General features: G+C 37.7%; 4 protein-coding genes and 1 pseudogene across 7 annotated transcripts; 1 reads left to right on the top strand and 4 right to left on the bottom strand.

The window, feature by feature from the left end:
• Nucleotides 1-10,000: 10,000 nt before the first annotated feature.
• LOC127011706 (uncharacterized) lies at nt 10,001-12,397 on the bottom strand. The gene is made up of 3 exons (XM_050889738.1): nt 12,203-12,397; nt 11,623-11,864; nt 10,001-10,052 (listed from the first exon to the last, which is right to left on the bottom strand). The coding sequence occupies exons 1-3, from the start codon at nt 12,347-12,349 to the stop codon at nt 10,001-10,003; spliced, it is 441 nt and encodes a 146-aa protein (XP_050745695.1). The 5' UTR covers nt 12,350-12,397.
• An 80,614-nt stretch (nt 12,398-93,011) lies between these two features.
• On the top strand, nt 93,012-232,458 carry LOC108022035 (rho GTPase-activating protein conundrum). 3 transcript variants are annotated; one of them, XM_044093790.2, is made up of 9 exons: nt 93,012-93,236; nt 114,655-114,834; nt 114,894-114,961; nt 214,314-214,484; nt 230,576-230,664; nt 230,719-230,991; nt 231,051-231,561; nt 231,617-232,135; nt 232,194-232,458. In XM_044093790.2, the coding sequence occupies exons 2-9, from the start codon at nt 114,723-114,725 to the stop codon at nt 232,215-232,217; spliced, it is 1,767 nt and encodes a 588-aa protein (XP_043949725.1). In that variant the 5' UTR covers nt 93,012-93,236; nt 114,655-114,722; the 3' UTR covers nt 232,218-232,458. The 3 variants fall into 3 exon arrangements, with proteins under 3 accessions (XP_043949725.1, XP_043949727.1, XP_043949726.1); XM_044093792.2 differs by lacking the exon at nt 93,012-93,236 and adding an exon at nt 93,253-93,398; XM_044093791.2 differs by lacking the exon at nt 93,012-93,236 and adding an exon at nt 93,477-93,594.
• On the bottom strand, nt 137,515-142,898 carry LOC127011694 (uncharacterized). Of its 2 annotated transcripts, none has more exons than XM_050889727.1 (2): nt 142,433-142,898; nt 137,515-138,706 (listed from the first exon to the last, which is right to left on the bottom strand). In XM_050889727.1, exon 2 carries the CDS (start codon nt 138,218-138,220, stop codon nt 137,852-137,854), a length of 369 nt encoding a protein of 122 aa, XP_050745684.1. In that variant the 5' UTR covers nt 138,221-138,706; nt 142,433-142,898; the 3' UTR covers nt 137,515-137,851. The 2 variants fall into 2 exon arrangements, 1 of the variants encoding a protein (XP_050745684.1); XR_007764949.1 differs by lacking the exon at nt 137,515-138,706 and adding an exon at nt 141,869-141,937.
• LOC127011693 (uncharacterized) lies at nt 139,415-143,955 on the bottom strand. Its single transcript, XM_050889726.1, has 3 exons — nt 143,907-143,955; nt 141,032-141,152; nt 139,415-140,004 (listed from the first exon to the last, which is right to left on the bottom strand). The coding sequence occupies exons 1-3, from the start codon at nt 143,953-143,955 to the stop codon at nt 139,785-139,787; spliced, it is 390 nt and encodes a 129-aa protein (XP_050745683.1). The 3' UTR covers nt 139,415-139,784.
• Nucleotides 156,759-159,052, bottom strand: LOC108036870 (ribonucleoside-diphosphate reductase subunit M2-like; annotated as a pseudogene).
• Nucleotides 232,459-288,358: the final 55,900 nt, after the last annotated feature.

Here is a 288,358-nt window from a genome sequence, read left to right as displayed (position 1 = left end):
CATTAATGTTCCGCCTGGGTATAAAATGACAGTGACACCACATAACCTAATTTATTTACCGATGAACTGTGATGAAATAAGCAGTAAGTGAATTTACGTGGTGAAAACGTTTCGATACGCATGCACATTCGGCTGATAGACTGAATATTTATTTTATAGCCAAGCTCTACTAATTGTATAGCTATAGAAGGAGGACCCCTAGTAAAATTAAGCTCACTTACTTTGAAAAAAAAATATTTTTAAGGTCGTTAGAATTGAAGTTTTTAGTATAATATACGAAGTGGAAAGGAAAACAATGAACGGAATTTTAAATGTTGGAGAATAGGTTTACTCAGGTGAGAGAAAATTACCTTAATTTTCAAGGAATTATTCGAAAAGATTCACTGAATGGTCCTACAACTAATAATGTTTCCCCCTTCTTTTTTTAAATAATTGTATGGTTTACTTTTTTGATGAAATTAATTACGAAATAAATGAATGTGAGATTGATAGAACACGATTTGTCGGTATGACTACCACCCAAAAAAATTGTATATCTCTAATGATTCACATTCATTTCCAAGCGAATTAATTTTATAAGAGACCATCCACTATCTCTCTCTTGAAATTCCTTGGTTTTTGTAATTATTTCCATGGTATGTTCATAAAAGATACATTCTAAAACAGAATCTTTATTCATGATCGACATTTTACTTTGAAAGCTTTTCATTATAAAAAGAGATAGTAGATGGTCTCTTATATACTCTGCAAACAATTCAAAGTTTACTTTTGCTAAAGTATAACTTTTTAATAAAATGCTGAGATGAGGTAGAAGCTTCACTTAAGAAATTTTCAGGTGGGATCAAACCGATCCATCGTTCACATTCATGTAATGCAATATTCTTCCCCTGAATTCTTCAGAAATTTTCTTCACTCTTCCGTGAAGGGGTTGAATTGCATTTCGCTTATGCGACTCCGAGCGGACATGGTTTGAGCACCTTATTATTTACCGATCAACAGAGATAAAATAAGCAAACTATCTAACCTTTCTAAAACGTTTTGATTCGCATGCACATTCGGCTGATAGAATGATAATTTATAATAAAAGACGAAGCCTTAGTCCTCAGCCAAGCATTACTAATTGTAAAGCTATAGAAGGAGGACCATCAGTAAAAAGAAACTCCCTCACTTTGAAAAATAAATTATTTTTAAAGTCGTTAGGACTAAGGCTTCGAGTATAATAAAAAAAAGTGGAAAGAAAAACAACCAACGAAATTTTAAATGTTCGAGAAAAGGTTTACTCAGATGAGAGTATTTCGAAGGAAGAGTTAAGTACATCGTATAATCAAACAAAATCAAGACTTGTACGTGCTTCCTCACGAAAGTTACCTTAATTTTCAAGGAATTATTAGAAAAGATTCACCGAATGGACCTACAACTTATAATGTTACCACTTTTTTTTTTTTAATAATTGTATGGCTTACTTTTTGGATAAAATTAAGTACGAAGTAAATGAATATAAGATTGGTAAAACACTATTTCTTGGCATGACTACCACCCTAAAAAATTTTATATCTCTGGATAATCTTCAAAGTCAAAATCTATTAAATTCTGGATGGAGCAGTGGAGACGAAATTTCTACTTCAACTTTTCTGCACCATTAACAAATTTTTTGGGAGTGGCTGAGGATTATAAAAAAGTTTTTTTTAATTGTTAGCACGAACTAGTGTTGATGCTAACTAAGAACCTTGGTAATGTGTTTGAAAAAACCAGAAAATAACAAATTTTTAAACTGAAAATTGCGAATATAACCTGAAAAGTCTTCCAATGTAACTCCGAGTGATTTTGCAAAAATTAAGATGTACGCTATTATTAAAAGGGGTGTAAAACAACCAAGCGCATTCCGCAGTTGGGATTCAAATGTTAACCCCAAATTTGGGCATAGCAGCCAACACAGCTGGAATGTAAAATTGTCGGCGGACCGAATCAAAACGAATCAGTGAAAACTGGTCCTATTCATGTCAGAACACACACAAAGTCATGAAAATACCGAAGCTTATTGTCTTCTTATACATGATAAACGATTGAATATAACCCATTAAACTGACTTGTAAAACGAGTTGTTTAAAGTTAAGATAATGAGGAGATAATTCTAAAGGAAATTGAAAATTTATTCGAAATAATTACTAATTAATAACAGCTTCTTAATAAAACCATCATATGTTTTTACTGTGCTAAATGCAAAATCTAGAAAGACTGCAATTTGGTTAACCAATAAACTTCACAACAATTTTTGGAACGATAGAGAAAATAGTTTTCCACAAACTCGAAGATTTTTGAGGACAATAACAAAAAGGAAAACTGATTACTTGTAAGGGTGTTAAATAAATCGATATCTACAGAATAAATATCGAGGAAATGGGCTGTCCTCATTAAACAGGTTTAAAGGAAGCCAGCTTTCATATTGTCAAACACATCATTAGGGCGGGGCTTGTGCTCTAAGCAATGCAAACAATATTTTGACATTTTCAAACCCTTGCAGAGAGTATAATGATTTCAGTCAGAAGCTATGCAGTGAAGGGGATGTTTCCGACCCCATAAAGTATATATATTCTTGATCAGCGTCACAAAACGAGTCGATCTAGCCATGTCCGTATGTTCGCCCTTTCTACGCAAACTAGTCTCTCAGTTTTAAAGCTATCGGGCTGAAACTTTCCCAAAATTCTTATTTCTATTGCAGGTAGTAATAAGTCGGAAAATTGGTGAAAAATTATAAGAAAAATTATATCTTCGGTGTTTTTTATCATATAACTTCCTACGCTTGGAAAGCACATTTGTTCATTAGTTATGAATTTTAAATTTAATTTTATCAAAGTCGAAAGACTATATCATATAGCTTTATTGGTGTGTTGTGACATATTATAAAATAATTGGGAATATACTTTTTTTGTATTTTTAAGAATTTCGAATTAAATCTAATAAAAATCGGACGACTTTAACATATATCTGTCAAAGAAACGGTTAACCGTAGGTGGTCAACCGGGTGCCTGCGCAAATCCCTTGGCGACCAATCTTGCCTTTTGGCTTTCGATTTGACCATTAAGTTCGCAGAGCCCACTTCGTCTTGATGATTTCCGAGTTAGTAGGTCCATCTACCAGAGTCCAAGTCTCGTACTTGTCCAAAGCTTGGTATTTTTTAAACATAGCTGCCCTCCTTTCCTCACAAACAGGGCAAGAGAGTGACTCTGTTGCATCTTTTGGATAGCTCCGCTCACTGTGAATGCTTCCTGGTGCGACCTCGTCCTCTCCTTGGGGTTGTAACTAGTGCTGATATCTGCGGGAGTTTCCGATCTGGGCAATGCCATTTATGGGACTTCTGGTCTATTTTCAAATTTGTCCGTCGATTGTTGTTCTGCTGTAGGTGGAACTTGAAAAGGATTAATTTCAATTTTTTGATTTTCAACACATTCTTGGTCAACAAAATCCTCATATTGGTTTTCTATTTAAAATTTGTCAAGGAACTTTACATCACGCGTATTTTGCCAAGATTGTCAACAAACTTTTGCAAGTGACAATATAAGCAATTTTAATAAATGCGCATTTTGCAGTAGACCTTTTGATTGGTATATGCTTTCTAGTTTTTACTATAACTGTTTCGATGTTTCGCAGTTCTTTACCTGCCTCAACTCATATGTAGAAATGGGTAAATTAAATCCGATTTCGCTTTAGAGTGATTTGTCTTACTTTTTTGTTTGTGTCCTAATATATTATTGCGTATTTTCTTTTTTTTTCAAATAGATAAACCAATATTTTAGTGCAGCCATAAAAAAAAATCCCAATCGAATATTTTGTATTCTCGACGTTAGCTCGCAGTCTTGTTGGTTTTATTGTCTCCCCATAGGTTTGCCATAGCGGAGGCTCGGTACCCGCCCACCCCTCACCTTGTCACTGCCTGGCAAGGCAACAACTCAGTCTGAACAGCCTCCATCGTGGTCAAAGCGGCGACTCAGTCCCCGCGTCCCCCTTGACAGGCAAGCTGCCTGCACAAGCATACAGCTTGAGCATGCCTTAATTCTTCATGGCGATTTGGTAGTCACAGACCCTCATGAATAATCCGTTTCAGCAGTATAGGAATAATAAACAATTCTCCAGCGGATCTCATTCTGGTACCGAAGTCCCATCCGGAATTCCTACACCGAAAAGCGTACGCGATAATATTCCCTCAGCTCTAAACATGTCTTTTAGTGTGGAGCAAATGACAGCCACCATACAGGCGACCATTGCCCATGCCGTTCTTGAGGTAACCCGGGAGAGCCAGCGTAGGGAAAACGAACTACGCCAAGCCTTACAGCAGCTGACCGACCAGGTTAATTCGATACAAATCGCTCCCGCCCAATCGGAAGCCCCACAGATTAAGGCCTACGAGCCCATAGAAATTAAAAATAATGCTAAATGTGACGAGCCCCTGGACGCCGTTAAGTACCTGCCCGAATTTACTGGAGCACAAGACGCATACGTCTCTTGGCGGCAAGCGGCAGTAGCCGCATATTATATTTTAAGGAATTATGTAGATAGCTCCCGCCATTATCAGGCAGTTATTATTATTAGGAGTAAAATAAGAGGCCCTGCCGATGCAGTGCTGTCTTCGTTCGGCACTGTGTTGAATTTCGATGCGATCATAAATCGGCTCGATTTCACATACAGTGACAAACGGCAAATCCATGTAATTGAGCAAGAGATGGGCACTCTCAGAGAGGGAAGCCTAACACTCTTGCACTACTATGACGAGGTCGAGAAAAAAACTCACCTTGCTTACCAAAAAAGTCACAATGTCGTACGAAGTGTCGGCGGCAAAAGTTTTATGCGACAAATTCCGAGATGATGCACTCCGTGTATTTATTTCGGGACTCAGGTGCAACCTCACAGATGTCCTCTTCTCGGCAAAGCCGAAGGACTCGGATGCCATCAATATTTTAGGGGAAAATCGCTGCTACCCGTCATCAGGCGAAGAGTAGCGGGGATTGACATGAGACTTCTAGTCGATACGGGCGCGGCCAAAAATTTCAGCCGGTAGAATCTCCATTCAAGGTTCAATCGATTCATGGAGTCACCATGCAAAATTCTTCGTGTCAATTTTCAACTTGAAGACCACGTTTTACAAGATTTGTCTTCCGTTGATGGAATCATCGGCCTCGACCTTTTAAAACAGGCAGTGGCATCACTTTGTCTGGCCTCCGGCCATCTCAAATGGGGCACGGAAGTAGAGAAAATCGATTTTCATACATGTCCCGAGGTAAATTATACTGAGATAGACTGCCAGCCGGATCGGACAACTATATCTTATAGCTCCCATAGGAACTATCGGGGAAAAAATTAAAAAAAATTATATCTTTGGTGTTTTTTGACATATACCTTTCTAAGCTTGGATATAAGATTTTTAAATTAGTTCTGAGTTTCGAATTAAATTTTATCAAAATCGGACGACTATATCATATAGCCCCCATTCAGTCGGAAAATTAGTGGTAAAATAATATTTAAAAATTATATCTGCGGAAATAACATTTTTTATTTGGTTCTGAATTTCGAATTAAATTGTATTAAAATCGGACGACTATATCATATAGCTGTCATAGGAACGATCGGATAATTGGTGGGAAATTATGTGAAACAAATTATAGTTCTGGAGCTTTTTGACATATTATCTTATAATATTGGGAATATAAACTTTTATATTTTTAAGAATTTCAAATTCAATTTAATAAAATTATTGATTATTTTTTATAACTGCAAGGGTATACAAACTTTGGCTTGCCGAAGTTAACTTCCTTTCTTGTTAAAAGTAGCACCAAAAGAAGAAAATACTTTTTTATACATAATTTTAAAGTTGAGGCTAGATGTGTAAAGTGCTACAAGAAAACAAGATTAATACAGTTTAATGTCATGAGGAAGTTGGCCAATTCATTGAACAATTTAAAGGACAGATAATTGGTCAGCACTTTCAATACTTTCGAAAAACAAAAACTATGTTCATGAATTATGGTGGACATGATCTAAAAACAACAAACTATGGTGAACACTTTACATTTTGTAATCTTCATTAATCAAAGGAAACGTGCGCATGCTTCTTCTATGCAAATCGCCGGATTAGAATCAGAAGATGAATTTCAGTATATAAATAATGATGATGATAATGATTTTAATGCTACAAAATAATTTTCTGACTTTTCATTTCGAGTTTAAATTACAGGTGCGTTGGACCCTTTGGGAATGTGTCAGAAATAGCTACTGAGTGATCTTTTCAATGAGCGTTCGGACTTGTGCAAAACATAAGATCATTGGCGCGTGTCCCTTTTATTGCGGAACAGTGATCTTCTCAACGAGCGTGCCCCTCGGACTTGTGCGTGTGTCTATTTAATTGCGGGTAGGTAGTAGACAAGGGCTCATAATCGGTTCTCTGGCTCTGGCTGATATCTTTATGACCCCTTTGTGGAAAGGAGAAAATCTTTGACAATTAACCAGTAAAACGTTCTGGGACGGAAACGAAAATATGGGTTTGAAAATATTCCCACATTTGAGAACTATCAATTTTTAATCCCACTTGAACGCCCACAAACACTTAAATCTGTCTGCCGCCCACATAACATCTCTTGGAAAACCGGTAGATGACATCCTAAAATATCGCTTTGCTGCTTATATGTCTCCATTGCCTATTTGCTCCCTTAAGCTGAGTAACAGGCATCTGATAGTCGATGCACTTGACTATAGCGTTCTTCCTTGTTATTTTCAATTAATTTTATTCTGAACGTATATGTCTCTTTTGTGACTTTACTTGTGACTTGTATAGTCAATGATTTCTGATTTTGTTAATAATATAAGGTGTAGTATGAGCACCTGATAAAACATTTTCTGGAAAAGGTAAAAAAAAAATTAAATCTAAATATTTAGAATTTTTTATTATCTTTGTGCAAAAGGTTATTGGTTCGCTGTAGAATCAATGCTCTGATTATATTCTTCAGAGGCTCTTAATACTGTTTCGGAATAGTCGATTAAATTATATTCTTTCTTAATACAACGAGCTAATTATGTTATAGCAGAATGTGCTCTTTCAACTTGTCAGTTTGAGATACTATGCCTCGGGTCTGCGTAATCTAAAGTTTGTGAAAAGTCGTTTGACCCCTCACAAATAGCGCCTACAACATAGCCAGCCACAACCCAAAAAACCCAGAGCAGCCGACAACTTGAACAAAACGCGGCGGCAAAGCTTGACTCGGTCTTCTTTGAAAAACGCAGCGCACCGGACCAGAAGTGCGAGCAGGTAACTTTTGGAAAACGCGTCGCACCGGACCAGAAGTGCGAGAAGCAGGGGACTCTTGCAAAGGCGGCGCACGGGATCACGAGAAGCGGGATTTTGGCAAAGGCGGCGCACGGGATCAGAAGTGCGAGAAGCGGGACTCTTGCAAAGGAGGCGCACGAGATCAGAAGTGCGAAGAATACACTCAAGCTAGCCACGCATAGATATAAATATTTCAGAACAAATGCCTAGATTTTAGGCCATAAATTCTGCCCTAGGGAAAAGTTGTCCCCATAATCGATCCCCTCTCTCTCGGCCTTCTCGTAGCGAATGCTATGAGCCAGGCCCAAATGCGCGTTACCGCTGACTCTTTTCACTCTGCTACAGACACCGATTAAACTATTTCTCTGGTGGTTCTCCGGTGGCTGGCACTCTACATCTCACGTCAGCCAACCAATTTTTTTCCTAGACCTTTTTGTCCCATATCTTTAGAAATATTTTCGGTAAAGAGAGCCTGGCGGGACTGAGTATATCCCAGCCTACAAGACTTCTTTACAAGTTGAACCGCACCTTTATGCAAAAGAATTAAATTTTGCCGGGGTAAAGCTCGGTCAATATTACTTTGGCTTATGGAAATTGTCGAAGAAGTTCCATACTTTGTTTTTGATATGTAATTTATTTTGGATTTTTTTAAGAATGATATCAAATTTTCGGGAGTGTCAAGTTCTGTTATATATTAATCGCTTCCCCCTTGCTAATAGCAATTGTTGCTTAAACTTTTTTAAGGTTTTTTTTTATAACATTTTCAAGACTACTCTCTGCTGAATGCTGAGGGTTTTGATCTGAGAACGATTCGCAACTGTCAGTTAAGCTGTTGATCTGAATCCTTGTGTGTGTCTCCAACTACATTAGTTTTACCTGGCTTATAAATGACTTTTGGAGTGAAACTTTCTATGAAAGAGTACCAGCGATTCATTTCGATATAAGGATTTTTATTAGAGATTGCAAAAGGTAATGATTGATAATCGGTTTGAATTTTAATTCCAATCACGCCGTATAAGTAATTTTTTAGATTTTTAAGAGCCCATACAATGGCTAAAAGTTCCTTCTTATTAGTTGCATAAACTTGTTGTAATTGGCTTACCTCCTTGAGGTAATTGCGACTTCCAAAGCGTCGGTAGTATTAATATTTTTGTTGGGATTCTTCTTGAAATTTCGCCAGGTTTGGCTATAGAGGCGTGTTTAAAAAAAAATGTTCTATAATAGCCCATAAGGCTTAGGAAACTTCCAAGTTCCCGAATATTTTTGGAAGCGATACTTATAGTTTTATTGAAGTCTATATAATGTTGTTGAATTTGACAATATTATAATGTCGTCCATGTAGACATGACAGGTTTTCCTCATTTGTTCTCTTAGAATGCTGTCCATTGCGCTATAAAAAACAGTTGGTGCATTTTTTAGTCCGAATGCCATTCTTGAAAATTCGTATTTTCCATTGTTTATTGAAAAATATGTTTTTTCGACGTAGAATTCATTAAATAATATCTGATGAAAACCTGATTTTAAATCTATTGTTGAATTATTTCTTGCTTTTCTCAAATTTGATTTAATTACTGATGGTATGAAAACGAGACAACAAGACTTTTATAAACGCATTGCAGCCTTTATTTAAATTTAAATGCTATTATCACTATGGTATATGAAATACTAACTTTGACATTTTTTTAACATATTTTGGTGTTGCGTCACCACTTGAAAATTTAATCCTTTCCGCCAACTTTAGTTACTGATTAACATGGATCAGTTCAAACTGTTAAAGGCAGCAAGAAGTCGTGCGAAGACAAGCATTACGCGTTTCGCAAGATCCACGTAAGGGATTTAAATGAGAGCTTGATGAAAACATGTGTCATTAGATAGGCTCAACAATGTATGGAAGAATTCGAATCCATGAGCGACCAAATGACCCTTTTTGACCAAGAGAAAGGGTACGTCAATCCAGCCATCGACAAGTTACTAGGACAAGAACCTCACTCGCACCTGTCCACTTTACCACTTTAGACAATCTGGCAACCCTGACGAGGATGCATCAATGGCGTTAAGCGAGAAACTTAAACCTAGTTCGTTTTTTGGAACAACAACAGCAGCTTAATGAGCGATTGTCTGAGCAACAAGCCACGCTTTTGAGGGCAAACTCGGCAGCCACTGTAATGCATAATTACCTGTACATTGGCAAGACATGATATCGCCGCCTTAGCTCTTAGTCGCTGCCAGTCGATTTCCTCCTGGGCAGCGACTACGCTTGAACCGGGTTAACCGAAGATGTTCGACATTGAGGGCAACAACATTCCCATTTCGACAACATTTGGATGGGTCATAACATCTATCGTAACCACCGGCTGTTTATATACAACAAAAATGCAAACAGCTATTGACATTGACGCATCTCTACGGCGCTTTTGGCAGCTTGAGGTTGTCAACCAGAAATTTCATGGAAAACCATATGACGATGAAGTTGAACAGCCCTTTGTCAAAGCACACACGCGGGACGCGAAGGGGCGTTACATAGTCGAACTTCCGCACAAAGACTCCAAGGAACAGTTTTCAGTTATATTACAGGTAGCATTCACAAGATTCAGGGGTGTAGAGCGCCTCCTAACGAAAGACCCCAATCTACACCCACAGTACGTAGAATTTATGCGGTATTATCTTCAGTTCAGTCACATGCGACAACTATCGCCAGAAGACATTGAGAAACAGCAGAGCTTTTACTTCCCACATCACACTGTAATCACACAAAAGTTAAGGGTTAAAAGTTTTGTTTCATTTAAGGACACACATGGAAGGTCCTTAAACGAAGCTCTGCACATTGGACCGAGCAGCCTGCGAAACCTTTTCTCGATTTGTATTCGTTACAGAATGTCAAATTTGTCTTCTTAGCAGATATTGTACAAATATATCGGCAAATCTGGGTGGTTTCCAACCATTGCGGCTATCAGCGTATTGCCTGGAGACAAGATAAAAAAACTACTTCTATCAAGCATAAAGAACTTTCCACAGTAGCACACGGAGCATCCTGCGTACCATTTCTGGCAGTAAAGGTCGTGGATCAGTTAACCCACGACCATCAAAACGAGTTTCCTGCCGCTGCAAAGATCCCAAAAGTGCAGTTTTATGTGGACGACGTAATTAACCTCATTAACCTCAGGACCTCATTTACAATATATATGAGTTGATTTAATTGATGAAATGTGCAGGTATAGAACTTTGTAAATGAGCTTAAAATTCATCACGTACCGCCGACAAAACACTCGCTGCAACCGACGTACAAGACAAAGGTGTTATGTACGCCCTCCGTCTAAAGAAGGTTCACTAGAGAAACGACAATGAATCATGTGCTGGAGGGAGGGGGGCATGTGACTAGCCAGACTCAGGCTAGTAAAGATAGAAAAAATTGCAATTCGGCAAATTAAAGTTGTTGGGTGGCTAGAAGAACGGCAATGATCGACTGTTAACCTTACTCCGGCAGTGACTTCTAAAATAAGAGAAATAGAAAAACCTTATCCCTAGGTGGGAACACCTAGTTAATATATCCAATATGGGACGGCCAGCGAAATGAAGACGGCAGCCGAATGAAGACGGCAGCCGAATGAAGACGGCAGCCGAATGAAGAAGACAGACAGAATTTGTTCTGATGTCCTCTGGCACCGGTTTAAAAGTATCACCCAGAAGTGATGATCACGACTGGAAGAAAACAAGTGTTCCAAAGAACGTCCAAGTCCTTTCTTGAAAGACACCCTTATCCTAAAGAAAGACTATGCACTTACCCCGGCAAGTGCATGCGTTTTCAATGCAAGTGAAGTGGAACCGATAACTCATACAAGAAATTGGAGCTACAATAACCAGCTCAAGCATTGATACTGACGTGTGCCGCGGTGAAACTCCCGTACGATGCATATATACGAGGTGTGTTCAAAAAGTAAGGTGACTTTGTATTTTCAAGAAAAACTATTAATTTATTTATCAATATTAATGTTGTCCCCTTTAAAGTAATCCCCCTCAGATACAATACATTTTTGCCAACGGTTTTTCCAATCCTCAAAGCACTTCCCATAAGCACTTTTCGGTATAGCCTTCAGCTCTTCCAGCGATGCAGTCTTTATCTCTTCAATCGTTGCAAATCTCCGTCTCTTTAGTTTTGGGAACAAGAAAAAGTCACATGGGGCCAAATCCGGTGAATATGGTGGCTGAGGCATTATTGTGGTGTTGTTTTTGGCGAAAAAAAACCTCTCACAAGCAAAGATGAGTGAGCAGGGGCATTATCGTGATGCAAAAGCCATGAATTGTTTTTCCACAATTCTGGACGTTTTTTTCGAATTGCTTTTCGCAAACGGCGCATAACTTCCAGATAATACTGTTTATTGACCGTACGACCATATGGTAAGAACTCCTGATGCACCACGCCATGGTAATCGAAGAATACAGTGATCAAAACTTTGACATTTGATCGAACTTGGCGTGCTTTTTTCGGTCTTGGCTCACCTGGGCTCTTCCATTGTGACGATTGGGCTTTGGTTTCGATATCATAACCATATACCTATGATTCGTCACCAGTTATGACCCTTTTGAGTAAATCTGGGTCGTCGTTGACGTCATCCAACAGCTCTTGAGCGATGCTCATGCGACGGTTCTTTTGGTCAAAATTCAGCAATTTTGGAACAACTTCGCTGACACACGACTCATGCCCAGATAATACTGTTTATTGACCGTACGACCATATGGTAAGAACTGATGCACCACGCCATGGTAATCGAAGAATACAGTGATCAAAACTTTGACATTTGATCGAACTTGGCGTGCTTTTTTCGGTCTTGGCTCACCTGGGCTCTTCCATTGTGACGATTGGGCTTTGGCTTCGATATCATAACCATATACCCATGATTCGTCACCAGTTATGACCCTTTTGAGTAAATCTGGGTCGTCGTTGACGTCATCCAACAGCTCTTGAGCGATGCTCATGCGACGGTTCTTTTGGTCAAAATTCAGCAATTTTGGAACAAACTTCGCTGACACACGACTCATGCCCAAAACGTTTAAAAAAATTTCATGGCACGAGACAAGCGATATACCGACATCTTCAGCAACGTCTCTGATAGTGATTCGACGATATTCCAAAACAATTTTCTTCACTCCATGAACGTTTTCATCAGTTGTTGACGTGCTTGGGCGTCTAATGCGAGGCTCGTCATTGGCATCTTCCCGGCCATCTTGGAAGAGTTTGTACCACTTGTATACATTTTTTTTACTCAGAACAGTTTCACCGTATGCCACTGTCAACATTTCAAGTGTTTCGGAGCACTTAATTTTATTTTTTACACAAAATTTGATGCAAATCCTTTGATCCATATTTTTTGATAACAAAAAATCGCTGAGCACGCAAAACAACTTGTTACCTTTACGCCGCTCGCAACGAAATTTGAAAATTCACCTTACTTTTTGAACACACCTCGTATATAAATATCTATATAGTGCTATAGTGTTATTTTTTTTGTGTAACGTAATTTTCGTGTTATGTTTTTGTGAACCGCCAGCTAATAATGCACGTATGTATATATATATATATATATAAACAAATTCTAACGTCTTCGAAAACCCAGGATCCAGAGCGTCGAGATCTCATCGCACATAATACAAAAGGGGGTGAGTTTGTCGGAACGAAGTTCCCACTCTTATGAGTAAATCTATAGGTATGTATATATCCGTGTAGCATGAATACTACCCAAGTATTAGAAGGAACCTTAGACCACAATTCACAGTTTAAATTAAGACTTCAATATTTACTATAATAAGATTGCCTACCCATAGCTTTAGATGATTTAGTAATATTATATATTAAGACCTTACGTCTAGATTTCTCACCACACATTTACACAACTCAAAAGGCGATCATTATATCAACGGTTCCAACTGCATTGTTTTCTCTCGTCTAGACAAGAACATATTTTTGGACAATGTTAATACATTCCTAGTTAAGTCTAAGAATTAATCCTAGCCAAGATATCTATTTTTTTTTAAATATATATAACTCTTAGTTCTATATTCCATCTTATACTTTTTTTATATATAATAATTTAATTTATAATTTCAGCGGCGAGTATCAGCCTTGTAGTTGTATGAATAATTGCAAGAGCGCTCTGAGCGACGTTTGTAGTCGTGTATGGACAGCGTTTTGCTGATGTGCGCACCTTACCGGTGGTAAATACTCTCCGTTAATAAAAGTAATTGTTAAGTATAATTATTACACTTGCTTTACCCAACATTATATAACTTATACCCGGCATGTGCCGACATACAAATTTATCCAATAAATATATAATGTGAAAAGGAAATCGAAAGCATGGTGAACTAGAACTTTAACAAGGGGGGTGTGCTGATGCAAGAAGTGGAGTAGGTCAACAACAATGACATAACTTTCGACGAACAACGTTGACAATATGGGATCGTATTGCGCGGCCCGCGACGATCCATTGGCACACGAATGTGTGAGGGGGAGGGAATATGGCCGAAATACGGCCCGATCGTAACTAATACTACTTTTTCCAGGCACCTTAAATATTTATTCTTGTTATGTTGGAGAGGAAAGAGGCTTACCAAGATCACAGCTTATGCCGCCAAAAATGGTGCCTAAACATCGGACGCCTCTCCCTCTGCCCGAGTCCTTTTCAAGACTCAGGCAATAATATGCCCACGTAATAAAGGGTCCAATTCTACAGCAAAGGATGCACTCATTGTGATGGATATATTATACTACAAAGTCTGCCTTACAACAAATCCGGACAGCACCAACGCCCAAGTGCTGTCAGATGTGACACTCATCCTTGACCCGCTGTGTATTCTGTCGCCAGTGGTGGTTAAAAGAATTGTGGCTGCTCGATCTCGGCTGGGCGTGTCCATGGAGCGTCCTCCAAAAACTGTGACCTACACATACTTCGAGATCTTCGCATGCCACGGTTTGTTCAAAACTCATATCAGGAAAAATCAGAGTTGATCCGCTAAAACAGCAGTCTCTATCGCGTCTCGAGCTGTTATGGTGGATGTGACTCAACCATAATTTTTTCACATCCACCATCTAAGCTCAAAACATTTGTAGCCAATAGAACCATAGAAATACTCGAAGCCTTGCTGCAAGCGTCGGTTAAACACATAGGAGAATCCGGCGGACTGCTCCACACCAGGAATGCTTGCTTCAGATCTTCTCCATTTCGACTTTTAGTGACTGCTAGAAATTCTAGCGGTAAAGTTGACTTGTAAAAAATTCTGTTCTTCCCTTTAAAAAAAATCAAGGCAAAGAAGAAGTGAAGACCACCGCATTAACCACTCAGAAAGCGTGCTCGTTGCCACCAATCAAAGCTTTGGCTTCACGCATCTCGTCCTGGACAAAGCTCGTGCTCGCATTCTTTGCCTGAAAGAGGCTCAGAGATGTTTCATGTACTACCGCAAACTTCCATTTAATGGGCGACTGGACAACGCTGATGTAAAACACCCTATACTGCTTCCGAAGTGTAACCGTACCACAAAAATGATTTTAGAGCTCGAACATACATACAATCTTCATCCAGGAGTTTCTGCATTTTTTGTAATAGCTCGTCAAAAGTAGTAGATCTTTGGTGCACGTAACCTGATAAGAAATCTGGCTCACAGCTGTATTAAATGTTTCCTCACGGAGCACCAATTTTTGACCAATTTACCATGCATCCTTATAAGAGAAGCTTTACCCTTTCAACACTCAGAACCATTCATACTTAAGGAAAAAAAGAGGGCGCAATCCCCGAAAAACTAAGTATTATATATGGCTCTTTGGTTGCCTTGTAACATCAGCCATACATGTGGAACTGGCCACCGATTTTAGCACAGACACATAATGGGACGAATTTGGTTAGTGCCGAACGGGCTTTAGATGAGATGAAGCAAATTTCATCTTCGCAGGAGCATCATCGCAATGTAACACAATCGCTGGCCAATGATGGAATCAAGTGGAGTTTTAAACCTCCACATTCGCCACATTGGGGAAGGAAGTGGGAGTCATCTGTACGATCCGTAAAATTGCATATGCGGGAACAGATGCAAACTCCGATTGCTCAGATCAGTGCTGTGGTGAACTCGCGAACGCTATGCTACACACCTGACACTGATGTCACATACTTGGCACTGGCCAACTTTTTAATTGGACTCCCATTCAGAACTGTTCTAGATCTATCGCCTGGACTGTTGGCAGCACTTTCAGTCAATGTACCAACGGTTTTGGAAGCGCTGGCACTAGGAGTATTTATCATCCCTGCAGCAACGTCAAAAGTGAAGCAACAAGGAACACAACATCGAAGTAGACCATATAGTCCTCGTCAAGGACAAAAATATCCCTCCAGCAGCTTGGATATTGACCCGTATATTAGAAGCCCATCCTATACCAGATGGACGTGTACGCGCGGTAAAACTTAAGACGTCTACTGGAGAGATGAAGCTGTACTTCTTGGTTCTGAAACCTTGGGATGTTGATGAACGCATTGCATCTGAAAGGGATGAATATTAATTGAATGAAAACAACCTTTTTAGTTGAGTTCTGTATTAAAACAGAATTTTATTTTCTAAGTACCTGCTTAGGAAACTAACAGGAAATTCTTATTCTGGTCTTAGCGGGAGAGTTATCATTTGACCCCCGCACAAGAACCCTTGGTGCAGTGTGAGAAACTTCTTAAGTGATTTTCTTCTGTTAGGCTTAAGTGGCATGCCCTTACAGATTACAATTGCTAACACCACTCCCGCTCCCACCGCTCGCGCACAGAGCTCATAAAGTATTATATTTTATTTTTATTAGTGTTCGTCTGAACATTCTGGCAAGGCCGGCAAGATTAGGTGTATGTGTTAATTACAATTATTTATTTTATTCTCAAAAACATTTCATAACAAAATAAGTGGACTGTATTAATTTGATATATTTTATTTTGCATAATAATTTTGACACCTTTCCACGGCTTGCAATTATTGTGTTTTAACATTCTAGTAAATTTATTTATTTTTTAACATAAACCATTTTTATATCATTGATTTATTGTATCTACCAATTTAAATATCTCATTGATCTCAAAATTATAAGTTAAGTACTGAGAATCTACATGCACTGTAATCATGAAGTCGTCCAATTTAACCGGAACTGGAATAATTTTATAAAGTACAGAAGCATGTCTACCAAACAAAGGTATTTTGGCATTAATTATTAATTTTTTATCCACAAATAAACCTCTAGCCGTCAATAATGTGTAAACTTCCTTTAATTGTGTGCCTGTTCTATTCCCTGGCAAGACTAAAATATCAGACAAACTGTCTTTTATTCTGCCAAGATTTTTGTCTATTAATAGGCTTATGAGACCATATTGAATTTTCTCGCATTCATCTATAATGTTACTTAGCTGTTTGGTTATCTTTGTACACATAATAAGATTTTTGCAATACCGCTTTCATGTTCTTGATTCATTTATTCCTTTAAAATTTGAGTAAGCTTCAACAGTTGTTTTCTTTAAAATGTTAGCCGCAGAATCGACTAAGGAAGTTTGTTTTCTACTTAGCTCGTTAAGGCTATGCTTATTGCTTAATAAGTTTTTTATATTATCCTCCATTTGATAAAGCGACCCCATCCCCTTTCAGCTCCTTTACGAATAGAAAAGAAGGATAGGATTCTTTCTAAATTTTTAATTAATTAATGAATCTATTTAAATGTACTAATATTCGTACGATTTCTTCAGTGCTGGAAAACTTTTCCAATAATTTGTACTCGTAAATTGGATTATAGGTTTTGTTATTTATAATATAATTTACAAAAACCACATCTACTTTTCGATTGCTGTCGAGGCCAATGCTCCTTTGGCTCAGACAGCCATTTCGGACCTTTCCACCATAAATCACAGGTGGTCAGTTGGCTAGAACTTATTCCTCTAGATGATAAATCTGCAGGATTTTCCTCAGATTTCATATGGTTCCACTCGGTATTAGTTAGTTTTTGAATATCATCCGTTCTTCGTCTAATGAACATGACCTTCCTAACACCATTTTTAATCCATGTAAAAGTTAAAGTGGCATCACTCCAAATTCATGAAGCTGTATTATTGAACAATTATTGGAACTAATCCATCTTGTGATTCGAATCTTTTCTAAAAGCAATAAACTTGCATTAAAATAATCTTTTTCTTTTTTTTCTTGATCCCATTCAATCTTATTTATCCATAGTTTTTGAATAAAAAGTTTTCATAAAATAGTTACAGGAGCCAGCCATTCCAAAGGGTCATATATTTTTAATAATGTTGATAGCACTATCCTTTTGTTAATGTTTTCCGACTCCCCGCAATTTACTTTGAATTTAAATAAATCCTTTTAAGGTTCACATTGAAGCCCCAGGGTTTTTACGCTCTCATTTTTTGTATCTTATACAGTTTCCAGTATTTTTAAACTGTTTAAAATCCATTTCCTTAAATTCATTCACTTTTTATACCCTTGCAGAGGGTATAATGATTTCAGTCAGAAGTTTGCAACGCAGTGAAGGAGACGTTTTCGATCCTATAAAGTATATATATTCTTGATCAGCGTCACAAGACGAGTCGGTCTATCCATTTCCGTTTGGTCCCTCAGTTTTAAAGCTATCGGGCTGAAACTTTCCCAAAAACCGGATCTTATAGCTCCCATTGGAGCTATCAGGAAAAAATTTAAAAAAAAAAATTATATTTTCGGTGTTTTTTAACATATAACCTTCTGAGCTTGGAAATAAAATTTTTTAGTTAGTTCAGAATTTCGAATTAAATTTTATCAAAATCGTACAACTATATCATATAGCTGCCATATGAACGATCGGAAAATTAGTGGTCTTTGATGGTTTTTAACATATACAACATATATAACATTTTTAAAATAGTTCTGAATTTTGAATTTAATTTTATCAAAATCGGATGACTATATCATAAAGCTCCCATAGGAACAAACGTAAAATTATTGGTAAAATAATATGGAAAAAGTATATCTTCGGTGTTTTTCAACATATAACTTCCTACGCTTGGAAATAACATTTTTTATTTGGTTTTGAATTTTTAATTAAATTTTTAGTTAAATAAATAAATCGTAGGAACGATCCGAAAATTGGTGGGAAATAATATGAAACAAATTCTAGCTTTGGGGCTTTTTGACATATTATCTTATAATATTGGGAATATACATTTTTATATTTTTAAGAAATTTGAATTCAATTTAATAAAATTATTGGTTTTTTTTATAACTTCAAGGGTATACAAACTTCGGCTTGCCGAAATTAACTTCCGTTCTTGTTTTTTATATATTTTATAATTTTTAATTTTTTCATCTGGAGAATCTTTCCATAAAATATATTGGTACTCTTGATCATAATCATTAATATTTATCTGACGATACATTTTTTCAACGTCCGCAGATACAACAAATTCCCATTTTATCCCATATATCTTTTTGAAGTTGTGGACCAACCCCAAAATAATATATAACAAATTGTAGCTTTGGTGCTTTTTGACATATAACCTTCTTAGCTTGGAAATGAGTGGGAAAATAATATGAAAAAATTATTTACTAAAGTTGATTATTTCTTATAACTGCAAGGATATACAAACTTCGGCTTGCCGAAGCTAACTTCCTTTCTCGTTATTAGTTGTTTTTGCTGAAGCGTCAGAAACCACTCTTAATTTGGGCTTGAATCTCCAATTACTGCCATGTGAGATAAAAAGTACTTTCCTTCTTTCTCCACTTCGATCATATGTCCTAAATTCATATATTCATGCATGAATTTAGCGTGGTCTAACCTTATATTTTCATTTCCTTTTAATTTTTTTTCAAGATTCATGAAACCGAGCCATGGCTTTTTTATTTGAATCTCCTAAGGTGACTCATCTTTAAATGGAATTTTTTGCATCCAGAGACAATTAACCCGAAATCGGTCATTGATTTTGACCACTCCATTCTGCAGAATGTGACACTGAAGTATCAATGTTCACTACTTTTCCCCATAGGACAACAACACAACATAGACAACTCTTTCATTTTGCTACTGAAAACTTTTTTACCAGGTTCTTCATCCTAAAAATTCAATGACGTCGGACATCGCTTAAATTTCTTTTGTTTTTTTAACATGTCTCTCATATAGTTTCAGAGCTTCTTTGTTCTACTTTTTATTATTATGTGTGCAAAAACTATGTCAACCTTGTCAGAAATTTCTGCCTTTAATTTTATCATGTGAATTGACTCATTAATCGTGTCAATAAACATTCGTAATTAACAAACAAATAATTAAATTTTGGAAAAGGCGATTAATCTGATCGGAAAAAATTTTCCTTTTATTTTCATACCGCTTGGTGGATAATTCCCAAGCGGCCTCATAATTTTCCCCTGATCCCAACAATAAGTGTAAAACTACATTCTGGCTTCTCTCTTAAGTGAGATTTTAATGTAGTTAAATTTCAAGGAAGGGCTGATATCCTTAAGTATGTGGGTACCTGAATTTTAGGCAGCGTTGGCAAATCATCAATTTTATGATTTGCAACTTCTACCTTTTTTGGCACAATTTCCTCGAGTTTTATTGTCATGTCTTTGGTTACCATTGAAGTATCGAACGCTAATTCCTCCAATATATACTTCCTTTTTCTTCTAACAGTGACGTCTATAGTGCTTCCCTGCTTAAAAAGAACTAGCTTATCCCAATAAAAATAAATCTTCCCCATCCTAATTTTAAAAGTTTTAATTTTATCATTTTGAATGTCCTCAAATGTATCTTTTAAATACCTTTCTAGCTGCTCAATCGATATATCTAACTGGCTTTCGCAGTTTAAATTTGTTTCTATTTTCCATTCCGTTTGCCATTAATTTTTCCTCGGACTTATGAGATTCAGCTAACACTGTATCTATTCTTACTTTAATTATATTTAAAATAGAGAGCATTTGTTCACGACTCTTAATGAAGTAGTCATGGTCGACTACTCAAGTATGAATCAGAGCTTTATGGTTTTCGATTCACTCGGCTTTCAGCTCATCAAATATATTTAAATATTCGATTGATAAGCTCAGGAGATCTCCACCTGCCTTTCATCAGTGCGATAGTTTGATCGCAAAACATTTTTCTATATACTTTTTACTTTTTATATTATTTGTAGTTATTTAAAATTGGATTTAAATATCAAAATCTTAAAAAATATTTTTTAAATAATATTTTTAATTTTAAAAAATAAGAATCCAATTTGATAGATAGGACTTAAATTATCCTATATATTGTTGCCGCTGTTGTTGTCGCTGCTGAATCTTCGATGTTATTTATTTTTTCCGCTGTTGATGCTTGTTAATATGTTCCGATGCTGTCCTCGATCTTGTAGTTGTAGTAAATGTAGACGTGTTAAAGTCCCTGAAGTCCTTATGTGCAGGTAAGATGTTTTACAGATGATTAAACAGTTGTTTTAAATTTTTTTTTTTATTACGATTTTTTTTTAAATTTTACAGTCTTTTAATGATTTTTTATTTGTTTGTATTGTTTTTTTGTTTTTTGGTGTCACTTTGATATTATTACAACCGTTATTATTATTTGTCAATAATTTTGCGAGTCACTTTTTATTTCTTGAGCGATGCTCATGCGACGGTTCTTTTGGTCAAAATTCAGCAATTTTGGAACAACTTCGCTGACACACGACTCATGCCCAGATAATACTGTTTATTGACCGTACGACCATATGGTAAGAACTGATGCACCACGCCATGGTAATCGAAGAATACAGTGATCAAAACTTTGACATTTGATCGAACTTGGCGTGCTTTTTTCGGTCTTGGCTCACCTGGGCTCTTCCATTGTGACGATTGGGCTTTGGCTTCGATATCATAACCATATACCCATGATTCGTCACCAGTTATGACCCTTTTGAGTAAATCTGGGTCGTCGTTGACGTCATCCAACAGCTCTTGAGCGATGCTCATGCGACGGTTCTTTTGGTCAAAATTCAGCAATTTTGGAACAAACTTCGCTGACACACGACTCATGCCCAAAACGTTTAAAAAAATTTCATGGCACGAGACAAGCGATATACCGACATCTTCAGCAACGTCTCTGATAGTGATTCGACGATTTTCCAAAACAATTTTCTTCACTCCATGAACGTTTTCATCAGTTGTTGACGTGCTTGGGCGTCTAATGCGAGGCTCGTCATTGGCATCTTCCCGGCCATCTTGGAAGAGTTTGTACCACTTGTATACATTTTTTTTACTCAGAACAGTTTCACCGTATGCCACTGTCAACATTTCAAGTGTTTCGGAGCACTTAATTTTATTTTTTACACAAAATTTGATGCAAATCCTTTGATCCATATTTTTTGATAACAAAAAATCGCTGAGCACGCAAAACAACTTGTTACCTTTACGCCGCTCACAACTAAACAACTCACAATTCAATTGAAACTTGTTACAGATGTTAGGGAAGAGTGTACCAATATAACAAAACAAAAAAATCGATAATCGAAAATATGTTGCCCGCGAAATTTGAAAATTCACCTTACTTTTTGAACACACCTCGTATATAAATATCTATATAGTGCTATAGTGTTATTTTTTTTGTGTAACGTAATTTTCGTGTTATGTTTTTGTGAACCGCCAGCTAATAATGCACGTATGTATATATATATATATATATATAAACAAATTCTAACGTCTTCGAAAACCCAGGATCCAGAGCGTCGAGATCTCATCGCACATAATACAAAAGGGGGTGAGTTTGTCGGAACGAAGTTCCCACTCTTATGAGTAAATCTATAGGTATGTATATATCCGTGTAGCATGAATACTACCCAAGTATTAGAAGGAACCTTAGACCACAATTCACAGTTTAAATTAAGACTTCAATATTTACTATAATAAGATTGCCTACCCATAGCTTTAGATGATTTAGTAATATTATATATTAAGACCTTACGTCTAGATTTCTCACCACACATTTACACAACTCAAAAGGCGATCATTATATCAACGGTTCCAACTGCATTGTTTTCTCTCGTCTAGACAAGAACATATTTTTGGACAATGTTAATACATTCCTAGTTAAGTCTAAGAATTAATCCTAGCCAAGATATCTATTTTTTTTTAAATATATATAACTCTTAGTTCTATATTCCATCTTATACTTTTTTTATATATAATAATTTAATTTATAATTTCAGCGGCGAGTATCAGCCTTGTAGTTGTATGAATAATTGCAAGAGCGCTCTGAGCGACGTTTGTAGTCGTGTATGGACAGCGTTTTGCTGAAGTGCGCACCTTACCGGTGGTAAATACTCTCCGTTAATAAAAGTAATTGTTAAGTATAATTATTACACTTGCTTTACCCAACATTATATAACTTATACCCGGCATGTGCCGACATACAAATTTATCCAATAAATATATAATGTGAAAAGGAAATCGAAAGCATGGTGAACTAGAACTTTAACAAGGGGGGTGTGCTGATGCAAGAAGTGGAGTAGGTCAACAACAATGACATAACTTTCGACGAACAACGTTGACAATATGGGATCGTATTGCGCGGCCCGCGACGATCCATTGGCACACGAATGTGTGAGGGGGAGGGAATATGGCCGAAATACGGCCCGATCGTAACTAATACTACTTTTTCCAGGCACCTTAAATATTTATTCTTGTTATGTTGGAGAGGAAAGAGGCTTACCAAGATCACAGCTTATGCCGCCAAAAATGGTGCCTAAACATCGGACGCCTCTCCCTCTGCCCGAGTCCTTTTCAAGACTCAGGCAATAATATGCCCACGTAATAAAGGGTCCAATTCTACAGCAAAGGATGCACTCATTGTGATGGATATATTATACTACAAAGTCTGCCTTACAACAAATCCGGACAGCACCAACGCCCAAGTGCTGTCAGATGTGACACTCATCCTTGACCCGCTGTGTATTCTGTCGCCAGTGGTGGTTAAAAGAATTGTGGCTGCTCGATCTCGGCTGGGCGTGTCCATGGAGCGTCCTCCAAAAACTGTGACCTACACATACTTCGAGATCTTCGCATGCCACGGTTTGTTCAAAACTCATATCAGGAAAAATCAGAGTTGATCCGCTAAAACAGCAGTCTCTATCGCGTCTCGAGCTGTTATGGTGGATGTGACTCAACCATAATTTTTTCACATCCACCATCTAAGCTCAAAACATTTGTAGCCAATAGAACCATAGAAATACTCGAAGCCTTGCTGCAAGCGTCGGTTAAACACATAGGAGAATCCGGCGGACTGCTCCACACCAGGAATGCTTGCTTCAGATCTTCTCCATTTCGACTTTTAGTGACTGCTAGAAATTCTAGCGGTAAAGTTGACTTGTAAAAAATTCTGTTCTTCCCTTTAAAAAAAATCAAGGCAAAGAAGAAGTGAAGACCACCGCATTAACCACTCAGAAAGCGTGCTCGTTGCCACCAATCAAAGCTTTGGCTTAACGCATCTCGTCCTGGACAAAGCTCGTGCTCGCATTCTTTGCCTGAAAGAGGCTCAGAGATGTTTCATGTACTACCGCAAACTTCCATTTAATGGGCGACTGGACAACGCTGATGTAAAACACCCTATACTGCTCCCGAAGTGTAACCGTACCACAAAAATGATTTTAGAGCTCGAACATACATACAATCTTCATCCAGGAGTTTCTGCATTTTTTGTAATAGCTCGTCAAAAGTAGTAGATCTTTGGTGCACGTAACCTGATAAGAAATCTGGCTCACAGCTGTATTAAATGTTTCCTCACGGAGCACCAATTTTTGACCAATTTACCATGCATCCTTATAAGAGAAGCTTTACCCTTTCAACACTCAGAACCATTCATACTTAAGGAAAAAAAGAGGGCGCAATCCCCGAAAAACTAAGTATTATATATGGCTCTTTGGTTGCCTTGTAACATCAGCCATACATGTGGAACTGGCCACCGATTTTAGCACAGACACATAATGGGACGAATTTGGTTAGTGCCGAACGGGCTTTAGATGAGATGAAGCAAATTTCATCTTCGCAGGAGCATCATCGCAATGTAACACAATCGCTGGCCAATGATGGAATCAAGTGGAGTTTTAAACCTCCACATTCGCCACATTGGGGAAGGAAGTGGGAGTCATCTGTACGATCCGTAAAATTGCATATGCGGGAACAGATGCAAACTCCGATTGCTCAGATCAGTGCTGTGGTGAACTCGCGAACGCTATGCTACACACCTGACACTGATGTCACATACTTGGCACTGGCCAACTTTTTAATTGGACTCCCATTCAGAACTGTTCTAGATCTATCGCCTGGACTGTTGGCAGCACTTTCAGTCAATGTACCAACGGTTTTGGAAGCGCTGGCACTAGGAGTATTTATCATCCCTGCAGCAACGTCAAAAGTGAAGCAACAAGGAACACAACATCGAAGTAGACCATATAGTCCTCGTCAAGGACAAAAATATCCCTCCAGCAGCTTGGATATTGACCCGTATATTAGAAGCCCATCCTATACCAGATGGACGTGTACGCGCGGTAAAACTTAAGACGTCTACTGGAGAGATGAAGCTGTACTTCTTGGTTCTGAAACCTTGGGATGTTGATGAACGCATTGCATCTGAAAGGGATGAATATTAATTGAATGAAAACAACCTTTTTAGTTGAGTTCTGTATTAAAACAGAATTTTATTTTCTAAGTACCTGCTTAGGAAACTAACAGGAAATTCTTATTCTGGTCTTAGCGGGAGAGTTATCATTTGACCCCCGCACAAGAACCCTTGGTGCAGTGTGAGAAACTTCTTAAGTGATTTTCTTCTGTTAGGCTTAAGTGGCATGCCCTTACAGATTACAATTGCTAACACCACTCCCGCTCCCACCGCTCGCGCACAGAGCTCATAAAGTATTATATTTTATTTTTATTAGTGTTCGTCTGAACATTCTGGCAAGGCCGGCAAGATTAGGTGTATGTGTTAATTACAATTATTTATTTTATTCTCAAAAACATTTCATAACAAAATAAGTGGACTGTATTAATTTGATATATTTTATTTTGCATAATAATTTTGACACCTTTCCACGGCTTGCAATTATTGTGTTTTAACATTCTAGTAAATTTATTTATTTTTTAACATAAACCATTTTTATATCATTGATTTATTGTATCTACCAATTTAAATATCTCATTGATCTCAAAATTATAAGTTAAGTACTGAGAATCTACATGCACTGTAATCATGAAGTCGTCCAATTTAACCGGAACTGGAATAATTTTATAAAGTACAGAAGCATGTCTACCAAACAAAGGTATTTTGGCATTAATTATTAATTTTTTATCCACAAATAAACCTCTAGCCGTCAATAATGTGTAAACTTCCTTTAATTGTGTGCCTGTTCTATTCCCTGGCAAGACTAAAATATCAGACAAACTGTCTTTTATTCTGCCAAGATTTTTGTCTATTAATAGGCTTATGAGACCATATTGAATTTTCTCGCATTCATCTATAATGTTACTTAGCTGTTTGGTTATCTTTGTACACATAATAAGATTTTTGCAATACCGCTTTCATGTTCTTGATTCATTTATTCCTTTTTAAATTTGAGTAAGCTTCAACAGTTGTTTTCTTTAAAATGTTAGCCGCAGAATCGACTAAGGAAGTTTGTTTTCTACTTAGCTCGTTAAGGCTATGCTTATTGCTTAATAAGTTTTTTATATTATCCTCCATTTGATAAAGCGACCCCATCCCCTTTCAGCTCCTTTACGAATAGAAAAGAAGGATAGGATTCTTTCTAAATTTTTAATTAATTAATGAATCTATTTAAATGTACTAATATTCGTACGATTTCTTCAGTGCTGGAAAACTTTTCCAATAATTTGAACTCGTAAATTGGATTATAGGTTTTGTTATTTATAATATAATTTACAAAAACCACATCTACTTTTCGATTGCTGTCGAGGCCAATGCTCCTTTGGCTCAGACAGCCATTTCGGACCTTTCCACCATAAATCACAGGTGGTCAGTTGGCTAGAACTTATTCCTCTAGATGATAAATCTGCAGGATTTTCCTCAGATTTCATATGGTTCCACTCGGTATTAGTTAGTTTTTGAATATCATCCGTTCTTCGTCTAATGAACATGACCTTCCTAACACCATTTTTAATCCATGTAAAAGTTAAAGTGGCATCACTCCAAATTCATGAAGCTGTATTATTGAACAATTATTGGAACTAATCCATCTTGTGATTCGAATCTTTTCTAAAAGCAATAAACTTGCATTAAAATAATCTTTTTCTTTTTTTATTGATCCCATTCAATCTTATTTATCCATAGTTTTTGAATAAAAAGTTTTCATAAAATAGTTACAGGAGCCAGCCATCCCAAAGGGTCATATATTTTTGATAATGTTGATAGCACTATCCTTTTGTTAATGTTTTCCGACTCCCCGCAATTTACTTTGAATTTAAATAAATCCTTTTAAGGTTCACATTGAAGCCCCAGGGTTTTTACGCTCTCATTTTTTGTATCTTATACAGTTTCCAGTATTTTTAAACTGTTTAAAATCCATTTCCTTAAATTCATTCACTTTTTATACCCTTGCAGAGGGTATAATGATTTCAGTCAGAAGTTTGCAACGCAGTGAAGGAGACGTTTTCGATCCTATAAAGTATATTCTTGATCAGCGTCACAAGACGAGTCGGTCTATCCATTTCCGTTTGGTCCCTCAGTTTTAAAGCTATCGGGCTGAAACTTTCCCAAAAACCGGATCTTATAGCTCCCATTGGAGCTATCAGGAAAAAATTTAAAAAAAAAATTATATTTTCGGTGTTTTTTAACATATAACCTTCTGAGCTTGGAAATAAAATTTTTTAGTTAGTTCAGAATTTCGAATTAAATTTTATCAAAATCGTACAACTATATCATATAGCTGCCATATGAACGATCGGAAAATTAGTGGTCTTTGATGGTTTTTAACATATACAACATATATAACATTTTTAAAATAGTTCTGAATTTTGAATTTAATTTTATCAAAATCGGATGACTATATCATAAAGCTCCCATAGGAACAAACGTAAAATTATTGGTAAAATAATATGGAAAAAGTATATCTTCGGTGTTTTTTAACATATAACTTCCTACGCTTGGAAATAACATTTTTTATTTGGTTTTGAATTTTTAATTAAATTTTTAGTTAAATAAATAAATCGTAGGAACGATCCGAAAATTGGTGGGAAATAATATGAAACAAATTCTAGCTTTGGGGCTTTTTGACATATTATCTTATAATATTGGGAATATACATTTTTATATTTTTAAGAAATTTGAATTCAATTTAATAAAATTATTGGTTTTTTTTATAACTTCAAGGGTATACAAACTTCGGCTTGCCGAAATTAACTTCCGTTCTTGTTTTTTATATATTTTATAATTTTTAATTTTTTCATCTGGAGAATCTTTCCATAAAATATATTGGTACTCTTGATCATAATCATTAATATTTATCTGACGATACATTTTTTCAACGTCCGCAGATACAACAAATTCCCATTTTATCCCATATATCTTTTTGAAGTTGTGGACCAACCCCAAAATAATATATAACAAATTGTAGCTTTGGTGCTTTTTGACATATAACCTTCTTAGCTCGGAAATGAGTGGGAAAATAATATGAAAAAATTATTTACTAAAGTTGATTATTTCTTATAACTGCAAGGATATACAAACTTCGGCTTGCCGAAGCTAACTTCCTTTCTCGTTATTAGTTGTTTTTGCTGAAGCGTCAGAAACCACTCTTAATTTGGGCTTGAATCTCCAATTACTGCCATGTGAGATAAAAAGTACTTTCCTTCTTTCTCCACTTCGATCATATGTCCTAAATTCATATATTCATGCATGAATTTAGCATGGTCTAACCTTATATTTTCATTTCCTTTTAATTTTTTTTCAAGATTCATGAAACCGAGCCATGGCTTTTTTATTTGAATCTCCTAAGGTGACTCATCTTTAAATGGAATTTTTTGCATTCAGAGACAATTAACCCGAAATCGGTTTTTTGACCGAGGAGGCCATTGATTTTGACCACTCCATTCTGCAGAATGTGACACTGAAGTATCAATGTTCACTACTTTTCCCCATAGGACAACAACACAACATAGACAACTCTTTCATTTTGCTACTGAAAACTTTTTTACCAGGTTCTTCATCCTAAAAATTCAATGACGTCGGACATCGCTTAAATTTCTTTTGTTTTTTTAACATGTCTCTCATATAGTTTCAGAGCTTCTTTGTTCTATTTTTTATTATTATGTGTGCAAAAACTATGTCAACCTTGTCAGAAATTTCTGCCTTTAATTTTATCATGTGAATTGACTCATTAATCGTGTCAATAAACATTCGTAATTAACACATTTAAATTTTGGAAAAGGCGATTAATCTGATCGGAAAAAATTTTCCTTTTATTTTCATACCGCTTGGTGGATAATTCCCAAGCGGCCTCATAATTTTCCCCTGATCCCAACAATAAGTGTAAAACTACATTCTGGCTTCTCTCTTAAGTGAGATTTTAATGTAGTTAAATTTCAAGGAAGGGCTGATATCCTTAAGTATGTGGGTACCTGAATTTTAGGCAGCGTTGGCAAATCATCAATTTTATGATTTGCAACTTCTACCTTTTTTGGCACAATTTCCTCGAGTTTTATTGTCATGTCTTTGGTTACCATTGAAGTATCGAACGCTAATTCCTCCAATATATACTTCCTTTTTCTTCTAACAGTGACGTCTATAGTGCTTCCCTGCTTAAAAAGAACTAGCTTATCCCAATAAAAATAAATCTTCCCCATCCTAATTTTAAAAGTTTTAATTTTATCATTTTGAATGTCCTCAAATGTATCTTTTAAATACCTTTCTAGCTGCTCAATCGATATATCTAACTGGCTTTCGCAGTTTAAATTTGTTTCTATTTTCCATTCCGTTTGCCATTAATTTTTCCTCGGACTTATGAGATTCAGCTAACACTGTATCTATTCTTACTTTAATTATATTTAAAATAGAGAGCATTTGTTCACGACTCTTAATGAAGTAGTCATGGTCGACTACTCAAGTATGAATCAGAGCTTTATGGTTTTCGATTCACTCGGCTTTCAGCTCATCAAATATATTTAAATATTCGATTGATAAGCTCAGGAGATCTCCACCTGCCTTTCATCAGTGCGATAGTTTGATCGCAAAACATTTTTCTATATGCTTTTTACTTTTTATATTATTTGTAGTTATTTAAAATTGGATTTAAATATCAAAATCTTAAAAAATATTTTTTAAATAATATTTTTAATTTTAAAAAATAAGAATCCAATTTGATAGATAGGACTTAAATTATCCTATATATTGTTGCCGCTGTTGTTGTCGCTGCTGAATCTTCGATGTTATTTATTTTTTCCGCTGTTGATGCTTGTTAATATGTTCCGATGCTGTCCTCGATCTTGTAGTTGTAGTAAATGTAGACGTGTTAAAGTCCCTGAAGTCCTTATGTGCAGGTAAGATGTTTTACAGATGATTAAACAGTTGTTTTAAATTTTTTTTTTTATTACGATTTTTTTTTAAATTTTACAGTCTTTTAATGATTTTTTATTTGTTTGTATTGTTTTTTTGTTTTTTGGTGTCACTTTGATATTATTACAACCGTTATTATTATTTGTCAATAATTTTGCGAGTCACTTTTTATTTCACTATTAGAACTTTTTCGATGTCGGCCTCGAATACTCCTAATTTTATCAATCACTTTTCGATGCTTGAAAGGCCTCGAAAACGCCAAAAAATATAACTGCTCGATGGCAAGAATTATTTTTATTTTATTTTTTGATTTGTCGATTTTTTTACCACTTTTGCAACCATTTTGACTTTTTTGCAATTCTATAAATAAATTTTGTATTAAATCAAAAAAGATTCTTTCATATCTTTTTGATTTTTATAAATTTTTTACTCTTTTTCTTACCACTGGAAAACAAAAGGCAATTATTCACTAACATCTTAAACAAGAACTGCAAGTGTTACAGATTTTATTTTTTAGGTGCTAGCCTAAGTTCTGAGTCTCTTACAACTGGTGGGGGAAAAGGACCAAAATGAAAGGGCTAAATATTATTTAAATTAAAATAAATTTTTCAGTTGAGTTCTGTATTTAAACTGAATTTTATTTTCTAAGTCCCTTACAGATTACAAGTGCTAACACCGCTCCCTTGTAGGGTTTAAAATTTCAGATTATAGATTATGACTTACAATTGTAACATAACATGCACAGCGCTCATAAATTATTATATTTTATTTTAATTAGTGTTCGTCTGAACAAGGAGTGATCCTAGAAAGCACGTCAGTCTGTTCACCCTACCCTAAGAACGGTGACGCTTCCCTAAGCCCACACGGCTGACCCCATAGCGAGTCTGAGTCGTTGCCAAGCCGAGTCAACGCAAACAAAAATCTTCAGGGAGCTACAAAAGTGGAACACCGCGGCAACGAGGCGAGAGGACATCGAGACAACCAGAACCGTCGGAGACACCAAGGACAAGCAAATTACCAAGCCGTCTGTAGTTATACCCGCAATAAACCCAATAGGAACCCGTGAATTCTGTGCTTTCTCACTGAACTACTGGGCGCTCACGTTTATATAAATTTGGTGGAACGAATATACACAACCTACTGAGCTAGCGCACGAATCTCGTAGCGAGCAGAAAGTAAACAAATCAGTTCGTTACAGATAGATGGCATTTTGAGTAGATTACCTAAGCCAAATTTTTTATCCAGTCTGGATGTGAAGCATGCCTATTGGCAGATACCTTTGGATCCTGCTTCGCGTGATAAGACTGCATTTTCGTCACCGGGGAAACCTCTGTATCACTACAAGGTTATGCCTTGTCCAAAGCTTCGCAGACCATAACAAGACTCATGGATTAAGTGATACCTGCCCATCTCAGAAACGCAGTCTTCGCCTGTTTGGATGATTTGCTTATTGTGTCCGATAGTTTGGAGGAGCATTTGAAAGTGTTACGTAGAGTGGCAGGATGCATAAAATCAGCGGGTCTAACTCTGAATATAGAAAAACCAAATTTTGCAAGAAGAGCGTAAATCATATATCGTGGGGGAAGGTTATACGTACAGACCCAGATAAGATATCAGCTATGACGGAATTTTCATTTCCTAAGTCATTAAAAGCTCTTAGAAGGTTCTTGGGAATGGTGGAATGGTATCGAAAGTTTATAAGCAATCTGTTTCAGCACCCTTTACTGATCTACTGAGGCCCAAAAAGAAACGATGAAACCGAAAGGACAGCAGGCAAAAATTGAAAGAGATGTTGAGTTCAGCTCCAATATTGCGCAACCCAGATTCAGCCAACCTTTTTACATCCATTGCGATGCGAGTAAGAAATGTGTGGTTCTGGTACAGAAATCCGAAAGTGGAGACGAATACTCCATTGCCTTTGTTTCCAAAAAGCTGAATAAGGGGCAGAGGTGTGGCGATTCGTTACAACTTCTAACAAAATATCTTGGCAACTTTTCAAAAAGAATGTCAACAAAGATGTTAATTCAGCCCAGCTACTAAAGCTTTTAACGAGCTGAAAGAAAATCTTATTGCTCAATTAAAACTAGTTCAGCCGGACTATAAGAAAAAATTTACCCTGACCACCGACGCTTCGGACGTCGCAATTGGTTTAGTTTTATCTCAAAAAGGTCAACCAATTACTTTTTTTCAAAAACCTTATCTAAAACAAAACAAGTTTATGCAACTAAAAACAAAGAACTTTTAAAAATCTAAGAAAATAGCTATACGGAATGATTGGAATTAAAATTCAAACCGATCATCAACCATTAACTTTCGCAATCTCTGATACAATCATAATATAGAAATGAAGCGCTGGTATTCCTTCATAGAATGTTTCACTCCAAATGTCATTTATAAAACAGGTACAACTAATGTAGTTGCAGACGTTTTATCAAGGATTCAGATTAACGTCTTGACTGAAAGTAACGAATCAGTCTCAGATGAAAACACACAGAGTTCAGCAGAAAGTTGTTTTGAGAATGTTAGCCGGCTGGACTTCGGTCTCAGAATCAGAGCGGCTGGAAAATTGTTTATTATTCCTATACTGCTGAAACGGATTATTCATGAGAGTCCGTGACTACCAAATCGCCCTGAAGAATTAAGGCATGCTCAAGCTGTATGCGGGGACTGAGTCGCCGCTTTGACCACGATGGATGGGGGCTGTTCAAACTGAGTTGTTGTGGGCGGGTAACGAGCCTCCGCTATGGCAAACCAAGAAAATGAAAAACAGCAATTGTAACCCAAATGCATGCGCTTACGTCTAGAATACGAGATATTCGGTTGGGATATTTAAAGTTCGTAATTTTTTCTTTACGGCTGCACTAAAATATTGGTTTACCTATTTGCAAAAAAAAAGTATTATGCAAACAATACGCACCATTAATAATATATTTAGTCAATATATACGTATTATACAGGATTTAAAAATGTTATATTCTTTTCTTTTTATTTAAATAAAATTGTAAATGTCAATCAATTAATGAGAGTAAATTTACGAAGCTAATATGAAATGTTAATAATGGAACTGCAGAAATTTTTCTGGCAGTGTATTCATGTTTTTTGAGAAAATGAATGCAGATAGAGGGCATGTGCGAATGGAAATGCTCACTTACATGATTCCCTAAATTTTGCAATCCGTATTTTGCGTTGAGCGCCAATTAAATGAAAATGATATTCCCCCAGTGGATGTGAGCGTGATCGCCTGCAGCCGTCCAGTTGAAGGGGATATCCAAATGCTGCCCTTAGGTTCGTGGGCGCAGGTCGACCGCTAGCGGTGGCGGCAACTAAGAAGCGGCCGGGTAGCTGGTCGCTGGCTGGTTTGTGGGCGCGGGAAGTTGTCCCTCGCTGCGGTCACTGTTCCTCTTGGCCGACTGCCCACTGGTCATCCACTGTAGAATTAGGATGATTATGTTGGGAGAAAACTATTCCTCTCTTCCAGCTGGCCTAGAGTCTCAGTCAGGATAGAAAATGATAAAATTTCTAACGGCGGTTGCCGGAGTTCTTTTGTACAGAACTTGTGTTCTTTATTCGCTGAATGACAAAACTGAACTGGGCTTATGGCTAACAAAAATTGGTTATCATAGCGGCCACGCAAATATGCTGTGTTAGCCGGCTATGCATGGGCATCCGGCCAGACGCGTGTCAGCAGTTTGGCCGAAACGAGCTGTCGTACGATCGGTCATTGCCGTCCCTCGGTTAACTTAGTTAACTTGTACATAAGAAGAAATGCACACACCGTCGGCTCACATCCATTAAACAAAAATAAAAAAATAAATTTTTGTTTGGCAAGTCAGGACGGTGCAAAATATATATAATTAAATTCTTTAAAATTAGGTTTAAGTTAAAAAAAAACCTTTCTTATTTTTAAACTGGTTACAATTTTTATATTTGAAGAACACCGACTTGCTATTGACAAATCTCAAACTGAACTCGCTTTCTAACTCCTACTTCATTTACGATCATACCTTGGTTTTGAGCTTTACAGATTTTTGTGAGTGGCTTTTGTTGCTATTGAGTGACTCTCTAACTTTGGACTTTAGACTCCAGACTTGGGTCCCGAAATCTAAGTATCCTGAATTGTGGGAACGTGTCGATAGTCTGAACAGCAACTCGTTCTAATTGTTTAGTCTACAAGCTGAGGTTTTTGTTTCATGGTAATTTTCCTGTGGCTTGTTTATAGCTTGGTAATTGTCCATTGGCTTGCTTACAATAAAATTTGGATTCTTATTTCTTAGAGGGTGACTTGATTATTATTTCCTAAAGGGTGTGTCTAGTGTGACTGTGTGTATGTGTGGGTGTGTGGACATGTGCATAGGAGTGCGTTGAACTATGGATATGTCACTCCCCCATCCGTTGAATTTGGCCTGTCCTCAGATGGATAATCTTGGGTATAACATTATGTTTTCTTCTACGTTAATTTGATTAGGTAGATCGTTAAAACTTCTGTATTCTGTGGTGTTTCTTTTTTTTTTTTTTTACATATTTTACATTAAATTTTCTTGGTATGCTCCTGAATGTATACCATAAAAACAATAAAATGCTTATAATAATATTTACAAAAGTTGTTAAAGTAATTGTTTGAAATACATAGTAATATCTTGTATGTGATTCAATTATTTCTTTTGTTTGGATATATGACAGTGGTACCAATTTTGTTATATTATTACTTATATATACGCTCTGTGTGTAATCTAACATTAAGTTTGAAAGAGTGTATTTTAAGAATTAAGGATTTTAACGATATTACTTCCCACAATAGAAATTTCTTTATGAATGCAATTTTGATTTAGCAATGTTTTAGGGATGTTCCATGTCAATAAAATATTGGGTTCAACAAAATTAATTTGGAAATTTTTATAAGTTTTAGTGAATTTACATTCGGTATTTTCTTGTCTAATGATTCCGTTTATGCATTCGTCAGTTACTATTTTCCCTGTTTCTTTATTAAATACTTTGTCTTCATAAGGGAAATATTTTTGAAATATATTTTCTGTTAGAATATTATTATTTTCGTCAGGATAAGGAATAATTTCAAAAACAGGAGATTTGATTATCTCTGAAGGGATATGGGACATGTTTTTCAAATAATCATGTTTTAGCAATTTTGGATTGAATAACCCTAACAAGGTCATTTGCATTCCTAGTCCTATGTCATCTACATATTCGGTGAAATGTTATAAATTGAATATTAATACGCTGACCTGTTGATCTCTTTCTCCTTTTTCTTTAAGGTTGTAAATTATTTTAATTCCATTGTTTATAACATCTATTATCATATTTAAATCAGTATTCTGGGCACTAGTGTCTGTTAAATTATTAATTTTTTGTTCCATTTCAACCTTATCATCTTGATCTAAAGCTCCGAACAGATATTTGTAAACAGATCCTACAATGTTAAATAAATCTCTTTAACTGCGTTTAGCTATTGTAATTCCATTAATTTCTCTTCTAAGTTTCTCTACTAAATATCGGATTTGAATAACATCATTGAATTCTTCGGCTTGTTTCAAAAGGTTTTCAAATGTTTATTCGGTTTTCGTTATATTTACGCTTAAATAATGGTATTCGTAATTAGTTGGGATTTCTACTGATCCTGTTTTAAATATGAGGTATACATTCTGAGCTTTTTTAGGATTTATTTCAATACTTTGTCCGATTGTCAATTGAATTACAGTTGCCAATATAATAGAGAAAATTATTGGTTTTATTGGTCCGTTCGTTTCCTTCCGTTGGCCTGAAATTATTATCATATTTGCTTTTATTAATTTTCTTTTTAAATTTTGTTTTATAATGTTTTATATTTCTTCCACTATTAGTTTCTTCAAAATGTTTTTCGTCAACTTTCTTTAAAGTACCTGTTTTTTTAAATGGGTTTGTAGTCTTAGACTTCACAAATGGTGCTTGTTTATATTTTAGGTCTATCTCATAGTCATGTGTCGTAATCTGGTGTTCCTGCATACATAAAAATATCAGCTGGGTTCTGATTTGTAGCAATTTGTTTGGTTTTATGATTGTAAATATAAAGGATTAATTCGAATTTGGTATAAATATTCTCAATATCTGATTCACTTCCTGTGATTCTTAACTTTTCATTTACTGTTTTATGGAATATTTCTATATCTCAAAATACCATTTTTACTAGTTATTTGAATTTGAACTCCTTCTGAGTTTTACCAATTATGAAAAGCTACGCACATAAATTCTGAATCTTTGTCTGCTTTAGTTTCTTGGGTTTTTCCCATTTCATTGAATACTTTCATGATTGCTTATTTGGCTTCTAGCCAATCTCTACCTGTGACTTCCACTAGAGTAGCAAATTTGGAATATACATCAATGCATGATAAAAATCCAAAACGAATTTTTCTCTTTCTGGGGTAAGTTCAAATGTTTTTAGCAATATTTTAAATTTCACATTCATTTATTATATTTTGAATTAATTTTTGGTAATCAGGAAAATAATATTTCCTCTGAACCATTTGGATGTTTTTTCAATTCCTGGGTGTAGAAGTTCCTTATGTTTTTTTAGAATTTTTTCTTTGAAGTCTGTGTATGTGTGTATGTAGTTTTGTTAAGTGATTTGCACTTATAATTTCTACCCAGGCTTTCTGAAATATGATAAAATCTAAGTCGTCATGAAATAGATTGCGCTTATTTTGGTACAAGATATTCATTAATTATTTCTTTCGTTTTAGTTTCTGTCATTTCTTTATAAATAATTTTAATTTTTAATTTATGAAAATAGTGTGTCACTTCTGTTGTATCTTCGCTTCCTTTGATCAATTCAATTTGTCGAGAAAAATAATTGAATGGTTTCTCAGTGATAGAAATATTGTGTCCTCTTGTGCACTGTGTACTGTTGCGTCTGCGTCGCTATTTGTTTCTTCTTGTATGCCCTCTTCAATATTGTGTGTAAACATGGTTTCTTCTATCTAGATAATGCGTCAGCTACGTGTTTCTCTTTTCCTGGTAAATATTTTATCTGATAGACAATTTCGTTAAATTTTATCTTCCATCTTTGTAATTTCATATTTGGTTTCTTGATATTGTTGAACCAAACAAACGACTTGTTGGTCGCCTAATATTTCGAAAGACCTGCCGAATAAATGTGGTCGCAAACATTTAGTAGCCCATACGATTGCCAAAAGTTCTTTTTCTATCGCAGCATAATATATTTCATGTTCGTTAAGGGTTCTGCTGGCATAACAAACTGGTTTATGATTTTGTGATAGTACTGATCCTATCGCCATGTTACTTGCGTCTGTTGTCACAGAAAATGGTTTGCTGAAGTCGGGATAAATTAAAATCGGGTCTGATGTAATTAAGACTTTCATTTTTTCAAATGCTTCTACGTATGATTTGTCTATAATATTACTTGTTGCACCCTTTTTTAATTTCATGGTATTAGGCTTTACATTATTTGCGAATTCGCTATAAATTTTCGATAAAATCCACACAGTCCTAGAAATTATTTAATTGCTTTTGGGGTTTTTGGTATGGGAAAATTTATAATGACACTTATTTTTCTTGGGTTTCGTTTTATACCTGTAGTAGTTACTACGTGACCTAGGAATTCGGTTTCTTTTTTCATAAACTCACATTCATCTAATTAACTAACATTAAATTAGCATCTCGTAATTTTTGGAATACTTTTTTCAATGATAGAATGTGTTCTTCCAATGAAATGGAAAAAATTATAATATCATCTAGATGTACTAAACAATCTAATAAATTGTTCATACATCTTTGGAAAGTAGCGGGGGCGTTTTTAAGGCCAAATTCGAGTATATTCGTACTGACCTTGTTTTGTTGAGAATGCCATTTTAGCTATTGATTCTAGTTCCATTTGAAATAGTGAAATATTGAAATCTTCCTAATTTGTCCAATATTTCATCCATTCTGTGGATTGGGAATTTATCATTGATAGTGATTTCGTTTAAATTTCTGTAGTCTACTATTAATCTGAATTTAAGTTTTCTTGATGCATCGCTCTTTTTTGGAACTATCCAGATGGTGAACAATAGGGAGATTTTGATTTACGAATTATTCCCTGTTTAATCATTTCATTTATTTGTTTATAGACTTCTTCATCAAGAGTTTGAGGGTATTTATATGGTGTTCTAGATACTGGATCCTCATGCTTGGTTTGAATTGAATGTTTAATAGTACTTGTAAAAGTCAAATTTTCACCTTTCTTGTACTGGATGTCATTAAATTCAAATAAAACCTTTTTTAAACATTCTTTTTCTTCCTCATTCAAGTGTTCTAACCTGTATTCATTACATTCTCTTAATTTATTTTTTAAAGCAAAATTAAATGACTGGTCGTTTGACAGAGGTGGATTAATGCGGTTTTATCCTTTTCAAATTTCTTTTCAAACGATGGTGGATTAAGGCATTTTACTGCGGTCTTATCCTTTTCCATATCATTTTCTCCATACTTTTTTGTCCCGAACATCACTGTTTCTTCCTCATAATTTATTTTTGCTTTACTTTCTTTTAAATAATCTCTAACAAAATATCGTAATTGTCAGAAAATTTATGTAAATAAAATTTTCTGTTTAGTAGGACAGATTTTGTAAGGATCTAATGTTACACTTTTATTCAATTTCATTTCTCCATTTATTGTATACACTTTAAGTTTTTCTTCTTCTTCTTTATTTTATGTGAAATTCTTTGTCATTAAATTGATAGATGACCCTGTATCTATCATAGCTCTAAGGAGTTTTCCCTTAATCATTACTCTGACATATGGGCAACACTTTCTGTATCCGAGGCAGTTTGCTGAAAATTTACGTCCATCCTATTCTGTGCACTGTCAGTTTCCCTTTGTCTTTTAACAGGTGCATTAGGAGAATTATTTGAAGTAGATGCCTGGAAATGTAAAGGATTTTGTGCCCCTCCTTGATCTAGGTTTCTCTTAAGCTCGTGATAATTACCTTGGTTCCTAGTGGGAATTTAATTTTTATTTTGTGAATTTTGAGGGTTTGATGAATTATTTGAATTATTATTATCCCTTGAAATGTTATTCTTATACCTTGGATAATTTTGAGAATTAAACTTTTGATAATAATAATTTTGGTGTGAACCTCCCAAATACCTTCGATTATCATGACGTCTAGGTTTATAGTTATCGAATGGGTCTGCATCCCAATGACCTAGAATCATTGCTGCTTCTTTTAGGTTGGCAAGAGTTGTAATATCTTTTTTGGATTAACAATTATACAATCTGTCAGGAACTTTTCTCTCGATATAATCCTTAATAGTTTTATTTAATTAACCTGTATAAAGTAATCTTTCTGTTGGGTCTGACTACAATTCTAATTTATTATGTACTTTTGAAGATCTAAGCTTAAGTTAATTTACGAACTTACTGATGCTTTTTGGTAAGGGGTGTCCCGGATGTGCTGGATGATGTCTTCATAAGGCCTGTGGCCTTGATTAGAGCTGCTTTTGTAGTTACCCAAGCGTTAAATTTTTCTTCCTCGATGTCTGCTTGCGCTGAGTCGACAATGGTCCTTTCGATGGCTCCATATATGATGTGAATTTGTCTGGCATCTTAAGTAGGGTATAGTTGTAGAAGGTACTCAACCCTGGCGATATACCGGCTTAGCTCTGCTGGATTTCCATCAAAGTATGGCAATTCCTTTATTTCCGATCCATTGATTCAAATGAATCTCGGACAGCTGTGGTATCGCTGATGGATTAGCCATTTTGTCGTTTTCTTTTTGTTTTCAATATAGGCTCTTTTAATTTTAGACTAAGTGTGTATTGACCGATTTGGATTTTTGATTTTTAATTTATTTTTGTTTTCAATATAGGCAATTATAATTTTTTAAATTAAGCGTTTATTGACCGATTTGGATTTTATTTAAATTGTCCTTGTTTGTTCACGGAATTTACGCTGATCAGATAAGCTAGTCGTATAGTATTATTCTTCTTTTTGATCAGTACCGGTGACTTTTTAAAGAATTTTTTGAGATCCTACCGACTGCGCCAATTAAATTCTTGCACCATAAGTTTAAGTTAAAAAAAAGAAAACTTTATTAATTTCTTATTCTTAAGCTGGTAACAATTTTTATATTTGAAGAACGCCGACTTGCTATTGACAAATCTCAAACTGAACTCGCTTTCTAACTCCTACTTCATTTACGATCATACCTTGGTTTTGAGCTTTACAGATTTTTGTGAGTGGCTTTTGTTGCTATTGAGTGACTCTCTAACTTTGGACTTTGGACTCCAGACTTGGGTCCCGAAATCTGAGTATCCTGAATTGTGGGAACGTGCCGATAGACTGAACAACGGCTCGTTCTAATTGTTTAGTCTACAAGCTGAGGTATTTGTTCCATGGTAACTTTCCTGTGGCTTGTTTATAGCTTGGTAATTGTCCATTGGTTTGCTTACAATCAAATTTGGATTCTTATTTCTTAGAGGGTGACTTGATTATTATTTCTTTAAGGGTGTCTCTAGTGTGACTGTGTGTATGTGTGGGTGTGTAGACATGTGCATAGGAGTACGTTGAACTATGGATATGTCACTGTATGTATATACTATATGTATTTTCCTATTCTTACCGCTCATTTTCGCAGCACAGCAATCAACTGCAAATATCTTGCCGAAAATTTTTTCCGAACTCTCGTTATTTATTGGCGGTTGAGGTGCGACTGTTCCATTTCCACATACGAGGTGTGTTCAAAAAGTAAGGTGACTTTTCAAAGTTCGCGGGCAACATATTTTCGATTATCGATTTTTTTGTTTTGTTATGTTGGTACACTCTTCCCTAACATCTGTACCAAGTTTCAATTCAATCCCCTTTTTTGTTTAGTTGTGAGAGGCGTAAAGGTAACAAGTTGTTTTGCGTGCTCAGCGATTTTTTGTTATCAAAAAATATGGATCAAAGGATTTGCATCAAATTTTGTGTAAAAAATAAAATTAAGTGCTCCGAAACACTTGAAATGTTGACAGTGGCATACGGTGAAAATGTTCTGAGTAAAAAAAATGTATACAAGTGGTACAAACTCTTCCAAGATGGCCGGGAAGATGCCAATGACAAGCCTCGCTTTAGACGCCCAAGCACGTCAACAACTGATGAAAACGTTCAAGGAGTGAAGAAAATTGTTTTGGAAAATCGTCGAATCACTATCAGAGAAGTTGCTGAAGATGTCGGTATATCGCTTTTCTCGTGCCATGACATTTTTTCAAACGTTTTGGGCATGAGTCGTGTGTCAGCGAAGTTTGTTCCAAAATTGCTGAATTTTGACCAAAAGAACCGTCGCATGAGCATCGCTCAAGAGCTGTTGGATGACGTCAACGACGACCCAGATTTACTCAAAAGGGTCATAACTAGTGACGAATCATGGGTATATGGTTATGATATCGAAACCAAAGCCCAATCGTCACAATGGAAGAGCCCAGGTGAGCCAAGACCGAAAAAAGCACGCCAAGTTCGATCAAATGTCAAAGTTTTGATCACTGTATTCTTCGATTACCATGGCGTGGTGCATCAGTTCTTACCATATGGTCGTACGGTCAATAAACAGTATTATCTGGGCATGAGTCGTGTGTCAGCGAAGTTGTTCCAAAATTGCTGAATTTTGACCAAAAGAACCGTCGCATGAGCATCGCTCAAGAGCTGTTGGATGACGTCAACGACGACCCAGATTTACTCAAAAGGGTCATAACTGGTGACGAATCATAGGTATATGGTTATGATATCGAAACCAAAGCCCAATCGTCACAATGGAAGAGCCCAGGTGAGCCAAGACCGAAAAAAGCACGCCAAGTTCGATCAAATGTCAAAGTTTTGATCACTGTATTCTTCGATTACCATGGCGTGGTGCATCAGGAGTTCTTACCATATGGTCGTACGGTCAATAAACAGTATTATCTGGAAGTTATGCGCCGTTTGCGAAAAGCAATTCGAAAAAAACGTCCAGAATTGTGGAAAAACAATTCATGGCTTTTGCATCACGATAATGCCCCTGCTCACTCATCTTTGCTTGTGAGAGGTTTTTTTTCGCCAAAAACAACACCACAATAATGCCTCAGCCACCATATTCACCGGATTTGGCCCCATGTGACTTTTTCTTGTTCCCAAAACTAAAGAGACGGAGATTTGCAACGATTGAAGAGATAAAGACTGCATCGCTGGAAGAGCTGAAGGCTATACCGAAAAGTGCTTATGGGAAGTGCTTTGAGGATTGGAAAAACCGTTGGCAAAAATGTATTGTATCTGAGGGGGATTACTTTAAAGGGGACAACATTAATATTGATAAATAAATTAATAGTTTTTCTTGAAAATACAAAGTCACCTTACTTTTTGAACACACCTTGTATTTCAAAAGTGGACCGGAGTTGCAACGTTAAAAGCGAACACAAGCGGTCCGCTTGGAATTACCATAACGGGAAAATATTATTTTTTTTTCTCTTGGAATCCAAACTGGTGATCAGCAACAGTGTGACCACACTCCAGTACAGACTTTTCCGGGCAGGTCTAATTTTTACAAAGATAACAAGGGCGGCCAGATATTCTTATTTCTGGAATGACAAGGAGGTAAAACAAGGTTATCGGTTCCGCCTAAAATTAAAACGCAATCGCTATCCGCATCTACTTGCTCGCGCACAGCAAGCCCAGTACCCCCAAAGTCGATCGCAAAGGCAAATAGCGAAAGAGTCTGAGTCCGCTCACGCCTAAAGTTAGGCCACAAATCAAGACCAAGTCCGTAAAGTCGCTTACAACTTGTTCTTAGACAAAAATGAGTAACGAAATTGCAATTGCAGCCCTGGAGCGGTTCATCACGGTGTCCGACCGTATGAGTCATTTCAGAGCGAACGATTGAAACTCCAGGGCCGTCATCTCCGTCCGTCCACAGGTGCAGAGTCCGTAAGGAACAAGTCCGCTCACTCTGGGACAAAGTCGAGAAAGAATTTGAAGCGTGTCTAGACACGATTTCCAGCATGACGACTGAATGGGTGGAGACTCTAGCGACTCGGCACCGAAAATATGAATATTGCTATTTAGTTTACGAGGAGCTAGCGGTTCAGCTAGTCGACCGAGCAAATTCTCAGCATCCGCCCTCGAGCACCAATAATCAGTCCACTTACATTCCGTCTAGGTGCCGGTTACCGCCATGCGATATTAATTTGACAATTGACATTGGTAGAAAAATTTTTTTATCTCAACGCTTAGACTAGCGGCTAGGCTAAGGCAATCTCACAAATGAGGGTTTCGATTTATCATGTTTCTTTCGAAAATAAGAGACTGCTAGTAAACAGCCAACAACTTATTTTTAATTTGAGTTCAGTAAGTTCTTAATCTGGCCAGGCTCTGAAGGACCTACAGAGCACAATCCAAGGGTGTTTACCAGCGCTGGCTCATTCTAACATTTCCACAAAGAACTGGAACTGCCTCCTGGTATTCCTGTGCGCCAGTAGATTACCAAAACTGACCCCTTTCCTTATAGGAGCAATCTTTTTCATCCAAGTCCGAGATTCCGACCTGGAATGAAATGAACACGTTTCTTAGCGACCGATACCGAACGCTAGAGGCGATTGAGGATACTAACAATCACTCTAACGCTAAGAGTTAACTTTTTTCCAGGAAGCTCAACTTCTTTTAAGCTAAAGTGATCACAAAACCAATAAGTTGCGATCTGTGCTCAAAAGAGAGTCATCCAGTGCGCTTATGCCAGCGTTTTCTCCAGATGTATGTGGATGCGCGATCGAACTACATAAAAAAAAAAAACAGTATAAATTAAGCGGTTTTGCTAGGCAAAACATGTGCCACTTGGGAACGAACTACAGGGCTCGAGCTCTATGGACTCGGCTTCTGAGGCTACGTTTATTACGGAACGCCTTTTCAATCTAATTAAGCCGCCATTCCGCCATATCCCAGCCCAAATTTCGGGCTTAAATCAGATCGTATCCGCTCAGGTGATCAAGCTCTGCAATTTTTCTATTCGAGCCCTTAATAAGCCAGACCCTAGAGACTTCTTTTAGCAGCTTACGTTTTCCCTGAATTGGTCGGAAAGCTACCGTCTTACCCAATTCCACGAGATGCGCTGATTGATTTACCTGACATTCCCCTGGCAGATGCAACTTTTTTAGAGAATTCCCAGATAGATGTTTTGATTGGAGATTGGACTTTTTACCGTCCGTGTTGCTGAGCGGCACGCGCACAAGCATTTGTGGTTCTCTCCTAGGTCAGGAAACTATTTTCGTCTGGGTGCTTACCGGCCCAGTTTCTAGTACTTCTAGCCGAAGTAAGGTAGCAGCTTGCACGACCCAGATAACCGAATCGAGTGACGGGGGCTTAGACTGCTTACTAAGTTTTGGAAGGTGGAGAACATACCAACAAAGAGGTTACAAGAATCAGATTCCTATTGTTAGAGCAATTTTCTCAAACCGCCACTAGAGACGCAAGCGGGAGATACGTAGTAACTTTACCGTTTCGCAAACCCGAGAACTTCGGATCCAAATTGGGGCACTCGCGATCCATTGCCCTAGCTCAGTTTCTTAGAAACGAAAACCGTTTGAAAATAGACATTCTATTAAAAGAGCAATATAACTCAGTCATTCAAAAGGATTTCGATCTGGGTCACATGAGAGAAGTCCCAACGTCTTACGATTCTCCAAGATATTATCTTCCACACCACGTGGTGATCAAACCTGAGAGTACCACCAAACTTAGCGTGGTATTTAATGCTTTTAGCCCTTCAGCAAGCTTGAACGATATTCTTCATGCTGGTCCAGTCCTACAATCTGATTATATCATTCAGATCTTGAAGTGGCGTTAATTCCAATTCATGTTCAGTGCAGACATTACAAAAATCACCGTTTCTGGCACTCCGCATACTCCAACGATTGCCCGATGCCGTAGAAAAGGACTTCCCTATAGCAAGAAATATTTTTCGGTATTTTATGTACGTAGACGACGTTCTGGCGGGGGCCAATTCCATTCAAGAGGCTCAACTTGCGATCAGCGAGCTTCACCACGCTTTTAACCGCGCCGAGTTCCCTTTGAGAAAGTGGACAGCTAATCAGAAGAGCATATTCGAAAATATCCCAAACGAGCATCTACCCCACGTAGACTTTCGTGACCTTAATTCCGAAAGCTTTGCCAAAACACTTGGTGTTCGGTGGAATACGTCCTCGGAATGATCTATTTTGTCCCACCGCCAGTTTCGATTGAACCTACTTATAGGAAGAGAGAGGTTCTTTCCCAAATCGTGAAACTTTATTGAAGAGATTTGATTGCAAGAGTTGGGCTGGGATGAAAATATTTCCACCGAAATGAATCAAAGATGGCAAGAATTTTTTAGCAGCTATTCCGAGCTTGAACAGATCCATATTTGGGTTGGTTTTCAGCCAGAAATAAAGGTGGTTTTTGTGATGCGTCACCGCAATATACTTGCGGGTTGAAGTAGGCCCTAACATTATGACACTTATGCTTACCGCAAAAACCCGAGTCGCACCGGTTAAAACGGTGTCCCTTCCACCGCTCGAGCTGTGTGGGGCGTTGTTGTTGTCCGAAATGATCGCAGCTATGCCAATTTCCAATTCTGACAATTTCTGCTGATCTGCCAACCGAGAAATTCCCCGTGGCGTTTGCACGATTCGTAGCGAGAAGAGGTTGTCCTCAGCGGGTCCATTCGGATAATGGCAAAACCTTTGTGGAGGCAGCGACTCTTTTTTCTGTGACTTGTACCTACAACCATCACGACATTTTGTGGCGGTTCAGTTCATCAGGAGCTCCACATATGCGAGAATTGTGGGAGGCTGGAGTAAAAAAATTCAAGTCACTTTTCTACAAGTCGATGTCAAGTCGGAAGTACAAGTTTGAAGAGTTCGCAACTCTTTTAGCCAATTCCAGGCCGCTGTCTCCCATGTCCGAAAATCCTTCTGAGTTGTTGGCATTGACGCCATGTCCATTGCTTTCCACAGCTGAATTCGAATTTAAGGGCAAAGCTAAATCGATTATAATTCGCTGGCAACACTTAATGGCTTTGCATCAGCAGTTCAGTGCGCGATGGAAAGTGGAGTACTTAAAAGAACTTCACAAGCGCAATAAGTGGCAGAATTCTTCTAAAAATATCCAAGTCGATGATATGGTGGTCGGTAAAAGAAGACAATATGCCATCAAACGACTGGCGGCTCTGTATCTGTCTTTCCAGGGGCCGATAGTTGAGTTCGCGTAGACGAAATCCTTACCGATCGAGGGACTATAACACGTTCCATCCACAAGCTACTTCTTATTCCTATGGAGGACAAAGCAACCTTCGCTCTTCCAAAATAGTGCCTTCTATCCTTATGGTTCAAAATCCGTTCACAATTGATACTAAATACGCCTATCATTTTTTGTTATTAAAGCATTAAAACCATGGCTCCACGTTCACGCAGCGCCCAAACCTTGGACGACATATGTTCACGAGGTACTCGATCCTACCGCTGCCGAGTCTTTTGGGGAATCCATCCTCTACGGAAGTGCAACCGTTTCATGTGGCTCAGCACTGGGAAGCGGCTACACGCCATTATCATAAACAAATATTGTGCGAATTGCCTGGCCCACCAGCATTCCGAAGGAGTATATCGCAGAGGAGGCACGTGCAAAAAGTGTGGGCAGGACCACCACACGCTGCTCCATTTGCGTGAATCTTGCAGTTCGCGCAGCCGATCAATTTCTCCGTTGCGACCCTCGGCGACGTCATTACGACATTCAGCTTCCGGCTTACGCTCGCCAAATTCAACGCCAAGCTCGTGGAACCATTTCCTGTGTTCCGACCAGTTCGAAGCGCCAACTGCAGCTCCATCTGTGGCGTCTCGGGTCCCTGATCGACCCGTGCACCCTAGTGAGCACCATCTTCCCACTACGAGCGTCGTAGACGAGACCGTCTTTCCGCCTCGCTGACGAACAATTTCCCTGGTGTTAGGCTCTGACGTGTATCGTTACGTCTTCCAACCCGGGTTCCTGAATCTGGATGGTTGTTGCCTGTTGCACAAAGCACTGTGTTCGGCTGAATTGTCTCGGAATCATGTCGACAGAATATCTGCGCCAAGGTGGTGATACTGTGAATGTAAGTGGTTTACAGACGAGAGCAGTAACATCCAGTTGGTCTCTCATCTCGGTCTCGGAACCCGCTCTCCTAACATTAGAGTTAAGTAGAAGCTCGGAGTTATAATTTATCAGTGAAAGAAAGCCCACAATGTTTCCAATAAAGTGAAATATTCTTTAAAGTTTAAAAAGTGACTTCTAATTTCGATACGGGAACTAGACGACAGGTCAATTAGAATAAGTAAGCCGCGCATTTTGGCCTCTCTTAGCGCCGGCAGCGCTTTGCATTGCACCTCGACCTGCAATTATTTACACACACACATGCATAAATGCCTTTTTTATTGCCTGGCGATCGGACAGATGGACAAGGCTAAAAGGACTCGGCTAGTAATGTTGATCAGGAATATATATACTTTATGGTGTATGTCTTCAAAAAAAAATAAAAACCTATTAGTCAGCTTTGAGATTTGCTAATTTTGGATACGCCACAAATTTGTTAAATACATCTGTCACCCCTTGCTCACGTATTAGTCAGCTTGAGATTTGCTTATTCTTTTACATGGCCTCAAATAGTTTTCGGATACGCCTTAAAGTTTGCTAAATGCATCTGTCACCCCTCGCTCACGGAGTTCGATCTTCAAAATGGTATTCAGCTAATGACCATATAAAATCATTGCAGCCAAAAGGATAATACACTTTCTAACTCATCGCATCGATTTGCCTTTTTTAAAAATGTTGGCCTTCTTAGAGTGGATGCCTGACTAAAGAACTCGACGCTTGATTTTAATGACCGTCAGTACAAAATTATACTATATAATTCGATCCCAATATTGGACTATTGGGGAGAGGAAGAAGGAAAACAAAACAGATAAGAAATGTGTTTGATGCATTTAAAAACAGTCCCGAGTAGAGCAAAAAATGGTGGACCTTCCAAATGAGCAACATAATGTTTCTCATGCATTTGATTTTTACGGGCCAGCCTAAGTATAATTCTATGCATGCGTCTTCGTTTGCTTTTTGAAGCTAATCAATCTCAAGACGATGTCGTTATATCATAGCCCGAAACGATTTATGTGCACCGCGTCAAATTTAGTGAGACAATGCAATAACTTTGTAGGCGAGCGCAATGAGCTGCTTGATCAAATACGTCTTTACCTTATCGGTAACAGTCGTGCTCGAGAGAAAGGTTGCACACTCAAAGTATCCAAAAGTCATTATCTAAGAGGAACATATCCGATCATGTTATGGAACGGTGTGATGATGTACCCTTTTGTCTCATTATCACATTTTCGATCATGCTTTGAATAATGTTTTTTATGATTGTAATTAATTAATTAATTAATAAATTAATAAATAAATTAATTAATTTAATTTAATTTATTAATTTTAAATTAATTTATTAATTTATTTATTAATTAATCAAAAGGAATTCGGCATGAAAATCTCACCAGTAAATGATTCTGAAATGTGAGAGTAAACAGACATTTTTGTTTTTGCCCAGAACGTTTGCTTGGTAAATTGTCAAAGATTTTATCCTTTCCACAAATAGGTCATAAACATCATTACCTGACCGCGAAAAAAGGACCCATGCACAAGCCTGAAAGCGCCTAAGCACAAGCATGAATCACTAATCATTATGGACCTCACGCCAACGACCTGACTTCTAACGCATAATAGGGGTTGAAATCACTCAGGGAAAATTTTCCATTGTCCGTACCTGTAATTTTAACTCAATATAAAAAGACAGAAGATTATTTTGTAGGACATTAAAACATTTATTAATTTATTTGGTGTTTTCAACATGTTTTCTTATATTATTAACTTATTTTATTATTTATTATATATTTTTATAATATATATTTATGATACTGAGTTATTGCGGTTTGTAATTTTAAATTCGATGACACACACACATATTACGACTCCCTCGGTGGCTGTATCATTGCTCCACACTCAGGTGTCTATATGATTTTGATGAATATATTTCTTCATATTATCTCCATCACATTTAAATAGTTTTGTTTTTATACTTTCTCGGGTTTTCATGCAGACGTTCAAGAAGTGACTGTGAATGATACCTACAGCCATCAGGGAATTTTTTGGCGGCTAATTCCACCATGAGCTCCACATATGGAAGGATTGTTGGAGGCTGGAGTAAAAAGCTTCAAGGCATTTTTCTACGAGTCGACGTCAAGTCGGAAGTACACGTTTGAAGAGTTCTCAACTCTTCTAGCCAAAGTTGAAGCATGCCTCAATTTCAGGCCGCCGTCTCCCATGTCCGAAAAACTTCCGATTTGTTGGCATTGACGCCAGGCCTTTTTCTGAATGGGGATCCGTTGCTTTACACAGCTAAACCCGAAATTAAGGGCGAAGCTAAGTTGATTATAAATCGTTGGCAACACTTAAAGGCCCTGCATCAGCAGTTCAGTGCGCGATGGAAAGAGGAGTACTTAAAAAAACTTCACAAGCGCAATAAGTGGCAGAATCCTTTTAAAAACATCCAAGTCACTGATGTGGTGGTCGTCAAAGAAAACAAAATGCCATAAAACGACAGGCGGCTCGGTAAAGTTGTATCTGTCTTTCCAGGGGTAGATAGTAGAGTTCGCGTAGTCGAAATCCTTACCGCTCGAGGGACTATAATACGTCCAATCCACAAGCTACTTCTTCTTCCTATGGAGGCCAAGGCAACCTCAGCTCTTCCAAAATAGTGCCTTCTGTCCTCGTGCTTTCAAGTCCGTTCTCAATTAATACTTAATGCGCTAATCTTCTTTTATAAAGCATTAAAGCTCAGCACTGAGAAGCGGCTCCTCGCCGTATCATAAACATATATTGTGCGAATTGTCTGGCCCACTAGCATTCCGAAGGAGTATGTCGCAGCGGAGACACGTGCAAAAAGTGCGGGCAGGACGACCATACGCTGCTCCATTTGCGCGAATCTTCCAGTTTGCGCCGCCGATCAACTTTTGCGTCTCCGGCGACGTCACCACGACCATCAGCTCCCGATTCACGCTCGCTAAAACCAACGCCAAGCTCGCGAAACCCCTCCCGGTGTTCCAACCAGTGCGAGGCGTCAACTGCAGCTCCATCTGTGGCGTCTCTGTTGCAGCATCGGAGTGTGAAAATCATCCCGACGACCATCGTGGCTCTCGTTACGGGGACCAACAAGTATGAGACGGGGGCCCTGATCGTACCCCAGTGACTATCTGTTCGGCGAACATAAGGCCACGTACAATGGTGAGAGATGGTCTCATCTTGCTCTTGGGAAAATTTCAGCCCGATAGCTTTAAAACTGTGAGACTAGTTTGCGTAGAAATGGACGGACAGACGGACATGACTAGATCGACTCGTCTTGTGACGCTGATCAAGAATATATATACTTTATGGGGTCGGAAACGTCTCCTTCACTGCGTTGCAAACTTCTGACTGAAATTATTTTACCCTCTGCAAGGGTATAATAAAAAAAATTGTCACGGGGAGGATGAATCACTAACCCTCAGGCCTGTGCATCAAAAACAAAGCTCTAGCCCTCTGAGCTACGCATAAAATCTTTGTCAAAAGCTTTTTCTTAAAAACTTTTTCAAGTGGCAAATTGATCCTAAGTATATTAGGATCAATTTCATGTCTCTCGTATCAGAGATTTTTTGACACTCAATACTATCAAATTGACACCTATATAATGGCATATTGATGACTATTTTTTTTGGGTGCACAAACTAAATAATACAGTAACAGAAAGCTTTAAAAATGTGCATTACTTGTAATTTTGTATGTTTAGCTTTTGGTACTGCGGGAACCAGATTTTATATGTTAGAACCATACTTACCTTAAAAATGAATGTACTTTAAACTTCGATCAATGCACAACATATTAAACTTGAAGTAACACTTACCCTATTACTTTCAATAAAGGATCACTTTAATAAAAATGTAATTCCTGTCGAAACGAGAATGGTAGTTGCTTACAATATATTCGGACCCGATTCAATTACAAAGGCTTAAAATAGAACAATTTCATACCACAGTATAATCTCCATGACTTTCAACAATTCTACATGTGCGCCATATTCAGTCTTTCTAGTGTGCCAAATGGCTCCATCAGGGCACAATACCAATTCCTATCGATTAAATACCGACTTAACTATCGGGCTCAAATTCGACCCGCGACAATGGCAATTACTAAGTTAATGCCATGAATTTATTATTTTTCAAAATCGTAATAAAACATTTCAATCTTAGCAGACAGAGATGTCGGACCGATATTTTATTCCATTTGAAAGTAATAAACTTGCTTCTATGACATAAAAAGATTATTAAACCCAGTATTACATTCTTTTAATCGTAAAAATAATACACTTTAATTCATTTTCTTGCCATTGAATGAAAGGAGTACTTGTTAAAGCTAAGCCGTTGTAATGTATTTCCATCAGTCTGGCAACTTCGATAATTATATAGAGTTACCATAGTTTAATTGTCACACTTTTACGCTTTGAGGCTAACATCACAGTCAACTTTCGTGTGTTGTTGAAAATCGAAATACGTACGAATACGTTTTTACTGCCTCTCTCCAATGTGAATGGACTACAGGTCATAGGTCCCCTTTCGAGCATCTTTTTTTTTTCTTTTCCGCAATTTTTGGATGGGTTTTAATTAAATGGCTTCCATATAGAAAGATTCAACGACGAATCTTAAATCGGAGGGAGGGGTACATTTTACTAACCACACTTAGGCAAATAATGTCAAAAGAAATAGCCATTCAGCAAATTACTGGTGTCGCGTGGTCAAAAAAACGCCCACGATCGACCTACTGGTAACCATACTCCGGTAGCTGGCAAAGTGCAACAGCCGGTCATTGACTCCAAAGATATCGGATACCGAAAGATAGTAACCCTAGGTATACAAGACCTTAGACGATTAGAAGGGGGGAGAATCCATTCTGGTGTCTTACCGACGGAAGCCGTCGGCTCAGAGGAAAGCCGACTTTTCCAGGGGCTCTCGTCCACGGAGTACTCTCCTCCAGCATCAACCACCAGGATCCAGCTGCCTTTGAGGAGGAAACCAATAGCTTAAATGAATTTACATGTGTCGGACTATCGCCGCCATTATAATCAAAGAAGAAGTGAATATTAACCACAAGGACGACATTCAACATACTGGGCCGCAGTACTGAAAATCCTAATACTTCCGAAGATGTTTCAGCTGTAGGAGCCACCCGATCAGAGGCTTAGTGACCAACAGCATACTTCGAGAAAGTGGTGGTGCAATGTAAATGTGTCCATCGAATCAATCTAAGCTTAAGTGAACTTATGCATAACCAAAGGCAAATAGCCTCATATAATACAACCAAAACACAAGTGAAAATTAAAAACATTGGAAGCATTCAAAAATGCATTGAAATACATTTAAATCAAGTGAATCGATAGTACTGATCCTGATAAACAATTAGCGAAGACGAGTCTCACCACCAGCGTTACGGACGACACGTGCCTCAGGCATATATATATTTTGTGTTTAAGTGAATTCGTATTCCTAAGAGCAGCAGTCTTTTAGTGCCCATATATTTCTATATATATATACAGTATAATATTTTGCAAGTCCCAGGATCCGGAGCGTCGAGATCTCATTGCACAGAATTTAAAAGGGGGGTAAGTTTGTCGGAACCCGGTTCCTTTCTTAAGCCTACATATATAAATATTCGTGCAGTCCAAACGGTTTTTTTATAGACTGTTATTAACATTTTGGTGGCGAGTATCAGCCGTGTAGTTATATGTACAATTGCAAGAGCCCTTAGTGCGACGTTTGTAGTCGTGAATAATCTGCGTTTTGTTGATCTGTGCACCTCACCAGTGGTAAATTCGATACTGTCTGCTAATAAAAATAATTGTCAAGTAGATTTATTATTGCCTTAGCCAACTTTATATTACTTATCCACGGCTTGTGAAAACGAATTTGAAACAATAATGTTAACATGGGGGGTGTGCTAATGAAAGAAGTGGAGTAGGTCAAGAACAATGACATAACTCACGACGGACAACCTTGACAATAGTATTGCGCGGCCCGCGGCGATCCATTGGCACACGAATGTGTGAAGGGGAGGGAATATGGCCGAAACACAGCCGGATCGTATTGCGATCAAGCGTCCGCTAAGCTTTTGGGGCAGTGTGGACTGACGATTGACGAACTTTACGCACTAATATTATTATTCCTGTTGAAATTTGCATTTTCAAATATGCAAAAGTCACATTATTAATTATGCACACCAAAATGTGTTCGTTGTTGTCTTGACATCTATCACGCCTGTTCGTTGATCTCTTGACCTATCGATATTCTCGTTCACTTCCTTTCTGGTATTGAGAGCGTGTGGCTCACCTAAAATCTAATTGGGCGTTATTATTTATTCATTGGTGGTTGTCTGGTTAATACTTAATTGCATTATTTCTTTATTATTAAATTACAATAGGTTATGGGCCCAGACACAGTTACAATGAATAAATGGTAACGCTTTGATTGTTACAATATAAAAGTGTATAAAAGTGAAAAAAGTTTAAAAGTGTGTGTGTGCATACGAATATGCAATTCTGCAAATGTACATACGGAATGTACATGAATAACAAGGAGTGATCACTAAATAATAAAGGGAATCTTTAAAAGAATTAAATAATTTTTTTTTTATTTTATTATATATTTCCACAGTAAAAAGCACACATACATTTAACCAATTCGCCGAAATCGTTCTATAGACGCTTCGAATTTGGCGCAAATCTCCGCGTGGTGGCAAGACGGAGTTACCAGACAGTGCTTCTGTTAAGAAAAATTGTGGCTGTGAGAAAGTTGCTGGAAATTGTTGCTGTGAAAAGTTGCTGTAAGTTGTTGCTGTAAAAAGTTGCTAGAAATTGTTGCCTTGAAGGATTGCTGGAGACTGTTTCTGAGGAGTGTTGCTAGTTTTTTTTTGATTTGCTGTTGGGTTTTAGAATCACAATGGATAAAGGGAAAAGGAATATCAAACCGTTTGATGGTGATAAATATTCAATTTGGAAGTTTAGAATGAGAGCGTTGTTAGAAGAGCATGATCTTCTGAAGGTTATAGATGAAACGCATGAAGTAATGACTGATGAGATAAAAAAGGCTGAACGAAATGCAAAAGGTTTAATAATAGAATACTTAAGTGATGCGTTTCTATCTTTCACTAATAGTGGGAGCACTGCTAAACAGATTTTTGCAAACTTAGATGCAATTTACGAGAGAAGTAGCTTGGCATCACAACTATCTCTGCGAAAGAAACTTTTAGCCATGAAATTAAAAGGTGACACTTCACTCCTCAATCATTTTAATTCCTTCGACGATCTCATTACTGAACTTATCGCATAAGGAGCAAAATTAGATGACATGGATAAAATATCCCATTTACTTCTAACTCTTCTACCTAGTTATGATGGAGTTATAACGGCAATAGAGACTCTATCGGAAGATAATTTGACATTAGCCTTTGTTGAAACACGACTTCTTGACCAAGAAATAAAGCTTAAGAATATTAGTAAGGATACTAGTATTAAAGTCTTGAAAGCAGCAGGTAAAAATTTAAATTTAAAAATATAAAAATAATCTAATGCAGAAGTTGAAGAAAAAATTGTTCAAGCCAAGTTTCAAAACGAAACCAAAATGTTTTCATTGCGGTAAGCTAGGTCATTTAAAGAAGGATTGTTATTTTTGAAAAGTCAGCCAAATCAGAATCTGAATGAAAATAAAAGAAAGGAAGGGCAGGCTCAGATGGCAACAGCAGCAACAACCCAACCAGAGCATAGTTTTGCCTTTATGTTGACAAGTGAAACTTCCAACTCAAAGACAAACGAGGCTGAGTTTACACTTGACTCAGGAGCATCAGACCACCTAATAAATGACACAGCATTGTTCTCCGAATATGATCATTTGGAATCAAATGTGCCCATCGAAATTGCCAAACGCGGAGAGTTTATCCACGCTACAGCCAAAGGAGTTGTGAATATTACCAGCTGCGGAAACCAAATCACCTTGCAAAACGTTTTGTATTGCAAGGATATTCCACACAACCTACTATCAGTAAAGAAAATGCAGGATGCAGGCATGACTATGAATTTAATCCTGGAGGTGTAAAAGTAACAAAGGATGGTAAATTGGCCTTTAATGGAATCTGTGAGTACAATGTACCTATTATAAAATTTCAATTGAACAGTAAAGTATTTTCGACTAAAATTTCAAATAGTACTGAGTATCGATTATGGCATGAAAGATTAGGTCACATAAGCGTAGGAAAATTTTTGGAAATAAAGCGAAATAGTCTTTTTGAAGATACTAATATATTAAGGAATATTGATTTAAACCATGAATAATGTGAGGCTTGTATAAATGGCAAGCAATCTAGATTAAAATTTCAAAAATTTAAAAATAAGGAATATATTACACGACCTTTGTTTGTTGTCCATTCCGATGTTTGTGGCCCAATAACACCCTCCACCATTGATAATACTAAAACTACATAGTAGTTTTTATTGATCAGTATACACATTACTGTGTAACCTATTTAATAATTTTTAAGTCGGATGTTTATTTCTGTTTTAAGGACTTTGTAGCGAAGAGCGAGGCTCACTTTAATTTAAAAATTGTGAATTTATATATCGATAATGGAAGGGAATATCTGTCTAATGAAATGCGTGATTTCTGTATCGAAAAAGGCATCAGCTATCATTTAACGGTTCCTCATACTCCAGAGTTGAATGGTGTATCAGAACGGATGATCCGAACAATCACCGAAAAGGCTCGATCTATGATCAATGGTGCTAAACTCAATAAACATTTTTGGGGTGAGGCGGTTTTTTTTATTAGCAACTTATTTAAATAACAGGTCCCAAGTAGAGCATTGCAAAAGATCAATAAAACACCATTTGAGATGGGACATAACAAAAAGCCAACGTTAAAATATCTGAAGATTTTTGGTTCGACGGTATATGCATTGAATAAAGTACAAAAAAGAAAGTTTGACGAAAAGTCAATTAAAGCTATACTTGTTGGATATGAACCAAATGGTTATAAACTATGGAATGAGGAATCAAGGAAATTTATGACAGCAAGAGATGTTGTGGTGGATGAAATAAACATGCTAAAACCAAGGGTTTTACATGGAAAAGATTCGGATGTTCAAAGTAATACTGTTGAACAAAATAATGAATCCTTAACTAAAGAAAATGAAGAGTTGGATTTTCCTTTAGTGGAAAATAATGAATCTGTTGATTCTGAATTAAATGAACAACTCAATGAAAATTCCACAAATCTTGAGAATGCCGACCCAGTCGTTGAAACTGGTGATAAATTAAAAGAAAATGAAGGGGAAGAAGAAATCAGACTTAGTGAAAGAATTAAAAGTAAACCCAAATTATCATATCGATTTTTAGAAAGATGTCTAATGAATACTCAAATATGCTTAAATGATATTCCTAATACCTTTGATGAGATTAAGTTTCGTGAGGTTAGATAATCAGAACATAGTTGATTGCAAATGGGTATTTAGTATTAAACAAGATGAATTTGGGAACTTAGTAAAGTACAAAGCAAGACTTGTAGCGCGGGGTTTCACTCAAGAATATATGACTGATTACGATGATACATTTGCACCAGTTGCACGAATATCCAGTTTTAGATTTTTGTTGGCCCTTTCAAATCAACATGATTTAATTGTTCATCATATGGATGTAAAAACTACGTTTTTAAATGGAACTCTAAAAGTTGAAATCTACATGAATGTTTCAAAAGGCCTGAATCAGTCTTATGAGAATAAAGTATGTAAGCTTAATAAAGCTATATATGGCCTTAAGCAAGCTGCTAGATGTTGGTTCGAAGTTTTTGAAAGTGTGTTGAAGGATGTTGGATTTCAAAACTTAGGAGTTGATCGGTGTATTTTTATTCTGGATAAGGGAGATATTTCGAGAAATATATATATCCTGTTATATGTGGATGATATAGTAATTGCAACAAACAAATCAGATACAATGTCAGAATTTAAATCTTACCTTCATGATAAGTTTCAAATGACCGATTTACGGGAAATTAGACAATTTATTGGCATAAAAATTGACAGAACCGATGGAGAGATTTGTCTTAGTCAGTCGTCATACATTCAGAATGTATTGAGAAAATTTAATATGGAAGATTGTAATTCAGTTAGTACTCCCCTCCCAAACAAGTTGGACTATACGGCTCTGCAATCGGAAGAACTATGTGATGCACCTTGTAGAAATTTAATTGGTTGTTTGATGTACATAATGTTATGTACACGGCCTGAATTAAGTACTTCAATAAGTATTCTAAGCAGATATACAAGCAACAACAATAAGGAACTATGGCAAAACCTTAAAAGAGTTCTTAGATATCTGAAGGGAACTGTTAATCTCAAGCTTAGATTCAAGAAAGAAACTAATTTTAATAATATTTTTACAGGATATGTAGATTCAGATTGGGCTGGGAATGAAACTGATAGAAGAAGTACCACAGGGTATTTATTTAAAATGATTGAAAGTTGTTTAATTTCCTGGAGTACCATGAAACAAAAGTCAGTTGCTGCTTCATCTACTGAAGCTGAATACATGGCCTTATTTGAAGGTGTAAGAGAAGCTCTTTGGCTTAAATCACTAATAAATGAGATTAAACTAAAATTAAATAGTCCTATAGAGATTTTTGAAGATAATCAAGGTTGTATAAGTATTGCAAATAACCCTACTTGCGAAAAGAGAACTAAGCACATAGACATTAAATATCATTTTACAAGAGAGCAAATTGAAAAGAAACTAATTTGTGTAAAGTATATTCCCACAGATTTGCAACTAGACGAAGCCATTACCAACTTCGCGGTTTATTTCCCTGAGAAGCCAGCTGGGACTTTCAGAATAAATAAATTACGAACTATGGGAATGATTGCTGAAAATTCATCGCCTTTAGAAGCCATATGTGAAATGGATCTCTTTTAAGCCTTAAGTAATTGAATCGAATTCAAATACTTGATTATTTTTCCTAAATGGATCTCATGAAGTACTTGTCATTAATTTTATCTTAATTAATTGAATTAAGATTATGAACTGTTTAATTTCATTTATGTAAAAACCCTACTAATGTTAATTTGATTTTTGATCTAGTTGGGTTTTACTGGGTTTTTCCCAACTCCACTAGCAAATGCTGGATCTAAAAAGAATTGAACCCCCAGAATAAGAATATAAAAAAAAAATGAAGATATAAATAAAAATTAAAGCACAAACTCATGTCAAGAATCGAAGTGATAATCTATGTAACTTTTGAGGCGGCGTGTTGAAATTTGCATCTTCAAATATGCAAAAGAAACATTATTAATTATGCACACCAAAATGTGTTCATTGTTGTCTTGACATCTATCACGCCTGTTCGTTGATCTCTTGACCTATCGATATTCACTTCCTTTCTGGTATTGAAAGCGTGTGGCTCAAATCTAATTGGGCGTTATTATTTATTCATTGGTGGTTGTCTGGTTAATACTTAATTGTATTATTTCTTTATTATTAAATTACAATAATTCCAAACACTTTAAATATATATTCTCGTTATGTTGGAGAGGGGAGAGGCTTACCAAGATCCCAGGACTCGAATACCACGTAGCTTATGCCGGCAAAAATGGAGCCTGAACAACGGACGCCTCTCCCTCGGCCCAAGTCCTTTTCAGGACTGAGGCATTAATATGCCCATGTAACAATAGGTTTGACGAAACTAATAGATTTCAGTTAAATTTGTTTATCTAGCATCAATCCTCTAGCTTTTAAAGTTTTCTAAACATCACAGCTTATATGAAAGATTCTTTGAAGCTTGTGGGCGATTTGTAGTCGTTAGAGAGGGCGAAGTAAAAAATTATTTGGGTTAATTTTTAGCTATTTGCATTAGATTTACATTTGCACGTTTTCGCTGAAAAAAGTTGAATCGCATTTTAACAACGACATAAATAAATTTCGCTGCCCACAATTTTAAAAGCCTGATCATTTTAATAACTAAAATAAAATGCACAAACTCTTCTTTCTGTTGATATCTATTTGCTAATGGCGCGTGCCACTGCACCTATATCCTTTCTGTAGCGAAACATATCTGAAAATCCAATGTTTACTTCTTTAGTATATTTTTGTTGTACTTTATTACTAAAATGTTTTAAATATTAAAGTTCATCATCAGTTTTAAGTGTAATATCCAAGTAATATTCTGCAAGGTTTTAGTTAGTTTAAATGTTTGTTTTTTAAAATAGTCTCTCACGTGGCATTTTCAAATATAACAGGTTTGCGTGTTTAATTCGTTCGCTCTTTTTATACCCTTGCGAGGGTTTATGATTGCAATCAGAAGTTTGCAACGCAGTGAAGGAGACGTTTCCGGCCGCATTAAGTATATATATTCTTGATCAGCGTCACTAGACGAGTCAATCTGTCCGTCCGTTTCTACGCAAACTTGTCTCTCAGTTTAAAATCTATCGGGCTGAAACTTTCCCAAAAGTATTCTTTCTATTGCAGGTAGTACATAAGGACTATCGGGGAATTAAAAATAATTGTATCTTCGGTGTTTTTTAACATATAACCTCCAACGCTTGGAAATAACATTTTTTAATTGGCTTTGAATTTTTTTTACATATGCATTTTATTCATTGGATCTTCTCTGAATTAAGACTAATAAGTATGATTTTAACTATTGCTGAGCTGGAAGGTCATTTCGTTGCAATCGGGTGCGGTATGAAACACTGGCTAGGCCCGTGGCGAGCTGGTTTGGATAAGAAGTTAGCTCGGTGTGGTAGGATGTCTTTTGTTTTGATATTTGGTCTTTTACGGGTAGAATGCCGTCACCAGTTATGACCCTTTTGAGTAAATCTGGGTCGTCGTTGACGTCATCCAACAGCTCTTGAGCGATGCTCATGCGACGGTTCTTTTTTTGTCAAAAATTCAGCAATTTTGGAACAATCTTCGCTGACACACGACTCATGCCCAAAACGTTTGAAAAAATTTCATGACTCGAGCCAAGCGATATACCGACATCTTCAGCAACTTCTCTGATAGTGATTCGACGATTTTCCAAAACAATTTTCTTCACTGCTTGAACGTTTTCATCAGTTGTTGACGTGCTCGGGCATCCAGAGCGAGGCTCGTCGTTGGTATCTTCCCGGCCATCTTGGAAGAGTTTGTACAACTTGTACACATTTTTTTTACTCAGAACAGTTTCACCGTATGCCAATGTCAACATTTCAAGTATTTCGGAGCACAAATGGGATAAAATATCCCATTTACTTCTAACTCTTCTACCTAGTTATGATGGAGTTATAACGGCAATAGAGACTCTATCGGAAGATAATTTGACATTAGCCTTTGTTAAAACACGACTTCTTGACCAAGAAATAAAGCTTAAGAATATTAGTAAGGATACTAGTATTAAAGTCTTGAAAGCAGCAAATTGTTCAAGCCAAGTTTCAAAACGAAACCAAAATGTTTTCATTGCGGTAAGCTAGGTCATTTAAAGAAGGATTGTTATTTTTGAAAAGTCAGCCAAATCAGAATCTGAATGAAAATAAAAGAAAGGAAGGGCAGGCTCAGATGGCAACAGCAGCAACAACCCAACCAGAGCATAGTTTTGCCTTTATGTTGACAAGTGAAACTTCCAACTCAAAGACAAACGAGGCTGAGTTTACACTTGACTCAGGAGCATCAGACCACCTAATAAATGACACAGCATTGTTCTCCGAATATGATCATTTGGAATCAAATGTGCCCATCGAAATTGCCAAACGCGGAGAGTTTATCCACGCTACAGCCAAAGGAGTTGTGAATATTACCAGCTGCGGAAACCAAATCACCTTGCAAAACGTTTTGTATTGCAAGGATATTCCACACAACCTACTATCAGTAAAGAAAATGCAGGATGCAGGCATGACTATGAATTTAATCCTGGAGGTGTAAAAGTAACAAAGGATGGTAAATTGGCCTTTAATGGAATCTGTGAGTACAATGTACCTATTATAAAATTTCAATTGAACAGTAAAGTATTTTCGACTAAAATTTCAAATAGTACTGAGTATCGATTATGCCATGAAAGATTAGGTCACATAAGCGTAGGAAAATTTTTGGAAATAAAGCGAAATAGTCTTTTTGAAGATACTAATATATTAAGGAATATTGATTTAAACCATGAATAATGTGAGGCTTGTATAAATGGCAAGCAATCTAGATTAAAATTTCAAAAATTTAAAAATAAGGAATATATTACACGACCTTTGTTTGTTGTCCATTCCGATGTTTGTGGCCCAATAACACCCTCCACCATTGATAATACTAAAACTACATAGTAGTTTTTATTGATCAGTATACACATTACTGTGTAACCTATTTAATTTTTTGGGGTGAGGCGGTTTTTTTTATTAGCAACTTATTTAAATAACAGGTCCCAAGTAGAGCATTGCAAAAGATCAATAAAACACCATTTGAGATGGGGCATAACAAAAAGCCAACGTTAAAATATCTGAAGATTTTTGGTTCGACGGTATATGCATTGAATAAAGTACAAAAAAGAAAGTTTGACGAAAAGTCAATTAAAGCTATACTTGTTGGATATGAACCAAATGGTTATAAACTATGGAATGAGGAATCAAGGAAATTTATGACAGCAAGAGATGTTGTGGTGGATGAAATAAACATGCTAAAACCAAGGGTTTTACATGGAAAAGATTCGGATGTTCAAAGTAATACTGTTGAACAAAATAATGAATCCTTAACTAAAGAAAATGAAGAGTTGGATTTTCCTTTAGTGGAAAATAATGAATCTGTTGATTCTGAATTAAATGAACAACTCAATGAAAATTCCACAAATCTTGAGAATGCCGACCCAGTCGTTGAAACTGGTGATAAATTAAAAGAAAATGAAGGGGAAGAAGAAATCAGACTTAGTGAAAGAATTAAAAGTAAACCCAAATTATCATATCGATTTTTAGAAAGATGTCTAATGAATACTCAAATATGCTTAAATGATATTCCTAATACCTTTGATGAGATTAAGTTTCGTGAGGTTAGATAATCAGAACATAGTTGATTGCAAATGGGTATTTAGTATTAAACAAGATGAATTTGGGAACTTAGTAAAGTACAAAGCAAGACTTGTAGCGCGGGGTTTCACTCAAGAATATATGACTGATTACGATGATACATTTGCACCAGTTGCACGAATATCCAGTTTTAGATTTTTGTTGGCCCTTTCAAATCAACATGATTTAATTGTTCATCATATGGATGTAAAAACTACGTTTTTAAATGGAACTCTAAAAGTTGAAATCTACATGAATGTTTCAAAAGGCCTGAATCAGTCTTATGAGAATAAAGTATGTAAGCTTAATAAAGCTATATATGGCCTTAAGCAAGCTGCTAGATGTTGGTTCGAAGTTTTTGAAAGTGTGTTGAAGGATGTTGGATTTCAAAACTTAGGAGTTGATCGGTGTATTTTTATTCTGGATAAGGGAGATATTTCGAGAAATATATATATCCTGTTATATGTGGATGATATAGTAATTGCAACAAACAAATCAGATACAATGTCAGAATTTAAATCTTACCTTCATGATAAGTTTCAAATGACCGATTTACGGGAAATTAGACACTTTATTGGCATAAAAATTGACAGAACCGATGGAGAGATTTGTCTTAGTCAGTCGTCATATATTCAGAATGTATTGAGAAAATTTAATATGGAAGATTGTAATTCAGTTAGTACTCCCCTCCCAAACAAGTTGGACTATACGGCTCTGCAATCGGAAGAACTATGTGATGCACCTTGTAGAAATTTAATTGGTTGTTTGATGTACATAATGTTATGTACACGGCCTGACTTAAGTACTTCAATAAGTATTCTAAGCAGATATACAAGCAACAACAATAAGGAACTATGGCAAAACCTTAAAACAGTTCTTAGATATCTGAAGGGAACTGTTAATCTCAAGCTTAGATTCAAGAAAGAAACTAATTTTAATAATATTTTTACAGGATATGTAGATTCAGATTGGGCTGGGAATGAAACTGATAGAAGAAGTACCACAGGGTATTTATTTAAAATGATTGAAAGTTGTTTAATTTCCTGGAGTACCATGAAACAAAAGTCAGTTGCTGCTTCATCTACTGAAGCTGAATACATGGCCTTATTTGAAGGTGTAAGAGAAGCTCTTTGGCTTAAATCACTAATAAATGAGATTAAACTAAAATTAAATAGTCCTATAGAGATTTTTGAAGATAATCAAGGTTGTGTAAGTATTGCAAATAACCCTACTTGCCAAAAGAGAACTAAGCACATAGACATTAAATATCATTTTACAAGAGAGCAAATTGAAAAGAAACTAATTTGTGTAAAGTATATTCCCACAGATTTGCAACTAGACGAAGCCATTACCAACTTCGCGGTTTATTTCCCTGAGAAGCCAGCTGGGACTTTCAGAATAAATAAACTACGAACTATGGGAATGATTGCTGAAAATTCATCGCCTTTAGAAGCCATATGTGAAATGGATCTCTTTTTTTTATGTTATTAATTTTAATTTCTCATACCTACTAAGCCTTAAGTAATTGAATCGAATTCATATACTTGATTATTTTTCCTAAATGGATCTCATGAAGTACTTGTCATTAATTTTATCTTAATTAATTGAATTAAGTTTATGAACTGTTTAATTTCATTTATGTAAAAACCCTACTAATGTTAATTTGATTTTTGATCTAGTTGGGTTTTACTGGGTTTTTCCCAACTCCACTAGCAAATGCTGGATCTAAAAAGAATTGAACCCCCAGAATAAGAATATAAAAAAAAAATGAAGATATAAATAAAAATTAAAGCACAAACTCATGTCAAGAATCGAAGTGATAATCAATGTAACTTTTGAGGCGGCGTGTTGAAATTTGCATCTTCAAATATGCAAAAGAAACATTATTAATTATGCACACCAAAATGTGTTCATAGTTGTCTTGACATCTATCACGCCTGTTCGATGATCTCTTGACCTATTGATATTCACTTCCTTTCTGGTATTGAAAGCGTGTGGCTCAAATCTAATTGGGCGTTATTATTTATTCATTGGTGGTTGTCTGGTTAATACTTAATTGTATTATTTCTTTATTATTAAATTACAATAATTCCAAACACTTTAAATATTTATTCTCGTTATGTGGGAGAGGGGAGAGGCTTACCAAGATCCCAGGACTCGAATACCAAGTAGGTTATGCCGGCAAAAATGGAGCCTGAACAACGGACGCTTTAAAGTTTCCTAAACATCACAGCTTATATAAAAGATTCTTTAAAGCTTGTGGGCGATTTGTAGTCGTTAGAGAGGGCGAAGTAAAAAATTATTTGGGTTAATTTTTAGCTATTTGCATTAGATTTACATTTGCACGTTTTCGCTGAAAAAAGTTGAATCGCATTTTAACAACGACATAAATAAATTTCGCTGCCCACAATTTTAAAAGCCTGCTCATTTTAATAACTAAAATAAAATGCACAAACTCTTCTTTCTGTTGATATCTATTTGCTAATGGCGCGTGCCACTGCACCTATATCCTTTCTGTAGCGAAACATATCTGAAAATCCAATGTTTACTTCTTTAGTATATTTTTGTTGTACTTTATTACTAAAATGTTTTAAATATTAAAGTTCATCATCAGTTTTAAGTGTAATATCCAAGTAATATTCTGCAAGGTTTTAGTTAGTTTAAATGTTTGTTTTTTAAAATAGTCTCTCACGTGGCATTTTCAAATATAACAGGTTTGCGTGTTTAATTCGTTCGCTCTTTTTATACCCTTGCGAGGGTTTATGATTGCAATCAGAAGTTTGCAACGCAGTGAAGGAGACGTTTCCGGCCGCATTAAGTATATATATTCTTGATCAGCGTCACTAGACGAGTCAATCTGTCCGTCCGTTTCTACGCAAACTTGTCTCTCAGTTTAAAATCTATCGGGCTGAAACTTTCCCAAAAGTATTCTTTCTATTGCAGGTAGTACATAAGGACTATCGGGGAATTAAAAATAATTGTATCTTCGGTGTTTTTTAACATATAACCTCCAACGCTTGGAAATAACATTTTTTAATTGGCTTTGAATTTTTTTTACATATGCATTTTATTCATTGGATCTTCTCTGAATTAAGACTAATAAGTATGATTTTAACTATTGCTGAGCTGGAAGGTCATTTCGTTGCAATCGGGTGCGGTATGAAACACTGGCTAGGCCCGTGGCGAGCTGGTTTGGATAAGAAGTTAGCTCGGTGTGGTAGGATGTCTTTTGTTTTGATATTTGGTCTTTTACGGGTAGAATGCCAAGATCTCTGTGGATGTTGTCGTTCCGAACATAAAAAGGTGCCCAGTGATAGTTCTCAAGATTTTTGATTGTGCTCGCTGAATAATGTCGATGTTGCTGCTGCTCGCGTTTCCCTACAACTGGAAGCCGTAAGTCCAGACTGGCTTAAGCGTTGAATTGTAGAGCAGGACCTTGAAGTCCAGGCAGAGGGGGGAGCGAGCGTTTATGAGCCAATGGAGGCCATTGGATTTTAGTTTTAGATGAATTTTCTTAGCTTCGATATGTCTCCGCCATGTAAGTCTCCTGTCTAGGTGAACGCCAAGGTACGTTACATCGTCAGCTTGTGGAAGTGGCGTGTTATTCAGAGTTAGCGGGAAACACGTTTGTCTATTGGGAGTAAACGTTATGTGTTTACACTTTTGCGCATTTATTTGTATACGCCAGTTTGATAAGACCTCTCCACTACCACGAGATGATCAGCTAGTAGTGCTGTTGCCTGTATTGGGCATTTGGACCGACTTAAGATCGCGGTATCGTCTGCGAATGTAGAAGTAGTTAGCCGGTCGTTCGTGGGGATATCTGCGGTGAGGAACTCCAGCCTCTATAGTGTTATCGTCAGATGTTGTAGTGTTGCATCTCACGCCGAATTCTCTGTTGAACAGGTACGATGTGTGTGATCTTTTTCTGGCTTTGAGATCATTATGATTACCGACTTTTTGCATTTTTTTGGAAAGTAGCCAAGTCGGGTAATCCCTTTAAAGAGTTTACAAATTACCTCAACTGCACAGTTTGGGAGTTCAATTAGCATTTTATGAGTTATAAGATCACCGCCTGGGGCCTTTTTTGGTTTCAATTGCTCGCTGATGCCCTTTTCAACTTCGGTTGGTTGAAACAGAATTGGCTCCGTCTTAGTTTCAATTCGAATTGACGGCGAAGGTAGTGCGAATGAATTTGTTGCAGGGTTTGGCTGAAAGACATTTCGAAGGTGTAAAGCATTTAGAATTGGGTGGGCCCTTCACAAGGGATGCTTGATGCTGGTGTATGAAAGTTTCTCATTTTACTGGCGTTGTGCTTTTACTTTTTCGTGTCTTAGGGCCCTGGTAATTCTGCAACCAGCTTCCTTAAGACTTTGTTATGAGGTTAGTAATCTGCTGGTAACGTACTTTTTGAACTTCAGCCAGTTGATTCGATGCTCGATGTATTCCGGGATTTCGAGAAGAGTTATTAGCACTGGTGGTCCGATTATAGATCCAAAACTGATATTAGATTGCGATAAATATTTTTTGTCACAGCAAAATCAATTAAATTAGGTTGTTTTCTAGAGTCTGTAGGCCAGTATACGAGGAGTGTTTAAAAAGTAAGGTGAATTTGTATTTTCATAACTATCAGATAATACTGTTTATTGACCGTACGAACATATGGTAAGAACTCCTGATGCACCACGCCATGGTAATCGAAGAATACAGTGATCAAAACTTTGACATTTGATCGAACTTGGCGTGCTTTTTTCGGTCTTGGCTTACCTGGGCTCTTTCATTGTGACGATTGGGCTTTGGTTTCGATATCATAACCATATACCCATGATTCGTCACCAGTTATGACCCTTTTGAGTAAATCTGGGTCGTCGTTGACGTCATCCAACAGCTCTTGAGCGATGCTCATGCGACGGTTCTTTTGGTCAAAATTCAGCAATTTTGGAACAATCTTCGCTGACACACGACTCATGCCCAAAACGTTTGAAAAAATTTCATGACTCGAGCCAAGCGATATACCGACATCTTCAGCAACTTCTCTGATAGTGATTCGACGATTTTCCAAAACAATTTTCTTCACTGCTTGAACGTTTTCATCAGTTGTTGACGTGCTCGGGCATCCAGAGCGAGGCTCGTCGTTGGTATCTTCCCGGCCATCTTGGAAGAGTTTGTACAACTTGTACACATTTTTTTTACTCAGAACAGTTTCACCGTATGCCAATGTCAACATTTCAAGTATTTCGGAGCACAAATGGGATAAAATATCCCATTTACTTCTAACTCTTCTACCTAGTTATGATGGAGTTATAACGGCAATAGAGACTCTATCGGAGGAATTTTTAGCTATTTGCATTAGATTTACATTTGCACGTTTTCGCTGAAAAAAGTTGAATCGCATTTTAACAACGACATAAATAAATTTCGCTGCCCACAATTTTAAAAGCCTGCTCATTTTAATAACTAAAATAAAATGCACAAACTCTTCTTTCTGTTGATATCTATTTGCTAATGGCGCGTGCCACTGCACCTATATCCTTTCTGTAGCGAAACATATCTGAAAATCCAATGTTTACTTCTTTAGTATATTTTTGTTGTACTTTATTACTAAAATGTTTTAAATATTAAAGTTCATCATCAGTTTTAAGTGTAATATCCAAGTAATATTCTGCAAGGTTTTAGTTAGTTTAAATGTTTGTTTTTTAAAATAGTCTCTCACGTGGCATTTTCAAATATAACAGGTTTGCGTGTTTAATTCGTTCGCTCTTTTTATACCCTTGCGAGGGTTTATGATTGCAATCAGAAGTTTGCAACGCAGTGAAGGAGACGTTTCCGGCCGCATTAAGTATATATATTCTTGATCAGCGTCACTAGACGAGTCAATCTGTCCGTCCGTTTCTACGCAAACTTGTCTCTCAGTTTAAAATCTATCGGGCTGAAACTTTCCCAAAAGTATTCTTTCTATTGCAGGTAGTACATAAGGACTATCGGGGAATTAAAAATAATTGTATCTTCGGTGTTTTTTAACATATAACCTCCAACGCTTGGAAATAACATTTTTTAATTGGCTTTGAATTTTTTTTACATATGCATTTTATTCATTGGATCTTCTCTGAATTAAGACTAATAAGTATGATTTTAACTATTGCTGAGCTGGAAGGTCATTTCGTTGCAATCGGGTGCGGTATGAAACACTGGCTAGGCCCGTGGCGAGCTGGTTTGGATAAGAAGTTAGCTCGGTGTGGTAGGATGTCTTTTGTTTTGATATTTGGTCTTTTACGGGTAGAATGCCGTCACCAGTTATGACCCTTTTGAGTAAATCTGGGTCGTCGTTGACGTCATCCAACAGCTCTTGAGCGATGCTCATGCGACGGTTCTTTTTTTGTCAAAAATTCAGCAATTTTGGAACAATCTTCGCTGACACACGACTCATGCCCAAAACGTTTGAAAAAATTTCATGACTCGAGCCAAGCGATATACCGACATCTTCAGCAACTTCTCTGATAGTGATTCGACGATTTTCCAAAACAATTTTCTTCACTGCTTGAACGTTTTCATCAGTTGTTGACGTGCTCGGGCATCCAGAGCGAGGCTCGTCGTTGGTATCTTCCCGGCCATCTTGGAAGAGTTTGTACAACTTGTACACATTTTTTTTACTCAGAACAGTTTCACCGTATGCCAATGTCAACATTTCAAGTATTTCGGAGCACAAATGGGATAAAATATCCCATTTACTTCTAACTCTTCTACCTAGTTATGATGGAGTTATAACGGCAATAGAGACTCTATCGGAAGATAATTTGACATTAGCCTTTGTTAAAACACGACTTCTTGACCAAGAAATAAAGCTTAAGAATATTAGTAAGGATACTAGTATTAAAGTCTTGAAAGCAGCAAATTGTTCAAGCCAAGTTTCAAAACGAAACCAAAATGTTTTCATTGCGGTAAGCTAGGTCATTTAAAGAAGGATTGTTATTTTTGAAAAGTCAGCCAAATCAGAATCTGAATGAAAATAAAAGAAAGGAAGGGCAGGCTCAGATGGCAACAGCAGCAACAACCCAACCAGAGCATAGTTTTGCCTTTATGTTGACAAGTGAAACTTCCAACTCAAAGACAAACGAGGCTGAGTTTACACTTGACTCAGGAGCATCAGACCACCTAATAAATGACACAGCATTGTTCTCCGAATATGATCATTTGGAATCAAATGTGCCCATCGAAATTGCCAAACGCGGAGAGTTTATCCACGCTACAGCCAAAGGAGTTGTGAATATTACCAGCTGCGGAAACCAAATCACCTTGCAAAACGTTTTGTATTGCAAGGATATTCCACACAACCTACTATCAGTAAAGAAAATGCAGGATGCAGGCATGACTATGAATTTAATCCTGGAGGTGTAAAAGTAACAAAGGATGGTAAATTGGCCTTTAATGGAATCTGTGAGTACAATGTACCTATTATAAAATTTCAATTGAACAGTAAAGTATTTTCGACTAAAATTTCAAATAGTACTGAGTATCGATTATGCCATGAAAGATTAGGTCACATAAGCGTAGGAAAATTTTTGGAAATAAAGCGAAATAGTCTTTTTGAAGATACTAATATATTAAGGAATATTGATTTAAACCATGAATAATGTGAGGCTTGTATAAATGGCAAGCAATCTAGATTAAAATTTCAAAAATTTAAAAATAAGGAATATATTACACGACCTTTGTTTGTTGTCCATTCCGATGTTTGTGGCCCAATAACACCCTCCACCATTGATAATACTAAAACTACATAGTAGTTTTTATTGATCAGTATACACATTACTGTGTAACCTATTTAATTTTTTGGGGTGAGGCGGTTTTTTTTATTAGCAACTTATTTAAATAACAGGTCCCAAGTAGAGCATTGCAAAAGATCAATAAAACACCATTTGAGATGGGGCATAACAAAAAGCCAACGTTAAAATATCTGAAGATTTTTGGTTCGACGGTATATGCATTGAATAAAGTACAAAAAAGAAAGTTTGACGAAAAGTCAATTAAAGCTATACTTGTTGGATATGAACCAAATGGTTATAAACTATGGAATGAGGAATCAAGGAAATTTATGACAGCAAGAGATGTTGTGGTGGATGAAATAAACATGCTAAAACCAAGGGTTTTACATGGAAAAGATTCGGATGTTCAAAGTAATACTGTTGAACAAAATAATGAATCCTTAACTAAAGAAAATGAAGAGTTGGATTTTCCTTTAGTGGAAAATAATGAATCTGTTGATTCTGAATTAAATGAACAACTCAATGAAAATTCCACAAATCTTGAGAATGCCGACCCAGTCGTTGAAACTGGTGATAAATTAAAAGAAAATGAAGGGGAAGAAGAAATCAGACTTAGTGAAAGAATTAAAAGTAAACCCAAATTATCATATCGATTTTTAGAAAGATGTCTAATGAATACTCAAATATGCTTAAATGATATTCCTAATACCTTTGATGAGATTAAGTTTCGTGAGGTTAGATAATCAGAACATAGTTGATTGCAAATGGGTATTTAGTATTAAACAAGATGAATTTGGGAACTTAGTAAAGTACAAAGCAAGACTTGTAGCGCGGGGTTTCACTCAAGAATATATGACTGATTACGATGATACATTTGCACCAGTTGCACGAATATCCAGTTTTAGATTTTTGTTGGCCCTTTCAAATCAACATGATTTAATTGTTCATCATATGGATGTAAAAACTACGTTTTTAAATGGAACTCTAAAAGTTGAAATCTACATTAATGTTTCAAAAGGCCTGAATCAGTCTTATGAGAATAAAGTATGTAAGCTTAATAAAGCTATATATGGCCTTAAGCAAGCTGCTAGATGTTGGTTCGAAGTTTTTGAAAGTGTGTTGAAGGATGTTGGATTTCAAAACTTAGGAGTTGATCGGTGTATTTTTATTCTGGATAAGGGAGATATTTCGAGAAATATATATATCCTGTTATATGTGGATGATATAGTAATTGCAACAAACAAATCAGATACAATGTCAGAATTTAAATCTTACCTTCATGATAAGTTTCAAATGACCGATTTACGGGAAATTAGACACTTTATTGGCATAAAAATTGACAGAACCGATGGAGAGATTTGTCTTAGTCAGTCGTCATATATTCAGAATGTATTGTGAAAATTTAATATGGAAGATTGTAATTCAGTTAGTACTCCCCTCCCAAACAAGTTGGACTATACGGCTCTGCAATCGGAAGAACTATGTGATGCACCTTGTAGAAATTTAATTGGTTGTTTGATGTACATAATGTTATGTACACGGCCTGACTTAAGTACTTCAATAAGTATTCTAAGCAGATATACAAGCAACAACAATAAGGAACTATGGCAAAACCTTAAAACAGTTCTTAGATATCTGAAGGGAACTGTTAATCTCAAGCTTAGATTCAAGAAAGAAACTAATTTTAATAATATTTTTACAGGATATGTAGATTCTGATTGGGCTGGGAATGAAACTGATAGAAGAAGTACCACAGGGTATTTATTTAAAATGATTGAAAGTTGTTTAATTTCCTGGAGTACCATGAAACAAAAGTCAGTTGCTGCTTCATCTACTGAAGCTGAATACATGGCCTTATTTGAAGGTGTAAGAGAAGCTCTTTGGCTTAAATCACTAATAAATGAGATTAAACTAAAATTAAATAGTCCTATAGAGATTTTTGAAGATAATCAAGGTTGTGTAAGTATTGCAAATAACCCTACTTGCCAAAAGAGAACTAAGCACATAGACATTAAATATCATTTTACAAGAGAGCAAATTGAAAAGAAACTAATTTGTGTAAAGTATATTCCCACAGATTTGCAACTAGACGAAGCCATTACCAACTTCGCGGTTTATTTCCCTGAGAAGCCAGCTGGGACTTTCAGAATAAATAAACTACGAACTATGGGAATGATTGCTGAAAATTCATCGCCTTTAGAAGCCATATGTGAAATGGATCTCTTTTTTTTATGTTATTAATTTTAATTTCTCATACCTACTAAGCCTTAAGTAATTGAATCGAATTCATATACTTGATTATTTTTCCTAAATGGATCTCATGAAGTACTTGTCATTAATTTTATCTTAATTAATTGAATTAAGTTTATGAACTGTTTAATTTCATTTATGTAAAAACCCTACTAATGTTAATTTGATTTTTGATCTAGTTGGGTTTTACTGGGTTTTTCCCAACTCCACTAGCAAATGCTGGATCTAAAAAGAATTGAACCCCCAGAATAAGAATATAAAAAAAAAATGAAGATATAAATAAAAATTAAAGCACAAACTCATGTCAAGAATCGAAGTGATAATCAATGTAACTTTTGAGGCGGCGTGTTGAAATTTGCATCTTCAAATATGCAAAAGAAACATTATTAATTATGCACACCAAAATGTGTTCATAGTTGTCTTGACATCTATCACGCCTGTTCGTTGATCTCTTGACCTATTGATATTCACTTCCTTTCTGGTATTGAAAGCGTGTGGCTCAAATCTAATTGGGCGTTATTATTTATTCATTGGTGGTTGTCTGGTTAATACTTAATTGTATTATTTCTTTATTATTAAATTACAATAATTCCAAACACTTTAAATATTTATTCTCGTTATGTGGGAGAGGGGAGAGGCTTACCAAGATCCCAGGACTCGAATACCAAGTAGGTTATGCCGGCAAAAATGGAGCCTGAACAACGGACGCTTTAAAGTTTCCTAAACATCACAGCTTATATAAAAGATTCTTTAAAGCTTGTGGGCGATTTGTAGTCGTTAGAGAGGGCGAAGTAAAAAATTATTTGGGTTAATTTTTAGCTATTTGCATTAGATTTACATTTGCACGTTTTCGCTGAAAAAAGTTGAATCGCATTTTAACAACGACATAAATAAATTTCGCTGCCCACAATTTTAAAAGCCTGCTCATTTTAATAACTAAAATAAAATGCACAAACTCTTCTTTCTGTTGATATCTATTTGCTAATGGCGCGTGCCACTGCACCTATATCCTTTCTGTAGCGAAACATATCTGAAAATCCAATGTTTACTTCTTTAGTATATTTTTGTTGTACTTTATTACTAAAATGTTTTAAATATTAAAGTTCATCATCAGTTTTAAGTGTAATATCCAAGTAATATTCTGCAAGGTTTTAGTTAGTTTAAATGTTTGTTTTTTAAAATAGTCTCTCACGTGGCATTTTCAAATATAACAGGTTTGCGTGTTTAATTCGTTCGCTCTTTTTATACCCTTGCGAGGGTTTATGATTGCAATCAGAAGTTTGCAACGCAGTGAAGGAGACGTTTCCGGCCGCATTAAGTATATATATTCTTGATCAGCGTCACTAGACGAGTCAATCTGTCCGTCCGTTTCTACGCAAACTTGTCTCTCAGTTTAAAATCTATCGGGCTGAAACTTTCCCAAAAGTATTCTTTCTATTGCAGGTAGTACATAAGGACTATCGGGGAATTAAAAATAATTGTATCTTCGGTGTTTTTTAACATATAACCTCCAACGCTTGGAAATAACATTTTTTAATTGGCTTTAAATTTTTTTTACATATGCATTTTATTTATTGGATCTTCTCTGAATTAAGACTAATAAGTATGATTTTAACTTTTGCTGAGCTGGAAGGTCATTTCGTTGCAATCGGGTGCGGTATGAAACACTGGCTAGGCCCGTGGCGAGCTGGTTTGGATAAGAAGTTAGCTCGGTGTGGTAGGATGTCTTTTGTTTTGATATTTGGTCTTTTACGGGTAGAATGCCAAGATCTCTGTGGATGTTGTCGTTCCGAACATAAAAAGGTGCCCAGTGATAGTTCTCAAGATTTTTGATTGTGCTCGCTGGATAATGTCGATGTTGCTGCTGCTCGCGTTTCCCTACAACTGGAAGCCGTAAGTCCAGACTGGCTTAAGCGTTGAATTGTAGAGCAGGACCTTGAAGTCCAGGCAGAGGGGGGAGCGAGCGTTTATGAGCCAATGGAGGCCATTGGATTTTAGTTTTAGATGAATTTTCTTAGCTTCGATATGTCTCCGCCATGTAAGTCTCCTGTCTAGGTGAACGCCAAGGTACGTTACATCGTCAGCTTGTGGAAGTGGCGTGTTATTCAGAGTTAGCGGGAAACACGTTTGTCTATTGGGAGTAAACGTTATGTGTTTACACTTTTGCGCATTTATTTGTATACGCCAGTTTGATAAGACCTCTCCACTACCACGAGATGATCAGCTAGTAGTGCTGTTGCCTGTATTGGGCATTTGGACCGACTTAAGATCGCGGTATCGTCTGCGAATGTAGAAGTAGTTAGCCGGTCGTTCGTGGGGATATCTGCGGTGAGGAACTCCAGCCTCCATAGTGTTATCGTCAGATGTTGTAGTGTTGCATCTCACGCCGAATTCTCTGTTGAACAGGTACGATGTGTGTGATCTTTTTCTGGCTTTGAGATCATTATGATTACCGACTTTTTGCATTTTTTTGGAAAGTAGCCAAGTCGGGTAATCCCTTTAAAGAGTTTACAAATTACCTCAACTGCACAGTTTGGGAGTTCAATTAGCATTTTATGAGTTATAAGATCACCGCCTGGGGCCTTTTTTGGTTTCAATTGCTCGCTGATGCCCTTTTCAACTTCGGTTGGTTGAAACAGAATTGGCTCCGTCTTAGTTTCAATTCGAATTGACGGCGAAGGTAGTGCGAATGAATTTGTTGCAGGGTTTGGCTGACAGACATTTCGAAGGTGTAAAGCATTTAGAATTGGGTGGGCCCTTCACAAGGGATGCTTGATGCTGGTGTATGAAAGTTTCTCATTTTACTGGCGTTGTGCTTTTACTTTTTCGTGTCTTAGGGCCCTGGTAATTCTGCAACCAGCTTCCTTAAGACTTTGTTATGAGGTTAGTAATCTGCTGGTAACGTACTTTTTGAACTTCAGCCAGTTGATTCGATGCTCGATGTATTCCGGGATTTCGAGAAGAGTTATTAGCACTGGTGGTCCGATTATAGATCCAAAACTGAATTTGTATTTTCATAACTATCAGATAATACTGTTTATTGACCGTACGAACATATGGTAAGAACTCCTGATGCACCACGCCATGGTAATCGAAGAATACAGTGATCAAAACTTTGACATTTGATCGAACTTGGCGTGCTTTTTTCGGTCTTGGCTTACCTGGGCTCTTTCATTGTGACGATTGGGCTTTGGTTTCGATATCATAACCATATACCCATGATTCGTCACCAGTTATGACCCTTTTGAGTAAATCTGGGTCGTCGTTGACGTCATCCAACAGCTCTTGAGCGATGCTCATGCGACGGTTCTTTTGGTCAAAATTCAGCAATTTTGGAACAATCTTCGCTGACACACGACTCATGCCCAAAACGTTTGAAAAAATTTCATGACTCGAGCCAAGCGATATACCGACATCTTCAGCAACTTCTCTGATAGTGATTCGACGATTTTCCAAAACAATTTTCTTCACTGCTTGAACGTTTTCATCAGTTGTTGACGTGCTCGGGCATCCAGAGCGAGGCTCGTCGTTGGTATCTTCCCGGCCATCTTGGAAGAGTTTGTACAACTTGTACACATTTTTTTTACTCAGAACAGTTTCACCGTATGCCAATGTCAACATTTCAAGTATTTCGGAGCACTTAATTTTATTTTTTACACAAAATTTGATGCAAATCCTTTGATCCATACTTTTTGATAGCAAAAAAATACTTCATAATTTTTCCTAAATGGATCTCATGAAGTACTTGTCATTAATTTTATCTTAATTAATTGAATTAAGTTTATGAACTGTTTAATTTCATTTATGTAAAAACCCTACTAATGTTAATTTGATTTTTGATCTAGTTGGGTTTTACTGGGTTTTTCCCAACTCCACTAGCAAATGCTGGATCTAAAAAGAATTGAACCCCCAGAATAAGAATATAAAAAAAATGAAGATATAAATAAAAATTAAAGCACAAACTCATGTCAAGAATCGAAGTGATAATCAATGTAACTTTTGAGGCGGCGTGTTGAAATTTGCATCTTCAAATATGCAAAAGAAACATTATTAATTATGCACACCAAAATGTGTTCATTGTTGTCTTGACATCTATCACGCCTGTTCGTTGATCTCTTGACCTATCAATATTCACTTCCTTTCTGGTATTGAGAGCGTGTGGCTCAAATCTAATTGGGCGTTATTATTTATTCATTGGTGGTTGTCTGGGTAATACTTAATTGTATTATTTCTTTATTATTAAATTACAATAATTCCAAACACTTTAAATATTTATTCTCGTTATGTTGGAGAGGGGAGAGGCTTACCAAGATCCCAGGACTCGAATACCACGTAGCTTATGCCGGCAAAAATGGAGCCTGAACAACGGACGCCTCTCCCTCGGCCCAAGTCCTTTTCAGGACCGAGGCATTAATATGCCCATGTAACAATAGGTTTGACGAAACTAATAGATTTCAGTTAAATTTGTTTATCTAGCATCAATCCTCTAGCTTTTAAGGTTTCCTAAACATCACAGCTCATATGAAAGATTCTTTGAAGCTTGTGGGCGATTTGTAGTCGTTAGAGAGGGCGAAGTAAAAAATTATTTGGGTTAATTTTTAGCTATTTGCATTAGATTTACATTTGCACGTTTTCGCTGAAAAAAGTTGAATCGCATTTTAACAACGACATAAATAAATTTCGCTGCCCACAATTTTAAAAGCCTGCTCATTTTAATAACTAAAATAAAATGCACAAACTCTTCTTTCTGTTGATATCTCTTTGCTGATGGCGCGTGCCACTGCACCTATATCCTTTCTGTAGCGAAACATATCTGAAAATCCAATGTTACTTCTTTAGTATATTTTTGTTGTACTTTATTACTAAAATGTTTTAAATATTAAAGTTCATCATCAGTTTTAAGTGTAATATCCAAGTAATATTCTGCAAGGTTTTAGTTAGTTTAAATGTTTGTTTTTTAAAATAGTCTCTCACGTGGCATTTTCAAATATAACAGGTTTGCGTGTTTAATTCGTTCGCTCTTTTTATACCCTTGCGAGGGTTTATGATTGCAATCAGAAGTTTGCAACGCAATGAAGGAGACGTTTCCGGCCGCATTAAGTATATATATTCTTGATCAGCGTCACTAGACGAGTCAATCTAGCCAAGTCCGCCTGACCGTCCGTTTCTACGCAAACTTGTCTCTCAGTTTAAAATCTATCGGGCTGAAACTTTCCCAAAAGTATTCTTTCTATTGCAGGTAGTACATAAGGACTATCGGGGAATTAAAAATAATTGTATCTTCGGTGTTTTTTAACATATAACCTCCAACGCTTGGAAATAACATTTTTTAATTGGCTTTGAATTTTTTTTACATATGCATTTTATTCATTGGATCTTCTCTGAATTAAGACTAATAAGTATGATTTTAACTATTGCTGAGCTGGAAGGTCATTTCGTTGCAATCGGGTGCGGTATGAAACACTGGCTAGGCCCGTGGCGAGCTGGTTTGGATAAGAAGTTAGCTCGGTGTGGTAGGATGTCTTTTGTTTTGATATTTGGTCTTTTACGGGTAGAATGCCAAGATCTCTGTGGATGTTGTCGTTCCGAACATAAAAAGGTGCCCAGTGATAGTTCTCAAGATTTTTGATTGTGCTCGCTGAATAATGTCGATGTTGCTGCTGCTCGCGTTTCCCTACAACTGGAAGCCGTAAGTCCAGACTGGCTTAAGCGTTGAATTGTAGAGCAGGACCTTGAAGTCCAGGCAGAGGGGGGAGCGAGCGTTTATGAGCCAATGGAGGCCATTGGATTTTAGTTTTAGATGAATTTTCTTAGCTTCGATATGTCTCCGCCATGTAAGTCTCCTGTCTAGGTGAACGCCAAGGTACGTTACATCGTCAGCTTGTGGAAGTGGCGTGTTATTCAGAGTTAGCGGGAAACATGTTTGTCTATTGGGAGTAAACGTTATGTGTTTACACTTTTGCGCATTTATTTGTATACGCCAGTTTGATAAGACCTCTCCACTACCACGAGATGATCAGCTAGTAGTGCTGTTGCCTGTATTGGGCATTTGGACCGACTTAAGATCGCGGTATCGTCTGCGAATGTAGAAGTAGTTAGCCGGTCGTTCGTGGGGATATCTGCGGTGAGGAACTCCAGCCTCTATAGTGTTATCGTCAGATGTTGTAGTGTTGCATCTCACGCCGAATTCTCTGTTGAACAGGTACGATGTGTGTGATCTTTTTCTGGCTTTGAGATCATTATGATTACCGACTTTTTGCATTTTTTTGGAAAGTAGCCAAGTCGGGTAATCCCTTTAAAGAGTTTACAAATTACCTCAACTGCACAGTTTGGGAGTTCAATTAGCATTTTATGAGTTATAAGATCACCGCCTGGGGCCTTTTTTGGTTTCAATTGCTCGCTGATGCCCTTTTCAACTTCGGTTGGTTGAAACAGAATTGGCTCCGTCTTAGTTTCAATTCGAATTGACGGCGAAGGTAGTGCGAATGAATTTGTTGCAGGGTTTGGCTGAAAGACATTTCGAAGGTGTAAAGCATTTAGAATTGGGTGGGCCCTTCACAAGGGATGCTTGATGCTGGTGTATGAAAGTTTCTCATTTTACTGGCGTTGTGCTTTTACTTTTTCGTGTCTTAGGGCCCTGGTAATTCTGCAACCAGCTTCCTTAAGACTTTGTTATGAGGTTAGTAATCTGCTGGTAACGTACTTTTTGAACTTCAGCCAGTTGATTCGATGCTCGATGTATTCCGGGATTTCGAGAAGAGTTATTAGCACTGGTGGTCCGATTATAGATCCAAAACTGATATTAGATTGCGATAAATATTTTTTGTCACAGCAAAATCAATTAAATTAGGTTGTTTTCTAGAGTCTGTAGGCCAGTATACGAGGAGTGTTCAAAAAGTAAGGTGAATTTGTATTTTCATAACTATCAGATAATACTGTTTATTGACCGTACGAACATATGGTAGGAACTCCTGATGCACCACGCCATGGTAATCGAAGAATACAGTGATCAAAACTTTGACATTTGATCGAACTTGGCGTACTTTTTTCGGTCTTGGCTTACCTGGGCTCTTTCATTGTGACGATTGGGCTTTGGTTTCGATATCATAACCATATACCCATGATTCGTCACCAGTTATGACCCTTTTGAGTAAATCTGGGTCGTCGTTGACGTCATCCAACAGCTCTTGAGCGATGCTCATGCGACGGTTCTTTTGGTCAAAATTCAGCAATTTTGGAACAATCTTCGCTGACACACGACTCATGCCCAAAACGTTTGAAAAAATTTCATGACTCGAGCCAAGCGATATACCGACATCTTCAGCAACTTCTCTGATAGTGATTCGACGATTTTCCAAAACAATTTTCTTCACTGCTTGAACGTTTTCATCAGTTATTGACGTGCTCGGGCATCCAGAGCGAGGCTCGTCGTTGGTATCTTCCCGGCCATCTTGGAAGAGTTTGTACAACTTGTACACATTTTTTTTACTCAGAACAGTTTCACCGTATGCCACTGTCAACATTTCAAGTGTTTCGGAGCACTTAATTTTATTTTTTACACAAAATTTGATGCAAATCCTTTGATCCATATTTTTTGATAGCAAAACAATACTTCATTATTTTTCCTAAATGGATCTCATGAAGTACTTGTCATTAATTTTATCTTAATTAATTGAATTAAGTTTATGAACTGTTTAATTTCATTTATGTAAAAACCCTACTAATGTTAATTTGATTTTTGATCTAGTTGGGTTTTACTGGGTTTTTCCCAACTCCACTAGCAAATGCTGGATCTAAAAAGAATTGAACCCCCAGAATAAGAATATAAAAAAAAATGAAGATATAAATAAAAATTAAAGCACAAACTCATGTCAAGAATCGAAGTGATAATCAATGTAACTTTTGAGGCGGCGTGTTGAAATTTGCATCTTCAAATATGCAAAAGAAACATTATTAATTATGCACACCAAAATGTGTTCATTGTTGTCTTGACATTTATCACGCCTGTTCGTTGATCTCTTGACCTATCGATATTCACTTCCTTTCTGGTATTGAGAGCGTGTGGCTCAAATCTAATTGGGCGTTATTATTTATTCATTGGTGGTTGTCTGGTTAATACTTAATTGTATTATTTCTTTATTATTAAATTACAATAATTCCAAACACTTTAAATATTTATTCTCGTTATGTTGGAGAGGGGAGAGGCTTACCAAGATCCCAGGACTCGAATACCACGTAGCTTATGCCGGCAAAAATGGAGCCTGAACAACGGACGCCTCTCCCTCGGCCCAAGTCCTTTTCAGGACCGAGGCATTAATATGCCCATGTAACAATAGGTTTGACGAAACTAATAGATTTCAGTTAAATTTGTTTATCTAGCATCAATCCTCTAGCTTTTAAGGTTTCCTAAACATCACAGCTCATATGAAAGATTCTTTGAAGCTTGTGGGCGATTTGTAGTCGTTAGAGAGGGCGAAGTAAAAAATTATTTGGGTTAATTTTTAGCTATTTGCATTAGATTTACATTTGCACGTTTTCGCTGAAAAAAGTTGAATCGCATTTTAACAACGACATAAATAAATTTCGCTGCCCACAATTTTAAAAGCCTGCTCATTTTAATAACTAAAATAAAATGCACAAACTCTTCTTTCTGTTGATATCTCTTTGCTGATGGCGCGTGCCACTGCACCTATATCCTTTCTGTAGCGAAACATATCTGAAAATCCAATGTTACTTCTTTAGTATATTTTTGTTGTACTTTATTACTAAAATGTTTTAAATATTAAAGTTCATCATCAGTTTTAAGTGTAATATCCAAGTAATATTCTGCAAGGTTTTAGTTAGTTTAAATGTTTGTTTTTTAAAATAGTCTCTCACGTGGCATTTTCAAATATAACAGGTTTGCGTGTTTAATTCGTTCGCTCTTTTTATACCCTTGCGAGGGTTTATGATTGCAATCAGAAGTTTGCAACGCAGTGAAGGAGACGTATCCGGCCGCATTAAGTATATATATTCTTGATCAGCGTCACTAGACGAGTCAATCTAGCCAAGTCCGCCTGTCCGTCCGTTTCTACGCAAACTTGTCTCTCAGTTTAAAATCTATCGGGCTGAAACTTTCCCAAAAGTATTCTTTCTATTGCCTTTAAAGAGTTTACAAATTACCTCAACTGCACAGTTTGGGAGTTCAATTAGCATTTTATGAGTTATAAGATCACCGCCTGGGGCCTTTTTTGGTTTCAATTGCTCGCTGATGCCCTTTTCAACTTCGGTTGGTTGAAACAGAATTGGCTCCGTCTTAGTTTCAATTCGAATTGACGGCGAAGGTAGTGCGAATGAATTTGTTGCAGGGTTTGGCTGAAAGACATTTCGAAGGTGTAAAGCATTTAGAATTGGGTGGGCCCTTCACAAGGGATGCTTGATGCTGGTGTATGAAAGTTTCTCATTTTACTGGCGTTGTGCTTATACTTTTTCGTGTCTTAGGGCCCTGGTAATTCTGCAACCAGCTTCCTTAAGACTTTGTTATGAGGTTAGTAATCTGCTGGTAATGTACTTTTTGAACTTCAGCCAGTTGATTCGATGCTCGATGTATTCCGGGATTTCGAGAAGAGTTATTAGCACTGGTGGTCCGATAATAGATCCAAAACTGATATTAGATTGCGATAAATATTTTTTGTCACAGCAAAATCAATTAAATTAGGTTGTTTACGAGGAGTGTTCAAAAAGTAAGGTGAATTTGTATTTTCATAACTATCAGATAATACTGTTTATTGACCGTACGAACATATGGTAAGAACTCCTGATGCACCACGCCATGGTAATCGAAGAATACAGTGATCAAAACTTTGACATTTGATCGAACTTGGCGTGCTTTTTTCGGTCTTGGCTTACCTGGGCTCTTTTATTGTGACGATTGGGCTTTGGTTTCGATATCATAACCATATACCCATGATTCGTCACCAGTTATGACCCTTTTGAGTAAATCTGGGTCGTCGTTGACGTCATCCAACAGCTCTTGAGCGATGCTCATGCGACGGTTCTTTTGGTCAAAATTCAGCAATTTTGGAACAATCTTCGCTGGCACACGACTCATGCCCAAAACGTTTGAAAAAATTTCATGACAGCAACTTCTCTGATAGTGATTCGACGATTTTCCAAAACAATTTTCTTCACTGCTTGAACGTTTTCATCAGTTGTTGACGTGCTCGGGCATCCAGAGCGAGGCTCGTCGTTGGTATCTTCCCGGCCATCTTGGAAGAGTTTGTACAACTTGTACACATTTTTTTTACTCAGAACAGTTTCACCGTATGCCAATGTCAACATTTCAAGTATTTCGGAGCACTTAATTTTATTTTTTACACAAAATTTGATGCAAATCCTTTGATCCATATTTTTTGATAGCAAAAAAATACTTCATTATTTTTCCTAAATGGATCTCATGAAGTACTTGTCATTAATTTTATCTTAATTAATTGAATTAAGTTTATGAACTGTTTAATTTCATTTATGTAAAAACCCTACTAATGTTAATTTGATTTTTGATCTAGTTGGGTTTTACTGAGTTTTTCCCAACTCCACTAGCAAATGCTGGATCTAAAAAGAATTGAACCCCCAGAATAAGAATATAAAAAAAAAATGAAGATATAAATAAAAATTAAAGCACAAACTCATGTCAAGAATCGAAGTGATAATCAATGTAACTTTTGAGGCGGCGTGTTGCAATTTGCATCTTCAAATATGCAAAAGAAACATTATTAATTATGCACACCAAAATGTGTTCATTGTTGTCTTGACATCTATCACGCCTGTTCGTTGATCTCTTGACCTATCGATATTCACTTCCTTTCTGGTATTGAGAGCGTGTGGCTCAAATCTAATTGGGCGTTATTATTTATTCATTGGTGGTTGTCTGGTTAATACTTAATTGTATTATTTCTTTATTATTAAATTACAATAATTCCAAACACTTTAAATATTTATTCTCGTTATGTGGGAGAGGGGAGAGGCTTACCAAGATCCCAGGACTCGAATACCACGTAGCTTATGCCGGCAAAAATGGAGCCTGAACAACGGACGCTTCTCCCTCGGCCCAAGTCCTTTTCAGGACTGAGGCATTAATATGCCCATGTAACAATAGGTTTGACGAAACTAATAGATTTCAGGTAAATTTGTTTATCTAGCATCAATCCTCTAGCTTTTAAAGTTTCCTAAACATCACAGCTCATATGAAAGATTCTTTGAAGCTTGTGGGCGATTTGTAGTCGTTAGAGAGGGCGAAGTAAAAAATTATTTGGGTTAATTTTTAGCTATTTGCATTAGATTTACATTTGCACGTTTTCGCTGAAAAAAGTTGAATCGCATTTTAACAACGTCATAAATAAATTTCGCTGCCCACAATTTTAAAAGCCTGCTCATTTTAATAACTAAAATAAAATGCACAAACTCTTCTTTCTGTTGATATCTCTTTGCTGATGGCGCGTGCCACTGCACCTATATCCTTTCTGTAGCGAAACATATCTGAAAATCCAATGTTTACTTCTTTAGTATATTTTTGTTGTACTTTATTACTAAAATGTCTTAAATATTAAAGTTCATCATCAGTTTTAAGTGTAATATCCAAGTAATATTCTGCAAGGTTTTAGTTAGTTTAAATGTTTCTTTTTTAAAATAGTCTCTTTTTATACCCTTGCGAGGGCTTATGATTGCAATCAGAAGTTTGCAACGCAGTGAAGGAGACGTTTCCGGCCGCATTAAGTATATATATTCTTGATCAGCGTCACTAGACGAGTCAATCTAGCCAAGTCCGACTGTCCGTCCGTTTCTACGCAAACTTGTCTCTCAGTTTAAAATCTATCGGGCTGAAACTTTCCCAAAAGTATTCTTTCTATTGCAGGTAGTACATAAGGACTATCGGGGAATTAAAAATAATTGTATCTTCGGTGTTTTTTAACATATAACCTCCAACGCTTGGAAATAACATTTTTTAATTGGCTTTAAATTTTTTTTACATATGCATTTTATTTATTGGATCTTCTCTGAATTAAGACTAATAAGTATGATTTTAACTTTTGCTGAGCTGGAAGGTCATTTCGTTGCAATCGGGTGCGGTATGAAACACTGGCTAGGCCCGTGGCGAGCTGGTTTGGATAAGAAGTTAGCTCGGTGTGGTAGGATGTCTTTTGTTTTGATATTTGGTCTTTTACGGGTAGAATGCCAAGATCTCTGTGGATGTTGTCGTTCCGAACATAAAAAGGTGCCCAGTGATAGTTCTCAAGATTTTTGATTGTGCTCGCTGGATAATGTCGATGTTGCTGCTGCTCGCGTTTCCCTACAACTGGAAGCCGTAAGTCCAGACTGGCTTAAGCGTTGAATTGTAGAGCAGGACCTTGAAGTCCAGGCAGAGGGGGGAGCGAGCGTTTATGAGCCAATGGAGGCCATTGGATTTTAGTTTTAGATGAATTTTCTTAGCTTCGATATGTCTCCGCCATGTAAGTCTCCTGTCTAGGTGAACGCCAAGGTACGTTACATCGTCAGCTTGTGGAAGTGGCGTGTTATTCAGAGTTAGCGGGAAACACGTTTGTCTATTGGGAGTAAACGTTATGTGTTTACACTTTTGCGCATTTATTTGTATACGCCAGTTTGATAAGACCTCTCCACTACCACGAGATGATCAGCTAGTAGTGCTGTTGCCTGTATTGGGCATTTGGACCGACTTAAGATCGCGGTATCGTCTGCGAATGTAGAAGTAGTTAGCCGGTCGTTCGTGGGGATATCTGCGGTGAGGAACTCCAGCCTCTATAGTATTATCGTCAGATGTTGTAGTGTTGCATCTCACGCCGAATTCTCTGTTGAACAGGTACGATGTGTGTGATCTTTTTCTGGCTTTGAGATCATTATGATTACCGTCTTTTTGCATTTTTTTGGAAAGTAGCCAAGTCGGGTAATCCCTTTAAAGAGTTTACAAATTACCTCAACTGCACAGTTTGGGAGTTCAATTAGCATTTTATGAGTTATAAGATCACCGCCTGGGGCCTTTTTTGGTTTCAATTGCTCGCTGATGCCTTTTTCAACTTCGGTTGGTTGAAACAGAATTGGCTCCGTCTTAGTTTCAATTCGAATTGACGGCGAAGGTAGTGCGAATGAATTTGTTGCAGGGTTTGGCTGAAAGACATTTCGAAGGTGTAAAGCATTTAGAATTGGGTGGGCCCTTCACAAGGGATGCTTGATGCTGGTGTATGAAAGTTTCTCATTTTACTGGCGTTGTGCTTATACTTTTTCGTGTCTTAGGGCCCTGGTAATTCTGCAACCAGCTTCCCCAAGACTTTGTTATGAGGTTAGTAATCTGCTGGTAATGTACTTTATGAACTTCAGCCAGTTGATTCGATGCTCGATGTATTCCGGGATTTCGAGAAGAGTTATTAGCACTGGTGGTCCGATTATAGATCCAAAACTGATATTAGATTGCGATAAATATTTTTTGTCACAGCAAAATCAATTAAATTAGGTTGTTTTCTAGAGTCTGTAGGCCAGTATACGAGGAGTGTTCAAAAAGTAAGGTGAATTTGTATTTTCATAACTATCAGATAATACTGTTTATTGACCGTACGAACATATGGTAAGAACTCCTGATGCCCCACGCCATGGTAATCGAAGAATACAGTGATCAAAACTTTGACATTTGATCGAACTTGGCGTGCTTTTTTCGGTCTTGGCTTACCTGGGCTCTTTCATTGTGACGGTTGGGCTTTGGTTTCGATATCATAACCATATACCCATGATTCGTCACCAGTTATGACCCTTTTGAGTAAATCTGGGTCGTCGTTGACGATCCAACAGCTCTTGAGCGATGCTCATGCGACGGTTCTTTTGGTCAAAATTCAGCAATTTTGGAACAATCTTCGCTGACACACGACTCATGCCCAAAACGTTTGAAAAAATTTCATGACTCGAGCCAAGCGATATACCGACATCTTCAGCAACTTCTCTGATATTGATTCGACGATTTTCCAAAACAATTTTCTTCACTGCTTGAACGTTTTCATCAGTTGTTGACGTGGTTGGGCATCCAGAGCGAGGCTCGTCGTTGGTATCTTCCCGGCCATCTTGGAAGAGTTTGTACAACTTGTACACATTTTTTTTACTCAGAACAGTTTCACCGTATGCCAGTTTCCACAAGCTACACATACTGACCTGAGGGTGCAGTAAGCCCTGGTGTGCCGGTATTTGTGCATTGCACTGGCCCGTTAGGTTTGTAGGGCTCTTCTACTGAGATCTTACGATGCAGCAGGTACTGCAACTTGTGCACTGCGTTTTTTTTTCAGATGTCTGCTGTCTGGCTCCAGCTCACCTTGAATAGTGATTGCGGCTTCTTGTTTTTGTTTATAAGCACAACTTGCAAGCCTTTGCAGCTTTTCTTTTTTCTTTTTGGCATCGTTTAAGTACTTTGACACTGCTCGGAAATCGTCTTCAGTTTTGGTTTGCAGTTTAGTTTCGCTATATTCCCTTTCATAAGCGGAATAACATCAAAAAGGTGACTTTTCCAACCAGCTCAACTAGGGCATTTGAGATCTTCTCCCGAATAAAGATAGGTGGCGGCTTATGTTTCCTTGGGGCTAATTCAGACTCTATTTCGGGCTCCGCCAGAATGGAAAATCTATTTTCATTTAATAGCCCGAGAATTTTTAGGGCCTCTTTTGGTACGGTTTACTTTGAGCTTATTGCCGTTAGATTGTTTTGGGGGTGTTAGCTTGCACTTGAAAATATTAATGTAGGGATCCATGCCTGTCTGCATGGCCGAACCCGCTTGCGGAATTGCCATTTCTTCTCCGTAGCTTTGTTTCTTGTCGTTTGACCCGATTTTTGCACTTGGTTGCGTTTTAGTTGACTTAGCAGTATATGTTGTTGTTGCACTAGGTGACAGAAGCTCGGTGGAAGTTTTGCATTGCTCACTCCATGGCGTTTTCGCGGTGAAAAGCAGAGCGGGAGAGCAAGAACTAGCTCTTTGGTTTTCGGCGGTCACTAAACTGTAAACAGTTCTGAATTTCGAATTAAATTTAATAAAAATCGGACGACTATATCATATAGCTATCATAGGAACGATCGGATAATTAGTGGAATATAAAACAAATTTTAGCTTTTGACATATTATCTTATAATATTGGATATATAAATTTTTATATTTTCAAGAATTTCGAATTCAATTCAATAAAATTATTTTTTTGATAATTTTTTATAACTGCAAGGGTATACAAACTTCGGCTTGCCGAAGTTAATATCCTTTCTTGTTTGTTTTCTATCACGTCATAATACTGTTATACGTTAAGTCACCTTAGGGTTCATAATTCTTGCTATGAACTGGCATTCAACCAACAATCACTTTTTGGAAAATTATAAAAATCCTAAGTTTTGTTTTTTTTTTGCGTTCCTGTTTAACACTTAGTCCTAACTTCACGATTTTGTTTATATAATTCACAGATTTAGAGTAACTTTGGGTGGTTTGGGTGCAAGTGACTGTTGGTTGGGCTCCAAATAAGTAATCCGACGATATGGGTGATTAAGGGGGTCCTAAGCCGACTTCAATCTGTTACCTAAGAATTATGAAGATTACGTTGCGAAGTTTACTGAATCTGTTGCCGCTGGTTTTGTGACTCAGCCGGCCAATAAGAAATAAGAGTTTATATCGGTCGGAGTTAAATCTTTATTGAGCGGGTGCTCTTACTGTATTGAATTAAGTTAAAGGCTAGATTATGGTCGGTGGCCTGACCGCGCATAACAGGGATGTGCTGATCATGCACTTTGTACATAATTCACCACACCTGGAACCAATCGGCTGATGGCCTGGCCCCTATGAGCGGCGATGCTGATTCAGCATTAGGCTTATTAAAAGGGTTTTAATATTATTTATTATTATGCTTATTAACTATTGTTAACTGCTACCCCTTCAAGATTAAGGCCGCCCTCGGCCGACCCTATTCCGAAGATCAGCTCCTTGAGCTCGGCTGCAGATCTTCTTCAAGTCAACGCGCGGAACACTGCTATTATGGCAAGCACTATATGGTGCGTTTGAGTGTCATTGACTTTCTCTCCAAAATTCTAAATGAACTAAGGTTCATTCAAGCGATGAAGGTAAGGGAGGCATAAAACTTCTTGGCTGATGGATATATTTAATAATGGTGAACTCGCCACTCCTGGAGTTTTCTTCTTAATGGTGTTTTAATTGACATATTGGGTTTTTTTTGATTACGGCGCTCCTTTGGAATGTTATGAGGTACGTTCCGTGTATCAAGACTTCTGATCCGTTGTCAACTCGAACATTTGCTAAAAAGTCATTACGAAATTACTTTACGAAATTTTATTATAAAGTATAGAAAGTCATCGGATTAAACTATTTCGACAGACGAGGCGAGCAAAAGATCCCTTATGGGGGTGTTGGTGGGCTTCTCCAGCTTAACTGACTCTAAATCTGCGTGATATAATATATCGGGGCTGACGATATTGATTTTAGCTAAGGCAAAAGCGAGCATTAAATTTTGCAACTCCATCATTAACATCCTATTGCGAGCCAGTAAGGTTTCGAATAGATGACCATTCTCGATTTGTGACATTGTGGCTGCGTTCAAAATCTGATTGACTGTAGTTGTAAGTTATTTTATTTGATTTTGTACTTTAGTATTAATTTCTATCTGTCCATTGTTTGCATTTATTTGCTGAGCCTCTATGAACCTAGTTTCTCCTCTGCATCTGGAGTTGCCGCCACAACCTTAAAAACAGAAGCCAGGAAATCTAAACTGCGGTGCACTACCAACGAATCCAGTATGTCTCGAAGGTGGTCAGTGTCTACCGCCAGAAGCTTTCTCATGTGACCCAGAAGTCATGTGAGCCAGAAGCTTTGTCACCCATGTCGGCTGTATCGCCGAGTGTGTTACATGCGAGAACTCTTCCCATAACAGGTTGCGGCCCTCCACAATAGGAATGTACTTGGCATGTGAAAAGTCAGTGATGTGCGCTAACGCCAATGTTAATAAAAGGAGAACTATCAGTTTGAACCTGTAAAGTTGTATTCTTTTTAGATAATGCTTATTTTCTTCGCCTTCGGAAAGAAATTCATGAGCTGCAGCAAGGCTGGTTTCAGGTCTTCGATTGTTATAGAAGCAATGGGCTGCACCACAGCAAACTTGGAAAACTTATCTATGCAGAAGGGAGAAACTTCCTATCTGTGGAGAAAATGTCTCTCTTATCGCTTGTTTACTGGAGTGCCTATTACATTTGGCGCTGGCACACGTTTTGCAATTTGTTATGATTTCGTCTGCCACTTTAGCCATTTTCGAGAAGTAGTACTCGGTCTTACGTTTCATAGGCTGCTTGCTGGCCCTGTTGTGTTCGGCAGTGAGGTTTTCTCTTCTCTCGTCAACTGCAAAAATATCCGCTAATATATTTTTGCAATGCCAAAACTTTGTGACTGGGAAGGCACGGACCAAATCGTCTTGGATCATCGCAAGTGTGTGTAAGTCGCAATGTTTTGCGTTCATACCCTTGGGGTATGAACGAACACCTGTGTGTGGAGCAATGATGCATCAAACGTGGGAGTCGATACTTGTGTATGCCATTGAATTATGGATTACAAAAATGAACCACTCAATATTATGAAAATATATTATAATCTGGAAAAACGTTACAAATCCTGATCACAATACCAAAATAATTGAATAAATGTATTATTATGCTACAAAATAAAATTCAGACTTTTTATTTCGAGCTTAGATTATAGGTATGTATACTAGTTCGTTGTCCCGCGGTGATTTCAACCTCTTTATGGGACGTGCCAGAGATAGGGAGTCAGTGATCTTTTCAATGATCGTGCCCCTCGGGCTTGTGCGCATATTCATTTTATTGCAGCCAGGTAATGGACCTTTTCGGTTAGATTTGACTGACATCTTTATGATCCTTTTGTGGAAAAGGGAAGAATCTTTGAAAATGTACCAGTGAAACGTTCTGCTCTGGGGGAGAGTCAGTTTTTGATATTCCAACAACAAAGTAATATGTGAGAGTGTGGCAGAGCGGGTAACTACAGTTTAAACTTTTACCGCTCCAGACAGCGCATGGAAAAAAAGTAAAAGGTAATAAGATAAAACAATAACAACAAACACTGCTCAGAGATTAGACGCGCAAACTAAGTTTGTTCATTTAAAAACAAAATAATCACTTTGCACTCGACTAGCGAACTAATGTTGTTAGGGACATAAAAAACTATATAAATATACGAAAATAAAAATTAAACTCCGATGGTTTATGGACAATAAGAATACAAAATCGGAGCGCAAGAGAAAAACACGACCGTTCAATAAAAGTACCAAATTAAATTATTAAAATGTTTTAAATATTAAAGTCAGCTTTAACGGACTTCATTTTTATAACTAAACTAAAATCGTACATTGTAATATTAAAAATATTAATAAAAAAAAAAAACCGCTTAGCGAGTTAAAAATCATAGTGACAATCACATCTTTAACATACAAAAGTTCTAATATCATAGTTTGTGACAAAAAAAAAATTTTACATGCAAAAAAATAAAATTTACATTTTTGGCTTTACAAAATATTTAAGATTTTACACACACCAACCTTTTATATTGTAGCGTGCCGGGCGAGTTCTTATGAGACGTTTTTCGTATTCACATTCACATATTCCGGAACCAGATTTTCTATGTAAAATCCCATAAACACCGTAAAAATGGAGGTACTTTAAACTTCGATAAATGCACAACATTTTAAACTTATGTAGCAATGTATTGTGAATTACTACGTTTATGATATAGATATATATATGATAAAGTAATATACTTGATTATGTGGCAGAAAAAGGGTATCAAAGCCAGTATTACATATTTTTAAATACCTTTAATACCTTAAATAAATCAATACATTAATTTCTTGCCATTAAAAATAAAAACAACTTGTTAAAGCTAAGACGTTTTCATGGAAATCATTATTAACTTTTGAGTGTTGTCGAAATTACGAAACAAATTCCGAAACTTCACAGTTCACATGGACTTTGCTTTGAAGTTTGTGGGCGATTTGTAGGCGTTTACAAAATTTATTTATTTAGTAGATTGTATAATAGATTTTCGTCATAAATGTCGATATCAGAACTTTTTTTTGCTGTAGGTGCACTACTACTACTAAATATTTACCTCGTTCAGAGGTGTCTTTCTTTGATATCAGAAGTTTTTGGATTTAAAAATCAATCATATAATTCATCTAGATTCATAAAATAAATGGTATTCATGCTTCTTATGTTGAACATACACCGTAAGCCGTAAGGATACATGTAGCCACTTTTTTTTGAAAAAAAAATTTTAAGACGAGACTTTTTCACAATGTGTTGCATGTTAAACGTGAGGTATTGTCAATGGGTATACAGCTTAAGGCTTTGCTCGAAATCGTTAAATCCGCTTTTGAAAAAAAGGTCAAATGTTTAAAAAATATCGGAACAAAACGACTTTTGGTTATAATCATTAAACGATAGTATTTTGACAAATCATGTTAAGAAATCGAACAAAGTATTTTAAAATATCTTTCGAAAGACATTTAGCACAAGCCTGTAGCTTTGGTAGTTCACAACTTCCGGGTGTACAAAATGTAGCTATATCTAGCTTTTTTCCCGCCAAACTAGCTAGTAGCTAAGTGTCAAAATCAAAATCATGTTAAATTTCCAGGAGCTTCAAATAAAGTTTGGATACGAACAAAAAAAGGTAAATGCTTAGGCACTGTTAGATGCTGTGAACTGGCAATTGTGGCCATTTTTGTTGAATGACAAAAGTTGCGAAAAGTTGAGGAATCTCAAAGGCTATACACCTTACAATTTTGAAGTCGTTAAAGCCGTTTTTAAAAAAGTCAGAAAAAAGCTAACAAAATCTAAATAAAAAAACTTTGCTCATAATTTTTTAACGGTGCTATTTATATCACCACAGATCCCAACACACGAAATTTTTAAAATTTTAACTTTTACACTTTCACCACTTTTATCCCGCACCAATTAATTTTATTAAATTCTTGGTATACAATTCTTTTAGTTTTCGCAATACCTTTTGATTGATGTATCACTCAAAACAATCGGACGATTACTGCAGATTTTCATTTCTTTGTGTTATTTAGGTTTTCTATTACCGTATAATTGTTGTTAATAAAAAATATGTTTTACTTCTATATAGTATTTACCAGTAAGAAATGCGTATAACCATTTGCTGTTTATTGGCACAAAACAAAAACTTTAAAAACTGGACCTAAACATTGACAACTTTGAGTTAGAGCTACCTGACATTTTATTTGGAAAAGTATCACCTTTTAACAATTCTTGCTTCTTTTGATAACTCAAATAGCTTTTTGTTTTTTCTTCGCTGATGGCGCGTGCCACGACAACCTTACTCTTTCTATAGCAAAACATATCCGACAATGCAATTTTAACTCCATGATTACTTATTTATTTCTTTATTTATTTATTCATTTATTTACTTATTTTTTAATTTATTTGTTCATTTATTATTTCTTTTTTATTTATGTATTTTTTTATATATATTTATTAATTATTTTTGTACTTATTTTATATTTATCTATTTCAGATAAGTACACATACAATTCAATACTCAGGCAGGTTCCTTGGTCTTTAGTTTTAGCAATACTTTTCGATCGATGTATCAGTCGTTAAAATTCAACGATAAAGGAAGATTTTTATTTATTCATGTATACGTTACATGGACTGCCGTCCACAGCTATAATATTCAATTTACTTAATTAAATATGACCAACAAATTTACTTTGTAAAACAATATTGGTCGATTTATTTTTAAATACAACGTGTCGCTGCGCTATAATAATGTTTCCCGAACTGTAGGGTGAGGTCTAAAATGGCTTTGAAATTTTTGTAAGGTTGAAGTAAATACACACATATGTATTCTCTGCACTTCTGTAAATAAAACCCGATTCTTTCATCACTTCAGATGTCCGCTAAAGCATTGAATATTAATATCTCTTTTTAATAATTTGTTTTTATAAGTCTTCAGTGTATAATCATTTTAGCGGTACATACATATATCTATACAAATTTACACGTATTCTGTTGGTATGGATACACACATGCACATCCATAAGTTTAGTATGTATATACATACAAATGTGCATTAAAAGTAGAGGTAATATCAGCCAAAAAACTGAGGTAGCATTTGATCAAACAGTTGATTCTGGATTGTGTTGCTGATAGTTGTTGCTTTCCATACATATGTATACATACATGTAAAAATTTTAAATGTGCTAGCCCAAACTACTTTGGTTTATATTAAATAAATTTGGAATATGTACGTTAGTTAACGTTATTTATAAAAATAATAATTTAATTGCGTTAAATGGTTTAACTATTACTTGTATGTACTTAAATATAGTCGTTTTATACCTCTGAACGAATCTGAATGTATGTACAGTGTTAGCGTATGATATGTACATACATATGTACATATGCATGTGTCAATGAATCGCAGCTTCCTTCCTGCAGAGGTATTTATGTACTTCAATTTAAAAGATTCTGAGCAGAATAACTGTTTCAGATATCGACAAAATTAAACGTTCCCTTATTCACTAACATCTAAATTGTTTAATATTTATACCCTTGCAGACAGTATTATGATTTCAGTCTGAAGTTTGCAACGCAGTGAAGAAGACGTTTGACCCCAAAAAACATATACAATTCTTGATCAGCATTACTAGACGGATAGATCTAGCCATGTCCGTCTGTCCGTCCGGTTCAATGCAAACTAGTTTAGCAGTTTTAAAGCTATCGCGCTGAAACTTTCCCAAAAGCTTTTTTTCTTTTACAGATAATATTTAGGTCAGAAAAGCCGTATCTTGATCAGCGTTACAAGACGAGTCGATCTAGCCATGTCCGTCTGTCCGTCCGTCCGTCCGTCTGTCCGTCCGTTTCTACGCAAACTTGTCTCACAGTTTTAAAGCTATCGGGCTGAAACTTTCCCAAAAGTCTTCATTCTATTGCAGGTAGTATATGAGTCGGAACTAGCCGGATCGGACAACTATATCTTATAGCTCCCATAGGAACTACCGGGGAAAAAATTTGAAAAAGATTATATCTTTCGTGTTTTTAAACATATACCTTTCTTAGCTGGGATTTAACATTTTTAAATTAGTTCTGAATTTCGAATTAAATTTTATCAAAATCGGACGACTATATCATATATCTGTCATAGGAACGATCGGAAAATTGGTGGTAAAATAATATATAACAAATTATAGCTTTGGTGCTTTTTGACATATAACCTTCTCAGCTTGGAAATAACATTTTTTAATTAGTTCTGAATTTCGAATTAAATTTTATCAAAATCGGGCGACTATCTCATATAGCTGTCATAGGAACAATCGGGAAAATAGTAGGAAAAGAAGACTTTTGGGAAAGTTAAGCTATCGTCCTAGCTTAAAAACTGAGAGACTAGTTTGCGTAGAAACGGACGGACAGACGGACGAACAGACGCACATGGCACGACTCGTCTAGTGACGCTGATAAGAAATATATATACTTTATCGGGTCGGAAACGTTTCCTTTACTGCGTTGCAAACTTCTGACTGAAATCATTATACCTTCTGCAAGGGTATAAGAAGTTAAGCTGCAGGCTGTTTAAAGTGTACACTGCAACAAATTTTGATTTCTTAATAAAAGTAATACTTACTGCTATCTTAAGTGCAAGAAGTTGTGCGTTGATCTAAGGTTGAAGTACGTCTCTTTTTAAGATGTTCTATAGGTTTTACAACATAATCTAGAAAATTCTGGTTCCTTTATCCGACGATGGCATGGCTCACACTTAAATCCAGTAAGTTATCAGAGCACCATTTTAAAATTTATTAAGTTGTTCTGCAGGAACAAATAAACATAATTTGCGTACATTAGACATTACACGGGAATGAGTTATAATTGAGAAAAGAACATTTATTAATAATGTAAGATGTAGTATGAATTATTTCCCACAAATGAGATGTATATATTTTTTTATATTTAAATTACATCGAAATCTAGTGTACATTACTTAACTTAATAAATTTTTTTGAGTACCAACTAGTGGGGCCTACGACTCCATACTTAATTGTTTTAACTTTATATGAGCTTGTTGACAAATTTTTCGGATCGTTGTAATGCCAGTTGCATAGGACGGAAATAGAGGAGATGCTGTCTGTGCAGTTCCTAATGAGAACACTCGGTTCGCGGTATATAGTTTTAGAATAATCATCATCATAGTTTCTTCTATGGGTGATTGTGTTGGGAATGCGTTAATGGCACGGCGCTCTGCTCCGTGATAAGGTGCTTGTAGTTTTTAATGTGCGATTTAGCACAGCAAACGAAGATTGGCAATGCTTTTGTTGATAAATTAATTTTGAGTCGAAAATTATGCCCAACATTTTAAAAGAAATTAACATATTTTGTTTTTAAAGTGTATATTGAAAAGGTTACATTGGTGTATACGATAAATATTATGTAGCTTGTATTTTTCAATTGCAAGTGAGTCCCTAAAACTTAATCTACGACTTTTAATTTTTAAAAATTGATTTTTACAATTATCATATTTATTATTTTTGTTAAAATATTAGCGTCCATAAGTGAAACCTTTTCACGGGTTTAATAATTGTCCCTCCTAAAATGAATCGTCCCGATCATGAAACGTAAATCAAAATTAAATATATAATGAAAAAACTATAAATATGAAGAAAAAAAATGGTATTTTAAATTTCAATTAACGGAATTAAAACTTTTATACTTTTTATTTTCTATTAAAAAAATCTATTTTTGTTAGGGCGATAGAATCAATTAAATTTTGTAGTTCAAATGTCAATGCTGGTAAGCGATGTGGTCTTAACAACAAATCTTAATCAATAAAAACTTTCTATCTAAAAACATTCTGCCTATCACTTTTACACTTGTACTGCTCATTCTCTTAAAACAATTCAACTTTCCAAAGTTATAGTATGCAGTCGCCATTGTTTTCGCGATACTATTTAATTTGTGTTACTCGTTACATCTGACCATCGCAGCAGATATTTAATTCTGCGGCTATTGGAGGTGTCAGAGAAATCTCTTCCAACCAAACACGGTTGGTTTAGTGCATTGATGTATGTAAGAAACATAACTGATTTTGGTTGGAAAAGATTTTTGTTTTACCCCGTATATAGAGTAAACGCCTTCGCACAATCTCTCAATGTGTACATTTTGTCTTTCTTTAGTTATAAGCGGGCTCTTCACATTAAAATTTTAATTAGTTGTCTGTTATATTTGTTTCGTAGCTAACTTTGAAACTTACCTTTATTTATGTATGTAATTTTAGTTAATATTCAAAGCTCCCAAAAAGTGTAGGTCTTAAAAAAAATCAGTAACCTTAACCACTTAACCACTTGTATATTATGTATATATTTAAGTTGATATTTTATGTTTAATTTTTTCCAAAAACAAAAAAGTAAGAAAGAACTTCATTGTGACCAGATCAACGATCTTCTACATTACTCTATGAAAAATATAATCGAAATACACTTTTAAAGTGTTTATATTACTTATGTCCGTCTGTCCGTGTGACAGCGCCGGCTCTAAAACTAATATGGTTTAGCTTTTATATTTAGATTCCTAATTTTTGTAAGCAGGGCCCACTCTGACTCCTAGTTACCGCACAATCCTGTGGCTCTTACAGTTACAGTATCGGCAATACGATTGTAAATTTGAAGGCTAATATCTCGGAAACCCAAGACAGAACATTGGGATTGTATATTAAGATTCCTTAGCTTTACAAGGACGACAACTTTGAAAAGTTTGGCCAAGAGAATCTCTTACAGAGCAATTTTTAATAAATGAAAAGTTCACGAAGTAAAAAGTTTATTTACGTATTTAGTTTAATCAAAAAAAATACTCTTATAGTACATTTTGTGTTTTTTTGTATGGGTAACGGCTTGAAAAAATTTTAAAGAACCCTCTGACCGAGGATAAAATTTAGTGACGATCGCACCTACAGCAAACAAAAGTTCTGATATCAACATTTTTGACGAAAATCTATTATTCCATCTACTAAATAAATACATTTTCTTAAATTTTTTATTCGGGACGCTTTTTGGAAATTTTGCAGCTAAAGAATAAATGAAAAAAAATTTTTAAATGTATATATTTTGTAGATTGTATAATTTTGGAGGTGTTTTCTTTGATATCAGAAGTTTTTGTGTTAAAAATCAATCATATAATTCATCTACCTTTATAAAATAAATACTATTAAAGTTTCTTATTCGGAACAAACACCCTAAACCGTATGGATGCGCCAAAAAAATTAAAGCTCAGGCAGTGTTATAGGTTCTAAACTAGTAAATGCAGCCACTTTTGTAAACATTTTTAAAACGGGACTTTTACGACAATGTGTTGCATATAAAATGTGAGGAAATGTCAATGGGTATATAGTTTAAGGCTTAGCCCAAAATCGTTAAAGACGCTTTTGAGAAATAGGAAAAAAGTTTAAGAAATATCGGAACAAGAAAACTTTTGGTCATAATCATTTAATGATAGTATTTCGACAAATCATGATATGAAATCAAACAAAGTATTTTAAAATACCTTTCTAACGATATATAGCGCAAGCCAAAAGCTTTTTTAGTTTAGGTATGTTTACAGAAATGTGTCGTATGCCAAAAATTTGAAATCGTTAGAAGAAAGGTTAAAAAAACTAAATAATAAAAACTTTGGACCATCATTTTAAACGGTGGTATTTAGACAAATCGTGTTTAAAATACATAATATTTCAAAATACCTTTCTAATGCCTACACAAGAACGAAAACGTTGAAACCATCGTTGTGCGGTGGAAATGGAACCGGGTCCATTAACGAGAATCGGATCCATTATTGGCGGCTTGAGATGTATTTTTGCCTTCATCGTAGAAGTACTGTAAAATATGCCGTATTTTCCTTTTAATTTGCTTCATGTTCACGACGCTATAACTTACTAACGAAACAACAAATAATCTTTCCAAAAAAGATATAGCATGACCCGGTGCTAAGAATAAAACTAGACCTACGCGCTTGCAGCGATAGCTAGCGAAAACACACCAAAACTTTTTTAACAACTTAATATTTTGCAGCAATAAACACAATCCTGGTTAGGAAACAGCATGAACCAGGCCAGTTTTTTAAAGCCCTATAAATTCTCAAAAGGTTGTTTTTTTTAATCTTTTTCTTAGAAACCGTTTTCTTGGCCAAACTCGTGAATATTGCATCGAATATTTAAAGAAGACAAGCTTTCATTTTAGCGTTCTCGTATTTAATCAAAAATGCGAAATTAGTTTAATAAAATTTGTTCGATTTCTTGTATTTTTTATATCTTGTTTGTGAAAGCATATTTAGGTCCTGTGATGTCCTCTCCCACACAGAAAAAAAAATGCGTCATGATCAATTTGATATGCGCATGGTAAGTTTGCGTTTTTTCGACAAATATCAATTTTACCATGAAATAATGTCAAATTGATACCAAAAAATGTAATTTTGTGGAATTCTCTCTTTTCGAATATTTCTTGACGTCGAAAAAGAGAGGATAGAGCAATATGGCGGCGTTAATTACGTGAGTGGAAGCAAAATAGACCTATTCGAAATTCGACTTGGCTTACTTCAAACATGTCATCTTTTGAACTTAACGCTCGCGGAAAACGTTATGCGATAGACCAGCTGGTAAGGTGTCTGTCTCTGATGCTGAAGATCCCAGGTTCAAGTACGCTCCAAGGCAGAGTATGCTTTAAGTGTTTAAGAATAATATCTAAAATGTCCTTATAATTGTTATAACAAAGCTGCATTTAAATGATTTCAAATTTCAATAAAAAAAATAAATAAATTGTCACTGGGAGGACTCGAACCACTAACCCTCAGGCCTGTGTTTCAAAAACGAAGCGCTAGCCCTCTGAGCCAACGCTAGATTGTGACAAAAAAGCTTTGTCAAAGCTTTTTTCTAGAAAAAAGTGATACCGCTAATGTAAAAATGATATTACCGAAATATCGTTTTAAACATTTCGATCATATCAAATTGATATGTGACATATCAGGGCCGAATTGATATTGGATTTCATCAAATTGACCATCATATCACATCAATTAGTTTTTCTGTGCAAACAAATTTAAATATTTTGAAAATATTAATTTAATTTTGAAATATCATTATAATGTTTTTTCAAAACCCAGAAATCATCGATACGATATATTTAAGCAATTAGACAACCTTAAGTAGGAGATGTTCCCGAATATAAAGGGCAAACATCCTAATGTCCAGAAATGTTACAATTAGCTTCCAAAGTTCCCTATCTACACAATTTGTAGGTCAATTGATAACCTTTTTTTCTGGTATTAAGACGGTAGTACTTTTAGTTTTGGGTTGCTTGTGGGCGATAAAGTGGAAAAAGGAATGAAATGAAATGAAATGAAATGAATGAAATCTAAATCCTTTCGCTCTTATTTTTTCGAGATCACGGTGTTCAAACGGACTGATGGGGGCATGGTGATGCTGATGATGCTCGGCTAGTGATGCTGATAAAGAATTAAGACGATTTTTTCTGCCTTTTGAATAGTAGAACCGGAATATATATATTTTTCAATGTCAGTGGAATTGGTCAAAGCCTACGAGTAGGCATAAGAAACTAGAATATTGTTGCGCAAATATAATGGAATTAAAGTACATATATTAAATGTCGCTGCGTCGGAATTTTCACTTTTGAGCTTACGAGTAGGCATAAGAAACTAGAATATTGTTGCGCAAATATAATGGAATTAAAGTACATATATTAAATGTCGCTGCGTTTGAATATTCACTTTTGAGCTTAAATGATAAACAGTAAGTTTCAGTTTGAAAAACAAGAAAGGAATTTAAATTCGGCAAGCCGAAGTTTTTATAACCTTGCAGTCATAAGAAATAATCAACGTTAGTAACACCATGTGAAATTTTTAAGGCTTTTTATAAAATTCAGAATTTCAAACTAATTAAGAAATGTTATTTCCAAGCGAAGGAGGTTTTAAGTTATTAAACAGTTAATTTTTATACCCTTGCAGAGGGTATAATAATTTCAGTCTGAAGTTTGCAACGCAGTGAACGTTTCCGACCCCATGAAGTATATAAATTCTTGATCAGCGTCACAAGACGAGTCGATCTTGCCATGTCCGTCTGTCCGTCCGTTTCTACGCAAACTAGTCTCTCAGTTTTGAAGCTATCGGGCTGAAACTTTCCCAAAAGTTTTCTTTCTATTGCAGATAGTATATAAGTCGGAACCAGCCGATCGGACAACTATATCTATACCCATAGGAACTATCGGGAAAAAAATTAAACAAAAATTATATCTTTCGGGTTTTTAACATATAACTTTCTTAGCTTGGATATATGATTTTTAAATTAGTTCTGAATTTCGAATTAAATTTATCAAAATCGGACGCCTATATCATATAGCTGCCATAGGAACGATCGGAAAATTAGTAGGAAAACATGAAATAAAAATGATATCTTTTGTGTTTTTTTTTAACACATAACCTTATAAGCTTGAAAATAACATTTTTTAATTAGTTCTGAATTTCGAATTAAATTTTAGTGAAATCGGACGATATAGCAGTCATAGGAACGATCGGATAATTGGTGGGAAATAATGTGAAACAAATTATAGCTTTGGGGCTTTTTGACATATCTTATAATATTGGGAATATACATTTTTAGTATTTTTAAGAATTTCGAATTCAATTTATTAAAATTATTGATTATTTTTTATAACTGCACGGGTATACAAACTTCGGATTGCTGAAGTTAATGTCCTTTCTTGTATTATAGTCATATAAACGAAAAGACTTAAATACACCGTGTTTGTTTGTAATCGCTCTCATTATATCCTTGCAGAGGGTATAATGATTTCAGTCAGAAGTTTGCAACGCAGTGAAGGGGACGTTTCCGACCCCGTAAAGTATATATATTCTTGACCAGCGTTACAAGACGAGTCGATCTAGCCATGTCCGTCTGTCCGTCCATCTGTCTTGTTTCTACGCAAACTAGTCTCCCAGTTTTAAAGCTATCGAGCTGAAACTTTCCCAAAAGTTTTCTTTCTATTGCAGGTAGTATTTAAGTCGGAACCAGCCGGATCGAACAACTGAAATTTTTTTAGGTCAGTCGATAGATATTTATGAGACAAACAAATTTAAGTTAAAATTTTGTTTCTATCATAAAAACTGTAGGCGCTACAGATTGTGGGCACGGATTGTGGGCGTTAAAGTGGGCGTGGCTGAAACAAACTTCCACTGCGCAGGAATCTGCATGCCAGGTTTGGCTGTTGTAGCTTTTATTATTTCCGAGATGTACGACGGACATGGCTATATCGACTCGGCTAGTTATTCTGATCAAGAATATAAATACAGGGGTCGGAAACGCTTCCTTCTACCTGTTACATACTTTCCGACGAATCTAGTATACGCTTTTACTCTACGAGTAACGGGTATAAATACTAAAATACCGCTAAAGAAATAATTAATTAAATATGTTTCTTGAGTTATCGAGCTGTTCCACGTCAACGCCGAAAAACAATTATGACTATGTAAGCAATTTTTTAATATTTTTGTAATTTGATAATGATAACTAATGCTGTAACAACAGTAGCTATTACAGGATTCTTTCACTTTATTCATTTCCTTTAATTTGTTGATTAAAAATTGTTGTTTGATTGTTAATATCACCATGGGATCCAACCCAAATCCGAACTTGGTAGCAGCAGTTCGAACCAACTGTGCGTCTGGATACAGCTAGCTGAGTGAAGTCCATGATTCCGGACTTAAAGAAAAGAGACTTGTAGTTCTCCCACAAAGGATGCAATTATTTGTTTCTAGATTCACCAGATACCACATCTGAGGATATTCTGGAATTTATACGTGAAAAATTCCCAACCGAAGATATTGCAGTTGAACAATTTCGATTTTCATACGCTCGTAGGATATTGTCTTTTAAAATATTTGCTCCGCCTGATGTTTTAATGTTTTACTTTCTGAAATCTTTTGGCTTTTGATGATTTAGTAATTAAAGAATTGGTTCCAAATGAACCGAGAACAAATAACAGGCCCTCCACTGTGCCAAAAAACTAAAAAGTTTAATTTTGGCGTATCAAAATGTTAGTGGATTAAATATGAAGCTAACCAAGCTTTATGCTGACTTCTCTGCATTTACTAAAGATATTTTAGCTTTTACGGAAACTTGGCTGAAACCAGAGATATCCGACTCTGAAGTTCTGGCTAATAACTTTAATACTTATAGGACCGATCGCCACTCACGTAGGGGGGCGGTGTCCTGATTGCCGTTACCTCTAGCCTAACATCTGAAAGAATTCTCATTCATATACACAATAAAATTGAATTTCTAAGTGTAAAAGTTTCTTTGCAATCTTTATCTGTTTTTGTTACATGTTCTTATATTCCACCTGGCTCTGACCTAGTAATTTATGAGCACCATCTGTCTGCAATAAAATCTGTTTTATCCCTTCTTTCTAACAGAGACCTTTTGATTGTTTTAGGTGACTTTAATCTACCTGATATTTCTTGGTCTCCCCCTACTGACTCATTTGTCGCTATGCCTTTAGCCGCCCATGAATTTGTGGATGGCCTTTTAGAATTATCGTTACAGCAAGTAAGCTTTATAAAAAATTCCTTAGGAGACAATTAGATCTTGTGTTTGTTTCAGACCCCTCTGAAATCACAGTATGTAGAATTGAAGCTCTTGTTGTACCTGAAGACCCATATCATCCAACTATGGAACTGACAATTTCCCTCCCCTGCTCTGATACCCTCTCTCCTTTAGTTTCTCCAAATAAAATGAGATGTTTTCGTAAATGTAACTATAATAAACTTAACGATATGGTTTCCCATTATAATTGGACAGATTTGTACAATTGTACAGACATTGAAAGTGCCACTGAACTATTCCATACAGTCTTAAATACGTTATTTAATGAATGAGTACGTGATGGGTTTTTTTCAAACAGGTCTCCTTGGTTTACCAATGCGCTTCAAAGACTTAAAAACCTCAAATCTAACACTTATAAAAAGTATAAAAAATCGGGAAGACCAGCAGATTTTTCGAAATATGTTGTGGATCGAACAGCTTTTAATGTTCTCAACAGTCATTACTATTCTATGTATCTAAATCGATGTAAATTTGAATTTTCAAACGAACCGAAACAGTTTTACAACTTTGTTAATGCCAAGCATAAGTCATCGTCATTGGCATCGACGGATTCTGAAATTGCTGATTTATTTGCTGAGTTTTTTCAAACTACTTAATAGTTAAATTCTAACTACCCTAATCCCTTAAATAGGGCAAATTTTATTTTTTCCCCTGTAATCACCGAAAGCTCTCTCGTAAGAGATTTAGCAACAACAACGCCAACTTGTTCTCCTAGAAGGACTCTTTTATTATTCTGCTCCATAAAAAAAAAAAAGGTGCGAAGGCGGATGCCCAAAATTATAGAGGTATTTCTAAATTGTCGGCAATTCCTAAAGCATTTGAACGTATTATCACTTCTCATTTGCTACATTTATGTTCCTCGCGTATATCACCGTGTCAGCATATTTTTGTTAAGCGAAGATCGACCACAACCAACCGTCTTGAATTGTCATCTATTGTAATAAATGGGTTTAAGAAAAAAATGCAGACTGACATTGTATATACAGATTTTAGTAAGGCCTTTGACTCCGTTAACCACTCACTTCCTTTATTTAAATTAGATCAGCTTGGGTTTCCTGGTAATCTATTATCTTGGATTTCATGTTACTTGAATGGTAGGACTTAGAGGGTTATATTTAAGAATGCTGTTTCAAAATTGATCTACGTGACATCTGGAGTGCCTCAGGGTAGTCATTTGGGCCCTTTGCTGTTTACTTTGTTTATTAACGATCTTCCCTCAATCATAACACATTCTCGTGTACTAATGTATGCTGATGGTGTTAAGCTTTGTTTATTATATAATGATATATCGTCGGGATTTAATTTACAGTCGGATATTGATTGTTGTTTTCATGGATGGTGTTGGTACAACCTTTTAAATTTGAACTGCCTTAAATGCAACGTTATGACTTTTTATAGGGGTACTACTACGTTTATCAGTTACGTTCTTAAAAATCTTCTTCTTGAATCAGTTAACGATTTAAGTGTTCTTTTTGACCCTAAACTTAAATTTGACGGCCACATTATGTCCACTGTTAACAAAGCCATGAGTGTTCTTGGGTTTATAAAGCGTTGGTCAAAAGAATTTGGTGACCCTTATACGACCAAATTATTATTTACCTCCCTTGTCCGTCCTATTTTGGAATATTGTTCGTCGGTTTGGAGTCCACAATATCAAGTGCACATCGACCGTATGGAGTCGAAACAAAAAAAAAAATTTCTCTTATTTGATTTGAACTGGGATCAAAACGTAAGGCTACCTTCCTACGGGAGTAAATTACAATTGCTTGGTACTATTTTTATACAAAATCTTATAAGAGGTTACATTGATTCTGCAGATCTTTTAAATCGCTTAACATTCAACGTTCCTGTTAGACTAACACGAAATTATTATCCTCTAAATTTGCAATGATGTACTTCAAATTTTTGTCTGCACGAGCCCTTTCGCGTTCTATGTAATAATAATAACTGTAATAAACTTTATCAATTAATTTGCATTTCAACATCTATCCCGGTATTAAAAACTAATATTATCATTTGCTTAATCTTAGTTGTGCTTTTATTTTCATTTGTGTCCCGTCTTTATTTGTTTTATGTATGTATGCGAAATCGCAAATTAATTTCCGCGCGTAACAAGCACGTGCTTGGTGTCGTTGAGCCACTTGTTTGTACTGTTCGAAGTGCATCAACGTCCATATATATTTCCAGCAACTGTGCCAGTAAATTTATACGCAGATATTACCACATTTATTAACACTGGATCTGTTGAGTACTAAGCCTAAATAAAAACACGTTTAAAAATTAAGGTAAATTTTCTTTAATGAATGAATGGCTAAGGCGCCATAAAAAATGCTCTAAAAAATTAATGAAATTTTTATCAAAAAAATTATATTTGTCCATGCCAGCTGGTCCTCGGCATACAATTTTTGAAATATTTGCTGGAATTTGTTTAAGATTATTTTACTTAGTGTCATTTTTTTTAATATAATTTAAGAGAAGAAAAGGTTGTTATTCGGCCGCTTAGCAAACTACGAAATATAATTTAAGAACTGAACTTAGCTCTAAAACAGAGTTAGGGAAATAAAGATAAACATAAAAAATGTACTCTTTAAGCTAAAACTTTTCGAGAATAGAACTCAAGACCGCATAGTTTGGATGTTGTAGCTTTGTAGCTTTTATAGTTTCCGAGATCTCAGCGTTCATACGGATAGGCGGACATAGCTAGATCGATTTGGCTAGTGATCCTGATCAAGAATATATATACTTTATGGGATTCCGAACCCGCTTTCTTCTACCTGTTTCATACATTCTGACGAATCTAGTATAGCCTTTTATTCTAGGAGTAATTGGTATAAAAATCAAAGATACCTTCTCTGTGTACTATTTTCTATCTTTGCTCTCTATTAAAATAATGCGGCTAGCTCACTTGATTTGAGCGTTCTTCCCACCAAAATAAATCAGAATTTATGGTTCATGCACTATTTGGTCGCCTTCAAATGCCATTTTTTTCGAAAAAGTGCCAAAAATGCCATAATCTGACCCCTATTACTTCGGTAAAACTCAAAATTTCGCAAAACCGTTAAAATTGAGATTTGGTTTTGGCGTTGTGAAATGGAAGTTCGATGAAAATTGGACCTTAGGAACAGGAGTGGCACGCTTGGCAGATTTTGACTCTATAATAACTGATATGCCCAAAAAAGAACGGTACTGAACATTGTATAATAGCTTTTATCTTATACATGAAAGGTATTGCATTTTTTTATCATGTTTGTTATTTGTATAGCGAAAAATACATTTTTACGATTTCGACCGTGCTTCTTCTCTTTACCGTTTTTTATATGATGTTGGGTACGGGTAATTTTTCCCACATAGCGGGGTAGCTGATTATGTTATAATTTCACCTATGTTCTTAGTTGTGTATGCTAACTTCGTCTCGAGGTCTGCAAAGAGGATGCTTTATACGGGAGTATTTTTAATTGATCTTTGTGATTCTGTCATATGACTGACTTGTGGCCCGATTGTATTTAAAGACTGTGTCGCTAATTGATACATTTTAAATTTGTGTTTATTGTCAATAACTAATGTATCGTTTATGAAATTTATTATTGCTCCTAGTTTTGGGTTTTGTAGATCGTTTTTAGTGTAGAATCTGAAATGTTTATGAGTATTGCATGTTGTGTTATTTTATTTGTGCCTCCGACTAAACTAACCGAAAAGACTTCTTCGTTTGGTTTAAGACCTGGTACTAATTTATTTTAAATGTAGTTTTGGTTTCAGCTGTTGTCAATTAAACATCTTAAGATTTTTCCGTTCCCCATAGTTAGTTTAAAGTATGGTGACGAGTATCTATCAGGTGTGTTTGCTCTTGGTATATACATGCTATGTTAAATATTACGAATTCCGAAGTATTTGATTAAACTTATTTTTATATCCTTGCAAAGGGTATAATGATTTCAGTCAGAAGTTTGCAACGCAGTGAAGGAGACGTTTCCGACCCAATAAACAATAAATATTCTTGGTCACTAGACGAGTCGATTTAGCCATGTTCGTCTGTCGGTCCATCTGCCCGTCCGTCCTAAGGAACTATCGGGGGAAAAATTAAAAAAAAGAATTATATCTTCGGTGTTTTTAACATATAACCTTCTAAGCTTGGAAATAACATTTTTTAATTAGTTCTGAATTTTGAATTACATTTTATCAAAATCGGACGACTAAACCATATAGCTGCCATAGTACCGATCGGAAAATTAGTGGTAAAATAATATGAAAAAATTAAATTTTTAATGTTTTTCAACATAGAAACTTCTAAGCTTGGAAATAACATATTTAATTAGTTCTGAATTTCGAATTAGATTTTATCAAGCTCGGCCATATAAACGATCGAAAAATGAGTCGGAAAATATGATAAAATTATATCTTTGGTGTTTTTTTACATATAATATTCTAAGCTTGGAAATAAAATTTTTTACATTTTTAAGAATTTTGATCAATTTAACAAAAATCTTACTACTCTAACATAAAGGTGTCAAAAAAGGGTCTAAAAAAAGAATGAATTAATTTTTTTTTAATATCACTGAAGTCAGCAAATAAAAATTTAAAAATTTCACATGGCGTTACTAAAGTTGATTATATCTTATAACTACAAGGGTATACAAACTTCTGTTTGCCGAAGATAACTTCCTTTCCCTTTTTTTGTAAATTCTAAATACCTTTAAATCATTTCATTCAACACTCATTTTCCATATTCACTTTTTTTCCGAAAAATCTTTAACCTATTGGACAAAATCTGGTAGTTTGTCTAACTCACTAAGTTTGTGAGCTTACTGTCTTGTTGATAATTGTTCACCAGTTTTTATTAAAAAAACAAGGAGGAACGCTATAGTCAAGTGCCTGGACTATCAGATACCCGATACTCAACTTGAGGGAAAAAAATAATAATAGAGATATATATGCATAAACAAAATATTCTAAAGCGCCACGTACCGGCTATTTTGGCATATGTTATGTGGCCGGCAGACAGCTTTAAGCGTTTTAGCCGTTTTGGGGCGTTTGAGTAGGCGAGGTAAATATTTTCTTAGGTCAATCGAAAGGTTTTAATGAGACAAACACATTTTATAAAAAAAATATTTTCTACCATGACAACTACCACAGTTTTGGGCGGCTTGTGGGCGTGGCACATTTTTTTGGTTCAATCGATAGGTATTGATAAGACAAATGCATTTCAGTTAAAATTTTTTTCTATCATAAAAACTGTAGGCGCTACAGATTCGGATTATGGGCGTTGAAGTGGGCGTTGCACCCCAGTGAAACAAACCTGCGCTGCTCAGAAACGCCACGAATCTGCATGCCAAGTCCTACGGCTCTAACTTTTATAGTTTCCGCGATCTCAGCGTTCATACGGACAAACGGAAAGACACATGGCTAGATCGACTCGGCTAGTGATCCTGGTCAAGAATATATGTACTTTATGGGCTCGGAAACGCTTCCTTTTACCTCTTAATAGTTTCCGACGAATCTAGTATACCCTTTTACTCTATGAGTAACGGGTATAAAACTAGGGTACAGTTTGGGCACTTAGTGAGCGTTTGGGTAGGTGAAGCAATGTTCTTGCACTGCCCAAGAACCTGTATAATTACCCTTGTCGCAAAAGGATACTTACATTTTTATTTAAACGAATCATCAGCTAAAAACACAAGATCGTATATCTTGCGTTTATTAGTATTCTACTCACGGTCAAGGCTGTGAGGCCAGACGAGAAAACTAGTGGTTTAAACACAGAAATGCAAATTAAATTTGAGAACAACAAAATTAATTTTAAAATTAAAAAAATATTTTAAAACTGTTTAAAATTTAAAAATAAATATTTTTAGGCAAAAGGATTTCAGTGAGTATTATAAAAATTAAAAATAACGAATCTGGTTTCCCATGTCAGAAAAATTGCATAAACATGAACACATACTCGAATATCATGTTTTTAATATTCTTCTTTTAATTAGTTTTTCATCAATTATTCGTAAATTTTTATGTTCAATAAAACTCAATTTCAAAATAATTACTTTTTTTGTTTGTAAGTGTTTGCACTAAACCGCTTCTTATATCCAGAATAATAAAATTGAGATAGCTCATAATACCAATTTATAAATAAAGCGAGTCTTTGAATTTTTTAAAACTTATGCGTTTATTTTTTTATTTTTTGTGACTAGCCGTGTTTGGTGCAGGAGCAACTTACTATTTTTTAAGATTATCTTTATTTATTAGTTAATCACAGTATACGAGAATATAGGATAAAACGAAAATCTACTGTGATTTCCGATCGTTATAAATGATCCATCAATCAAAAGATATCGCAAAAACTTAAAGGATTGCATACCAAGACTTTAAAAAATCAAATGTTTGGGACAAAAAGCGTTGAAAGTGTAAAAGAGAAAATTTAGAATAAAGATCCAAACGACTGTTGTGGATAGTCTTTAATTAGTCTAGTTTTATTCTTACTTATATTACGCGTCGAACGACACTTTATTGCAGCGCGTCGATTATATAAAAAATTAGAAAGTGTATTTTTTTAGTAACAAAAAGTCACAAAAGTTTATATCTTAATATTTTTTGTTGAAGGTTCGATTGCCACTAGGTTTTTACCTCCTTAAATTTGACGGCCACATTATGTCCACTGTTAACAAAGCCATGAGTGTTCTTGGGTTTATAAAGCGTTGGTCAAAAGAATTTGGTGACCCTTATACGACCAAATTATTATTTACCTCCCTTGTCCGTCCTATTTTGGAATATTGTTCGTCGGTTTGGAGTCCACAATATCAAGTGCACATCGACCGTATGGAGTCGAAACAAAAAAAAAAATTTCTCTTATTTGATTTGAACTGGGATCAAAACGTAAGGCTACCTTCCTACGGGAGTAAATTACAATTGCTTGGTACTATTTTTATACAAAATCTTATAAGAGGTTACATTGATTCTGCAGATCTTTTAAATCGCTTAACATTCAACGTTCCTGTTAGACTAACACGAAATTATTATCCTCTAAATTTGCAATGATGTACTTCAAATTTTTGTCTGCACGAGCCCTTTCGCGTTCTATGTAATAATAATAACTGTAATAAACTTTATCAATTAATTTGCATTTCAACATCTATCCCGGTATTAAAAACTAATATTATCATTTGCTTAATCTTAGTTGTGCTTTTATTTTCATTTGTGTCCCGTCTTTATTTGTTTTATGTATGTATGCGAAATCGCAAATTAATTTCCGCGCGTAACAAGCACGTGCTTGGTGTCGTTGAGCCACTTGTTTGTACTGTTCGAAGTGCATCAACGTCCATATATATTTCCAGCAACTGTGCCAGTAAATTTATACGCAGATATTACCACATTTATTAACACTGGATCTGTTGAGTACTAAGCCTAAATAAAAACACGTTTAAAAATTAAGGTAAATTTTCTTTAATGAATGAATGGCTAAGGCGCCATAAAAAATGCTCTAAAAAATTAATGAAATTTTTATCAAAAAAATTATATTTGTCCATGCCAGCTGGTCCTCGGCATACAATTTTTGAAATATTTGCTGGAATTTGTTTAAGATTATTTTACTTAGTGTCATTTTTTTTAATATAATTTAAGAGAAGAAAAGGTTGTTATTCGGCCGCTTAGCAAACTACGAAATATAATTTAAGAACTGAACTTAGCTCTAAAACAGAGTTAGGGGAATAAAGATAAACAAAAAAAATGTACTCTTTAAGCTAAAACTTTTCGAGAATAGAACTCAAGACCGCATAGTTTGGATGTTGTAGCTTTGTAGCTTTTATAGTTTCCGAGATCTCAGCGTTCATACGGATAGGCGGACATAGCTAGATCGATTTGGCTAGTGATCCTGATCAAGAATATATATACTTTATGGGATTCCGAACCCGCTTTCTTCTACCTGTTTCATACATTCTGACGAATCTAGTATAGCCTTTTATTCTAGGAGTAATTGGTATAAAAATCAAAGATGCCTTCTCTGTGTACTATTTTCTATCTTTGCTCTCTATTAAAATAATGCGGCTAGCTCACTTGATTTGAGCGTTCTTCCCACCAAAATAAATCAGAATTTATGGTTCATGCACTATTTGGTCGCCTTCAAATGCCATTTTTTTCGAAAAAGTGCCAAAAATGCCATAATCTGACCCCTATTACTTCGGTAAAACTCAAAATTTCGCAAAACCGTTAAAATTGAGATTTGGTTTTGGCGTTGTGAAATGGAAGTTCGATGAAAATTGGACCTTAGGAACAGGAGTGGCACGCTTGGCAGATTTTGACTCTATAATAACTGATATGCCCAAAAAAGAACGGTACTGAACATTGTATAATAGCTTTTATCTTATACATGAAAGGTATTGCATTTTTTTATCATGTTTGTTATTTGTATAGCGAAAAATACATTTTTACGATTTCGACCGTGCTTCTTCTCTTTACCGTTTTTTATATGATGTTGGGTACGGGTAATTTTTCCCACATAGCGGGGTAGCTGATTATGTTATAATTTCACCTATGTTCTTAGTTGTGTATGCTAACTTTGTCTCGAGGTCTGCAAAGAGGATGCTTTATACGGGAGTATTTTTAATTGATCTTTGTGATTCTGTCATATGACTGACTTGTGGCCCGATTGTATTTAAAGACTGTGTCGCTAATTGATACATTTTAAATTTGTGTTTATTGTCAATAACTAATGTATCGTTTATGAAATTTATTATTGCTCCTAGTTTTGGGTTTTGTAGATCGTTTTTAGTGTAGAATCTGAAATGTTTATGAGTATTGCATGTTGTGTTATTTTATTTGTGCCTCCGACTAAACTAACCGAAAAGACTTCTTCGTTTGGTTTAAGACCTGGTACTAATTTATTTTAAATGTAGTTTTGGTTTCAGCTGTTGTCAATTAAACATCTTAAGATTTTTCCGTTCCCCATAGTTAGTTTAAAGTATGGTGACGAGTATCTATCAGGTGTGTTTGCTCTTGGTATATACATGCTATGTTAAATATTACGAATTCCGAAGTATTTGATTAAACTTATTTTTATATCCTTGCAAAGGGTATAATGATTTCAGTCAGAAGTTTGCAACGCAGTGAAGGAGACGTTTCCGACCCAATAAACAATAAATATTCTTGGTCACTAGACGAGTCGATTTAGCCATGTTCGTCTGTCGGTCCATCTGTCCGTCCGTCCTAAGGAACTATCGGGGGAAACATTAAAAAAAAGAATTATATCTTCGGTGTTTTTAACATATAACCTTCTAAGCTTGGAAATAACATTTTTTAATTAGTTCTGAATTTTGAATTACATTTTATCAAAATCGGACGACTAAACCATATAGCTGCCATAGTACCGATCGGAAAATTAGTGGTAAGATAATATGAAAAAATTAAATTTTTAATGTTTTTCAACATAGAAACTTCTAAGCTTGGAAATAACATATTTAATTAGTTCTGAATTTCGAATTAGATTTTATCAAGCTCGGCCATATAAACGATCGAAAAATGAGTCGGAAAATATGATAAAATTATATCTTTGGTGTTTTTTTACATATAATATTCTAAGCTTGGAAATAAAATTTTTTACATTTTTAAGAATTTTGATCAATTTAACAAAAATCTTACTACTCTAACATATAGGTGTCAAAAAAGGGTCTAAAAAAAGAATGAATTAATTTTTTTTAATATCACTGAAGTCAGCAAATAAAAATTTAAAAATTTCACATGGCGTTACTAAAGTTGATTATATCTTATAACTACAAGGGTATACAAACTTCTGTTTGCCGAAGATAACTTCCTTTCCCTTTTTTTGTAAATTCTAAATACCTTTAAATCATTTCATTCAACACTCATTTTCCATATTCACTTTTTTTCCGAAAAATCTTTAACCTATTGGACAAAATCTGGTAGTTTGTCTAACTCACTAAGTTTGTGAGCTTACTGTCTTGTTGATAATTGTTCACCAGTTTTTATTAAAAAAACAAGGAGGAACGCTATAGTCAAGTGCCTGGACTATCAGATACCCGATACTCAACTTGAGGGAAAAAAATAATAATAGAGATATATATGCATAAACAAAATATTCTAAAGCGCCACGTACCGGCTATTTTGGCATATGTTATGTGGCCGGCAGACAGCTTTAAGCGTTTTAGCCGTTTTGGGGCGTTTGAGTAGGCGAGGTAAATATTTTCTTAGGTCAATCGAAAGGTTTTAATGAGACAAACACATTTTATAAAAAAAATATTTTCTACCATGACAACTACCACAGTTTTGGGCGGCTTGTGGGCGTGGCACATTTTTTTGGTTCAATCGATAGGTATTGATAAGACAAATGCATTTCAGTTAAAATTTTTTTCTATCATAAAAACTGTAGGCGCTACAGATTCGGATTATGGGCGTTGAAGTGGGCGTTGCACCCCAGTGAAACAAACCTGCGCTGCTCAGAAACGCCACGAATCTGCATGCCAAGTCCTACGGCTCTAACTTTTATAGTTTCCGCGATCTCAGCGTTCATACGGACAAACGGAAAGACACATGGCTAGATCGACTCGGCTAGTGATCCTGGTCAAGAATATATGTACTTTATGGGCTCGGAAACGCTTCCTTTTACCTCTTAATAGTTTCCGACGAATCTAGTATACCCTTTTACTCTATGAGTAACGGGTATAAAACTAGGGTACAGTTTGGGCACTTAGTGAGCGTTTGGGTAGGTGAAGCAATGTTCTTGCACTGCCCAAGAACCTGTATAATTACCCTTGTCGCAAAAGGATACTTACATTTTTATTTAAACGAATCATCAGCTAAAAACACAAGATCGTATATCTTGCGTTTATTAGTATTCTACTCACGGTCAAGGCTGTGAGGCCAGACGAGAAAACTAGTGGTTTAAACACAGAAATGCAAATTAAATTTGAGAACAACAAAATTAATTTTAAAATTAAAAAAAATATTTTAAAACTGTTTAAAATTTAAAAATAAATATTTTTAGGCAAAAGGATTTCAGTGAGTATTATAAAAATTAAAAATAACGAATCTGGTTTCCCATGTCAGAAAAATTGCATAAACATGAACACATACTCGAATATCATGTTTTTAATATTCTTCTTTTAATTAGTTTTTCATCAATTATTCGTAAATTTTTATGTTCAATAAAACTCAATTTCAAAATAATTATTTTTTTTGTTTGTAAGTGTTTGCACTAAACCGCTTCTTATATCCAGAATAATAAAATTGAGATAGCTCATAATACCAATTTATAAATAAAGCGAGTCTTTGAATTTTTTAAAACTTATGCGTTTATTTTTTTATTTTTTGTGACTAGCCGTGTTTGGTGCAGGAGCAACTTACTATTTTTTAAGATTATCTTTATTTATTAGTTAATCACAGTATACGAGAATATAGGATAAAACGAAAATCTACTGTGATTTCCGATCGTTATAAATGATCCATCAATCAAAAGATATCGCAAAAACTTAAAGGATTGCATACCAAGACTTTAAAAAATCAAATGTTTGGGACAAAAAGCGTTGAAAGTGTAAAAGAGAAAATTTAGAATAAAGATCCAAACGACTGTTGTGGATAGTCTTTAATTAGTCTAGTTTTATTCTTACTTATATTACGCGTCGAACGACACTTTATTGCAGCGCGTCGATTATATAAAAAATTAGAAAGTGTATTTTTTTAGTAACAAAAAGTCACAAAAGTTTATATCTTAATATTTTTTGTTGAAGGTTCGATTGCCACTAGGTTTTTACCTCCTTATAATGTGTTAATATGTAAACTTTTTGGTTAGCAAATAATATGAGAAATAAATTATGCACTTTTAATGCCTTCTAAAGAAAGTTATTTATTTCAGTTGTTAATAAAAATAGTGTGCCATATGTAAAGCCATTCTGTAACGGTGCATTATAAAAAAGAGCTAAAATGAACAACAATTCAATGCATAATTCATCCGACCAGGAGTACTCCGAATTTCTCAAGGAATATTTACTGCAAGCGAGCTCAGAAAGTGTCGATCCTGAAAATAACTATGAAGGTCTGTACTTAAAAGCTTATCTGAAAATATATTAAATTTACATTTAAAATTTATTATAGATGGCGAAATGGAAGCAGAATGGTTGACTGCTATTGGTTATCCAGAATTGTCGAAGCCCTTTAAACAGGTAAGAATGTTTTATTACAAAACATAACAGTTTAAATTAGGTCACAAAAAAAAGAATCAGAAGCGGATCTCAAGCTGAATTCTTGGGATCTTCTTGACTTGTGATAAATAATTTTTAATTTATTTCACGTATATCTTCAATAATTATCGTCCGATCACAAAACACCATATTTTTACGGAAAGATTTATCAATTTATTTTCAAATTAAAAACTAACCAGTAAAATACAGTATGCAATGGAAAATTCTGTAGAATGAAAATCTTTTTCTTTTTGTTCTTCCAACGTTGTTGGTATTAAGTTCTACCGAAGTACTAGTCGGTGCCAAATTTAGAAAATTTTTCTCAGATATTGAACAGCGTTCATGAATAAGGTGCGTTAGATGGGCACTAGCCCAAAAAATGTATCTACTTGGTCTGGTGTCTGATATTGTCCATACTTGCAAAAATCGTTCGATTGTCCAGCTGCTAGAGTGTCCGCCTTTGACATATGGACTAATATGTTCAATTCCGCGAGAAAACGGTTGTGAATTGTAAGAATTATTAAAATATCATTTCTAATTTGTATGTGTACTTCTAATAGCAAGTTTCAGCAAAGTAACTAAAATACTTTAAATTCTAGGGATAACAGAACATAAGTAAGCAAATGTAAAAAATGTTGTTAAATAAATTTTTCAATATTTTACTGCTATATGTTAGACTCGTACGATTTTTATTAAATTCAAAAAAATAAAAAATGTTATTTCTAAGCGTAAAAGGCTGTATGTTAAAAAAAACCAAAGAGTAAAACTGTACACAAGATTCGTCCGAAAAAAAAGTAACAGGTGGATGGAAGCGTTTTTGACAACATAAAATGTATATATTCTAGATCAGGATCACTAGCCCATTCGATCTACCCGTCTGAACGCTGAGATCTCGGAAACAATTAAAGCTAGAAGAGTCAGACTTGGCATGCAGATTCCTGGCCTTGTTTTAGCAGGGTAAAAGGCGAAAGTTTGTAGCGCCTTCATATATTGTTAGAAACAAACATGATCCATATACAATATCGCCTTGCTGTTTATATATTTCTATTTCTCTTTTGCTCTTTTAAGATGAGTTGCGGCTATCTGATAGTCGAAGCGCTCGAGCGTTCTTCGTTGTTTTTTTTTAAATATTTTTTTTTTGGTGTAAGCAAACAGTTCTGAAATGCATGTTTTTAAGATTTTAGAATTCCCAATGTAACGTGTTCCTCTATATCAAAATCCTAGGATATTTTGGGTATGCGAACTTACGTACACAACAATACGTGTTAACTATGATTTGGTCATATTGACGGAATGCATGTATCAGCATGTATCTTGCTCAATACTGTTACAAGAGGGTGTGGGGAAAGTTTGCGAACTTTCACGCGAACAAAATAACATCTGTTGAATACTAATCGGCCATTATCAGGAAAAAAGTTGCGAGATCAGTATTGTCTAACGGGGATGAGGGGAAGTGTTCGACCTTTCTTACGTACATAACAACACCCGGTGAATATTTTTTACTCATAATGAGGAAAAGGTCAAGTGATCAAAAAGGTAAGTATATCCTTAATGGACAAAAGCGTGACTTTACTTTTTCACTTTTACTTTTGAAATCTAAGCCAATTATAATCAGTTAATTTATGGGTTATTGCCAGAACCAGCATACGTAAATGAGGGAGGTGGGGCCAATAATATGTCATTTAGTGATGCCTGACTAAAGATAGCTCTGAGAAGGGGCATAGCACAGCAGACATCGCAAGTATTTTACCCCAATAGATTCGGAAAACGAATCATAAACGATCTTACTAAAATAAATAATTTAAGAAAATCCGATTTTACGAACTATCGTAAAATTGTTGAATCGAAAAGCTATTTGAATAAAAGTACACTTAACACGGATGACGGCTAAGAAAATTTAAGTAAACAAAGAAATCGCACACCAGAGTAAACACCAATATAAATAACTTTAAAGTGCACGTGGCCAATACTTGCATTGCCCCGCTTAAAAACGCATCGACATCGACGTTTAGAGTCCCGTTTGGCGAAAGAGATCCCGAAACTCATCAAAGATCTATCATTCAATCCTTCTGCAATTACAAAATTGCATCACTTTTCTATTGTAAGTTTGCGTATAACTTTATTTTTTATCATTTTTTAACTTTATCAGTTATGTACACACAAACTACAATTTACTAGATGACGTCGCTTTAAAATTTGTTCACAATAGGGGGAAGTCGAAAACGCATTGCCTCAACTAAGGATGACACAAACGAATTGCTGAAACAGCTTGAGGCATATAACTAAAGCACTAAGCCCTTTCCCGAGTCATCTATTGTAACGAACTGATTTATTGCTTTCTGCTCACTACGGTATTTGTGCGGCTAGCTCAGTAGATTGTGTGTGTTCGTCCCACCAAATTTATATAAACGTGACCGCCCAATAGTTCAGTGAGAAAGCACAGAATTCACGGGTTCGTAGTGGGTTTATTGCGGGTATAACTGCAGTCGGCTTTATAATTTGCTTGTCTTGCTGTCTCCGACGATGTGGGTTGTCTCGATGTTCGCTCCCATCGTTGACACGGTGTTCCCGTTTTGTCGCTCCTTGAAGATCCTTGACCGCTGCTTGCTCCTGACGCGTTTGGCTTGGTGACTGGTCGGCCACGATTCAGACTCGCTAAGGAGTCAGCCGTACGGGCTTACGGGAAGCGTCAACGTTCTCAGACTAGGGTGAACAGACTGACGAGCTCTCCAGAATCACATCTCTCGATACCCGACCTCCTGTCCCTTGCTTTGTCCCGGATGGTCCCACGGGGCTTCCGCTCAGATCACGCGGACAGTCAAGGCGGAACGCCAGGAAGCTGCCTCGCTCTTCACTTCGCTTTTGCGCCACGTGTAAACGAACGTTCCACCCTAGCCTCACCCTTTCGCGTGCTGTCCGTGCCATTCCTGCGGGCTCGATTCTGGCTCGTGGCTGTTGCGATGTGGTGTCCTGCTTGCTGATGGCGGTGTCCTGCGAACAGGGTGGCTGTGCTGGGTTCGTGGGCATACGCCGATCAGGGACTTCTCTCCCTTCTGGCTCGTGACTCTCGGGGCTCTGTCGGGCCGCTCCGGGACTTCTCTCCCTTCTGGCTCGCTACTCTCGGGGTTCTGTTGCGACGCTCCGGGACTATTTTCCCTTCTGGCTCGCTAATCTCGGGATTCTGTCGCGCCGCTCCGGGACTTCTCTCTCTTCTGGCTCGTTTCTCTCGGGGTTCGGTCCTTTGGCTATCCTTGGACCCTTTTTCTCGTGTCCTTCGGGTATTCTTGGAGCTACCCTTGGACCCTTTCCCTCGTGTCCTTTGGGTATTCTTGGAGCTATCCTTAGACCCCATCCTCGTGTCCTTTGGGTATCCTTGGAGCTATCCTTGGACCCTTTTCCTCGTGTCCTTTGGGTATCCTTGGAGCTATCCTTGGACCCTTCTCCTCGCGTCCTTTGGGTACCCTTGCAGCTATTCTTGGACCCCTTTCCTCGTGTCCTTCGGGTATTCTTGGAGCTATCCTTGGACCCTTTTCCACGTGTCCGTTGGCTATCCTTGGAGCTATCCTTGGACCCTTTTTCTCGTGTCCTTCGGGTATTCTTGGAGCTATCCTTGGACCCTTTTTCTCGTGTCCTTCGGGTATTCTTGGAGCTATCCTTGGACCCTTTTTCTCGTGTCCTTCGGGTATTCTTGGAGCTATCCTTGGACCCTTTTCCTCGTGTCCTTTGGGTATTCTTGGAGCTATCCTTGGCCCCCATCCTCGAGTCCTTTGGGTATCCTTGTAGCTATCCTTGGACCCTTTTCCTCGTGTCCTTTGGGTATCCTTGGAGATATCCTTGGACCTTTTGCGTCGTGTCCTTTGGGTATCCTTGGAGATATCCTTGGACCTTTTGCCTCGTGTCCTTTGGGTATCCTTTGAGCTATCCTTGGACCCTTTTGCTCGTGTCCTTTGGGTATCCTTGGAGCTATCCTTGGACCCTTTTTCTCGCGTCCTGTGGGTACCCTTGGAGGTATTCTTGGACCCCTTTCCTCGTGTCCTTCGGGAATTCTTGGAGCTATCCTTGGACCCCTTTCCTCGTGTCCTTCGAGTGTTCCTGTAGCTATCCTTTGACCCTTTTCCTCGTGTCCCTTGGGTATCCTTGGAGATATCCTTGGACCCTTTTCCTCGTGTCCTTTGGATATCCTTGGAGCTATCCTTGGACCCTTTTCCTCGTGTCCTTTGGGTATCCTTGGAACTATCCTTGGACCCTTCTCCTCGCGTCCCTAGGGTACCCTTGGAGCTATTCTTGGACCCCTTTCCCCGTGTCCTTCGGGTATTCTTGGAGATATCCTTGGACCCTTTTCCTCGTGTCCTTTGGGTATCCTTGGAGCTATCCTTGGACCCTTTTCCTCGTGTCCTTTGGGTATCCTTGGAGCTATCCTTGGACCCTTTTCCTCGTGTCCTTTGGGTATCCTTGGAGATATCCTTGGACCCTTTTCCTCGCGTCCTTTGAGTATCCTTGGAGCTATCCTTGGACCCTTTTCCTCGTGTCCTTTGGGTATCCTTGGAACTATCCTTGGACCCTTCTCCTCGCGTCCCTAGGGTACCCTTGGAGCTATCCTTGGACCCTTCTTCTCGCGTCCTTTGGGTACCCTTGGAGCTATTCTTGGACCGCTTTTCTCGTGTCCTTCGAATATTCTTGAAGCTACCCTTGGACCCCTTTCCTCGTGTCCTTCGGGTATTCTTGGAGATATCCTTGGACCCTTTTCCTCGTGTCCTTTGGGTATCCTTGGAGCTATCCTTGGACCCTTCTTCTCGCGTCCTTTGGGTACCCTTGCAGCTATTCTTGGACCCTTTTCCTCGCGTCCTTTGAGTATCCTTGGAGCTATCCTTGGACCCTTTTCCTCGTGTCCTTTGAGACTCTTTGAAACTTTACTGTTGCCTTTTGTCTACCGTATCTGCTTGTAGCTGCTCGTTTGTGTTCTGTGTTTGTTGTTGTTTCAGCTCGCTTACGCGGATGGTCCTCTCTTTTTTGTTTTCACGTGCAGTATTTTGCAGATTACTGGTGACGCAAAATCCGTGACCTGGTAAGGTCTGTCGTATCTTGGGGCCAACTTTGCTGCGAACCCCTCGGCCGCCTTTGACAAATGATGTTCCTTGGCCCACACGACGTCCTCCACCGCTGGTGTCCATTGTCTCCTCCTTAGGTTTTAATGCCTAGCCAGATCGTGGGAATCTGGATTCCGCCTTACAATCTCGAAGATTTCCTCGAGTTTGTTGGCCTTCTCCCCCGTAGTCTCAGTGGGTCGCCCTGTTCCCAAGGTCTCTCTGTCGTATAGTGCGCTCGGTAGTCTCGGTTCTCTGCCTTGAGTAATAAACTCCGGCGTGTATCCTGTGGATTCCGAAACACTCGTATTTTCTGCCAGCATGATCCCAGGCCATTTCTCATCCCAGTTTCTCAGATCCTGCCCTGGGAACTGCGCTATCATTGTCTTCACGGTCTTATTTGCTCTTTCTGTCGGGTTCTCTTGCGGGATCCGTGAACTGTTGCTTGGCTCCCATCTCGGCCAGAAAACTCTTAAAGATTTTGCTGTTGAACTGTACTCCGTTGTCCGTTATGACTACCTTCGGGACCCCAAACCGCATTTGGTTGCCATGTTTTGAACGCGGCAGGTGTCCGACGAAGTCTGCGCATACTGTAGCCCACTGTTCCTCTGGCACCTGCGTTAGCATTTTCCCAGCTGCCTGCATTGTGCTCTTCTAGTGTGCGTCCGATCACTATGATATCGTCCTGGTACGCAAATGCGTGCGGTGACATCTTGGGACCAATCACCCGGTCCAACACCCGCTGGAAGGTCGCAGATGCCGAATGGAGTCCAAATGGCATTACTCTCCACTGGAATAAGCCCTTTCCCGCCACTGTAAACGCAGTGTACTGCCTGCTGCTTTCTTTCAGCGGGAATTGCCAGTAGACATCCCTCAGGTCCAATCTGCAAGCCACTTGCCCGTCTTCTTCCTAACCGTCACGATGGGAGAGCTGTATGGGCTGGTTGAGTGCTCTATGCATAGCATTTGCAGTAGCTCGTCCACCTTCGCATTGATCTCCCCTTGAACTTTCGGGTTCTTGGGGTAGTATCGCTGTTTTATTGGTTTGTCGTCCTTCATCGTTATTTGATGCATTGCCATGTTCGACGTTCCTGTCATGGTTTTAAAACTGGCTAGCTCAGTCTCCAGGAATTTCGCTGTGTCGTCATACTCTGTTTCCTGTTGTACGACTGCTACCGATAGCCTCTCCTCGAGCCACCCATTGTGTCGGTTCCTGGCCGGTATTATCACCTCGTGTCCAGCGCACCTTATCTCGGTTCCGACTTGAGTTAGAAAGTTCCATCCTAACACCAATGAATCCACTACCCCTGGTAGTATCAGCCGGCTCATGGTTATTCGCTTGTTCCCTAATGCGATCTCCACCTCCAGCTGTTCTTCGGTCCCGCCGCACTTTCCCTCTGCCAACCTAGCTTGCCACCGTGTCCTCGTAATCCTCCAGAGGGCAGCCAGGTTGTCCGCCAGTTCCTTGCTTGTTGGCCCGGTGTCGATCGTGGCCTCGTAAGTGCCTCCCCAAATCGTCACCGCTGCGGAAAACTGCTGCTCCTCCTCGATTATCTTGGCCGTTAGTTTGGAGAGGTATCATCTTGCGACCCCCGCTCTCCTCTCTGCGGCTGAGGTCGTTGGGCATTTCCCGCCTGCTGGCAGCACTCGCACTCCTGACACCTACTCTCCCGCACACCCAGCAGAACAACAGGCGTTTGAGTCGACATCCTCGTGCCCAGTGTCCGTGGCCGCCGCACCTTTGGCAGGCCTCATGGGGATCTGCAGTGTGTGTCGTTTCCCGCGACCTCTGTGCTGTGTTTGGCAGTCTCCACACCGTGTTCGCTCGTTGTATCTGTTTTTGCTGTTTTGGATTGTAGAGAATCCTTCGAGTTTTATCTGTGTAACCTTTAAGAATCCTATGAGTGATCCTCGGAGTCTTTCCTCATTCCTGAGCATCCTTGGAATTATCCTCGGGCTTGGAGCTATCCTTGAACCCTTTTCCTCGTGTCCTTTGGGTATCCATGGAGCTATCCTTGGACCCCTTTCCTCGTGTCCTTTGGGTATTCTTGGAGCTATCCTTGGACCCTTTTCCTCGTGTCCTTTGGGTATCCTTGGAACTATCCTTGGACCCTTCTCCTCGCGTCCCTAGGGTACCCTTGGAGCTATTCTTGGACCCCTTTCCCCGTGTCCTTCGGGTATTCTTGGAGATATCCTTGGACCCTTTTCCTCGTGTCCTTTGGGTATCCTTGGAGCTATCCTTGGACCCTTTTCCTCGTGTCCTTTGGGTATCCTTGGAGCTATCCTTGGACCCTTTTCCTCGTGTCCTTTGGGTATCCTTGGAGATATCCTTGGACCCTTTTCCTCGCGTCCTTTGAGTATCCTTGGAGCTATCCTTGGACCCTTTTCCTCGTGTCCTTTGGGTATCCTTGGAACTATCCTTGGACCCTTCTCCTCGCGTCCCTAGGGTACCCTTGGAGCTATCCTTGGACCCTTCTTCTCGCGTCCTTTGGGTACCCTTGGAGCTATTCTTGGACCGCTTTTCTCGTGTCCTTCGAATATTCTTGAAGCTACCCTTGGACCCCTTTCCTCGTGTCCTTCGGGTATTCTTGGAGATATCCTTGGACCCTTTTCCTCGTGTCCTTTGGGTATCCTTGGAGCTATCCTTGGACCCTTCTTCTCGCGTCCTTTGGGTACCCTTGCAGCTATTCTTGGACCCTTTTCCTCGCGTCCTTTGAGTATCCTTGGAGCTATCCTTGGACCCTTTTCCTCGTGTCCTTTGAGACTCTTTGAAACTTTACTGTTGCCTTTTGTCTACCGTATCTGCTTGTAGCTGCTCGTTTGTGTTCTGTGTTTGTTGTTGTTTCAGCTCGCTTACGCGGATGGTCCTCTCTTTTTTGTTTTCACGTGCAGTATTTTGCAGATTACTGGTGACGCAAAATCCGTGACCTGGTAAGGTCCGTCGCATCTTGGGGCCAACTTTGCTGCGAACCCCTCGGCCGCCTTTGACAAATGATGTTCCTTGGCCCACACGACGTCCTCCACCGCTGGTGTCCATTGTCTCCTCCTTAGGTTTTAATGCCTAGCCAGATCGTGGGAATCTGGATTCCGCCTTACAATCTCGAAGATTTCCTCGAGTTTGTTGGCCTTCTCCCCCGTAGTCTCAGTGGGTCGCCCTGTTCCCAAGGTCTCTCTGTCGTATAGTGCGCTCGGTAGTCTCGGTTCTCTGCCTTGAGTAATAAACTCCGGCGTGTATCCTGTGGATTCCGAAACACTCGTATTTTCTGCCAGCATGATCCCAGGCCATTTCTCATCCCAGTTTCTCTGATCCTGCCCTGGGAACTGCGCTATCATTGTCTTCACGGTCTTATTTGCTCTTTCTGTCGGATTCTCTTGCGGGATCCGTGAACTGTTGCTTGGCTCCCATCTCGGCCAGAAAACTCTTAAAGATTTTGCTGTTGAACTGTACTCCGTTGTCCGTTATGACTACCTTCGGGACCCCAAACCGCATTTGGTTGCCATGTTTTGAACGCGGCAGGTGTCCGACGAAGTCTGCGCATACTGTAGCCCACTGTTCCTCTGGCACCTGCGTTAGCATTTTCCCAGCTGCCTGCATTGTGCTCTTCTAGTGTGCGTCCGATCACTATGATATCGTCCTGGTACGCAAATGCGTGCGGTGACATCTTGGGACCAATCACCCGGTCCAACACCCGCTGGAAGGTCGCAGATGCCGAATGGAGTCCAAATGGCATTACTCTCCACTGGAAAAAGCCCTTTCCCGCCACTGTAAACGCAGTGTACTGCCTGCTGCTTTCTTTCAGCGGGAATTGCCAGTAGACATCCCTCAGGTCCAATCTGCAAGCCACTTGCCCGTCTTCTTCCTAACCGTCACGATGGGAGAGCTGTATGGGCTAGTTGAGTGCTCTATGCATAGCATTTGCAGTAGCTCGTCCACCTTCGCATTGATCTCCCCTTGAACTTTCGGGTTCTTGGGGTAGTATCGCTGTTTTATTGGTTTGTCGTCCTTCATCGTTATTTGATGCATTGCCATGTTCGACGTTCCTGTCATGGTTTTAAAACTGGCTAGCTCAGTCTCCAGGAATTTCGCTGTGTCGTCATACTCTGTTTCCTGTTGTACGACTGCTACCGATAGCCTCTCCTCGAGCCACCCATTGTGTCGGTTCCTGGCCGGTATTATCACCTCGTGTCCAGCGCACCTTATCTCGGTTCCGACTTGAGTTAGAAAGTTCCATCCTAACACCAATGAATCCACTACCCCTGGTAGTATCAGCCGGCTCATGGTTATTCGCTTGTTCCCTAATGCGATCTCCACCTCCAGCTGTTCTTCGGTCCCGCCGCACTTTCCCTCTGCCAACCTAGCTTGCCACCGTGTCCTCGTAATCCTCCAGAGGGCAGCCAGGTTGTCCGCCAGTTCCTTGCTTGTTGCCCCGGTGTCGATCGTGGCCTCGTAAGTGCCTCCCCAAATCGTCACCGCTGCGGAAAACTGCTGCTCCTCCTCGATTATCTTGGCCGTTAGTTTGGAGAGGTATCATCTTGCGACCCCCGCTCTCCTCTCTGCGGCTGAGGTCGTTGGGCATTTCCCGCCTGCTGGCAGCACTCGCACTCCTGACACCTACTCTCCCGCACACCCAGCAGAACAACAGGCGTTTGAGTCGACATCCTCGTGCCCAGTGTCCGTGGCCGCCGCACCTTTGGCAGGCCTCATGGGGATCTGCAGTGTGTGTCGTTTCCCGCGACCTCTGTGCTGTGTTTGGCAGTCTCCACACCGTGTTCGCTCGTTGTATCTGTTTTTGCTGTTTTGGATTGTAGAGAATCCTTCGAGTTTTATCTGTGTAACCTTTAAGAATCCTATGAGTGATCCTCGGAGTCTTTCCTCATTCCTGAGCATCCTTGGAATTATCCTCGGGCTTGGAGCTATCCTTGAACCCTTTTCCTCGTGTCCTTTGGGTATCCATGGAGCTATCCTTGGACCCCTTTCCTCGTGTCCTTTGGGTATTCTTGGAGCTATCCTTGGACCCTTTTCCTCGTGTCCTTTGGGTATCCTTGGAACTATCCTTGGACCCTTCTCCTCGCGTCCCTAGGGTACCCTTGGAGCTATTCTTGGACCCCTTTCCCCGTGTCCTTCGGGTATTCTTGTAGATATCCTTGGACCCTTTTCCTCGTGTCCTTTGGGTACCCTTGGAGCTATCCTTGGACCCTTCTTCTCGCGTCCTTTGGGTACCCTTGGAGCTATTCTTGGACCGCTTTTCTCGTGTCCTTCGAATATTCTTGAAGCTACCCTTGGACCCCTTTCCTCGTGTCCTTCGGGTATTCTTGGAGATATCCTTGGACCCTTTTCCTCGTGTCCTTTGGGTATCCTTGGAGCTATCCTTGGACCCTTCTTCTCGCGTCCTTTGGGTACCCTTGCAGCTATTCTTGGACCCTTTTTCTCGCGTCCTTTGAGTATCCTTGGAGCTATCCTTGGACCCTTTTCCTCGTGTCCTTTGAGACTCTTTGAAACTTTACTGTTGCCTTTTGTCTACCGTATCTGCTTGTAGCTGCTCGTTTGTGTTCTGTGTTTGTTGTTGTTTCAGCTCGCTTACGCGGATGGTCCTCTCTTTTTTGTTTTCACGTGCAGTATTTTGCAGATTACTGGTGACGCAAAATCCGTGACCTGGTAAGGTCCGTCGTATCTTGGGGCCAACTTTGCTGCGAACCCCTCGGCCGCCTTTGACAAATGATGTTCCTTGGCCCACACGACGTCCTCCACCGCTGGTGTCCATTGTCTCCTCCTTAGGTTTTAATGCCTAGCCAGATCGTGGGAATCTGGATTCCGCCTTACAATCTCGAAGATTTCCTCGAGTTTGTTGGCCTTCTCCCCCGTAGTCTCAGTGGGTCGCCCTGTTCCCAAGGTCTCTCTGTCGTATAGTGCGCTCGGTAGTCTCGGTTCTCTGCCTTGAGTAATAAACTCCGGCGTGTATCCTGTGGATTCCGAAACACTCGTATTTTCTGCCAGCATGATCCCAGGCCATTTCTCATCCCAGTTTCTCTGATCCTGCCCTGGGAACTGCGCTATCATTGTCTTCACGGTCTTATTTGCTCTTTCTGTCGGGTTCTCTTGCGGGATCCGTGAACTGTTGCTTGGCTCCCATCTCGGCCAGAAAACTCTTAAAGATTTTGCTGTTGAACTGTACTCCGTTGTCCGTTATGACTACCTTCGGGACCCCAAACCGCATTTGGTTGCCATGTTTTGAACGCGGCAGGTGTCCGACGAAGTCTGCGCATACTGTAGCCCACTGTTCCTCTGGCACCTGCGTTAGCATTTTCCCAGCTGCCTGCATTGTGCTCTTCTAGTGTGCGTCCGATCACTATGATATCGTCCTGGTACGCAAATGCGTGCGGTGACATCTTGGGACCAATCACCCGGTCCAACACCCGCTGGAAGGTCGCAGATGCCGAATGGAGTCCAAATGGCATTACTCTCCACTGGAAAAAGCCCTTTCCCGCCACTGTAAACGCAGTGTACTGCCTGCTGCTTTCTTTCAGCGGGAATTGCCAGTAGACATCCCTCAGGTCCAATCTGCAAGCCACTTGCCCGTCTTCTTCCTAACCGTCACGATGGGAGAGCTGTATGGGCTAGTTGAGTGCTCTATGCATAGCATTTGCAGTAGCTCGTCCACCTTCGCATTGATCTCCCCTTGAACTTTCGGGTTCTTGGGGTAGTATCGCTGTTTTATTGGTTTGTCGTCCTTCATCGTTATTTGATGCATTGCCATGTTCGACGTTCCTGTCATGGTTTTAAAACTGGCTAGCTCAGTCTCCAGGAATTTCGCTGTGTCGTCATACTCTGTTTCCTGTTGTACGACTGCTACCGATAGCCTCTCCTCGAGCCACCCATTGTGTCGGTTCCTGGCCGGTATTATCACCTCGTGTCCAGCGCACCTTATCTCGGTTCCGACTTGAGTTAGAAAGTTCCATCCTAACACCAATGAATCCACTACCCCTGGTAGTATCAGCCGGCTCATGGTTATTCGCTTGTTCCCTAATGCGATCTCCACCTCCAGCTGTTCTTCGGTCCCGCCGCACTTTCCCTCTGCCAACCTAGCTTGCCACCGTGTCCTCGTAATCCTCCAGAGGGCAGCCAGGTTGTCCGCCAGTTCCTTGCTTGTTGCCCCGGTGTCGATCGTGGCCTCGTAAGTGCCTCCCCAAATCGTCACCGCTGCGGAAAACTGCTGCTCCTCCTCGATTATCTTGGCCGTTAGTTTGGAGAGGTATCATCTTGCGACCCCCGCTCTCCTCTCTGCGGCTGAGGTCGTTGGGCATTTCCCGCCTGCTGGCAGCACTCGCACTCCTGACACCTACTCTCCCGCACACCCAGCAGAACAACAGGCGTTTGAGTCGACATCCTCGTGCCCAGTGTCCGTGGCCGCCGCACCTTTGGCAGGCCTCATGGGGATCTGCAGTGTGTGTCGTTTCCCGCGACCTCTGTGCTGTGTTTGGCAGTCTCCACACCGTGTTCGCTCGTTGTATCTGTTTTTGCTGTTTTGGATTGTAGAGAATCCTTCGAGTTTTATCTGTGTAACCTTTAAGAATCCTATGAGTGATCCTCGGAGTCTTTCCTCATTCCTGAGCATCCTTGGAATTATCCTCGGGCTTGGAGCTATCCTTGAACCCTTTTCCTCGTGTCCTTTGGGTATCCATGGAGCTATCCTTGGACCCCTTTCCTCGTGTCCTTTGGGTATTCTTGGAGCTATCCTTGGACCCTTTTCCTCGTGTCCTTTGGGTATCCTTGGAACTATCCTTGGACCCTTCTCCTCGCGTCCCTAGGGTACCCTTGGAGCTATTCTTGGACCCCTTTCCCCGTGTCCTTCGGGTATTCTTGTAGATATCCTTGGACCCTTTTCCTCGTGTCCTTTGGGTACCCTTGGAGCTATCCTTGGACCCTTCTTCTCGCGTCCTTTGGGTACCCTTGGAGCTATTCTTGGACCGCTTTTCTCGTGTCCTTCGAATATTCTTGAAGCTACCCTTGGACCCCTTTCCTCGTGTCCTTCGGGTATTCTTGGAGATATCCTTGGACCCTTTTCCTCGTGTCCTTTGGGTATCCTTGGAGCTATCCTTGGACCCTTCTTCTCGCGTCCTTTGGGTACCCTTGCAGCTATTCTTGGACCCTTTTTCTCGCGTCCTTTGAGTATCCTTGGAGCTATCCTTGGACCCTTTTCCTCGTGTCCTTTGAGACTCTTTGAAACTTTACTGTTGCCTTTTGTCTACCGTATCTGCTTGTAGCTGCTCGTTTGTGTTCTGTGTTTGTTGTTGTTTCAGCTCGCTTACGCGGATGGTCCTCTCTTTTTTGTTTTCACGTGCAGTATTTTGCAGATTACTGGTGACGCAAAATCCGTGACCTGGTAAGGTCCGTCGTATCTTGGGGCCAACTTTGCTGCGAACCCCTCGGCCGCCTTTGACAAATGATGTTCCTTGGCCCACACGACGTCCTCCACCGCTGGTGTCCATTGTCTCCTCCTTAGGTTTTAATGCCTAGCCAGATCGTGGGAATCTGGATTCCGCCTTACAATCTCGAAGATTTCCTCGAGTTTGTTGGCCTTCTCCCCCGTAGTCTCAGTGGGTCGCCCTGTTCCCAAGGTCTCTCTGTCGTATAGTGCGCTCGGTAGTCTCGGTTCTCTGCCTTGAGTAATAAACTCCGGCGTGTATCCTGTGGATTCCGAAACACTCGTATTTTCTGCCAGCATGATCCCAGGCCATTTCTCATCCCAGTTTCTCTGATCCTGCCCTGGGAACTGCGCTATCATTGTCTTCACGGTCTTATTTGCTCTTTCTGTCGGGTTCTCTTGCGGGATCCGTGAACTGTTGCTTGGCTCCCATCTCGGCCAGAAAACTCTTAAAGATTTTGCTGTTGAACTGTACTCCGTTGTCCGTTATGACTACCTTCGGGACCCCAAACCGCATTTGGTTGCCATGTTTTGAACGCGGCAGGTGTCCGACGAAGTCTGCGCATACTGTAGCCCACTGTTCCTCTGGCACCTGCGTTAGCATTTTCCCAGCTGCCTGCATTGTGCTCTTCTAGTGTGCGTCCGATCACTATGATATCGTCCTGGTACGCAAATGCGTGCGGTGACATCTTGGGACCAATCACCCGGTCCAACACCCGCTGGAAGGTCGCAGATGCCGAATGGAGTCCAAATGGCATTACTCTCCACTGGAATAAGCCCTTTCCCGCCACTGTAAACGCAGTGTACTGCCTGCTGCTTTCTTTCAGCGGGAATTGCCAGTAGACATCCCTCAGGTCCAATCTGCAAGCCACTTGCCCGTCTTCTTCCTAACCGTCACGATGGGAGAGCTGTATGGGCTGGTTGAGTGCTCTATGCATAGCATTTGCAGTAGCTCGTCCACCTTCGCATTGATCTCCCCTTGAACTTTCGGGTTCTTGGGGTAGTATCGCTGTTTTATTGGTTTGTCGTCCTTCATTGTTATTTAATGCATTGCCATGTTCGACGTTCCTGTCATGGTTTTAAAACTGGCTAGCTCAGTCTCCAGGAACTTCGCTGTGTCGTCATACTCTGTTTCCTGTTGTACAACTGCTACCGATAGCCTCTCCTCGAGCCACCCATTGTGTCGGTTCCTGGCCGGTATTATCACCTCGTGTCCAGCGCACCTTATCTCGGTTCCGACTTGAGTTAGAAAGTTCCATCCTAACACCAATGAATCCACTACCCCTGGTAGTATCAGCCGGCTCATGGTTATTCGCTTGTTCCCTAATGCGATCTCCACCTCCAGCTGTTCTTCGGTCCCGCCGCACTTTCCCTCTGCCAACCTAGCTTGCCACCGTGTCCTCGTAATCCTCCAGAGGGCAGCCAGGTTGTCCGCCAGTTCCTTGCTTGTTGCCCCGGTGTCGATCGTGGCCTCGTAAGTGCCTCCCCAAATCGTCACCGCTGCGGAAAACTGCTGCTCCTCCTCGATTATCTTGGCCGTTAGTTTGGAGAGGTATCATCTTGCGACCCCCGCTCTCCTCTCTGCGGCTGAGGTCGCTGGGCATTTCCCGCCTGCTGGCAGCACTCGCACTCCTGACACCTACTCTCCCGCACACCCAGCAGAACAACAGGCGTTTGAGTCGACATCCTCGTGCCCAGTGTCCGTGGCCGCCGCACCTTTGGCAGGCCTCATGGGGATCTGCAGTGTGTGTCGTTTCCCGCGACCTCTGTGCTGTGTTTGGCAGTCTCCACACCGTGTTCGCTCGTTGTATCTGTTTTTGCTGTTTTGGATTGTAGAGAATCCTTCGAGTTTTATCTGTGTAACCTTTAAGAATCCTATGAGTGATCCTCGGAGTCTTTCCTCATTCCTGAGCATCCTTGGAATTATCCTCGGGCTTGGAGCTATCCTTGAACCCTTTTCCTCGTGTCCTTTGGGTATCCATGGAGCTATCCTTGGACCCCTTTCCTCGTGTCCTTTGGGTATTCTTGGAGCTATCCTTGGACCCTTTTCCTCGTGTCCTTTGGGTATCCTTGGAACTATCCTTGGACCCTTCTCCTCGCGTCCCTAGGGTACCCTTGGAGCTATTCTTGGACCCCTTTCCCCGTGTCCTTCGGGTATTCTTGTAGATATCCTTGGACCCTTTTCCTCGTGTCCTTTGGGTACCCTTGGAGCTATCCTTGGACCCTTCTTCTCGCGTCCTTTGGGTACCCTTGGAGCTATTCTTGGACCGCTTTTCTCGTGTCCTTCGAATATTCTTGAAGCTACCCTTGGACCCCTTTCCTCGTGTCCTTCGGGTATTCTTGGAGATATCCTTGGACCCTTTTCCTCGTGTCCTTTGGGTATCCTTGGAGCTATCCTTGGACCCTTCTTCTCGCGTCCTTTGGGTACCCTTGCAGCTATTCTTGGACCCTTTTTCTCGCGTCCTTTGAGTATCCTTGGAGCTATCCTTGGACCCTTTTCCTCGTGTCCTTTGAGACTCTTTGAAACTTTACTGTTGCCTTTTGTCTACCGTATCTGCTTGTAGCTGCTCGTTTGTGTTCTGTGTTTGTTGTTGTTTCAGCTCGCTTACGCGGATGGTCCTCTCTTTTTTGTTTTCACGTGCAGTATTTTGCAGATTACTGGTGACGCAAAATCCGTGACCTGGTAAGGTCCGTCGTATCTTGGGGCCAACTTTGCTGCGAACCCCTCGGCCGCCTTTGACAAATGATGTTCCTTGGCCCACACGACGTCCTCCACCGCTGGTGTCCATTGTCTCCTCCTTAGGTTTTAATGCCTAGCCAGATCGTGGGAATCTGGATTCCGCCTTACAATCTCGAAGATTTCCTCGAGTTTGTTGGCCTTCTCCCCCGTAGTCTCAGTGGGTCGCCCTGTTCCCAAGGTCTCTCTGTCGTATAGTGCGCTCGGTAGTCTCGGTTCTCTGCCTTGAGTAATAAACTCCGGCGTGTATCCTGTGGATTCCGAAACACTCGTATTTTCTGCCAGCATGATCCCAGGCCATTTCTCATCCCAGTTTCTCTGATCCTGCCCTGGGAACTGCGCTATCATTGTCTTCACGGTCTTATTTGCTCTTTCTGTCGGGTTCTCTTGCGGGATCCGTGAACTGTTGCTTGGCTCCCATCTCGGCCAGAAAACTCTTAAAGATTTTGCTGTTGAACTGTACTCCGTTGTCCGTTATGACTACCTTCGGGACCCCAAACCGCATTTGGTTGCCATGTTTTGAACGCGGCAGGTGTCCGACGAAGTCTGCGCATACTGTAGCCCACTGTTCCTCTGGCACCTGCGTTAGCATTTTCCCAGCTGCCTGCATTGTGCTCTTCTAGTGTGCGTCCGATCACTATGATATCGTCCTGGTACGCAAATGCGTGCGGTGACATCTTGGGACCAATCACCCGGTCCAACACCCGCTGGAAGGTCGCAGATGCCGAATGGAGTCCAAATGGCATTACTCTCCACTGGAATAAGCCCTTTCCCGCCACTGTAAACGCAGTGTACTGCCTGCTGCTTTCTTTCAGCGGGAATTGCCAGTAGACATCCCTCAGGTCCAATCTGCAAGCCACTTGCCCGTCTTCTTCCTAACCGTCACGATGGGAGAGCTGTATGGGCTGGTTGAGTGCTCTATGCATAGCATTTGCAGTAGCTCGTCCACCTTCGCATTGATCTCCCCTTGAACTTTCGGGTTCTTGGGGTAGTATCGCTGTTTTATTGGTTTGTCGTCCTTCATTGTTATTTAATGCATTGCCATGTTCGACGTTCCTGTCATGGTTTTAAAACTGGCTAGCTCAGTCTCCAGGAACTTCGCTGTGTCGTCATACTCTGTTTCCTGTTGTACAACTGCTACCGATAGCCTCTCCTCGAGCCACCCATTGTGTCGGTTCCTGGCCGGTATTATCACCTCGTGTCCAGCGCACCTTATCTCGGTTCCGACTTGAGTTAGAAAGTTCCATCCTAACACCAATGAATCCACTACCCCTGGTAGTATCAGCCGGCTCATGGTTATTCGCTTGTTCCCTAATGCGATCTCCACCTCCAGCTGTTCTTCGGTCCCGCCGCACTTTCCCTCTGCCAACCTAGCTTGCCACCGTGTCCTCGTAATCCTCCAGAGGGCAGCCAGGTTGTCCGCCAGTTCCTTGCTTGTTGCCCCGGTGTCGATCGTGGCCTCGTAAGTGCCTCCCCAAATCGTCACCGCTGCGGAAAACTGCTGCTCCTCCTCGATTATCTTGGCCGTTAGTTTGGAGAGGTATCATCTTGCGACCCCCGCTCTCCTCTCTGCGGCTGAGGTCGCTGGGCATTTCCCGCCTGCTGGCAGCACTCGCACTCCTGACACCTACTCTCCCGCACACCCAGCAGAACAACAGGCGTTTGAGTCGACATCCTCGTGCCCAGTGTCCGTGGCCGCCGCACCTTTGGCAGGCCTCATGGGGATCTGCAGTGTGTGTCGTTTCCCGCGACCTCTGTGCTGTGTTTGGCAGTCTCCACACCGTGTTCGCTCGTTGTATCTGTTGCTGCTGTGGTGGCGTCCATTGGCCTTCTCGTGGTGCTCCTGGTGCCTGCTGTCGTGGGACTCGTTGCGGCGGTGAAAATTGGTCATTTCTCCGTGTCTCCTGGCTATCTGTCTCCTCGCATCTTCTGCACGTGACCTGCGTTGGTGGTGACTACTTTGCCTTTGAGAACTTGTTTTCTTGGGCGATCATCAGCTTACTTTCTCTTGGTAGGTTGCCTTTGTTGACCATAAGTGCCCTTTCAGACTCCTGAAGCTGTGTTTGGACCCCGAACCGGCCGGCGATCCCGTCTCCTCATCTGGGCATTATGCCCATCACCGGGATGCTTGGCCTCTTTAGGTACAGCTCTCCTTCGGCAGACTGGTGCTTCCAGTCCTAATCAAATCTTTGGAGACCTTGGTTCGTTCCGTTCCGCTTTCGTTATCCTTTACATGTTCCTTGTACTGTATATGATTGTATCGTAGTGCCTTGTAGAGAATCCTTCGAGTTTTATCTGTGTAACCTTAAAGAATCCTAGGAGTGATCCTCGGAGTCTTTCCTCATTCCTGAGCATCCTTGGAATTATCCTCGGGCTCTTTTCCTTGTATCCTTTGGGCATTCTTGGAGCCATCCTTGGACCCTTTTCCTCGTGTCCTTTGGGTATCCTTGGAGCTATCCTTGGACCCTTTTCCTCGTGTCCTTTGGGTATCCTTGGAGCTATCATTGGACCCTTCTTCTCGCGCCCTTTGGGTACCCTTGGAGCTATTGTCCTTCGGGAATTATTGGAGCTATCCTTGGACCCCTTTCCTCGTGTCCTTTGGGTATCCTTGGAGCTATCCTTGGACCCCTTTCCTCGTGTTCTTCGGGAATTCTTGGAGCTATCCTTGGACCCCTTTCCTCGTGTCCTTCGGGTATTCTTGGAGCTATCCTTGGACCCTTTTCCTAGTGTCCTTTGGCTATCCTTGGACCCTTTTTCTCGTGTCCTTCGGGTATTCTTGGAGCTACCCTTGGACCCTTTCCCTCGTGTCCTTTGGGTATTCTTGGAGCTATCCTTGGACCCCATCCTCGTGTTCTTTGGGTATCCTTGGAGCTATCCTTGGACCCTTTTCCTTGTGTCCTTTGGGTATCCTTGGAGCTATCCTTGGACCCTTCTCCTCGCGTCCTTTAGGTACCCTTGGAGCTATTCTTGGACCCCTTTCCTCGTGTCCTTCGGGAATTCTTGGAGCTATCCTTGGACCCCTTTCCTCGTGTCCTTTGGGTATCCTTGGAGCTATCCTTGGACCCTTCTTCTCTCGTGTCCTTCGGGTGTTCTTGGAGCTACCCTTGGACCCTTTCCCTCGTGTCCTTTGGGTATTCTTGGAGCTATCCTTGGACCCCATCCTCGTGTCCTTTGGGTATCCTTGGAGCTATCCTTGGACCCTTTTCCTCGTGTCCTTTGGGTATCCTTGGAGCTATCCTTGGACCCTTCTCCTCGCGTCCTTTAGGTACCCTTGGAGCTATTCTTGGACCCCTTTCCTCGTGTCCTTCGGGAATTCTTGGAGCTATCCTTGGACCCCTTTCCTCGTGTCCTTTGGGTATCCTTGGAGCTATCCTTGGACCCTTCTTCTCGCGTCCTTTGGGTATCCTTGGAGCTATTCTTGGACCCCTTTTCTCGTTACCTTAGGGTATTCTTGAAGCTATCCTTGGACCCCTTTCCTCGTGTCCTTCGGGTTCTCTTGCGGGATCCGTGAACTGTTGCTTGGCTCCCATCTCGGCCAGAAAACTCTTAAAGATTTTGCTGTTGAACTGTACTCCGTTGTCCGTTATGACTACCTTCGGGACCCCAAACCGCATTTGGTTGCCATGTTTTGAACGCGGCAGGTGTCCGACGAAGTCTGCGCATACTGTAGCCCACTGTTCCTCTGGCACCTGCGTTAGCATTTTCCCAGCTGCCTGCATTGTGCTCTTCTAGTGTGCGTCCGATCACTATGATATCGTCCTGGTACGCAAATGCGTGCGGTGACATCTTGGGACCAATCACCCGGTCCAACACCCGCTGGAAGGTCGCAGATGCCGAATGGAGTCCAAATGGCATTACTCTCCACTGGAATAAGCCCTTTCCCGCCACTGTAAACGCAGTGTACTGCCTGCTGCTTTCTTTCAGCGGGAATTGCCAGTAGACATCCCTCAGGTCCAATCTGCAAGCCACTTGCCCGTCTTCTTCCTAACCGTCACGATGGGAGAGCTGTATGGGCTGGTTGAGTGCTCTATGCATAGCATTTGCAGTAGCTCGTCCACCTTCGCATTGATCTCCCCTTGAACTTTCGGGTTCTTGGGGTAGTATCGCTGTTTTATTGGTTTGTCGTCCTTCATTGTTATTTAATGCATTGCCATGTTCGACGTTCCTGTCATGGTTTTAAAACTGGCTAGCTCAGTCTCCAGGAACTTCGCTGTGTCGTCATACTCTGTTTCCTGTTGTACAACTGCTACCGATAGCCTCTCCTCGAGCCACCCATTGTGTCGGTTCCTGGCCGGTATTATCACCTCGTGTCCAGCGCACCTTATCTCGGTTCCGACTTGAGTTAGAAAGTTCCATCCTAACACCAATGAATCCACTACCCCTGGTAGTATCAGCCGGCTCATGGTTATTCGCTTGTTCCCTAATGCGATCTCCACCTCCAGCTGTTCTTCGGTCCCGCCGCACTTTCCCTCTGCCAACCTAGCTTGCCACCATGTCCTCGTAATCCTCCAGAGGGCAGCCAGGTTGTCCGCCAGTTCCTTGCTTGTTGCCCCGGTGTCGATCGTGGCCTCGTAAGTGCCTCCCCAAATCGTCACCGCTGCGGAAAACTGCTGCTCCTCCTCGATTATCTTGGCCGTTAGTTTGGAGAGGTATCATCTTGCGACCCCCGCTCTCCTCTCTGCGGCTGAGGTCGCTGGGCATTTCCCGCCTGCTGGCAGCACTCGCACTCCTGACACCTACTCTCCCGCACACCCAGCAGAACAACAGGCGTTTGAGTCGACATCCTCGTGCCCAGTGTCCGTGGCCGCCGCACCTTTGGCAGGCCTCATGGGGATCTGCAGTGTGTGTCGTTTCCCGCGACCTCTGTGCTGTGTTTGGCAGTCTCCACACCGTGTTCGCTCGTTGTATCTGTTGCTGCTGTGGTGGCGTCCATTGGCCTTCTCGTGGTGCTCCTGGTGCCTGCTGTCGTGGGACTCGTTGCGGCGGTGAAAATTGGTCATTTCTCCGTGTCTCCTGGCTATCTGTCTCCTCGAATCTTCTGCACGTGACCTGCGTTGGTGGTGACTACTTTGCCTTTGAGAACTTGTTTTCTTGGGCGATCATCAGCTTACTTTCTCTTGGTAGGTTGCCTTTGTTGACCATAAGTGCCCTTTCAGACTCCTGAAGCTGTGTTTCCTGGTTTGGACCCCGAACCGGCCGGCGATCCCGTCTCCTCATCTGGGCATTATGAACATCACCGGGATGCTTGGCCTCTTTAGGTACAGCTCTCCTTCGGCAGACTGGTGCTTCCAGTCCTAATCAAATCTTTGGAGACCTTGGTTCGTTCCGTTCCGCTTTCGTTATCCTTTACATGTTCCTTGTACTGTATATGATTGTATCGTAGTGCCTTGTAGAGAATCCTTCGAGTTTTATCTGTGTAACCTTAAAGAATCCTAGGAGTGATCCTCGGAGTCTTTCCTCATTCCTGAGCATCCTTGGAATTATCCTCGGGCTCTTTTCCTTGTATCCTTTGGGCATTCTTGGAGCTATCCTTGGACCCTTTTCCTCGTGTCCTTTGGGTATCCTTGGAGCTATCCTTGGACCCTTTTCCTCGTGTCCTTTGGGTATCCTTGGAGCTATCATTGGACCCTTCTTCTCGCGCCCTTTGGGTACCCTTGGAGCTATTGTCCTTCGGGAATTATTGGAGCTATCCTTGGACCCCTTTCCTCGTGTCCTTTGGGTATCCTTGGAGCTATCCTTGGACCCCATCCTCGTGTTCTTTGGGTATCCTTGGAGCTATCCTTGGACCCTTTCCCTCGTGTCCTTTGGGTATTCTTGGAGCTATCCTTGGACCCCATCCTCGTGTCCTTTGGGTATCCTTGGAGCTATCCTTGGACCCTTTTCCTCGTGTCCTTTGGGTATCCTTGGAGCTATCCTTGGACCCTTCTCCTCGCGTCCTTTAGGTACCCTTGGAGCTATTCTTGGACCCCTTTCCTCGTGTCCTTCGGGTATTCTTCGAGCTATCCTTGGACCCTTTTCCTCATGTGCTTTGGTATCCTTGGAGCTATCCTTGGACCCTTCTCTTCGCGTCTTTTGGTTACTCTTGGAGCTATTCCTGGACCCCTTTCCTCGTGTTCTTCGGGAATTCTTGGAGCTATCCTTGGACCCCTTTCCTCGTGTCCTTCGGGTATTCTTGGACCCTTTTCCTAGTGTCCTTTGGCTATCCTTTGACCCTTTTTCTCGTGTCCTTCGGGTATCCTTGGAGCTATCCTTGGACCCTTCTCGCGTCCTTTGGGTACCCTTGGAGCTATTCTTGGACCCCTTTTCTCGTTACCTTAGGGTATTCTTGAAGCTATCCTTGGACCCCTTTCCTCGTGTCCTTCGGGTATTCTTGGAGCTATCCTTGGACCCTTTTCCTCGTGTGCTTTGGTATCCTTGGAGCTATCCTTGGACCCTTCTCCTCGCGTCCTTTGTGTACCCTTGGAGGTATTCTTGGACCCCTTTCCTAGTGTCCTTCGGGAATTCTTGGAGCTATCCTTGGACACCTTTCCTCGTGTCCTTTGGGTATCCTTGGAGCTATCCTTGGACCCTTCTTCTCGCGTCCTTTGGGAACCCTTGGAGGTATTCTTGGACCCCTTTTCTCGTTACCTTAGGGTATTCTTGAAGCTATCCTTGGACCCCTTTCCTCGTGTCCTTCGGGTATTCTTGGAGCTATCCTTGGACCCTTTTCCTCGTGTGCTTTGGTATTCTTGGAGCTATCCTTGGACCCTTCTCCTCGCGTCTTTTGGTTACTCTTGGAGCTATTCTTGGACCCCTTTCCTCGTGTTCTTTGGGAATTCTTGGAGCTATCCTTGGACCCCTTTCCTCGTGTCCTTCGGGTATTCTTGGACCCTTTTCCTAGTGTCCTTTGGCTATCCTTTGACCCTTTTTCTCGTGTCCTTCGGGTATTCTTGGAGCTACCCTTGGACCCATTTCCTCGTGTCCTTTGGGTATTCTTGGAGCTATCCTTGGCCCCCATCCTCGTGTCCTTTGGGTATCCTTGGAGCTATCCTTGGACCCTTTTCCTCGTGTCCTTTGGGTATTCTTGGAGCTATCCTTGGACCCTTTTCCTCGAGTCCTCTGGGTATCCTTGGAGCTATCCTTGGACCCTTATCCTCGCGTCCTTTGGGTACCCTTGGAGCTATTCCTGGACCCCTTTTCTCGTTACCTTAGTGTCCTTCGGGTATTCTTGAAGCTATCATTGGACCACTTTCCTCGTGTCCTTCGGGTATTCTTGGAGCTATCCTTAGACCCTTTTTCTCGTGTCCTTTGGGTATCCTTGGAGCTATCCTTGGACCCCTTTCCTCGTGTCCTTCGGGTATTCTTGGACCCTTTTTCTAGTGTCCTTTGGCTATCCTTTGACCCTTTTTCTCGTGTTCTTCGGGTATCCTTGGAGCTATCCTTGGACCCTTCTCGCGTCCTTTGGGTACCCTTGGAGCTATTCTTGGACCCCTTTTCTCGTTACCTTAGGGTATTCTTGAAGCTATCCTTGGACCCCTTTCCTCGTGTCTTTCGGGTATTCTTGGAGCTATCCTTGGACCCTTTTCCTCGTGTGCTTTGGTATCCTTGGAGCTATCCTTGGACCCTTCTCCTCGTGTCTTTTGGTTACTCTTGGAGCTATTCTTGGACCCCTTTCCTCGTGTTCTTTGGGAATTCTTGGAGCTATCCTTCGACCCCTTTCCTCGTGTCCTTCGGGTATTCTTGGACCCTTTTCCTAGTGTCCTTTGGCTATCCTTTGACCCTTTTTCTCGTGTCCTTCGGGTATTCTTGGAGCTACCCTTGGACCCATTTCCTCGTGTCCTTTGGGTATTCTTGGAGCTATCCTTGGCCCCCATCCTCGTGTCCTTTGGGTATCCTTGGAGCTATCCTTGGACCCTTTTCCTCGTGTCCTTTGGGTATTCTTGGAGCTATCCTTGGACCCTTTTCCTCGTGTCCTCTGGGTATCCTTGGAGCTATCCTTGGACCCTTATCCTCGCGTCCTTTGGGTACCCTTGGAGCTATTCCTGGACCCCTTTTCTCGTTACCTTAGGGTATTCTTGAAGCTATCCTTGGACCCCTTTCCTCGTGTCCTTCGGGTATTCTTGAAGCTATCATTGGACCACTTTCCTCGTGTCCTTCGGGTATTCTTGGAGCTATCCTTAGACCCTTTTTCTCGTGTCCTTTGGGTATTCTTGGAGCTATACTTGGACATCTTTCCTCGTGTCCTTCGGGTATTCTTGAAGCTATCCTTGGACCCCTTTCCTCGTGTCCTTCGGGTATTCTTGGAGCTACCCTTGGACCCTTTCCCTCGTGTCCTTTGAGTATTCTTGGAGCTATCCTTGGACCCCATCCTCGTGTCCTTTGGGTATACTTGGAGCTATCCTTGCACCCTTTTCCTCGTGTCTTTTGGGTATCCTTGGAGCTATCCTTGGACCCTTCTCCTCGCGTCTTTTGGTTACTCTTGGAGCTATTCCTGGACCCCTTTCCTCGTGTTCTTCGGGAATTCTTGGAGCTATCCTTGGACCCCTTTCCTCGTGTCCTTCGGGTATTCTTGGACCCTTTTCCTAGTGTCCTTTGGCTATCCTTTGACCCTTTTTCTCGTGTCCTTCGGGTATTCTTGGAGCTACCCTTGGACCCATTTCCTCGTGTCCTTGGGGTATTCTTGGAGCTATCCTTGGCCCCCATCCTCGTGTCTTTTGGGTATCCTTGGAGCTATCCTTGGATCCTTTTCCTCGTGTCCTTTGGGTACCCTTGGAGCTATTCTTGGATCCCTTTTCTCGTGTCCTTTGGGTATTCTTGAAGCTATCATTGGACCACTTTCCTCGTGTCCTTCGGGTATTCTTGGAGCTATCCTTAGACCCTTTTCCTCGTGTCCTTTGGGTATCCTTGGAGCTATCCTTGGACCCTTCTTCTCGCGTCCTTTGGGTACCCTTGGAGCTATTCTTGGACATATTTCCTCGTGTCCTTCGGGTATTCTTGAAGCTATCATTGGACCACTTTCCTCGTGTCCTTCGGGTATTCTTGGAGCTATCCTTAGACCCTTTTTCTCGTGTCCTTTGGGTATCCTTGGAGCTATCCTTGGACCCCTTTCCTCGTGTCCTTCGGGTATTCTTGGACCCTTTTTCTAGTGTCCTTTGGCTATCCTTTGACCCTTTTTCTCGTGTTCTTCGGGTATCCTTGGAGCTATCCTTGGACCCTTCTCGCGTCCTTTGGGTACCCTTGGAGCTATTCTTGGACCCCTTTTCTCGTTACCTTAGGGTATTCTTGAAGCTATCCTTGGACCCCTTTCCTCGTGTCTTTCGGGTATTCTTGGAGCTATCCTTGGACCCTTTTCCTCGTGTGCTTTGGTATCCTTGGAGCTATCCTTGGACCCTTCTCCTCGTGTCTTTTGGTTACTCTTGGAGCTATTCTTGGACCCCTTTCCTCGTGTTCTTTGGGAATTCTTGGAGCTATCCTTCGACCCCTTTCCTCGTGTCCTTCGGGTATTCTTGGACCCTTTTCCTAGTGTCCTTTGGCTATCCTTTGACCCTTTTTCTCGTGTCCTTCGGGTATTCTTGGAGCTACCCTTGGACCCATTTCCTCGTGTCCTTTGGGTATTCTTGGAGCTATCCTTGGCCCCCATCCTCGTGTCCTTTGGGTATCCTTGGAGCTATCCTTGGACCCTTTTCCTCGTGTCCTTTGGGTATTCTTGGAGCTATCCTTGGACCCTTTTCCTCGTGTCCTCTGGGTATCCTTGGAGCTATCCTTGGACCCTTATCCTCGCGTCCTTTGGGTACCCTTGGAGCTATTCCTGGACCCCTTTTCTCGTTACCTTAGGGTATTCTTGAAGCTATCCTTGGACCCCTTTCCTCGTGTCCTTCGGGTATTCTTGAAGCTATCATTGGACCACTTTCCTCGTGTCCTTCGGGTATTCTTGGAGCTATCCTTAGACCCTTTTTCTCGTGTCCTTTGGGTATCCTTGGAGCTATACTTGGACATCTTTCCTCGTGTCCTTCGGGTATTCTTGAAGCTATCCTTGGACCCCTTTCCTCGTGTCCTTCGGGTATTCTTGGAGCTACCCTTGGACCCTTTCCCTCGTGTCCTTTGAGTATTCTTGGAGCTATCCTTGGACCCCATCCTCGTGTCCTTTGGGTATACTTGGAGCTATCCTTGCACCCTTTTCCTCGTGTCTTTTGGGTATCCTTGGAGCTATCCTTGGACCCTTCTCCTCGCGTCTTTTGGTTACTCTTGGAGCTATTCCTGGACCCCTTTCCTCGTGTTCTTCGGGAATTCTTGGAGCTATCCTTGGACCCCTTTCCTCGTGTCCTTCGGGTATTCTTGGAGCTATCCTTGGACCCTTTTCCTCGTGTGCTTTGGTATCCTTGGACCCTTCTCCTCGCGTCTTTTGGTTACTCTTGGAGCTATTCTTGGACCCCTTTCCTCGTGTTCTTCGGGAATTCTTGGAGCTATCCTTGGACCCCTTTCCTCGTGTCCTTCGGGTATTCTTGGACCCTTTTCCTAGTGTCCTTTGGCTATCCTTTGACCCTTTTTCTCGTGTCCTTCGGGTATTCTTGGAGCTACCCTTGGACCCATTTCCTCGTGTCCTTGGGGTATTCTTGGAGCTATCCTTGGCCCCCATCCTCGTGTCTTTTGGGTATCCTTGGAGCTATCCTTGGACCCTTTTCCTCGTGTCCTTTGGGTACCCTTGGAGCTATTCTTGGATCCCTTTTCTCGTGTCCTTTGGGTATTCTTGAAGCTATCATTGGACCACTTTCCTCGTGTCCTTCGGGTATTCTTGGAGCTATCCTTAGACCCTTTTCCTCGTGTCCTTTGGGTATCCTTGGAGCTATCCTTGGACCCTTCTTCTCGCGTCCTTTGGGTACCCTTGGAGCTATTCTTGGACATATTTCCTCGTGTCCTTCGGGTATTCTTGAAGCTATCCTTGGACCCCTTTCCTCGTGTCCTTCGGGTATTCTTGGAGCTATCCTTGGACCCTTTTCCTCGTGTCCTCTGGGTATCCTTGGAGCTATCCTTGGACCCTTCTCCTCGCGTCCTTTGGGTACCCTTGGAGCTATTCTTGGACCCCTTTCCTCGTGTCCTTCGGGAATTCTTGGAGCTATCCTTTGACCCCTTTCCTCGTGTCCTTTGGGTATCCTTGGAGCTATCCTTGGACCCTTCTTCTCGCGTCTTTTGGATACCCTTGGAGCTATTCTTGGACCCCTTTTCTCGTTACCTTAGGGTATTCTTGAAGCTATCCTTGGACCCCTTTCCTCGTGTCCTTCGGGTATTCTTGGAGCTATCCTTGGACCCTTTTCCTCGTGTGCTTTGGTATCCTTGGACCCTTCTCCTCGCGTCTTTTGGTTACTCTTGGAGCTATTCTTGGACCCCTTTCCTCGTGTTCTTCGGGAATTCTTGGAGCTATCCTTGGACCCCTTTCCTCGTGTCCTTCGGGTATTCTTGGACCCTTTTCCTAGTGTCCTTTGGCTATCCTTTGACCCTTTTTTTCGTGTCCTTCGGGTATTCTTGGAGCTACCCTTGGACCCTTTTCCACGTGTCCGTTCTCTATCCTTGGAGCTATCCTTGGACCCTTTTTCTCGTGTCCTTCGGGTATTCTTGGAGCTATCCTTGCACCCTTTTCCTCGTGTCCTTTGGGTATCCTTGGAGATATCCTTGGACCCTTTTCTTCACGTCCTTTGAGTATCCTTGGACCTATCCTTGGACCATTTTCCTCGTGTCCTTTGAGACTCTTTGAAACTTTACTGTTGCCTTTTGTCTACCGTATCTGCTTGTAGCTGCTCGTTTGTGTTCTGTGTTTGTTGTTGTTTCAGCTCGCTTACGCGGATGGTCCTCTCTTTTTTTGTGTTCACGTGTCGTTTTTTGCAGATTACTGGTGACGCGAAATCCGTGACCTGGAAAGGTCCGTCGTATCTTGGTCCGTCGTATCTTTGCTGCGCCTCGGCCGCCTTTGACAAATGATGTTCCTTGGCCCACACGACGTCCTCCACCGCTGGTGTCCATTGTCTCCTCCTTAGGTTTTAATGCCTAGCCTGATCGTGGGAATCTGGATTGCGCCTTACAATCTCGAAGATTTCCTCGAGTTTGTTGGCCTTCTCCCCCGTAGAGCTATCCTTGGACCCTTCTCCTCGCGTCCTTTAGGTACCCTTGGAGCTATTCTTGGACCCCTTTCCTCGTGTCTTTCGGGAATTCTTGGAGCTATCCTTGGACCCCTTTCCTCGTGTCCTTTGGGTATCCTTGGAGCTATCCTTGGACCCTTATCCTCGCGTCCTTTGGGTACCCTTGGAGCTATTCTTATACCCCTTTTCTCGTTACCTTAGGGTATTCTGGAAGCTATCTTTGGACCCCTTTCCTCGTGTCCTTCGGGAATTCTTGGAGCTATCCTTGGACCCCTTTCCTCGTGTCCTTCGGGTATTCTTGAAGCTATCCTTGGACCCCTTTCCACGTGTCCGTTGGCTATCCTTGGAGCTATCCTTGGACCCTTTTTCTCGTGTCCTTCGGGTATTCTTGGAGCTATCCTTGGACCCTTTTCCTCGTGTCCTTTGGTTATTCTTGGAGCTATCCTTGGCCCCCATCCTCGTGTCCTTTGGGTATCCTTGGAGCTATCCTTGGACCCTTTTCGTCGTTTCCTTTGGGTATCCTTGGAGATATCCTTGGACCTTTTGCTTCGTGTCCTTGGGGTATCCTTGGACCTTTTCCTCGTGTCCTTTGGCTATCTTTGGACCCTTTTCCTCGTGTCATTTGGGTATCCTTGGAGCTATCCCTTGACCCCTTTCCTCGTGTCCTTTGGGTATCCTTGGAGATATCCTTGGACCCTTTTCTTCGCGTCCTTTGAGTATCCTTGGAGCTATCCTTGGACCCTTTTCCTCGTGTCCTTTGAGACTCTTTGAAACTTTACTGTTGCCTTTTGTCTACCGTATCTGCTTGTAGCTGCTCGTTTGTGTTCTGTGTTTGTTGTTGTTTCAGCTCGCTTACGCGGATGGTCCTCTCTTTTTTTGTTTTCACGTGCAGTATTTTGCAGATTACTGGTGACGCAAAATCCGTGACCTGGTAAGGTCCGTCGTATCTTGGGGCCAACTTTGCTGCGAACCCCTCGGCCGCCTTTGACAAATGATGTTCTTTGGCCCACACGACGTCCTCCACCGCTGGTGTCCATTGTCTCCTCCTTAGGTTTTAATGCCTAGCCTGATCGTGGGAATCTGGATTGCGCCTTACAATCTCGAAGATTTCCTCGAGTTTGTTGGCCTTCTCCCCCGTAGTCTCAGTGGGTCGCCATGTTCCCAAGGTCTCTCTGTCGTATAGTGCGCTCGGTAGTCTCGGTTCTCTGCCTTGAGTAATAAACTCCGGCGTGTATCCTGTGGATTCCGAAACACTCGTATTTTCTGCCAGCATGATCCCAGGCCATTTCTCATCCCAGTTTCTCTGATCCTGCCCTGGGAACTGCGCTATCATTGTCTTCACGGTCTTATTTGCTCTTTCTGTCGGGTTCTCTTGCGGGATCCGTGAACTGTTGCTTGGCTCCCATCTCGGCCAGAAAACTCTTAAAGATTTTGCTGTTGAACTGTACTCCGTTGTCCGTTATGACTACCTTCGGGACCCCAAACCGCATTTGGTTGCCATGTTTTGAACGCGGCAGGTGTCCGACGAAGTCTGCGCATACTGTAGCCCACTGTTCCTCTGGCACCTGCGTTAGCATTTTCCCAGCTGCCTGCATTGTGCTCTTCTAGTGTGCGTCCGATCACTATGATATCGTCCTGGTACGCAAATGCGTGCGGTGACATCTTGGGACCAATCACCCGGTCCAACACCCGCTGGAAGGTCGCAGATGCCGAATGGAGTCCAAATGGCATTACTCTCCACTGGAAAAAGCCCTTTCCCGCCACTGTAAACGCAGTGTACTGCCTGCTGCTTTCTTTCAGCGGGAATTGCCAGTAGACATCCCTCAGGTCCAATCTGCAAGCCACTTGCCCGTCTTCTTCCTAACCGTCACGATGGGAGAGCTGTATGGGCTGGTTGAGTGCTCTATGCATAGCATTTGCAGTAGCTCGTCCACCTTCGCATTGATCTCCCCTTGAACTTTCGGGTTCTTGGGGTAGTATCGCTGTTTTATTGGTTTGTCGTCCTTCATCGTTATTTGATGCATTGCCATGTTCGACGTTCCTGTCATGGTTTTAAAACTGGCTAGCTCAGTTTCCAGGAATTTCGCTGTGTCGTCATACTCTGTTTCCTGTTGTACGACTGCTACCGATAGCCTCTCCTCGAGCCACCCATTGTGTCGGTTCCTGGCCGGTATTATCACCTCGTGTCCAGCGCACCTTATCTCGGTTCCGACTTGAGTTAGAAAGTTCCATCCTAACACCAATGAATCCACTACCCCTGGTAGTATCAGCCGGCTCATGGTTTTTCGCTTGTTCCCTAATGCGATCTCCACCTCCAGCTGTTCTTCGGTCCCGCCGCACTTTCCCTCTGCCTACCTAGCTTGCCACCGTGTCCTCGTAATCCTCCAGAGGGCAGCCAGGTTGTCCGCCAGTTCCTTGCTTATAAAGCTCGCTGTTGCCCCGGTGTCGATCGTGGCCTCGTAAGTGCCTCCCCAAATCGTCACCGCTGCGGAAAACTGCTGCTCCTCCTCGATTATCTTGGCCGTTAGTTTGGAGAGGTATCATCTTGCGACCCCCGCTCTCCTCTTTGCGGCTGAGGTCGCTGGGCATTTCCCGCCTGCTGGCAGCACTCGCACTCCTGACACCTACTCTCCCGCACACCCAGCAGAACAACAGGCGTTTGAGTCGACATCCTCGTGCCCAGTGTCCGTGGCCGCCGCACCATTGGCAGGCCTCATGGGGATCTACAGTGTGTGTCGTTTCCCGCGACCTCTGTGCTGTGTTTGGCAGTCTCCACACCGTGTTCGCTCGTTGTATCTGTTGCTGCTGTGGTGGCGTCCATTGGCCTTCTCGTGGTGCTCCTGGTGCCTGCTGTCGTGGGACTCGTTGCGGCGGTGAAAATTGGTCATTTCTCCGTGTCTCCTGGCTATCTGTCTCCTCGCATCTTCTGCACGTGACCTGCGTTGGTGGTGACTACTTTGCCTTCGAGAACTTGTTTTCTTGGGCGATCATCAGCTTACTTTCTCTTGGTAGGTTGCCTTTGTTGACCATAAGTGCCCTTTCAGACTCCTGAAGCTGTGTTTCCTGGTTTGGACCCCGAACCGGCCGGCGATCCCGTCTCCTCATCTGGGCATTATGAACATCACCGGGATGCTTGGCCTCTTTAGGTACAGCTCTCCTTCGGCAGACTGGTGCTTCCAGTCCTAATCAAATCTTTGGAGACCTTGGTTCGTTCCGTTCCGCTTTCGTTATCCTTTACATGTTCCTTGTACTGTATATGATTGTATCGTGTATAACCTTTAAGAATCCTATGAGTGATCCTCGGAGTCTTTCCTCATTCCTGAGCATCCTTGGAATTATCCTCGGGCTTGGAGCTATCCTTGAACCCTTTTCCTCGTGTCCTTTGGGTATCCTTGGAGCTATCCTTGGACCCCTTTCCTCGTGTCCTTTGGGTATCCTAGGAGCTATCCTTGGACCCTTCTTCTCGCGTCCTTTGGGTACCCTTGGAGCTATTCTTGGACCCCTTTCCTCGTGTCCTTCGGGTATTCTTGGAGATATCCTTGGACCCTTTTCCTCGTGTCCTTTGGGTATCCTTGGAGCTATCCTTGGACCCTTCTTCTCGCGTCCTTTGGGTACCCTTGCAGCTATTCTTGGACCCCTTTCCTCGTGTCCTTCGGGTATTCTTGGAGCTATCCTTGGACCTTTTGCGTCGTGTCCTTTGGGTATCCTTGGAGCTATCCTTGGACCCTTTTCCTCGTGTCCTTTGGGTATCCTTGGAGCTATCCTTGGACCCTTCTCCTCGCGTCCCTTGGGTACCCTTGGAGCTATTCTTGGACCCCTTTCCCCGTGTCCTTCGGGAATTCTTGGAGCTATCCTTGGACCCCTTTCCTCGTGTCCTTCGGGTATTCTTGGAGCTATCCTTGGACCCTTTTCCTCGTGTCCTTTGGGTATCCTTGGAGATATCTTTGGACTTTTTGCCTCGTGTCCTTTGGGTATCCTTGGAGATATCCTTGGACCTTTTGCCTCGTGTCCTTTGGGTATCCTTGGAGCTATCCTTGGACCCTTTTCCTCGTGTCCTTGGAGCTATCCTTTGACCCTTTTCCTCGTGTCCTTTGGCTATCCTTGGACCCTTTTCCTCCTCATCTGGGCATTATGCCCATCACCGGGATGCTTGGCCTCTTTAGGTACAGCTCTCCTTCGGCAGACTGGTGCTTCCAGTCCTAATCAAATCTTTGGAGACCTTGGTTCGTTCCGTTCCGCTTTCGTTATCCTTTACATGTTCCTTGTACTGTATATGATTGTATCGTGTATAACCTTTAAGAATCCTATGAGTGATCCTCGGAGTCTTTCCTCATTCCTGAGCATCCTTGGAATTATCCTCGGGCTTGGAGCTATCCTTGAACCCTTTTCCTCGTGTCCTTTGGGTATCCTTGGAGCTATCCTTGGACCCCTTTCCTCGTGTCCTTTGGCTATCCTAGGAGCTATCCTTGGACCCTTCTTCTCGCGTCCTTTGGGTACCCTTGGAGCTATTCTTGGACCCCTTTCCTCGTGTCCTTCGGGTATTCTTGGAGATATCCTTGGACCCTTTTCCTCGTGTCCTTTGGGTATCCTTGGAGCTATCCTTGGACCCTTCTTCTCGCGTCATTTAGGTACCCTTGCAGCTATTCTTGGACCCCTTTCCTCGTGTCCTTCGGGTATTCTTGGAGCTATCCTTGGACCTTTTGCGTCGTGTCCTTTGGGTATCCTTGGAGCTATCCTTGGACCCTTTTCCTCGTGTCCTTTGGGTATCCTTGGAGCTATCCTTGGACCCTTCTCCTCGCGTCCCTTGGGTACCCTTGGAGCTATTCTTGGACCCCTTTCCCCGTGTCCTTCGGGAATTCTTGGAGCTATCCTTGGACCCCTTTCCTCGTGTCCTTCGGGTATTCTTGGAGCTATCCTTGGACCCTTTTCCTCGTGTCCTTTGGGTATCCTTGGAGCTATCCTTGGACCCTTTTCCTCGTGTCCTTGGAGCTATCCTTTGACCCTTTTCCTCGTGTCCTTTGGCTATCCTTGGACCCTTTTCCTCGTGTCCTTTTGGGTATCCTTGGAGCTATCCTTGGATCCTTTGGGTATCCTTGGAGCTATCCTTGGACCCTTTTCCTCGTGTCCTTTGAGACTCTTTGAAACTTTACTGTTGCCTTTTGTCTAGCGTATCTGCTTGTAGCTTCTCGTTTGTGTTCTGTGTTTGTTGTTGTTTCAGCTCGCTTACGCGGATGGTCCTCTCTTTTTTTGTGTTCACGTGCCGTTTTTTGCAGATTACTGGTGACGCAAAATCCGTGACCTAGAAAGGTCCGTCGTATCTTGGGGCAAATTTTGCTGCGAACCCCTCGGCCGCCTTTGACAAATGATGTTCCTTGGCCCACACGACGTCCTCCACCCCTGGTGTCCATTGTCTCCTCCTTAGGTTTTAATGCCTGGCCTGATCCTGGGAGGCTATCTCCAGATCCCGCCTTACAATCTCGAAGATTTCCTCGAGTTTGTTTGTCCTTCTGCTTCCTACCGACCAGCTGTCGGTGAGTCGTGGTTCTCTTTCAGCACCGCTTCTCGTAGAGCTTTCGGGACGCACATCTTCCACTTCGCGACATCCTCACTGCCTGCTCTGTATGGAATGTTCCTGAACAAGGTGTCTCCCTCCATTACGTAGTCCGGGTACTTTTGTGGCTGGGTCCTAATCTTTCCGCGCATGTCCTGAATCCAGCTGCATGTTGCGGAGGCTTCCGCCGCCGATCCTTGATCCCTCGCAGTGCTATTGGTAGTGGCTGCCTTGATAATGCGTCTGCCACCACATTTAGTTGTCTCTTCCTGTACGCTTTTTCGAAGTCATACTGCTGCAACTCCAGGGCCCATCTGGCGATCCTTCCTGAAGGGCTCTCGATGCTGTTGAGCCACTTCAGTGCCATGCGGTCGGTTACCACCTTGAAGTGGTACCCTTCCAGATATGGCTTAAGTTTCCGGATCTCCCAGACTATTGCCAAACACTCCTTCTCTGTCGTGGAGTAGTTTTCCCAGCCCCGTTAAGCGTTCGGCTTGAGTAAGAGATCACCTTTTCGCCACGTTCAGTTTCCTGAGTCAAAATGGCCCCAATACCGTAATCACTTGTGTCAGTTTGCAGGACACATGGTTTTTAAAAAACCGGGCACGCCAGCACGGGGTCTGCCATCAGCCTTGTCTTTATGCCAGATCATTGAGAGGTTTGACTATTTTTGCGAAGTCAGGTACAAATCGCCGATATCATGATGCTACTCCCAGGTTCTGTCGGAGCTCTCTAACTGTTGCCGGCGGCTCTAATTCGACGATGGCCGCTACCTTTTCCGGATCCGTGCCTATCCCGTCGCTAGTCACTCTATGACCCAAATAAAGCAGCTCCCTCTTGAAAAACTGGCATTTTTCCGGATTCAATCTCAGATTAGCGTCTTTCAGCCGCCGGAATACCTCTTTCAAGTTTGCCTTGTGCTCTTCTAGTGTGCGTCCGATCACTATGATATCGTCCTGGTACGCAAATGCGTGCGGTGACATCTCGGGACCAATCACCCGGTCCAACACCCGCTGGAAGGTCGCAGATGCCGAATGGAGTCCAAATGGCATTACTCTCCACTGGAATAAGCCCTTTCCCGCCACTGTAAACGCAGTGTACTGCCTGCTGCTTTCTTTCAGCGGGATTTGCCAGTAGCCATCCCTCAGGTCCAAGCTGCAAGCCACTTGGAATTCAACTTGTTCCAGGAACTCGAACGGTTTCTCCGCCCCGTCGATCCTGAATGACTACTCGCGGACTTGTTTAGTGACCCTTGCATAATCCGCCTGGCTGTGTCTAGAGGTCAGCACCGTTGTCTTCCTGTCCTGGCTTGACTCTCTCCTGTGAGCCTCCCTTTGCAAGTTGTCGACGCTCAAGCGTGCTACTAGGTTATCCCCTTCAGCGTTAGTTAGCGTGATACTCGGGCCGGTTCTGTCGTAATAAATGGCTTCCAACTCAGCCTAGATGTCGGCAAGTTGTGGGTCGTTCTCTGTCTCGGAGTAATACTCCGACAATGTCCTCCTCATGTCCTCTAATCTGCCGTCCAGGGCGACATTAAGTCTTTGTGCGACATGGGCGAAGTCCTCTTACTTAAGGCGGTAAATCCACTTCTTTCCCATTCTGTTTATTTTGCTTTCACCGCTGGGACAATCACGTTTTGGGCGCCAGATGTAACGAACTGATTTATTTGCTTTCTGCTCGCTACCATATTTGTGCGGCTTGCTCAGTAGATTTTGTGTGTTCGTCCCACCAAATTTATATAAACGTGACCGACCAGTACTTCAGTGAGAAAGCACAGAATTCACGGGTTCGTAGTGGGTTTATTACGGGTATAACTGCAGTCGGCTTTATAATTTGCTTGTCTTGCTATCTCCGACGGTGTGGGTTGTCTCGATGTTCGCTCCCCTCGTTGACACGGTGTTCCCGTTTTGTCGCTCATTGCAGATCCTTGACCGCTGCTTGCTCCTGACGCGTTTGGCTCGGTGACTGCTCGGCCACGATTCAGACTCGCTATGGGGTCAGCCGTGCGGGCTTAGGGAAGCGTCACCGTTCTCAGACTAGGGTGAACAGACTGACGAGGTCTCCAGGATCACTCCTCTCGATACCCGACCTGACCCGGCCAGGCCCTTGCTTTGTCCCGGATGGTCCCACGGGGCTTCCGCTCAGATCGCGCGGACAGTCAAGGCGGAACGCCAGGAAGCTGCCTCGCTCTTCACTTCGCTTCTGCGCCTCGTGTAAACGAACGTTCCACCCTAGCCTCACCCTTTCGCGTGCTGTCCGTGCCATTCCTGCGGGCTCGATTCTGGCTCGTGGCTGTTGCGGTGTGGTGTCCTGCTTGCTGGTGGCGGTGTCCTGCGAACTGCTTCTGACAGGGTGGCTGTACTTCGTGACTTCTGTGCTGGGTTCGTGGGCATACGCCGATCCGGGACTTTTCTCCCTTCTGGCTCGTGACTCTCGGGGCTCTGTCGGGCCGCTCCGGGACTTCTCTCCCTTCTGGCTCGCTACTCTAGGCGTTCTGTTGCGCAGCTCCGGGACTTCTCTCCCTTCTGGCTCGCTACTCTCGGGGTTCTGTTGCGACGCTCCGGGACTATTCTCCCTTCTGGCTCGCTACTCTCGGGGTTATGTCGCGCCGCTCCGGGACTTCTTTCCCTTCTGGCTCGTTACTCTCGGGGTTCGGTCGCGCCGCTCCGGGACTTCTCTCCCTTCTGGCTGATCGCGCCTGAACCTGCTCAACTCCACTTGGCGCACTGGGCTCACACCGGGATACGCCAGATAGTGCTTGGTGCGAGGTACACTGGGGCTCGACAGGCTTACCCCCGACCTCATGATTTCAAATCGCCGGCTTTCAAAGTCTCCAAACTGGGTCCAAAGTCCATGGCTCCTGTTTGACCCTCTTTTCCTTCAGGCACTGCTTCCCGCCGCCGTCCAGCCTGATGATGCCTTCCCGATTCCGATGATGCATATAGCATGCTTGTGTGCCGCACCGCTGACGAGATGTGGAATCTTCTCCCTCGGTTCGACGTTCACGGCCGCGTCAAAAGTCCGGCAGCGTCCCGTTACTCCCTTTTGCACACGGCACTCCCGCTTCGCCCGCCAAGTCTCCGCTCCCTCTTTCTCCATTCTTGGTCTCCAAACTCTCTTGCTCTCTAAACTCCCTTGCTCTCCAAACTCTCATGTTCTTCAAACACGCACGTTTTCCAAACTCTCATTTTCTCCAAACTCTCACGTTCTCCAATTCTCACGTTCTCCGTCCTCGATCACCAAACTCTCTCGTTCTCCAACCGCTCTTCGCCGCGCCGCTACTATGCGAATTCGCTGCGTACCTGGTGAGCGGCCATCCATCTGCTGCTGGGATTTGTGTGGAGTTATTCAACTCCTTACTCTATGTATCTGTCTTTTCTTTGCAAATATGTCAGTTGAAATTAGAACGTTACCTCCATTTTGTGAAATTGCATGGTCTGACGACTATTGGGTGTCGCCTGAAATCCAGAAAAACTGCATCTTTTCTGTTTAGATCCCTAACAATTTATTCCTACTTTTTTTTAAGCCTTAACTCGTCGACATGATCGTCGGCGCTGACTTGTTTTCTGAGTTGCTTAGGAAGGGACAAATACTTCGTTATAAAAATCGGAAAGGGTTGACCTATAAGGTCACGTGGGGTGACCGACCTGCAAGTAATCGCCTTCTGCTTGCCAAAGCTACCCTTCAGTTTCCAAAAAAGTTTTACTTGGGTAACCACCTTGTGAATGACGGGTGACACCACAAGTAAAAATGCCAGACACAATTTTTCGAAGTCACTTTGGATTTAACTTATTCCTTATACTCATTTGTTGTATGGCCTGTCACCTGCAAGTAACAGTTACCAAGTGAAATCATTTCGGAAATTCTGAATATTTCAATATTGTTTTAGCTACAAAAACATTACATTTAAATACATTCATGTTATTTACTTTTTACTTAATTTTAATTAGATTGTGTTATTTAAGTTTTCTGTTTAATTACAGTTACTGTAAGTTAGCCTACATTTTTGTTTTCTTAATTTGTGTTTACGTTCGTCATCGCCTTCCTTTAACAGTTGTCCGGGTATCCCTGGTCAACGCTCCTGAAAAAATAAAGGCATGTGTTCAAAAAATGAACTGCGTACCTTTGAGGTGTTTTAATTGACCCAAAAAATTTTATCATGCCAACTTTGGTCAACGGAACCATAATTTTCTGGCTTATATTGTAAAACCTATAAAAAATCTTAAAAAGGGACGTAGTTTAAACGCACAACATCTTGCACTTAAGATAAACCTTACCTGACTCTATTATTTAAAAAATATCTCACTTTTATTAATAAATCAAAATATTTTGCAGCGCATAATTTTAGCAGCCTGCTGCTTCTCTTTTCATAGCTCAAATAAAATGTACCAGGTCTTCTTCTTTTTTTGGTTTCTTGCTGATGCTTCGTGTGATGCTCCTGGCTGCGTATTCGGGTTCTCGGGCATATGGCGGTCAGGGACTTAACGAATTGGAACCGAAGGCTCTCATGGAAAACTACACTCGAGACTATACTGATCGACGATCTCCCTTCTGGCCGATCGTGCCAGGACCTGCTCAATTCAACTTGACGTACGGGGCTTAGACGGGACACGCCAAAGTAGTGCTTGGGGCGAATTACATTAGGTTTTGACAGGCTTACCCCCGAGCTCACGATTTCTTGTCGCCGGCCCCCCCTTGCTCAAACTCTGACAGACTGTCCAGGCGTAACGCCAAGATCTCGTTGACAGGAATAAACAGATCGCCTTGGCCTAGCCGTGCGACGCCCTCTGGACCTAAGCTACCTGTGTCTCAATTCGGAGATTCATTGTAATCCCAATCCCCAATACTTGGCGTGTTGACTGTTCACTTTGATATCTAATCTTGATGGTTTGACTACTCCATCATAAACCAAAGTCACTGTCTTTAGAAATTTACATCTAAGTTAAATCTCCCAATTTTTTATGATGGAATTTTTTTTGATGGATCGAAAACCGTCTGTTAAAAATAATACATGAAACTCATTCCTTTCATGAGGATAATATATTGGATTTGTTATAGCAATTACATTTTTTTCTCAAAATCAGTGATATGACTTAAACAAGTGCCTTATTATTTAATAATGATAAATAAAGGCCACGTTAAAAAAGCTCGATTAGCAACAAACCAAATAAGCGACTAAGCTCAGTGAACAGAAAGACCAGTACTTCTTGAAAGTCTCCATGCGTAAAGAGAACGATCTTGCCTACTAACTGTTACTCCTACTCTGACGGCAAGAAATTCTCACTGAAAAACCCACCCAACACCAGTTTCGACACCTGGAGCACCAATAACATGCAGTGATAAAACTTCTGCAATCGCACTGAATATATTAGCAACAACTACAGCTACGGCAACAAAACGCACAGCAATTATTGCGGTATCGACAGTGATGTCGCCGACCGCAGCCGAAGATACAACGGCAACGAAAACCCAATTACAAATCAAAACCAAAACAAAGTTCAACAAGCTTGACCAGCCATTTACACCGAAACTCAGAAATCCGTGGCGTAAACCATGTCCAAATAGCAGAAAATAAACCAGAACTGGCTCAAGAGATCCAACTGAAACCAAAGCCCCCACCAAGAAAGTAGGGACGGAAACCCTCTTGTTGTTTCGGTCACAAAAGGGGATATAAATGAAACCAAGTTTTAGATAATAAAGAACATTTCCAAGCTGCATCCAAATACCTGGAGGAGGTACTACTTCTACTATGGTACTATACGTACCAATTAAAAAGCAGCTAGGGCTTGCAAGTGGTACTTGCCCGACGTAACACCCAAGGAAATCATCGATGCTGTCAAAGAACGTTAGTCACATCATCATTAGGAAACAATTCTTCAAGGTTGTGCTGAAGCCATTTACAATCTGCAATACTTATTGCGCCGAAGAAGTAAAATAGCCACATAAAAGGAACGACCATATTAACAAGGAAGTCCCAAAAAAAAATTGTTACACTGCCAAAAAATCAACAAGTTATGATGTAATTCATGTCATTCGTGATAACGATCATTCAAACAGTGGTTCAAACCTACAACATGGTGTTACAGCTGCTTGCAGCTAAGCACTCCTAATAATCGATGCCAAATATACGAATTACAATGTGGAACGCAAGCGTAGCATGGCACAACCTTGAAGTAACACAGTTCCTTTTCCCCTTTTGCCGCACAGGTCATCGAGGTGGTAAGGCTTATGGCGGAAAAGAAATCTTAATCAGGGAACGCATCAAGCACCACTTTCATCAAAGGTTTACAACTAACTAGTTTCAGTCCAGGTCTATCAAAGTGCAATAGCCGCTGCTCGCTGACTTTTACAACTAACTCAGAGATTGCATTAACGCTGGGGATCAAATCTCATGACTCCCAAAGGAAGGCAATTATATAATGCTATGATAAAACCGAGCAAAACAGTATAATATGTTCCCCTGCCAACCCAACATATTGGCCAACACATCCCAAGAAACTTCCAGATTTAATGAATTTCGCGGAGGCAAAAAACATTAGGCGCCAAAGCGTTGTCAGGCCGCTTATGAGACTAATAACTCTTCTTCAAAGCACAAATACTATAGATCGCTCCCACAGGCTGACGTCGCACAGAATCAACTGGTTAAAATATAAAAAGGATAAGTTCACATATTAATTTAACCACTCAGTTGAACATCAAAGCGTACATCGATTGCTCTTGAAGATGTCCTCGTCGAAGCCACTATCTGAACACAACAAGGAAGGAGCGTTCAAACCGCCTACTTTAAAACTAATCTGCAAGTTAAAGGGCTTGTCCTAAAAAAGAGTCCCTCTGCTACGTGCCTGGCAAACCAATCTTAAAAGTAATCTGCAAGTTAAAGGGCTTGTCCTAAAAAAGAGTCCCTCTGCTACGTGCCTGGCAAACCAATCTTAAAAGCAAGAAGCAGAAAATGCACAACTGCGGTACATTGAAAAACCCGTACAATATATCCTCTTTGGAGGGTTTCTAATTCTGAGCTCTCCAATTGAAACAGTCACTTCGAAAAGAAATTAATCAGCGATAAAGATAGATCCGAAACTTTCATTTCTTTCAGCAAAACCCTGGCACTGGCTCATTTGTATTTGATCGTAAAATTCATCGAGAAATTTAAACTAAACAAGAAAGAAAGTTGACTTCGGCAAGCCGAAGTTTATATACCCTTACAGTTATAAAAATTAATCAACATTAGTAATTTTAAAGAATTGTTGGTAGCTGATAAGGTCGTCCGATTTTGATAAAATTTAATTCGAAATTCAAAACTAGTTAAAAATGTTCTTTCCAAGCGTAGGACGTTAGATGTTAAGAAACACCAACGATATAATTTTTTTTTATTATTTATAATGTATAATGATTTCAGTCAGAAGTTTTCAACGCAGTGAAGGAGACGTTTCCGACTTCATAAATTATTTATATTATTGATCAGCTTCTGTCCGTCCTTTTATACGCAAACTAGTCTCTCAGTTTTAAAGCTGACTGAAACTCTTCCAAAAGATTTCTTTTTTTTGCAGGTAGTATGTAATTCGGAACCAGCCAGATCGGACAACTATATCTTATAGCTCCCATAGAAATGATCGGAATCGGGAAATTGGGGTCGGAATCATTTTCTTCACGTCGTTGCAAACTTCTGACTGATATCATTATACCCTCTGCAAGGATATAAAAAGGCCCCGGTCGGTGACCTAATAACCCCAAAAATGAAAATTTAACATTATTCGTAGGCTCTTCAATGGGTTCACAAGTCTTGGCTAGTATCCGAAAAAATGGAACGAAGCCCGGAAAATACTCAAAATTCCGTTATCCACAGACGAATAAGTTTGTTATCGTATTTGTCTATGTTGCTAGTGCCTAATTGTCTACGTGTGTATTTATTTAGAATGTTTTATGTACAATGAATTCGAAAAATTACACTCCTGGTCAAGTGTATCAAAAATTTCAGTACTCGAGCGTGTTGTGGAGGTCTAAGTAATGATGAAGTGATGGTAAAAGGCAGTGATTGTTCTTAGCCTATATAAATTAGACGTCAAATTAAAAATATAGAAGATGAGAAGCCAGCCCCTAAGAGGTTTAAATTGCGACAATGATGACCTGGGACTAACCCTAGAGATCGGCGTCCAGGGTAAAAACATTGTCCAGACGGTTGGTGGCAACACCCATGCATTGGTACTCGCCCACCTTCTTTTTGAAGACGTTGGGCTTGCCGTCCAGCGAGATTATTTCCTTGAAGTTAAAGGGGTTCTTGGTATTGTAGATCTTACCAACGCCCAGCTCCACTGCGACATGAGATTGCAATTCATGCCGGCATCTTCACTGCCGGCATTGTCTCGATGGCGTTGAACAGGTATTCCCCCTGGTGCGGATCCCGAATGTAGGTGTCGATCAGAACACGGCACACTGTTCCCAATGTCCAATATTTTTGGTTAAACTAAAAAGCTACATATTTGAAACTTGGCAAACTATATAGTTACTATATATGCAATGTCTGGACAAATTTTTTTACCGATCGGGCAACGCCTTCCTTGCCGACCCATAGAAATGCACCCTGGGACAACAATTTACAAAACATCCATGAAAATTGGATATTAAAGCCAATAGCCAATATATCCAAAAAATGTTAAATATATATAAAATAACTTTAGTAAATATCCACTCAATCCCCTATCCCCTCCCGCCATACCGTGCTCTACAAAAAACGTCAGCCATGGTGTTTAAGCGACTGTTTTGTCATGCATGCGAACGTCTATCATTTTTATAAATTTGGTTCCGAGCTTCGAATGCATTTCGGATCGCCTAGGCAACCAAGTGGAAGGAACGATGCGGCAACGATCTGGGCCCCATGAGCTAGTACTTTATGTACAGTAGCTGACAGTGGGTACCAGAAATATATAAAAACGCAGTTTTTGCGCGGAAACTTTCAAATTTTGAAGCATCTATTTCAAAATTGCTGGAAATTGGCTGAAATTTCGATTGAAAACGTAATGGAAGAAAACTTTCGTTCTGCGCCTTATATGTCCTTAGAACTATCCGAAATCATTTTTTTATTCCAGCATAAGCCACATAGGCCACAAAGTTCTTAATCCTCTTTTTCAAACCATCCTTGCTTCAAGTTTTCAATTCGATGCTGCAACACAATGTTGTAAAGGTTTTCATTTTCGAGTCCATGTGTCAGTCAATACTCTAGCATTTTTCCATAATATAGATCTATGTTGTGCAGCAAAAAGTTTGTTTTTTTGTAAAATGGAGCAAAAACGAGAAAAAATCGTATTGTAAATAAATGCAAGAACAAAACTGCGTTAATATTTTTTATAACCCGGCACAATCCAAACTACCTTTGTTCCACGAAACACGAAAAATGCTAGGGTAAAATTGTTAAACATACAACTCTACAAAAGCACATATACACAAAGACAAATCACATTAAACAAATATTGCATTAAACACTTAAATTTTACATACCTCCACTAATATTTTCCATTTTACTTTGTTTTAAAATGTTAGGTAGAACATTTGCAATTTTACTTTAAAGTGTGCTTTTATTTAGAGCGCCAAAAAGTCAACATTTCTGATCAACGAACAGCTATACAACGTATATTATTCTAGGGAGATAACATTTTTTTTTTCATAACTTAAACAAAAAATGGGTTTTTGCAAAAGTATTGGGCATTGGTACCAGTGTGCGCTGTACATCTACAAGTGCAAGTTCTCCATTGCGATCTGGAAGCCGCAGAAGCAGCGGAGGCGGGGAAGTAGGCCATCACGTGCGAGATGGAGTGGCGCTCGTCGTCCTTCAGGCGGTGCCAGTCGGTCAGATCCTTGGAGAGAGCCTTCTTGTGCATCTGCCAGATGTCGTGTTACTGGATGGGGAAGATGACGAAGCGTCGGGGACTCTCGCGCAAGAATGTCTCCAGGAAGGGATCGAACGGGGTTGCAGACTTCTCCACGAGGGAGTTGGCGGACTTTCTCACGTCATTCACCTGACCATGTGGACATCTTGCGAACGTTGTTGGCGCTCTCCGTCAGAATCTTCTTGCTGGGACTTTTAAGCGAGAACTTATCCATGTTGTCCGCAATGTTTCCCTTGAACGCCATTTGAGCGTTGTTTTCAGTAATATTTAACAAAAAAATATTTTATTATTTCTCTGACCGTTTCTTTGACAGCTATATGTTAGAGTCTTTCGAATTTTATTAAATTTAATTCAAAATCCCGAAAAATACAAAAATTAATAATCCCAATAGTATAGGATAATATGTCAAAAAACATCGAAGGTATAATTTCAAAACGAAGAACAAATTAAAAAATGTTATTTACAAGAGTTGGAGGTTATATGTTTTAAAACATGAAAGATATAATGTTAAAAAAATTTTTCCTATGGGAGCTATAATATATAGTTTTCGATCCGGCTGGTTCCGACTTTTACACTACCTGTAAAAGAAAAAAAAATTTTAGGAAAGTTTTATCCAACGAAACGCCTTCTTCACTGCGTTACAAACTTCTGACTGAAATCAATTTTCCATCTGCACCCGTGCAAAAAACATAGGTACGTGCATTTCCCGCGTTAGCTAAGAATGCATATAAACACAAACACGCACGAATATCTTATTAGAGAATTATTAGATTTTTACTTAAATGTTGGAGACGGAAATCCGTGCAACTATTTTCTTTAACATTTATATTTATAACTTAACAAGAGAAAAAAGGTTACTTCGGCAAGCCGAAGTTTGTGTACCCTTGCAGTTATAAGAAATAATTAAATCAAAATAATCAACTTTAGTAACACCGTGTGAAATTTTTAAGGATTGTTGCTCACTTAAGTGATATTAATAAAAAATTATTTCGTTCTTTCTTTCAGACCATTGTTTTGACATCGTTATGTTAGAGTCCGATTTTTAGTAAATTGAATTCAAATTTCCAGAAAAAAATAAAAAATGTTATTTCCAAGCTTAGAAGGTTATATGTAAAAAAAACACCAAAGATATAATTTGTTCATATTGTGCGGCTAATTTTTTGATCGTTTTAATGGCAGCTATATGATATAGTATTCCGAGCTTAATAAAATTTAAATCGAAACTCAAAACCAATTAAAAATGGTTATTTCCAAGCTTAGAAGGTTCTATGTAAAAAATCACGAAAGTTATAAATTGTTTCATTTTATTTTCCCACCAATATTCCGATCGTTCCTATGACAGCTACATGATATAGTCGTCCGACTTTGATAAAGTTTTATTTGAAATTCAGAACTATTAAAACATCTTATTTCCAAGCTTAGAAGGGTATATGTTAAAAAACACCAAAGATGTAATTTTTTCATATTATTTTCCCACCAATTTTCCGATCGTTCGTATGACATAGTCGTCCGATTTGGATTAAATTTAATTCGAAATTTAAAACCAATTAAAAAATGTTATTTCCAAGCGTTGGAGGTTATATGTTAAAGAACACCAAAGATATAATTTTTTATCAATTTTTTATCAATAAAAGATATAGTTGTCCAATCCGGCTGGTTCCGACTTATATACTACCTTCAATAGAAAGAACACTTTTGGGAAAGTTTCAGGCCGATAGCTTTAAGACTAAGAGAATAGTTTGAGTAGAAACATACGGACAGATGGACATGGCTAGATCGACTCGTCTAGTGACGCTGATCAAGAATATGTATACTTTATGGGGTCGGAAACGTCTCCTTCACTGCATTGCAAACTTCTGACTGAAATCATTATACCCTCTGCAAGGGTACAAAAATAGTTTTGCCTTTAAGGCTTGGTTAGGTGTGGAACTATAAAGGAGTTGTATACAAGCAACAAACAATTTCATTTCATTCTTCAGTTACAATACAATACACACCCACGGATATCTTGTTTTCAGTATTCTTATATTCATTAGTTTTTTATTTAGATTAGATTTGTGCGCATCATCCAGTAACGACTTTGTAAATTTTCCGTTAAAAACATGTATTTATTTAAAAAGAAATCATTATATCATTAAAATCCTCTTCTAATAGTTCACCAGAGGAGGAAACAATAAGATGTGAATGCTTTGACGTGGAGACAGCGGAATAAAAAAATATTGAGGGAATATGATATGAAGGCTTTATTTCCAAAAAATGTATGCAGTTATTTGCGGGTATGCCTTACGATGATGATCAGCCCGTTTTAAAACCACTTGTACAAAATTTTAAACTTATAAATGGCAAAATAGTATTATATAGTAACATCATGCTCATTATGGACTTATCCCCGAGACACCACCCAATGAAAAATTACAATTAAATCGAACCTCTATTTTGAATATGCGTACGCTCCAACTCTTTAGAATACTTAGATATCAGGACCCGAATCTGGAATCCAAAGTCGAAAGTCACTCAGTAAATAATAAACTTATCAAAAGCGCAGGACCGAGGATTGATAAATAATGTAGTAGAATTTAATAAACGAGTTTAGTTAAAAACTTGTAACATTAGGTCGCTGTTGTTGAAATCAAAAGCAAATTTTATCGGTTTAAGAAAATTAATTTTTTTTGTACTCTATTAACGGTATAAAAGTGTAGTTTTAAATAGGGTAAGGTGGTCCGAAACCGACCGGTGGTACCATTCCGACCCCCCAATGTTTCTCATGACTCGTGCTACAATAAAATTTATCGGTGGTGGCTTTTGAAAGCTTCTATATTGCCGACAATTTGGAAGCATGCCACCATTTTCCTCTCGTATCATAACATATGTTTTTCAAGCATTTTCAGTTTTGAAAGGCGCAAAATTCATTTTGGAGCTGTAGGTAAAACGCGTTAACAGTGTTTCTTTTCGTCATCAAAAGTTCGAAGGTAAGTTTTTTCGATTTGTTACAGCGACTTTTGAACGTGATTATAAATTTATATAGCTTGCATCGTTTTGAGTAAACGGCAAGTCACTTTTCAAAAAAGTACACGGTGGTCCGAAACCGACCCCCAAAGGGTGGTCCGAAACCGCCCCCCACAATTTCGCACTTCTTAGATTTTCCAGTGTGTCTTTGAGTCTAATATGGTTTATCCACCTTTGGTTGACTTCCAACGCATGTTTATTGCAGAAATGGGGCGGAAACCCGTTAAAAGGGATCCAGCGATGTTGTGGCGAGCAGTTGCAGCCATGGCGTTAGGAACCTCGCTTCATGCAGTTGCACGAGAATTCAAAATTCCACGCTCGACATTACTTCTTCACCAGAAAAATAATGCCATAGTTCCTGTAGGAGATGGAGTGGAGAAGCCGACAGAATTTTTCATTTTATACGAGTATATTCTTTTTTGTTCAACATTTCTCTGAAAAAACCTAATATAATTAATAAATAGGTTTCATGTAAAAATAAAGTACAAAATATGAATATAAAATTATTCTACATCTGCTGTGTTTCACTTCAAACATGAAATATGCATTTAAAGTAGTAATTTCCTTCTTTTCTTTCATAAGAAATAGAGGGTCGGAATGGGACCAGGGGGGTGGGTTTCGGATCATGCTTTTCTAATACGACCAAATTGCTCAATTTTTATAACGGCCACGTCACCTTCAACAATTACGATCCGAAAAATATGTTTAGCGGCTCAAAATGTAGGTAACGGTTTCCTTTAAAGCATCCATATGCTAATACCCCACGCACGTTTATAAAAGCAAGATTAATTTTTGGTTGAAATCAAAAGTTTTGAAAAATACATTTTGTTTTATTTTATTAGCTTACCAAAAAACCAAATAAATTAATGTAATAATCTGTTGAAAACAAATGAAATTGAACGCGAGAAGGACAGCGAAATAGCACGCAACAAATTGGCTGCTTCCGAGATTACAGACAATAGGAATATGTCGTATTTGTAAGGAAGCACCTGTTTTGCTGCATGCTTTTTTGGATGATTCTCATAATACTCACTCGACACACACAGCTCTATCTTGAGTTAAGCAACGCTAGTTCTTTATCCAGTTAGTAAGAAGTCTAGGCCAAAAAGTAGGTACTGTAGCGTTTTATAAATTCCGCTTTTTGTTGGCAATAAACAATCTTAAAGCCTTTCCACGGCCGTATTTATTGGAAGTATACTCGTATATAATATGCGGGATCAGAGGTTTTTTGGACGGTTTTGTGTAAAATCATAAGTGTGTTTGCTATCCGAGGAAATCCTATTGTTTCATTGCATTTCAAAATATTGTGACCCCTTGCTATATTCTGCACGTGCATACCCACGAACTCGAGTATCACCCCTTACCCTCGGCGAGTCCTTGTGTTTGTGCGCACAAGCAGCGTAAGGTGTGAAATTCAAATTTTAAATTTTTTTTTTTAATGACGGTCGAAATATATTTGCGTTGATCGTCGGCATTTTTTACTTGTTTTTGGGTAGTAGTGGGGACTTGGGTAGTCGGAGGTCGCCGCTGCGGTTCGGCCGTTTCCGTGTCCGCTGATCGCGAGTCCTCCGCTGTCCTACCTCGGTCTTCTTATACCTTAATGTTCGTGTATAGGATAAATCGTATACCGTAATGTGTCTAGGATAAATAAGAATTGTTATACGATTCCCGGAGAGTGTCTACGAAAAATGTGTATGCTGTTAATTCTAGAATTCAGAATTCCAGTAATGTTTGTGTAATAAAACTATAGGATAGCAAACACACTGATTATGATATAAAAGAAAACCGTCGAAAAAACCTCAAAAAACATGACATGACATATTTATTTGACTTGACATATCTATTTATAAAATGAGATAGATATACTGGTATCTCTTTCTTTGCTTTAACATTATGTAAACTAACTTTATTTTAACGCTATTGACATATTTACACATATATAAAATGAGATAGATATACTGGTATCTCTTTCCTATCGCACTCTGAAATATTACATGGATTGAATGACTTTTTGGTACATAAATATATATCTATATATATATATATATAGATTGTAGATTGAATTTCTTATGTCGTAGTACCTAACCGTCGTATACTTTAAATGACATGGTCTTTTATACTGATCCCAAACTAAAAATATGACTATCAATTTCATGCACGTTTCTTAAAAATAATATGAGTATATATGCAATAAAAAAAAAAAATCGGTTGAATTTTATAGGACTTCTTAGAGACCCTTAATGAATTGAAGCCTGTGATTGGCTATACAAAAATTGAAAATCTATGTATTGGATTCGAGTTTAAGATCACAGGATGTAAGCTGAAAAAGACGCCGTATGGATCGAAAATAGTTCTGTATCTAACTGATAAGAACGAGAAAGATGTTTGGAATTTTTTACAAAGACAACTTTTAGGAAACTAATTAAGAATGCCATTACTCATATGGTATATAAAGTAAAAGATCTAAACAGATATAGCAGTGCGCAAATTGAATTTTTATCAGTAAATAACTAAAGTAAATGGAATTGTCCAATATAAAGGGATGAGTTTTAAGATCTGACAACATTCTCAAATCAGTCAGTCAGTACGACGGATGGAATTTCGAAAGCTACTCTTGAGGACTTAGAGGAAAAAGAGTTGATCCATTCAAAGTTCGGATTCCACTACAAACTTTGCCCCTAGAGCGACGATGATGCCTCATCTGGACTCGACACATGCCAGTGTCTTATGCTGCCGGCACTGAAAGAAGAAGCCCTTATTTTACTTTATACAAATTTTTTATTTTTTAAAATGGTTCTTAAACATTTGTATTATTAATTTTTCCTTGTACAAAAAGTCCTTTTTCTTGAAATTTTTTAAAAAACGGTTTCGTGTTTTCTTTTTACTTTTTAAAAGACCATTACAATTAGGGGGTCGGTTTCGGACCACTCTACCCTATATTCTTAAATTATACCCCACGCACGTTTATAAAAGCAAGATTAATTTTTGGTTGAAATCAAAAGTTTTGAAAAATACATTTTGTTTTATTTTATTAGCTTACCAAAAAACCAAATAAATTAATGTAATAATCTGTTGAAAACAAATGAAATTGAACGCGAGAAGGACAGCGAAATAGCACGCAACAAATTGGCTGCTTCCGAGATTACAGACAATAGGAATATGTCGTATTTGTAAAGAAGCACCTGTTTTGCTGCATGCATTTTACCATACCTCTTTTTTGGATGATTCTCATAATACTCACTCGACACACACAGCTCTATCTTGAGTTAAGCAACGCTAGTTCTTTATCCAGTTAGTAAGAAGTCTCGGCCAAAAAGTAGGTACGGTAGCGTTTTATAAATTCCGCTTTTTGTTGGCAATAAACAATCTTAAAGCCTTTCCACGGCCGTATTTATTGGAAGTATACTCGTATATAATATGCGGGATCAGAGGTTTTTTGGACGGTTTTGTGTAAAATCATAAGTGTGTTTGCTATCCGAGGGAATCCTATTGTTTCATTTCATTTCAAAATATTGTGACCCCTTGCTATATTCTGCACGTGCATACCCACGAACTCGAGTATCACCCCTTACCCTCGGCGAGTCCTTGTGTTTGTGTGTCTGCTTGTGCGTAAGGTGTGAAATTCAAATTTTTAATTTTTTTTTTTAATGACGGTCGAAATATATTTGGGTTGATCGTCGGCATTTTTTACTTGTTTTTGGGTAGTAGTGGGGACTTGGGTAGTCGGAGGTCGCCGCTGCGGTTCGGCCGTTTCCGTGTCCGCTGATCGCGAGTCCTCCGCTGTCCTACCTCGGTCTTCTTATACCTTAATGTTCGTGTATAGGATAAATCGTATACCGTAATGTGTCTAGGATAAATAAGAATTGTTATACGATTCCCGGAGAGTGTCTACGAAAAATGTGTATGCTGTTAATTCTAGAATTCAGAATTCCAGTAATGTTTGTGTAATAAAACTATAGGATAGCAAACACACTGATTATGATATAAAAGAAAACCGTCGAAAAAACCTCAAAAAACATGACATGACATATTTATTTGACTTGACATATCTATTTATAAAATGAGATAGATATACTGGTATCTCTTTCTTTGCTTTAACATTATGTAAACTAACTTTATTTTAACGCTATTGACATATTTACACAAATATAAAATGAGATAGATATACTGGTATCTCTTTCCTATCGCACTCTGAAATATTACATGGATTGAATGACTTTTTGGTACATAAATATATATCTATATATATATATATATATAGATTGGAGATTGGATTTCTTATGTCGTAGTACCTAACCGTCGTATACTTTAAATGACATGGTCTTTTATACTGATCCCAAACTAAAAATATGACTATCAATTTCATGCACGTTTCTTAAAAATAATATGAGTATATATGCAATAAAAAAAAAATCGGTTGAATTTTATAGGACTTCTTAGAGACCCTTAATGAATTGAAGCCTGTGATTGGCTATACAAAAATTGAAAATCTATGTATTGGATTCGAGTATAAGATCACAGGATGTAAGCTGAAAAAGACGCCGTATGGATCGAAAATAGTTCTGTATCTAACTGATAAGAACGAGAAAGATGTTTGGAATTTTTTACAAAGACACCTTTTAGGAAACTAATTAAGAATGCCATTACTCGTATGGTATATAAAGGAAAAGATCTAAACAGATATAGCAGTGCGCAAATTGAATTTTTATCAGTAAATAACTAAAGTAAATGGAATTGTCCAATATAAAGGGATGAGTTTTAAGATCTGACAACATTCTCAAATCAGTCAGTCAGTACGACGGATGGAATTTCTGAAAGCTACTCTTGAGGACTTAGAGGAAAAAGAGTTGATCCATTCAAAGTTCGGATTCCACTACAAACTTTGCCCCTAGAGCGACGATGATGCCTCATCTGGACTCGACACATGCCAGTGTCTTATGCTGCCGGCACTGAAAGAAGAAGCCCTTATTTTACTTTATACAAATTTTTTATTTTTTAAAATGGTTCTTAAACATTTGTATTATTAATTTTTCCTTGTACAAAAAGTCCTTTTTCTTGAAATTTTTTAAAAAACGGTTTCGTGTTTTCTTTTTACTTTTTAAAAGACCATTACAATTAGGGGGTCGGTTTCGGACCACTCTACCCTATATTCTTAAATTATACCCCACGCACGTTTATAAAAGCAAGATTAATTTTTGGTTGAAATCAAAAGTTTTGAAAAATACATTTTGTTTTATTTTATTAGCTTACCAAAAAACCAAATAAATTAATGTAATAATCTGTTGAAAACAAATGAAATTGAACGCGAGAAGGACAGCGAAATAGCACGCAACAAATTGGCTGTTTCCGAGATTACAGACAATAGGAATATGTCGTATTTGTAAAGAAGCACCTGTTTTGCTGCATACCATACCTCTTTTTTGGATGATTCTCATAATACTCACTCGACACACACAGCTCTATCTTGAGTTAAGCAACGCTAGTTCTTTATCCAGTTAGTAAGAAGTCTCGGCCAAAAAGTAGGTACGGTAGCGTTTTATAAATTCCGCTTTTTGTTGGCAATAAACAATCTTAAAGCCTTTCCACGGCCGTATTTATTGGAAGTATACTCGTATATAATATGCGGGATCAGAGGTTTTTTGGACGGTTTTGTGTAAAATCATAAGTGTGTTTGCTATCCGAGGAAATCCTATTGTTTCATTGCATTTCAAAATATTGTGACCCCTTGCTATATTCTGCACGTGCATACCCACGAACTCGAGTATCACCCCTTACCCTCGGCGAGTCCTTGTGTTTGTGTGTCTGCTTGTGCGTAAGGTGTGAAATTCAAATTTTAAATTTTTTTTTTAATGACGGTCGAAATATATTTGGGTTGATCGTCGGCATTTTTTACTTGTTTTTGGGTAGTAGTGGGGACTTGGGTAGTCGGAGGTCGCCGCTGCGGTTCGGCCGTTTCCGTGTCCGCTGATCGCGAGTCCTCCGCTGTCCTACCTCGGTCTTCTTATACCTTAATGTTCGTGTATAGGATAAATCGTATACCGTAATGTGTCTAGGATAAATAAGAATTGTTATACGATTCCCGGAGAGTGTCTACGAAAAATGTGTATGCTGTTAATTCTAGAATTCAGAATTCCAGTAATGTTTGTGTAATAAAACTATAGGATAGCAAACACACTGATTATGATATAAAAGAAAACCGTCGAAAAAACCTCAAAAAACATGACATGACATATTTATTTGACTTGACATATCTATTTATAAAATGAGATAGATATACTGGTATCTCTTTCTTTGCTTTAACATTATGTAAACTAACTTTATTTTAACGCTATTGACATATTTACACAAATATAAAATGAGATAGATATACTGGTATCTCTTTCCTATCGCACTCTGAAATATTACATGGATTGAATGACTTTTTGGTACATAAATATATATCTATATATATATATATATATAGATTGGAGATTGAATTTCTTATGTCGTAGTACCTAACCGTCGTATACTTTAAATGACATGGTCTTTTATACTGATCCCAAACTAAAAATATGACTATCAATTTCATGCACGTTTCTTAAAAATAATATGAGTATATATGCAATAAAAAAAAAAATCGGTTGAATTTTATAGGACTTCTTAGAGACCCTTAATGAATTGAAGCCTGTGATTGGCTATACAAAAATTGAAAATCTATGTATTGGATTCGAGTTTAAGATCACAGGATGTAAGCTGAAAAAGACGCCGTATGGATCGAAAATAGTTCTGTATCTAACTGATAAGAACGAGAAAGATGTTTGGAATTTTTTACAAAGACAACTTTTAGGAAACTAATTAAGAATGCCATTACTCATATGGTATATAAAGGAAAAGATCTAAACAGATATAGCAGTGCGCAAATTGAATTTTTATCAGTAAATAACTAAAGTAAATGGAATTGTCCAATATAAAGGGATGAGTTTTAAGATCTGACAACATTCTCAAATCAGTCAGTCAGTACGACGGATGGAATTTCTGAAAGCTACTCTTGAGGACTTAGAGGAAAAAGAGTTGATCCATTCAAAGTTCGGATTCCACTACAAACTTTGCCCCTAGAGCGACGATGATGCCTCATCTGGACTCGACACATGCCAGTGTCTTATGCTGCCGGCACTGAAAGAAGAAGCCCTTATTTTACTTTATACAAATTTTTTATTTTTTAAAATGGTTCTTAAACATTTGTATTATTAATTTATCCTTGTACAAAAAGTCATTTTTCTTGAAATTTTTTAAAAAACAGTTTCGTGTTTTCTTTTTACTTTTTAAAAGACCATTACAATTAGGGGGTCGGTTTCGGACCACTCTACCCTATATTCTTAAATAATACCCCACGCACGTTTATAAAAGCAAGATTAATTTTTGGTTGAAATCAAAAGTTTTGAAAAATACATTTTGTTTTATTTTATTAGCTTACCAAAAAAATAAATAAATTAATGTAATAATCTGTTGAAAACAAATGAAATTGAACGCGAGAAGGACAGCGAATTAGCACGCAACAAATTGGCTGTTTCCGAGATTACAGACAATAGGAATACGTCGTATTTGTAAAGAAGTACCTGTTTTGCTGCATACCATACCTCTTTTTTGGATGATTCTCATAATACTCACTCGACACACACAGCTCTATCTTGAGTTAAGCAACGCTAGTTCTTTATCCAGTTAGTAAGAAGTCTCGGCCAAAAAGTAGGTACGGTAGCGTTTTATAAATTCCGCTTTTTGTTGGCAATAAACAATCTTAAAGCCTTTCCACGGCCGTATTTATTGGAAGTATACTCGTATATAATATGCGGGATCAGAGGTTTTTTGGACGGTTTTGTGTAAAATCATAAGTGTGTTTGCTATCCGAGGAAATCCTATTGTTTCATTGCATTTCAAAATATTGTGACCCCTTGCTATATTCTGCACGTGCATACCCACGAACTCGAGTATCACCCCTTACCCTCGGCGAGTCCTTGTGTTTGTGTGTCTGCTTGTGCGTAAGGTGTGAAATTCAAATTTTAAATTTTTTTTTTTAATGACGGTCGAAATATATTTGCGTTGATCGTCGGCATTTTTTACTTGTTTTTGGGTAGTAGTGGGGACTTGGGTAGTCGGAGGTCGCCGCTGCGGTTCGGCCGTTTCCGTGTCCGCTGATCGCGAGTCCTCCGCTGTCCTACCTCGGTCTTCTTATACCTTAATGTTCGTGTATAGGATAAATCGTATACCGTAATGTGTCTAGGATAAATAAGAATTGTTATACGATTCCCGGAGAGTGTCTACGAAAAATGTGTATGCTGTTAATTCTAGAATTCAGAATTCCAGTAATGTTTGTGTAATAAAACTATAGGATAGCAAACACACTGATTATGATATAAAAGAAAACCGTCGAAAAAACCTCAAAAAACATGACATGACATATTTATTTGACTTGACATATCTATTTATAAAATGAGATAGATATACTGGTATCTCTTTCTTTGCTTTAACATTATGTAAACTAACTTTATTTTAACGCTATTGACATATTTACACAAATATAAAATGAGATAGATATACTGGTATCTCTTTCCTATCGCACTCTGAAATATTACATGGATTGAATGACTTTTTGGTACATAAATATATATCTATATATATATATATATATAGATTGGAGATTGGATTTCTTATGTCGTAGTACCTAACCGTCGTATACTTTAAATGACATGGTCTTTTATACTGATCCCAAACTAAAAATATGACTATCAATTTCATGCACGTTTCTTAAAAATAATATGAGTATATATGCAATAAAAAAAAAAACATCGGTTGAATTTTATAGGACTTCTTAGAGACCCTTAATGAATTGAAGCCTGTGATTGGCTATACAAAAATTGAAAATCTATGTATTGGATTCGAGTTTAAGATCACAGGATGTAAGCTGAAAAAGACGCCGTATGGATCGAAAATAGTTCTGTATCTAACTGATAAGAACGAGAAAGATGTTTGGAATTTTTTACAAAGACAACTTTTAGGAAACTAATTAAGAATGCCATTACTCATATGGTATATAAAGGAAAAGATCTAAACAGATATAGCAGTGCGCAAATTGAATTTTTATCAGTAAATAACTAAAGTAAATGGAATTGTCCAATATAAAGGGATGAGTTTTAAGATCTGACAACATTCTCAAATCAGTCAGTCAGTACGACGGATGGAATTTCTGAAAGCTACTCTTGAGGACTTAGAGAAAAAAGAGTTGATCCATTCAAAGTTCGGATTCCACTACAAACTTTGCCCCTAGAGCGACGATGATGCCTCATCTGGACTCGACACATGCCAGTGTCTTATGCTGCCGGCACTGAAAGAAGAAGCCCTTATTTTACTTTATAAAAATTTCTTTATTTTTTAAAATGGTTCTTAAACATTTGTATTATTAATTTATCCTTGTACAAAAAGTCATTTTTCTTGAAATTTTTTAAAAAACAGTTTCGTGTTTTCTTTTTACTTTTTAAAAGACCATTACAATTAGGGGGTCGGTTTCGGACCACTCTACCCTATATTCTTAAATAATACCCCACGCACGTTTATAAAAGCAAGATTAATTTTTGGTTGAAATCAAAAGTTTTGAAAAATACATTTTGTTTTATTTTATTAGCTTACCAAAAAACCAAATAAATTAATGTAATAATCTGTTGAAAACAAATGAAATTGAACGCGAGAAGGACAGCGAATTAGCACGCAACAAATTGGCTGTTTCCGAGATTACAGACAATAGGAATACGTCGTATTTGTAAAGAAGTACCTGTTTTGCTGCATACCATACCTCTTTTTTGGATGATTCTCATAATACTCACTCGACACACACAGCTCTATCTTGAGTTAAGCAACGCTAGTTCTTTATCCAGTTAGTAAGAAGTCTCGGCCAAAAAGTAGGTACGGTAGCGTTTTATAAATTCCGCCTTTTGTTGGCAATAAACAATCTTAAAGCCTTTCCACGGCCGTATTTATTGGAAGTATACTCGTATATAATATGCGGGATCAGAGGTTTTTTGGACGGTTTTGTGTAAAATCATAAGTGTGTTTGCTATCCGAGGAAATCCTATTGTTTCATTGCATTTCAAAATATTGTGACCCCTTGCTATATTCTGCACGTGCATACCCACGAACTCGAGTATCACCCCTTACCCTCGGCGAGTCCTTGTGTTTGTGTGTCTGCTTGTGCGTAAGGTGTGAAATTCAAATTTAAAATTTTTTTTTTTAATGACGGTCGAAATATATTTGCGTTGATCGTCGGCATTTTTTACTTGTTTTTGGGTAGTAGTGGGGACTTGGGTAGTCGGAGGTCGCCGCTGCGGTTCGGCCGTTTCCGTGTCCGCTGATCGCGAGTCCTCCGCTGTCCTACCTCGGTCTTCTTATACCTTAATGTTCGTGTATAGGATAAATCGTATACCGTAATGTGTCTAGGATAAATAAGAATTGTTATACGATTCCCGGAGAGTGTCTACGAAAAATGTGTATGCTGTTAATTCTAGAATTCAGAATTCCAGTAATGTTTGTGTAATAAAACTATAGGATAGCAAACACACTGATTATGATATAAAAGAAAACCGTCGAAAAAACCTCAAAAAACATGACATGACATATTTATTTGACTTGACATATCTATTTATAAAATGAGATAGATATACTGGTATCTCTTTCTTTGCTTTAACATTATGTAAACTAACTTTATTTTAACGCTATTGACATATTTACACAAATATAAAATGAGATAGATATACTGGTATCTCTTTCCTATCGCACTCTGAAATATTACATGGATTGAATGACTTTTTGGTACATAAATATATATCTATATATATATATATATATAGATTGGAGATTGAATTTCTTATGTCGTAGTACCTAACCGTCGTATACTTTAAATGACATGGTCTTTTATACTGATCCCAAACTAAAAATATGACTATCAATTTCATGCACGTTTCTTAAAAATAATATGAGTATATATGCAATAAAAAAAAAAATCGGTTGAATTTTATAGGACTTCTTAGAGACCCTTAATGAATTGAAGCCTGTGATTGGCTATACAAAAATTGAAAATCTATGTATTGGATTCGAGTTTAAGATCACAGGATGTAAGCTGAAAAAGACGCCGTATGGATCGAAAATAGTTCTGTATCTAACTGATAAGAACGAGAAAGATGTTTGGAATTTTTTACAAAGACAACTTTTAGGAAACTAATTAAGAATGCCATTACTCATATGGTATATAAAGTAAAAGATCTAAACAGATATAGCAGTGCGCAAATTGAATTTTTATCAGTAAATAACTAAAGTAAATGGAATTGTCCAATATAAAGGGATGAGTTTTAAGATCTGACAACATTCTCAAATCAGTCAGTCAGTACGACGGATGGAATTTCTGAAAGCTACTCTTGAGGACTTAGAGGAAAAAGAGTTGATCCATTCAAAGTTCGGATTCCACTACAAACTTTGCCCCTAGAGCGACGATGATGCCTCATCTGGACTCGACACATGCCAGTGTCTTATGCTGCCGGCACTGAAAGAAGAAGCCCTTATTTTACTTTATACAAATTTTTTATTTTTTAAAATGGTTCTTAAACATTTGTATTATTAATTTATCCTTGTACAAAAAGTCATTTTTCTTGAAATTTTTTAAAAAACGGTTTCGTGTTTTCTTTTTACTTTTTAAAAGACCATTACAATTAGGGGGTCGGTTTCGGACCACTCTACCCTATATTCTTAAATTATACCCCACGCACGTTTATAAAAGCAAGATTAATTTTTGGTTGAAATCAAAAGTTTTGAAAAATACATTTTGTTTTATTTTATTAGCTTACCAAAAAACCAAATAAATTAATGTAATAATCTGTTGAAAACAAATGAAATTGAACGCGAGAAGGACAGCGAAATAGCACGCAACAAATTGGCTGTTTCCGAGATTACAGACAATAGGAATATGTCGTATTTGTAAAGAAGCACCTGTTTTGCTGCATGCATTTTACCATACCTCTTTTTTGGATGATTCTCATAATACTCACTCGACACACACAGCTCTATCTTGAGTTAAGCAACGCTAGTTCTTTATCCAGTTAGTAAGAAGTCTCGGCCAAAAAGTAGGTACGGTAGCGTTTTATAAATTCCGCTTTTTGTTGGCAATAAACAATCTTAAAGCCTTTCCACGGCCGTATTTATTGGAAGTATACTCGTATATAATATGCGGGATCAGAGGTTTATTGGACGGTTTTGTGTAAAATCATAAGTGTGTTTGCTATCCGAGGGAATCCTATTGTTTCATTGCATTTCAAAATATTGTGACCCCTTGCTATATTCTGCACGTGCATACCCACGAACTCGAGTATCACCCCTTACCCTCGGCGAGTCCTTGTGTTTGTGTGTCTGCTTGTGCGTAAGGTGTGAAATTCAAATTTTTTTCCGTGTCCGCTGATCGCGAGTCCTCCGCTGCCCTACCTCGGTCTTCTTATACCTTAATGTTCGTGTATAGGATAAATCGTATACCGTAATGTGTCTAGGATAAATAAGAATTGTTATACGATTCCCGGAGAGTGTCTACGAAAAATGTGTATGCTGTTAATTCTAGAATTCAGAATTCCAGTAATGTTTGTGTAATAAAACTATAGGATAGCAAACACACTGATTATGATATAAAAGAAAACCGTCGAAAAAACCTCAAAAAACATGACATGACATATTTATTTGACTTGACATATCTATTTATAAAATGAGATAGATATACTGGTATCTCTTTCTTTGCTTTAACATTATGTAAACTAACTTTATTTTAACGCTATTGACATATTTACACAAATATAAAATGAGATAGATATACTGGTATCTCTTTCTTATCGCACTCTGAAATATTACATGGATTGAATGACTTTTTGGTACATAAATATATATCTATATATATATATATATAGATTGGAGATTGGATTTCTTATGTCGTAGTACCTAACCGTCGTATACTTTAAATGACATGGTCTTTTATACTGATCCCAAACTAAAAATATGACTATCAATTTCATGCACGTTTCTTAAAAATAATATGAGTATATATGCAATAAAAAAAAAATCGGTTGAATTTTATAGGACTTCTTAGAGACCCTTAATGAATTGAAGCCTGTGATTGGCTATACAAAAATTGAAAATCTATGTATTGGATTCGAGTATAAGATCACAGGATGTAAGCTGAAAAAGACGCCGTATGGATCGAAAATAGTTCTGTATCTAACTGATAAGAACGAGAAAGATGTTTGGAATTTTTTACAAAGACACCTTTTAGGAAACTAATTAAGAATGCCATTACTCATATGGTATATAAAGGAAAAGATCTAAACAGATATAGCAGTGCGCAAATTGAATTTTTATCAGTAAATAACTAAAGTAAATGGAATTGTCCAATATAAAGGGATGAGTTTTAAGATCTGACAACATTCTCAAATCAGTCAGTCAGTACGACGGATGGAATTTCTGAAAGCTACTCTTGAGGACTTAGAGGAAAAAGAGTTGATCCATTCAAAGTTCGGATTCCACTACAAACTTTGCCCCTAGAGCGACGATGATGCCTCATCTGGACTCGACACATGCCAGTGTCTTATGCTGCCGGCACTGAAAGAAGAAGCCCTTATTTTACTTTATACAAATTTTTTATTTTTTAAAATGGTTCTTAAACATTTGTATTATTAATTTATCCTTGTACAAAAAGTCATTTTTCTTGAAATTTTTTAAAAAACGGTTTCGTGTTTTCTTTTTACTTTTTAAAAGACCATTACAATTAGGGGGTCGGTTTCGGACCACTCTACCCTATATTCTTAAATTATACCCCACGCACGTTTATAAAAGCAAGATTAATTTTTGGTTGAAATCAAAAGTTTTGAAAAATACATTTTGTTTTATTTTATTAGCTTACCAAAAAACCAAATAAATTAATGTAATAATCTGTTGAAAACAAATGAAATTGAACGCGAGAAGGACAGCGAAATAGCACGCAACAAATTGGCTGCTTCCGAGATTACAGACAATAGGAATATGTCGTATTTGTAAAGAAGCACCTGTTTTGCTGCATGCATTTTACCATACCTCTTTTTTGGATGATTCTCATAATACTCACTCGACACACACAGCTCTATCTTGAGTTAAGCAACGCTAGTTCTTTATCCAGTTAGTAAGAAGTCTCGGCCAAAAAGTAGGTACGGTAGCGTTTTATAAATTCTGCTTTTTGTTGGCAATAAACAATCTTAAAGCCTTTCCACGGCCGTATTTATTGGAAGTATACTCGTATATAATATGCGGGATCAGAGGTTTTTTGGACGGTTTTGTGTAAAATCATAAGTGTGTTTGCTATCCGAGGGAATCCTATTGTTTCATTGCATTTCAAAATATTGTGACCCCTTGCTATATTCTGCACGTGCATACCCACGAACTCGAGTATCACCCCTTACCCTCGGCGAGTCCTTGTGTTTGTGTGTCTGCTTGTGCGTAAGGTGTGAAATTCAAATTTTTAATTTTTTTTTTTAATGACGGTCGAAATATATTTGGGTTGATCGTCGGCATTTTTTACTTGTTTTTGGGTAGTAGTGGGGACTTGGGTAGTCGGAGGTCGCCGCTGCGGTTCGGCCGTTTCCGTGTCCGCTGATCGCGAGTCCTCCGCTGTCCTACCTCGGTCTTCTTATACCTTAATGTTCGTGTATAGGATAAATCGTATACCGTAATGTGTCTAGGATAAATAAGAATTGTTATACGATTCCCGGAGAGTGTCTACGAAAAATGTGTATGCTGTTAATTCTAGAATTCAGAATTCCAGTAATGTTTGTGTAATAAAACTATAGGATAGCAAACACACTGATTATGATATAAAAGAAAACCGTCGAAAAAACCTCAAAAAACATGACATGACATATTTATTTGACTTGACATATCTATTTATAAAATGAGATAGATATACTGGTATCTCTTTCTTTGCTTTAACATTATGTAAACTAACTTTATTTTAACGCTATTGACATATTTACACATATATAAAATGAGATAGATATACTGGTATCTCTTTCCTATCGCACTCTGAAATATTACATGGATTGAATGACTTTTTGGTACATAAATATATATCTATATATATATATATATAGATTGTAGATTGAATTTCTTATGTCGTAGTACCTAACCGTCGTATACTTTAAATGACATGGTCTTTTATACTGATCCCAAACTAAAAATATGACTATCAATTTCATGCACGTTTCTTAAAAATAATATGAGTATATATGCAATAAAAAAAAAAAATCGGTTGAATTTTATAGGACTTCTTAGAGACCCTTAATGAATTGAAGCCTGTGATTGGCTATACAAAAATTGAAAATCTATGTATTGGATTCGAGTTTAAGATCACAGGATGTAAGCTGAAAAAGACGCCGTATGGATCGAAAATAGTTCTGTATCTAACTGATAAGAACGAGAAAGATGTTTGGAATTTTTTACAAAGACAACTTTTAGGAAACTAATTAAGAATGCCATTACTCATATGGTATATAAAGTAAAAGATCTAAACAGATATAGCAGTGCGCAAATTGAATTTTTATCAGTAAATAACTAAAGTAAATGGAATTGTCCAATATAAAGGGATGAGTTTTAAGATCTGACAACATTCTCAAATCAGTCAGTCAGTACGACGGATGGAATTTCGAAAGCTACTCTTGAGGACTTAGAGGAAAAAGAGTTGATCCATTCAAAGTTCGGATTCCACTACAAACTTTGCCCCTAGAGCGACGATGATGCCTCATCTGGACTCGACACATGCCAGTGTCTTATGCTGCCGGCACTGAAAGAAGAAGCCCTTATTTTACTTTATACAAATTTTTTATTTTTTAAAATGGTTCTTAAACATTTGTATTATTAATTTATCCTTGTACAAAAAGTCATTTTTCTTGAAATTTTTTAAAAAACAGTTTCGTGTTTTCTTTTTACTTTTTAAAAGACCATTACAATTAGGGGGTCGGTTTCGGACCACTCTACCCTATATTCTTAAATAATACCCCACGCACGTTTATAAAAGCAAGATTAATTTTTGGTTGAAATCAAAAGTTTTGAAAAATACATTTTGTTTTATTTTATTAGCTTACCAAAAAACCAAATAAATTAATGTAATAATCTGTTGAAAACAAATGAAATTGAACGCGAGAAGGACAGCGAATTAGCACGCAACAAATTGGCTGTTTCCGAGATTACAGACAATAGGAATATGTCGTATTTGTAAAGAAGCACCTGTTTTGCTGCATGCATTTTACCATACCTCTTTTTTGGATGATTCTCATAATACTCACTCGACACACACAGCTCTATCTTGAGTTAAGCAACGCTAGTTCTTTATCCAGTTAGTAAGAAGTCTCGGCCAAAAAGTAGGTACGGTAGCGTTTTATAAATTCCGCCTTTTGTTGGCAATAAACAATCTTAAAGCCTTTCCACGGCCGTATTTATTGGAAGTATACTCGTATATAATATGCGGGATCAGAGGTTTTTTGGACGGTTTTGTGTAAAATCATAAGTGTGTTTGCTATCCGAGGGAATCCTATTGTTTCATTGCATTTCAAAATATTGTGACCCCTTGCTATATTCTGCACGTGCATACCCACGAACTCGAGTATCACCCCTTACCCTCGGCGAGTCCTTGTGTTTGTGTGTCTGCTTGTGCGTAAGGTGTGAAATTCAAATTTTTAATTTTTTTTTTTAATGACGGTCGAAATATATTTGGGTTGATCGTCGGCATTTTTACTTGTTTTTGGGTAGTAGTGGGGACTTGGGTAGTCGGAGGTCGCCGCTGCGGTTCGGCCGTTTCCGTGTCCGCTGATCGCGAGTCCTCCGCTGCCCTACCTCGGTCTTCTTATACCTTAATGTTCGTGTATAGGATAAATCGTATACCGTAATGTGTCTAGGATAAATAAGAATTGTTATACGATTCCCGGAGAGTGTCTACGAAAAATGTGTATGCTGTTAATTCTAGAATTCAGAATTCCAGTAATGTTTGTGTAATAAAACTATAGGATTCCCTCGGATAGCAAACACACTGATTATGATATAAAAGAAAACCGTCGAAAAAAACTCAAAAAACATGACATGACATATTTATTTGACTTGACATATCTATTTATAAAATGAGATAGATATACTGGTATCTCTTTCTTTGCTTTAACATTATGTAAACTAACTTTATTTTAACGCTATTGACATATTTACACAAATATAAAATGAGATAGATATACTGGTATCTCTTTCTTATCGCACTCTGAAATATTACATGGATTGAATGACTTTTTGGTACATAAATATATATCTATATATATATATATATAGATTGGAGATTGGATTTCTTATGTCGTAGTACCTAACCGTCGTATACTTTAAATGACATGGTCTTTTATACTGATCCCAAACTAAAAATATGACTATCAATTTCATGCACGTTTCTTAAAAATAATATGAGTATATATGCAATAAAAAAAAAAAATCGGTTGAATTTTATAGGACTTCTTAGAGACCCTTAATGAATTGAAGCCTGTGATTGGCTATACAAAAATTGAAAATCTATGTATTGGATTCGAGTATAAGATCACAGGATGTAAGCTGAAAAAGACGCCTGTTTATGAATAGTGGACTGTATTATGGTTTTTATTATAGTTTTATGCATTTATTTTCACTATTTAGCGGGTTTACAATACTTTAAGCGGGGTTGCTATCAGCGAGCGGTTGCGGTTAATATCAACAAGCGAATGCAGCCGGCTTGCAAAACGTGCAGAAAAAGAACAGAAAAGCGATCGCGTGATGTTCTAATACTAACGCATTGCACTGCAATTTCGGCTATGCGTGTGAGCTTAAAGCTCCCAAATGGTTACAATACAATGATGTGCGCAAAAATAGGTACTATAGGTAATAGGTAAAAATAGGTTATAGGTAAATAGGCAAAAGTAAAGAAGCAAATGCAATACTATTTAAATTCAACATAAAGACGAACTATTTCCCAACATACCGGCCCCCCTGAACGACGGTTCAGTTCAAAGGAAGCACAGCAATTTTCGTAATAGGGCGCTTGTAGATTCCCTTGGCGGTTTTAACGGTGACCACCCGAACCCTCTGATCCTGGCCAGGATGAACTTCGGTGACTCGTCCTAGCATCCACTTGCTTGGCGGTTGATTGGGCTCCTTCAGCACAACCAGTGTGTCCACGGCAACATTTGGAGCATCTTGATGCCATTTCGTGCGAGGTTGAAGCGTGCTGAGATACTCGAGATTCCAACGTTTCCAGAAACCTTGAACCTTGGCCTGTAGTTGTCTCCAGCGCTGCAGTCTGTTGATATTTACATCCAGGAAAGATGGTTCTGGTACCGAAGTGAGAGGCTGACCTGTTAGAAAATGAGAAGGAGTTAGCGGGTTAAGACTGTGATCGCTAGGTGCGCATAAAGGGCGAGAGTTCAGAAGCCCTTCAATCTGAATTAACAGGGTCGAATACTCCTCGAATGTCAAGGCACTGCTGCCAATGACTCGTTTTAAGTGCAGCTTTATGGATCTCACACCAGTCTCCCAAATGCCTCCGAAATGGGGAGCAGATGGCGGAATGAAATGCCAATTAATCTCGTGGCTGGCCATGAAGCTTGAAATTTCTTCATCTTGACTTTGAGCTATTGCCATTCGTTGCATTTCAGCTAAATCTCTTTTGGCTCCATGGAAAGTCGTTCCATTGTCCGAGTATAAATCTGATATAGGTCCACGTCGAGACCAAAAGCGTTTGAAAGCGGCTATAAAGGCGGATGTCGTCAAATCGCTGACCAATTCTATGTGAATCGCTTTTGTAGATAGGCAGACAAAGATCGCAAACCAAGCTTTGCCAAATCTTGGTGTCCGGCCTGTCGATGTTTTGATTGACACAGGTCCAGCATAATCCAATCCAGTGTGCAGAAAACAACGGGCGGGTTGAACTCGAAACTCCGGTAAATCAGCCATAAGCTGAGAACTCGTGTGTCTTCGCTGCAGAAAGCAAGTTCTGCAATTGAATACAGTTTTGCGGACGAGGTTCCGAGCTCCTAGAATCCAATACCTTTGGCGTAGACTATGAAACGTGTATTCGACTCCAGCGTGTAACAATGCAGCATGTTGATAGCGAACTAGCAGACCAGCTATTGGAGATTCCTTAGGAAGGAGAATGGGATGCTTTGCGTCATAAGTAGCTATAGAATTATCGATGCGACCACCAACACGCATTACTCTCTGCTCGTCTAAAAAGGGTGTGTAGCGGATCAACTTCGATTTCTTCGACAATGGCTGTCCGGTAGTTAACTGCTGGTACTCCACGTTGAAGAACTCCTTTTGAGCGTGCGTAAAGATCTTAGCTCGTGCATATTGTAGCTCCCACGCCGATAGGAATGGTGAAAGTCGATTCCTCTCACGAAGACGATGAACGAAGCGAAGGCAGTAGCTGACTATCCTTAATAAACGGGACCATGAGGAGGATTTGTTGATCATACAAGATAGCGAATTTCCGCCGTCGGAAATGTGTAGATTAACTTTCGTTTCAGCCTTCATCTCTAGGCAGGCCTCTCCTTCTGTCGACAGAACAAACTTAGCTTTAACAGGTGGCCAAGCTGAACGTGACTGAGATAGCCAAGGTGGTCCATTCCACCATATTTGATGATCCACGAGGTCCTTTGGCAGTACTCCTCGCGATGCGCAGTCTGCGGGATTATCACCACTTCGAATATGTTGCCAGCAGCTGCGTGGGCAAACCTCTAGAATTTCAGCAGTGCGGTTGCAAACATAGGTGTTCCAAGTCCTAGGCGGAGAAGATAGCCAATGCAGGACTATTTCAGAGTCTGACCAACAATTAATTCTGGAAATAGGAACAGTTAATGATTGCTTGACCAGATAAATCAGTTTAGAGAGTAAATGAGCTGCGTTTAACTCTAGTCGCGGAATGGAGATAGGCTTAATAGGGGCTACGCGAGTTTTAGCCATAATCAGTTTGACAGCATATCCATTGTTGACTTCGACGCGGCTATAGATGACGGCAGCATACGCTTGAGATGATGCATCAGCAAATCCGTGCAGTTCCATTTCTTGATGTGGTGCAGATATGTAGCGAGGAACTCGACAAGTTTCCAATAAATGCATTTCCGATGCAAACTGTTGCCATCGTGTACATATTTGCTGCGGTAGTACTTCATTCCAATCGGCAGAACTTAGCCAACTATCTTGAAATAGGATCTTCAGAAAAACAACAGTTGGCGAAAGCAAACCCAGCGGGTCGTAGATCTTGGCTAGTTCTGAAAGCAATATGCGTTTAGTAAGAGCAGTCGTAAATGCGGGGGTTTCTAATTTGAAGAAAATATAGTCCGGTTTTGGTTCCCAACACAATCCCAGGACTTTAACAAATCGAATTGAGCGGTCTTCCTCTAAATCCTCTGGTGGATACTCACAAATCTCCTTTGGCAACGACTTTAAAAGGGCGTAACAGTTTGAGCTCCACTTTCGCAATTTGAATTGAGCTTCGCTAAGAAGCAGAATCAATTCATCTTTGAGTGCAATGAGATCCTTGATGTTGTCGCATCCAGTAGGAATATCATCAACGTACGCGTCTCTGTTGAGCACGACAGCAGCGGTGGGATACAATTCGGCATAGTCATTCGAGAGCTGTTTAAGAACTCGAACTGCAATAAACGGCGATGAAGCTAATCCATATGTTACTGTCAACAGTCGATAATGATCCATCGTAGCGTTTTCATCCTTCCTCCAAACAATGCGTTGGTACTGTGTATGTTCGTCCGACACCAAAATGCCTCTAAACATCTTCTCGATGTCTGCACAAAATACATAACGATGCTGACGAAATCGAAGGCATACTCCAATTAAGTCCCGTTGAATAGGCGGTCCTATATGCAGTCGCGAATTAAGAGAATGACCCGTGGAATCCTTTCCAGAGCCGTCAAATACCACTCGGCAACGTGTGGTAGTACTATCTGGCTTAAAAACTGCATGGTGTGCCAAATAGTTGTAAAGTGCGGGATCCTCACCGCCTGCAGCAGCCGGAATCAATTCCATATGTCCTCGATTTAAATAATCATCCATGAAATCCACATATTGTTGTTTGAGTGCGGGGAATCTTCTAAATTTCCTTTCCAAAGCGGCGAAGCGGTTTAAAGCCTGTGGCAAAGTGGAGCCAATTGGCGTGCGGGGCTCCTTGAATGGGTATTGAACAATATAAACACCATCTTCTCTACGAGCATGTGTTTTCAGAAAATGTTGTTCGGCGGGATCACTGGCGTCTATCGTTGTTTTACTCGGATGCACTTGTTCCATGTCCATAAATGAGCGAACTAAGGAATCCAAATCTTCATAAGCGTGATGAACTTGTGCGTGCGTAGATGCTTTGTTACCATCAGTGTAGCTGCCTGTAATAACCCAACCAAAATTAGTATGCAGTGCGATGGGGTATTCGATACCAAACTCTCGGCGATGTCCAGTATATAAGTTCCACAGCTGATCAGCGCCTAAGATAACGTCGATTTTGCCCGGAGATCCAAACGTCGGGTCAGCTAGCGGTAGGCTGCGAATCTTGGTCCAAATAGTTGCATTTGATTTGACCTGCTGAGCTGGAATCGTAGAAGTTAGAGAACTCATAATTAGACAAGAGACTTCCAATGATGCAGTCGTGGTTCTTGAGAGTAAGGTGAAGCTAGCGCGACCTCGGCTAACACCAGCCGGGTTAGCACCTAAACCAACTACCGAAATGCGGGCATGCGTGCGAGGAATTCCGATCCTTTGGATAAACGACTCAGATACCATGGTTATTGTTGATCCAGTATCGAGCAATAACCTACACGAGGTCTCGTTTCCCCATGTGTCAATAACATTGGCGACAACAGTTGGCAGTAGGGCTGGATTGTTGGCCCTCTCCAAAATATGATGGCTAACAGCGGCAGTATTCGTATCAGCGGCAGTCGAGTGCGCAGGTGCCACAGGAACCGATCTTGCTTCAATCGGGTGTACTAACGTGTGATGCTTAGCGTTGCACTGACGGCAAGTGTTCGATGAATTACAATCCCTGACTTGATGCGATCGACTCAAGCAGTTGAAGCATAATTTTGTATCCTTGGCGAAGGTGCGGCGGCTGACTACATCCAGTGCCTTGAATTCATTGCATGAATATATAGAATGCTGTCCTTGGCAATATATACATTCGCGAGACGACTGAGTTGATCCACTGGCATGAAAAGCGGCTTGGCGGCGTCTACTCTGGGCTGGTCTTGAGGGTTGCATTGCGGGTAAATCCTGACAAGACTCCAAAGTATCACAATGAGCGAAAAGAAAGGCGAACAGCTTCTCTATGGTGACGTCTTCAGTGGCCGATAAACTGCAGTTGGCCCAAGCTTGTTTAATTTCTGAACCTAACTTTGACAGCAAAATATGAATGAGCCATACATCGCGGCTGTCACAGTTCAGCGCATGTAAGCCTCGAATGCATTCGTCGGCCGAGTCAATTACCTTGCGTAATTCTGCAATATTCGAATTGTTAGCGGTTGGCAACGATAAAAAATTCTGAACAAACGATCGAGCGATGAGCGACCTTTTATTATAACGATTTTCTAATTTTTCCCATGCGTCTTGGTAATTATCATTACAGACGGAAATATGTTTAATTAGGGACAGTGCTTCTCCCTCCAGATATGATTTGAGATAATGAAACTTTTGGCACTTGGAGAGCTTTTCGTTACTATTTACTGAGCTTAAGAACAGATCACTAAACTGGCTCCAATCCTCATATTTACCAGAAAATGTGGGAATCCGAATTTTCTCAAACCTTAAATCAGCAGTTCCCGATGAAGTATGAATTTTCTCCAAAAGGTTGTTTTGTCCCTCAAATAGGCGTTCCACTGTACTTGAAAGTAGAATGTTCGACTGATCCTGTCCATGATCCTGACCTCCCATGTCCTTGATGGCGTTACTAAAAATAGCATGCGCGGCGTAGAACTTGTCTTCGTATTCGGGTATGTCCAATCCAGGGTCTTCATATCCCTCCTCCAAGTGAAATTCCACTAACTCATCTGAGAGCTCCATAAAGTGGTTGAAAGTGGCGACCAAACGCTCCAGCTTGAGTTGCAATGTTTCCACATTCTCACATCTTTGTGAAAACTCCACAGCACTGTTGAGGGTGCGCGTTATTTGCCCCTTGCAGGCACCACGTTGTTGAATCGTTCTATGCATTATCGCGTTCATGACGAAAAAACGGTAAATTTGTCTCTAATGTTCACAAAAGTAAATGCACAAATAAACGCGGGTATCCGGCTCGAAGGACCAAAATTTGTTATGTTTATGAATAGTGGACTGTATTATGGTTTTTATTATAGTTTTATGCATTTATTTTCACTATTTAGCGGGTTTACAATACTTTAAGCGGGGTTGCTATCAGCGAGCGGTTGCGGTTAATATCAACAAGCGAATGCAGCCGGCTTGCAAAACGTGCAGAAAAAGAACAGAAAAGCGATCGCGTGATGTTCTAATACTAACGCATTGCACTGCAATTTCGGCTATGCGTGTGAGCTTAAAGCTCCCAAATGGTTACAATACAATGATGTGCGCAAAAATAGGTACTATAGGTAATAGGTAAAAATAGGTTATAGGTAAATAGGCAAAAGTAAAGAAGCAAATGTAATACTATTTAAATTCAACATAAAGACGAACTATTTCCCAACAACGCCGTATGGATCGAAAATAGTTCTGTATCTAACTGATAAGAACGAGAAAGATGTTTGGAATTTTTTACAAAGACACCTTTTAGGAAACTAATTAAGAATGCCATTACTCATATGGTATATAAAGGAAAAGATCTAAACAGATATAGCAGTGCGCAAATTGAATTTTTATCAGTAAATAACTAAAGTAAATGGAATTGTCCAATATAAAGGGATGAGTTTTAAGATCTGACAACATTCTCAAATCAGTCAGTCAGTACGACGGATGGAATTTCTGAAAGCTACTCTTGAGGACTTAGAGGAAAAAGAGTTGATCCATTCAAAGTTCGGATTCCACTACAAACTTTGCCCCTAGAGCGACGATGATGCCTCATCTGGACTCGACACATGCCAGTGTCTTATGCTGCCGGCACTGAAAGAAGAAGCCCTTATTTTACTTTATACAAATTTTTTATTTTTTAAAATGGTTCTTAAACATTTGTATTATTAATTTATCCTTGTACAAAAAGTAATTTTTCTTGAAATTTTTTAAAAAACAGTTTCGTGTTTTCTTTTATTTTTAAAAAGACTATACAGCAGGAAATAATGACCGCAAGTATTAGAAAAATTTCCTTGTAGTTGTTGTATATTATAAAAATATTTGTAGGCGTTAGTTTTTACAAATTTTACAAATTCTTTTTTTGGGGATATTGTCCATATGAATCGAAAAATTCTGCTGACCTGTGACTATCAAAATAGAATGCAATCCAATGAGTTCCTTTCTGATCTGAAGCATCGGTGTTCGCAATTATTAAAGCTGGATACTTTAAAATAGATTTCGGTAACTGGTCCGAAGGAAAGACTCCTTTAAAAATAGATCGTGGTGTTGAATGCTTAAAAAGCAAATGTAGACTTTCTAAAATATTCATTTTAAAAAAGAGTTCGAATATTTCTATGTTTATCAATATCAAGCATGGAATCGTATTCACAGTATACTAAACAAGTGACTGCTTCAGTAAGTGGTTGTGAAAATCTTCTTTCGATTCTTATAGTACCTTGCGATATAAAATTTGAACATACAGTTGAATTTGATTGAACAACAGTTAAGTCAAAGGCTAATATAAAACTGTTTGTATCAATCATTTCCTTTGTAATTTGCAGTCCACGATCGTAATGTTTTATTCCACATGATCTAAATAGCATATTATATTATTAAATTGAACCTTTACCGGGTTAGAGTAATCAAATTCTAAAGCCTGGGAAGGAACTTGAACTCCATTAACCAAGATATTAAAGGGTTGAATTTTAAAATGTTCAAAGTTAAACGGGTCTAAGGTCCGGTTTCCTGAGTATGAACGGTTTTGAAAATTTGGTAGCTGACTGCGTTATCTATTGATAGTGTATTGTGGCCGGATAAATTGTAAAAAAATTGACTTCGACTTTGCTGAATGGGTATAGAGCATTTTTTGTTTGTAAAACATAGTGATGAGCCAATAAAATTCTGGGTTAATTGTTATGTGATTCATAAAAAGTTGTGCTTCTAGTATCTTTAAATTTGATTCAGTGTCGGTTTTCATTAAATAAAATGTTGTTTTTTCAATATTGAAATTAATTCTTAAATCAATATTATTAACAAGCAGTTTGTTTTGGTTAAATAAATCTCCATAAATTTTTCCGAATAATTCAACCTTATTACTTTTTTGAAATACATTTTTAAGAGTTTAATTCGTGTTGGGATAAACATATTTCCCAGCTGTTATTCTTCCAAGTGACTTTCAGAAGCATCACTCCCATAGTGTAAAATTGTTTGCAAATACGCTCTATAATAATAATTATTATCACTCTGCGATATCAGAATATTATTTAAATAAACTGAGGAACTTCTAAATAATGAATGTAAAAAATCTTGTTTACTACACCGACAACATTTCCTTCAATAACGTTGGTATTATTTGTTCTATGTTGCACTACAAGTCTTAGGTAAACGTCCAAGGAAGTAATTAGATTATATGAGACTTCTTCAGTTCTTAGAATAGCACTGAACTGTGGTGAATACAAATCCAATTCACTTTTCATACTTTCGATATGGTTACTCATTTTGCTTTAGAAAAAATATCGCTAATATTTAATTTTCTTGTAGACTTCTTTTTTTAAGATGCGTCTTGGTATGTTTACGTTGTCGTTTAGATGTTAAATGAAGTCGTTTTTTTCTTTTTATTTCTTTTTCCACTTCCATTTCGAAATCGTGTCATTTTATCAATTGCTTTGTTTGATAGATATTGTATAACAATTTTACTTTTGTTCTTGAATTATATTTCTTAGCGGCTTTCTCCCAAGTTAATTTATTACAGCCCTACCTGTCTCAGCGGCCTGATTTTTATAGCAGTTATGCCCGAAAGAAAAAGTGGTTCAATGTAATTAACAAGACCAATAAAAAAGTTTCCAATGCCTCGTTCTTGTTGCACTATTCGGTGTGATACAGGGGTGATATGTTGCTTAATCCCCCGCCACCCTGATTTACATAATAATCCTGATAAGATTTCACCATGATGACTGTTTGTGTTCTAAGTAAACATTTTTTGTGTATGTTTCATTTATATTATATATAAGCTTTGCTTATAGAGGTAACCTGCTTCTGAAGTGAAGAGTAACGAAAATAGGAGCTGCTTAAGCTTCAAATGGGATCTTGTACCCATTTGAATCCGTAATCAGTATTGAGATTTCATTTGGGGACAGTATATCCAAAGGATAATATTCAATATTTTTAAATTTAATATTTTCCTCTTTTCTGTTATAATGCATTACCCGAAGGCATCTTGGTCTTTTACTACCTACTGATCTTGGCTTTATTATGTCCGTGTAAAAAAAAATTAATTAATTTTTTATACCTAAATGTTTCAGCATTTACTAAACTAACAAATTCGGTTTCTTCAAGACTTTTATCTTGATTAGGTGTATATTTAATATAATTATTCAAATATATATCTGTAATATCGGCTTCCCAATCGTCGTTCATGTCTTCAGGGATATTAACAATGTTTGTAAATGCACACTTTACGTTATCAGGGAAAACATTCATAGAATCATTACTAAGCAATGTGATAAAAATCTCTTTTGAATAACCCATAGTTGGTCTCTTAATTTTAGTTACTTATACGAAATCCAATTAATTTTTTTTTACCAGTTTGCATTTTTTGTTCGAACCGATCGTGTTAACTTCTCACGTCCTGTTACATATCTAAATTCTTGAATGGCAATGTTTTCGTTTTTAATTTTTCTAGTTTTTTTTTTATTTTAATTTACGTTGTAGTTCAGTAAGCTTCACATTCGAAATTTCTTTACATCTATTTTACTATTCAGAAAAACTTTCGTTTTTCTCAAAAAAATATTTTCTTTTGAATTTAAATTCTTGTCATCACTTTCAGGTGGTAACGGAAGGAGCTCTAACATTTCTGGAATTGAATGTTCATACTTTAATATTGATTTTGATGTGCTGGGTTTTATATCTATCCAAACTGTTTGTTGAGTTTTATTTGTTCTTGTCTAAATAAGAGACGCTTTTTGTTCATTTTGAACATTCCATAACTTGCTACGTTTTTTATTTTGGTAGTAACTAAATTCTTGACGAATTTGGATACACTTGTCAAAATCACTTATTTGTTATTATTTAAAATTAGTAAAAATTTTATATTTATTACTACACTATTGTTTATAATTGCCTTACCTAGCCTATTAACTGCTTTTTTGCACATACATACAATAAATGTTTGTTCGCTTTCAAGCGATTTAAATTTTTTTTGTAAACCATTTTCATCTGAGTAGCACACTGAATATTTCGAATTAAAAATTTCTGATCTAAATCTTAATAGATCGTTAATTCCATGAGTGAGATCAATAAGTAAATATCCGTATGGTTGCTCCGTTACTTCTTTATATATTCTAAATAAATCCGTTGGGTTTCAGAATATTCAGGATAAATTTGTCTTGCTAAACATTGAAATTTTCGGTATTTAGTGTAATATCTTCTAGTCACCACTACTAATACTGATAAGTTCCTATGGTGTGAGCCTTTAGTAAGCAGCTCACACACATTTTTTTTAAACGCTTCCATCATCAAATCGTCCAATATTAAAAGAATTGGTTAATTTGTTTCAATTTCAATTGTTTCAGAAACTTCTTTAAAGTAGTCAACCTTTTAATAATTTGGCTTGGCGCTCTCCTCTCCATAACACCAAATAATTCGATCTATTGAAATATTAAAAAGATCACTCTTCTTAGTAATTCGTTTTTCTAAAAAGGTTGTTTTTCCCTATCCTAATGGTCGGCAAATTAGCATTGTAAAAAGGTGTACAAGTTGCGTAAACATTTTTATACATTATTAAAATTATATATTTATATATTTTTTATAGCTATTTTCTTAAATAATGTTTAGTAAATTACACTAGTTTTGTTTTATTTTCTCCTGGTTCACCAGGAACAATAACTGTATGATATTTATTAAGTGGTGTTAGTATTTCTTTAAGACTTATATACGGAATATCTCCAGCTGACCAATCCAATCCGATTATATTCTGCTGTTAAATTCTTTTATGTTAAATAGTGGTTTAAAATGAAAGAAATTTGGTATCACCGTTCCAGCAGGCATGAATGCTAGCTCCCTTACAATAATTTGATTATTCTTTCCAAGTACTTATTGAAAATCTACTATAATGCTTAAATTACGATCAATAGTGTTCATGATTGCGTAAGATTTTTAAGTCAACTGAGCGTATGCTTGCGAGGGATTTCCCTTTTATATACCGGAAGGACTAGAACATACCTACAGTTTAAATGAAGTACTCGTACCTAATGGACATATGTGTAACTAAAAAGAATTAAAATTCTCGAAAGTAACAAGGCCATGAAGTCATTTTTGGATTCGAAAATTTAAAGTTGAAATGTGGCTGTCAACTACTCGAAAATTTTCACCAGTGATCTGGATACAGCAAAGTAAAAATAATTTTATTGGATTTGACAAAGAAGAATGGATGCAACTGCTTACATAGAAGGAATTCATTCAGTTGAATGAATTCAGCTGGATCAGTATGATCCGTGTATGCCTTCCATAAAATGTAATTAATCAGTATGGTAACAAAATTGAGTTGGATTCTGAGTCCTGGAGAGCAATACTACGATCCATTTTTTCACTACGTTTTTATGTTGGAATTCTATATTGCGACAACAAGTAATATACTACAATAATCATATTATTGTGTGCATCTTTACAACGATTTGATATTCAATTATCTGATCTAGAGGGTTCCTATGATAAAGATGTGCAAATAGATTTAATACGATTATGTTTTGAAATTTCAAAAAAAGATGCATACAAAAATAAAAAGAAATGTGCATGTACTCGTTTACAAGCCAACACTACTACCTAAGCAATCATCGTCATCAAATAAAAAGTAACACTAATAATGTATCACCCTAAAATAAGTAAACAACAAGTTGTTGATGAAATTCACAAACGAGATCGAAAAAACTTTATTCACTGAAAGTTCGTTCAGAAAGGGATAAATGACACATGGTAAATTGATTTAGTCGAAATGATACCTTTTAGGAAACAAAATAAGGGTTTTAGATATATATTGACCGTTATTGATGCGTTCTCAAAGTATGCCTACGCTGATGCAGTTAACACCAAATCTGCAGTGGATATAACAGAAGCAATGAAAGCTGTTTTTAAAAAGAGTAAAAGTAAAACCAAGAATATTCCGTCAGATCAAGAAAAATAATTTTTTAATTCCACCTTTAAGAAATTAAAGACCAAATTTCATATTGATCATTATCATACCTATACTCATATTAAGGCTTCTATATGTGAACACTTTAATTGAACATTAAAAAATCACATGTGGAAAATTTTTAGTATGCAGGGAAAATATAGGTGGATTAATAATATTAATTATCTCGTAGGTCAATACAATAATTCATATCACCGAAAAATTGAAATGAAACCTATAGAAGTCTGCTCTAAAAATAAAGAGTTTATTTTAAAATCAGTATATAATATACCAAAAATATTTCCAAACATAAATTTTCAGTAGGTGATTTTGTTCGAAAAGTTAAGTCAACCTATCCGGTAACTTATGAAATTGAAGATTATATGAATACCCCTATTAAAGGGTTATTTTATTAAGAGGAGCTTCAAAAAGTAAATGATAATGCTTTCCTAGTAGAGAAAGTACTTAAGAGACAAAATAAAAAATAATTAATAACTGATTTCTTAACTCCTTTTATTATACCCTTGCAGACGGTATAATAATTTCAGTCAGAAGTTTGCAACGCAGTGAAGGAGACGTTTTCGACCCCATAAAGTAAATATATTCTTGATCAGCGTCACAAGACGAGTCGATCTAGCAATATCCGTCTGTACGTCTGTCCGTCCGTTTCTACGCAAACTAGTCTCTCAGTTTTAAAGCTATCGGTCTGAAAGTCCCAAAAGGTCCCAAAAGTCTTCTTTCTATTGCAGGTAGTATATCGTATAAGTCGGAACCAGCCGGATCGGACAAATATATCTTATAGCTCCCATAGGAACTATCGGGGAAAAAATTAAAAAAAAATTATATCTTTGGAGTTTTTTAACATATATCTTTCTTAGCTTGGATTTCACATTATTAAATTAGTTCTGAATTTCTAATTAAATTTTATCAAAATCGGACCACTATATCTTATAGCCCCCATAGAAACAATCGGAAAATTAGTGGTAAAATAATATTGAACAATTATATCTTCGGTGTTTTTTAACTTATAACCTCCTACGCTTGGAAATAGCATTTTTTAATTTGGTTTTGATTTCGATTTAAATTTTATCAAAATCGGACGACTATATCATATAGCTCTCATAGGAACGACCGGATAATTGGTGGGAAATAATATGAAACAAATTATAGCTTTGGGGCTTTTTGACATATTATCTTATAATATTGGAATTATAAATTTTTATATTTTTAAAAATTTCGAATTCAATATAATAAAATTATTGATTATTTTTCATAACTGCAAGGGTATACAAACTTCGGCTGGCCGAAGTCAACATCATTTCCTTTCCTTCCTTATCAACTAAACAAGAGTATGTCTTGGTTTATCATATATTATATGTGATGGTGCTGACTCAATTGCCGCTAGATCAGACCCGGATATTTCAACGCTATGGAAACATGTCTAGCTATGCGTTGTCTAAAACTTGGAGAATTCTGTCTTGACGTATAGTGTTTTACTAAAACTATATTTCTACACTTAGCTACATTTTCCATTGTTTGCCTTCATTATTAACTTAACTTTATTCATTAACTTAACACATTTTTTTCTGACTCATTTCTCGCCAATTTTTGCTTTGATTAGTATTCATAAGTCAATATAAGGCTTTAACCAACATGATTAGTTAAAGGACAAAACTCTATGTATTTTTTTTTTTTTAACTCAACCATGTTCGTTATATAGCTAAAGCTGTTTAAAATGTATACATATTTAATAAATCCGCAATCAGTTTTTCCTGTTTACCGCCGGGAGGAACTTTATTTTTTCGGACAGAAAGGCAGGTGAGGATATTTTAAATCTACTTCTAATATGTATCCCACATTTCCATCAATAGAAATATTTTTATAATCGAATGACTCTACTTGAAACTATTTAAAAATTGAAACTCCGAAAGTGGTAATGATTGACTCATAGCCCATCCATATAAATTGTTTGTGTCAATATAACTAAGAAAGTTATTTGATTAACTACGATGAAACTTATTATTATTATTAGCTACAGAATTGCTTTGGGTACATTGAATTAACCCTCCTTGTATTGGTCTTTTTAAAAAATTGAACATGTCTCCATCGCTAATTAATTCTAAATTTACATTAGTATACTTGAGCATAGCATTCCAAGATATTGAAGGTGCTGTTACAAAGTTAATAGGGTCTAACTTACAAAATCTCCGAAAAATTTCCCTAAAATTTTCTAAGACATCAGGCAAAAATAAAAAATAATCTCTAATATCAAAATTGTAATCCTTGGTACTACAATTTTCTTAAGGCTTAAGTCGCCTTCTAATTCGGTAATAAATAAATGTATATCATATTTTGATAAATTATAAAAGACTCATAGTTCTTTTTTTAGGGATTTACAAAATTGGGCAATGCAGTCAGCGCCTATAATATTTTAAAAAATGTATAATTATTGAATATATGCAATTTTGTTTTTTATTTTTTGGAACATACCTTCATATGTGTACAATTCATTAAGAGCCGGATTAAATTTATGCGCAGTGTAAATTGATACTGCACATGCAGTATGCTCTTGCACTTTTGTTATCGACGTAATTTTCAAGAACAGCCTCAATGTCAGCATATATCACCACTGGAGGGAATAATTTTTTGTAAAAGCCCTTAAACGATCTTGTGGTGTTTGGCTCTGGGTAAAAGGAGGCTACTTTTCCGCACCCAAGCCTATTGTGGGTGGTGTTATTTACGGTGAAAAATTGTAAGTAGTTATCACAAAAATATCCACCCGCCTTCGATTTGAAATGTTGCGAGTAACATGACCTTTTTACACTCGCAATGTTGGCGTAATGCATGACTTCTTGGCTTATATTGTTAATTCCCTATATATTTATATGATTAGAACGAATAGATTTTGTTTTAAAGGTTGGCCAGATAATTTTTGCGCCATCCGCATCAATTTCATAAATGTTAATGCTGAAGTCTGCATTATTTTTTTCAAGCTGAATAATTCGTTTGTTTGTGATTGGAAACTCGATTCTCGAAAAATCCAATCTTATTCCATCATACACAATGATTTCATTATTAATACTTATTTCGTATGTGGTGGCCTTTGTCATTTTTTTTTTTCTGTGTTGTTGCAAAGGTAGCACTCTCATGTCTTTGATTAGCTGTATATGCGAGTACACACCACTTGAAACAAAATACATCCGTATTTTGTATATTTATATGTGCATTTCGTGCTCCTATTTTATTAGGTGCCTGGATGTATATGCTAGCTGGAATGTTTTCTAGCTTTATTATCGTAGTTTCGAAATATGTAAAATTTCTAATTGCCTAACCAGAATCTTTTTCTTTGTACTCACTGCTCGATGTTAAAAAACTATATATTGCCGTTTTTAACTCATCGTCAATGCTTTCAGTTTGGTATACCGATTTTTATGCAGTCGTAAAATGTTTTTTTTTTTGTTTCAATTGTATCTCCTTCTCCCGTTTGTTTTATATAGGTACCATAAACTCTGACTCTGAATTTATTGACACTATCTTCAATCATGCAATGCTGTTAAACTTCTATAATATTTTTTTGGCAAAGCTGGTAATAATCTTTTAAATCAATAGTATTTTAGACAGAACTATTAATTCTATATGGTTTTACTGGAAACTTAGTTTCGGAGCTAAGGTGAATAATATTTTGATTATTCTTGACCTCTCTGACCGATGAATTTTTGAGCTTATCGTTCAATATGTGCTCACGTTCTCTTGAGGCCAGATATTTTTCACCGCAAGTAGGACATAAAAGTTCAATTTTTAAATTCTTTTTGTTCTCGGTAATTTTAATTTGTTTGGGTTGATTAAGGATTTCCTTACCCTCCTCTAATATTATTCGTTTAAGAGCATTAGCGGATGCTGTAAATGATGGTCGGATGGATGGTCGTCTAAATTTTGTAGTCATGGGTTTAGTTGTTATTGTTGTTTTTGATACTGTTGTTGTTGTTTTTTTTTTTTTTTTTTGTTTTCCACCATTCATTAATAAAATGAATGCATTTTTGGGTTCTTCACAATTTTGATAATGCTCATCAAAGTCATAATTGTTAACCTGAGTAAAGCACAAGTCACATCATGTTTTTGTTTTAGCCATTAATGATGACTCCACTTTTCGGCTTTAGTTTTATTTTTGTTTTTTTATATTTTTTTTTAGCTAGTTGATATAGGTTGATATATTTATATAATATAAATATATAATATGTGGAATAAATGTTAATAAATTTAACCGAAATGAAAGTAAACGTATAAACACAACTTGAATTGTTACGCGCAATAACTGGCACCGAAATGGATTGATAATTCCATTAGAATGCAGTTCTAAGGCATTTGAATAACTGATCCTAAACAATTTGAGGGGTGTCATTTTTAAAGTCTAGAATGTTCACTTAACAAGTTGTCATCTACAGGTAGTGCATACAGGCATGTTGTACTCCTAGAACCAATGGAGTGACTTCGGCGATACTTCTGAAAGTGTCGCCGAAGGGACTCCAAGAAGTGCCGCCGAAGACACTTCAAGAGTCGCCAAAGTGGACTGATCCCGCAAATTGCGAAATAAACTGACGCTCGGTCGAAAAACAACAGCCTAGGTAAAAAGGGAGAGGAATTATCGTGTCCTCCTTTTTCCCAGCTACTTTGTTTTTATTTCAACTATCTTTCGTCGAGAAGTGTCTCAGGAGATACTTCTTCGCGATCGCGACCCTATTACTTTTTGTAAAATGTATGCTATCGTCTATCTATCGTCCAGAACTGTCTTGTTTTTGTAAAATGTGTGCTATCGCCTTTCTATCACTCAGAAGTGACTTAGAACTTACTTCTACGCGATATATGTATATTTTGTTTTTGTTAAATGTGTACTATCGTCTTTTAGAAGTGACTTCTGGACGATAGTCGATAGAATTATCGCCCGTTTGCTTGCAGGGTTCTTATTTTACATCTTCTTTTCCAAAACCTCATTCTCTCCGTTACTATGCGCAGTTCTGATTATAGGAATGACTCAAGACTGATTATAGGAATGACTCAAGAGAGTCGGAAAATATGATAATGTATAATGGTGTTTTGTCATTAAACTTTAGAGATCCCTTTAGCGACCTTTGCTTTTAGCCTAGCGGACTTCAAGGCTGGTTTGAACGGAGTCAGTCAGAATTATTTGGAAAATAGCTGAATAGTGTTTTTTATAACTCCCCTTTTCTAATTCAATTCAATTAGAAAATACTGATGAGTATTTTATATTTAGTTGATTGGTTAATTTCGGCAATATTATTTATTTAATTATCGGAAATATTACTTTCTGGTTTAATTTCTATTTTAATTAAATATATAATAAAAAGGTGTTTAATATTATAGTAACTGCTCTTTTTATTGGTCTAAATCTGTCTATTTTCGAAAGGTGGTGTGGTTTATTATCTTATTGTCTACATTGGTGTAGGATATACTATTCATTTAACTGCTCTTTTTATTTGACTAAATCTTTACATTTTTGAGAGATGCTGTGGTTTCTTCTCTTATTTGGTCCAAGAGTCGGATTTTTTGGCAAAAAGTCGAAATTTTTTTGTTAAGGTTTTCTAGTTTTGGTTTTAAATTTTTAAAGTTAATACATCATAGTTCTAAAAACTTAAATAATTACGCTTAAAAAGCTTCACTGAAGCTGTGTATCGATCAGCTGTTTAGGATTAGGAAATTGGCACCAAATTCTGTTGTTTACGTTTGTACGTGAAATTAAAAATTATCTGTCCGAACAAACTCAAGTTAATAAAGGAAATTGAAGATCAAGGTGTTTAGTATTCACTGTATATTGTACATTTATGTGTTGTTTTAATAAACGACCCAACGTCTGCCGACAAAAACTAACAACGTCAGTTTGTTCACATAAATGTCGATTATCAGCGCTAATTAACACATTTTCCCCTTTTCTTACAAATCCACAATATTCAGGGACGTCAAGTTTCGCCATAGCGACCTTTTCGATATTTGGCGCAGCAACAATCGCAAAATATCAATTGTGTCTGTTGGATTTACGAAAAACTGAGCAAATACCACATAGAAGATGAGAAAAGAGTAGATATAAATAAAAAAAATAATTTTGAATCCTTAAAAAAAAATTTCCCAAATGAAACTATATGGTGATCGTTTTAAGTCAAAGCATGTTAAATGGATGACGTCAAAAATATCAATTTCTTTAAAAGAAAACCGTAAAACACCACAACAACCTGGACGCCCAACGTTGTTGTATACAAACGCAGGGCAAAGATTGAAAAGGAAATTGTCATCTGAACTAGCAAATGAAATGTCATAATACAAATTTGCTTATGAATGCTGCAGCAGTTTCCGCTAAGAAACAATGGAATAGGAACATTTCTTTGGTCTTTTAAGAAGCGATTAAAGCACCTGAAAACACAACGGACTTAAAAAAGAAACTTCAAGTGCAAAAACCGAGTCAACTTACACCAAATGAAGCTCTAGCTTACATCTTGGAAAATTAAGCAATATGTCAGCACTAGGGTTTTGAACATAAATCATCACAGCGATATTTATCCTAGTTACAATCAAGTGATAGAATCTAAAATGCAGTGTCGAACTATGGGTGCAGAAGTTAGAGAAACTTTTGCTCAAGTTTTACTACAAAACCTTTAGAATCAAACTGCACAGCGACTAATTAAAATGCAGCCCGATGTTTTCAAGCAATTTCCTGATGATTCTGAACTCAAATTAATTTACAGTTATGGCTCTGATCGGTCAACTGGACAAGTGCACACAAGCAGAAATTTGAAATACAAACACCTGACATACAGCATTCAGATCAAACTTTGTTAGTTACTTCTGTTATACCCATAAAAATGATTGACATTTCAGCGAAACGTCTCGGTTAACAGAACACCACATCGAATTTCTTTTCAAATTCTGGATACATGAGAAGTGGATCGTTACTTATTAAAGTTTTTAATATTTCAAAAGACTAACTAGGATTATTTATATTTATTTTGGCTCCTTTTTTTAAGCGAAGAGTTAATGGCTCGGAAATTTTTGCGAAATCTTTTATAAATTCACGAAAAAATTTACAAAGGCCTAAAAATGATTTTATTTGTTTTCAACAGTTTGGGAAATTTAAAATCTTGAATAGCTTAAAACTTATTTGGATTTGCTATGATTCCCTCAGTTAAAATTATGCGACCTAAAAATTCAGTTTCCCGTTTCATAAACATACATTTATCTAATTGTAGTTTGAGATTTGATCTGCGAAGTCGTTCAAATACTTTTTATAAAGAGGTTGAAAATATGACAATGTCGTCTAGATATACCAGAAATTAGGAACCTATTATGTCGTGTAATATATTATTCTTACAACGCTGAAATGTAGCTGGTTCATTTTTAAGGCCGAAGGGCATTCTAGTATATTCATAGTGACCCTTCTTAGTAAAGAATGCAGTTTTTTTAATAGAGTCTGGGTCCATTTCAATTTGATGGAAGCTTTGGCAAGGTCTAATGTTGTAAAGTATTGACATTTCCCTAACTTGTCTAACATTTTATCCATTTTCGGAATTGGGAATTTATCATCGATAGCTATTTCATTCAGTCCTCTGTAAAAAATAGGCATACGAAATTTTCGTATGCCGATGCATCCCTTTTCTTGGGTGCCATTACAATTGGATTGCAGTAAGGAGATTTGGATAATACCTTATATTATCATTTTTTTTTCAATTTGTTTTTCTACTTCTATTTCGTAAATGTAAGGATAAGTATATGGTCAACTATTAATGGGTTCTTCATGTTTTGTTTTTATAATGTGTTTGTTTGTGTTCATGATACTGAACAATATATTTTGACATTAAAAAATGAAGTTAATTTTTTTTTTCATTACTTTAGTTATTGTCTCCAATATTATTGTCAAATAAGTCCGTTTGCAAGGCATCATTATATTCCTCATCATCTATTACATTTCAAAAAGTTTGATTACGTTTTTCCGATATATTTGCCATAGGGAATTCATAATTATGTAATTCGATAGTGCCAATTTTTGCTGACGGTTCTTTCAGAATTAGTCTTCCTATAAAAATGTCATAATGTTTTGAAAAGTGTTTTTTATAAAAAATGTTTGCTAGATGAAAAAAAATTTGGGAATGCTAAACTGAATATATTTATTCAAAGTTACAGATTCACCTATTGTTTCAATTTTAGTAAAAATTTTTTAAATTAAATAGTTAAAGAAGTTTTCGTTAATTAAATGTATGCTTGATCCTGTATCGCGGTAAGACAGAGGCTTGGTTTATTATCAATTTTAATTTTAATGGCTTGGTGTTTCGTCCGAGGCTATTGTCTGAAAATTTTCAAATGTGTCCATTGGCTCAGACTTGCATTAATGATCTGAATCTGAAACTGGGCGACGTTTTTTTTATGGAATATTGGTACTCTGGGTACTTTGGTTACCTTGTCCTTGATTGTTTTGAAAAGTTTTAGCATAATAATTATTTCCTAATTATTTTGAACTTATTCTGTCTTGCATGTTGTTGTTATATTTGTTTCGATAATTGTTATTTTTGAATCTACCCCCTTGGTTATAATCTAAATGATAGCTGGGTTTTGTATTTGAGTATGATTTGGATGTTTTAAAATCTTGAAATTCATTATCTTCCTTCAATGATTCCTACAGCTTGGGCAGCTTGTTTTATTTTAAGAGGAGACGAAATATCGAATTTACTCAACATAATAAAAGTTTTGGTTGGTAATTTTTCACGAATCACTTTAGCTAATGTAACACTTAATGTCCTTGAAACTAGGTCTGTGTTTGATGGATTATTGTCTAGGCTCAATTTAAAACAAATTCTACTTGTTTCAACTTCAACAAATTTCCGTAAATTATTTTTATATTTAAACGGTTTCTAGGCTGCATCTTTTGTTTAATTAATTCGGATTCGCCAAAGCTTTTATGCTGACGAATGCGTTCTCAGGCTGTACCCTTTGTTTTAATGTTTGAATATTGTTTATGTCTGCCGTCGTCGATAAAGGCGAGAGAAATGTTTGTATTACTGGTGCCTTCGATCGAAGGCGTGGGAAAGATTTGTGTCTGAGGGTTTATATGTTTATGTCGGATTGATTTGAATAACTGCGATAGTAGGCTCTGTATTGACAATTGGAATCGGGATATAGAGGTTGTATCTTGGGTTTTGTATCCAGGGTATTTGTGTATGCGTCACTTGTTATTGATTTCACAGTATCGTTAGTAATCATGCACAGATATTTTCTGAGTGAAATTTCTTTATCTTTAAGGGTTGTTATACATTATTCAGCTAAATTTTTTTTAATATTTTATAATTTGTTTTAAATTCTCGATTTTATTTTGGACTTGCCCTTTGTAGTATGCTCACATTTCGGGTACACACTGTACCACTTATATCACTGCAACATTGTGGCATTTGTTTCTGTTTTTATATTCCCAGCACATCAAGTACGGAGTAATTCGATTTACACAACAATGTTATGAACATCCTAAATGCCGAGCCCGCATGCCTGCATGCGCGGCCGATCATTCGGTTACCATGTGAGCATAACATCCTCTCTCTCATACGCGGCCGCTGCTTGCTCTGCAGCGGCACAAAGTGCTGCTCGCGCAGCTATGTGAATTTTAAGCCAAGCCAACTTATTCTTAAGTCAAGCGGGGACATTCATGAAATGAGCTCCGAACCGAATGCACTAATAAATAACTATATTAAAATCAACCAAATAAATCCCAATGTGTAATGAATTGATTGAACTTATTTTATGGCGACCGTGATAGTGAATAGTGTCATCTTCGGATTGAAAACAAAAGTGAAAATCAATAAAAAAATATCGTAAAGTGATGTGAATTTTTTTTATAAAAGAGCTGCAAACTAAGGAAAGCCAACACCAGCCTTTGCCCGAATCAAAAAGGCCAACAAAAAAACAAAAACCAGCAGCAGAGCCAGAAAAAGCGTGGAAGGAATGGAAAATCCTTCTACGCCACCGCTGGAAAATAAAATGTGGTAGGCAAACCGCCGACTACACCAACGCAGGAGGCTTATGAGTGCGAAGGCAATCCTTCCTCTATACCTTCGTGGGAGGGACCTACTCCTGTCGAGCAAAGGGATGCACCAAGCATATAAGAGGCCCTAGAGTTGTGTCTCGCCACCTCACAATAGCTGAGTACAGGGCACGACAGGAGTACAGCAAACCCACCCACAAACGGAGATGAAGTGGAAAAAGGGTAAAACTACTGCAAAAAAGAAGACTACTAAAGGACTACAGGTGTATTGCAACGACCTCGCAGGAGAAGGGAATACATGAACGGAATATTAAAAAATTGGACAAAATACTTTGCAAACGAGCAAAATAATTCAACAAAGGATGCATTTATGTCAATGCCGATGCGCGAAAGCGCTGCTGCAAAAATACTAACCACTATTAGGCTATATACTAATAACATATAACTGAAGTGGAAAAAGGGTAAAACTACTGCAAAAAAGAAGACTACTAAAGGACTACAGGTGTATTGCAACGACCTCGCAGGAGAAGGGAATACATGAACGGAATATTAAAAAATTGGACAAAATACTTTGCAAACGAGCAAAATAATTCAACAAAGGATGCATTTATGTCAATGCCGATGCGCGAAAGCGCTGCTGCAAAAATACTAACCACTATTAGGCTATATACTAATAACATATAACTGATATTGGTTTATATAGAAAAAAATCAATTATTTGAAAACTAACACAAAAAAATGTATTCTCTATGATTATCAATAGGAAATGCTATTATGCCAGCAGACATATTATTACATTTATTTAATTAATCAAATTTAAATTCCTAAATTCCTGTTATAAATGCAAAATTTTTTTTTTACTTTATTTTGCTGAGTGTTTTTAAGTGGCCCTAAAATCAAAGAAAAAGCTATGCAGGGAAGTATGCAAAATCAGGAATATTTACATATTTCTATTTAAAATTTTTTTAAATAAATGAATAACAATTAAATAAATAAATTCTCTACAGAAAATCATAGTAATTATAATAATACTTATATACTAAGAGTATATCTACCCAAAGTGGGAATTGTAAACGTTAAGTCAGTGGACTCCACTGCTAACGTTATTTACCAAATAATATTGACCTATATTGGGTGCATACGAGTATACTCTTAATAATAATCCTTGTCATAATGAGTGCAAACCTTTTTTACAAAATATACAAGTTGGACAATAAATGTTTAAAGAAGAAGTATTTAAGCAGAGCAAACGATCTAGATAAGATCTAAGAATAAAAACAAAAAAAAAAGGCTAAAGTGTTCAATTTTGTACCCATTTATTGAATTATTGAATTTGATTGTTTATTCTCAAAATATGAATATTCGAGAGATTATTCAGAAAGTATACTTTTCGGACATTCTGTTTATCTAACTAATTAAACACCTCGTAACTGGAACTCCACTCGAGTTAAACGATTTGGAGGATATATATAAAGAAAAATATCTCTAAGAACCAATGAAGTACCTAACACTTTCAGGGAAAAATAACACTATTAAGAATCATTCTAGGCATTCGGGTAGAATCAATTGAAACGGACTTCGGTATTTTTGGTACAGGAACCAAATACCTAGTTTCTAAGAACGATTAATATGGCCCTACAATGTCGTCTAACATTATTAAGGCCAATGATTTTAGCAAGATATAAATCCGAATATCCTTGATGAAATAATTATTAAAGACCCAGAATTTAGAATGCGTGCGTTAACCATTCTTCATTGTCATAAAACCTTCATAGCCATTACGGAATTTGAATATGACTATATGGAAAAGCACAATTTGGAATTCAGCCCTTTGTTTGCTTGCAATAAAAAAACAAAGGGCTTAATCCTAAATACTTTGCCATACGCCTCAGTAAAGGAGGTCGTTGAATACCATCTTATACACGGTGAAACCACGATCCTTATGGCAAAATTACATAGATAAGATTACTATAGAATGGAACGATTTGTAAGCAAAATTGAATAAAATAAAAACAGAATTCGATAAATCCTACAAATCTCTTAATCGAAAAAGACCAATTCATGGGAGCACAAAAAAAAAACATGCAGAAATAATAGTAAATTGCTTTAACGGCGTCGATCAGACAGAGTCAGAAGAGATCAGCGCGAAAATAAGGGAAGAAGATTTAAATAATCCTACTATCCCAGCCGTTTTATTATCAAACGTAGACAATACAACAGACTCAGACTTAAGCGCAAGCATAACTGAGAACTACAACTTCAAAATGGCACAAACAAATACTGACTTTATTAACACTGCATCAAAGCTTATACCAGTTTTCGGTGGAAAAGCAGAAAACTTAACCAGTTTCATTGATGCATTATATATAATAGAGTCAATAAAAGGCGAACACGAAAACCTAGCTGTCTGTATAATAAAGACAAAGCTAAGGGGTGTAGCCAGAAATCTGATTGGAAACGAAAAGTAACGTCGAAGGCCAGATAGTAGAAGTATTGTCAGCAAAGCTGATAAATCTACAGCAACGCAATAAAACTGCCGATCAATACACATCAGAGATTGAGCAGATGACGAAGGCTTTATAAAGTGCGTACATAACAGACGGTTTAACACTGGAACGCACTAAAAGCTATGACTAAAAACTGCACGATTAATAAGGTTAAACTTATCATGCAAGTCGGCAGTTTCAACACAAAAAATGACGCCGTTTCAAAATTCGTAAACAGTTGCACAGAAGCAACTGGACAACCAAACTCGGTCCTTTACTACAATAACTATACACAGCGCGGCGGAAAACGCTGACTCTGAAGTTATAGAGGTAATTTCCGTGGTCGTACTAACAATTAGTGTTACTACAACAATAGCACCCATAATAATGGTCGCGGCAACTACAGAGGAAACTCAAGGGGCCTTGGCAACTCGAACAGAGCCTACAATAACAATAATACAAATTATGTAAGAGTAGCCTATGACACTTTGGGAAACTCCCAAACCCCTTTAAATATTCAACAGTAGAAAACGCAACAGTTTATACTATTAATCTCAGCCAGAATATATTCGTCTCATTCACCCATGTGGCTACCGGAAAAGAACTTGTATTTTTGGTAAACACAGGTGCCGAAATCTTTATAGTAAAAGAAAATTCCGATATATTTCAAAACATACAAGATAATAACATAATAGATATAGGGGAATAGCCCAAAAAATTACTAAATCCAAAGGCTTAACATTAATTGAAATACAGACTACCAAGTACATAACTCCACACGATTTTCATATCGTAGACTTACATTTGTGATGGCATTTTAGGAATTGATTTTATTCAAAAATACAACTGTCAACTAGACTTTCAGCCATCTGAAGATCGGCTTATAATAAGACCAAACCATTTAAAATTTCCAATTTATCTTCCAATGGCTTACAGTTCTGGCAATAACTCAATTCTTTTACCGGGCAGAAAACAAGTCATTAGAAAAATTAAATTAAATTCGAAAGATTGATTTCAAATCAAGAAATTAAGCATGGTATTTATATAGCAAGTACCATAGCTACAACACAAAATGCTTTCATAAGACTACTGAATACAACAGACGAAGATAAAGTGGTTTAGCATATGAATCACTTTTGAACTACGAAGGAAACAAAGAAACTAGAGAAATGACTTTATAATCGCAATTGTCAAAAAATTTTCCCCCACAATTCAAATCACAACTCTCAAACTTATGTAAAAAATACAATGGCATATTCAGATTAGAAACAGGACCGTTTAGCACGAATAATTTCTACAAACAAAAATTGAGATTAAAAGATGCTGAACCCGTATACATAAAAAACTATAGAAGCCCAGGTGAACGAAATTCAAAAGCAAGTCGGAAAATTATTCACCGACGGGATTGTCGAACCCTCTGTATCTAAATACAATATTACTTGTCCCTAAAAAATCAGCTGCAGGTACCGAAGAAAAGAAGTGGCGATAAGTAAATCACTATCGTTAGATTAATATTGTCCGATAAATTTCCACTCCCTAGAATTGATGATATTTTAGATCAACTAGGTTGAGCAAAATACTTTTCATGTTTTGATTTAATGTCAGGATTTCACCAAATAGAACTTGAAAAAAGCTCAAGAGATATAATTTCCTGTTCAACGAGCAATGGCTCGTATCGCTTCACGCTTTTGGATTAAAAATAGCGCCAAATTCATTTCAGAGAATGATGACTATTGCATTCTTTGAACTTGAACCTTCACAAGCATTCCTTTATATGGATAACTCAATAGTAACAGATTGCTCCGAAAAACATATGGATAACTCAATAGCTTGAAAACTTAACAGAAGTTCTTGAGAAATGTAGAAAATACAACCTAAAGTTACATTCACAAAATGTTCATTCGTTATGCATGAGATAACTTTTCGAGGTCATAAGTGCACAGATAAAGGAAGGTAGACAAGAAATATGACGTCTTAGTGAATTGTCCAGCCAACACAATGCAGGCAGCGCATTACTTTTTGTAGCATTCTTTTGTAGCATTTGTAGCAGCTTTTACAAAGGGAGAAAGTAAGATCACAGACCTTTAACAAACTTGTTCTGAATGACTAACCCAAGTTCCAAACTGACACGTATGAGGCTAGAATTAGAAGAATACAACTTCACAGTTGAATACTTAAAGGGAAAAGACAATTACGTAACCGATGCGTTATCAAGAATAACCATCAAAGAACTACAAAATATAACCAGAAATATAAATAAAATATAAATAAAAAATAGACATGCCTAGGCTATTTATAGAAAAAGTTTTAAAGCCCAACGTATACGGAGTCATAAACAATGACGAAGCACGTAAAGTAGGGACCTCCACGTAAAAAATATGCTATGTCTATTTAAACATTGAACAAAATTACTGCAAGCTAGCGCATTATATACCAATGGAGTCCTTGACTTAGGTCAGTTTTTCCAAAGGCTTGAGACGCAAGCCGGTATACATAAAAACATTAAAATTATTGAGAGTAGCGCTACTATACCCGGTGACCCTAATAATTTCTGAAAAAAAGAAGCTAATGTGTCTACATACCATGATGAACCAATGAGGTCATAGTGGCATTAGCAAAACCTTGGCCAAGGTCAAAAGACATTACTTTTGGAAAGGTGTGAATTGAATTTCTAAGTGTGACAGTTTCTTTGCAATTTTTATCTGTTTTTGTTACATGTTCTTATATTCCACCTGGCTCTGACCTAGTAATTTTATGCAATAAAATATGTTTTATCCCTTCTTTTTAACAGAGACCTTTTGATTGTTTTAGGTGACTTTAATCTATCTGATATTTCTTGGTCTCCTCTTACTGACTCATTTGTCGCTATGCCTTTATGCGCCCATGATTTTGTGGATGGCCTTTTAGAATTATCGTTACAGCAAGTAAGCTTTATAAAAATTCCTTATGTAGACAATTATATCTTGTGTTTGTTTCAGACCCGTCAGAAATCACAGTATGTAGAATTGATGCTCTTGTTGTACCTGAAGACCGATATCATCAAACTATGGAACTGAAATTTTGCCTCCCCTGCTCTGATACCTTCTCTCCTTTAGTTTCTCCAACTAAAATTAGAAGTTTTCGTAAATATAACTACACATAATAAACTGAACCATAAGATTTCTCATTATTATTGGACAGACTTGTACAATTGTACAGACATTGAAAGTGCCACTGAACTATTATATACAGTCTTAAATACGTTTTTTAATGAATGCGTACCTGATGGGTTTCTTTCAAATCTAAATAGGCCTCCTTGGTTTACCAATGCGCTTCAAAGACTTAAAAACCTTAAATCTAACACTTATAAAAAGTATAAAAAATCGGGTAGTTTAAGTTCTCAACAGTCATTGCTATTCTACGTATCTAAATCGATGTAAATTTGAATTTTCAAACGACCCAAAACAGTTTTTCAACTTTGTGAATGCCAAGCGTAAGTCATCGGTATGTCTAAACTTAATGGAGGCATCGACGGATTCTGAAATTGCTGATTTACTTGCTGAGTTTTTCCAAACTACTTATAGTTCGACAGCTTGGTCAAATTCTAACTACCCTAATCCCATAAATAGGGCAAATTGTATTTTTTCTCCTGTAATACCCGAAAGCTCTCTCTTAAGAGATTTAGCAACAACAACGCCAACTTGTTCTCCTGGAAGGACTCTTTTATTATTCCACTCGATAAAAAAGGTGCGTATCCGGATGCCCAAAATTATAGAGGTAATTTTAAATTGTCGGCAATTCCTAAAGCATTGAACGTATTATCACTTCTCATTTGCAACATTTATGTTCCTCGCTTATATCACCGTGTCAGCATGGTATTGTTAAGCGAAGATCGATCACCACCAAACTTCTTGAATTGACATCTACAATACTTCCTTCGTATACTGCTTTGACACAAACCCCTCTATGGCACATGATTAATGTCCATACGAATTAGTATTTGGGAAAACTTCAAACTTACCAAACCATTTCAATAGCATATATAGAATATAATCATTATATAATATAGAAGATTATGCAAAGGAATCTAAATAAAGATTAGAACAGGCAACTAATAAGCAAAAACAAAAAGATAGATACGATAAAAATAGCTTAGATTTTGAATTAAAAATAGGAGACCAGGTTTTGTTAAAAAATGATAATTCATAAGGATAGACTAAAAAAATTTGAATAAAATATATATATTGTAGGATGACCATTCATAAGAAAAAAAAAAAGTTACATCAAATTTTATTTTTTTTTTAATTTAATTTCTTGTAGGAATGAATGTAGGAATACAAATACGAAAACAAAATATAATAATAAATAATAAAAAATAGTCGCATACATTTTTCAAGTTTTGATTTTAATAACATTTTTAATATTTACTATATTAACTAAAAAAAAATTAACATTTTCTAATTTTTTTAAGCATACATATATATATTACACATACAACATAATAATTAAAAAAATAACTTCATAGATTACGTAATTATTGTAGCATATCACGAATGATTCTAGCAGCAGCGAAAGATGGTGGGTGTAGCTTCAAGTGGGGCACGCGCTGGTTCCGGCTCATTTTTTCGTCGGTAAAGGGAGTCAGTTTCCAATTTGATCCACAGTGCTACTTGCTCGCATATGTATATACAATATCCTATTTTAATTCGCGTGCGAACTGACTTTGAGGTAAAATTTTAGGAGGACAGAATTAATAGTCGGATAAAGAGGGAGGGAATACCTGAAAAGAAGAGTGCTGCCTAGATGGAAAGGCAACAGCTGATGTATGTGTGTCGGTGTCAGCAGCAATGATGTTATTTGCCGCTGACATTGCCTACCCTACCATGATCAGAGGTTGGTGATCCCTTTGACACACGCCTAACTCCTAACCATCTTCATTGATGCAAGCTTCCAATAGTAAAGAAATTTAGCAATTCATGTTTATAATAGGTTTAATATATATAAAAAGGTAATAATGATCATTAAAGTTACAAAGTTGGGTATCATATAAAGTTGTATGCTAAAGTCATATCGAATCAAATAAAGGCTATCCAAATTTAAACATTAGTTTTGATTATTAAATTTAACTGAGCAAGTATTTAATCGAAAGGGAATTTCTTTTATAATATTAAGAACATTGGAATATTATTATAAACAGTCAATCAAAATATGTAGCATGACGACCGGAGTCGATCACTTACCCACCATATCCAACTTTGAAAGCGCTTTCAATTTGTTGTATTATTGGCTGTAATTTTGTTTATAAATTGTAAAACTGCATTTCAATTGACTGTAGAAAGAATTGGGAAAAACACTTCCAGGGGCTCAAAAACTTTCTCTCAATTCGAGATTGCTTACTGCATTACAAATTATTTGATTACACTAGTATTCGGGATAAAATAGGAATTTAAAGATTTTAAATTTAAATGTTGCATTAACTAGAATTAATAACAGGCGTGGGCCTGCCCACTTGTGCACTTCCAGCAGAGGGCTGCACTGTTGTGTGTATGTATTTGGGATACAGGGTGCACTGAGAAAAGCTGATGAAACTGCCGACGATCCCGATGGTGCGCTTTATGGACTTTTTCCAGGAAAACTGAAACCACGAGAAGTAGTAACTCGACTTCTGAGAAGTTTCTCGACGCTGATGATCACGTTGATGCGCTTTAGAGATTTTTTCCAGGAAAACTGGAGCCAAGGGAAGGAGTATCTCGACTTCCAAGAATTTTCCTGGACGCTGACGATCACGTTGTTGTGCTTTAGGGACTTTTTTCTAGGAAAACTGGAGTCAAGAGAAGGAGTACCACGACTTCCAAGAATTTCGCACGATTCCAGGAAAACAGGAACCACCAGAAGGAGTATCTCGATTTCCCAGAATTCTCTTTGTTTATTCAACGGCAAGGTTGCCGTGGTTGCCTGGTGAAAGAAACCCTTTAAAAAGCCTGGGGATGTCTGATATTTTTCACGATTTTGGCTTTGGTAGAAATCTGGGTTTGGTTCAAACACTAATTGAAATATGTTTAAGCGAGAACGATCCTCACACGGCCACAGTTCAAAACGGAAACGCCGTGACGAGTCAGGCGGCAAAAAGCATTTTTGTTTTACTTTTCTGCCGATAACTGTATGCCGCTGTCGCCGTTAGCAGAGAAGCCGGCGCAGCGTAAAAGGGTGCGGAAAAAAACAGTCGTGCACAAGGAGAGGCAGATCTTCGTAGATTTCTCTCTTTCTGTGTCTTATAATCTAAGATAAAGTTAGGTAAGCGCTACCTTAAAAGAAATATCTTGCGCCTTGATCCACGTTTAAAGTACGTCCCTTTTTAGGATTTTTTATAGGTTTTAAAAAATATTCTAGAAAATTCCGGTTCCGTTAGAAAGGTGGCGTGTCATTAAAAATCCACAAAGGGTTCGAAAAGGTAAATAAACAAGTATACAAACTTAAAACATACAATTTAAATAAAATGAATTAAAATGTAAAAAATATGTATATATTTTAATATCAATATTTAAATAGGTAAACGAACTCTCATGGGAAAAATTTAAACTTTCCAAAGTGATATCACTTGGGACATGTCACATGCAAGGGTTGTCATAAGTGAAAACTCGTTGGAAAAATGTAAAATTTCCGATGTGTTTTCACTTTCAACGTTTTACTTGCAGGTGACAGACCATACAACAAATGGGTATGGAGCACTTGAAATACGAAGTGTCTTCGTAAAAGTTTCCTTTGCATTTTCAATTGTGAAAAAACGGACATCCTTTACAATTTTCTAAATAGAGCGTCACTTGAAACAAAAATAAATGTTAGGAATTTTAAAAAGGACACATTGGTAAAATTCAAATATTTATAATTTTATTACTTTTTTATATCTTTATAAACAATAACAAGAGAGAACGCTATAGTCGAGTGTCTCGACTTAATTTATAAAAATTAAGTTAAGATGACCGCCTTTAAATTAGAATACGCTTAAAAAAATCGCAAAAAAAAATCATTGGGCACACAAGCCTCGCCATACGATATACAGCGCTGTAAAAATATTGACCGTCATTATTACGGCTAAGAACTTTTGGGCCTTTCACTGCCTTCTAGTGCTTTTCAACACTGGGTAAACGATCTTCCTTCTCTTTCTTTCCCATGTGAAAACAGGTCAGAGTGGAGAGAGGGGTAATGCACAGAGCGAGAACCCCTCCATCGCACCTATCATTGTTTTTTAGCATTAAACTTAAAATTACGAACATTTATATTTAGCTGAGTGGTATATCTGTTTCATTCATGAGAATCTAATGATATATTGATTCCAATCAATTGTTGAAAAGTATTTAGCTTTTCCAAGATTTGAAGAAATCACCTAATCTAATATGAGTCTGAGTTTTGGAATTATATCTTTTTTAAAACCCTTTTTTGGTACCACTAGTACAAGAGAATTATAAGGACTTCTACTTAACCTTACAATTTCTTCTTTTAGCATTCAACTAATTTCAGCGTTTACAGAATCTGAAGCTGATATTCAATGGATATTCTTTGCTGTAAGTAGGTTTTTAATTTTCGGTATTTATTTCACCGCTTATATCTGTGACGTGTTCAAGATTTTTAATTGCCAAACACTTACTTTTGTCGGATATTTCAACAAAGGCGTGATCAGGTTTTGTAAATCACCATTTTTTTTAACTCTTTTATTTCATAAAATGTGTATTGCGTATTTTTGTATAATCCCTGTTATAATACAGCACGATATTGCCACACCATCAAATAATATTTTTAACCTCTTATTTAATTAATAATTTTTTATTTAGCCGCTTGGTTAAAAGTTTCAGTTCGTACCCTTTTGTTTTGGGCTTCACCCTGCTGAGTGTTCTGTGTTTCATTTTTTTACCCTTGCAGTCAGAAGTTTGCTACGCAATGAAGGAGGCGTTTCCGATCCCTAAGGTATATATATTCTTGATCAGATCGGAAAGTATATAACAGAAGAAAGCGTTTCCGACACCATGTTCGTCTGTCCGTCCGTCTGTCCGTCCGTCCGTCTGTCCATCTGTCCGTCCGTTTCTACGCAAACTAGTCAACTATATGTTATAGCTCCCATAGGAACTATCGGAAAAAAATCATATCTTTGGTGTTTTTAAACACATAACCTCCTACACTTCGAAATAACATTTCAGACGACTATATCGTATATTGGAACGATCAAAAAATTAGTGGGAAAATAATACGAAAAAAATATATCTTCGGTGTTTTTAACATATAACCTCCTACTCTTGGAAATAACAGTTTTAAATTAGCTCTGAATTTAGAATTAAATATGATCGAAATCGGACGACTTTACATATAGCTTCCAAGGGAACAATCGGAAAGTCGGTGGGAACATAATATGAAACAAATTATAGCTTCGGTGTTTTTTGACATATTATATTATAATTTTTTGTATTTTTACGAATTTTGAATTAAATATAATTAAAATCGGACAAGTCATAACATAACATACAGCTGTTAAAAAAACGGTGTTGTTTTGTTTAATTGTTTATAGCAGTGCATTTTTTTGTTACGATCACTATTTTGTAATTGACTTATTTGAATATGATTATTTAAGGGGATTATTTCCATATTAATTTTTTTTTTCATAATGAAGAACATTTTTATTTTCCTTAGTTGTTTCAGTTTTAATTATTATACCCATTACTTGTAGAGTAAAAGGGTATACTAGAGTCGTCAGAAAGTATGTAACAGGTAAAAGGAAACGTTTCGGACCCCATAAAGAATATATATTCTTGAGCAGGATCACTAGCCGAGTCGATCTAGCCCTCCGTCTGTCTGTCTGCCCGTATGAAATTTTTTTTTTCATAAAGTATATATATTTTTGATCAGCATCACAAGACGAGTCGATCTAGCCATGTCCGTCTGTCCGTCCGTTTCCACGCAAACTAGTCTCTCAGTTTTAAAGTTATCGGCCTGAAACTGTCTCAAAAGTCTTCTTTCTATTGCAGGTAGTATATAAGTCGGAACCAGCCGGATCGGTCAACTATGTGCTATAACTCCCATAGGAACTATCGGGATCAAATTATATTTTTGCTGTTTTTTAACATATAACCTCATACGCTTGGAAATAAAATTTCGGAAGACTATATCGTATAGCTGCCATAGGAACGAAAAATTAGTGGGAAAATAATATGAAAAAACTATATCTACGCTTGGAAATAACAGTTTTTAATTAGTTCTGAATTTAGAATTGAATATGATCAAAATCGGACGAATATATCATTTAGCTGCCAAGGGAACAATCGGAAAAACGGTGGGAAATGTATGAACGCTGAGATTTCGAAAACTATAAGAGCTAGAACATTCATACTTGGCATGCAGATTCCAAGCCCACTCTAACGCCCACTATCCGCGAAAATATGTAGCGCCTACAGTTTTTATGATAGAACCAAAATTTTAACTGAAATGTATTTGTCTCATCAATACCTGTCGAATCACTAAAAAAAAGGTGAAGCGCCACCTGACAAATGGCTTAAATCTGTCTGCCGCCCACATAACATCTACTGAAACAGCCGGTAGGTGGAGCCCTAAAATTTTTCTGCTTATACATATATCTTCATTATCCTTTTGCTCCCTTAAGCTGGGGTAACCCTATCTGATACTCGAGGCACTCGACTGCAGCGTTTTTCCTCAAATTAATTAATTTCTACTTTAAATTTGATCAACACAAACTTTTTCTTTTTCGTTGTTTGTATCTGGTTTTTGGTCGCATTAATTCTTCTTTACTTCAAAACTTTTCTAGTATTTATTTAAAGCGTCGATTTAGAATTTTTAGTCGTACCTCACCACGTTTGTTGCCAATTAAGTTTTTCACTAGTTAATTTTTTTTGTACCCGAGGGTGCTCAACGCAACAAATCAAGCAGTACCCCAGTAGGGAACAATACCAGGCGCTCAGTATCACCCACTGCAAGAGAATTCCTGCTCGGCATATTATATTCAATATCAACGGTTGACTCAACGTCTCACTAACTCGACGGCGTACTGACAGTTTTGCAGTGACAGCCGAGCCAACTAAATATTACTACGCTAAATGTTACCATCATCGAAATCTACTGACATACTCTGGAACATAACTTATGTCATTAAGCCACCATGTTCCAAGTAGTATATAAGCAAGTCTAACTTAAGAATAACTCCGCGGTTTTTTTTAACTTCACTTATTTTTATTCTCGATTCAACTGCTCGAATCGATTCTCAAAAAAAGACTGGCCTGGCTCAAACAATAATCAAACCTCCATTTAAAAGATTTATCTCAAAAATTGAACAGGAGAATGACTCAAGAGTTCAATTTAACATTAAAATTGAACCGGAACTAGGTGTTTACGTTAGCGAATTTAAGGAATCGCTTTGGGTATCTTTGCGTTTGGGCTAGCTCGAAAAGTATCTTTTAACCCAAAGTTTTTTATAAATTCGGTAAATGCCCATAAAAAATAAGTTATATAACTTGCACTTTTTTCAGGGGTTGGAGGTTTGTAATGCTGAACTGGAGCCTATACTGACTACTTTATCCCAACCACATGCTGAAGCAATTGCACAACGAGTAAGAACCTTGAATCAAACAGTTCGGTGTCGCACAAAAACTCGACCAAAGCGCAAGCCTGATATACGAGATGTTTTTCGCGATCTTGATGTAAGTAAAATATAAGAAAGTATAATTTTATTAATATTTTACCAACCGATTTTTCAAAAAAAAATACGTGTTTTGCTACAAAACTTTTGTCGATTTTTTTTACGAATTGCGGTAAGAAATACATATATATATATACATATTACTAACCGTGAAACTTACGTTTACGCATATCGACAACTTTTTTGCTTTAAAAAGGACAAATCTTTGCGTCATGAAAATTAAAAGGATACAGAAATGCCTATCCTTTTAATTTTCAAGATGGATGAAGAAAACAAGAAAGAAAGTTAACTTCGGCGAGCCGAAGTTCGTTTACTCTTGCACTTATAAGAAATAATCAACGTTAATAACATCACGTGCAATTTTTAAGGATTGTTCCTGGCTTCAGTGATATTAAAAAAAAAAAACAACAAAGAACTCTATAATCGATTGCCTCGACTATCAGATACCCCTTATTCAGCTTGAGGAAGAAAAATAAAAATATAAGCATCAAAGAAATATTCTAAAGCGCCACCTCAGCCATTCTAGTTAAAATTTGTTTTCAATTTTGTTTTCTATCATAAAAACTGTAAGCGCTACATATTATTGAGGATTGTGGGCGTTAAAGTGGGCGTGGCACCCCGCTAAAACAAACTTGCGCTGCGCAGGAACGCCAGGAATATGCATGCCAAGTCCTACGTTTCTAGCTTTTATAGTTTCCGAGATCTCAGCGTTCATACGGACAGACGGAAATGGCTAGATCGGCTCGGCTAGTGATCCCGATATATATACTTTATGGGGTCGGAAACGCTTCCTTATACCTGTTACATACTTTCCGACGAATCTAGTATACCTTTTACTCTACCAGTAACGGGTATAATTATTTCATTATTTCTCTTACCGATTCTTTGACAGCTATGTGTTAGAGTCGTCCGATTTTGTATTAATTTGAATACCGAAATCTTACAAATAATAAAAAACTTCCAATATTATAAAATAATTTGAAAAAAACACCGAAGCTATAATTTTCAAATCTTTCCTATGACGGCTATATTTTGACGGCCGATTTTGATAAAATGTAATTCTAAATTCAGAACTAATTAAAAACTGTTTTTTTTTTAAGCGTACGAGGTTATATGTTAAAAAAACACCAAAGATATTTTTTTTTTATTGTACATTCGAAATGTTATTTCCAAGCGTAGAAGGTTATATGTTAAACAAGGAAGAACGCTATAGTCGACTGCCTCGACTATTAGATTCCGTTACTCAGCTTAAGGAACAAAATGGAAATGGAGTAGCAAAGCTATATTTTACGGCTCCACCTACCGGCTATTTCAGTAGATGTTATGTGGGCGGCAGAAAGATTTAAGCTTTAAACCGTTTGTATGCGTTAGAGTGGGCGTGGCAAATTTTTATGAGCAGCAAAGCGATATTTTAGGGCGCCACCTACCGGCTATTCCAGTAGATGTTATGTGGGCGGCAGACAGATTTAAGCGTTTAATCCGTTTGTGGGCGTAAGAGCGGTCTTGGCACCCCGCTAAAACAAACTTGCGCTGCGTAAGAAGCCAAGGAAACTGGATGGCAAGTTTGACTGTTCTAGCTCTTATACAAGTAGATTCCTAGATTTCTGGGCTTTCTATTCAGCGCAAGTTTGTTTTTGCGGGGTTTATAATAGAAAAAAATTTTAATTTAAATGTAAATTTGATGAGACAATACCTATGGATTGACCCAATACAAATTTGCCACGCCCACTCTAACGCCACAATTGCCTTGCTAAAACATTTATTTTTTGGTGAAACGTTTGTCTTATTAAAACCTACACAGAAAAAAAATTAATATGATATGATGGTCAATTTGATGAAATCCAGTATCAATTCGGCCCTGATATGTCACATATCAATTTGATATGATGAAATGTTAAAAACGATATTTCGGTAATATCATTTTAACATTAGCGGTATCACTTTTTTCCTAGAAAAAGCTTTGACAAAGCTTTTTTGTCACAATCAAGAGTTGGCTCAGAGGGCTAGCGCTTCGTTTTTGATACACAGGCCTGAGGGTCAGTGGTTCGAGTCCTCCCTGCGACAAATTTATTTTTATTTTTTTTATTGAAATCGGAAATCATTTAAATGCAGCTTTGTTATAACAATTATAAGGAGATTTCAAATATTATTCTTTAACACTTAAAGCATACTCTGCCTTGGAGCGTACTTTAACCTGGGACCTTCAACATCAGAGACAGCCACCTTAGCAGCTGGTATATCGCACAACGTTTTCCGCGGGCGTTAAGTTCAAAAGCCATGAAAACCATGTTAGTGCAAGCGAGACAACATGTTTGAAGTTAGCCAAGGAATCCGGAAAAGGTTCCTTGCCAAACAAGAGCCACCATCCACGGTAAGAGAACTCCGACAGTACCTGGGCGCAGCATCATGGTACCTCCGAATCGTACCTAATTTAGCAAAAATAGTCAAACTTCTTAACGACTTGCCATGTCCGTCCGCGCTTCCGTCCGTCCGTATGAACGGAAACTATAAGAGCTAGAACAGTCAGACATGACATGCAGATTCCTGGCCTTCGTACACAGCGCAAATTTGTCTTAGCGGGGTGCCACGAAAATGTGTAAAATTTGCACCCCCGGCAGAAGCAAGATGCGGCGAAACCGATGTACAAATCGCATTCGGTAACTAGCGACTGACTATGAGCCTGCTAATACTGCCAAGGGTGTTAGGTGTTGGCATGAAACTTTCTAACACAAGTCGGAACCGAGATAATATGTGCTGGATACAAAATAATACCAGACAAGAACCGATTCAATGGGTGGCTATCAGAGAAGCTATCGGTGACAGTCGTGCAACAGACAAGCGAGGATAAAGGCACGACGAAATTCCTGGAGGCAGAGCTAGCAAGCTTCGACACCATGACGCAACATCAAACATGGCAGAGCATTAGATCACGATAAAGGACGACAAACCAATTAAGCAACGATACTACCCCAAAAATCCCAAAGTTATTGGGGAGATCAACGCGAAGGTGGAGAAGCCTCTCCAAATGGGGTATATAGAGCACTTAACAAGCTCTCCAATCGTGATGGTTAAAAAGAAGACGGGCAAGTGGAGGCTATGCGTCGTCTTCGGGTAAATCAACGGCAAAACTACCCGATGCCCCGGAAAAATTACATTCTAGACCAATTGAGGGAAGCACGGTACATCAGCAATTTGGACCTGAAGGTACTGCTTAATACCAATGAAAGAAAGCAGCAGGCAATACACGCTTTTAAAGTGCCGAGAATAGGCGTATTCCAGTGGCAAAGGAATAGGCAGGAATCCGGAAAAGGTTCCTTGCCAAACAAGAGCCACCATCCACGGTAAGAGAACTCTGACAGTACCTGGGCGCAGCATCATGGTACCTCTGAATCGTACCTAACTTAGCAAAAATAGTCAAAATACTTAACGACTTGCCATGTCCGTCCGCGCTTCCGTCCGTCCGTATGAACGGAAACTATAAGAGCTAGAACAGTCAGACATGACATGCAGATTCCTGGCCTTCGTATACAGCGCAAATTTGTCTTAGCGGGGTGCCACGAAAATGTGTAAAATTTGCACCCCCGGCAGAAGCAAGATGCGGCGAAACCGATGTACAAATCGCATTCGGTAACTAGCGACTGACTATGAGCCTGCTAATACTGCCAAGGGTGTTAGGTGTTGGCATGAAACTTTCTAACACAAGTCGGAACCGAGATAATATGTGCTGGATACAAAATAATACCAGACAAGAACCGATTCAATGGGTGGCTATCAGAGAAGCTATCGGTGACAGTCGTGCAACAGACAAGCGAGGATAAAGGCACGACGAAATTCCTGGAGGCAGAGCTAGCAAGCTTCGACACCATGACGCAACATCAAACATGGCAGAGCATTAGATCACGATAAAGGACGACAAACCAATTAAGCAACGATACTACCCCAAAAATCCCAAAGTTATTGGGGAGATCAACGCGAAGGTGGAGAAGCCTCTCCAAATGGGGTATATAGAGCACTTAACAAGCTCTCCAATCGTGATGGTTAAAAAGAAGACGGGCAAGTGGAGGCTATGCGTCGTCTTCGGGTAAATCAACGGCAAAACTACCCGATGCCCCGGAAAAATTACATTCTAGACCAATTGAGGGAAGCACGGTACATCAGCAATTTGGACCTGAAGGTACTGCTTAATACCAATGAAAGAAAGCAGCAGGCAATACACGCTTTTAAAGTGCCGAGAATAGGCGTATTCCAGTGGCAAAGGAATAGGCAGGAATCCGGAAAAGGTTCCTTGCCAAACAAGAGCCACCATCCACGGTAAGAGAACTCTGACAGTACCTGGGCGCAGCATCATGGTACCTCCGAATCGTACCTAACTTAGCAAAAATAGTCAAACTACTTAACGACTTGCCATGTCCGTCCGCGCTTCCGTCCGTCCGTATGAACGGAAACTATAAGAGCTAGAACAGTCAGACATGACATGCAGATTCCTGGCCTTCGTATACAGCGCAAATTTGTCTTAGCGGGGTGCCACGAAAATGTGTAAAATTTGCACCCCCGGCAGAAGCAAGATGCGGCGAAACCGATGTACAAATCGCATTCGGTAACTAGCGACTGACTATGAGCCTGCTAATACTGCCAAGGGTGTTAGGTGTTGGCAGGAAACTTGCTAACACAAGTCGGAACCGAGATAATATGTGCTGGATACAAAATAATACCAGACAAGAACCGACTCAATGGGTGGCTATCAGAGAAGCTATCGGTGACAGTCGTGCAACAGACAAGCGAGGATAATGGCACGACGAAATTCCTGGCTGCAGAGCTAGCAAGCTTCGACACCATGACGCAACATCAAACATGGCAGAGCATTAGATCACGATAAAGGACGACAAACCAATTAAGCAACGATACTACCCCAAAAATCCCAAAGTTATTGGGGAGATCAACGCGAAGGTGGAGAAGCCTCTCCAAATGGGGTATATAGAGCACTTAACAAGCTCTCCAATCGTGATGGTTAAAAAGAAGACGGGCAAGTGGAGGCTATGCGTCGTCTTCGGGTAAATCAACGGCAAAACTACCCGATGCCCCGGAAAAATTACATTCTAGACCAATTGAGGGAAGCACGGTACATCAGCAATTTGGACCTGAAGGTACTGCTTAATACCAATGAAAGAAAGCAGCAGGCAATACACGCTTTTAAAGTGCCGAGAATAGGCGTATTCCAGTGGCAAAGGAATAGGCAGGAATCCGGAAAAGGTTCCTTGCCAAACAAGAGCCACCATCCACGGTAAGAGAACTCTGACAGTACCTGGGCGCAGCATCATGGTACCTCCGAATCGTACCTAACTTAGCAAAAATAGTCAAACTACTTAACGACTTGCCATGTCCGTCCGCGCTTCCGTCCGTCCGTATGAACGGAAACTATAAGAGCTAGAACAGTCAGACATGACATGCAGATTCCTGGCCTTCGTATACAGCGCAAATTTGTCTTAGCGGGGTGCCACGAAAATGTGTAAAATTTGCACCCCCGGCAGAAGCAAGATGCGGCGAAACCGATGTACAAATCGCATTCGGTAACTAGCGACTGACTATGAGCCTGCTAATACTGCCAAGGGTGTTAGGTGTTGGCAGGAAACTTGCTAACACAAGTCGGAACCGAGATAATATGTGCTGGATACAAAATAATACCAGACAAGAACCGACTCAATGGGTGGCTATCAGAGAAGCTATCGGTGACAGTCGTGCAACAGACAAGCGAGGATAATGGCACGACGAAATTCCTGGCTGCAGAGCTAGCAAGCTTCGACACCATGACGCAACATCAAACATGGCAGAGCATTAGATCACGATAAAGGACGACAAACCACTTAAGCAACGATACTACCCCAAAAATCCCAAAGGTTTTGGGGAGATCAACGCGAAGGTGGAGAAGCCTCTCCAAATGGGGTATATAGAGCACTTAACAAGCTCTCCAATCGTGATGGTTAAAAAGAAGACGGGCAAGTGGAGGCTGTGCGTCGTCTTCGGGTAAATCAACGGCAAAACTACCCGATGCCTCGGAAAAATTACATTCTGGACCAATTGAGGGAAGCACGGTACATCAGCAATTTGGACCTGAAGGTACTGCTTAATACCAATGAAAGAAAGCAGCAGGCATTACACGCTTTTAAAGTGCCGAGAATAGGCGTATTCCAGTGGCAAAGGAATAGGCAGGAATCCGGAAAAGGTTCCTTGCCAAACAAGAGCCACCATCCACGGTAAGAGAACTCCGACAGTACCTGGGCGCAGCATCATGGTACCTCCGAATCGTACCTAACTTAGCAAAAATAGTCAAACTACTTAACGACTTGCCATGTCCGTCCGCGCTTCCGTCCGTCCGTATGAACGGAAACTATAAGAGCTAGAACAGTCAGACATGACATGCAGATTCCTGGCCTTCGTACACAGCGCAAATTTGTCTTAGCGGGGTGCCACGAAAATGTGTAAAATTTGCACCCCCGGCAGAAGCAAGATGCGGCGAAACCGATGTACAAATCGCATTCGGTAACTAGCGACTGACTATGAGCCTGCTAATACTGCCAAGGGTGTTAGGTGTTGGCATGAAACTTTCTAACACAAGTCGGAACCGAGATAATATGTGCTGGATACAAAATAATACCAGACAAGAACCGACTCAATGGGTGGCTATCAGAGAAGCTATCGGTGACCGTCGTGCAACAGACAAGCGAGGATAAAGGCACGACGAAATTCCTGGATGCAGAGCTAGCAAGCTTCGACACCATGACGCAACATCAAACATGGCAGAGCATTAGATCAAGATAAAGGACGACAAACCAATTAAGCAACGATACTACCCCAAAAATCCCAAAGTTATTGGGGAGATCAACGCGAAGGTGGAGAAGCCTCTCCAAATGGGGTATATAGAGCACTTTACAAGCTCTCCAATCGTGATGGTTAAAAAGAAGACGGGCAAGTGGAGGCTGTGCGTCGTCTTCGGGTAAATCAACGGCAAAACTACCCGATGTCCCGGAAAAATTACATTCTAGACCAATTGAGGGAAGCACGGTACATCAGCAATTTGGACCTGAAGGTACTGCTTAATACCAATGAAAGAAAGCAGCAGGCAATACACGCTTTTAAACTGCCGAGAATAGGCGTATTCCAGTGGCAAAGGAATAGGCAGGAATCCGGAAAAGGTTCCTTGCCAAACAAGAGCCACCATCCACGGTAAGAGAACTCCGACAGTACCTGGGCGCAGCATCATGGTACCTCCGAATCGTACCTAACTTAGCAAAAATAGTCAAACTACTTAACGACTTGCCATGTCCGTCCGCGCTTCCGTCCGTCCGTATGAACGGAAACTATAAGAGCTAGAACAGTCAGACATGACATGCAGATTCCTGGCCTTCGTACACAGCGCAAATTTGTCTTAGCGGGGTGCCACGAAAATGTGTAAAATTTGCACCCCCGGCAGAAGCAAGATGCGGCGAAACCGATGTACAAATCGCATTCGGTAACTAGCGACTGACTATGAGCCTGCTAATACTGCCAAGGGTGTTAGGTGTTGGCATGAAACTTTCTAACACAAGTCGGAACCGAGATAATATGTGCTGGATACAAAATAATACCAGACAAGAACCGACTCAATGGGTGGCTATCAGAGAAGCTGTCGGTGACCGTCGTGCAACAGACAAGCGAGGATAAAGGCACGACGAAATTCCTGGATGCAGAGCTAGCAAGCTTCGACACCATGACGCAACATCAAACATGGCAGAACATTAGATCACGATAAAGGACGACAAACCAATTAAGCAACGATACTACCCCAAAGAGATCAACGCGAAGGTGGAGAAGCCTCTCCAAATGGGGTATATAGAGCACTTAACAAGCTCTCCAATCGTGATGGTTAAAAAGAAGACGGGCAAGTGGAGGCTGTGCGTCGTCTTCGGGTAAATCAACGGCAAAACTACCCGATGCCCCGGAAAAATTACATTCTAGACCAATTGAGGGAAGCACGGTACATCAGCAATTTGGACCTGAAGGTACTGCTTAATACCAATGAAAGAAAGCAGCAGGCAATACACGCTTTTAAAGTGCCGAGAATAGGCGTATTCCAGTGGCAAAGGAATAGGCAGGAATCCGGAAAAGGTTCCTTGCCAAACAAGAGCCACCATCCACGGTAAGAGAACTCCGACAGTACCTGGGCGCAGCATCATGGTACCTCCGAATCGTTCCTAATTTAGCAAAAATAGTCAAACTACTTAACGACTTGCCATGTCCGTCCGCGCTTCCGTCCGTCCGTATGAACGGAAACTATAAGAGCTAGAACAGTCAGACATGACATGCAGATTCCTGGCCTTCGTACACAGCGCAAATTTGTCTTAGCGGGGTGCCATGAAAATGTGTAAAATTTGCACCCCCGGCAGAAGCAAGATGCGGCGAAACCGATGTACAAATCGCATTCGGTAACTAGCGACTGACTATGAGCCTGCTAATACTGCCAAGGGTGTTAGGTGTTGGCATGAAACTTTCTAACACAAGTCGGAACCGAGATAATATGTGCTGGATACAAAATAATACCAGACAAGAACCGACTCAATGGGTGGCTATCAGAGAAGCTATCGGTGACCGTCGTGCAACAGACAAGCGAGGATAATGGCACGACGAAATTTCTGGATGCAGAGCTAGCAAGCTTCGACACCATGACGCAACATCAAACATGGCAGAGCATTAGATCACGATAAAGGACGACAAACCAATCAAGCAACGATACTACCCCAAAAATCCCAAAGTTATTGGGGAGATCAACGCGAAGGTGGAGAAGCCTCTCCAAATGGGGTATATAGAGCACTTAACAAGTTCTCCGTGATGGTTAAAAAGAAGACGGGCAAGTGGAGGCTGTGCGTCGTTTTCGGGTAAATCAACGGCAAAACTACCCGATGCCCCGGAAAAATTACATTCTAGACCAATTGAGGGAAGCACGGTACATCAGCAATTTGGACCTGAAGGTACTGCTTAATACCAATGAAAGAAAGCAGCAGGCAATACACGCTTTTAAAGTGCCGAGAATAGGCGTATTCCAGTGGCAAAGGAACAGGCAGGAATCCGAAAAAGGTTCCTTGCCAAACAAGAGCCACCATCCACGGTAAGAGAACTCCGACAGTACCTGGGCGCAGCATCATGGTACCGCCGAATCGTACCTAACTTAGCAAAAATAGTCAAACTACTTAACGACATGCTATGCAATGGAAACGAGTGGGTTTGGACACAAAAATATCAGACGGCATTCGAAGGGGTACGGGCAAGACTAGTTGCAGACCCGGATTTCGACAAACTATTCCTGCCAACGCGAGCAACTACAGTTTCGGGGAAATTTCTAACCAGAAAGCTGAAAGAGTCGGAAAGATAATCTTCTACTCAAGCCGAAAGCTCAACCGCGCTGAGAATAACTACTTATCAACCGAAAAAGGGTACTTTGTAAAAAGGGTGCATAGAAAGAAAGAAAGAGATTCTCAAAGGGTACTATGAAATGATTCCAAATGACACCACGGATAACTCCAAGAATTCTCAAAGAATACTAGAAATAACTTATACTACGAGATAGCTACAAGGGCACGATAAGGAAAGACCAAGGAAGGCTTTGAGCCGGGGTGTGGTGAAGGGAGCCCATTCAACAAAAAACCGTCTGTCAGCATGAGTTCTGGGGTAAAAAGGAGCGAAGCGCGTTGGATGATGGCTGCCCACCAGCCGAAGGATCTAGCTCGAGGCAACCCAAGCCTCGCGGAGGATCTTATGGCGAGGCGTGCCCGAGCTGGTCATCAGCTCTAACACCGATGTGGTGTTGCTCGAGGATCCGTTGTTTGAGCATAGCACGAGTGGCCTGAGGCGATCGCAAAGGCACCGGCAGTCAAGTAAGCCTATTTTCTGGGCTGCAGGCGCAGCGTGCGGCTGAGAAGAGACGAACGAGTTTAAAATGTGTCTAGAAGTATGAGGGGAATGTAAGAAGTTGAATAACTTTCTACAACTTCCAGCGGCAGTAAAAACACCGCTTACCAGATGCTCGTAGAATTCACGAAGAGGGGTTGGAAAACAAAAGAGAGTTTGGAGACCAAGGATGAGAATATGCGAGTTTGGAGTCTAAGGTTGAGAATGAATCAGATTGGAGACCACGGTTGGAAAATAAGTGAGTTTGCGAGATTGGATAACGCTTTAGTCGCGTGTATCGACTATAAGATACCCGTTACTCAATTTTTTTAATAAACTGAGTTAAGATGAGCGCACTAATTGGAATACGCTTAGTTAGTTAGTCCTAGACTATCGGAAAACTTAATGATATACAGCGCTGCAATTATATTGCCCGTCAATATTGCGGGTATGAAGTTTTGGGTAAGCGATCTTTATTATCTTTCCTTCCCATGTGAATGGACTACAGGCCAGAATACAGAGAGGGGTAATGAAAAAAGAGCTAGCCCCCCTCCTGCGCACATATCATTGTTTTTCAGCAATCTACTGATTACATTAACGTAATGGAATTTTTAAAATTTATATTGAGAAGTATTTTTAATTATTTAATAGAATTGTCAGCCGCTTACTGTTGTCTCTCTATTTTTTACACAGATGCATTAATGCCTTTTTCATTGCTTGGCCATGACGTCATCGTCAGGGGAATGGGGAGATCCTGATATAGATTTTTATGGGGTCGGAAACGCTTTCTTCTACTTGTTACATACATTCCGACAAATACAGTAAAACCTTTTCTTAGTCGTTTTCGAGGAGTCAAACCGTAAAAATTAGTCAAGATATCAGAGCGAACAAGTCAGTCGACCAAGTAAACTACAAGTGAACCACAACCATTCAAATCGTCACGACAAGTCTACAAGGAGCAAGATCGCTACGATTGAGCCATCAGGAAACTCCGAATTGAGACGCAGAGAGCTGAGGTACAGAGGGCATCACACACAATTCTTCGTATTACGCCTGGAGAGTTGGTCAGAGTCTGAACAGTGAAGGCCTGCGATAAGAAATAGGGAGCTCAGGAAGAAGCCGGTCTAAGCCCAGTGTACCTCGCCCCAAGCGTAAACCCAGTTCGTAAAGTGGGAACTGAGCAGGTTCATTGCACGATCAGCCAGAAAGGGAGAGTGGTCACTGTTATTTGGTGGAACAAACACAATCTACTGAGCTAGCCGCACAAATCCCGTACCGAGCAGACACTGCTCAGGCAGTGTTAGATGTTTAGAACTAGTGGAATCCATTTTTGTTGATTAATAACATTAAAATGTGAATTGTACAACAATGTGTTGCAAGTTGAGGAATCTCAATCAACAACATTTTTTCTTTTAATTCTTGTTTAGCTATGGAATCCCCATTTCATTTTTTCTTTTCCATTACATTTGGGTTCCACACAAACTTCTTTCCGCGGTATGGCTTACACATAACCGATGTTTGCCCACATATTGAATTATGTGGCCATTAGTACTGGACTTTTTTAAATGTTGCTAAAAAATAGTTCCTGTCTCGTACCATTGTTCATGTCCTTGGAATTTAAATTTAAACTTAAAACTCCCAAAATTCTAACAAAAGAAAACATCCTCTATAAAATACATCTTAAATGAAAGTAATTTGTATTTTCGACTATATCAGTAGATTTTTATTTTTTGTGCATATATAGCAGTCGGCTTCGGGCTGAGCTTTGTCACTATGTGAAATGCTGTCCACAGTAATGGTCCTTGATTTTTTATTAACTTAAAAACGTGACCTTGTACAACAATGTGTTGTATGTCAAAAGTTGTGAAATGTCTCTTTCTTCAGAACCTATCATTGTAATGTATTGGTATTTAGATCTATCTTAACCTAGCATTAATGGAATTTATTAATTTTAGTAACTGGTATTTTATAGTAATTATAGTATGAACGTTGCTTGCAGATGTGCGAGCAGGGGGTTAGCTTGCATCTTTGGATAGTCGGGAATCGAAACGAACATTTTTAAGAATGGTATTTTACATATTATGTTAGGAAACCCTGTAGTTTCAGTAGTTTACAAGTTATGGGCCTTCGAAATAAGGGTATTTATAGCTGTCTTCCTACAACACTAGAGCATTCATCCAGGAGCTAATGCTTTAAATATTAAGCATAGAATTTTCAGGACCCGAATAAACCGTTTTGGGACAAACTGGCGAATAAAATAAAATTTTCATTTTTAAAAGTAATAATGACCGACTGTCTGTCCGTCATATATTTCTAAGCTTCTTACGCAGCGCAAGTCTGTGCGTTTAGGCGGACAGACAGATGGACAAGGCTAGATCGACTTGGCTGGTTATCCTGATCAAGAATATATATACTCTTTATGCTCGGAAATGCTCTACGAGTACCGAGTATAATGACTGTATGGTTAGAGAGCATAAAAATTTTGATGCCCGGCTGACTGTCAGTCCGTTGAGCTCTGAGCTTTCGAAAGCTATAAAAACCTATAAGTTGGGGATAAGCAAGTAGAAGCTTAAGGCCCACAATCGCCCATAATTCTCAAACCGGTCTGGCTCCCTAATTTCTGAAGATTTATAAAAAGTATAAATTAAGTGTTGATTTAATTGAATATTACTTATAAAAAATTCAAAGAATTGCTCCAGTCCCATCACAAGATACACAGCATCACAGAATTGATAACGATCGGTCTACTAGGCAACTAGTAGTATTAATTATTAAGCTCATATTAAATTATAGAACGGATTCTGTTGAGCGATGCCACGGTGTTGACGGAGTGGAAGAAGTTCAGGCAATCTGCAGAGTGTGCCCCAAGACTCATAGGCCAAAGAAGCTAGTAGAAAAATAAAAGCGTGTATTTAAAGACAACATGGCGTCATCGAGAAGCGTTTAAAAGATACCTTAGCGAAGCAATAACAAACCCAAGGGACCCATTTAGACAAGCAAATCATGAGTCGATAAATACGGTTATTCGTCAATACAGAAAATCATTACTAATCCTCGATCAAATGCGCAGTTTATTACCAAAGCTGTACAAAGACACCTGGAGATCAATGGAAACTATTGAGACAGGCTCATGATGATCTTGATATTACATCTGGGTTAGAGGCCGCCGTTCAAGAGAAGTCGATTTCAGAACTTAAAAGAAGAAGCTTATATAGATGGCCACGGTCTTGCTATTTAAAAACCACACATGAAAGCTGGCAACAACTATAATCCAGGTATTAAAACTGCACAATTCCTAGTTGATGATAGTTCCTCGTATAGTTGGATTGCTAGATTATGAAAAATAAGTCAAAAATATTAGAAATGTTTTTTTTTAATGAAAATGTTTTTAGTGCCTCTGAGTTTTTGATAATATTTTTTTATAAAGATGTAATGCTAAGTTCGATCACTTCGTTATCCAGAGAACCCCCCTCCTGTTGTTTTCTATCTTCTTTACCAATTTGGTTGATTTTCATCTATCATTATCTCTTAAACAGGGCCCTGCACGATAGTCTACACCTTCTTATAAACTTGAGTTAATTTCCGTATCAGACGATGTTTCTTTATTGAGAAAACCTGTAACTACATAACCAAGCCTTGCACTAGCGGCTTATTAGGTCCTAATCAAAGAAGTTCACTGGTCCTTTTAGGAGTTCATGTTGCCGAAGGTCAATATCTGCTATAAAGATCGTTTGCAATTGGTAATAATGGTTGTTTTTTAATGACTGTTGGAAAAATAAATAAATCTACTGATGTTTTAAAAGTGGATGTACAATACGAAATCTTTAGTATTGTCTTGGTTGCTGTTGTTAACTTTCATCCGAATGCAGGTATTTCAATCGGTGACGATCTGTTCTTAAGAGATAGAAGATCTGCCATCCTTCTTGGGAAATGTGCCACTTCGGCGGCACTTCTTGGAGTGACTTCGGTGACACTTTGGGAAGTCACTTCGGCGACTCTTCTTGAAGTGTCTTCGACGACACTTCCAGAAGTGACTTTGGCGATACTTCTGAAAGTGTCGCCGAAGTGACTCCGAGAAGTGCCGCCGAAGTGGCACATTTCTTCCCGACGGGAAGAAGCCTAAATGGTGTGGACTCACTGATGGCAGAGCTTAGTAGTCTCCAGTAGTCTATATTCAAGCATGCCGCTCAACGAGCTGTGGTACACTCCGTAACGTTGGAATTTCCGTGGTTGCGTCCGCTGATTTTCCAGTGAAGCTAGTTGGCCTAGTTGAATTGGACTTACATCTTCTTTGGCGGATCACGTAGGGAAAGCGCAAGAAGAAAAAAAACAATCACTTTTATACTGCACTTTACTCTCGGAAAGGTTGATTGGCCACATCAATCAATTCCACAAACAAAAAAAAAATTTTTTTCAGGTCTTAAACTGTCCCAAAAAACTTATTTCTTTTGCCGGTAGTATATAAGTCGGTACCAGCCGGATCGCACGACTATATCTTATAGCTCCCTTAAGAATAATCAAAAAAAAAGTGTAAGAAAGTATATCTTACCCAACTACCCCAACTCTTTACCAAAAGTCTTCTGCAGATAGTATATAAGTTGAAACCATCCGTATCGGACATCTATTTTTTTTAGCTCCCATAAGAATTTTCGAAAAAAAAGTTTTCTAATGATATCTTTGATGCTTTTTAACATATAACCTCTATAGCTTGGAAGTAACATTTAAATAAAATCGGTCGACTGTACCATATAGTGCCATAGAAACGATCGGAAAATTGGTGGGAAAATAATATGAAACAAATTATAGCTTCGGTATTTTTTGACATGTGACCTTATAATATGGGAAATATAAGTTTTTCTATTTTTCAGAATTTTAAATTAAATTTAATACAAATCTGACAACTCTAACATATCAAACAAAAACACATCTTAACGAGGTAAAAATATAGTTATGATATCAACTTCTGTGACAAAAATATAATATGCGATCTACTCAATAAGTGCACTTAAAGACAAACAACTAAGTAATGATATATAGAGTTGCAGCGGGCCGAATGTAAACAAGGAAAAACGCTATAGTCGAGTGTCTCGACTATCAGATTCCCGTTACTCAGCATAAGGGAGCAAAAGGATAATGAAGATATATAATGCGTATAAGCATTTTAGGGCGCCACCTAAGCGTTTTTGCCATTTGTGGGCGTAAGAGCGGGCGTGGCACCTTTCTTTTTGGTGAGTCGTATTGATGAGACAATTGAAATATTTAAAATTTCAGTTAATATATTGTTTCTATCATAAAAACAGCAGGCTATAGATTTTCGCGGATTGTGGGCGTTAAAGTGAGCGTGGTACCCCTCTGAAACAAACTTGCGCTGCGTAGGAATCTACATCTGCAATCCAAGTATGAAAAATCTATCTCTTATAGTTTCGGAGATCTCAGCGTTCATACGGACGGACGGACAGACGGGCATAGCTAGATCGAATTCGCTAGTGATCCTGATCAAGAATATATGTACTTTATGGGGTCAAAAACGCTACGTACTTTCCCACGAATCTAGTATACCCTCTTACTCTACGAGTAACGAGTATAAAAATTTAGCATGGTGTTACTAACGTTGTTTATTTCTTATAACTGTAAGGGTATACAAACTTCGGCTTGACGAAGTTAACTCTCATTCTTGTTTTTTATCAATTTTTATTTTCAAAATCGGACGACTGTATCATATAGCTGCCATCGGAAAATTAGTGGGAAAATTATTATGAAACAAAATATAGCATGTATTGGTGAGTCAAACGTATGCCATTTTCAATTCAAACTTGTGTTCATGTAAAATCATGCAAAATATTTTCGGTTCGGAGAAAACTGCTGCTCGTCTTGACGCAACAAAAAAGTTTTAGTATTGGGTTTTTAGTTGGAAGAGTTTATAATCAACAATACATAGTTTTAGATGCAATGGATTCTATGTTTTGGCTTACCGAATGAATTTATGTTTTGTATAATTAGTCGTATGTTTCAGTTAACATGTTACTTGATGTACAATTTAAAATAACCTTACCAACAAACAGTTCAATCAATAAAATTATTGTTTACCCTAATAACGCTCCCTAATGCTCATGGCGCACATTGTGCAGAAAATTATTCTTAATGTTTTATATTATTACTTCTATGTTTTTAAAGGAATCGAGTACAGGCACACGTTCAAGGAGTGCAACGCCAGATTCACTAGATTCTATACAAGTCGATGAAGTTTGGGCAAACAGTTCTATGTAAGATAGTTTAAATTTTACATATGCTTTTAAGCTTATATTTTATTATAATAGACCAAGTTTTGAAAATAATTTTGAATACATTAATAAAACTAATAGTAACAGTGGAGAGGAAGAAAAAGGAAAATATTTGAGGAAAAGCCTACATCGAACACCTAGCGCGCCTATTAAAACTAACAATTATGCGGACATATTTCGAGGTTCACAAGTCCGTCGCGATATACCTTTGTATTCAACGCATGGTGTGGAGTTGCTGGGCTATTCTCGGATTGGGACTATACATTTGCCACGAAACCGATCAAGCTCAGATCCATTTTGCTCAGTTGGGTGAGTACTCAAAATTTTGTTTATCAATAAATGAAAATAACTTTTTTTTATATTTGCAGGCAAGCACGAAAAATTCTATTCGAGGATTCGCAAAGTGAAAATAAAACATCTTCGAGTCAAGAACTGCCCAACTCGGAACATCAATCTATACGAATTTCTCCAAAGCCTTATGATGGCCTCAGCTTTGAGAGTATTTGTCGGGATACGTCTGGTCTTGATTGCCACGAAATTCCAGATGGCCATAATACTTCAATAAATCTATTCACAGAGATCTTTTTATTAAGCCAACTCGATCTTAAACGCTTACAGGCTGTACTTTGGTTAGAACTGGCCACAATATTTGACCGTTACAATGTGAGGTTGGACAAAAGGAAGATGTTCAAGCGTCGACGCAAAGAGGAGGGTAATCTGTTTGGTGTTTCTTTAAATGCACTTATACGTCGTGACCAACAAGTTACTGGCACTGACTCTACGTTAGTTCCACAATTTTTGGAAAAATTGCTGGCCGAACTTCTTCACCGCGGATCTAAAGAAGAGGGAATACTACGTATTGGTGGACACAAGCAAAAGGTTATAAAAATATTTAAAAAAATAGTATTTTAAATCTTATTTCAAATACTTTCAGATCGAAATACTTTATAAAGAATTAGAATCAACCTTTTATCAAAAACCGGAGAAGTTAGCTCATCTGTTTGGAACAGCTACGGTTCACGAACTTGGCGCTTTGCTAAAACGCTGGTTGCGTGAACTTCCCCAACCGTTACTTACTACTGAACTTATACAACTATTTTATCAATGTCACAGACTTCCATCTATGGATCAACAAAACGCTTTAACGATTCTATGTCAACTACTTCCACCTGAAAATAGAAATACATTGCGTTTTCTGTTGAGCTTCTTAAACAACATTATTGATTTAAAAGATATAAACAAAATGGACCTGCATAACGTATCTACAATAATTGCTCCATCCTTTTTTCCACCACGATTTATTCACCCTACTGATAGAACCAGCATTGCAGAGCAATTAAAAATGGCTGCCCATTGTTGCCGTTTGACGAAAGTTTTAATCTTACATGGTTATAAACTTTTTCGGGTACCAAATACCCTACTTATAGAATCCAATACTAAGAAAATGAGAATGGTATGTTTTGATTTTGATTTATAATTTAGGTTTACGTTTTCAGTTTATGTTCTTATAGGGTAAAAAAGGATGGCTTCGGTGAGATAAAGTCTCAGTTATTCAAAAAACACCTAATGCAATTCGAATCAGTAACTGTAATGCAGCGGTTGGCAGCGACCGGAACACGTCCATCATAGAACACCAGTCATCGCACACACAACGATAAGCTCTCCCCTGCAAAAAAATCAAAAAAAAAAAAGTTATACTAATCCGTGCAGACCACTGCTTTAATGGCAACTTACCTGACTCTGACCTTTTAATAAATATTAAAGCAATTCCCACAATGACTATTTTATGATTGCAAATGATGCCTAAGTGGTATTTCATTTTGTCCATGTATTACGCTTTTTTTTTTTAGAAAAGCAAGATTACACGAATTGCATAATTATCTGATTTAATACGGCAATAGGTAAAAATTTTAGTTTAAGTAGATGAGTGTGCACTGGCTTTGTCACAGATTTTTCTCCCAACCAAATTTTCCCAGAAAGAAAATCTCGATGTCACAAACGGAATTTTTACGGTTTCTTTATTCCCCGTATTTTGACAGACGTTTTGATAAAATAAACCAACTTACAAATGCTTGCCAACGTTACGTTATGAAAGACAACATTAATAAAATCTGTGATCCATCTGGATACTAAAATTGTATATTTTTTATCCTAACAAAACTAATGGCAAGTGCAAATAGAATTTTTCAAAAACAAATTTTCTTATATTTTTTTTAAAATTTTTTTAGAAATTTTTTAGTAATTTTGCATAAAGCATAACTTATTGAAAAATGGCCAAAAGAAGTCAACAAAAATTCGATATCTATTCAATAACACCTCTTTACCGGAGGTGTCACAGAAATCTTTTCCAACCAAACACGGTTGGTTAAGTGCATTGATGTACGTAAGAAACATAATAGATTTGGAAAAGATTTCTGTCTACCTGGGTATCACAGCGCAGGCGTTTAAATTTTAAGGCCGCTACCAAATTGCGCCTAAAATTAAAAAAATACAAATAAATAGAAAAAAGAGTAATAATAAGAAAAAATACTACATTTTTTCATTATTTTCGGTATATCTGTATAAAAACGAAAACATTAACTTAATTCTTATTTTATCGATCATCAAGTACATTCGATTGCATTCAGTCCCCACCCAATTTACATAGTTATATCAAGAAAGGAAGTTAGCTTCGACAAGCCGAAGTTTGTATACCCTTGCAGTTATAAAAATAATCAATAGTTTTATTAAATTGAATTCGAAATTCTTAGAAATATAAAAATGTATATTTCCAATATTATAAGATAATATGTCAAAAAGCCCCATAGCTATAATTTGTTTCATATTATTTCCCATCAATTATCCGATCGTTCCTATGATATAGTCGTCCGATTTTAATAAAATTTAATTCGAAATTCAAAACCAAATAAAAAATCTTATTTCCAAGCGTAGGAGGTTATAAAAAAACACCGAAGATATACATTTTCAATATTATTTTACCACTAATTTTCCGATTGTTCCTATGGGGGCTATATGATATAGTCGTCCGATTTTGATAAAATTTAATTCGAAATTCAGAACTAATTCAAAAATGTTATATCCAAGCTAAGAAAGGTATATGTTAAAAAACACCAAAGATATAATTTTTTTTTTATTTTTTTCCCCGATAGTTCCTATGGGAGCTATAAGATATAGTTGTCCGATCCGGCTGGTTCCGACTTATATACTACCTGCAATAGAAAGAAGACTTTTGGGAAAGTTTCAGCCCGATAGCTTTAAAACTGAGAGACTAGTTTGCGTAGAAACGGACGAACAGACGGACGGACAGAAGGACATGGCTATATCGACTCTTCTTGTGACGCTGATCAAGAATATATATACTTTATGCGGTCCTTCACTGCGTTGCAAACATCTGACTGAAATCATTATACCCTCTGCAAGCCAATTAGCTCCCGTATGTTAAATCAAAATTGGTACTCAGGGAACAACACGAGGAAACCGTTGCTTTGCAACGGGGCCTTTCGAACCAAAATACACTTTGGGAACCTACGAGTCGACTTGAGTTGTCAAACTTTAAAAAAATTTAAAAAATCCATGTTCCAAAAATGTTGTCCCGTACTATACGGAAGGCATAATTATTTACATTACGAAGTAAATTAAAATATATATTACTTATTTTACTTACTACAGCATACTTAATAATAATATAACAAGCTAGCCGCGCAATATGTTCTCCCTAAGCGCCGGCAGCGCCCTCTGCTTTTGTTTAAGCCAACGCCAAGAATGAGAGATCAAAACATAAAATAGACTAACAAGACTTATATGTATGTATATTTTGTAGATTAAAGACATCTTTTATTTGTTATTGTAATTCTTTATTTAAAATCTGGAGCAGCATTAGTTACCGCTACCAACGTCCAATTGTTTCTGCTCTTACATTTTTCCTTAGGTTCTAAGTAGCTGCGCTGCCCGCAGTTAGACGGGAGGGTGACGGCTATGTATATCTTATATGTATTATGTGTATTTAATTATGCTCTCTTTGTACTGTCAAGCGGCCTGCGTGTGTAGCAGAATGCTGATACTTTAACTTTTTGTGACCGCACCGATTAACTCTTGTTTCGGCATCTTAGGTTTTTGACCGGGCCATTGTTTATGTCAACACTGCAACAAAGTGTTACAGTGTGTTTGCTTCAAGTACTCTTGGTACAGTAGATATTCAATATATGTACATACTACATTTTCCTGCTTTTGAAAAATAACGTAATATTATGAAGTTATTTTTTAGTATATTTTACTTAAATTATAATTATTATTTTTTTTTATCTGTTTAAAAAAATTTTTTTTTTTTAGTTACTAAGAGATTGGAATTGGAAATAATATTCGTATTTCTAAGCATGACCATGCTAAATGCAAGTATAAATAAACGTTTTAATCTATCCTTATGAACTGTTTGTATTTTGTTCTTATTATTGGTTATTATAATGTTATTTCTTTTTCCTATTTCCGTTACTTTATACGGACCGGTATATTGATAATCTATCTTATGACCTGTTTCATTACTTAAAAGGACTTGATCACCTACTAATACGAGGTGTGTTCAAAAAGTAAGGTGACTTTTCAAATTTCGCGGGCAACATATTTTCGATTATTTTTTATTTTTTCGATTTCTTTGTTTTGTTATGTTGATACACTCTTCCCTAACATCTGTACCAAGTTTCAATTGAAACCCCTTTTTTGTTTAGTTGTGAGAGGCGTAAAGGTAACAAGTTGTTTTGCGTGCTCAGCGATTTTTTGTTATCGAAAAATATGGATCAAAGGATTTGCATCAAATTTTGTGTAAAAAAAATGTTTACAAGTGGTACAAACTCTTCCAAGATGGTCGGAAAGATGGCAATGGCGAGCCTTGCTCTGGACGCCCAAGCACGTCAACAACTGATGAAAACGTTCAAGCAGTGAAGAAAATTGTTTTGGAAAATCATCGAATCACTATCAGAGAAGTTGCTGAAGATGTCGGTATATCGATTGGCTCGTGCCATGAAATTTTTTCAAACGATTTGGGCATGAGTCGTGTGTCAGCGAAGTTTGTTCCAAAATTGCTGAATTTTGACCAAAAGAATCGTCGCATGAGCATCGCTCAAGAGCTGTAGGATGACGTCAACGACGACCCAGATTTACTCAAAAGGGTCATAACTGGTGACGAATCATGGGTATATGGTTATGATATCGAAACCAAAGCCCAATCGTCACAATAGAAGAGCCCAGGTGAGCCAAGACCGAAAAAAGCATGCCAAGTTTGATCAAATGTCAAAGTTTTGATCACTGTATTCTACGATTACCATGGCGTGGTGCATCAGGAGTTCTTACCATATGGTCGTAGGTCAATAAACAGTATTATCTGGAAGTTATGCGCCGTTTGCGAAAAGCAATACGAAAGAAACGTCCAGAATTGTGGGAAAACCATTCATGGCTTTTGCATCACGATAATGCCCCTGCTATCTCATCTTTGCTTGTGAGAGATTTTTTGGCCAAAAACAACACCACAACAATGCCTCAGCCACCATATTCACCGGATTTGGCCCCATGTGACTTTTTCTTGTTCCCAAAACTAAAGAGACCTATGAAAGGACGGAGATTTGCAACGATTGAAGAGATAAAGACTGCATCGCTGGAAGAGCTCAAGGCTATACCGAAAAGTGCTTATGGGAAGTGCTTTGAGGATTGGAAAAACCATAAGTGGCATAAGTGTATTGTATCTGAGGGGGATTACTTTGAAGGGGACAACATTAATATTGATAAATAAATTAATAGTTTTTCTTGAAAATACAAAGTCATCTTACTTTTTGAACACACCTCGTAAATCGATACTGTTTATTTTCTGATCATATAGTATCTTATTATTATTTTCCTTGTTTTGTTCTATCATTATTCTAGCTCTGTTGTTTGCTACTACTAATCTATATTTACTTTTATCTATACTAAATATTGGTCCTATATTTTCTATACTATTAAATTGTTTTGGTAAATTTTTTGTTTTACGAAATACTTGCTCGTATGGACAATAATTATGTGCCATTGAAGAAATCGTGTTGAAACAAAAAACGAAATATTGAAGTCCTACGTCCCAATCAGTTTTATCAACCGACATATATGAGTGTATGTATTCATTGAAAGTACTATGACTTCTTTCTTTTATTACTGTCTGGTGGTGGTGTGCCGTAGATCTTATATTTTACATTTTTAGGTATTTGAACAAGTCATTTATAATTGAATTCCTATATTATGTACCATGTCCGTAATGAACGTTTTCATTGGACCGTACTTCAGAATAAATGATTCAAAAATTGTTTTAGCGACAGGGCTTGCGTTTTTATTTAGAACTGGTTTGGCAACTAAATATTTAGTCAGGTCACATATTAGAGTGACTGCATACTCATTGCCATTTTCTGATTTTGGTAGTGGACCAATAGTGTCCACTATCACTCTGTCGAAAGCATTTATTGGCGTATTACTTATAGTTTTATTGTGCTTAGTTATTTTAGGCATTTCTGACATTTTCGTATGTATTCAGTAATAAATCGAGTCATACCTTTCAAAAAATAATGTATTTTGACCTTGGCCAAGGTTTTTATAATGCCAGTATGATTTCCTTGTATTGGATCGTCATGGAGTTTAGACAGTATTGCTTCCTTCTCGTTTTGTTTTTTTTTCAATACCTTAAGAGTAACGCTATTCAACCTGGTGGCCCTTATACACCGGGTTGAATAGCGTTACTCTTAAGGTATTAAATATCTTGTTGCCCATTTGTTTAAAGTTATATATTGATACATGTTCAAAGATATTTTCCAACGGTGCCATTTTCAGTTGGATGATTTTGTTTATACCGGCTTGCATTTCAAGCCTTTTGAAAAATTGACGTCAAGCCTAGGATTCCATTGGAATATAAATCGCTAACATCATATCTTGCAGTAATTTTCCTACCATGTTTAAATAAACATAGCATATCTTTTACGTGCAAGGTCACAACTTAACGTACTTCGTCATTGTTTATGACTTCATATACGTTTGGCTTGGAAGCTTTGTCTATAGATTTCGTAGGCAATTCTATTTGTTTGTTTTCCGCGCGGAACATATATAATTGTCTTTTCGCTTTAGATATTTAACTGTGAAATCATACTTTTCTAACTCTAGTTTCATAAGTGTCAGTTTGGAACTCGGACTTATCATTAAAAATATACCTATATATAGGTCTGTGATCTGTTTTGATTCTAAAGTGATTTCCATAAATATATATATATATATATATATATATATGCAACTGATAAATGTAGAAGTACCCCTATAATAAGTCATAACGTTGTATTTAAGACAGTTAAAATTATAAAGGTTGTACTCATACCATGCATGAAAACAATCCATATCTGGCTGTAAGTTAAATCCCGACGCTATATCATTATATGATAAACAAAGCTTAACATTATCAGCATACATTAGTACCCTAGAATGTGTTATGTTTGAGGGAAGATCGTTAATATAAAAAGTAAACATCAAAGGGCTCAAATGACTATTTTTGAATAAAACCCTCTGAGTCCTACCATTCAAGTAATATGAAATCAAAGATAATAGATTAACAGCAAACAAAAGCTGATATAATTTAAATAAAAGATGAGAGTGGTTAACGGAGTCAAAGGCCTTACTAAAATCTGTATATACAATGTCAGTCTGCGTTTTTTTCTTAAATTTCAATCCAAATCCAAAAGCAATTCTTGCATTTCGTTGAGAGATCGTTTGGCTCCAATGAAGTTGGTTCCGTTGTCCCTGTAGATTTTACTACATTTTCTACGCAGAGATATGAAGCGAAGCAAAACAGTCAAGAAGGTTTCCGTTGTGAGGTCTGTGGCAAGTTCCAGGTGTACGGCGGAGGTGATTATATAGACAAATGTAGCCCTTGCTTATACGTGGCTTCCAAATTTTAGCATCCTTTAGAAGAATTGGGCCTGCATAATTGCAACCGGTGTTTACGCTTGAGTGAAACGAATGCTGGGTAAATCAGCCATCTGCTGTTGGAATGTATGGTAGCGTGTATTATTTTGCGAATTTTTGCCGAACGATTACAAACAGGGAAGAAACGCCAGGGTGAAGGTTTACTCGGTGCTCGAGTTCCAGGAGCAGCTTAGAGATTCGATGCTTTTTTGGTAGCAAGACTGGGTGTTTTTCTTCTTGTGTCAATTGCGATTGTTGCAGTCGTCCGCCTATCTTCAGCAAATCGTTTTCGTCGATCATTGGCGCTAGCTTGACCAGCTGCGATCGGTTCCTAAGAGGTTTCTTGGTGATAGTCCTGCTGAAAACAGTCTTGCGCGTGTTTTATACCAATAATTCTTGGTGCCTTAAGCTCGTTGAACGTAAGAGCTGTTCCATTTACTACAATAAATGTCAATTCAAGAAGTTTGGTGGTGGTCGATCTTTGCTTAACAAAACCATGCTGACACGGTTATATGAGCGAGAAACTTAAATTAAATGAAAAGTGATAATACGTTCAAATGCTGTAGGAATTGCTGACAATTTAGAAATACCACTACAACTTTCGGCATCCTTCGCACCTTTTTTTTGGAGTGGAATAATAAAAGAGTCCTTCCAGATAGAAAGAAAAACCGAGGATGAAATAGACAAATTAAAAAGTTTAAGAAGGCAGAATAAGTTGGCGTTGTTGTTGCTAAATCTCTTACGAGAGAGCTTTCGGTGATTCCAATTTGCCCTATTTAATGGATAAGGGTAGTTAGAATTTGACCAAGCTGTCGAACTATAAGTAGTTTGGAAAAACTCAGCAGCGAATCCGTCGATGCCTCCAATGAGTTTTAACGTACCGATCAGGGCAATGCCGATGGCTTATGCTTGGCATTAACAAAGTTGTAAAACTGTTTCGAAAAATTCAAGTTTACATCGATTTAGCTACATAGAATAGCAATGACTGTTGAGAACATTAAAATCCGTTCCAACCACCACAACGTCAATTCTACATACTGTGATTTCAGACGGGTCTGAAACAAACACAAGATATAATTGTCTTCTTAAGGAATTTTTTATAAAGCTTACTTGATTAAAAAAGCCATCACAAGTCACCTAAAACAATCAAAAGGTATCTTTTAGAAAGAAGGGATACAACAGATTGCACCGATAATGCTCATAAATAGTAGATCAGAGCCAGGTGAAATATAATAAATTATAAAAAAATCGGATAAAGATAGCAAGGAAACTTTCACTCTTAAAAATTCAATTTAATACGGGATATGAATGAGAATTCATTCAGATGTTAGGCTAGAGGTAACGGCAATCAGCACACCGCCCCCCTACGTGAGTGGCGATCGGTCCTATAAGTATTAAAGTTATTAGCCAGAACTTCAGAGTCGGATATCTCTGGTTTCAGCCAAGTTTCCGTAAAAGCTAACATATCTTCAGTAAATGCAGAGGAGTCAGCATAAAGCTTGGGTAGCTTCATATTTAGTCCCCTAACATTTTGATACGACAAAATTAAACATTTAGTTTTTTGACACAGCGGAGGTCCTGTTATTTGTTCTCGGTTCATTTGGAACAAATTCTTTAATTACTAAAAAGCTTTCAGAAAGTAAAACATTAAAAACATCAAGCGGAGCAAATATTTTAAAAGACGATATCCTACGAGCGTATAAAATCGAAATTGTTCAACTGCAAAATCTTTGGAAGGGAATTTTTACATTTGACGTGCATCATCGAATCGCAGAGATTAAATAAATCTAATAGAAATATTAAAATAACTATTAACACGTACCCGTTTACTGGGAGATTTATTTAAAATTACTAGAGCAATTATAAGGCTAATCTTTGTAAATAGACGAAAAATAGGTGAAAAAGAAAGCCTTGTGCGGAATATAATAGAAAAGCAAATAAAATGAGATGTGTTACGTTGATGCCTAAATTTAAACAAAAAAATGGCAGCGGACCCAAATAAAAATCGTTTGCAGGCATTTCCCAAAATGACAAACACTAAAACCTAGGCTGCTCCGAACGATTCTGTTCATAGACACACAAGTGAGTGTATATATGATCAGAACATAAAACGCGAAATGCGTGCTTTTGAGTCAGACAGGTGGCTAGACAAACAAACCGACCCACAGACAGATGTAATGGAACGGCCTAGGCAAGGACATGCATAATTTAAATGTGCATATGCGGTTTGGTTAGCGACTCACACACTTGTGCACTGGGGCAAATTATTTAATGATAAATTAAGATATCTAGGTATTATATCAATAAAATATTAAACATTCTGCATATATAAAATATAAGCTTTCTTTTTATTTTTATATACGTAATTAACTTTAAAACTTTTAAAATAAATTCATACTTTTTTTCATATACTCAGAAAATTAAAAAAGAATAATTTCAATTTCAATTTGAGAAGAAACGTTCTTAAATTCGAGGTAAAGTTCTCTTAAGTTTGTCTTTAAAGACGAACAATCATGAAATAAAGGAGAAATTGGTCGTAATTTTTTTTTAATGAATGAGGACTTGCAAACCGAGAAAACCCAATATTGACCAAGGGAGTATAAGAATGCATCGGACTTAGCATATTTTTTAGATCGAAGAGGTATCTTTTTTGTACACGTCTTATATAACTATGGATATCAACGCTAGTTTGCAGAAGAAAATAGCCACTTAAAACGTTGAATAAATTTTGACGGTGAATCGAGTTGGAAACATTTACCTATGGTTATCTTTTATCTTCAGTTGTCCAAGCAAAGTAAAACAAATTAAAAAAATTAAATGAAAAACTCACAAAATGGAGTCGTAAAGTAAATGGAGCGGGCATACATACACAGGTTCTCACTCTGCGAGGCTCCTGCATGCAAAGTAATTTTCTTCCGGACATTTTTAAGAAAAAAAATTGAATTTTTATTTTATTTTATGCTGTTACACCTTTATTGCAAATATTATTAACACAAAACTTTTGTTTCGTTTTACTTATACATTACTGATTTCGGCTCGGGTCAAATAAAAGCTGATAATCACTATAATTTTAATTTGTTTACCTTAGCTGGGAACCAAGATCGGACCTCGGAACACAAAGCCAAAGGCAAAGACAAAGGCGAATGCAAAGATTGAAACTATTGTTTATAAATGCCATAAGCAGCTTGGTTTCACGGGTGGGATACCTACTTTAATTTTGATTTCTGGGGAACCAAGATCGGACCTCACAGCCAAAGTCAAAGACAAAGGCGAATGCAGAAATTTAAATTATTATTTATAAAATCCATAAGATAATTTGCATATGCACGCATATTTATGATGCACCCGCCACGCCCACCGCGGGGCGCTCACCCCCTGGGAACTAACAGATTTCATCGCCCAAGCGAGCCAAACAAACTTGAATTTTATTTTGGCAGCCAAAACTGGGCATTTCGGTTCAGCGATACAAAGCGTCATGGGTAGCTTGTAAAAAAAAAATAAAAAAGAATACATTATTTTGATATTTTTGTAAATTTACAACCACCAAAAAAAGTTGTAAAATACTTGGGTAATAACATTAACTTTAACTATGAGAGAAAACAAGCCTTTAATATTATCAACTGTGGACACCGGTCTCTCCAATTCTTCTTCTCTATCCCACCCTAACTTTCTCTTCTTGCTGGGGGGATCTTCGTTCTAATTTCTCTATGATCGTTTAAGCCCACCATGTTTACATATGATTAGGGGCGCTTTCTTCTACCTAGTATTCATCTTTCTGCCATCCGTAGTCCATAAGCAAGCGCCATTACAGCGTAAAACATCTCCAATTTTTTTTATTTCTTTTTCCATGATTCTTCGTCAGATCCATTAAGAATGGCTCCATGTCAATGCAGTGTCCAAGCATTTGAGAGCAGACGTACTCGAGGCACACAGTCCTACCGCTTTCCCGCTCCCTGAAGTTGTCACCGCTTTCCTGCCGACGCCTACATACACCACCAACAGCATTGATCACAGCAGACCCCGCAACCCCCCGCCGGCGTACAATTGTTGAATGTAGATGTTGACTAATGTTGTTCTGTTGTTTGTTGTTGTTTCGCTTTTGTCTTGCTATTTGTTGTTCTTGTTTTGCAGTTTGTTGTTGTTTTGCTGATTGTTGTTGTTATTTTGTTGGTGATTGTCACCTTCAGGTGAGCCCCTTTCCTTATTTCTAACTCTATACTAATTTACATCTGTATAAACGACGCGAAGATTTTAAGTGGGAAATTGCCACTTGTTGCGCTTGTGGAACTCCTTAAGATACTCTTCCTTCCATCGAGCGCGAAATTGCTGATGTAGAGGCCTTAAGTGCTGCCACCGGTCCACTATGGACTTGGATTCCCCCTTCCTTTCGGGTTCCACTATGGATAGAAGAGGCCTGCTAACAAGAAAGTGCTATGGTGTCAACGCTATGAGATCAGTTGGATCTGACAAACTTTGATTTTCGCTAGGAGGGTGGAACGCTCTTCAAACGTGTACATATACGTAGCGGTGGACTTACAAAACAAAGTCTTTAAGTTCTTGACACCAGCTTCCCAGAGGCTTCCCATAAGGGGTGCCCCAGGAGGAATGAATTGCCAGTTGAGCTGCTGATGACTATACGCATCAGTCACATACTCTTTTACGGCTTGTAAAAAATCTCAAGAGAGCAGGGTGGCAGCGCCGACAAACGTGAATGTGTTCGTGAATGGCCGGGAAGAAGAAAATGAATTCACCAAGTTCTTTATCTTCGGGACCCAGTATCTTGAACTGATAACCTCCGTGAAACGTTATCAGATGCGTAAAGATCACCAGTAGTCGCGAGTTAATAACTGCCTTCACCAAGTTCTTTATCTTCGGAACCCAGTATCTTGATCGGGTGAGACTAACTGGTAAGCTTCGTGTAACGTTATCAGATGCGTAGAGTTCACCAGTAGTCGCGAGAATGCACATTTGTACGGGAGGATAATAGGATGCCGTTCATCATATCGTTAATATCTTTTATAAGAATCGATTTAGCGTCGCTTGTGAACAGCTGTGTTTACTTTTGTGCTCCGAGTTTTTGTCTTTTACAGTGATTTTGTGCGAGTGTTCTGTGTGTATTTATTTATAAAGATTAGTCTAACAATTGTGCTAGTAATTCTAAATAGATCTCCCAGTAAACCGGTACGTGTTAATAGTTATTTTAGCACTTCTATTTGATTTGTTTAATCTCATAGCTTTTTTTTTGTAACTTACACTCCTAAACTTGCTAAAACTCTTTTACTCTCTCTCAATCTCCCTCGCTCTATTTTATAACTGTAACCTGCTCTCTATGCACCCGCTGAATTTCTAGTAGAATTTTTCGGTGCTATTTTCTGCAACTCTCTCTCTCTCTCTCTTGCTTGATTTACTTTGTATTTGTTCGTACTGAAAGTTGTTAGTGTCGCACAAGCCACGCTCAGTCGATAGAATATTTTTTTCCTCTCGTGCTCTCTTACGTTTTGATAAATTTTCGCGATCTCGCGCTCTTATTTTTTTTGTGTTTTGTGCCTTTGTGATTTTTGAATTTGATCCCAGTGCCAAATTTACTTTGAGGTATATTTGATATTTTATTTCATTTGTTTGTCTTATAATGGCACTTGTCTGTTCCAAGAAAAAATGCACACTTGCGTCTTCAACGAAAGACCCCTTTATTTTTTGCTGGCTCTGCGATTCGATGATGCACGTAAAATGTGCAGGATTCACCGGCAGAGTTAAAGATTTTATTGATCTTAACTCTGGTCTTATGTGGTCATGTGGTTCCTGTAAGGAAATGGTGGTTGAGATAGGGGGCTTTGTGAAGCAGACTCGAGACAGCCTGTTGAATATCTCGGGTGCTTTTAGGCAACTCAATGAGGGGTTCAATAACGTTTGTGCCCAGTTTAATAATAAAAAATTATTAACAGAGTCGCCTAAACGCAAAAAAGCCAGCGTAACCGCCGTTAATACCACTATGGAATCCAACCCAAATCCGAACTTGGTATCAGCAGTTCTTGTCGACACAGGGTTAAGCGAACCAACTGTGCGTATGGATACAGCTAGCTCGAGTGTAGTCCATGTTTCCGGACTAAAAGCTTCTGTACAGGCTAAGTCAAAGAAATCGGTGCCGACCGTTCCTATAGGTAGACACCGTTCCTGGATCTCAGCCCAGTGAGGTTCAGACTGCTGCTGGGGAGCGTAAGAAACATTCAGTTGTTCCACAAAGGAAGCAATTATTTGTTTCTAGATTCACCCCAGATACCACATCTGAGGATGTTCTGGAATTTATACGTGAAAAATTACCATCCGAAGATATTGCAGTTGAACAATTTCGATTTTCATATGCTCGTAGGATATCTTGCCGTTACCTCTAGCCTAACATCTGAAAGAATTCTCATTCATTTACCCAATGAAATTGAATTTTTAAGTGTAAAAGTTTCTTTGCAATCTTTAACTGTTTTTGTTAAATGTTCTTAAATTCCACCTGGCTCTGACCTAGCAAATTATGAGCACCATCTGTCTGCAATAAAATCTGTTTTATCCCTTCTTTTTAGCAGAGACCTTTTGATTGTTTTAGGTGACTTTAACCTACCTGATATTTCTTGGTCTCCTCCTACTGACTCATTTGTCGCTATGCCGTTATCCGCCCATGATTTTGTGGATGGCCTTTTACAATTATCGTCACAGCAAGTAAGCTTTATAAAAAATTCCTTAAGAAGACAATTATATCTTGTGTTTGTTTCAGACCCGTCTTAAATCACAGTAAGTAGAATTGACGCTCTTGTTGTACCTGAAGACCGATATCATCCAACTATGGAACTGACAATTTGCCTCCCCTGCTCTGATACCCTCTCTCCTTTAGTTTCTCCAACTAATATGAGATGTTTTCGTAAATGTGACTATAATAAACTTAACGATATGATACAGTGTTAAATATGTTTTTTAATGAATGCGTACCTGAAAAGTTTTTTTCAAACCTGAACAGGCCTCCTTGGTTTACCAATGCGCTTCAAAGACTTAAAAACCTTAAATCTAACACTTCTAAAAAGTATAAAAAAAATCAGGTAGACCAGCACATTTTTCGAAATATGTCGTGGCTTGAACAGATTTTAAAGTTATCAACAGTCATTGCTATTCTATGTATCTAAATCGATGTAAATTTGAATTTTCAAACGACCCAAAACAGTTTTACAACTTTGTGAATGCCAAGCGTAAGTCATCGGCATTGCCTTCATCGGTATGTCTAAACTTAATGGAGGCATCGACGGATTCTGAAATTGCTGATTTACTTGCTGAGTTTTTCCAAACTACTTATAGTTCGACAGCTTGGTCAAATTCTAACTACCCTAATCCCATAAATAGGGCAAATTGTATTTTTTCTCCTGTAATACCCGAAAGCTCTCTCGTAAGAGATTTAGCAACAACAACGCCAACATGTTTCCCCGGTCCAGATGGACTTCCTGGATGTGTTCTTAAGTTTTGTGCGTCAACCATTTGTAAACCGATTCTTAAACTTTTTAATTTGTCTATTTCATCATCAGTTTTTCCTTCTATCTGGAAGGACTCTTTTAATATTCCACTCCATAAAAAAGGTGCGAATGCAGATGCCCAAAATTATAGAGGTATTTCTAACTTGTCGGCAATTCCTAAAGCATTTAAACGTATTATCACTTCTCATTTGCAACATTTATGTTCCTCGCTTATATCACCGTGTCAGCATGGTTTTGTTAAGCGAAGATCGACCACCACCAACCTTCTTGAATTGTCATCTATTGTAATAAATGGGTTTAAGAAAAAAATACAGACTGACATTGTATATACAGATTTTAGTAAGGCCTTAGACTCTGTTAACCACTCACTACTTTTATTTAAATTAGATCAGCTTGGGTTTCCTGGTAATCTATTATCTTGGATTTCAAGTTACTTGAATGGTAGGACTCAGAGGATTATATTCAAGAATGCTGTTTCAAAATTGATCTACGTGACATCTGGAGTGCCTCAGGGTAGTCATTTGGGCCCTTTGCTGTTTACTTTGTTTATTAACGATCTTCCCTTAATCATAACACATTCTCGTGTACTAATGTATGCTGATGATGTTAAGCTTTGTTTATCATATAATGATAAAGCGTCGGGATTTAACTTACAGTCGGATATTGATTGTTTTCATGGATGGTGTGAGTACAACTTTTTAAATTTGAACTGCCTAAAATGCAACGTTATGACTTTTTATAGGGGTACTCCTACGTTTATCAGTTACTTTTTTAAAAATACGCCACTTGACCGTATTTATCCAGTTAACGATTTAGGAGTTCTTCTTGACCCTAAACTTAAATTTGACTGCCACATTATGTCCACTGTTAACAAAGCCATGAGTGTTCTTGGGTTTATAAAGCGTTGGTCAAAAGAATTTGATGACCCTTATACGACCAAATTATTATTTACCTCCCTTGTCCGTCCTATTTTGGAATATTGTTCGTCGGTTTGGAGTCCACAATATCAAGTGCACATCGACCGTATTGAGTCGGTACAAAAAAAATTTCTCTTCTTTGCCCTGCGTAGTTTGAACTGGGATCAAAACGTAAGGCTTTCTCAATTGCTTAATTTACAATTGTTTAATTTACCTACACTTGTAAATCGTAGAACAATGCCTGGTACTATTTTTATACAACGTCTTATAAGAGGTGACATTGATTCTGCAGAACTTTTAAACCGCCTAACATTCAATGTTCCCGTTAGACTAACAAGAAATTATTATCCTCTAAATTTGCCACGATGTACATAACATTTTTGTCTGCACGAGCCCTTTCGCGTTCTATGTAATAACTATAACAAACTTTATCATTTAATTTGCATTTAAACATCTATCCCGGTATTAAAACTAATATTTTAACTCATTTGCTTAATTCTTAGTTATGCCTTTTATTTTCATTTGTGTCCCGTCCCTATTTGTTTTATGTATGTATCTTTCTCGCGAACTCGCATTTTTTGCTCAAATTGATAAAAGGGTATCAAGCACGTGCTTGGTGTCGTTGGGCCACTTGTTTGTACTGTTCGAAGTGCATCAACGTCCATATATATAAGCCGTCCCGGAATTCTGGGCGAAGGAACACCCATCTGGGAATTCGGACTTGATCTAGGACCGAGTAACTTTAGAGAAAATCGCGCCACTTTCGGCACAGCTCAAGTGGAGGTGTATCGTTCCACCCTAGCTCCTGAAGACAAATCTCTTACATGAAGATTTTGATCAAACAACTAGGCAATTTTGGAAAGGACCTGGCTTGGGGGAGATTTCCGTTGTCAGAACTGGTGGGACGAAGAAAAATTCATCGGTCATCGCTTTCCAACGTACGCCGAGAGTTTTGGTTATACTTTCAGTATCGATCTGGAGGAAGTCTGTGCTTGGAAGATGCACGCATTGAATATGAGCTAAGATTTCCTTGCGGTTGGAGGTCCATTTTCTTAATGGAAACCCCGCGGAATCTAGGGGACTTTGTAGCTTCCAAACAATGACCTGCGCGTCCTCATCGCGAATGACATTGCTCGATGGCTCAGCTGCACGTCTGCCGCCAGCTGTTGCAGAACTCTAACGCCGGGAAGGGCACACAATTGACTCCAAACGTTACCGTCTTGAGCTCGAAACCTCGGATATATCCCTTGCTGTTGCAGAATAAAATGCGTTGGAACTGGGTGTTTTTTAGGTCTACCCAGATTTGTCGATACATCATCTCGATATCGTCTACGTCTGTAACGTATCGTAACGTATATAACTCCATTTTAGAACTTGGATGGTTAAGTCGGACGGGACAGCATGAAGGATGTCATTTTGGCTGACCCCATTTTCTGCAGGGCTGGAAGCATTAAATACCATTCGAAGTTTGAGCATGATGCGGAAGGTAAAAGCTAGCAGAATCGTGGGTGGAATATACCTCTCTCATATAGTTAAGATAGAGATATTCCTCTATCACGAAGTCATACTTAGATTTCTGTTGATTATCCCTTTTTAGGCGTTTCTTAAAAATTGGGCTAATGCGAAGGATCTGGAATATCCAAGGACGGACTTGACGTTTTCGGAATCACGGAACGGAAGGCTTACGATTTACCTGCCGCTATTGTCTCTCGTAGTCGTGCAAAGGAAATTCTCTTCACAGGTCACATCCGATGCTTTTGCCACTTTAACTTGAAGATCCTCCATCTCCCAAAAATTCGGTGCGAAGTTTATCTAGGGAGGTGTAAGGCGCGTGGGAAATTCGTGTGGAAAAGGTGGAAATCGTATTTTACCTTAACGCAGGCACTGGTCCCGTTAGAATCCAGCCGAAAATTGTCTCTTGACTGAGAAGAGAGCCACAGATGTTCGGTCGGGTACCGCTTAGGAGAATGGAGCAATGGAGTATATCAGCCCCGATCAGAAGATCTATTTGCGCGCTTTCCTAAAACTTTGGATCCGCCAGTGGAAGTTCGGGAAGCTCCCGGAGAAAATGAAGCGGAATCGGACGGGATGGAAGAACGTAGGCAGTCGCACTTAGCTGCAAGCTAGGCCGACGAATAGTAAATTGACAGAGCTTTTTGGATTTAGCGGATACTGTCTGGCTTAAGCCTGATACCTGAGCTTGGATAACTTGATGAGACAATTTATTTAAATTGAAGAGAAGGTCAGTGATAAGGGTGCTTCAGAACTTGAATCTATCAGTGCACGAGCTTTGAAATTGGAACCCAGGTGACAAATATCTATTATGGCGGTAATTGTGCACAGTGGAGTCCGTAGCTTCGGGTGAATTTGGTCTTGATCTGGGTGACGGAGTCGGATTGGACGGCGCTGGGTGTAAGTTGTCTCGGTGCAGTTGCGTGTGATGGCGCCCGCGGCACGTGAAGCAGTTGTGAGTGCTTTCGCAATCACGCAGCTGTTGTCCTCGTGCAAAACAGTTCAGACACAGCCTCTTATCTTTCATGTAATCAGACCGCTCATCGACAGACATTCGGAGAAAAAGGGGGCGTGTGCGTATGGGATGGTTTTCCCGATTACGCAAGTCGCACGCTCTAGATCTGTGTGCTACTCTTGCCTCGAAGGAATTTACCCTTCAGGACGCGGAATTAGAAGTCGGTGCTCTGGACTGGGTCTGATTAGAGCCTGATGGTCGCACGTCATCTATGGCTTCTTGTGTCCCGTGACGCTCAGTTAGGAAACCATTAAGCTCTTGGCCTTGTCGTATAGCGACTGCACCCATAATGTAATCGAGAATACAATCCCAATTTCCGATATTGATTTCGCACATTTCTAGCGCCTCGAGGCACCCTTGGATAGTGCTTTGCAATTCTCTTAAGGCTGTCAGTAGTAGGATAATGCGGTCCTGGCTCAATAGGTAATAAATCATGTCAAAAAAGGAAGTGTGTGTGACCCAAATTAGTCACGCATGGTTGCACACAGGTGTCAAATACGTATTCAAAAATTTTTTCTCACACGTTTATATTATGAAAACGTTTATATTATTGAAAAAACGGTTACTTTCCAAGTTTTCAAAAAAGTTATGTGTGAAGGAGAAATGTGGAAAGTAATCATACAAAAACGTCTTGCGAACCCTCCGGAAATTTCAAGTTAAAAAAAAGTCGTCTTAATTTTTGTATCAAGTGGAATCAATTTATGAAAAATATAAAAATTAAAACACTTAATAGTTTAAGTAAAGTTGTACTAACTTATGAAATACCCAAATTTGAGTTGTGTGTGTGTGCGTGAAATCAATTTGTGTAAACTAACTAAAAAAAAAATAAATTACTTTACAGTTAAAGTAAAGTGTAATAAAAGAAAAAAAGATTACAACACAATACTTAAAAACCAAAAAAAAGAAAACAAATCAAAATGAATAAGTATTGTGACAAGTGCAACATTACCCTGTAGGGTAACATTTTATGGAGTCATCTGCGAAGGGAGCAGCATAAAAGAAATGTCATCGACCTGAATTCCAAAGAAGGATTATTCAGTATCTACGAGGTGTGTTCAAAAAGTAAGGTGACTTTGTATTTTCAAGAAAAACTATTAATTTATTTATCAATATTAATGTTGTCCCCTTCAAAGTAATCCCCCTCAGATACAATACACTTATGCCAACGGTTTTTCCAATCCTCAAAGCACTTCCCATAAGCACTTTTCGGTATAGCCTTGAGCTCTTCCAGCGATGCAGTCTTTATCTCTTCAATCGTTGCAAATCTCCGTCCTTTCATAGGTCTCTTTAGTTTTGAGAACAAGAAAAAGTCACATGGGGCCAAATCCGCTGAATATGGTGGCTGTTATTTTTGGCCAAAAAATCTCTCACAAGCAAATATGAGTGAGCAGGGGCATTATAGTGCTGCAAAAGCCATGAATTGTTTTTCCACAATTCTGGACGTTTCTTTCGTATTGCTTCTCGCAAACGGCGCATAACTTCCAGATAATACTGTTTATTGACCGTACGACCATATGGGAAGAACTCCTGATGCACGACGCCACGGTAATCGAAGAACACACTGATCAAAACTTTGACATTTGATCGAACTTGGCGTGCTTTTTTCGGTCTTGGCTCACCTGGGCTCTTCTATTGTGACGATAGGGCTTTGGTTTCGATATCATAACCATATACCCATATACTCGTATATGAAAATACCAACAATGATGTGATTTATCTAACATGATTTATGTAGGAAGAAGGAGAAGCTTTTCTCCCTCGCTTGTATCTATTGTTGGAGAGTTATGCATCGGTAAAAATCAAAATACGCGCTCTTGAAGGAAGAAAAGGAATGCGAAGAAATAAAGTCATTTCAAAGTAAAATGTCAATAATCACCGCCTACTCCAATATAGAAACCGAATTCAAAATGGAAAATGTATGATTTTCATTATAATAATATAAAACCTAAATACAATGAAAATGTGCAATTAAATTATATGGATACAGATTCTTTTATATACACTATTAATACTGAAGATTTTTATAAAGATATTCAGAATGATATTGAGATGAAGTTTGATACATAGGATTATTCTGATGAATTACCAAATCTCTATAATTTCCCTAAAGCGAATAAAAAGAGGTTGGGATTTTTAAAGATGAACTCAATGGAAGACCGATGACAGAATTTGTTGGCTTGAGATCAAAAATGTATGCATTTAAATCATCTAATATTCATGACATCTCTAAAAAAAACAGTGAAAAAATCAAAGGAAGTTAAAAGAAGTGCAATTGTTTTCGGAAGAGAAAGTGGTAGGCTCTATGACAATGATAAGATCTAAAAATCATCTTTTATCAATAGTTAAATGTAAAAAAGTTGTTCTCAGTCACAAAGATACAAAGCTTGTTATACAAAACAATAAAATTAATACATTACAATATGGACATTATAAAATAGAAACAATCAAATTAGAAAATATAATTGAGAAAAGAATAAAAGAAATAGAGAATTGTCCTAATTGAAATGATTATTAAGACATTGAAATAGAAAAATGTAAGAAAAATTTTGATGATTGTACATTTGAAATGATTTTACAGAATTAGAATTAAATTTAATAAATTGTGATAAAAAATAAACGTAATCTATAACTATAGATAAAACAGTGAAATTTTAAATTTAAAGAACAAACATCGCTTTTTTATTTAAAGGTTAATTTAAGGTAATGTATAAACCAATATTACAAATCAAAACAGCATTATAAAATTTTTATTTTAAAGAACGAACATTGCTTTACTTAGAGATTAATATTACAATTCAAAACAAGATTACAATTCAAAACAAGATTATATTTTTTATTCTAAAGAACAAACATTGCTTTTTAGAGGTTAATGTTACAATTTTCCAGAACAATATTATAAAATTTTTATTTTTAAATACAATGAAAATGTTTTCTTAGAATTACACACATTTGCTCACTTTCTTCTATATTTAGTGGTACAGTTTGCACATAACTATTTATACCACCCTCTAATATATAGATTTTATCATCGTCATTACTTAAAGAAATTGATTTTATATATTTATCATTATCCTTATCTTAATTTAAAGGTAACGTTTGCACATAGCTATTTATTCCAACTTCAACAAGAATATGTTCGTCCTCACTAGGTGATCTTTTGATGCATGGCTCTGGAATATCCTCATCGTAAATGATCACATCGTGGTCATCATCATCATCGTCATCATGGTCATCATACAAAGCCAGAGTGTAGTCTTTAACTTATTTTTTGTTAAGGTTTTGAAATTCTAAAAAATACTTAACTTATTAGTATATATAAATATTATCTTTTATATATAAATATTCAACTCACCTTTTTGTACTCCACTCGAAATAGTATTATCAACGTTTTTATTAATATTTTTAAATTCTGAAAATAAAAATGTTTTTAGTATATATAAATATTATTTTATATATGTGTATCTTATTCAACTACTTGTACTCCACTCGAAATAGTATAAGCAACTTCTTTATTTTAATTCTGCAAAAAAAAACATATTTCCCTACTCAATCGGAATAAATGGTCACTATAAGTTATTTTGGAATTTTATCTGTACTAATCTCACTTTCTTTTTATACCCTTGCAGAGGGTATAATAATTTTAGTCAGAAGTTTGCAACGCAGTGAAGGAGACGTTTCCGACCCCATAAAGTATATATATTCTTGATCAGCGTCACAAGACGAGTCGATCTAGCCATGTCCGTCTGTCCGTCCGTCCGTCCGTTTCTACGCAAACTAGACTCTCAGTTTTAAAGCTATCGGGCTGAAACTTTCCCAAAAGTCTTCTTTCTATTGCAGGTAGTATATAAGACGGAACCAGCCGGATCGGATTTAAAAAAAAACATATCTTTGGTGTTTTGTTTTTAACATATACCTTTCTAACATTTTTAAATTAATTCTGAATTTCGAATTAAATTTTATCAAAATCGGACGACTATATCATATAGCTCCCATAGGAACAGTCGGAAAATTAGTGGTAAAATAATATTGAAAAATTATATCTTCGGTGTTTTGTAACAAATAACCTCCCACGCTCGGAAATAACAATTTTTATTTGGTTTTGAATTTCGAATTAAATTTTATCAAAATTGGACGAGTATATCATATAGCTGCCATAGGAACGATCGGAAATAAAAATGATATCTTTTGTGTTTTTTAACATATAACCTTATAAGATTGAAAATAACAATTTTTAATTAATTCTGAATTTCGAATTAAATTTTATTAAAATCGGACGACAATATCATATAGCTGTCATAGGAACGATCGGATAATTGGTGGGAGATAATGTGAAACAAATTAAGGCTTTGGGGCTTTTTGGATTCGAATTCAGTTTAATAAAATTATTGATTATTTTTTATAACTGCAAGGGTATATAAATTTCGGCTTATCGAAGTTAACTTCCTTTCTTGTTTATTTAAATATTTAACTAGCATTTGAGATGCTAAATTTCTCTTTCTCAAATATATTCCATTAATTTCATCTGCCCTTTTGATACCTATTTCATTTATTTGTGGAGCAGCGGTAAGATATCCTGGTTTGACATCTCCTATCTGTTCCCATTTACTCTCTTGTATAGAAAGAAGATCAGCATCTTTCAAAATTCTTTTATATACTTTCCAATCTTTCTGTCTCTGCATGTATTACTGAATGTGTTAAAACTGCTGCAAATTCAAAGCAATTTATTCTTAATGTTGCCTGGGGGGTATTATTATTTCGTTTAGATTTTCGTTGGTGGTGGCGTTAAATGTTTGTATTCCTACGTTTAGATTTTTTCAGACTACGTTTAGCACTCGATCTTCTATAAATATTATTGTAGTAACATTTAGCACCTACCGTAGCACTTTTATATGTTACGGTGAAGAACCTATTTAACCCCCTTCTTCCTAAATCCAGGTGTCCCCCTATTTTCCCTTTATTCTCAATTAATTGGTTTTTAACATTCTCTATTATTCCTCTCTTTGTAAATTCTATTTGAGAGTTATGCATGTTTTCAGTGCTTTTTCATTTTTGAGTTGTATTTTTTTTTTCATAGGAACTTGTGTTACATTTTCAAATTCGCTATCATTATCATTGATACCCAACACTATTTCTTGAGATGTATTACTAATTTTAGGTGCTCGACTTACGTTTTGAAATTCTGCCTCACTATTATTGATACCCATAACAATTTTTTTGTGATTTTTCAGCTCCTATGTTTTTATTCTCTATTTTCTCAACATTTTATCTTTAGTATTAAAATCAAGAAGATTGTGGGTGGGTTTGATGTTCTTGTTGCAGATGTTGTTATTGTTGTTTTTGTCCAACTATCTCCTGATTTTAAAAAGTCTACACAGTGCGTAACTATACAGTTATATTTTTGTTTCAGAATCTTTAGAGTTCAAGTTCTTATCTGTACATGCATGCTCTCTTAACCTAGTCAACGCACAAGCACATAATCAATTCCATTCGAATTCTTATCCTTACATGTTTCTTCACACTTTATAAATAGAAATTATGCATGTGAAGAAACATAATTTGATTTCACACATTGACGTAAATGCGTACATTTTAATTTTTCTATGCCTTCGCTTGTTCTTTATAGAATTTCTTTTTTGTGAATTTAACTATCTTCTGATTTTGAAAAGCCCAGCCAACACACAAGCACATAATCGTCTTTTTGTTTCAGAATCTTTTTAACAAGATAAGTATTAGTGAATTCGAAAAATGTCCGTTGTGTAGTTTGGAGTATGACCTTTTTCAAGTTAGTCGTACATAATCCCCCTTTTTAAACTCTCCATTTGTGAATATTTTTAGATGATTGTATGATCTCATCAAAATCTGTTTTTCATTTTCAACATTAACATCAGTTGGTTTTATTTTAATTGTTTTATGCTTTCTATTGTTATAATTATTAATCAATTCTTTGTATACTTGAAGCCATGTGTATTTTTCGATGATGCATGCCCCATTTCAACCAAATTAGTCTGCCATAAATCATTAATACCCTTTACTATAACTCTACGTCTTGGAAAAATCTTGAATGATGGTCGATGTAACTCATTTACAATATCTCGTTTACTCATAACATTATTTTATTTGAAACAAATGGTTTCTTCTCTAAAGATTCAGTTTCACTTTTTAAAACTGCGGTTGGTGCGATGATATAATTGAAAATGTTACTTTCTATTTCATTTCTTAGAAATTTAACTCACTTTTCCCCTCAATATTATTGATTCGAGGTCTTAATCTAAAGATTTCTTGTTTCTGTGGTTGTTTAGAAATTTCATTAGATCTGAATATTTAAATGTCCATCATAATCATTAAGTAAACTTTGGAATTTTTCTACACCTTTTGTTATATCTCTTAAGTACTCTTTTTGATTTAAAAAACAACCAAACTTATCAACTGACATTTTTATCATAAAATAAATAATGAAAGAACGGTATATTTATATATGATCCAAATTAATTGTTGAGACCTCTTCTTCGTTTTTACGAAGTATCGATCCATCTATTTGTATCTGATCAGAACGAATAATTTTTGGGTGTTTTTTTAAATTTTGGCTTTTGAAATTGTTAAGATTTTCCAATCTATCAAGAAGCTCTTTTAATGTATTATGTATATACTCCATTTGAGTTATCATTTTTATTACTTTACTTTCCAACTCTGATACTTTTTTATTTCGTAGTTTAAGTGATTAAGTTAACGTAAACGTCCACGATTTGCTTTAATTGTATTTAAAGATAATCACCGTCTGATTACAAACAATTTAAGTAATCTAAAGGTCTACCTTAACTCTGAAACATATGCCTACGATGACTTGAATTTGGACTTTGAGAAAGAACGATTTGCTCACCTTTAAGAAATGCATTGCAAGTTTCAAACTAGCTACTATAATCAAAGTGAATCTCCTTAACTATCACCTGCAGAGTTTAAAACTAATAAACGTAATAAACTTATCATATAAAAATGAAATGGTTAAATCGGGACCAATTGATGTTAGGATTTCAATTGAACTTAGCAAGCCCGCTATCGAAAATGTTCAAGTATATTGCATGCTGATACATGATCGTTTAGTTGAATATAACCCGTTGAATGGTCTAGTTCAGCGGGTTGTCTAACAATCAATCAATCAATCATGAGTGAAGACATTGTTGCAATCGATGTTCAAGAATTTCAAGGAAATAATAATACATTTATTCTAAAAGAAATTGGAGTCGTTTTCAAAATTGAAACAATCTTGAACTTTAATTTTCTCATACACCCTCCACATGATTTTATTGAATTGAAAAAAAAAAATGTAGAAAAACAGCTACTTGGCTAACAAAAAAACATCATACAATTTATTGGAACGATGGAGTATATAAAAAAGGTTATTCCTACAAAAACTTTTAAAAATTGATGATTTAATTAACATTCATGCAATGATGTCCCAGTCTGAAAATAATAGATGGAAACCACTTCCCATATTGTTCATTACATGCTCGAGATGGGTCTGCTCACTCAACACTGCTCATAAAATCTTAAATTTTACACAAAAGAAAACTGCTAGCAACAATTACATTTCACCATTCATTCTTTCATTCACAATTTGAGAGTCGAGAAAAAAGTTTACGAAATGCCTGATTCTAATAACAATCTTGATATAACGAATTATTCTTCCTTGATAAATAAAATTAATTTATTTATTAATACCTTTGGAAATATGATTTCAAAAGAGGACTTAAAATTACTGCTTGAGTCAAGAGACATGTTCGTGAGTATTGACGTGAAGGAGTTTATAAAAACAACATTTGAAACATTTAAATTTATGTAAATTTTCTAATGATAATATGGAAAATTGTGCTTGTTTTCATTTTGTAATTCAACAATATAAAGTTAGAAAATTAATTTCATTATATATTGAAATTCTAAAATAAAGAGAAAACCAAAAAAAAAAACTATTATTTTTAATTTCTTTTCGAGGGTGGGTCTATCAACAGCTGTTGCATTATTTAACATCTGTTTTCTAAATATAATACAAAGATTTATATCCACCAGACTTTAGTTTAAGGTAAAAATTCAGCCTATTACGTTGAAAGAAAAAAAATGAGTGAGATCTTCAAGGAACATGTTTCGAAGTTGAAATCATTTCATACATTTTTTAAAGATGTTGAAGCCACCCCAGTAATTCATTTCAAGTATGGGGGCCTATCATTCTGTGCATGGGCATATGATGATTGTAAGGTCGGACCTGACACCTGCAGGAATATGCATGTTGAAAAGAAAGAAGAAGAAGCCTTAGAATTGATAGAACGATACATTAATTTGTTTAAAAAACTCAATGAAAACTAAAGTAACACGAATATGATTAAATAAAAACGTATTTGACCAAATAAGCGATCTCATTTGTTTTTGTGTATATTCTGTTAGGAACCACCATCACCACCACCACCTCCACTATAGAATAGAAACATTTAAGATTACCCTCCCCTTAACTTAATACAAGTTAGAAGCAAAATACTTTAGATATTCACGCTCACTTTCCCATCTAATGCTCGCTAATGCTCGCTAAAGAGGGGAAGTTCTCGAACTCACGCTAGGTTCACACCACAAAAGTATGCGGTATAATAACCCTCAAACTAACACCTTTTGACCACAAGACTACTGAAGACAGGTTACGCTAACAGATATCATCTTCAACCCTAATTGAATCAACAAAACGGACACGCATAATAAAACAACTTCCCCCTCCTCCTCCTTCTCCTCCCCCTCCTCCCCTCCTCCTACTACTCAACCTAAATATCGTTTTACATATTCGTACGCATCACAAAACACCCCTCTCTCACACTACTACACACCATTTTCGGGTAAAGATCACTCTAAACAACCACAAATTCAAACACATGACAAAACACCCTTCTCACACACTCCAACACAACCTATTCGGCTAAAGATCACTCTAAACAATCACACATTTTTACGCATGAAAAAACACCCCCCACACACACACATTTGGAGTGAGAAAAAAACAAGACAAGACTTTGGGGTGATCCTCACACCTCACACCCTTTCAAACTTAATTAAGTGACCTTTGTATTATTATTAGGTCATTATGACATCTGTGTGCATCCTAACGGTCACCCCCTCCCCATTTTTCCCCCTTTTATTACTTAATTATGCTTAGTAGGTCATTATGACATCTGTGTGCAATCATGCGTGACTATTTTGACATGATTTATTACCTAGTGTGCCAGGATCCGTATTATCCTACTACTGCTTTTCCAGATTCCTGAGTGACTGACTGCACAGTAAACAATATTTTTAGTTGGCTGCTTACTAACAATCGTTTGTTTTCGAAACGCTCAGTTAGGTTAGTCCAAGCTGAGCGAAAACTATGGTTAGTAAGAGCTGAAATAAGACCGGCGTTAGCCTCGAATTGTTATAAATGGTCGTAAACAGATCCCTAAAAGTTGCCAGCGAAGATAATCACCGTTGAAAACCGCGCTATTGCAAGAAAGAAAACTTGAGGAATTGAAGCATATAAAAATTTAGAACGTGTCAAATCTAAATTTAACCTAAACTGTAGTCAAAGAGAGGAAAATAATATTTTAATGTTGGAGAATAGTAAGTTAAAACTAAAAAATTAATGAAATTAGCAATTGGAGTCGTATGGACTCTATTACCTGGACTACATTCTTAAATTTTTCATAATGCTCTTGAGGGTTATTCGAAGAAAGATTTAGAATCATATAAAAACATTTTAATTTAAACAAGTGCTCTTAAAAGAAGCTATCGATCAGATGGTCTGTTAAAAAAATTCTTTTAACAATAGAATAGAATAAAAATAGGAAACATTTTCATATATTGTATAAGGTTTAGGTAGAAGGTTTTAACCTTCCTTCTAATTGTTACATACTTTTCGAAGAATCTAGTTTACTCTCCAATTGTAGCATTGGATGATTAGAAACCGCAGCAACCATATGAGTACTTTCTAATGGGTTCGTTCCGAGTGGGTTTTCGAGGTGGCTTCTATGGTTTTATTTCCATGCGGCGCTTTAATACACGACTTAAAGTTTTGTTATAAGAGGAATCAAACTAAGATTGACTTGATTTGAAAAACAGATTCGTTTAAATTGCAATTTATTTACCAACTCTTTCGTAAAAAAAATTAACCAGTGACCCCGAGTATAGCATAATTCGAAAGCACATCTTGACTTCTGTCTGTCTTTGAACCTCGACAAGGTTTCAAGTTAGAATATTTGCGAGGAAGGTACAACGTTGAATAAAATGTTTATATGACTTGCAGAAGCGACATTTCGATTCCGGTTTTTCGGCAGGTTGGTGTAAAGCTAATGCTAAAGGTGTAAAGCTAATGTTTTTCTAAAAGTAGGCTTGTTGGCTGCTCCTGATTATGAGCTCTTCCGCCTGTCGTGGGTTTCTCAGCCGCTAATTGTTGATAACGTTTATAAAGCACTATATTCCGCTTTCATTTCTTCGACTCGTCGTTGTGAAGCAAGCTACTAAGCAAACAAAATTAGTAGATAGAAAACACGCGTTCTGGGCCAATTTGCATATTAATGGCCCCCGTCCTCCCGGCACCAACTTATTTCCATATGTGGGTTCTGGGACAATAACAATAATCCAAAAATTAAGTTTTGAGGTCATAAAAATGTCACGATCATTTCCATAAAGAGTATACTTGATTGCACCATTAACTTTCGGGTCCCGTTCTGGCGACTTGCCTAGAAGACGCATGCGCATCCGATGTTAAATGAAGATAACAAAATGTTAAGTGTTACCATAGTTTGTAGTTTTAAGATCATGTCCATTTTGATTCATAAACATAGTTTTTGTTTTTAGAAGGTATTGAAAGTGCTGTCCGATTATCTGCCCTTCAAATTTCTCGATGATTTGGTCAATTTCCTCATGAAATTTCATTTTAATAATCTTGTTTTCTTGTAGCTTTTTACACATCTAGCCTAAACTTTAAAATGATCAGTTCAAATAATCAGTTTTCCGTTTGTAATTGTCCTCAAAAATTTTCGTGTTTGTGGAAAACTTTTTTCTCCATCGTTCCAAAAAATGTTTTGATGTGCAATCTTTATAGATTTTGTATTAGGCAAAGTAAAATAATATGGTTGTTCTATTAAAAAACTATTATTCATGCTAGAATATTTTTCGAATACAATTCGAATATCCTTTAGAATAAATCGATTATTATTATCAAAGAAACCTTGAACATCAACCGAAACAGTTTCTTTCTCCATTTTCTTAATTTTAAACAACTCGTTGTATTAGTCCGTTTAATGGGTGAATTCAACTAAACGGGCTACCAGAGTATGACGGTGTGTATAAAAACTGATCTTTTTTTCCCACCTTCAAGCTAAGTATGAGCGACCACTTCTAACCAACCTTTTTTTGTAATTTTGTGTCTCTTTTATCTCCTTGATCGATTGATGGTGTCCTATTGGTTATACTTGATTCAAATATTTTTCAAAAGCAATACTTTTCATCTCTTCTAGCTAATGAATAGTCGATGTAATTTGTGAGAACTATCTGTATTTCTTTCGAATTCTTTTTTATTAAATTCTTGAATATTTCTCTTTGTATACTTAAAATCTGTGAAAAACGAATACTTATGAGTTTATTTCTATTTTCTATCACCATAAAATGTCTGTATCCACACCTAAATGACAAATATATCCTTTACTCAAAATGTCTTTTATTTTCACTTGTAAATTTTTAACGACTAATTTAAATCCAATCAAGCCAACCACCCAGTGCTAACCGTTCCAGTGTTTAGCTGCCAATCAAACGTGCAGGTGTAAGGGATTGCAAAGATCAATGGGAAGCAAAGATCAATGTGAAGTAAATTTAACCAAGGCACAACACCAAAAGACACCACAAACGAAAGATGAGCGCTCAGAACTTTACCAGCAAGGAGAACCTTGCCCGAGTGAGGAATGGGCACGCCAACAGGCAGAAGCCCTACAATATGCTGCAGAAAATAATTATTGGGAGGAAGTCCCCTTGAAAGATGCGCTGAGGAACACTGCGATACAGCTGCGGAATGTTCTTACGGATCCAATATTAAATGTGGATAGGCTCCTTGAGCTGGTAAAGCGCCAGAAGCAAAACATGCTTAATTACAAAGCCACCGTGTACCAGTGGCTATTTCGGGACCCAATGTCCCCGGACTTTTCCGTCACCAGGCGGAGAAGTATCCGTCCAGCTATGGCATTATTCGCGACAGAGGAGCGGAGATGACAGGCGTCCGATAGAGATGCGGTGGAGCCCCTATTCCCGGGAGAGCACGCATTTCGGTGTTTTTCTTTTTAAGTACATTTAAAGAAGAAATAATAATAAAAATATAAAGAAATAAAAAATAAAAAGTAAACAACACATCTTTATTTTATTTAAACATATTCTTCTCCCATAATAATAATAACAAGAAAGGAAGTAACCTTCGGCAAGCCGAAGTTTGTATACCTTTACAGTTATAAGAAATAATCAATTTTAGTAACACCATGTGAAATTTTTAAGGATTGTTGTTGACTTCATTGATATTAAAAACAAAAAATCTTTTATTTTTTTAGACTATTTTTTTGACATCTACATGTTAAAGTAGTACGTTTTGTATTAAAATGAATTCTAAATTCTTAAAAATATAAAATATTATATTCCCAATATTATAAGATAATATGTCAAAAAGCCCCAAAGATATAATTTGTTTTATTTCTTTCCCACCAGTTTTCCGATCGTTCTTATGACAGCTACATTATATAATCGTCCGATTTTATCAAATTTAATTAGAAATTCAGAACATGGGTTATAAGTTAAAAACACCAAAGGTATAATTTTTTTAAAATTTATTCTCTGATAGCTCGTATGGGAGCTACATGATAAAGTTGCCCGATCCAGCTGGTTCCGACTTATATTCTACCTGCAATAGAAAACGAACTTGTCGGCAAGTTTCTGCCCGATAGCTTTATAACTGAGAGAATAGTTTGCGTAGACGGACAGACAAACGTAGCTAGATCGACTCGTCTAGTGGCGCTGATCAAGAATACATTATACTTTATACCTTCACTGCGTTGCAAAGTTCTGACTGAAATCATTATACCCTCTTCAAGGGTATAAAAATAGCCAAAACATGTATATAAATATATATATAGACGTTGATGCCCTTCAAGAAGTACAAACAAGTGGCCCAACGACACCAAGCAAGTGCTTGTTACGCGCGGGGCCCTTTTATCAATTTGGCCAAACAATGCGAGTTCGCGATAGAGACGGGTCAAAAATGAAAATAAAAGGCTAATGAGTTAAAATATTAGGTTTTAATGCAGGGAGAGAAGTTGAAATGCAAATTAAATGAAAAACGTTATTATAGTTATTACATAGAATGAGAACTCGTGCGAACTAAAATTGGCAAATTTAGAGGATAATAATTTTGTGTTAGTCTAACAGGAACATTGAACGTTAGGCGGTTTAAAAGATCTGCAGAATCAATGCCACTTCTTATAAGATTTTGTATAAAAATAGTACCAAGCATTGTTCTACGATTTAGAAGTGTAGATAAATTAAGCAATTGTAATCTACTCTGGTAGGAAAGTAGCCTTCCGTTTGATCCCAGTTTAAACAACGCAGGGCAAATAAGAGAAATTGTTTGTGTACCGACTCAATACGGTCGACTCCTACCCGACGAACAATATTCCAAAATAGGAAGGACGCAGGAGGTAAATAATAATTTCTTCGTATAAGGGCCATCAAATTCTTTTGACCAACGCTTTATAAACCCAAGAACACTCATGGCTTTCATCATCATTATATCATTATATGATTAACAAAGCATAACATCATCAGCATACATTAGTATAGGAGAATGTGTTATGATTGAGGGAAGATCGTTTATAAACAAAGTAAACAGCAAAGACTACCCTGAGGCACTCCAGATGTCACGTAGATATTTTAAAACAGCAATTCTGAATATAATCCTCCGAGTCCTACCATTCAAGTAACATGAAATCCAAGATAATAAATTACCAGAAAACACAATCTGATGTAATTTAAAAAAAAATGAGAGTGGTTAACGGAGTCAAAGGCTTTACTAAAATCTGTATATACAATGTCAGTCTGCATTTTTTTCTTAAATCCATTTATTACAATAGATGTCAATTCAAGAAGGTTGTTGGTGGCGATCTTCGCTTAACAAAACTATGCTGACACGGTGATATAAGTGAGGAACATAAATGTTGCAAATGAGAAGTGATAATACGTTCAAATGCTGTAGGAATTGCCGGCAATTTAGAAATACCTCTATAATTTTGGGCATCCGCCTTCGCTCCTTTTTAATGGAGTCGAATAATAAAAGAGTCTTCAGATAGAAGAAGATAGAAGGAAAAACAGGTGATGAAATAGACAAATTAAAAAATTTAAGAATCGGTTTACAAATGGTTGATGTACAAAACTTAAGCACACATCCAGGGAGTCAATCTGGACGGGGAGAAAAAATTGACGTTGTTGTTGCTAAATCTCTTAAGAGAGATATAATTTATAATTATAATTTTAGAGAACTTTTTTTTTACAATTTAATATCTTTTTAATATCATTAAATTGCATATACATACTAGCAATAGCGATTGCGTTTTCCAACGGGCCAGTAATTGCCAAAGGAACTTTTTCAGAATTCTGTGGTTCTCATACACATATTTTTATTAATTTGTCTAATGCTAGTCCAACCAGCCATGTGCGAAAACTGTCGGGGGAGAGAGCAATCGATGGGATTACAGGAAAGTGAAAACTGTGATAAGGATCAATCAACTGAATCCTGCGGTCCACAAGCCGTGTCCCTGCCCCATCCTCCTCCTGGTTCCTTAAGCTGGACGAGATTCTGGCCCAGACCTTATCAGGGATCTGACAAAAGAGCGAGAGCGGCGAACAAAAAACCGCACAGGAATGTGGAAGAGCTGCAAAAAGCGGGGAAATCCGAGGGAAAGCCGGGGGAAAACCTGGGGGAAAGTGGTGGTCCTGCTGCAGAGGCAAATGGCTGCGAAATGGAGATGAATGATGTGCGGGGGATTTGGAAACAGTTGCCACATAGCTTTCGGAGATTACAGGGAAAAAATACGATTTGCCCTATTTAAGGGATTAGGGTAATTAGAATTTGAACATTAAGTAGTTTGGAAAAACTCAGCAAATAAATAAGCAATTTCAGAATCTGTCGATGCCTCCATTGAGTTAAGACGTACCGATGAGGGCAATGCCGATGACTTAAGCTTGGCATTAACAAAGTTGTAAAACTGTTTCGGATCGCTTGAAAATTCAAAATTTTATCGATTTAGATACATAGAATAGCAAAGACTGTTGAGAACATTAAAACCCATCGAGCCACCATATATTTCAAAAAATTTGCTGGCTTACCAGATTTTTTATACTTTTTAAAAGTGTAAGATTTAAGGTTTTTAAGTCTTTGAAGCGCATTGGTAAACCAAGGAGGTCTATTTAGGTTTGAAAGAAACCTATCAGGTAAGCTTTCATTAAAAACGGTATTTAACACTGTATAGAATAGTTCAGTGGCATTTTTAATAGCTGTTAAATTGTACAAGTCTGTCCAATTTTAATGAAATATCATATCGTTAACGTTATTGTAGTCACATTTTATGAAAACATCTAATTTAGGAGAAACTAAAGAAGAGAGGGTATCAGAGCAAGGGAGGCAAATTGTCAGTTCCATAGTTGGATGATATCGGTCTTCAGGTACAACAAGAGCGTCAGTTCTACATACTGTGATGCAGATGGGTCTGAAGCAAACACAAGATCTAATTGTCTACTTTTTTTATAAAACTTACTTGCTGTATCGATAATTCTAAAATGCCATCCACAAAATCATGGGCGGCTAAAGGCATAGCGAAAAATGAGTCAGTAGGAGGAGACCAAGAAATATCAGGTAGATTAAAGTCACCTAAAACAATCAAAAGGTCTCTGTTAGAAAGAAGGGATAAAACTGATTTTATTATAGTCAGATAGTGCTCATAAATTGCTAGATCAGAGTTAGGTGGTATTTAAGAACATGTAACAAAAACAGATAACACTTAGAAATTCAATTTCATTCGGGATATGAATGAGAATTCTTTCAGATGTTAGGCTAGAGGTAACGGCAATCAGCACACCGCCCCCCTACGTGAGTGGCGATCGGTCCTATAAGTATTAAAGTTATTAGCTAGAACTTCAGAGTCGGATATCTCTGGGTTCAGCCAAGTTTCCGTAAAAGCTAACATATCTTCAGTAAATGAAGAGGAGTCAGCATAAAGCTTCATATTTAGTCCCCTAATATTTTGATACGCCAAAATTAAACTTTTTAGTTTTTTGGCACACTGGAGGGCCTGTTATTTGTTGTCGGTTAATTTAGAACCAATTCTTTAATTACTTAATCATCATTAGGCCAAAAGCTTTCAGAAAGTAAAACATTAAAAACATCACGCGGAGCAAATATTTTGGAAGACGATATCCTACGAGTGTATGAAAATCGAAATTGTTCAACTGCAAAATCTTCGTTGAAGACGCAAGTGTACACGTTTTTTTAAGACAGACAAGACATAAGTCTACCATAACATCAGCAGGTTCATAGAGAGCAGGATACAGTTGTAAAATAGAGCGACGGAGATTGAGAGGGAGTAAAATAGTTTTAGCAAGTTTAGAGGGCGTAAATTACACAAGCAAAGATAAGAGATTAAACAAATCTAATAGAAATATTAAAATAAATATTAACACGTACCCTTTTACTGGGAGATCTATTTTAATTACTAGCGCAATTGTAAGGCTAATACGCACAGAACACTCGCAAAAAATCACTGAAAAAAAAATAAATAAAAAGTAAACAAACATCTCTATTTATTTAATCATATTCATATTTCTTAATCTCGATTCAAAACATAACCAATACAACGGAGTTATTTATTCTATTTATTGTTATTTCATTAGGACTTTTTTTCAAAATGATTAATGTGAGAATGAATTAAAAATGTTTTTTATGATCCAGACTTTGGAAAATGTAAATATAAAAAGTTTTTTGAGTGTGTAAAAGTATATTTATTATTTTAAAATTTATTTAAGTAAAGATTGTACAAAAATATTATTAAACTAAGTGTAAGATAAATCCTGCTAGTCTTTGAAAACCCCAGCCACTTAACTTAAACTTGATTTCCTGTTCGCCTAACAACTGTTCAACTAAGTATGTGTGGGGGAATCGTGTTTTTTATAGTTCTTCTTTATAAAATCCGCCCTGAATTGGGCTTCCATTTAATCTTCAAGTAAGTATGTTTTAGGGTATGTATTCTAATTTTAAAGATTTTAGTTGTATAGTTTGGTGTATACCCTTTCTTAAAAACTTATTTTTATTTACTTATAGGAACGTGGCCCCCTTACGGAATTTACTTAAAACCAATGTTTTTAAGTGATTAAGGACGTTTGTAATATTTATTTTTCATTGGAAGAATTGACATTAATTGGGCTCATTTTAATTGTGCTATGCACTCTACGAAAACCGCCGCTCCCGTATATTCCCACTACTCGACTGAAAGATGCAAAAAACGACGATGACCTCCGATACCCTAAATAGAAAAAAAATTTGGTATCATTGGAAAGCATTTTTCAAGCCCTTTCCAATGGTATAATTGTTGTTCTCCGTTCTAAAATAAAAACTGCACATTTTGAACAAAACTCACAAAATTAAAATTTCGCGCACAAGCAGTCATGAGCAATGACTCGAGGGTAGGGGGTGAGATTCTCCTGCTCATTCTCAGAAGATAACGAGGGGTCACAATATTTGAAATGCAATAAAACGGGATTAGTATACGCTTGCAATTAAAAACAACTCAAAAACAACTCCGCAACCGCTTTTAATAGCTACTCTTAGCTTAAGGATTAGGAAATTCGAATGGTTGCATCGCGACATCTTATGCCAATGCTGGCCCGACCTTATCTGACCATTTATTCATATTTTACTAACACAGAAATTGCCTTTCCTTAACCTATGTCGAAGTTGCACACCTTCGATTTTTACCTACATCCAGACCCCTCCTACACCACGTTCACCCCCGGTAACTTGTTATCAATCCTTGTGTTCGTTTTCATTCTAATAACCATTCTACTGGGGTATTGGGCTGCTTTTTTTGTTCGAGAACCAATCGGATTGGTTCTAGGAGTACAACATACCTGTATGCACTCCCTGTAGATGTCAACCTGTTAAGTGAACATTCTGGACTATAAAAATGACACCACTCAAATTGCTCAGGATCAGTTCTTCAAATGTCTCAGTACTGCATACCTATGGATCTAACCGTAGAATTTATCGATTCGGAAAACGAGGTTGAGATTGACAACCCGGAATTACCACCCACGCAAGATTCTGATCTCGAAATAATCGAAAACTCGGATCTGGAACTTGTGCAGGTTTCCGAAGCAGAAGATTCGGTTGATCGCCTTCTACAAAGCGTATTTCAACCGGCTGCATCGTCGACCCAAAATAGGGACCCAGGATTGGAGTCTCTTGAGTGGAGCCAGTTTCCATTGGGGACTACTACGCAGGCTTTCTTGGAATCCCTTATCACACACGAAGAAGGTGAAGATGTATTTCAGTGCGCACAGGAATTTCAATTGGACGACGACCTATCCAGGCCAGAAGATGAGGTTTTTCCTAACGACGACCACATCTTTGAAGAACTTATGGGACCTCAACCGCCACCGACTAACCATTATTTAACTTTGCTGGATGATGGAGATGACGACGCATTACTAGATGTTTTATTTGACCTAGATTCTTAACTTTTTAATTATAAATACACCATGCATAAAGAAAAATAAAGTAAAAACTATTTTAAAATTGAGGGCTTATAATTGTTTTTTATTTATTGAACAATTTTTCTTTGCCTTACAAATACTTTTTAGCTCTGCGTTGTGAACCAATAGACGATGCATATTAAAGTCGTATCGCAACCAAATTTTCCGTACTTTAGGACAGAAATAACAATAATAAAAGGAGGATTTAGATTTCTGATAGGCGAAGTTGTGTATTTTTAATGTATGCCCTTTTAGACCGCTGCGAGTAGTAAAGGATTTTGTTTCTGAACACAACTCGCAATGGTACTTCACCATTTCGATGCTTTTAAAAATAAACTGACTTTTCTATAAAAAACGTATCTTATATAGCATTTGAGGGACAATTCTTACGTTATATATACTAACTTTATTTTAACGCTATTGAAAGATTTATATAAATATAAAAAGAGATAGACATACTGATATGTATTTCTAACTTTATTCTCAAGTATTACATAGTTTGAATAAGTATTTTGGTGCATATAATGAAGACATATTGTTATCTCATTTACTCCACATGAATTGATTGAAGTGTATAGTTTTTGACAAGTATAAAAGACCATGTAATTTCTGGTTAAAGAATTAGTATACAACAGTTAGGTACTAGTGCACGACGAATCCAAACTTACGCTGATCAAAAATGGTATGCATATAAATTAAAAGTAAATACTTTATCACCTAATTTTGTTGAATTTTATAGGACTTCTTAGAGACCTTAAATGACGTGAAGCTACACAAAAATTGAAAATCTATGTATTGGATTTGAGTATAAGATCACTGGATGTAAGCTGAAAAAGACACCATATGGAACTAAAATAGCTCTGTATTTAACTGATAAGGACGATAAAGATGTTTGGATATTTCTACCTAAAAGTTATGTGAACAAATTTTCTACAAAGACACCATTTAGGAAATTAAATGAGAATGGAATAACTCATATGGTATATAAAGGAAAAGATCTGAACAGATTTAGTTGTGCTCAAATTGAATTTTTATCAGTAAATAAGTAAAGTAAATAAGATTCTTCAATATAAAGAGCTAAGTTTTTAAATCCAACAACAGTCTTAAATCAGTCTCAAAAAGAAATAGTTTTCCTTAAAAATGTAGGCTCAACAGATAGAACTATTCTTGATGCAATTTGAAGGCATGCTTTTCGAGCAACACCTACAAAGGATGGAGTTCCTAAAAGCTACTTTGGAGGATTTAGAGGAAAAAGAGTTGATCCATTCGAAGTTTGGATTCCATTATAAACTTTGTCCCTGGAGCGACGATGATGCCTCATCTGGACCAGACACATGTCAGTGTCATATGCTGCCTGCACTGAAAGAGGAAGCCCTTAGTCTAATGATTAAATATTATAAGTTAAACAAACGTATTGCTCAAAAACCATAAATAAAACGATTTAATTTTACCTAAATATATATATGTTTTTATGTTTTTTATTTTTTAAAATGGTTCTTAAACATTTTTATTATTAATTTATCATTAAATGAATAGTCGTTTTTCTTGAATTTTCTTAAAAAAGAATTTAGTGTTTTCTTTTTACTTTTAAAAAGACCGAACAGCATACAATAATGTCCGCAAGTGTTAGAAAAGTATCCCTGCAGTTGTTGCTTATTAAAACAAAATTTATAAGCGTTAGATTTTAAAAATATTAAAAATTTTTTTTTCTGGGGATATTGACCATATGAATCGAAAAATTCTGCTGACCTACGACTTTCAAAATAAAATGCAATCCAATGAGTTCCAGGTTGATCTGAAGTGTCGGTATTTGCAATTATTAGTGCGGGATACTTTAAAATAGTTTTTGGTAACCTATCAGAAGGAAAAACTCCTTTAAAAATAGATTTTGTCTTTGAATGCTTAGAAAGAAAATGTTCAATTTGTAAAGTATTCATTTTAAAAGAGCGTACGAATATTTCTATGCTTATCAATATCAATCATTGAATCGTATTCACAGTATACCAAGCAAGTAACTGCTTCAGCAAGTGGTTCCGAAAATCTTCCTTCGATTCTTATAGTACCGTGAGAGATTAAATTTGAACATATAGTTGAATTTGATTGATCAGCAGTTAAGTCAAAGGCTAATATAAAACTGTTTGAATCAAACATTTCCTTGGTAATTTGTAGTCCACGATCGTAATGTTTAATTCCACATGATCTAAAAAGCATATTATAACCTCTTGAGCTCTGAACCTTTTCAGCGTTCCAGTAATCGAACTCCAGAGCCTGGGAAGGAACTTGAACTCCGTTAACCAATAGGTTAAAGCGTTGAATTTTAAAATGTTCAAATTGAAATGGGTCTAAGCCTCGGTTTCCTGAGTATGAGCGGTTCTTAACCATACAAAAGGCCAGAAAATTTGGTATTTGACCAATAACTGCGTTGTCTATCGACAGTGTGTTGTTGCCCGGATATATTGTAAATGATTTGACTTCAACCTTGCTGAATGGGTACAGAGCATTTTTTGTTTGTAAAACATGATGATGAGCCAATAAAATGCTTGGGTTAACTGTTATGTGGTTCATGAAAAGTTGTGCTTCAAGTATCTTTAAATTTGATTCAGTACCAGTTTCCATTAAATAAAACGCTGTTTTTTCAATATTGAAATTGATTCTTAAATCAACATTGTTAACAAGCAGTTTGGTTTGATTGAAAATATCTCCATGAACTTTTCCGAATAACTCAACCTTGTTACTATTTTGAAACATATTTTTAAGGGTTTCATTCGAGTCCGGATAAACATATTTCCCTGCTGTTATTCTTCCAAAATTGGGAAAATAACCTTGGGAGGCCAAGTGACTTTCAGAGGCGTCACTCCCATAGTTTAAAATTGTTTGCAAATAAGCTCTATAGTAATAATTATTATCACTTTGCGATACCAGTATATTATTTAAATAAACGGACGAACTTCTAAATATTGAATGTAGAATATTGTTTACAACACCAACAGCATTTCCTTCAATGCTGTTGTTATCATTTTTTTTAAGTTGCACAACAAGTCGTAAATAAACACTGGATAAATCTCGATACGTTTCACCATTTCCCAAGCAAACAAATTCGATTGAAGAGGCACCGTCCAAAGAAGCAATTAGGTTGTATGAGACTTCTTCAGTTCTTAGAATAGAACTTTGCGTGGGGTGTGCCGCAAACAATTCTAATTCACTTTTCATACATTCGATATGCGTACTCATTTTGCTTTAGAAAAAATATCTTTAATATTTAATTTTCTTGTTGATTTTTTTTTTTATGTTGCGTTTGGGTATGTTTACGTGGTCGTTTAGATGTATAATGAAGTCGTTTTTTCTTATTACCTAGCCTTTTATTTCTTTTTCCACTTCCACTTTGAAAACGGGTAATTTTATCAATTGCTTTATTTGAAAGATTTTGTAAAGCAATTTTACTTTGTTCTTGAATTATATTTCTTAAAGGCTTTCTCCCAAATTCATTGATTACAGCCTTACCAGTCTCAGCAGCCTGATTTTTTATAGCAGTTATGCCCGAAAGAAAAAGTGGTTTTATGTAATTAAAAAGACCGCTAAAAAAATTTCCTATTCCTCGTCCTTGTTGCACTATATGCGGAGATATGTAAAGACTTCCGATGTTGCTTAAGCCCCCACCACACTGATCTACATAATAATCCTGATAAGATTTCACCATGATGACTATTTTGGTTCTAAATAAATAATATTTGGGTATGCATTATTTATAGTCCTGAGCTTCTTCTTCTTCTAAAGTGAAGAGTAACGAAAATGGGAACAGCTGAAGTTTCAAATGGTACCTTATATCCATTGAAATCAGTAATGAGTATTGAGATTTCATTTGGCGACCATATGTCCAAAGGGTAATATTCAATATTTTTAAATTGAATATTTCTTTCCTTTCCATTATAATGCATTACACGAAGACATCGCGGTCTTTTACTACCTACTGACCTTGGTTTTATTATGTCAGTGTAAATAAAAATCAATCCATTTTCAGGAATATTCGTTTTAACGGATACATTTTTATACCTAAATGTTTCAGCATTTACAAGACTAACAAACTCGGTTTCTTCAACGACATTTTTATCTTGGTTAGGTGTATATTTAAAGTAATTATTCAAATATATGTCTGAAATACCGACTTCCCAGTCATCGTTCATGTCTTCTGGAATGTTAACAATGTTTGTAAATGCACACTTTACGTTGTCAGGAAATACATTCATTGAGTCATTACTTAGCAATGTGATAAAAATCTCATTTAAATAACCCATATTTGATATTTATGGAAGTTAATGATACGAAATCCAAACTAATTTATTTTTACCAGTTTGTACTGGATTTTTTGTTCTAACCGATCGCATTAACCTTTCACGTCCTGTTACATATTTAAAATTTTGATAAGGTAAAGTTTCCGTTTTCAATTTTTGTAGTTTTGCTTTGAATTTGCGTTGTCATTCATTAAGCTTCGCTTTGAGCACTGGTTTCTCTAATCCTATTTTCTTTTTATCTGTTTCACTATCTAAAAAAGAGGTATCACTCACTTTTCGTTTATCTGAAACAACATTTTCTTTTGTATTTGAACTAAAATCCTCATTATCACTTTCAGGTGGTAAATCGGGAAACTCAAATTTTTCCGGACGTGAGTGATCGTACTTTGATGTTGATTTTCATGTGCTGGGTTTTATATCAATCCAATCAGTGGTTTGGGATTCAATTGTTTTGGTTGTAATAGGATTCGCTTTTTGTTCATTTTGAAAATTCCATGATTTATTACGTTTTTTGTTTTGATAGTAACTTAATTCTTGACGAATATTGATCCATTTATAGAAATCACTTATTTTTTTATTATTTAATATTGGTAAAAATTTTATAGTTATTAATTCAATTCCTCTATCATTGTTTATCAATTTCTGATAGCTGTTAGGATGCATTAAAATTTCTTTGCTTAAATTATGTTTATTCTTAATCATTTTTTACTAGTTTTCCAAAAATTCCAGAAAGCAATGAAGTTATTAGAATCGGTAGAAATCCCCCTTTTTGAATAAGGACTTTTCTCTTAGAGTTTAATGTACGTTTTGGGCACGAAAGGTAGCGCAATGCATTTTTATACTTTTTTAGAGCATTAAGATGGGATTTAGTAACTTTATGGTTTCCCTGTAATGTGTTCAATACAATCTCTACTATTGTTTTTACCAGGTCACTACTATTGCTTATAATTGCCTTACGTAGTCTATTGTCGGCCTTTTTAAGCACATACAATAAATGTTTGTTCGCTTTCAAGCGATTTAGGCTCTTTTTGTAAACCGTTTTCATTTGAATAGCACACAGAATATTCTGAATTAAAAATGTCAGATCTAAATCTTAAGAGATCGTTAATGCCCTGAGTGAGATCAATGAGTAAATATCCGTGAGGTTGCTCCGTTACTTCTTTATATATTCTAAATAGCTCCGTGGGGTTTTCTGGGTAAATTTGTCTTGCTAAACATTGAAATTGAAGATTATCACGAGGATTTTTGAAAGCAACAATGTATTTGGTATTTAGTGAAATATCTCTGGTGTGCGAAGATTTATGAAATATGTTCTGAGTTACCACTATTACTGATAAATTCCTATGGTGTGATCCTTTTGTAAACAGCTCACACACATTTTTATTAAAGGCTCCCATCATCAAGTCATCCAATATTAAAAGAATTGGTTCATTCGTTTCATTTTCAACTGTTTCAGGGACTCCTTTAAAATATTCAATCTTTTCGAAATTGGGCTTGGCACTCTCCTCTGCATAACACCAAATAATTCGATCTATTGAAATATTAAAAAGATCATTCTTTTTGGTGATTAGATTTTCTAAAAAGGTTGTTTTTCCCGATCCTGAGGGTCCACAAATAAGCATTGTAAAAGGATGTATAAATTGTGTAAACATTTTTTTTTTTAAAAATTTTTTTATTCGGAATGTTTTTAAGTTATATTAGGTTTTATTAATATTCACTTGATCGCGTTTCTTGGAGCAGTTCTTCTCGAAATGAGTATCAGATCCGCAATAATTACAATAAATAAGTTGCGTGTATCCATTTTTACGGGGATCATTTCCAAAAAATCTCTTAAAAGAATCCATAATAAAAGACAACCTGAGAGGACCATGAATTTCTTTTTACTAAATTTTAAACACATGTGTCACCATTACTATATATTTCATAATTGGTGTTTTCTAAGAATACAAACAGCTTAAATAAATTATTTAATGAACATCGAAGTGGAAGTTTTTTTTTGTGTATTCTACAATTCGTAAAAAAATTGGGTAGTTGAGTTAAACTTCTTCCGATATCTATATCGATAATGTTTGTTGATAAATACTTGATTAAAAAATTCTTTTTAATTTCACCACGAACAAGAACTGTGTGATACTTATTGAGTGGTGTGAGTATTTCTTCAAGACTTGTGTATGGAATATCTCCAGCTGACCAATCCAATCCGTTTATGTTCTGCTGGTTAAGGTGCTGCTGCTTAAGAGCTCCATTATCCAATTCTTTTATGTTATATGGCGGTTTGAAATGGAAAAAATTAGGTATAACAGTTCCAGCAGGCATAAACGCCAGCTCCTTAACGAAAACTTGTTTGTTGTTACCAAGTACATATTGAAAATCTACTATAATGCTTGAATTACGATCGACTGTGTTCATCATTGGTTGAAATTTTTTAATCAACTGAGGGTGTGCTTGCTAGGGCTTTCTCCTTTATATACCGGTAAGACTAGAACATATTTACAGTTTATTTAAAGTAGTCTTACCTGATAGACACGTGTGTAACTAAAAGAAATAAAACATCTCGAAAGAAACAGGACCACGAAGTCATTTTTGGATTCGAGTATTATGTTGTTCATAACTTAAAATTGAAATGTGGTCTGTCAACTACTCGAAAATTTTTGCCGATGGTTTGGATGCAGCAAAGTAAAAATAATTTTATTGGATTTGACAAAGACGAATGGATGCAACTTCTTACGTATAAGGAATTTATTCAGTTGAAACTGGACCAGTAAGACTTCTTGATGCCTGATACAATTATTGATCATCCGTGCTTGCACTCCATAAAATGTAACTTTAGATTTAGGAAATCAGATAATCAGTACGATTTTGTGATTAATCAGTATGGTAACAAAATTAAGTTTGATTCTGAGTCCTGGAGATCATTACTAAGATTAGGCATATTTTTTACTACATTTTTATGTTGGAACTCCATATTAAGACAGCAAGTAATATATCTTTACAATAATCATATTATTCCTAAGTGTGTATCTTTACAAAAATTTGATATTCAACTATCTGATTTAGAAGGTACCTATGATAAGGATGTGCAAATAGATTTAACACGATTATGTTTTGAAATATCAAAAAAGATGCGTTCAGAAATAAAAAGGGATGTTCTTGTATATAAGCAAGCATTATTGACTAAGCAACCATCGTCATCAAATAAAAAATAATACTAATAAATCAACACCTTAAGATGAGCAAACAACAAGTTGTCGATGAAATTCATAAGGCAGCGCGAAAAAACTTCATACGGCGAAAGTTCGTTCAAAAAGGGATAAATGACACATGGCAAATTGATTTAGTTGAAATGATACCATTTTCGAAAGAAAATAAGGGTTTTAGATATTTACTGACCGTTAATGACACGTTCTCAAAGTATGCATACGCCGAGGCAGTTAAGTCAAAGTCTGCCCTGGATGTAGCAGAGGCAATGAAATCTGTTTTTAAAAAGAGTAAAAGTACACCCAAGAATATTCAGTCAGATCAAGGGAAAGAATTTTTTAATTCCACTTTTAGGAAATTAATGGATAAATTTGATATAAATCATTATCATACTTATACGCATATCAAGGCTTCTATATGTGAACGCTTTAATAGAACATTAAAAAATCGTATGTGGAAAATGTTTAGTATGCAGGGTAAATATAAGTGGATTCATAACATCAATTATCTCGTAAATCAATACAATAATTCATATCACCGAACAATTAAAATGAAGCCTATAGATGTCTGCACGAAAAATGAAAAGTTTATTTTAAAATCGGTATATAATATACCAAAAATATTTCCAAAACATAAATTTTTAGTAGGTGATTTTGTTAGAATAAGTAAATACAAGGGAGCATTTATGAAGGGATACGAACACAGAAGTTTTTAAAGTTTTAAAAGTCAAGTCTACATACCCCGTAACATATGAAATACAAGATTATATGGGTACCCCTATTAATGGGTCATTTTATGAAGAGGAACTTCAAAAAGTGAAAGACAAAAATGCTTTCTTAGTAGAGAAAATACTAAAAAGGAAAAATAATCAAGTGCTTGTAAAATGGAGCGGTTTCGATTCCAGCCACAACTCATGGATATCTGTAAATGACCTGCTAAAGTAATAAAACGCAACAATAACAAGTTTAATTTTTTATCTATTTATTTACAAATTTGTATTCTTATAATATAAACATTTACTTAATACGGGTTTAATTTTGACTACTTAATATATGTTCAATATTATAATGACCATGAGCCAATGTATTACAATTATCTGGTAAAATATATCTCTTATCATCCTTATAATTAAGACTTATTTTATTCATAATTTCAGTATAGAGGATGTGCGACCTACTTCGAATAACTCGCTGGGATCCATAAAATGTTTTTTTATATTTTATACATTCTATATAATCTTCATGATTCAGTTTTTTAATAACTGATTTCTTAACTCCTTTAATTTTTTTTATACATTCGTTTTCGTTTCTTTCCTTATCAACTAAACAAGAGTATGCCTTAGCCTTCAGTCCAGCAAAAGAAGTCATAACCCTACCTGCATGTTCATCCTTCATTTTGCCAGGTTCCCTATTATTACCTTGAACTATATTAAATTGGTTTTCTAGTTTATAATTTGAGGTATCAAATCGTTCAGGATTTTCTTTTATAGTTTCGTAAAAGTCTTCCTCTGAAGATAAAATAAATGAATCTGTATCCATATAAATTATTTTCGAAGAAGGACTTTTAAGTAATAGAAAATTATAATAAAATTCATACATTAACCATTTAGATAATTCTAAAACAGCAACTCCTATGTATATTGGCTTATCATACATAAGTTTTGATGGTGTTGATTCAATCGCTGCATGATCTGTCCCAAATATATCAACGCTATGGAAGTCATGTCTAGCTATGCGTTGCCTGAAGCCTGGCGAATTTTGTCTCGATTTATAATGTTTTACTAATACTATATTTCTACGCTTGGCCACATTTTCCATTGTTTTGCCGTATACTGCATTATTCATTAACTTAAAAAAATTTTTTTTCAAAATCATTTTCGGCTAGTTTTCTTTGATCAGTGTTTAAATCAATATAGGGCTTTAAGCAGCATGATTGTGTAAAAGACAAAACCCTATGTATTTTTTTTACAATTAAACCATGCTGTATACAAAGTTGAAGCTGTTTTCAGTGGATAATGTATTCGCTTTTATTCGATAAATCAGCTATAAGTTTTTGCTGCTTACCTCCTGGAGGAACTTTGTTTTCTGGACAGAAAGGCAAGTAGTTATGCGAGTCATGCCGATCAGTAGGATATTCTAAATCCACTTCTAATATATATCCTACATTTCCATCAGCAGAAATATTTTTGAAATCGAAAGATTCTAATTGATCATTACTTAAAAATTTAAATCCTGAAAGCGGTAAGGGTTGACTCATTGCCCAACCATATATATTATTTGCATCAATATAGCTGAGGTAGTTATTTGGTTTACTTGAATCGAAGTTAGTTATATATTTATTATTAGCTATAGAGATTCTTTGGGTACATTGAGTTAACCCACCCCCTATCGCTCTTTTTAAAAAGTTGTACATGTCTCCGTCACTAATAAGTTCTAAATTTACATTAGTATACTTGAGCATAGCATCCCAAGATATTGACGGTGCTGTAACATAGTTAATAGGGTCAAGCTTATAAATTTTCTGACAAATTTTTCTAAAATTTTCGAAAACATCGGTCAAAATTAAAACATCACTTTCTAAATAAAGTTTTATATAATCTTTTATAGTATTACAGTTAAAAGTTTTCCAAACCTTTTGTGCAAAATTGTAATCATCTATACTACAATTTTCTTCGCTGAGAGAATTGTAAAAACTATCAATGTCAGGAGGCTGGGTATCCTCAAATTTTTCAAAACTATCTAAATAGTCGTAAGGGAAAACACCCTTCCTACGCATTTGCTTAAATTTTTCTCCCTGAAATTTAGTACTTAGAATTTTAAAATCTTTGTCCTCCATGTAGCTTGATAGTTTTTCTAAACTAGAATTTAAAAACCTAAACGAATCGATATATCTTATTTTATATCTATTTGATGCATTTATTTTAATTGTCTGCGTTAGCGCTATATAAAGCTCTTTATTACAGGGTATAGGGCTTAAGTCTCCTTCTAATTCAGTAATGAATAAATGTATGTCATATTTAGATATGTTATGAAATACTACAGGAAAGAAGGGATCACTTAATTTGTACTTTGGCCTACAATTTTTATGAATGGGACCCATGTATTTTCCAGAAAATTGATCAAATTATTTGTCCAGATCGTCAGCGTTTATTTCCTTTTCACAGGCACAGCAATTTCTTTCCTGTTCATGGATTGTGCTAGCAATCGGGTTTTTGGGGATCGACCAGTACATGTAAAACAAGCTCGTAGTTTTTTCCTTTAGTGATTTGCAGAATTTTTGTATGCAGTCAGCGCCTATAAAATTATACAAAATTTGAATTAGTTTTTAAAATACTAAGAAATGAATTATTTATTGTTTTTACATACCTTCATATGTCCACAATTCGTTAAGATCCGGATTATATTTATGTGCTATATAAAATGATACGGCACATGCAGTATGCTTCTGCACTTTTGTTGTTGACGATGTTGAAGACGAATTTAGGCATGTTCTATAGTTTTCAAGAACAGCCTCAATATCGGCATATATCACCACCGGAGGAGATAATTTTTTATGAAAGCCCTTGAATGAAGTTTGTTTGTTTGTTTGTTGTGGGTAGTATTATTAACTGTGAAAAACTGTAGACAGTTATCACAAAAATATCCTCCTGATTTTGCCTTGGAATGCTGTGAGTAGCATAATCTTTTTATACTTGTAATGTAAGCGTAATGCATACTGTCCTGGTTTACGTTATTTATTCCCAATATATTGATGTGGTTGGTTTGAATACATTTGGTTCTAAACGTTGGGCCGATAATTTTATCACCATCAGCGTCGATCTCATAAACATTTATACTGAAGTCTTTATTATTTTTCTCGAAATGGATAATCCCTTTATTCGTTATTGGAAACTCGATTCCTGAAAAATCCAATCTTATTCCGTCATATACAATTATTTCATTATTAATATTAATGTGGTAAGTTGTGGGCTTTGTCATTTTCTCTCGTGAATACTTTTTTTGCTTTGCTGTTGTAAAGGTAGCACTCTCATGAGTTTTGTTAGCTATGAATGCCAGTATGCACCATTTGAAACAAAATACGTCAGTATTCTGTACGTTTATAAGTGCATTTCGGGGTCTTATATTCTTCGGGGCCTGAATGTATCCGCTAGCAGGAATGTTTTCTAGCTTTATTATAGTAATTTCAAAATAATTGAAATTTTTTATTGCCCAACCAGAGTCTTTTTCTTGAAACTCACTGCTCGATGCTAGTCAGCTATCTACTGCCATATTAAGTTCATCGATAATGCTTTCATTTTGGTATACAGATTTATAAGATGTCCCAAAATGTTTTGTTGTTTCAACAGTAACTCCTTCATCTGTTTGTTTAATATAGGTACCATAAACTCGTAGGTTGAATTTAATGGCTCTACATTCTATCATGCAATGCTTTATAATTTCAATTATATTTTTTTGGCAAAGCTGATAAAAATCTTTTAAATCAATAGTGTTTTGGACTGTACTATTGATTCGATATGATTTAACAGGAAAAACAGTTTGAGAGTTAAGAAGAATTATGTTTTCATTATTTTTTACTTCTCTCGCTGATGCATTTTTATGCTTATCGGTCAATATATGTTGACAACGTATGTATATTGCATCAACGGAACGATGCAAGATAGTTATCACCACAAGTAGGACATAAAAGTTCTAATTTTAAATCATTTGTATTTTCGCTAATCTTAGCTTTTTTTTCCTTGTTTGAGTACTTCCTTACCCTCATCCATTCTCATCCGTTTGAGAGCATTTGATGATGTTGTGGGATGATCGTCCAAATTATTTTGCCTTCTGTTTTGTGGTTGCCGTTTTTCAGCATTCATTAAAACATTGAAGGCATTTATAGGTCCATTACAATTTTGATAGTGCTCGTCAAATTCATAATTATGAACTAAGGTAGAACATAAGTCACACCTTATTTTTGATTTACACATTAAAACCTCGAAGGCATTCCGAGGCTTTGAGCACTGAGCATAATGAGTTTCAAATGAGTTTCACTCATCTCCACATTTTTGGTGCACAAATCACAAGCAACGAATGACTCCATTTTTAGGCTTTTGGTTTTAATATTATTATTCAAAAAATATATTGTTATATGTTGTAATGTTGTTAACAATTTTCACCCACGCGTTATAAAGGTAAAAACCACGATAATGTTGTTACCAATTTTCACCCACTCGTTTAAAAGGTAAAAAGCACGATTAGAATTGTTAGGCGCGATTGCAAGGACCGATGTGGATCTAATTATTTTAGAATACAGTACTGAGGCATTTGAAGAACTGATCCTGAGCAATTTGAGTGGTGTCATTTTTATAGTCCAGAATGTTCACTTAACAGGTTGACATCTACAGGGAGTGCATACAGGTATGTTGTACTCCTAGAACCAATCCGATTGGTTCTCGAACAAAAGGAGCAGCCCAATACCCCAGTAGAATGGTTATTAGAATGAAAACGAACACAAGGATTGATAACAAGTTACCGGGGGTGAACGTGGTGTAGGAGGGGTCTGGATGTAGGTAAAAATCGAAGGTGTGCAACTTCGACATAGGTTAAGGAAAGGCAATCTCTGTGTAAGCAAGAAATGAATAAATGGTCAGTTAAAGTCGGGCCAGCATTGGCATAAGATGTCGCGATGCAGCCATTCGAATTTCCTAAGCCTTAAGCAGGAATGTTTTCTAGCTTTATTATAGTAATTTCAAAATAATTGAAATTTTTTATTGCCCAACCAGAGTCTTTTTCTTGAAACTCACTGCTCGATGCTAGTCAGCTATCTACTGCCATATTAAGTTCATCGATAATGCTTTCATTTTGGTATACAGATTTATAAGATGTCCCAAAATGTTTTGTTGTTTCAACAGTAACTCCTTCATCTGTTTGTTTAATATAGGTACCATAAACTCGTAGGTTGAATTTAATGGCTCTACATTCTATCATGCAATGCTTTATAATTTCAATTATATTTTTTTGGCAAAGCTGATAAAAATCTTTTAAATCAATAGTGTTTTGGACTGTACTATTGATTCGATATGATTTAACAGGAAAAACAGTTTGAGAGTTAAGAAGAATTATGTTTTCATTATTTTTTACTTCTCTCGCTGATGCATTTTTATGCTTATCGGTCAATATATGTTGACAACGTATGTATATTGCATCAACGGAACGATGCAAGATAGTTATCACCACAAGTAGGACATAAAAGTTCTAATTTTAAATCATTTGTATTTTCGCTAATCTTAGCTTTTTTTCCTTGTTTGAGTACTTCCTTACCCTCATCCATTCTCATCCGTTTGAGAGCATTTGATGATGTTGTGGGATGATCGTCCAAATTATTTTGCCTTCTGTTTTGTGGTTGCCGTTTTTCAGCATTCATTAAAACATTGAAGGCATTTATAGGTCCATTATAATTTTGATAGTGCTCGTCAAATTCATAATTATGAACTAAGGTAGAACATAAGTCACACCTTATTTTTGATTTACACATTAAAACCTCGAAGGCATTCCGAGGCTTTGAGCACTGAGCATAATGAGTTTCAAATGAGTTTCACTCATCTCCACATTTTTGGTGCACAAATCACAAGCAACGAATGACTCCATTTTTAGGCTTTTGGTTTTAATATTTTTATTCAAAAAATATATTGTTATATGTTGTAATGTTGTTAACAATTTTCACCCACGCGTTATAAAGGTAAAAACCACGATAATGTTGTTACCAATTTTCACCCACTCGTTTAAAAGGTAAAAAGCACGATTAGAATTGTTAGGCGCGATTGCAAGGACCGATGTGGATCTAATTATTTTAGAATACAGTACTGAGGCATTTGAAGAACTGATCCTGAGCAATTTGAGTGGTGTCATTTTTATAGTCCAGAATGTTCACTTAACAGGTTGACATCTACAGGGAGTGCATACAGGTATGTTGTACTCCTAGAACCAATCCGATTGGTTCTCGAACAAAAGGAGCAGCCCAATACCCCAGTAGAATGGTTATTAGAATGAAAACGAACACAAGGATTGATAACAAGTTACCGGGGGTGAACGTGGTGTAGGAGGGGTCTGGATGTAGGTAAAAATCGAAGGTGTGCAACTTCGACATAGGTTAAGGAAAGGCAATCTCTCTGTAAGCAAGAAATGAATAAATGGTCAGTTAAAGTCGGGCCAGCATTGGCATAAGATGTCGCGATGCAGCCATTCGAATTTCCTAAGCCTTAAGCTAAGAGTAGCTATTAAAAGCGGTTGCGGAGGTTTTTTAGGCGGTTTTAAATGTATTTTGTATGAGTTGTTTTTAATTGCAAGCGTATACTCATCCCAGAATCAGTGTGTTTGGTATTCCACGGAACCCTCCCTTTGTATTGCATTTCAAATATTGTGACCCCTCGTTATCTTCTGAGAATGAGCAGGAGAAAGTGAACGTGCGTACCCACGAATCCGAATCTCACCCCTACCCTCGAGTCCTTGCTCATGACTGCTTGTGCGCGAAGGTGTGAAATTTTAATTTTGTGATTTTTTTCAAAATGTGCAGTTTTTATTTTAGAACAGAGAAAATTATACCATTGGAAAGGGCTTAAAAAATGCTTTCCAATGACACCAAATTTTTTTTTTTTTTTTTAGTGAGGGGGTATACTATTTACGGTAGCGGAGGTCATCGTCGTTTTTTGCCTTTTTCAGTCGAGTAGTGGGAATATACGGGAGGAGGCAGAATTTGAAATTCGGTACAATTTTCCGCTTCAGTGCACCGTTTTAAGAAATTCTTAAAACTAAACTTCTTATCCTACACATAAATATTATTGGGTGGCCTTTAGATATAAACCCTGAAAAGTGTTCCCAATAAGAAATTTAAAACATAAACCTTAAAGTGATTCCACTAGCTAATTTTTCTATACACACCCGCCTAACTTTATCGTAGACAAAAACAATTTCGATATCCTCAGCCCTAAAAAGTGATCCTATAAGTCTTATACAACTTTAACATTAAAGTGATTCTTCAGCTCATTTTTCCTAGACACACTCCTCAAAAGGAATCGTATAACATATAAGAAAAACTAGAGTATAAGACCGCAGCGGCGGTCATCGCAGCGGCAGTCTCGGCAGCGTCCAAACCTCCGCTGCGAAAACCGCCGCTCCCGTATATTCCCACTACTCGACTGAAAAAGGCAAAAAACGACGATGACCTCCGCTACCGTAAATAGTATACCCCCTCACTAAAAAAAAAAAAAAAAAAAATTTGGTGTCATTGGAAAGCATTTTTCAAGCCCTTTCCAATGGTATAATTTTCTCTGTTCTAAAATAAAAACTGCACATTTTGAAAAAAAATTACAAAATTAAAATTTCACACCTTCGCGCACAAGCAGTCATGAGCAAGGACTCGAGGGTAGGGGTGAGATTCGGGTTCGTGAGTACGCACGTTCACTTTCTCCTGCTCATTCTCAGAAGATAACGAGGGGTCACAATATTTGAAATGCAATACAAAGGGAGGGTTCCGTGGAATACCAAACACACTGATTCTGGGATGAGTATACGCTTGCAATTAAAAACAACTCATACAAAATACATTTAAAACCGCCTAAAAAACCTCCGCAACCGCTTTTAATAGCTACTACAGAAAAATTTTCAAACTTGTCAACAGACATAATGTTTCTAATTGTAAAACATATGTGTACTTGCTATTTATACCCATTAAAATATAATCCTTTCCTCACGCAACTCCTCTAGTATGGAAAAAAACGTTTTTTAATTTAATTGTACATTCGGCTGATAGAATGATTATTTATAAGAAAAGACGTAGCCTAAGTCCTCAGCCAAGCATTGCTAACTATAAAGCTATAGAAAGAGGAAAACCAGTAATAATAAGGTCACTTACTTAGAAAAATAAAATATTTTTAAGTTTTAGTTAGGATTTAAGTTTCGAGTATAATAAAAAAAGTGGAAAGAAAACAATGAACGAAATCTTAAATGTTCGAGATAATGTTTACTCAGATGAGAGTATTTCAAATAATGAAATTCGAATTACTATCCAAAATCAAGACTTGTATGTTATTTCTCACGAAAAATACCTTAATTTTCAAGGAATTATTCGAAAAGATTCACCGAATTGACCTACAACTAATAATGCTACCACTTTTTTTTTTAATAATTGTATGGCTTACTTTTTGGATGAAATTAACGGCGAAATAAGTGGATGTGAGATTGACAGAACACGATTTGTTGGCACGACTACCATCCTATAAAATTGTATATCTCTGGATAATCTTCAAAGTCAAAATCTATTACATTCTGGATGGACCAGGGGAGACAAAATTTCTACGGGACACCACTTCAACATTTCTGTACCATTAAAAAATTTGTTGGTATTTGCTGAGGATTACATAAAAGTTTTGTTAAATTGTAAACACGAACTAGTGTTGATGCTAACTAAAATTCTTGGCGATGCGTTTGAACAAACTAGAAATGAACGAACTATTCAACTGGAAATGACCATTTTAACCTGGAAAATCGCCCATGTAACCTGAGTTAAAAATGGTGTACCAATCGCATTCCAGAGTTGGGTTTCATATGCTAACCCGAAATTGGTGGATGGCAGTTAACACAGCTACTATAATCATTTTTGACCCCAAATGAATTTGAATTGAAGGCCACCATTATTGTGGTTGATCTTTCATATCGAAACGAATCAGTGTAAACTGGTCCTCAGGACACCAAGTCAGGAAATTGACCAAGCTTATTGTCTCCTTCTACATGATCGTTTAGTTGAATGTAACCCATTAAACGTACTAATACAACGAGTTGTTTAAATTCCTTACTTTAAACAACTCGTTGTATTAGTACGTTTAATAAAGAAAGAAACTGTTTCGGTTGATGTTCAAGGTTTCTTAGATAATAATAATAAATTTATTCTAAAGGAAATTGGAATTTATTCGAAAAAGATCCTAGCTTGAATAAAAGTTTTTAAATAGAACCACCATATGATTTTACTTCGCTAATGCAAAATCTAGAAAGACTGCAATACTTGTGTGTCCCTCAGAGCCGTGTCAGAGATAGGTAGTCAGTGATCTACTCAATAAGTGTGCTCCTCGGACTTGTGTGTGGCATAAGATCATTGGCGAATCTTCTTAATGAGCATGCCCCTCGAACTTGTGCGTGTGTCCCTTTTATTGTGTTATATTTATGACCCTTTGTGGATAGAACAGAATCTTTGACAATTTAAAAGTAAAACGTTCTGGGTCGGAAAAATATAGGTATTTTATTTGGGTTTTTTTTTTGATTTCTAAACTTCTCTTGGAATCAAAGAAAACATTATTTCCAAACATGATAGGTCATGTTTCTCTGAGATAACAACCTTTGGATACTTTCTCAAGTGCTTAGCAACACCTGGAAAAATGAGGTAAAAGGGTACGTGATAGCGACCATCGAATACTTTGGGTCTGCGACCTTTTTCACTTGCATCTTTCTGACGTGACTATTAATTGCTCATAATGAGGAGGGTGATACATGATCAATATTGTAGCTGTCCCATGGGTATGTTGCGGCGAAGGGGACAATCAAGTATACTCTTTATGGACATGATCTTGACATTTTTATGACCTCGAAACGCATTAAAATCTGGTAATTTATAAAATTCGGTAATTGTCCCAGAACCCGCATATGCAAATGAGAGTGGGGCGGAGGGACGGGGGCCATTAATATGCAAATTGTCACAGAACCCGCGTTTTCTATTTATTAATTTTGTTTGCTTAGTAGTTTGGTTCAAAACGACGAGACGAAGAAATGACAGCGGAAGGAATATTGATCAGAAGCGCTTTGTTATCGGCGGCTGAGAAGAGCTCATAAACAGGAGCAGCCAACAAGCCTACTTTTAGAAAAACAGCATTAGCTTTACACCAACCTGCCGAAAAACCGAAATCGAAATGTCGCTTCTGCAAGTCATATAAACATTTTATTCAACGTTGTACCTTCCTCGCAAATATTCTAACTTGAAACGGCCCTTGTCGAGGTTCAAAGACAGTCAGAAGTCAAGATGTGCGTTCGAATTATGCTATACTAGAGATGGTAAATAAATTGCAATTAAAACGAATCTGTTTTTCCAAGCGCCGCATGGAAGTAAAACCATAGAAGCCACCTCGAAAACCCACTCGCAACGAAACCATTAGAAAGTACTCATATGGTTGCTGCGGTTTCTAATCATCCAATGCTACAATTTGTCGAAAGCTCTTTCTATGGGAAGGTGGTGACTAAAAAGTGTAACTGTTTGGCTAACCTTCAGCCCCTGTCATTATCGAAACATATATAAACAATCACCGAGCAATTCTACAAACTAAAGGACTGCATCGCTTTGTTGCAGACTATTTTTGATCTTTTCATTATATTCAAACCCGTTAATCGTGGAGCAAAATCCCTTCAGTTCCGCAGTCCGCTCGCCGGGACATATCTGAGCGCAAAGGCTTTTTTGTCTGTATGCTGCTGTCGACGTCAGCAGAGAATTCGGCGACTTCCGACGAAAGCGGTCCGGCAAAAAAGAGAAGCAGATCTTCGGAGACTACCCTCTCTGTGTCTTATAATCTGCCCGCGGCTCTCAACCTTCCGCCAGTCCTTTTGTTTAGCGCCTCCCCGAAAGTGCCGTGATGAAATCCCTCAAAGGGTTTTACATAGTTTGAAAAGGTAAATACGAGGTGTGTTCAAAAAGTAAGATGACTTTGTATTTTCAAGAAAAACTATTAATTTATTTATCAATATTAATGTTGTCCCCTTCAAAGTAATCCCCCTCAGATACAATACACTTATGCCAACGGTTTTTCCAATCCTCAAAGCACTTCCCATAAGCACTTTTCGGTATAGCCTTGAGCTCTTCCCTTTAAAGTAATCCCCCTCAGATACGATACGAGGTGTGTTCAAAAAGTAAGGTGACTTTTCAAATTTCGCGGGCAACATATTTTCGATTATCGATTTTTTTTTTTTTGTTATGTTGGTACACTCTTCCCTAACATCTGTACCAAGTTTCAATTGAATCCCCTTTTTTGTTTAGTTGTGAGAGGCGTAAAGGGAACAAGTTGTTTTGCGTGCTCAGCGATTTTTTGCAAAAAATATGGATCAAAAGGATTTGCATCAAATTTTGTGTAAAAAATAAAATAAAGTGCTCCGAAACACTTGAAATGTTGACAGTGGCATACGGTGAAACTGTTCTGAGTAAAAAAATGTTTACAAGTTGTACAAACTCTTCCAAGATGGCCGGGAAGATGCCAATGACGAGCCTCGCTCTGGACGCCCAAGCACGTCAACAACTGATGAAAACGTTCAAGCAGTGAAGAAAATTGTTTTGGAAAATCATCGAATCACTATCAAAAAAGTTGCTGAATATGTCGGTATATCGCTTGGCTCGTGCCATGAAATTTTTTCAAACTTTTTGGGCATGAGT

Source organism: Drosophila biarmipes, unplaced genomic scaffold, assembly GCF_025231255.1.
Source record: "Drosophila biarmipes strain raj3 unplaced genomic scaffold, RU_DBia_V1.1 ptg000005l, whole genome shotgun sequence".
NCBI lineage: Eukaryota > Metazoa > Arthropoda > Insecta > Diptera > Drosophilidae > Drosophila > Drosophila biarmipes.
Note: the sequence above shows the minus strand (reverse complement) of the source record. Positions and strands in the feature narration are given on the sequence as shown.

Bases quoted from the DNA above. Each gene is read 5' to 3' on its own strand.
- LOC127011706 (XM_050889738.1), bottom strand. From the start codon at position 12,349: ATGAGTCGTGTGTCAGCGAAGTTTGTTCCAAAATTGCTGAATTTTGAC. The intron at 11,865-12,202 runs GTATATGGTTAT...GACGAATCATAG, and splicing joins TAACTGGTGACGAATCATGG to GTATATGGTTATGATATCGA. The intron at 10,053-11,622 runs GTGGAAAAACAA...GTGTGATTACAG, and splicing joins CGAAAAAAACGTCCAGAATT to TGTGATGTGGGAAGTAAAAG.
- LOC108022035 (XM_044093790.2), top strand. From the start codon at position 114,723: ATGAACAACAATTCAATGCATAATTCATCCGACCAGGAGTACTCCGAA. The intron at 230,992-231,050 runs GTGAGTACTCAA...TTATATTTGCAG, and splicing joins GATCCATTTTGCTCAGTTGG to GCAAGCACGAAAAATTCTAT. The intron at 232,136-232,193 runs GTATGTTTTGAT...ATGTTCTTATAG, and splicing joins ATACTAAGAAAATGAGAATG to GGTAAAAAAGGATGGCTTCG.
- LOC127011693 (XM_050889726.1), bottom strand. From the start codon at position 143,955: ATGACACGAGGAAAAGGGTCCAAAGATAGCCAAAGGACACGAGGAAAA. The intron at 141,153-143,906 runs GTCCAAGGATAC...CACGAGAAAAAG, and splicing joins CCAAAGGACACGAGGAAAAG to GGTCTAAGGATAGCTCCAAG. The intron at 140,005-141,031 runs GTAACGAGAAAA...GAATACCCAAAG, and splicing joins AGCTTCAAGAATACCCTAAG to GACACGAGAAAAGGGATCCA.
- LOC127011694 (XM_050889727.1), bottom strand. From the start codon at position 138,220: ATGGGGGCCAAGGATAGCTCCAAGAATACCCAAAGGACACGAGGAAAT.